Source organism: Coloeus monedula (assembly GCF_965178545.1).
Source record: "Coloeus monedula genome assembly, chromosome: 13".
Classification (NCBI taxonomy): domain Eukaryota; kingdom Metazoa; phylum Chordata; class Aves; order Passeriformes; family Corvidae; genus Coloeus; species Coloeus monedula.
In genome coordinates this window covers 14,050,569-14,279,074 of record NC_138793.1, presented here as the reverse complement: position 1 = coordinate 14,279,074, position 228,506 = coordinate 14,050,569, and the positions used below count along the sequence as shown (strand labels likewise).

General features: G+C 50.3%; 14 protein-coding genes across 17 annotated transcripts in view; 8 read left to right on the top strand and 6 right to left on the bottom strand.

Moving 5' to 3' along the window:
• Window positions 1-8,555: 8,555 nt before the first annotated feature.
• Window positions 8,556-15,547, bottom strand: CX3CL1 (C-X3-C motif chemokine ligand 1). Its single transcript, XM_082290073.1, has 3 exons — window positions 15,419-15,547; window positions 12,740-12,863; window positions 8,556-12,090 (listed from the first exon to the last, which is right to left on the bottom strand). Exons 1-3 carry the CDS (start codon window positions 15,486-15,488, stop codon window positions 10,989-10,991), a joined length of 1,296 nt encoding a protein of 431 aa, XP_082146199.1. The 5' UTR covers window positions 15,489-15,547; the 3' UTR covers window positions 8,556-10,988.
• An 8,048-nt stretch (window positions 15,548-23,595) lies between these two features.
• Window positions 23,596-56,664, top strand: HYDIN (HYDIN axonemal central pair apparatus protein; the record flags this gene model as incomplete). Its single annotated transcript, XM_082290115.1, has 33 exons — window positions 23,596-23,760; window positions 26,671-26,796; window positions 27,048-27,167; window positions 27,301-27,435; window positions 27,642-27,841; window positions 29,672-29,796; window positions 30,356-30,557; window positions 30,990-31,173; window positions 31,524-31,623; window positions 32,123-32,241; window positions 32,806-33,029; window positions 33,873-33,940; window positions 35,318-35,502; window positions 36,286-36,386; window positions 37,622-37,757; window positions 38,206-38,370; window positions 40,506-40,658; window positions 42,862-43,100; window positions 43,435-43,690; window positions 44,690-44,833; window positions 45,001-45,144; window positions 45,631-45,944; window positions 47,513-47,696; window positions 48,810-48,908; window positions 49,612-49,821; window positions 50,616-50,753; window positions 52,304-52,481; window positions 52,996-53,154; window positions 53,259-53,512; window positions 54,179-54,312; window positions 55,321-55,457; window positions 56,312-56,433; window positions 56,509-56,664. 33 exons carry the CDS (start codon window positions 23,596-23,598, stop codon window positions 56,662-56,664), a joined length of 5,376 nt encoding a protein of 1,791 aa, XP_082146241.1.
• A 4,310-nt stretch (window positions 56,665-60,974) lies between these two features.
• On the top strand, window positions 60,975-84,293 carry NUTF2 (nuclear transport factor 2). 3 transcript variants are annotated; one of them, XM_082290017.1, is made up of 6 exons: window positions 60,975-61,057; window positions 69,713-69,837; window positions 71,818-71,889; window positions 75,963-76,061; window positions 79,569-79,722; window positions 83,711-84,293. In XM_082290017.1, the coding sequence occupies exons 2-5, from the start codon at window positions 69,739-69,741 to the stop codon at window positions 79,677-79,679; spliced, it is 381 nt and encodes a 126-aa protein (XP_082146143.1). In that variant the 5' UTR covers window positions 60,975-61,057; window positions 69,713-69,738; the 3' UTR covers window positions 79,680-79,722; window positions 83,711-84,293. The 3 variants fall into 3 exon arrangements, with proteins under 3 accessions (XP_082146143.1, XP_082146141.1, XP_082146142.1); XM_082290015.1 differs by lacking the exon at window positions 79,569-79,722; XM_082290016.1 differs by lacking the exons at window positions 60,975-61,057; window positions 79,569-79,722 and adding an exon at window positions 61,267-61,361.
• Window positions 84,294-84,964: 671 nt separating this feature from the next.
• On the top strand, window positions 84,965-118,590 carry EDC4 (enhancer of mRNA decapping 4). Its single transcript, XM_082290281.1, has 29 exons — window positions 84,965-85,096; window positions 89,132-89,288; window positions 90,080-90,191; window positions 90,846-90,945; window positions 92,442-92,631; window positions 93,657-93,804; window positions 94,321-94,425; window positions 94,862-94,971; window positions 95,519-95,602; window positions 96,133-96,228; window positions 97,087-97,189; window positions 97,657-97,837; window positions 99,141-99,213; window positions 99,624-99,715; window positions 100,367-100,563; window positions 101,286-101,374; window positions 102,125-102,278; window positions 103,376-103,839; window positions 105,430-105,531; window positions 106,498-106,650; window positions 108,032-108,068; window positions 108,847-109,027; window positions 110,921-111,076; window positions 111,800-111,915; window positions 112,583-112,748; window positions 113,913-114,099; window positions 115,302-115,521; window positions 116,179-116,342; window positions 117,608-118,590. The coding sequence occupies exons 1-29, from the start codon at window positions 85,018-85,020 to the stop codon at window positions 117,798-117,800; spliced, it is 4,209 nt and encodes a 1,402-aa protein (XP_082146407.1). The 5' UTR covers window positions 84,965-85,017; the 3' UTR covers window positions 117,801-118,590.
• An 857-nt stretch (window positions 118,591-119,447) lies between these two features.
• Window positions 119,448-122,339, top strand: NRN1L (neuritin 1 like; the record flags this gene model as incomplete). The annotated part of the gene is made up of 3 exons (XM_082290165.1): window positions 119,448-119,505; window positions 121,822-121,984; window positions 122,066-122,339. The coding sequence occupies 3 exons, from the start codon at window positions 119,448-119,450 to the stop codon at window positions 122,337-122,339; spliced, it is 495 nt and encodes a 164-aa protein (XP_082146291.1).
• A 7,935-nt stretch (window positions 122,340-130,274) lies between these two features.
• On the top strand, window positions 130,275-161,309 carry PSKH1 (protein serine kinase H1). Its single transcript, XM_082290046.1, has 4 exons — window positions 130,275-130,292; window positions 131,669-131,832; window positions 132,930-133,955; window positions 155,191-161,309. The coding sequence occupies exons 3-4, from the start codon at window positions 133,017-133,019 to the stop codon at window positions 155,506-155,508; spliced, it is 1,257 nt and encodes a 418-aa protein (XP_082146172.1). The 5' UTR covers window positions 130,275-130,292; window positions 131,669-131,832; window positions 132,930-133,016; the 3' UTR covers window positions 155,509-161,309.
• A 1,902-nt stretch (window positions 161,310-163,211) lies between these two features.
• On the bottom strand, window positions 163,212-165,275 carry CTRL (chymotrypsin like; the record flags this gene model as incomplete). The annotated part of the gene is made up of 7 exons (XM_082290351.1): window positions 163,212-163,373; window positions 163,606-163,739; window positions 164,144-164,324; window positions 164,426-164,507; window positions 164,747-164,826; window positions 164,973-165,076; window positions 165,224-165,275. 7 exons carry the CDS (start codon window positions 165,273-165,275, stop codon window positions 163,212-163,214), a joined length of 795 nt encoding a protein of 264 aa, XP_082146477.1.
• A 1,977-nt stretch (window positions 165,276-167,252) lies between these two features.
• Window positions 167,253-174,825, bottom strand: EXOC3L1 (exocyst complex component 3 like 1; the record flags this gene model as incomplete). Its single annotated transcript, XM_082289821.1, has 13 exons — window positions 174,764-174,825; window positions 173,641-173,801; window positions 172,449-172,668; window positions 171,495-172,155; window positions 171,192-171,309; window positions 170,890-171,015; window positions 170,671-170,771; window positions 170,155-170,265; window positions 169,911-170,040; window positions 168,794-168,916; window positions 168,320-168,475; window positions 167,875-167,999; window positions 167,253-167,439 (listed from the first exon to the last, which is right to left on the bottom strand). The coding sequence occupies exons 1-13, from the start codon at window positions 174,804-174,806 to the stop codon at window positions 167,253-167,255; spliced, it is 2,262 nt and encodes a 753-aa protein (XP_082145947.1). The 5' UTR covers window positions 174,807-174,825.
• Window positions 174,826-175,871: 1,046 nt separating this feature from the next.
• E2F4 (E2F transcription factor 4) lies at window positions 175,872-188,182 on the top strand (the record flags this gene model as incomplete). Of its 2 annotated transcripts, XM_082289948.1 has the most annotated exons (10): window positions 175,872-176,054; window positions 177,916-178,025; window positions 178,501-178,664; window positions 179,131-179,172; window positions 181,866-181,927; window positions 182,063-182,348; window positions 182,778-182,942; window positions 184,057-184,104; window positions 185,644-185,688; window positions 185,978-188,182. In XM_082289948.1, the coding sequence occupies 10 exons, from the start codon at window positions 175,872-175,874 to the stop codon at window positions 186,091-186,093; spliced, it is 1,221 nt and encodes a 406-aa protein (XP_082146074.1). In that variant the 3' UTR covers window positions 186,094-188,182. The 2 variants fall into 2 exon arrangements, with proteins under 2 accessions (XP_082146074.1, XP_082146075.1); XM_082289949.1 differs by lacking the exon at window positions 184,057-184,104.
• Window positions 188,183-188,530: 348 nt separating this feature from the next.
• ELMO3 (engulfment and cell motility 3) lies at window positions 188,531-195,493 on the top strand (the record flags this gene model as incomplete). The annotated part of the gene is made up of 20 exons (XM_082290019.1): window positions 188,531-188,608; window positions 188,681-188,721; window positions 188,850-188,922; window positions 188,996-189,046; window positions 189,519-189,688; window positions 190,501-190,600; window positions 190,705-190,856; window positions 190,938-191,016; window positions 191,394-191,444; window positions 191,806-191,928; window positions 192,083-192,214; window positions 192,488-192,592; window positions 193,098-193,206; window positions 193,416-193,552; window positions 193,645-193,808; window positions 193,938-194,050; window positions 194,304-194,408; window positions 194,740-194,822; window positions 195,031-195,111; window positions 195,281-195,493. The coding sequence occupies 20 exons, from the start codon at window positions 188,531-188,533 to the stop codon at window positions 195,491-195,493; spliced, it is 2,160 nt and encodes a 719-aa protein (XP_082146145.1).
• Window positions 195,494-197,663: 2,170 nt separating this feature from the next.
• Window positions 197,664-202,860, top strand: TMEM208 (transmembrane protein 208). Its single transcript, XM_082289788.1, has 6 exons — window positions 197,664-197,710; window positions 197,781-197,876; window positions 197,969-198,028; window positions 198,146-198,282; window positions 201,296-201,380; window positions 202,425-202,860. The coding sequence occupies exons 1-6, from the start codon at window positions 197,705-197,707 to the stop codon at window positions 202,560-202,562; spliced, it is 522 nt and encodes a 173-aa protein (XP_082145914.1). The 5' UTR covers window positions 197,664-197,704; the 3' UTR covers window positions 202,563-202,860.
• A 653-nt stretch (window positions 202,861-203,513) lies between these two features.
• MATCAP1 (microtubule associated tyrosine carboxypeptidase 1) lies at window positions 203,514-215,019 on the bottom strand. The gene is made up of 6 exons (XM_082289960.1): window positions 214,606-215,019; window positions 210,487-210,630; window positions 206,405-206,537; window positions 205,701-206,006; window positions 204,826-204,923; window positions 203,514-204,316 (listed from the first exon to the last, which is right to left on the bottom strand). The coding sequence occupies exons 1-6, from the start codon at window positions 215,011-215,013 to the stop codon at window positions 204,152-204,154; spliced, it is 1,254 nt and encodes a 417-aa protein (XP_082146086.1). The 5' UTR covers window positions 215,014-215,019; the 3' UTR covers window positions 203,514-204,151.
• A 1,340-nt stretch (window positions 215,020-216,359) lies between these two features.
• LCAT (lecithin-cholesterol acyltransferase) lies at window positions 216,360-221,812 on the bottom strand (the record flags this gene model as incomplete). Its single annotated transcript, XM_082289905.1, has 6 exons — window positions 216,360-216,982; window positions 217,753-217,977; window positions 218,065-218,160; window positions 218,496-218,611; window positions 219,079-219,235; window positions 221,665-221,812. 6 exons carry the CDS (start codon window positions 221,810-221,812, stop codon window positions 216,360-216,362), a joined length of 1,365 nt encoding a protein of 454 aa, XP_082146031.1.
• Window positions 221,813-227,006: 5,194 nt separating this feature from the next.
• LOC309577861 (uncharacterized protein) overlaps window positions 227,007-228,506 on the bottom strand; it is a gene marked incomplete at both ends in the record, with an annotated part of 6,828 nt that continues 5,328 nt past the window's right edge. The window contains 4 exons of the mRNA XM_082290114.1: window positions 227,007-227,120; window positions 227,338-227,457; window positions 227,811-227,969; window positions 228,282-228,469. Of these exons, the coding sequence (XP_082146240.1) occupies window positions 227,007-227,120; window positions 227,338-227,457; window positions 227,811-227,969; window positions 228,282-228,469 (581 nt within the window). The remainder of the gene's footprint in view (window positions 227,121-227,337; window positions 227,458-227,810; window positions 227,970-228,281; window positions 228,470-228,506) is intronic.

Here is a 228,506-nt window from a genome sequence, read left to right as displayed (position 1 = left end):
TTCAGGCTTGTCTGAGGCACACGGTTGCTCCTCCTTTCCCTTAGCTACTTATTCCCGTCCCCACAAGCATTAGTAGATGCCTCCTCTGTCTGCTCTTCATAAAATAAATCAGTGCACGTTGGGTGTTTGAAAGCCTGGAAAGGCCCCAAAAGGCTCTGGGGGACTGGGCTTCCCTCTGTGTCCCTGCCCCAGCAGTGGACCTTTGGGTTTGGCTTTAGTCTTCTCCAGCCTCTTCTGCAGTGCCTGGGGTGCTCCCAGCAACCTCCTGAGCCATCCCCACCAGTGGCACGGCCTCCTCCCTGGGTGTGGAGCTCCTGGTTAGGCAAATGCAAAGGCAAGTGGAGAGAAGAGGGGTTACAGACTCTGCACAGGATTTTATGGGTGTCCAAACCACCCACAACCTCTCTACAATTAATGATTGAATAAAAATTTTCTGACTGAGGAAAACCCCCACTTTAGAAATTAAAATGGATAGGAACGGACAAAGAAAGCAATGTAGGGATGGGAAATATTCTTTGACTCATAAAATTCTTTGGGGTTTGACTGGGTAATCACAAAAGTTAATACTTTAACAGAGAACATAAACTGTCTGCACATGACAAATGTTGGTGTCGGGCTGGACCTGCTTCCCCTGCCGGAGCCCTGAGGTCTGTGCTGCATCCGAGCCACAGCTGTCAGGAGAGGGCACCAAGTCCAAGCAAACAGGGTGGTTCCATGGTCTGAGGACTCCTGAAGCAGAAAGGCAACAGTTCAAGAGGCTTCTGCAGGCTGAAGCCTCTCCAGGTGCACCCAGAGTTCTCCACCTTCTTGGTGCCTGTAACACCTCAGGTTCCAGACCTGCAGTGTGCCAGGGTCATCCCTCAGCTCTGGACGGGTTTTGCCTCTGCTGTGAAAGCATCCCTGGAGCTGCTGCACCCAAAATCCCCTTCCCCAGGAGCTGGGAGTGATGGCAGCAGGGCTCTCAGGGTAGCTGTTGCTCAGGGACTGCCTGAGCATCATTTGGCTGGTGGCAAGTGATGTTTTTTTTATCACTTGGTGGGGTTTTTTTGGTAGGTTTCCTTTTTAGGTTGGTTCTTCTTTTTTTTCCCCTTATTGAACTGTCAGAGGGAAAGAAGAGGAAGTAGAGGGATATTCAGAGTTGCAGCATTTGTGTTCCCCGGTCACTGTTACACGTGAGGAAGCCCTGCTCTGCTCCTCATGGCTGAACACCTGCCCACCGGTGGGAAGGAGAGAATGAATCCCTTATTTTGCTTTGCTTGTGCGCCGGTTTTGCTTTATTTCTTAAACTGTCTTTAACTCACGACTTTCCTCATTCCTGCCCTTCCAGTTCTGCTCCCCCTCCCAAAGCCCTGGCAGGGATCACTGCTGAGCTCTCCATGGCCCCTGGCAGGGGCGGAATTTTCAGGGCTGTATGTGCAGGAATCCCTTGTCTGATTCAGCATCCCCTGTCTGTCCTATCTGCCCAGGGAGCTCTGCAGAGAAACCCTTCCTCTCCAGCCCAGCTCAGAGACGCCACAGGCCTGGGCGCACATGGCAGACAGGCTGAAATCCCTCATGGGGCAGCACATGGGACAGGCTGAAATCTCTAAGCCTGAAACTGATGGCAGTTTTGCACCTAAAAACCCTCAGAGGAGTCTTCAGCCCCTTTTGGGTCCCCTTGAAGTCCCATCCATCCGCTCCCTTTCTGCCCTAGTGAGACCCAGTGGGAAGAGCCCCCATCCCAGCGCCAGTTGCGGGGCTGGGAGAAGAAAGGACACCACTCTCTAATATCACATGAAGTAAACTTTATTTTGTGGCTGTGATCAGCAGGCAGGTGCTGGCGGGGCCAGCAGCATTCCAGGAGCTGGTGCCCAGCTGTGGACGCAGCACAGGGCTCTGGGGAGTCAGTGCCCTCTCCCAGCAGCTGGAACATCCATAGCCCCTTCTGGGAGGGTGACTGTAAACCTTCCTTCCCACCAGGACGTTGGGTAGCCTGAAGCAGGGCATCCACTCTACATCACGAGGCACGAAGTACTTTCTTTTTTAGTTCTTGAACTGCTTTCTGCACCCACTTCTCCTTTGGGTTTGCACAGAGCTTGACTCCTTTCTTGGTCTCAAACCTGCCAAGGTTAAAGGTGAAGCTTTGTGAGGAATGGCAGCTATGATTCCACTTGCACCCACACCATCCTCCCTCCCCTGCACTCTTTCTCCTTTCCTTTTGTTCCTGAGTGCTGCCCCTGGGTGCTTGGTGTCCTACAAGCAGCTCATCCTGCAGCCCAGCACCTCTAGAGCCCGTGCAGAGCCTTCAGGAGCTGTGACAGCCTTGTAGAAGTGCCCAGACAGTCCCATCCTCCCCTCCTCACGCTGGAAGATCATGGAGGTTATGCAGACCTGTCCCTGTCCTTCCCCCAGATGGAACAGATTAACAGAACCCGTAGTGGCCCAGGAGACAGCATAGCAGCAGGGAAATTGCCAGGACTTACACAATTGCTGGGGAAAAACATTCCCTGGGAGTTGAGTAGAAACCCACGAGGTTGGCCAGCCGGAGACAGCCCTTTACGTAGCCGAAGCAGCACTCGGACGGAATGTAAGGAGCTGGAGAAAACAAAGAGAGATGGTGAATGCTGGCTCTGGAAGGCAGCCTGTCTTCAGGACCTTCCCCCATGGTGAACACAACATCCCTCAAGCTCTGCAAATGCTGCTGTGAGGAGCCCCAGGTGCCCTCCTCCTTCCTTCCTGGGGCAGAAGGATGCTCCAAGTTATCCCCCAGCCCTGCACCAACTCTGCCAAAGCTACCCAGCCCCAGGAGCAGTCTCCATCCTTCCCTGCACCCCAGGATGTGCTGCTCTGCCCTGGCCTGGGGTTGGTCCTCCTGCCAGCAGTGCCATCCCTGCTCCACACTGGGGTTTCTTTCCCGACCACCCCAATGGGACAACCCCAAATCCCAACCAGCAACAGTGGCCCATGAGGTGCTTTACCAGCATCGGAGCATGGGGAGAGAGTGAGGAGCACCACGACCAGCAGGACTGTCCTTGCAGTGAGCATGGTGGCTCTGGGAGGGCTCTTCCTTGCAGGATGCTGCTCTGCCTCTTTGGAGGAGCTCAAGTCTGAGCTCAGGCAAGGAGACACTGCAATTTATCCTCTCTACCCCTCCCCAGTTCTCCCTTTTCCGAAGAACGAACCAAATTCAAGAAAAAGCTACCACTTCATTGCTCATGGGGATTTCTGTGTCACATGGGATCAGGATTACAGACAGACAATACCTGGAAAGATTAAATAAGTTATGTCAGCTTCTGTATTCACCCAGACAGGAAAAACCATGAGGGAAGTGAATCCTCCTCTCTGCAGATGTAAACTCAAAAGCTCCCAGGCCTTCAGAGAGGGGATTCGTAGCCATAAGAAAGGCAAAGCTCGGTGTTCCATGCAAAGTCACTCAGCCCAGAGCCAACACAAATATGCTGGAGATGGCTTGTGAATCCTGGAAAGCACTGAAGGGAAGCACAGTGACTGCTGCTGCCACCAGCCCTCTGTGGCTTGAGAGCAGCATGCTGGCAAATACCAGCAGAAATTGCATCACATTCCATGCTGGTACTGTGGAGAGGAACACAAGTTCTCCAGCAAAAATCCCTGTTTAGAGCTGCACAGCGTGGGGAGAAAAGAGAAGGGGGTTTAGTCGAGCCCTTCCTTGTGGACAGTGCTGGCTTAGCCCCTGGCTTCAGGGCAGGGCAGGAGTCAGCATCAGGGTGAGGGGAACTGATGGAAAACTTGCTGTTCTAAGTTTTTGGGTGTCTTTCCTTCATCTTTCTCCCTCCACAGCCTTGAGGCATCCCAGATCCTGCAGGGACCTGCTGAAAGCCTCTCTGTGTTAACCTAGGGGACAGTTCTCCCCCCTGTGCTGGGCTCCCCCTTCCTCAGACCTTCTGAAGGTCTAAGGAGCCCCTCTGTAGGTTCTTGTCAGTCATGCTCAGCTTGGACACTTTTTTCACCCTTCCCTCTTTCTGACCTCTTTTTCAAGACTCAAAGTGGATGCATAGAGCAGCAGGGTCCCACGCAGATCCCCTGGCACCACAGTCCCCCCTCACCCCCTCTGAACTACCCAAGAGGCCACCTCAAGCCCTTCTTCACACTGGCACCCTCCAGCCACTCTCTGGAGCAGGACATTGTGCCTGGGACTGTCATCCCTGGATGTCTTTGAAAAAACTTGGGAGAAAAACCACCCAATGCTGAGAAGTGCTCTGGTCATGCCCAGTTCTCCCCAAGCTCAGCTTCAGTCAGACACGTTTCCTGCTGATGGAGGCTCAAGATCCACTGCTCTGGATGGACCTCAAGAAGCTCTGCAGAGCTGTGTTTCTTTTTCTGGCAGATCTTCTGGCCTAGGATGCTCTGTTTCCCTTTTCTCAGGATATGAAGCCATGTCTGTTGAAGCCAGATGAATCACAATCCCTGGAGACCTTTTGATGTTTCTTCTTTTTTTCTTTGGAAAGGGAAAGGCTGCTGTGCAGGCATTCACTGTTAAGTGCTGGAAAGCCCCTCTGCTGGCCCACGTTTTCCTTTAATTTGAATGGACTCTGAAGAATTTGCTTGGTACATAAAAAATAAACAGCATCCTTGTTATTCTGCAAGAGGAGGAGGGAAGCTGAGGGGACACGTCAGGTGCAGCCTTTGCCAGCAACAGTGCCAGTGAGGGGACGAAGGAATTGGGCAGAACAGGCCCGTGCCGGGTTTGGGGTCTCAGTGGGTGACTGAGCACGCCCAGCTGAGCTGGAAAACACAATCACGGACATCGTGCACTTGGGAAGCACTGCAAGAGCAGCTGGGCTGCCAAGGCAGGAGAAAGGGGGCATCACCCAGTGCCTGAAAGCTGTCCCCAAGGAGGCAATGGGAGGGTTTGGAATAAGTTTTCAGTTTTCTTCTGTTCTACTCAGTCATTTTGAGTCTTCTCCATTTACAATATGGGACATCCTTGTTTTATTAAACCCTCAGCTTTCTGAGTGTAAAGCTCCTCCACATTTCTTTGGGGGCTCACTCGAGGGTCTCCCCAGCTCCATTTCGAAGCTCTGATTGACTCAGGATGCAATCACAAACCAAAGGCGATTCCTTCTTCCCTCCCAAAATCCCTGTGATTGCAGGTACAGCCGTGCCAGCTCCTACAGCCTGGAAAGACACTCTAAAATTAGAAAAATGAGAATCTCTTCCAACGTCTGCTTCCTACAAACGGACACTGGGGACCACCAAGTACTGTGAGCCATTGATCTGAGATGCATCCTGTTTGGGAAGTTCTGCCTGCAGTCACGAGACACAGAGGTTTGCAGGAAGGCTGTGTCCAGGAGCCCCTCCCCAAGGTTCTGTCTGCACTAACTCACTGGGCAAGCTCGTCCACAGGCACAGGGACAGAGCAGAAACTCACTGTGGGCAGGCAGAAAACCCTCCCAACTACAGCCAAGAAGAGGCAGGGGTCAATGCACCTGCACCAGAAACTGGAAGTGGCCTTGTCTTGCTAAGGAAGATAAAATAATGGATCTGATGTCAGTTTTCTCAAACATGCTGAAAATGAGACATTTTTCTATTTTTATCCAATGAGGTCAATCAACTACCTCAGGGTTAAGTGAAGGATGGACCTGGGGTGCGAAGGAGACTCTGCACTGGAGAGGCTTCTGTGTCAAGTAACAATGAGGGGAAATGATGCTTGATGAGGGCTTCAGGCTCCTTTTTTCCAACCTAGACCCTTTTAGAGCTCCTAGAGTTTAAGCCAGCAGCAGACAGATGCTTCAGCTCAGCTTTTAAAGCAAAACTGAGATAACAGAAAAAAACAGGACATGGAAGCAATTCCAGTTTAATTTTTAGTAATTTAATTCTGAACAGTTAGTCCTGATAATTTCAAGATGGCACTAGAACAAGTTATGAATTTATCTGCTCCTTAGCGTTTGATTAGGATAAAACCCCAGCAATAAGAAAAATAAATACAGTTAAAGAATGTGATGAGCAAGACACATTAAGGTACCCAGATACTGTAAAGAAAATGTGTTTGTGATGGGGTTATGGTCAGAGTCAGCAAGCTGACATCACACCCCTCCTTGGAGGGTGACTCTCACTTATTCTATCTTTTTCTTTTCTTTTCTTTTCTTTTTTTTTATTAATGATTTGCTTCATGACAGAATTCAAGGGTGAATTCTGAAGGCTCAAGAAATGAGCCTTCCTCCATCACCCGTGACGGCCACCAAAGAGGTCCCAACCACCTCTGTGTTACCCAGGCTTCATCAACAAGAGCAGCCCTTGTAGTGACATCCACAGGGAGACAATCCTCATAAAAGTGGAGAACAAGCAAATACAAAGCCCAGCAGAGCCACAGCCATGCAGCAGAACCGGGGCTGTGCACCCTGAAAGCCAAAGCAGCCGGGGGACATCCTGCCTTTTGCTGAGCCAGCAGTGTGAAAGTGGCGGTGCACCAGCTTTACCAGAGGCTGCCCCAAGCATGAGAGTCCTTGTGCAACATTTCACAGGAAAACAACCGTGCAGAGCAGGGGCAGGCATGCCATTAATCACAGCCCAAATGAGATGGGATGGAGGCAGCAGTGTCTCTGCTTCACCTCACGCGCCACCCTGGGGAGAAGTCAGAATTTGGAGGAGATAATGGCAGAGGGGTCTCCCTGCCAGGTCCAGAGTGCAGGGAGCAGAGGGAGGGGACAAGCCAGGAGCCAAGGGTGATCCCAGCACAGGCAGTGTCCTCACCAGCGAGGTGACAGCCCACAGGGTCTGAGCACAGGGGTCAGAGCCTCCATCAATGGCTCCAGGCACGCCAACGTACAGAACCAAATCCAGAATTCATTTGAGAAGGTTGGGGGAATCTTCTCAGCAGTAGCAGGGCTCCAACACCAGAGGGTCCATCCAGCCAGGGGACAAGATACCTACAACATAGATCCAAGGTCTCTGCAAGAGACTGGATCAGAGCCAGGACATCAGAGCAGCACTCACAACACAGCAGGGATCAGAGGCTCAAGCCTGAGCTTAGATGAGTTCCTGAAGCTTGGGCAGAGGGTTGGGGGGTGCTGTGGGGGTGAGTCCACCCACAGATGAGGCTGGTCAGGATGATTATGGCCAGTTAGTGCCCTCAAGGCCTGACATTTGATGGATTCTGTGGGGACATGAAGGGATGGAGGTGAGCCTGTGTGGAGCCCCAGTGACTACTCCTTCTCACAAGGTCAATCAAAACACCTGCTAATGACATGGTGGAGATGTTGCGGAGCTGGGAATGAAACATGTGGGTTGGTAAGGGCTGAGAAAGGTCACTTCATGACCATGGGTCCCCCATCTCCTGTGGGCTGTAGGAAAACTTCAAGGCAGGACACGTATCTTTTGCACCAGCTGCAGAATGCAACCCTTGTCCTCCCTGAGCACAACAGACCTGGCATTAGTTATCCTCTGGACCAAACTCTACCCCTGAGGCAGCCCACGGAGCTCCAGGAGAAGCAGGGGAAGGTGTGTGGAGAGACCTTGGCACAGGGTCTTTCCCTGCACTGCCAGACACCAACACCAGCAAAGCCAGGGAGCGTGTGTCGCCCCAGCCCAGGGACTGGGCACCCAAAACTCCAGAGGAGCAGTCCCCAAGCAGCCCTGCTGGCGCCAGCTCTGACTGTTGGAAATGACCGGAAATGATTCATCCCGTCAGGCCTGGCTTGTTTGGACCAACTCCTCCTTCCTCGCCTGCCCTCTCCACAACAGAGAGGAGAAATGAAATTAAAGAAACAAGAAAGTGCTTTCATTTCCTTAGAGTTTCTTTATCCCCCCAAATGACCTTTCTGGCCTGGTGACTCAGCTGCAGGAAGTTTTCATTGACTTCCACATCCACCTAGAAAGGCACGGGGCTGAGAGATGGTTGGGACCGAGCACTCCTGAAGTGAATGGAAGATTCTCATCCCTGACCCTCTTGCTCCTGCCAGCTCCCCACTCCAGGCAAATCGCTGGGAACTGACCCTTTCATCGAGTTGCCTTTCCCACCTCTCCTCTCCAGCACCAGTGAATAGCACATAAGGGCAGCCCAAGCCCTGGCTGGGCTGGGAGAGGTCCTATCTCAGCCCTTGCCCTCTTGCCTCCTTACAGAACAGACTTGGAGCATAATGTTTGTTGTCTCTGAGCTGCTGTTTGGTCATAGCTTTGCTTAAATAAAGCAAAACCCCAGCTGTTTGTTTTCTCTATTGCCTTAGTAGGATGGGAACTACAAATCCCTGTGAGAAAATCTATTTCCTGCAAACATTTGCAAGACCAAAACCCTTAAAAGAGATGGAGCAATAGCCTGGCCACATCCAGCTGTGCTGGCTTTGCCATCTCTTGATGATGCTGGGATGCTTTCCACAATGCTCAGTCATAGGTGTTCATCTCTGCATTTCTGCAGGGACCAGGCTTGGTAACCCAGCTCAGGGCTCAATCCCCTGAGGATGAAAGTTTTTAACATAAGGACTTTATTACTTTTACTTCTATAAAAATGTACAGCTCATATCTCATGCACACACTCAATATACAAATGAACTGGAGCTTGTAACAGTCACTGTGCTCTACAGCAAGTGAAATTTTAACCCCCAGAAATGGGTGACACCCACAGGCTCCATCCTCCCTCCCTCCCAGACTTGCAGAGAGAGGAATAAATAGCAGTGTCCCCCGTCCTGGGTTTTACCTGTCCCGTGTGAGGGTGCCAGCACCCTGCCTGCAAACAGCTGAGGGACAGGAGAGGGGAGCAGGGAGAGCATGAGGACAGGGCCAGCCTGGAGAACCAGCTCCCCCTGATGAGTCCCAGTGGGATCACGGCAGCTGGAAGACGGCGGGAGCTGGTGGTGGAGCTGAAAGCAGTGTCCTTTCAAAGACTGGTGGCACTCCAAGTGATCTGACTGGTGCACATCCATCTCCCCAGCACTGCTCCAAGACAAGCACTTCACTGGCAGCTAGACAAGTGTCCACTCCATTTGCTGAAGGGCCTGGAGAGTGATCCAGCTCCCGTGGACATGCACAAGCCATCTAAGACCAGCAACAAAATAGACAAGGCACAGTGTTTTCCAGTGCTGCCAAAAAGGTCTCGACTCCAAGCAGCTCAGACAGGACATCATACACATTCAAAAAGCTATAAAACTTCTTTACAAAAATAACATTTCTAGTGTTTCATATAAAAATAATGCCACAGTACATCACCTCATGAGTTCCAGCTGTGCACAAGTGGGGTGCATGGGGAGGTGGCATTGACAGCCCGATTTGCCCTCTAGGAAAGTCAACCCCAACCAGAGTTCCACAGCTGGGCTGCTGCACAAGGATTTCACTCCAAATTCATCATTGCAATTAATCTGAGTGCATGCCATACTTGCAAAGGCTGAGATGAATCCCTGGCTCCCCTCTCTCAAGTCAACAAAATGCAGAAGTAAGGGATGTGTGATGGCAGAACGCAAACACAGTTGTAGTCTGTCCCCTCCCCCTGCAGGGCTGGATGGATGCCCTGAAGGTGCAATCTGACAGATCTAACAGGCCACATTCCTCAAGCTCTGCTTTACAGCTGGCCCATCTTTTTTGATAATCTTGCTTATTATGTTTTTCCTTTCATTTTCTGCCTGCGTATTTATACTTAGGGATCTGATTCACTGAGGCTGGTTAGGATCTGACCCTTGATATGTATCTACTTACAAAGCATCATATCATGAAGACCTTTGCACCCTCCAGCAGAATTCATCCTAGAGTCAAAGATTAATAAGGGCTTTCAGGATCTGACCACAGATAAAACGTAAGACTTATGTACAGCAATGTCAGGATGTGTAAAAATCAAAATCAATTTGGGGTTAAAAAAAGCCTGGTTCTGTTACAGTGCTTTCATAGCCTGGTGATCAGTGCTATCCAAAATGGAAAAACTAAAATGTGGCTGAAATGTAGGACCGTGTACAGGCATTTTGTGCTTTTTTTTTTTTTTTTTTTTTTTTTTTTTTTTTTTTTGTGTGGATCAGCAAATGTGCTTATTTCTAGAGAGAAAATGGGATCAAAAGGACGTTACGTCTGCTGTGGTAGAGTAATTCCTGCATGGCTAAATCCAGAATTGCCTTTAGCTCCTCCAAGAGCATTTCCTGGGTTTTGTGCTTGCAGAGAACAGCAAAAATGTTCCAGTGATAACACAGAAATAGCAAAATTATTGGGTGACTTCTTCTTTTCTCCCATTTGCGAAGATTAATCAGCATTACCCTGCCCTGGTGTTGGATGCAGCTGGACACAGGGTGCAGCAGCTGGCAGAAGGGATTTATTGCATTGATTTGCTGAGAACCAGCTCTCAGAATTCATCTGCAAGAAGAAATGCCCACAGCTGCTAAAAGGAAGGGCCTGACTTCAAGGAGGAGAGGGACTGTGGGTTGCCAGCTTCTCTGGGGGACCTTCAGTCCCCCCATCAGATGCAGTGTTGGTCACCTCTTTCTGAAAAGCTGGGCTATCCCTCGTGTCTCCAGCAAGAGAAAATGATGAGAGTAAATTTAATCAGCCCAAGGAGAGCCAGCACCCAGCTGGCCACCAGTTTCAGTCTTGGTCTGACAGAGCAGAGACCTGAAGTGCAAAGAAAGAAGCAGCAGAGAGTTTAAGTGCAAACTGTGTGGGTTTGGTGTTAAGATTGCTCAAGGTGGCTGAGCCCAAGTCCAACAGTGTGGGTGGGTGAGTGGCTTCTTGGCTGGGCCATGATGAACCACACAAGAATTCCCAACAGCAACTTGGAAGATCACATCACCTGGCAAAGAGCCACCAACAGCAATAGAACAGCCACAGCCTTTGTACGTAACAGTGCCTGTAGAAAAGAAGTGCCTCCATTATTTCCAAAACACTGTGATTGGTCAACGATGAAGTAGATATATTGTTGGACATCCTGCTCTACAAATAAATCAGTTTTCTCTGTGATTTTTTTTCCCAGGCTTGCTTCCTACTGGTCACCAGTTCAGCATGAACAGCTTTTCTGCAGCAACACACATATAGTTGAGGCCAGAAATGTCCATGCCATGAAGCATTCAGATTACTTCCATTGGATAGACACTGTCTTGATGTCCTGCCTGCTGGTAGAGCAAGCCCTGTACCATTTCTCTTGACGTTTCTTCTGGTTTGACTCCAAATTTCAGATACAGCCATACAAGAACAACACTGCTAGCCATCAGTCCACACACCACTGAAACTGGGATGACAAAGTGCATTTGAGACTTCGACAAGAAGCTGGGCAGAGGCAGATTGTTTGGCCTGACTGTGATCATCTGCACTCTGGCTTGGCCTGAGAATGCCTGGTGAGTGGAAGCTACTGTGTCTGAAGGCTCTTGCTTTCCTACAGGCGATGAATAATCAAATGTTCTAGTACTAAACACATCTGCAGAGGGACCAACAACCCTGTTGGTATGGACAGAAGCAGCTTTGTCTATGGCTGTGGTGGAGCTTAGAGTAGAAACTGAAGTAGTCTGTGGTGCTTTCTCTGGGACTGTTATGGTCTCCATACTGCCCCAGATGGAGGGGAGATCTGATCTAAAACTGCTGGAAGCAGTGTCTGGTGTGTTGGCTCTGGCACTTGTAGGGTCCAGGGATCCATTTGTAGGAAGCACAGGTTGGTCTGATCCTTTAGTAGCAAGCATCAGGTCTGAACTTGAGTTAGGAGAAGCTGTATCGTGAACAGTGGGGTGTGGGGAGGGCTGGCTGGAGTCCATGGCTGCTGCAACAGTTGTTGAAGATGCAGGAGAGTTTGAGGACTCTCTCTGTGCTTCTGGAGTAACCTCAGAGTTTGCAGCCTCTTCCTGTATCTCAGGGATGGATCCTGCAGGGAGCTGGGTGGGGTCCTGCCTGCCCAGTGGAGACTTGCTGGACACCTCTGTCCTGGCAGCAGGAGCATGTATTCTCTCTCTAACTGTTGTTCCAGACCCTTGGAAGAAACTAGTTGGAGCAGTGGCTTGAGATGGAGCCACTTCTGGAAGACCAACATGTTTCTCAACACTACCGGGCTCTTCTGGTGAGGTGGCATCACGTGGAAGTGGGGACACTGTGGCATTTTTCCGGTCCAGTTTCTCTCTGATCTTCTTCACCCACTCTTCATCTGGGTCTGCACAAATCTCCTTGGACTTCAGAGTAGTAAATCTGAAAATAAAAAGGGATCACTCACTGAATAAAGAAAACACCAGTTCAGGTGATCAGAGCTATGGGGAAAGTGTGTAGATAGCAAACACCGAGTGTTGTCTGGATGATTCATCTCAGGAAAGGCAGGTGCCTCTGATATCTGACTGAATGAATAGCAGCAGAACATGACTCATGGGTGAAAGGATTTTCCCCCAAGACTTTTTCCTCTTTCAAAAGCATTGTCCTGCTTGAACACAGTGTTTCCCTTCTGCACTCAGGGCAGAAAGCTTCACAGGCCCCAGCTGCCCTGGGGCACACATAAGTGAAGGCAAAACCCTCTGATTTACTGGGTGATGTGAGACTTTCCCAGGTCAACCCAGCAGCTTCACTTTGGAGCCACTCCCTGGGTTGCAATAAAACAGTGTCAGTGGTGCGTCAACTTCAGCTTAAGTGAAAAAAAACAATTATCCCAAAGAAAAGAAACGGAGCTTGTCTCACTTCCAGACAAGCTCACAAGTCTGAATCTGTCCAGACAAGGTATCTGCTTTCAGAGAAACACACAAGCTCTCTCTCCACCTGGTTCCTCTGCCCTGTTTTGCCAAGTACATCCCTCAGTCCCTTTCCCCAACCATTTAACCCTGATCCCACTTGGAAGTGGGGCAGCACTTACATGATGGCTTCTTTTCTGCAGCTGGGTTCGGTCCTGCGGTAGCTCCTGATCTGCTTCTCTGCTAACCTGGCTTTTGTAAAACTTATGCACTCTATTGAACACTTCAGAGGTGCTTTGGGTTGCCCTGAAATAAAAATTTCAAATTATTAAGCATTGCCTTTTTGTCAGGGCCTCTCAAAACCAGCACTGTTTCTTTTCCCTCTTCTTCAGGGAGAAGTCCAAAATTTGCCACAAAAGTTAAATCCTACAGGGTTTAACTGAGGGGGAAAAAAGCACTGTGAAAATTGTGGGCTTTTGAGACAGTGTTTCAGCTTGTCCTGTGGGATGTGCAAGCCCTTGGACCTGCAGGTCCTCTCCCCTTTGGGTTCCAGGAGGACTGGTCTCAGCACAATGCCCAGAAGATACATTTCTTCATCTGCCAAAGACCTGCTGCAACCCTCACCAGAGGACTCTTGGTGCAGGATGTGCAGACCAGTGGGCAGGGTGCTCTGTCCTCTCCTTATCAGTCTTATCTCTTCCTCCTGTGGGACTTCCCCTCCAAGGAAGCATCCTGCCTCTCTGCTTGCTGGTACATGGTCTCTGAACGCCACCTGGGCTCAGAGAAAGGGTGCAGAGAAAGAACCTTTTGGTGAATGATGCTTCACTCCCACAGGTATCTCAGCAGCCCAGCTACCCAAACACATCTTTTCCACCTCCACTGGAAAATACGGTTTTCAGTTTGCAAAGTGTAAAAATAAACCCCCCCTTGACCCCTTCAAGGGGCAAGGCCGGCCACACCACTGGGGACCATTCATGCCTGCATCCACCTCCAGCCTCCCACAACAGGCACTTGCACAACACATCCTGCCAACTTGTTCCTGACATCCCTGGGGGCAAGATTTACAAAAACAAGCCCTGATTTATCTGGGGCCCCTGTGAAGAAAGGAACTGGCATCTGTTTTCAATCAGGCTGTCTCTCACAAAATGTTGCCTCTGGTTCCCAAGTGAATGTGGTGAATTTTATGCAGTTCTGTTAGGAATGATCCAGGTACAGGTACAAGAATGAGCATCAATACAGGAGAACTCTGAATTATTTCAACCATTTACTGGGGAAACCCGTGGTTGCAAAGAAATCCCAAGCAAACCCTCCTATGGCCCCAGTACAGAAGCCCATTTCCATCTCTAGAAAGTTAAAGCAAAACTCTTTTGTCACACAATAATGTCTTCTGTGGCACTTTAGGGTCAAGAATTCCCTGCTCATGGGCAGCTGCCTTCCCAATTAACTCTCATTAACCAGAGGATATTCTGCTGGTGTCCTCCACTTTCAGAAGCACAGTTCAACAAAACAGGCACAGTGACAAGAGGGCCAGACCATCCCAGTGGGCAGTCCCTGACTGCTCCCAAAGGCCCTGTTCCCAAGAATCCCAAACTGATTTTACAATTATTGGCACCAATGAAAAATGGTTTGTATTTGGCTGAACTCCTGGTAGGTTTCTCCCAGAGTGGAGAAGCTTGGAAAGCACCTTCCAAGGTCAGAGGGATGCCACAGGGAGGATGGAGCATGGGTGGAGGATGGTCCTCCTGGGGCACACAACCCTACTTTTCTGAGTGGCATCTGAGTGTTTGCCAAAGGGATCTGGGAATTTCTCCACCCAGGACCACTGCTCTTAGGAGCCACTGGTACCTGCTTTTCAGGACAGTTCCTCAAAAGACCCAGGGAGCTCCACCAGCCTTTCAGCAGAGCCAGTCCGATTTCCTCATTGTAGGGGAAACGGATGTTTGGCCATGGGTGAGCAGAGTCAGGCAGTGCCAAGCAGGCAGCAGGTTCCCAGGGCAGGGTAAGCTTCCTGGGGTCCCTGCTGCCCACTTTTCTCGGGCCAGCCCTGGAGAACCCACCCAGAGGTGTGAGGAGGGAGAAGCTCCATCCCCAGCTGCCCGTGCTGTCCTGACTCCTGTCTGGTGGCAGCAGGACGCGGAGCTCAGGGGCTCTTTGCCCCTCGCCCTTCCCATCGTGGGAGTAGATCACCCCTTGGTCCTGGACAAAGTCCAGCCTTGCCTGCGGTGCTGAGAGCCTGTGTGACAGCCCAGCACCCCCCTGCTGAAGCGCTGCCTTGGGCAGCGATCACCTGGGCCATGGGCCACTGACACCGAGCCCGGCCCCGGCAGAGCGAGCCCACCACGTCCCGCTGCTCCGACCCTGCTCAGCGCCACCCGCAGCTCGATCTTTGTCCAGAGAACCGGAGAGCGTTTCCCACACGCACACACACTGCAGGTGACAGCCCCCGCCTCACGGCGACGGCAGCGCCGGCACCCTCAGGACAGGGTGCAGTCTCCTCAGACACCCACCCTTGGCCAGGCTGCAGTCTTCCTGCCACGTCCCCAGGGACATGAAAAAAGGGGGGAAAGAAGTACGTTACGCTTTTTTTTTTTCCTAATACAGGTTATCAGGACGTGTCTCCGACACTCTCCCCATCTGCCCTCAGGCGTGACAAAAGCCATCACGGGGCTGCTCGGATGTCCCTGCTGCCAGGATTGCGGCCGTAGGCTTCCCCCGCACTGCTTCCCAAACGCAGCCAGATCCTGCTAGGAGATTTCCTGCATCCCACAGGGGTCCCTATAGCCTGATCCAGTGCCACCTTCCCCCTTCCCCGGCCCCATCAGCATCCCCTCATGAACGTGGCTCATGGAGCTGTGGCTCACCTCCAGCCAGGGTCACCAGGCACAGGGCCCACAGCAGAAGCAGCAGGATCTGGAGACACACAGCCTTCATGTTACCGTGGTCGGCAGAAGGAAAGGCGGGCACGGAGGGATTACCGGCAGTATTTCCCACTCCCGGCTGCTTATTGCATCCTCCGGAGCAACACAGATGCTGCCGCTCATTCCAGGATTATAAAGCTCCGAGACAGAGCGTTAGTTGTTATTCAGGTCCCTCACACGTGTCCAGGGTGACGACAGGAGGCGGAGGGAAGAGAGGGAGAGGGGAGGGAATAGCGACTGCTATGGAGAGGGATGGCTCCTGGAATTCCCCAGATGTACTTACACCAGCTTTTCCTAACACATGCAGAGCAGCCCCAGACTGCTTGGCAAATTATTCAGGGACTTTCAGGGTTCGGCTGCTGCCTCCTCCTATCCCACCAATGTCTCTTGGCCTGTGCCAAGGCATCACTGTCCTTAGGCTTGTAAAGCTCTCCCCACCTCCAACTACAGCTCCCCGCTTCTCAGTAAGCTCATTAATTACCACAAATGCAAAAGCAGTTATTCCTTTCCTTTTTGGCAGCCATCTTAGAACAGCAGTCATTAGGCCAAAAGAGATGGAATTTGCTAATCAGGATTATGAGTTCATCAGCTACACTTTGATGTCAGGCCAGGCTGCCTCTAAGAAGCACCACCAAAGAGAGGGGTGAGCAGGGACCCAGTGACTCTGCAGGTAGCTCCTGTGCCCTGGCCGTGCTGTCTGCAGTGTGTGCTCGCTATGACAACCTGATTTTCCCCATACACAGGGGCTCAGACATCGGGATCTTGCTGATGCTGAGAGCAGGAGCACGACACCCCCAGCTCTGCAAGAACCAGGCTGTCTGGGGACTTTCTGGCACCAGCCCCAAGCCAGGTCAGAAGCGGACATACCAACACTGAAGTCACATCCTAAACCTTTACTTTCTCTTTTATCTCAGGTCCCAGCAAACAAATCAAGACAGAGTCTGAGACTGCCCCCGAAATCTTTTTGGCCAGAGTTTTCTTAGGACTGGTGGGAATCTGGCATCTCTGTTCTGTGGGAAATTCCAACTGTGCCAGTTGGGATTTTAGTTTTCAAAAGAGAAAACCCCCAGGTTTTTATATAATGAATTTGGTGAAAATCCCAGCCTGTGACTTCAGCTTTTGCTTATATTGTATTACAAGAAAAAGCCCATTTCAAGGAAATAAAATAAAAATTAAAGCTTGAAATAGTCTGTTTGATCCAGCCAGAACAGAACATGCTGTGTCTATTGGGATGTTTTCTGGGTCTTCCCCAAACAGTGTTTTCTCAAGCTCCTCAGAGCCTTACAGGAAAATTTTGTCCCAAGAAGTGGCATTGCCTGAAGCCACTGGGCACCTCGGCTGCTGGAAGTGATGGCACAGCCCACACATGCTCACATCTCCCCTGAAGAAACAGGTTCTGCTTCTTTTGCACAGGCTTTGCTGCCAGAGATAGGTAAAACTGAGGAAGGACTCTAACATTCAGGTAAATGGGAGGGGGAGTGCTTTGTTTGCCAAAGGCATGACTTGCCATAGGCATTGTTGTTTTAAGGCACAGACTGCTCTCTGGCAGATAATGCAGCTGCTTTTCCTCTGCAGATTGGGCTGGAGGTGTTTTATCTGGCAGAGAACTCCTCTAGGTCACTTTTGGACATCTCCATTTGCTCCCTGTGAGCTCAGCAGCTGGATTTGGAGGTGGCACAAGGAAATTCCACAGCAGGAGTGTGGAGGGCAGCTGCAGCCTCAGTGTGGCTTTGTAAGGCACCACGAGCCATCAAGTGCTGGCAGCAGCAAGGGCCTAAGCCACCACCAAGCCCTGTATTTCCTACCAAAAGCAGGACACAGAGGCACAGCAACTGCCTCTAACAGGAGCAGGCAGCTCCAATGAGTAGTGACAAACCTGGGCTGCAGCTGGCAGAAAACTGGCACCATCATTCCCAACCCACTTCCTATACCACCCTCCCATCCCACGTCTGCTCCTCCACACCAGTGGCAGACCCTTACTGCACTTCTTTGGGGTCTTGCAGCATTGAAGAACCTAAAGTCAGAGGATCTGATTTATTCCAGGAGATATTCTTGATACAACTAGTGGTAAACCATAGGTGTTGTGTCAGTCTGACAGTGAAGGATCTCAGGACTCCTCTGAGCTCATCTTACCTTCAACCGATTTTAGCTTCTTTAGTTACAGTAGGAATTGTCTGGGCACTTGTTTTCTCAATTTGATTTGGTTTCACTTTAGTTTCCAGAAATAGCAGGTCATTTTTCAGTGTAGATCTGGACTTGTACATTAAAGTGTGACATGGATGAGTGCAGGCAGGCAGGTGACCTCCTACACAGTCCACAGAGATGAATCACAGCATCCAAGAGATGGAGTGTGCAACCCTGAGAGTCAGGGACATCCAGCCTGCTGGGAAACAAAGAGCAGAAAAACCGAGTAACTGGGAACCAGGGCCAGCTTATCCCAGCCTGTCCCCATTCCTCCTTAGGAGACTTCCTGAGGTTACTCTTTGAACCCAAAGGCTCTCTGAAGGGTGTTACAGCACCAAAGAAAAGCAGTAGATAACAGGAAGAAGGGTGGTTTTTTCCCCATGTGTGACTACAGTATGGCTGAGGAAGGCTTGGAAACACGGACAAGGGAAAAACGTTCGCAAACATTTGCCCACATTTGCCCGTGCTCCTGCCATGGAGTGTGGGCAGAGGGACCACACACTGGACACTGGGCACCAACAGGGGGTCCTGCAACCTCTGGGCCTTCCAGCACTGCCCCAGGTGTGACCCTTAGCATGCACAAAAGGATGTCATGCCAGACAGTTCAGTGTCCATGCTGGCATCTGGGCTCTCTGCCTCCAGCTCCTGCACTGCTGTAAGGACATTTTTGTATCAGGATGGATGTTCTGCTACCTAAACGCTGGTTTTGATGCACACAAAAGGAGAACAAGGTCTGCTGGGGACGTTGGTGGCAGGCACCAGGCACACTCAGAAGCCTGATCTGCTGTCATCCCCTAACCTTTGGTTGCTCACTGGCAACCCTTAGCCAGGAACTCGGTTTATTGCTCCAAACCACAGACACCACAGGTCAAAGTGCCAGATCCCATCTTACTCAGGAGAGACATGAAAGCAGCTCCAGCATTTCCCACCCACCACAGCTTTGCCAGGGCTGTTCACAACCAGCCTGAGCTGTGCATAGGATCAAGGTCCTCACAGGTGGAGAGAATATATGACTCATGCCTGGGGAATTGCTCGTGAAGGCACAAAGCACCTTGAACCTGCAAAGCTTTATATGCAAAACAATATATAAAGAGAATGTGGGCTGTGTCCTAAACAAACAGGAAATGGCCCAGAACACCTCCCATCTCCTTCAGGGAGTTTCCATTCTGGCAATTTTTTCTATTTTGGTTCTTTGTGAAAGAAGAACTGTTTTTTACAGTAGATTCGTATTCCTTGAAATAAGGTGAAGACTGAGAACTAAAAGGGAAAGTAAGTGAGAGCTAGGAGCCTGTATCTGACCTGAAAGAAAGATGCCAGAGTGGATCAGATGAGAATGTTGATGATTTCCATTTCATGGGAAGCATGTTCAGGAGCCTCCAAGGCCTCAGGAGGTGGTGACACTAGAGCAGGGCCTGGTAACAGGTACTGACAGCATCCTTGTCTGCCCACAGTATTGTGCTCCATCCCAGAGGCTTGCTGGGAAGAGGCAGCAGGAACATTTAGCTTTTGAGATGACCCAGCCAGTGTTGATGCTGCAGGGAGACACACTGATACATGACTCCAGCTCTGGACATACGATGGAATTCTCTTTCCCCTGACACAGCTCCCAGCTGCCTCGTGGCAGCTCATCCTTGCACTAACCCCCCTCTCCTCAGTGGCATTGGCAGATCAGCCACTGCTCTGACACAAACCAACCCACCAACCCCCTCTCTCCTGGCCAAGGACACCAGTACCAAACTCAGGAGAAGGTTCCTCAGAGCCTAATGTGGCCTCTTACACTGGAGATGCCCTTTGGAGAAGCCTCTGTGCTTTCTGTAGAGCTCTTGAGCCCCTACTGTAATAAGGGAGAGAATTAAATGGCAGGGGATCAAGAGAGTCTGCTTGGTACCGCATGATTTTGTATTTTCTCACATTTAAGAATAAAGCAGGAAATGAGGAGCAAATGTCTGGACCTGTCTGGAGCCAGTGTCTCCACAGGGAGCGGAAAAACCTCAAATTTTGGAAGTATCAACCACTCTGAGACTTGTTTTTTAAGGAAACTGCTTTACATAGAAAATGTTTCCAAAAGCAGTAGAGAACATCACTCTGGCTTTCACTTCTCTGAACACAATGGGTTCCTCCTTCTCTATAAATGAGAACCCATTTGGAGTCCAGCACACAGTGCAAAGTACTGATACTCTGTATTTTCCACAGCTACCAGTCAGCATCCCAAGGCAGCCAGGCTGTGGGGTGCAGCTCTCCCCCTGGCAGCATCACACCTGATCTGCAAACGGTTGGCTGATCCCAGTGGGACATTGCAGGGAAAGGTGCACACCTTCAGTGGGAATTGGTGCCTCTCCTCCACGGCCTGGACTGAGGAAAACTCATCCTGTGCCTGTCCCACGGAGGCTGCCAAGGGCTGCACTGTCTGCTGCAACAAACAAGATTGAAGTTGTTTGAAAATATTGTGTCTAAAGAAACAAACACGGAGCTCTTCAGTGCACAACATGGTTATGCTCTTTCTAAACAAAGAAGAGTCACTTGCCTCCCACAGAGCAACTCAGCCACCAGGAACAAGCTCTTTCCTAGGGAAGGGGATGGGGAACCCTTGGGAAAGGTGCCTGAATGGCAGAGGTGAAACTTGGGCGGCTTTTCAGCTGAGGGGAAGGAGCATGAAAGGACTCTACCAGAGCAGGCTTCCCTGAACACATCAAGCCCTTGGCTCCTGCCCAAGTCCCTACAGAGCTGGGGAAATATCCTGATGTTGCAATCCTTCTGTGTAGCTGCAGGCCCTGAAGGGAACAGTTTCATGAAGCTGGCACAATGGGGGAGAGACAGAGGATCTGCCCCCCAGTCCTGGGGCCCCAAGAGGAGTGTGGAGCTGCTGGAGCATGCCCAGATACCACCAAGATGCTCTGAGGGCTGGAGCACCTTTGATATGGAGACAGGCAGAGAGAGCTGGGGTTGTTCAGCCTGGAGAAGAGAAGGTTCCAGGGAGACTTTAGAGCCCTTCCAGTACTAACAAGACTACAAGAGAGCTGGAGAGGGACTTTGGACAAGGGCGTGGAATGACAGGACGAGTCAAGATGGCTTCAAACTGTCAGCGAGAAGGGTTAGGTTAGATATCTGGAATAAATTCTTCCCTATAAGGGTGGTGAGGCCCTGGCAGAGATTATCTAGAGAAGCTGTGTCTGGCCCATCCCTGGAATTGTTCAAGGCCAGGTTGGATGGGGCTCTGGGCAACCTGGGATAGTGGAAGGTGTCCCTGCCCATGGCAGGGGGGTTGGACTAGATGGCGTTTAAAGATCCCTTCCAGCCCAAAATGTTCTGTGATTCCAGGATCCATAGAAGGGAGGTCTCTTACCACTGCCCGGCAGGGAGGAGAGGTGAGAGTGGCAGCAGCAGTGGTCAGCAGGGCAAGACAGAAATCTCCATGTGCCACAAGAGACTACAGCTGCTGTTGGAGCTGCTGCCAGGCTCTCCCTTGGCACAGGGATAGCTGTGCCATGCTCTGTCCCAGGGTGATAAAGAGGGCTCTCCCCTCCTTTGCATCCTGGAAAAGGATCCTTCCAGAGCCCCTGTGCATTGGACAGAAGATGGGGAGCAGCAAAATGCCATGGCTCTGCTATTTCACCTCTGCCAGAGCCTCAGGCCAGGCTAGTGCCTGCTGCCTTTGCTGTGGGAGAGGATAAGGCACATGCCTATTTGCAGCAACCCCACTTACTCCCCCTATTTCTCCCTCCCCTGTCAGCAGGAGCAGCAAGTGCCTGTGTAAGGCATCCTCATGTCCTGGAAGGGTCTTCCTGGTAGGAACAGCCAGGTCCTGGCCCCAGCCCTTTGCCTGGGGTGCTGTGAGTTCCCATCTGCCTTAGAACCAGCCCTCGGGCCCCATCCCACGGTGTGTGTGGGCCAGCACAATCAGCACCTCTCCGCATCCCCTCTTCCCACTTCTCCATCCAGCGTGTCTGCACATGCTGACAGTCTCTAAGAAAGGAGCTTACCAGAAGCAGCTCTGTTCTCGGAAAGGCTCACCTCTTCCTGTCTCCTCTGGGCAGGAGAAGTCTGTGAGCCTTCCAGCAAAGGCTGTGGGAGCTGTTTGACATGAGGTTATCATTAAGGCATGATGGTGGGTGAAGGAGAGATCCCCAAACCTCTCTCCACTGGAGCCATGGGGCTGATCCCCCGCAGTGTCTCCATGAGGGCTGGCCAGCTCCAGAAACAACATGCAGTGCTATGACCTGATAGATGTGGCTGTGCTGGGGCATAGGCAGCCTCCGGGCTGAGCTGAGCCCTTCCATCCCAGCAACTTTCCTATAGAATGGGGTATCACAGCCTTCCAGACTAGAGCTGTCACCCCACTCATTCCAGTGGCTCTCTCTGCCAAGCCTCAGCCACAGGCAGGCACCGAGCTCTGGCTGGTGCCCAGGGTTGCACACAGGCAGCAGCAAACAGTCCCAGGAGCCTGCACAGCCTTTCCGTGGCCCAGCACAATAAACAGACACACACGGGCTGGGCAGAAAAACAAGCCCAGGCAAGCATTTCCCTGCCCAGGTGCTTAACCCTTTTCAAGCCTTGCTGGCTCAGCTGGGAGACCAGGGAGTCACTGGACCCCTTCTCTCTCCCACCCCAGCTTTTCTGCACCCCACGTTGTAAGAACAGGGTGTATCCTCTGCCTCTGCCCAGAGCCTCCACACTCCTGTTGGTTTCAGCTCTAACCCCACTGGGGAGCTGCTGCCTCAACAGTGTGTTTAGATGAACAGAGTCAGCCTGTTTCCAGGGCAGCACGCTTTTGCCTTAGCCAAGCTTTCTTTCTGGAACCATGACAGCATCGTGCCTGTCTCACTGCCTGATGCATGAGATTCTTGGGCTCCTGACCTGCTGTCGTGACTGTGGGTGTGTTTCTAGGGTCAATGCAGCAAGTATCTTATCGACTAAAAGAGCAACAGATGCCAGCCATTAGCATTTTGTTGTTGGCTGGGGATAGTTAAAAGAGAGGGTGCTGAGGATAAGGGTAAAAGAGATTCCTGCCCCATATCAACCCAAGGAGCCAGCAGGGAAGAACTGAAGAAAGCAGAGATGAGGTATGTCTGGGATTCAAAGTGTTCTTTGGGGAACAACCTCCTCCCCCAGGACAGCCCTGATGTCAAACCAGGGCTGTGAGCAAAAGCTGTCCCGTTCATAACTGTGTGCCAGCACAAAGAGCAGATGTGTCTGTGTCCCTTCTCATTGACCTGGCCCACAGCCCAGAGCCCTCCCTGTGGGCATCTTCCCTGTCCAGCCCCAGCCCATGACTCTAGAGAACTGCAGGTTCACCCACTCTAGGCCAGTGGGGTGAAATTTAGGGACCAACCCACCTGCAGGGAGCAGGACCCTCTGAGGGCCCCTCCACGCTGTGACAGAAGGGGTGGGGTAGCACTGGCAAGTGCTGGAGCAAAGGCTCTCTCTGGGAGAGGTGCAGGGCAGGGTGCAGCTGCCCCGTGAGCCCCCCGGCCACCACTGGCCGGCATCCGCCGGGAGGAAAAACCCTCATCAGCAAAGGATGCGCCGCTTCCCCTGGGCGCTCACGGGATGGCTGATAAGGAACAAACTCACCCGCGCCTGACCCTCGGTCAGGGCCCTAATGGCCCCTCAGCCCTAATGTGACAGGCTATAAGGAACGGACACGCGTCCTTTGTCCTTCTCTGCTCTTGAAAGGGTCCCGCGGGCCCCGAGGAGCTCACACCGCGCTCCGCCCCCGCGGGAGGCTCCTGCGGAGTTTCCCGAGCTGGAAGAGCCTCTGCCTCTCGCCGCAGCAGACCATGCCACCGTGTGGCAAGTATTGCTTCCTGGCCTGACGCTTCCAGGCTAAAACTTGCTGATTCCATCCCGGAGTTAGTAAGCAGAGCCCTCTGTCCTGCCGAAGTGTTTCCACAGCACAAGGAGAGCCCTTAGCAGGATGCTGCTGACTGGGAGCTGCTATGGGTGAACCAGGGCTCCCAAACGCTGAGCTGCCTCTGGGTCCTGGACACTTGCAGAGACTGGCAGGGCAGGAGAGGGACCTCTGGGACAAGCCCAGCCCGTGGAGGTACCAGGCTCCTGCAGATCCCAAGCAGGAGCTGGCCCCACAGCTGGAGAGGCCACATGTGGGTGATTTCAGCGCTGTTGTATCGCTTCCTGCTCGCTGAGATGCAGCCTGTGGACACAGATAAACATCCCGGCTCTGAGGGGACTTTCGCTGCAAAACAATGGGCTGACTCAAAAGTTTAAAAAATAGCCTTCTCTGCTGGCTGTGTGTCACTCTGGATGTGTTTTTTCCCCTTTCCACCACCCCCCTCCTCATTCACTCTCATCTGGCTGCTCTCCTACCTTGTTTTTGTAATAACAGCTCATGCCAAGAACTCCTCTGAGCTGTACCCATGGGCTGGTAGGGCAGGATGTTGCAGGCACGCTCCATACAGACCTTTCTCCAATTTCCAGCTAGAGTATTTCAAGGAAAAGCCATTTCTGGGAAAGGCTTAAACCAAGCCCCTGGGAAGCTCATGACCAGTGGTCTCGGTCACCCTCTGGGACTCAGCAGAGGCTGAGGGGTTCAGTGGCAGCAGCTTGAGGTGGGATGTGTGACCAACTATGTGCCACAGTAGCAGATGCTCTGGCCCCTCCTCAATCCCCCAGCAGTGGTCACTTCTCCAGAGTATGTATGACCACATCTCATGTAAAACTAAGATTAAATACACTGTGGACAAGCAGCAGGAGCTGCCAAGGGGTGCTGAGAGGATTTGTCTTTTTCTGTAGAGAAACGCAAGCACTGACTCCTCTGGCCCATGTAGCAAAGGGTCATCTTCCCTCATCCCCTCAGACGGACACCACTGGCTATTTCTTTTTAATATACTAAATAAGCAGGTGCACACTGGGAAGGTCGTGGTGTTCCAGCAGCAATGCAGCAGAGCAGCAGCCCAGGAGCACAGACACGAGTGTGCTTTGGCCAGTGTCAAGCTTTGAGCTGTCTCCTCTCCTGCTCTGCCCACTCACTGCCCAGGTTCCGTGCACACATAGACCTGGTTCTGCCCCATTCTGGGTTCCATCCATTGTGTCCCAGTTCCATTCATCTCTGTGGAACCACCAACCATAGAGCAATGACTGATTGTAACATCGATGTTAACAGTCACACCTGCAGTACCTTGGCTGAATTCTGATCTTCCACATCATCTGCAGCCATCAAGCAGCCTTTGGTGAGTTGGAGTCTAATTTCAGGCAGTTAGACTGGGCACTTTGTCAACTGAATCCTCAAAATGGGAATTACCAAGGTAATGAGGAATTACATGTCATCAGCCTCCTCACAAGTCTTATGAGGAGCATCTGAAGGAGCTGAGGTTGTTTAGCCAGGTAAGCAGCCAAGTGACATTCACTTTCCTTCTCTTCCCACCAAAAAAAATCTTGTAAAGTGTGATAAAGGACAGTTTGGATATTAACAGAGATTTGGTTAATAATTTCAGAAAATGGGGTTCCAAAAGTGATGGAAAAGGTGGGAGATGATAAGTGCCACCAGGCTCTGACAAGTCTTTGTGGCTCATGGGACTGCACCCCCAGCAAAAGGCTGTTTCATTTCAGGGTCTGTTTGTTTTGGGGTTTTACTTCTATGAATCTTAACTCAGCCACTTAAATATGATCTTATGATGAATCAGGGTGGGGTGGCCTCATGTTCTTCACTTCTGAAGAATGCCACAGCCTGGAGACACCATTGTATCCTTTGGGTCTGCCATGAATGGGATTCTGGATTTTCAGAGTTCCATTGTTGCTCCTTCCAGGTGAGCCAGGACATGGCCGGTGGCACAAATCATCCATCTGAGGCATTCTCCAAAATGGCTTCTGGATCCCAGGGCAGAGTGGTGGAACATTGTACTCAAAAGCTGGTCAGAGAAGCAGAGAAACCTGTGAGTACCTGCTGTGACTGGGCTTGAGCTGTGTTAAGGCTGGAAATTCCCCTCGTGTCCCTCTTCTCCCTGCCCCTTGTGTTGTGCAGCTGCACTGGGAAGCTGCAGACCCTCTCCCCTCCTCTTTGTGCCGTGCTCCTGTTAGTGGGGGTTGTCGTGGTGCAGGAGGGAACACCGTTTGTTGCTTCAGGGGCAGTCCAGTGTCTTGCCTGGCTGTGCCACCAGAGCCGAGTTAAACCAATGTAAAGCTGAAGCTGTGAGCGTGTGCTTCTTTCCATCCCCTCTGTGTGGCAGTAGTTCCTTCTGCCAGGTTGGACACTCACCTGTGCTGCTCTCACCAACCTGCCCTTAGGCACCTCGCAGGGGGAGGGCAGCTCAAACTCTGCCTGGAGCTTCGAGAGACGTGGTCCCAGCTAGAACAGGTTCCAAACCAGCTCTTCTCTCTCATCTCCTGTGTGGAGCACAGATCCAGCCCAGCAGTGGAGTCAGGGCAATTCCTCCTTCCCATCCACAAATGTCCCTTTGCTGACTGGAGCTCACTTGACTGGAGAAGCCCTGGTGCTGGGGCTCTGTCAAGGACATCTCTCTGTGTTCTGCTGTGGAGGGGTCTGTGAGGCCAGACAGAGAAAACACACAGTGCTCATCAAAAAGAGAGCACTGAAACTTGGACCCATTCCTGTGCACTTCAGTCTTGGCACAGTGCTGCTTTCCTGCCTCCCTTGGACTCACCCAGCAGTGACATCTCCACGCTGTGGGTTGTGAGTGTGTCGTGCAAGGATGGAGTTAGGGGAGTTCTGATAACTCCTCCCCACTCCCTGCAAAGGTCACCAGCTCAATCCAATGGAACTAAACTGGAAACAAATGCCCAAAGAGCAGAAATCCCCAAACGTGTCACATCAAATCACAGAGAAGCTAATGGGACAGAGCCACGTGGTTACAGCATGTGCATTCTGCTCTATATCATTAATTTACTGATGTTAAATATTTCAGCAGGTAACTTCCAGGGCTTCCAGAACTGTCCTAGTGGCTGTGATCACAAATTATTCATCAGTAGCAAGTGAACAAGAAAAGCCTCTATGAACATGCATTTCTGAGGGTCTTGCTGTTTTTTTTACCTTTCAGCTGACTCCCTCTGCCTTCCAGAAGGAGATGTCTCTCACCACCAGGAAGAGGCTGGTCAGCAAGAAGAAGCTGAATCTGCCCCAGATTGTCCAGCCTCAAGACAAGCCTGAGACCTCCCATCACAAGGTAGCTCTTCCCTGCCCTTGCTGTTTGATGTGATATTTGAGGAGGATGCCAAAAGAGCTGCTTGGCTTGAGCCTCCTCGGTGTGGTCCAGCGGCTTTTGAGCAGCCCAGGGCAGAGGCGGAAGAGCCACTGTTGAGCTGGGCAGATGTACTCACCCAGAGTCTGTACTCACTGGGGATCAGTGCAGGATTCTCATTCACGAATGTTCCTCCCAGCAGCTGAACCTCTCCCTGCTCTCTCTTGCCTCTCCAGTTCTCAGCAGTTTACCCAGATCACCGCTCACTTCAGCCTTTCCCACCAGCGGTGGTGTTTCAGAACTACACCCCTGGCGAGGTCTGTGAAATGCCAGTGGTTCTGAGGAACAGGGACAAGGTAAGTGCTGGGATGTGGAGGTTTAACACTGTGCTGGAAGAGGAAAGCAGAGAAAGGTGGTTAAGGATGGCACCAGGGCATGTCCACCTGTTTCCACAAGTGGCAAAACCATCATTCCATGTCTTTCCTGCAGGTTCCTCAGCAGGTGAAGGTCACCTGGGAGAGCTCACCTTACTTCCAGCTGGTGGGCCCCAGTGGTATGTGCCATAAGGTGCCACCGGGCCTCTCTATTACTATTCACATCCTCTTCACCCCTTGGCAGAACAAGGTGAGTCTGGAGGTCCCAAGAGATTGGTGTCTTTATCGGAAAGTGAACCTGCAAGGCTGGATTCAATGCAAGGCATCTGGCCTGGGTTTTGAGGACCTCTGCTGGTTTCAGTGGAGTTGCACTGGATCTAGGACTGGGAGATACTCTTTGCCCATGCTGAAGATGGGGATAAATGCCCTGTGCTGAGACAGTTTTTCTTCCTGCAGGATTATTTCCACCAGCTCCTCTGCATCACTGAAAGGGAAGAGTTCATTGTGCCAATTTGTGCCATTGGTGCCCGAGCCATCCTGGACTTCCCTGACCTTCTGGACTTCTCGGAGTGTCCGGTCAAGTACAGCAGTGAGAAGACTCTGCTGGTTCACAACCTTGGTAACCGGGCAGCTCGTTACCACCTCAGCACCCAGAGGTGAGGCAGCTCAGCTTTCAGTGTGCAAAACAACAAAACCCAACTCTGGGTGATAACAGAGTTCGTAAAGAGCAACAAAAGGAACCAGAGCATCGGAGCTGCTGCCCTGCAGCTGTGGCTGGAAGTGGGCAGGATGTGTGGGGTTTGCTGTTGCTTCTCGTGTTTTAAGCAGGATGCAGCCTTTGATCTTTCTCTGTCCCAGATTTCCTGGAGGGTGCTGGAACATGTTAGGTATTGGCTGCACCCTCCTGAGCACAAGCACCTTGTGAAATGGTTACTCAGTGCTGTCAGCCAAATAGGCCTGTTCTCTGGGAGGCCACAAGCACGTGGTTTTCCAGTGGTCCTCTCATGAGATGCCCAACGTGAGCTGTGCTGTGGACAGCCTGTGCTGTTCCTGTCAGTCTCAGAAGACAATCACTGTTTCTCCAGTTGGCTGAACTGGAGAGGGAAGTGCATTTTTGACACCGTATCTGCAAGGAAACCAGTTCAGTTGGCTGGTGGTGAGTTGAGGGTTACTTGATCCCAGAGATCTTGGTGTAGAAGCTGAGGTCAGGAATGCAGCACAGACCTGCTGTCTAACCTGGGGCAGCTGAGTGGCTTTGATTTTTTTTTTCCCTGGGAAAACAGAGGTCAAAAGGCAACTTGACTTTTCTGCTGTGAAACATGAAGGTCTGAGAGGAGCTTCCAGCAAAGCCTGCCAAAGCTATTTAAGCAGGCTTCTCAGATGCTGTTCAAACAGGCTGCTGCTTCTGACTGTGCAAATATGTAAGCAGGAACTTGTAAATCCCTGTACAGTTTTTCTCTGGGGTTTCCAGATCTTGTTTTGTCACTGCCAAAATAAATACCCAATAAATTTTGGCATCTTTTTGCAATGTACTTGCCAGCTGTTCTATTGAGTGCTACAGAGCATGTTGGATCCTGCTTGATAGGGATTTAAAGAGTTTCTGAACTTCAGGAATTAAATATTGAAATAGACGAAATAGAGCCTGGGTGCAGTGACAAAGAAGGAGCTTATGAGCTGCTGATTCTGTACAGAATTTTTCAGCAAAGAGATGGAGTAATGGCTGCTTTAACCTAACAGACTGGGTTTTCTGGAATAATTAGTGCTGTTTGACTTCAGCTGTTACACCATCACTAGCAGATAATATATGTTAAGATTAAATTATATTTGGGTTTCTTAGGCTTTAATGGACAGGTGAAGCAATTCAATTAGCAGTAAGTTTTCTGTCTTCCTGGGGTGAGAGGTAACTTCTAATGAGATAAATTCTCCCAAAATCAAAAGATTTAACAATGGCAGTTAAGGTACCAGTGGACAAAAGAAAGTTTGGCTGTAGAAGATAATTACACCACCAGACTTGAAGTTGATTGCAGCCTCCTTGCACACAGCATTTACCAAAAGTGCAGGTGCATGGTGCTTTGAGAGCCTTGGTCACAGAATTGCCAGCTTTGTTCACTTGTCAGCTCTGTTTCTAAATTATGTCAGGAGTACTTGGTCCTTGGTATCCTCATGGCCATAACTTTTGCTCAGCTCTGTCAATATGGGGAGCTGATGCCTGATGAAAGTAAGCAAGATGTAAATGACCCTACTGCAGATAGCTAGATGCAGAGCATGGGGGAGATGAGGTCATTTTATCCCACAGGATCTTGTGAGGGCTGGATCTCCTCCCACGAGAGTCAGTAGCTGTTTCTGATCCTGTCTGTTCTGTTCATCTTCTGCTGGCTGTGGTTGGCTTGCTCCTTGCTTGCACAAGTGAGCAGAAGTGAACTGGACTGCAAAAGGGATAACATCTCCAGATCTCCCCCAGGAATCCTGATATCTCTGTGTTGCAGCCCTTTCTCTGTCACTCCGGAGGTGGGAACTCTGGGCATTGGCGACGCCGTGCAGGTGACAGTGGGATTTCAGCCACTCCAGAGTGGTGACCATTCTGCATCCCTTGTAGTGCACTACGACACAGGTGAGCACTGGGCACTGCACAGGGCACTCTCTGCATCCCTCAAAGCAGAGCCCTTTCTAAGCAGGAAGACTGTGGCCATGGGTTTAAAGAGGGAGATGATGACAGTTTTTGTGGTGTTCATTTTGTAGTGGTTTGTCATCTTGATCATTGTAGAGCTCCATATAAATGCCATTTCTAGAGAGTGTGTCTGATGCTTTTTGTTTGCATCTCACCTGGGAAACACTCACCTGCAACAGGAAGGGTGAGCTTGGTACTGAAGTTTGAGCCCCGATGAATCCCAGGAGTTAATTGGTTGGGTGTAATGAAGGTTTGAAAGCTCTGGAAATGAGGGAGCCTTTGGTAGGGGTCTGTTCTAGAGGGTGAAATGCTGGCAGGTTGTCCAGGACATCCTCATGCTGTGCACATGCAGCTCTCAGGCTGTGATAAATGTACTGATCCATGGAACTGTTCATTCAGCTAAAAGCTGTGACACTTTCTTCTGTCACCTGTGGTTTGCTCTGTTCCTTGTGCTTCCATCAGCCAGTCAGCTGAGCAAAGACTCCCCTTTGCTTTGTTCCAGGTGAAAACACCCACACAAGCCTTCATGGAACAGCTGTGGATGTCCACATCAGGCTGGACAGGGATACTGTGACAGTTGGGAAGACGTACATCACATTGTCAAACCACACAACCGTGCGCATCCACAACCTGAGTGGTATCACAGCCCACTTCCAGTGGAAGGCTTTTGATACTCAGGAAGAGGAGGATCAGCTGAAGCTGAGGTAGGTTTGAAAGATCCATTTCAGTGACATACCTCTCCCAAAGGTAAAGCTATGTGGCTTCAGGAGATACTGGTGCTTTTGAATGGCTTAGGGTAAGTAAACCATCCCATCTCTATCTTCCTCCCCCAAGCAGTTGTGTGTCCAGAAAAGCCACTTGTGATGGGTAGTGGATTCTCCCACAGTTGTGGCAGTGGCTTTGAGCCAGGAGGTTCTCTTGAGGGCTGCTGGCTTTTGAAACCTCTCCCAAGCTTGTAAGTGTGGAGTAAAACTGTGTACTGTGCCAGTGAACAACAAGTGATCCTCTGATCCAGTTGGGACCCCATGGCTCGGGGTCAGCCCCTTGCTGAGGAGCTGCCCCTGCACTTCCACTTCTCTCTGCAAATACGTGGCTGATTAAACAACCTGCTGGGCTTGTCTCTCCTGTGGCTGCAGGCAATATCACAGGCTGTGTCGGCAGGAAAAGGACAAGTTATCTGATTTTCTGAAGGAGCGCAGAGTGGACACCACTCACCGAGAACACTCTGCTCTTCTCACCCACACCATCCAGAGAGAGAGGGCAAGGCTGCAAGAAGACCCCATGCTGTTCAACAATGACATTTTCTCCCTTGAGCCAAAGGTAAGTGATGGCTGAGAACCTCCCTTCCTGCTTCTCTTCCTCCTCTTCCTCCTCATCCCTGAATGAGGTCACTTGGCAGATCCCTGCCTCAGCTGGCTTTGTGTGCCAAGAGAGAAGTCATCGGGATTCTGGTGAGGCTGGAGAGATGGTTGCAAAAAGCATTTCTGCCCTGTGGGCTCCTGGCAGGCAGCAGGAGCCTGATTAAAGCTTCCAGTCTGTTGTCAGTGTTGTTGATAACTGTTACTCCTTGCTTGTCATTGATGCTCTAAGTAAAGGCTTACAGGGCTGTGGTTGAAAACAAGAAATGTGATGTTTGAAGATGGATGTTTTGCTGTCGCCTTCTGCTTTAGGAGGGAGAGATCAGGCCGAATTGTTCAGCTGAAATCAATGTGTTCTTTAAGCCCCAAGCAGCCCAGGTCTATGAGCAAGCAGTTTACTGCGACATCTCAGGTACGGCTCCTTCTCCTGCCCTCTCACTCCAGTGAAGGAGAGGTGCAAATACTCTCCCAGATCACTGGGCTGCTGTGTAATTGCTGGGAAGGGTCTGTGGTCAGCAGGGCAGTGCTGGCACATCCCCACTGTCCCTGGTCCCTGCAGCTTCCAGGGGATCTCCTCTATTTGGTTTTTTTTCCCTCTCAGCTGTTCTGAATGCTGCCTTTATTTAGTCTGCCCCTCCTCCTTTGGGAAAAACACTTCTGAGGTGCACCCAGGAGGAAGAAAAAAATTTCTGGCATTTCCTAAAGTTCCAGTATCAAATATAGGGGTAGAAGAAAGCATGGTCTCTATGGATGGACTGTATCTCCTCAGGGAAGAGAAGGGTCTATATCTTCTCCTGGAACAACAGGAGCTGGTCCCAGGCAGCTCAGAGTCAGGGACTAGCACTAAGGCAGCCTGGAAAATGCAGGATAGCAGAGGGAATTGCTGTACTGAAATAGAAATCTCTCCCCAGGCCGTGAGACCAGGCTGCCCCTGCTCCTCATAGGGGAAGGCCTTGGGCCCCAGCTCCATTTCAGCTTTGAGGAACTGGACATCGGGGAGGTTTTTGTCAGAGCAGCCCACAGCTATGAGGTGAGCAGCAGGGTTGGAGTGGATCCTGGTGGCTTCAGGGGCGGCAGTGAGCTTTGTGGACCTGTGGAATTCCTGGGAAGGAAGCAAAGGGACTTTGTACATCTTTGCTTCTGGTTTCTTGCACTTGCACTAAATGGGTTGGCTGCAATGGAAGATGAAGGTGCCCTGCCTGTGGTGGGGTTGGGCACACCTGGAGCAGCAGCAGCTCTGTGCTGATTTCACGGGTGATGCTGCGATGCCCAGCATTGCTCGTAGGGCCTGGTGTGAATGAACTTGGTGGTGCTGAGCAGCTCCTCTGTGCTGCAGGTCAAAGTGGACTGTGTGTGCCAGTGGGAACACCCCAGAGTGCCTCTGGTCATGTGAAGTTATCACTACTTTGCATGAAAAACCCCAAGGCATACAAAGTTGTATTTCAAAGCTGTATTTTTTGGCTTCTGCCATGCAGCAGCCCAGGGCATCTTCCGCCTTTTACAGGTGTTAGTCATTTAATTCAAAAGCAACTCAGACTTCTGTAAGAAAGGAAGATTCCTCATGTATTTCCATTTTGCTTTCCTGCTGCTGCAGGCAATCCTGTTAAACAATGGACCTATTGAGGCTCCCTTCAGGCTTGCCCCTCCAGCCACAGCCATGAGCTCCTGCTTCACCTTCCTGCCCCAGGAGGGCATCGTGGCACCAGGCAGGCTCCAGGCCATCCAGATCTCTTTCTGTCCCACCGTTCTGGGGGAGTTCAAGGAAGAATTCTGGTTCCATGTGACTGAATCCCCTAAGCCTGTGACCTTGACTATCAGGTGAGGAGGACTTTGGGAGCTTGCTGGGCACATCTGCAAGCTGTCTCTGGGTAATCATCTCCCATCTTACCTCATTTTGTGGTGGAGCAGAAAAAAAAGGTGTTCCCTGAGGTCTTAGTCTTGGCTGTGACCCTGGCATCCCTTTAGTGTGGGGGTGCCTGCTACCCTGTGTGGGTACCCAGGAGCTGGAGTGACTCCTTCCCAAAGGGATATCTCCCACTTAGGCCGTGGCAGGCAGTGGGATGGATCAGCTTTGGGCAGTACCTGGCCTGGGATGTCCCACCTGAACACCCATCAAGGCCCCCAGAGCTTTGGAGATGGGCCAGTCTGGGTGATTCTGCACCAGCAGCAGTGTTTTTAAAAACTTCTGTTAAGAATCCATCCCAAAGGGGCAGCAGCAGCCCCACCTCACCTCTCACGCCCATGCTGTGGGAGACAAGCTGTGCTCCCACCTCCTGTGCAGAGAGTGCATAGCCAGGAAAGGCCTGATGTGGGACAGGGAACTCTGCAGCAGGAACTGTCCCAAGGACTTGGAGTCATCCCACAGACTGGTGCCATTGCAAAGGATAAAATCCTCACTCAGCAAAGGGTAGAGGTGGGAAAAAAAGAAAAGTGATGATAGGAGAAGTAAAACTCACTTCTCATGACCACAGCAGCTTGAGGGCTTGTCCCAAATAGTCTGTCAGCTGCTGACCACTTTGCTTTGGCTGCCTCCTGTCCACATGGGTGCTGTGCTGAGAACAGGATGCTGGGTTGATCTGAAACCCAGGGTGGCTCTGACAGCAGCTAAAGACACCCGAACCCTTTAACAAAGCCACTGCCTCCCTGCCTTTGTCCTTGCAGGGGTTTCGTGATGGGACCGACTTTCCATTTTGATGTGCCTGCCCTCCACTTCGGTGACGTCTCCTTTGGTGAGTGTGCCCTGGGCTCCCACCACAGTGGGAGAGGTTTGTGCATTGCTGAAATGGAGCACTTGAACGTAAGAGCATCCGTCACTCGTGTTCCTCCAAACAGCCTCTTCAGGGTGTTAACTCCAGGGCTGCTGGTGCCTTAGGCAGCATTTTGCCATCGTGAGATCAAATACGACCAAAGGGATACAAAGTCAGCATCTCTGTTTGGCCACTTCTTAGTTTCCTTTTGAATAAGTGGCACAATAATAAAAGGCACCAGGCAGGAATATGGTTCTGTGATAGGAGATTCATCCTGCTTAATCTGATTTCATTCCTAAGGCCTCTTCAGCTGAAGGCAGCTGTGGTATCTTTGTTTCTTTTAACTGTGCTGCTGACTGTTGTCTGCATCCGGTGACCTCGGTGGCATTTGGGATTGTGAAATCTGTGTCTGTTCCTCTTGTGTCCCTCTTGCCTCTGTGTTGTAGTCACTGCTGGAGCTGGCAGTGGCCACTGTTGATGGGCATGGAGAAGCTCTGGGCTGTGCCTGCAGTTGGCTTTTCCTCCCTATCTGTGTTCAAATCACTCTTGGTAAGCAGCCTGTGGGAGATGTCTCCTCCACACATAGCTGGCCAGCCAAGCCATATATCCCCTGCAGAGCAGGTTGTGGGCTGGTGTCCTGGCTCTGCAGGACATCCCCATGAGGTGTGGCTGTGTCCCTTGCTTTCCATGATGGAAACCAAGTCTCGGAGCTGAACTGGTGTAACCCTTTGGGGGCAGCAATCACAGCCAGTGAGCAGCATGGGTGTGATGTCCCCATTTGTTGTGTGAGGTGGTTCCTAATTGCTGATCTCGAAGCAAGGCTCAGGTTTGCCTCCAGTGGAGTGGGCTGTGAGTTGTCATGAGCTCAGTCTGGTTGCCCCAAATCGGGAGATGCCTTAAGGATCCTGCCCAGAGAAACTGCATTAGGGTGCTTTGTATCATGTTCTAGTTCCTAATTCCATCCTCCCTTTCTTTAACTGTAGCTTCTCCTCGATGAAAAATCACTGCTTTTACACCTTGAGTGTTGGTGGAGTTAGCAGGGAATTTTACAGATTGAATTTTCAGAGAAAATGATCAGTCTGGATGCACATTCATTAGTGAGAAAAAACTGGTGCTGCTTTGAGACATGTGAGAGAGCTCCTCCTTCTCAGAGAGAGAGAAGTTTGTGGTGTTCTAAGACTGGACATTTCCAAGGCAGCAATCTGGGATCAGTGTCAAAGGGAACTGAGGATTAATTCCTCCCTCTTCTACTCAATGAGCTATAGTTCAGATAACAAAGAGCTAAACTTCAAGCAGTTTTATCCTACCAGGAATCATGGGATACTGATGCCTAAATGGATATTTGTGTGATTTTCTTAGGCTTTCCTCACACCTTGAGGTGCTCCCTGTCCAACACCTCCCTGGCACCCATGGCCTTCAACCTCTGTATTCCTGAGGACGGCTTGGGAGAGGCCAGCATTTGCAGCTCTCTTCAGATATGCAAAACCACTCGCCAGTCTTGGAGGAAGGGAGCTCAGGGTTTTGTGAAGCCAAGGGAATTTCACGTAAGTCCCTGCAGAGGGACCATCCGCTCCCTGGGATCCCAGGATATCGAGGTATGGGAAGAGTCCAGCTGGTGGGGCTGAAGTTTCACTGGTGTGTGGGAGGGCTTTAGCCCTGCCAGCTTTGAGCACATGTGAGTGAGAGATCTGCACTGGTGTGAGGCCTCTGTTAGCTGGGTCACTTGGGATATTCCTGAAGGAGCTGTTTTGTTTCCAAAATCACAAGCTGAAATCATGTACCAGATGATCAAGTACAGAAGCCATTCTTGTGCTTTTGAGAGTGATTTCTTTGATTGAAAGTGGGCAGAGGAAGGATGAGGACAGAATGTGGCTGTTAAAGAGAGAGATATCATTGTATAGAGCAGTTTGCTTTTCTCCTCATCTCATTTCTCCTCTCCTGGGGAGCAGATGAGTTATATTCACTACAGGGATCTCCAGTGGGGACAGAAAAAACTCTGCAGCCACAAACTGCCCAGCCCCTGCTGGGCCACACTTTGCCCTCAGCTTCCTGCTGTAAAGCTGGACTCATTCTGTTCAAGACAACAGATTTCTTCTGCATTTATGTCATTGTAGTCAGGTGAAAAATTAGTCCCTTTAACAAATCTTTTATTGCCAGAAGGCTTTTGTTACTCCTAAAGACTGTGCTCTATTTATGGACCAGCAGACGAATTAAGGCAAAATCCTCCCTTTCTGTACCATGGAACAAGAATGGGAGGACCCTACACATGGGTGATGAGGTTTTGGGAGTGAGAAAATATTTGCTGCCCTTCTTTTCTGTTCTACCAGGTCACTCTGTGTTCCAACACAGTCCGAGAGTACAGGCTGGAGCTGGTGGTGGACGTGGATGGTGTTGGCGAGAAGGTGTTGGCGCTGACCCTCACAGCCAGGTACCAGCGCTTTTCTTGCAGCTGCTTGTCTTTCCTTGTGCATGCAGCACCAGCACGTTGCCTGGCTGCAGCTGCAAAGGAGAAATGTTGCTTAATGAGCTGGATCTGCCCATCTAGACATGAGAACAGTGCTAGGAAAGCAGCCTGTGGTGAGACGCCCCCCTGCTCACAGCCAGGCATGGCCCTGGGTCTTTTTATCAAGGGAGCAGGAATAACATTAATTGTTGGCCTGGGGTTTGGTGCTTGAGGTGTAACAAATTTCCCAAGGGTTGCCTCTCCTTCTTCCAGCAAATGGCGAACTGGTGCTGGGTTGTGACCACCCTGCAGCATTGGTTTGGGACACAGTGAGCAGCCTGCTCAGAGCTGGGACCTGGTTCACCTAAACAGTGCATGTGCCAGTGGGGAAAGAGGCATGAGTGGGGAGGGCAAAAGATCTTATGAAGAGGAATATAGTCCTTGATGTGGCAGGTGAGCTCAGGTTTTGCTGCTTCTCTCTGGCTCTTTTGAGTAATGTTCTCAGAGTTGAGGCCAAAAGTTTTTCCTGCTGCAGCAAAATTCCATCCTGCTATGCTGCTGTGGGCATCAGTTTAATGACAAGAGGGATGCAGTTCCCTCTCCCAGGCAGAGCCATGCAGTCATTGCCTGGGCTGCAGTTTTGTCAAGCAAGTGCAAATGGGGACAGTCAGTGTAGAGACCCATGGGGTGAAGAATCAAAGGAGCTGTACAAATTGGAAGAAGTTGATCACCCACTCTGTAGGGCTTGTGCCCTCCACTGCTGGAAGAGATGGCCCAGTTTTCAGGCAGGACAACAGCTCTGTAGGAGAAGAGGGAGTCATTTTTACTGAGACACTGGAGTCTTGTGTTCCTTGAGCCTTGGTGGGCTCTGGTCCTCATTGGCAAGGCTCCCCCAGAGCTCATGGCTCACTGGGACTGTTACAGGAGTCCTTGCAAGTGTCCTTGGGCAAAGAAGGGGCAAAGCTGTTAAGACAGCTCTGGAACAGGGGACATGCTCTGCCTGGGTATTTGAAAGCCTTTGCAGTGTGGAGCCTCAGGGTTTGTCCCTCCTTGACAAAAGGTTTGAGTGAAAAGAAGTTAAAGGTGATTTATCACTGTAGGAGTATTAAATCTCTATTCAGTTTGACAAATGTCTTATGCTCCATTCCAAGCCCTTCGAGGGCAAAAGCTCTCAATGCTTTCAGTATCTCTAATTCTCTTGGGGTCATCTCTTTGCCCAGATGCATCGTTCCTCCACTGCAAGTGCTCAACCCTGTCGTGACGTTTGGGCGGTGCTGTCTAAAGGTCCCCTACAATGAGAAGCTGACCCTTCTGAATGACAGCGACCTTCCTGGCTGCTATGGGGTCCTTCCTCAGGTTTGGCCTTGCATCCATCTCCTGCCCTCAAATGTTATCGAGGGGGCTGTTAGGGGGATAAAAGGGTTTGGCTAAGACCTTGCTGGTTTCTATTCAAACTTAAAGGTTTGCTGAGAACAGGAACCTGAATACAAACTTTAGGAAGCAGTTTAACATCTTGAGGAAGATGTTTATATTCTAATCTTTGACTTGTTTTCAAGTGGGAGAGCTTAGAGGGTTGTGAAACTCTGATGTAAGGAGGCTGCCAGCACAGAAGTGGGTGTCTGTGGATGCAGCAACTTTTGGATCCCCTGGGGATGCTCAGCACCTACAACTTGCACCTTGTTTTTTGCCTTTTTGCTTTCTGCTGAGGATTTTTACAAGTGTGTGTGAGTTGCTCTTGTGGTAGACGTTAAGGAGTTTAAATTTTCCTCACTTCTGAAGTTGCTTTTGATTCTGTCCCTTCCAGGAACACAAGGAGAAGGCTGCTGCATGGTACTCCAGCTCTGCGCCATCCGGGATTATCGAGGCTCGCAGCTCGGTGGAGATCCCACTTACACTCGAGGCCCAGTTGCTGGGAGAGTGCAGCATCACTGCTGAAGTGGCCGTGTTTGGGAGCAAAGGATCCCCGCTGGTGAGAGCGAGGGGAGATGTGTGCCTTTGAGCAGCTCATCCCAGTGGGGCGTAAAGCGAACAGGGATTCTCCCAGGAACTTGTGATACACGGCTGGTGTGGACAAGGACAGAAGGGATTGGTGGCACAAGCAGCAGCTTATGCCTAGAAAAGAGAAAGGATGGAATCCTCACAGGTGGCAGTTTCAGTGCCTGACCCAGCATACATTTACAAATGTGGGAGATGGGATAACAACCCCAGTCTGAAACCCAGACCAGTCCCTGAGTCTCACACTCTGCTGTGCTGTCAGATGAACACAAGTGCTGCTGCAGCAGAACTGTTCAGGAGCGCACAGGGACATTCCTGAATCCTTCTAAAGTAAGCACTGTGTACAAGACCACACTGAAGGGATGTTTTGTGCAGAGCTGGGTTTGTCCGAAAGTCAGGTCCCTCAGATCTGAGAAATATCCATCCTATCTCTTCAGCAAAAGCCCAGCCAAAGATATATGAATGTCCACACAACTTGCATCTGGAGCACACACTTTGCTTTTTTTTTCCACCAAGTTTGGAAATGGACGAGGCAAGCAATTCCTGAACTAAAGCCTCCTAAAAGAAGATTCAGGCATATGTCATAATAGCAACAGTGGCTACAAACTGTAGGCCCTGTCTGCCAGGCATGTATGCTCTTCATCCCTAAATAGTCAGATGTGACATTACCACGCCACCAAAGCCAGCGGGGCTGCAGGATGTGGGGGTGTGTATGTAGCAGTAACAGGGCAAAGTTGCCATCTGGTTTTATTCCTGCTCCTGTGTGTCACATTGCCTGTAATGCTGCTGAACAGGGCTTTTCTTGTCCCTTTTAAGAATACTGTAGGAGGAAGGGTTTGGGTTGTGGTTTTTTTTTTTTTTTTAATAAGCCTTTTCCTCAGTGAGGATATATCCTGTTGTCACACACTAACTGAAGTCGGGCCAGGCATCCTCCAGGTGCTATTCTGCTCATCTCCAAAGGGCTCTGCCCTGCCTTTGCTGCTTCTGCCCCACTGTCACCTGGAAGCAAAGCCAGCTGGTGAGGCACAGCTCCTTCCAGCTTCTCCTTCCAGGGAGCCTTGGGCAGCATCAGCCAGGCTGCAGCCCCCTGGGCCTCCCTTCTCCCAGAGGGATAAAAGATCCATCATCATGGAGGGTTTTAGTTCCTTATTCTTGAGGTACCAGCCATGGTACATAGTTTTTTACTCTTCTTTGCACACAATCATCTCCCAAAGGGATGTGCATTTCTGGATGCTGCTCCTTCTGACTGAAGGTAATTCCGGCAGCTGTCAATGGCATTCCCTCAAGTCAGACATCACTAAAGGTTTTACATCTTGGAGGCTGGTTTCTTCTGTAGTTAAATCATACTCCAAGCCCTCCAGTGAATCTTACTGGTGTTGTGAGTTTTATGCATTCAAGTCCTGTGTAAGAGCTGGGGTGTTTGGGACCAGTGAAATCCAGCAAGACTGAATGAATTGTCCCGCTTTCCACCAGTGTGAGCAGGTAGTTTAGCAGTGGGATCCATGTTCCTTGTTCTACTGTCTGCACTAGCTCTTCAAGAACAACCCTTTTGGGTTTCAGACTGGTTTTAAGTCAGTTCAGACTCTGTTTTTTTTAAAATAAAAAATACTGCTTGAATGATGCAATTACTCATATATATGAAGAATAGACACAAGCACAAATTGAAGGCAGCTAACTTGCCTCATCTCTACTCTGAAAAGCCTGCTTTGCTTCTGACTTGTGCTGGTTTCACACTGGCTTCTTTCTTTGGGAAGAACTTAGTGTTCAAGGATGGCTGTGCAGCAGCGAAAGTTGGGAAGGTGGTTTGGGGCAAGATGGAGCAGGGAATGAAGCAGGCAGGAGGAAGTAGCAGTGGGGAGGAGGTATGAAGAAGCAAGCATGGCAAACAGCATTTCTTTGTCCCCTGATAATGGGATCTTGTGGCTTTCAGATGGGATTGCTGCAGACCCCACACTTGCTCCAGGCCTTCTGTTTCAGTCTAGGTCACTGAAAACTTCAAACAGCCATAATTATCCCCAGTCTAGGAGTGCTCTTAGAGCTGTCTAAGCTTTTGAAACTCTCCTCATTTAGTCTTCTTTTTTAATCTTTCCTACCTTCTTCCTGGAACAGGAAATCCATTTAGAGTGCATTGGACAGGGACCAGTGGTCTATGTATATCCGAGGAAGATAAACTTTGGCACTATCCCAGTCTTACAAGATAGTTCCAAATCTCTCCAGCTCTCCAATCAGACTGACATTCCTGCAACCTTCTGGGCAGAGATGGTAAGTGTTTGTGGGGCTGTTTTCCAGTGAAAATGGCTGGTTAGTAGCAGCCCTTGACTTGTTTTTTGTATGCAATGTTTTCTATTGTTCTGTGTAAGTGGAAGCAAGATATTGCATCCGAGTGCAGCAAGAGGAGCCAGGATCTCAGGCACACCTCAGTGAAATAGTTTGTAGAGAGGTTGGAGCAGAAATTAGTCTGGATCAGGTTTGCAAGTTCTCTCTTTATTTTGTGGAAGATATTCAGCTGTGCAAGTCATGTTTTTGGAGCTCTGAGATCAAGAGAAGCCTGTGGCCCTTTGCTCCTGAGAGGGCATGGATTTCCTCATGGATTCCCCATTCCATCTGCATTTGTTTTGTGACAAACTTCTATTAATGGCAGAAACCAGGGTGTGAGATCTGCCCTCAAACTGATCATGGGGAGGCAAGTTTCACACACACTGCTGGGTCAAAGCAGTAGGGCCCTTGCACACAAATGCACCTGGGAGGGTTGTGCACCCCCAGAGCCTGTGGGCTCTGTAGCAGTGCTCAGCCTCCTGGGCTAAGGAGGAGCGGGGTCATTCTTCCTCTTGCTGCTTTTCCAGCTGTTTGGGGGATAAACATAACCCTGAAGTGGGGGATTGCCAGGGCAGCTTTCCCTGACTCCACAATGAAATTCTGCTCTCTACCCCTGCAGGGAGCAGTGCACCTTGGCTGGGTGGGCCTGGCATGGAAAGGATGGGTTTGACATGCTTGTACCAGGCCCTGACCTGCAGAGCTGTGTCAGTCCAGCTGTGCTGCTGTAAAGGCTTCACTCCCCCCCCGGGCAGTTCCAGCTCTCCTGCCCCATCTGCAGAGGGAGGTCCATGAGAAACCAGAGGATGAGAACGCTTAGGAAGGCCATGCCATGCCCACAGGGCATGTCTTGCAGGTTTTTTTCCTGCTTACTGCTTTCCTGCCCTGCTATAACCATTTAGAGCTGACTTTTCCAAAGCAGAGGGCATTGGGGCACCTCTCTGCAGCTGATGATCAGTGGGAAGTGAGGGCTTCGGTCCTTCAGGGGCTGTTGAGAAGCACTGAAGGCCCCTTGGGAAAGGAGACTTTGGTGTTGGGGTTTTGCTCAGCTGGCTTTGCAGAGTTATTCTTCAGGCTCTCAGCAGTGTCCTCCAGCCGTGTGGCTGCTGGGGTGGTATTTGAGCAGTCCTGGCTTCCTCTGGCCTTGAGCCTTTGTGCAGATCCAGCTCCACTGTCAGGAAGCCAGGAGAGAGTAAATAGCTTCCCTTGGCAAGCACTCCAAAGAGAGACTGGAGGGGGAATAACCTTCTCCTGAGGAGGAGCATCCCTCAGGTTGAGCAAAACTGGTCTAATGACGTGAGTCTGTTAAAGGAAGGTAAAATACAGGTTGTATAAGCTCTTGGAGAGTTGCTGTTGCCAGACTCCTTATCTTAGACTTAGGGAAATTACAGCCTTTATGATTTTTATCCTCTCTTAGTCCTTGTTATGATTAGAGTTAAGAAAGTTGGCTTTCATGAAGCTGTTGGTTAGTTGTTGAAATAAAGTTGGTAATTAGTGAGTAAAGAGGGTTGTTAATTAGGTTGTTGAATGTTTCTGCAGTTGAACAGTTGTACGTTGATCAGATTAAATTGTTGCAACTTACCAAGGTTAAAAGTTATTAGTTAATGTGTTCATTGTTAATAAAATCATTATAGAGATAGTGGTACAAAATGGAGAACAGGGGAATGTTCCAGAGCCCCCATAAGATAATCATAAAAGGAGGGCCTCAACCCTTATCTACATAAGGATGGAAATAAAGGACTCTTACTGGATGTTCCCTGGTCCAGTCAGAAGACCCCAGACAACAGCCAGAGGACAACGAGCCAACAAAGGGACTCTAGACAACAGCGAGCCCATCGTGATGCTCCAGTTGGGCGGGGAAAGGGGCGGCCGGGAGGCAGAGACTGGGGGATAAAATGTGTTGCCCAAGGCTGTAAGTGAGCCTGTGATCTGTTCTGCCCTGGCTTGAGCTTGCAGCACTGCACCCCTTTGTCTTGTGTGAGGCAAATAGCTGCAAGTGGTCTCTTACTGTATTTTAATTTAGTTTTGGTTAATAAATTTGTTTTAAAGCTCAATCCTGAGCCCGTTTTTAACAGTTCTCCTGTTTCCTGCACCTCACAGCAGAGCAGGTCCATGGTTTCCATCCTAAGTTCATGTTTGGCTTGTCCTACAGGCTGGCAAACGCTCACGTTGGAGGATTGAACCCAGTAAAGGAGTGGTCCCCCCTAAGTCTGAGGTGTCTCTGATTGTCACAGCAAACCTGGATGACACAGAGAAATTCCAGGACAAGGTGAAGGTGTTCATTGAGAACAGCCATATGGACACCATCCCTGTCCAGGCTGTGGGCACCGGCACCACAATTGTCACTGACAAACCTTTCGCTCCAGCGCTCAACTTTAAGCCCCACTTCAGGTAGGAGACTCTCAGCTTCCACTTCTCCTGTGGGTTCAGCAAGGAACAATTTTTCCATAGTCTTTCAGGCTGGATCTTCTTCAATACTCAAGGTCCCAGGCCTGTTTCCCTTTAGAAACATGTCATCTGAGAGTCGTCAGATATCCTGGAAAGCCACAGAAATGGAAAAGCTGGAAGACCTGGCTGTGGCTGAAGCTTTGAGCTTGGGCAGCCTTTTGGGCGGAGGTTTTATTGCAGAGTGTGCAGTCAGGGAATGCCATCAGGGTGCTGAAGCTGAGTGATCACAGGGAAATAGCAGCTCCCTTGACATCTTCCACCTCTGCTTCTCCTCTAGCTTCACTCCCTGCTGTTACCAGTTCAAAATGACGAACAAAGGACGACGCATCCATCGGCTGTACTGGACCACAGAAGGTTTCCGCATCTTTCGGTGGAATACTCGTCCCCCCGCCCTCGGTGGCACCAAGAGTAAAAATGCTTCGCAGACCCCCAGAGCTGGCAGCCCCGTGTTTAAGCTGCGACCGCTGCAGATGGACCTGAGGCCAGGCCAGACTGTGGAGATGGTGCTCGAAGGCTGCTCCAGCACTGCTCAGGTGAGGTCCCTGCCAAGGGCTGAGCCTTCCCTATCAGGTCCCCTCCACAGGGGCTTCTTCTGCAGCTCCTTGACGTTTGCCTGGGAAAAGGAGCAAGTGACTTCAAGAAACTGTTTTAAGGCCACAAGTTTCCATGGCAGCACCAGTTGCTTTCCTTGCTGGCCACCATCAGTTGCTAAGGCTTTTTTGTGTTTCCATAGCTACCAAAACCCAGAGCTGATCCCAAAATCCAGGCTGACGGAAATACTGCTCCTTCGGAGCAAACAGAAGGCTACCAGTGTTATGTGTTGGGGCAGAAAGGAAGAGCAGAGGAAATAAATTACACTTAGACTAGAAGCCCAGGCAGGAAGTAAATTAAACTAGTGTCAAGTGGTTTTTCCAAGGGAAGCAGGGAGTAAAACAAAAGCCCTGTGAATGGCAGGAGTGTCTGGAAGCAGCTTTCCTTTTCCTCTGAAGACAAACATGGGCAGAGGGCTGGTCTAGCCCTGAGTCCTGGAAGGGGAAAACTCAGCGTGCCAGCTCTAATGATCAGTGTGATGTCCAACCACGTGGGAAACTGTTCCCAGGGATCATTAGAATTGACAAATTGACTTTTGTCAATATTTCCATAACCGCTCACCCCAGTCTCTCAGCCAGCCCTGGCGTCCCAAGGGCAGCCAGGTTTTGCAGCACCCTTGGAGAGCAGCTCAGGGGGAGATTTTAACAGAGTCTTGGGGTGTTCTCCTCTCTGTGCCTTTCTTCCCAGGGGAAGAGCAACTCTGCAGAGAAAATGCCAGCTAACCCTGGTGTGCATTCCCTGGCTCCAGGACCACTGGGCACAGATATTTAGACTAAATAGGTGGCAGCACAGAAAGAAAAGAGGGCTGTTGAGGAGAGCAGAGACTAATTACAGTCACTAATAATAAGTGACAGGAATAGGGCCCATGGGTGGGTGGCAAGCCAATGTGGGGTGTTTGGCCTGCCAGCACCCACTGGGTGACAAGTGACTCTTGCATGCAGGAGGTGAAGGAGCGGCTGCTGTGTCATGCTTTGGTGGGGAAAGAGAAAGCAAAGAAAAAGATAATGCAAGTGAATGTCACCTGCGAGTTCATTTTCCCTGTTGTGCAAATCTCTTCCAGAGAAATCACTTTCTGTGTGGAGAAGGTAAGTTTCTGGATTGCATCTTGGCATTTAAAGATATAACTGTTAAATTGGCTGGAAGTAAATAGAGATGTATGCACTTCTGGGGTTGAAAAATGTGAAATGCATCAGAAGGGGAAGGAGGTCTATGGCTACTTGAGGTTGTTTTCCTTTGTCTCCTGTTTCTGTAGCAACCCAGTGATGTCCTGACACTACAGTCCAAGCCTCTGTCTTTAAAAAACACCTGCTCCCTTCCACTCAGCATTGTGCTGGACTTGGAGCAGCCGTTCCTAATCTGTGATGTGAACCAGCAGCCCCTCCCTGCAGACTCCAAGGTGGGCATCTGTGGGTTCATTCTGTGGGGTTTGAAGAGGAGGGATGTGGTGTTGAGAGGTCTGTTGAGAGGTCCTCGAGTTGAGAAGTTTATTCTGTAGTGTCAGCAGTGGATTGGCCTGAGCTGCATCAGCAGAGCTGCTGAAAGAAGCAAAATCTTACCTGAATTGGTAACATCCATGCTGGCTCTAAGACACGAGGAGAAGGGAGCAGGAAAGCAGATCGGGGCAAGCCATGCAGTAAAGGTGTCTCCTGGAAAGCATCCCAGCTCTCCAGCAGCCATCCCCTTGTATTGCTGCTGAGCACAGAAATGTGAGCCTGACAGATCTCGGGCCAGAGCGTGGTGCCTGCAGTCAGACCCCCACTGTAAAGAAATGAGGGTGAACTGAGAAGCCCAGGCTGGGGTCACACTTTGAACGTTTACTGTTTCCTGCTGTCAGACTGGGACTTGATCACAAAGGTGATTAATGCTCTTCATCTCCTTGCAGCCCATGGTGCTGGATGTAGGGGAGGAACTTCATCTCTGCATCCAGTTTAACCCAGCTTATGAGAACGATTTGAACAGCCGGGTAGCAGAGAGGGCTCTCAGGGTGTCCTTCATGGAGCATCCTCATGAGGAGCACATCGCTGTTCGGGGAGAAGTCCACTTCCCAAATCTCCATCTCCAGGCCAAGGCCCTGGACTTTGGCTGCATCATGAATGACACTAAACAAGTGCTGTACATGGAGATGACCAACTGCAGCCCACTTCCTGCCCAGTACCACTGGTCATTCCAGACAGACAGCCAGGTGAACGCCATAAGGTAGGTGCACCTTTGCCCTCTGCTTAAAGCTCTTCTTCCTGGTGTCCTGTTTGTACTTTGCAAAGACCAAGGCTGTTTGCCTGGGGTTTGACAAAGTGTTCTTGGATTTTCCTTGTGGAAATAACACTGCCCAGCCATGATCAGGCTGGCAGTTCAGGGAATAGGTGATCTCCACCAGTTTGACACCAGACTGGAAACAATGTCCTCCAGTCAAACTGGGCTTGTAAGACATTCCCAACACTTTTCACATAGCCTGTAACCTGGAGTCCTGCTTTATTTCTGGAGCTACAAAGCCATACTTAGGCACTTGGACAAGCAGATCTATAATGTGACCTCTTTTCCCTCCTTGCCAACCTGATTTGTGGTGCTTTCCTACAAAGCACCTACACAGAACATGGTGCTGCTGTTCCAATCTCTTACTGCTGCTTTGCTGTATGCCCCATAGTAGTTTCCCCTGGGAAGTAAAGCTGCTTTCTCTGTGGCTGAGGCAAAGACCACCTTTAACACCTGTTAAACCACACTCACCTTCCCAGAGCAGCTCTTTGGTGTTTGACAGAGATCAGCAGGGTCTGCAGCTTTAGGAACAGCTGCATCTGTTGGGGGGAGCACATGTCTGAACACCCCTGGAAGCAGGGCCATCCAGGGCTGGGCTGTGCTTCCCAAGCCCAAGAGCAATCCTGCACTCATACTGGGGCACATCTATAAATACATTTCTGGCAGTTCCTCCTGCTGTGACCTCTCTGCAGAGTGCAGAAGTCTGGGCTGGGCACTTTTCATGACAGCAGTGAATGGTTTTTCCATAATGCCCCAGAAACCAAGCCAAGTTAACCACGGGGCACTGAAGTGCTGCTGTTACCAAGAACGGAGCTCATCCAGAAACAGCTTCCTTTAGGGAATTGGGATCTAGCTCAAAGGGAATGACCTCAATAGCTCTGAGGAGAGTTGTGTTTGACTGTGTGGGGAACACTTGCAGCCTGGCACGGTGTCAGGCAGGCACGGCTTGAATGTGTCCCCAGCGTGGCATTAGAAACACAAGCAGAGCACCTGCTGTGATATAAAGCAGGGAATGTGACCTGAGTTACCTGGGAGTGTTGGAAAATAATAACTTCCCCCTAACCCTCCCAACAATGTTGGGGAAACACTCCACATAAACACCTGGGAGAGCTGCAGAGCTTCTGGCATTGGCCTTGAGGGGGACGAGGAAGGGTTGGTGCTTTCAGACAGGTGCCAGGGGAGCTGTGCTGGCTCATCACTGGCCAGATCTGTCCCTTTGTGCTTCAGTCACACTTTTTTGCAGTTTCTCTCTTTTCCTTTCCTGCTGTGCTTTTTGCCTCCCATGAGGTCTTCATCTCTGTTCTCTGTAGTTCCTCACTGCAAGCAGTTACCATCTGCAAGCCCAGCATCATCCCTGGGCTGTGCTAAGCATGGACCTGCTCCAGTCTGCTTTGGCAGTGGCTGTTACTGAGCTCACCACACCAGCCAGGGGCCACATCCCGATGAGGAGCTGCTCTTTCAGGCATCCCTCTCTCCCACTACAGGGCCATGATCATAGTTATGTTATTTTCCAGGTTCCTCCCGTCACCACCTACATTCAAACCCCAGTCATCAAAGAAGGAGCAAGTGTTTCCAAGGAGACACTCCAAGACTGAAGGTGTGGAGGAGCCAACCGAAGCCCTGGAAGAAATGCAGGATCCTGCTCAGGAGAATCCTGCCCAGCAGCCAGCAAATGCAGAGGACTCCCTGGAAGCAGAGGTAGATTTTCTTGCACACCTACCACTTGCATTGCCTCCCCAGCTTGCCACCAAAAAATCACACTTGTGCCGACCTCCCTTTTTGCTGCCCTGCTGTCCTGTGCCCTGCGATTGGGCTGGGCAGCAGGGCCAGTGGCTGGACATGAGGTGTGTGGGGAGGGAGAAAGAGGATAGTTTTGCTTGGAGAAGCTCACTCAGATCCTGCAGACCTATGCTGAGTTTGGGATTTTTTTGGCTTATTTTCTTTACGATGTCAAATGAGGTCTTTATCTGCCTCATGATGAGAAGACTTCCAGCTTCCTTCGTGTGTCAAGCTGTGACGAGCCCTGATCTCCATGTACCCACTTCCCAAGCCGGCTCGAGAGCTCACACCTCTGCCTTCACCCGACAGCTGCTATTGCAGTGACAGCCCCAGAGCTGTCTTTTATAGAGCAAGACCTTGCAAAGTGACTGTCTCTTCCTCCAAGCAAGGAAAAAGGCCTTTGCTCTGCCAACTTGCCTGGTGAACATCAGCACTCTGGAGTGGAAAGTGGGTCCTTGTTCTGCATCATGTGGAACAGAGGCTGCTCATGGGGAAATACGACGAAAGGAAGCAGAACAGTTTCTCAGAGTGTCAATGTTGGCATTAAGTTTAAGGAGAGGGGTTGTACCTGCTCACACACAACACCGTTCTGAATCAGGAGAAACAAAGCCCTATAGATGCAATGAATAGTGTGGTTGAATGTTTTCAGATAGAAGCATAAAATCATCTTTATTTCCTGGTTGTTGTCATGTATGCACAAGTAAACCAGGGAAATTCAAGTGGTCATCCTAGAATCCTGGAATGGTTTGTCTTGGAAGAGACCTTCAGAAATTGTGTAGTTCCAGCCCTCCCTGCCTGAGTGCCAGTTCCCTTGTGCAAGTTTGATGTAGGAAGTGTAGATGGAGCCCAGGTCTCATCTGTAGGTGGGCTTGGACCCACACTCAACTGCTGGCATGGACATTTTCACACTTGATTTGTGCCCAGGTCCCTTCTCAGCTGCTCCTGGTGTGGTGAGGTGGTGGAGCCTGCAGCAGAGTGATCTTGCTCAGACCAGCCAGCTGCTCACTGCAGCCCGTGGTGCTTGTTTTCCAGGAGCTGTCGTCCACTGCTGTGGAGCCTCAGAAGCTGGTGAGGATGAGGGGATTGAGTCAATTCACAGCAGTGGAGCACCTCAACTTGGGAATGCAGGAGGTAAGTGGGAATCTGTCTCACTTCCATGTTTCCAATGTGGAAAGCGGTTGTGTAGCCCCCACTCCCACTGGTGGCCCTCAGCATAGCCCACAGAGGGGCCTGGCATCCCTCCAAGCCCATCACAAAGCTCTGCTGAAGCTGCTGGTCACTGGAGAGGCCATGTGGGACATATTGTAGGGCTGCCCCAGGACATTCCCTGTGCAGCACCTGTGGAAGGCATTGCTCCCATTTACCCCATCAGGTGGTTGACAGGAAAGTTTGGTAGGAACTTTTGCTGTAGCAGCTTGAGAAAGCAGCACGTAGATCAGAGAGAGAGGGAAAAGCCTCAGAAGTCAGATGAGCTGGGCTGGAGTCCTTCCCCCAGCTCCATGGGGCTCCCGCCTCCGAGTCTCCTGTTTTTCTGAAGGCAGCGAGAAGTGTTTCTAAAGGCAAGTTCTGCAGCAGAGAGAATTTCTTGCTGCCAGGAAACATTCCAGTTTACTTTAATGTAGTGATACAAATTGATAAGTGATGATGGAAGAAGACTTTCCCCATGGTCCCTCTACTGGTCAGTGGCATGGACACAGGATGAGAACTGGGTGATTCTGGCTGTGTTTGGGGAGTAGGCCCCTCCAGAGCTGACTGTACTTTACTCCAAGCCACAGCTGCTCTTCTGCATGCATTTCCACACTCAGCACCTCCATCTCTCCTCCCCTCCCTCCAGGTTTTCAGTGTCCTGCCGCTGTGGGGTGTGCTGCCGCCGGGCCAGAGTGAGCTGGTCACCTTCAGCTTCTTTGGCCACGCCAACATCGTCGCCCGTGTCACGGCGCTGTGCCACGTGGAGGGGGGCCCCACCTATGAGGTGGCACTGGCCGGGGTGGCTTCATGCCCCAGCTACCAGCTGGACATGGAGGAGATCAACTGGGGGCTGCAGGTACTGCACACTTCTCCTGGCACAGCTCCTTGGCTTGGAATCACAGCCAGCAGGTTCCTGCCCACCTCGATGCCAGGCTCTGTCCCCTTCTCAGCTCCTCTGTTGGCTCTGGGGCTTAGAATACAGCCTTTGAGGGATATGTCCAGCATCCAAGCTGGTTTTTAATGGCCATCTCCACCCCTCCCCTTCCCCTGGCCAAGGGACATAACATCCTCCTCTTCAAGGCACCTAACACTGCCTCCTGGGGAAGGCAGGGCCCCAGTGAAGATGTCCAGAGGGGTGTGTCCCTGAGACATCCCTCCACTGCTCTGCTCCTGAAGCTTGAGCTTCAAGGAAATGCTCTTGTCTAATGCTCTCTTAATCCACAAAATAATCCAGGGAGGAAGTTGGGCTTTCAGTCACTGTAGCTGAAGAGAATGTCCCAGAATAATCCCCACTTTACTTCTTTTCAGTTAAAAGCCCACAGATACTTCCAGCTGCTGGCCCTGTCTGTGTTGCCCTATGTGTCTCTCTTGTCACCAATATTTCTTGCCAATATTTGCATGCAGGTGCCTTTTCTTCTGGAATGCCTCAGTGCTACCTCCTTTGTTTCCCCTGGCTGTTGGTGACCCCTCAGAGTGCAGAGGACCTGTGTCCTCTGGTTCATTTATTACTGGCCCTTGCATGGTTTTACCACCCCTCTGTAGCTGCATTGTTGCATTGTGGCTGTTTGCTTTCAACCCTGTGGAAGAGGAAGGAGCTTCCCAGCATCAGGCCTTTATCTATAACTTCCCACTCCTCTATCTTCTCTCCAGGTATTTAACCAAGTCCTCAAAGCAGAGGTCACCCTGCGGAACACCGGGGTGGTTGAATTCACCTATGTGGTGCCAAACAGCAGCACTGGCACTGCAGCAAACCCTCTGCCTGGTGTGCCCGTGGTCGTGCCCACCACAGTGAGTAGCACAAGTATTTGGCTCTGGTCCTGTATCAAGTAGTCCAGGAGAGGGTTAAAGGAAAAAGGGGGAAAAAGGAAGGAAAAAAAGCGGGGGGGGGGGGGGGGGGGAACCCAAACCCAGCCCTGAGAGATAGGGCTGTGAGCAATTGCTGGGGGCAGAGAGGTCAAGTAAGTGCTCACCTAAGGGACTCCCCCATGGCCTTGGCTGGCAGGTACCACTGGCCAGAGGCACGAGTGCTGGGCTCTCTGGCAGATACTGGAGTTGGGTGCTGCTGACTGTACTGAGGGTCACCTTATTCCTTGTCCCTGCCTCCCCACTGCCAGCACTAAGCAGCATTTACATAATCCTTGCTTGGGCCTGAAAATGCTTTGCCAGAAATTGTCACAGCCTCTGTACTGGTTCCTCCCTCCTCCAGCTTTGCTTCTCTGCAGCAGCTTTGTGGGGCAGTGAGGGGGCCAGGGAGGAGCGGGGCTGAAAGACCAAGGAGAAGAGTTTGCAGCATCCCACCATCCTAGCTTCTCAGTCCTGCCTGGATGTCTCGGAGCTTCGGCAGCATTCCTGTCTTTGGCCCTCTTTGGAGTGGGAAGAGGAAGCCAAATGGCTTTCTCACTGTTTCATGCCTGTCTCGTCCAAGGGATGACACGCTGGTGCCCTCTTCCTGCGAGCACCCGCAGACACAGCTCTGCGTGGGCCCCGCACTCAGTTGCTGGAGCAGCATCCAGGGCTGGCAGCTTGGCCGGGCTCCCTTTGGCTGCAGCCGTGTTGTGAGCCAGAGGAACTCGGGAGAGCGAGTGGCAGGGTTTGTCCTGCTCAGCTGCTTCTCCCTGCAGTGCCAACAGGAATGGGGAGCCGAGGACCCAGCCCAGTGTACACGGGCGAGCCAAGGAAAGCTGCAGCTGCGTCCTGTCACCCAGAGCTGTGTTTTCCTTCAGCCTCGCTGGTGTGAGCCCAGCCTGGGGCTTGGACAGCATTTCTGGAAGCCCAAAGAGGAGGATGGCCCTTCCTGCCATCACTCTCATCCCCAGATCCCATCCTAGTCTCTGCTCCTGCATTTCCAGAGACGTATGTCTGCAAGAAGCCATGGGTCAGGATGCACTTGGTGGAACTGCAGGGGCAGAAGGTGTTTTTGTTGGGCTCAATAATAAGGGGTCAGGCCCTTCGACACCAGCCTGGAATTGCTGATGTGCTGTGACAGGGCCTGCTGGCCCTCCTGAGAGTGCAGGTGCTTCACTCCTCTTCCACAGAGCCTGGCAAAAGAGCTTTTATTTATTGAGCATGGCCCTTGCTGGCAGAGGGCAAATGCCGTGAGCAGCAGAGCTGTGCTCACATCAGGCTGTGCTGGGGCTGCAGCCTTTCAAGCCCTCAGGAGGACACACTGCACCCCAGGGTTGGAGGTGCAAGCTTTTGGGCACAAGGAAGTTAGAAAGTGATGTGGTCTGATATTTTCTTCTAGATAAGAACCTGTCTTCTCAGCCTGTCTGTCCCCTGATCCATCCCCATCAAACCTTCTTTGATGCATTCCCTTTCTCCTCTCCTGTCCCTTGCAGGGTTCCATTGCGCCTGGCAAAGAGCAAGTGCTGAAAGTCTATTACCTGCCAGGAAGGCCAAGAGTCTTCTGCACGACTTTCCAGGTTCAAGTGGGTTGTCTGGAACCAGCAGAAATCTGCCTGAAAGGAGAGGGGGCCTTCCCTATGATTACCATGGACCTACCCTGGATGTTGAAAGGTCAGCACTGCCTGTCTTCTTCCAGGACGATCCCCTGTTTTTTCCTGTACCATAGCGCATTGGGCAGCTCACACCCATGTCCACCAAGTCTGGAGGTTGCAGGGCTGCCAGACCAACACTTGACCTCTCTGGTTGCTTCCTGAGTCTTGAGCAGTTGAGCCCATTTGGGCTTTCTCCCAGGAACCGTCCTGCAGATCTTGCCAGCATATTGTTGGAGGCCTGGAAAGATGATGGCTAGGCAGAAAAGCTCAGGGAAGCTGTAAGAGAGGCTGGCAGGGCTTTTGGCAGGGTTGGATTTGCTTGACATTGCAGGGGATGAGATACTCCTCTGTGAGGTGGAAGATAAGTGAGAGTGAACATGAGGACTCAGAGAGGAGCAGCAGCATCCACTTTTCATAGATGGCTTGAGGGGTTTGTTTCTGGGAGAGGCCAGTATTGGGGAAGTGGGACTTCCTATCTTAAATGGGATTGGCAATGTACCCACGCTTCTATTTGTGGATAATTTTTCCTTCAGGAAATAAAAAATATGAGAAGATACTGAAAGAGATAAGACACAACATGGAAATACCCATAAAGGGCAGCGAACCATCTATTCTGAACCTGGAACAATGCACGGATGACTCTGATGCCAAGAAGGAGCAGTGTTCACTTTCTGTAGAGGACTCGGAGGAGGGTTTGTTTCTGGGAGAGGCCAGTGTTGGGGAAATGGAACTTCCCAACTTAAACGGGATTGGCAATGTGCCTAGTCTTCTATTTAAGGATAATTTTTTTCTTCAGAAAGTGAAGAGATACTGCAAGAGGAAGAAGAAAACCTGGAGGAAGAAGGACAGAGAAGTGAATCATATTATCTGTGGTCATCTGCAGTCATGGAGTCGCCCATGGAGTCATCCCGGAAGTCATCCAGGAAGTTGTCCATGAAATCATTGATGGAGTCATTGATGGAGCCATCCATGGAGTCATTTATGAAGTCATTCATGGAGCCACCCATGGAGTCCTCCCCGGAGTCATACAAGGATGAGTCTGGCACCATTGTAAGAACAGCTGCTCCCCCATTTGGCAGATGCCAACTTCCCCATGTCACTTGAGCCCCTTGCACCCCATAGTAGCTTTCTGGTGCCCTGCTGGCACTTGAGACCTCCCTGCCCATACCTGGCCACGACCATGTGTCTGCTCAGCATTGCCCCAGGGGCTGCCCCTCTGGTCATGATCCTTCATGGAGATGCACCAACTTCCCAGCTACCCCAGGGAGGGATCCTGAAGGCCATGCTCAAGGGATGGAAGGAGAAGCAGGTAATTTCTGGGAAGCTGGCTGTTCCCAACCCAAGCCCTGGAAGGTTTACAGACCTTAACAGCAGCAGCTTGACTGTGCCATGGGATTGTGTTGGCAGTGCTTTTTTCCAAACTGCTTTGGCACTGGCTGAGGGCAGGCAAGTATTTGGAGCTCTGGAAGGTTCTTGGCTTGTCTGTGTGTCTGGCCAGATCAGCTTTGCTAACAGTGGCTGGGCAGGCAAAGATGCTGGAGTTACTTCCCTGGAGATGAGGTCCTGGCTAAGAGAGCAGGCCATGTCACAGACACTGAGCAGCCAGACAGGAGCACCCCATCTCCCCTCTCAACAAGAGCAGGGTGGGATCCTTCTATCAGATGCAAACCTTGGGGAAGACCTTTGCTAACCATACACTGTCTTTTCTTTTGTCAGTGGGAGACTTGGATGCAGATGGAGATAGAGAAGAAGCTGATAGAGGATCGTGTTCTGGAGCTGGAGAGAGCTGTCGCCTCCTGTGGCCCGAAGGACAGGGTCTTTAATAAGCAGATGCGCCAGAGTCTTGTCAAGTGAGTAGGGACTCCTGTCCCCACTTCCAGGTGCCCTGTGGGTGACACTCAGCAGTGCCCTCTGCTCCTGGGAGCTCCTTGTGTCTGCAGAGCTGGGAATAGCTGGGGACTTCAGAAAGGGTCTGGTCCTGCTGGCTGTGACATGCTCTCTGTGAGCAGCTGAGTGCCCTCCCTTCCCCACCATCATGCTGAACTTGGGACTGCTCAGCTTCCCACAAGTGTGGGGCTCTGTTCCTAGAGCTGTGGGGGTCCAGTGCAGACCATCAAGCCCTTACAGAGGCAGCACAGACACCGTCCCTGCTGACAACTCCAAGCTGCTATCTTGGTTCCAACTAACAGAGCACACTGAGCAAGAGGTCGACAAACCCTTGGAAACCCTAAGTCAGCTTGCATGCTGGTGAGGTCGCAGGTCTTACCTAGGTAATTTTCTCTGTGCTCCTTCATAATGCAGCACAGGCACAAGAGGTTCTACTTCAGGAAGAAGATGCTCTGCAAAACAGTTCATTCATGTGCTTTCCTGAGTTGGATTGCTCTGGGAAAGGACCTCCCTGTGAATTTTGCCCGTATTGATTATTACATTTATTGGTGCTGCTTTGGTGGCATTGCTGGTTGCAGAGCAGGTAAGATTTCCTGTACAGGCAAATCTTATTCCTAGGCCCCAAAGCAATTTCAGGCTCAGGCTGTACACCAGGCTAAGCAGTTTCATTGAGACCACTGGAGGCCCAGTGTCCTCACCTCTACTGGATTTTCATAGCAGGGGAGCTGTGACCAGTGTCCATTTTAAACTAATTTTATTTTCAGGTATCACTGGTAGCTAATAAAACCTAGGACCTGCACTCCCTGTGATTTCTCAAAGTCATTGCCAGGTGGTCAGGCCTTGAGTTTCATAAGCTTAAGTTGAATTTTTACAGCACTGAATCCAGAATTATCCACTTTATTTGTATCTTCCATCCACTTGAAGATGTAGCCAGGCTGTGGTTTAAGGACTGTCCTTACTCCTTCTTCCAGCATTGAGCTGTCAGAGTACATCCTGAGGATGGGCAAGGTCCCTCTCAATGAATCTGTAAGTCATACTGTGACCATCAGCAACCCCGGGCTGCTGCCAGTGTCCTTCCAGGCCGATGGAAGTGTCCTGCAGCACACAGGTAAGAGTGCTGGAGAGACTTGCTGTGGGCATGAAGAGGCTGTCTTGAGCAGATTAGCTTAAGCCACTAAACATGGGGCAGGGTTTTGAGTGTTTTCCTCCTGGGGCCCCTGCTGGGAGCTTCAGAGCCTGAACTCTCCTGGCCAGCCATGCCCAAGGACCTGGCCTGCCTGCAATTGCCTTAATGCTCCAGTGTAGGGGCCAGATGGGCTCATCACCCTGGTCACCTCACAGCATCTTCTGCCGTTGGCTCCCATGAGCATCAAGCACAGAGTTTCTTTGGGCACTCTGTGAACTTGTGTTGCAAACTCGTGGGATCTGTTGTGATTTGGAAGTGCTTTGTTTAGAGTTCACACTGTCACAGCGCTTGTGTTAAGCCTTTATTGAGAAAATAGACTGTGATATCCTCTGGTGGATCAAAAGAGGCTTCCAAAAGTGGCCTTGAGGCAAGGCTGCACTTCCATCAAACAGTGGCTCACTGTGTCTAAGGGGAGCTCAGGTGTCTCCCCTAAGTTGTTGTCACAGAAACAGCACAGCATGGGGGGATCTTAATCGGAAATTCTCCTTTGTAGAGCTCTGTGCAACCTTCACTGAGGTGCCTAATGAAGGAATTGCTGGTGCTCCTCAGCTGATCTGTTTTGGTTTTACCATCCAAGGTGGACCTTGGATGCTGGCTGTGAAAGCCCTTTGTCTTTGAGTGGTGGGTAACAAGGGAAAAACAGCAGAAGCATCTCCAGAAATGCAGAAGGGTCTTTCCCAGAGATGCCAGCCAGGACACCTGTATGACCTTAACGTGCTTGTGACACATTTCCTCTTGCTTGTGTATCTCAGCTGCTTTATTTTCATCCGTTCAAGGTTTCAGCGTGGACCTGGACCAGGTGCAGGGCCTGACACACTGCCACTCCCACAAATTTGAAGTGCACTTTAATAGTGCCAACCTGCCACTGGGAGAAGTGGATGTGCTCCTGCCCATCAAGGTACCACAGCTTTTCGGGCTAGCACAGTAGCAGATGTCACCTGGACTCCCAGCTGAATCCTCTGTCCTTCTCTAGGTAGCAGGAGGCTGCACAGTTCACATCCATTTCTATGCCACTGTGATTGACACCTTCTCCACCAAATGCAAATTACCCAGAAAGAGAGAGAAGAGCAATGGCAGCAAGATCTTGAGGAGCTCCAAAAGGTCTTTTGACTTTTCTTTGTTAAGGTGATGATACAGTTGGGGTCTCTTGGTTTCAGCAGAAGCCAAGGACTCTTAGTGCACCCAAAAATCATATCCTGTGGCTCCTACTCAAAGATGCTTTGGTTGGAGAGCTTTGGTTGCTGCCCCAGGGATGAGGAATGCTCACTTCAGCAATAACATCCTTGCATCAATCAGTTGCACGATTTTTCCAGTCGGGAAAGGGAGGTGTTTGCAGTGGCCTGGCAGAGAGCTGTATTGCTGAGCAGAGAAAAGGGGTTTTGCTCACAGGCTGGTGTCCAACATCTCTCCAGGGCCTCTTCAGCTGAGGGGGTTCCCCAGCATCATGCTGGGTCTGGGAGGATTGTTCCTACTTGGGAAACTGGAGGAGCAGTAGCTGTGCTCCCTCTCAAAGCTGCCTTTACTTGTGGCCACCCCACCCTCCGTACTTTGAGCTCTCATATAGATACTGCCATAATCAGGTGATAAGATTTGTGGGCCGCTTTCTGAACTTGGAGAGCTTGTGGTGTGTTCTGTCTTGTGACTGAGAGAGAGATTTGTATTTAAGTGTTTATACCTATAAAGTAAATAGAGTATTCAGAGTCAGTAAAGGGTCAAGCACCAGCCAACTCTTCTTCACTTGCTGTGTAAATAGCAGGAAGGGCAACTGAACTGATTTCCAAATGGCCTTATTTAGGGTAGCCCTCATTTACTTTCCTCGTTGGTGTATGATTCCATGAAGCATTTTCTTCCTGTTCTGGAATACAGAGGTTAAGCAGGAAAAATTGTTATTTTTTTAAAAAACTTTGCCTATTTCCATACCTGTGTGATTGAAATGACATGGTTTCTTCTCCAGTGGTACTGCCAACCTTGCAAGTTCATCTGAGGATAAAGAACCTGAATCTTCCATATATTCCTCAAAAGACAAACCTTGAAAAGTTCAGTCCTGAAGTTCTTTCTGAAACTGGTAATGTCTTTATGAAGAAGTTTTCTTACACTAAGCCAGTGAATGCTTTTACATGTGATCACATGGAATTTCACTTACTCTGAAGGACTCAATGAATGAAGAAGCTTAACTGAGTGATAAGAACCTGGAGGACTGGCATCAGCACCCCTCATTTACCAATAAAGCAGAGAAAATAATGTCACATGCAAAGAAATCCATAAACGCTGAGCTCTGTACCCAGGCATGGTGCAAATTTCATGAGATCCTGTGCAGTTTTTCTCTTCTCCCCAAAGAAGCTCTTCAGGATGGAGAACTGAATTCTGTCCACCTCTGTGAAGTACCTGGAGCTTTTATAGCCAGCCTTAACCACTACTTGAAGTCCCACCATGTCCCTTGCCATTGGAATTGGGTAGCTAATACTCTAAACCCTTATCATGAAGCTAATGACACCCTTATGATGATCATGGATGACCGTCTGATAGCAAATACGTTACCGTGGTGGTACTTTGGCCCAGGTAACACTGGGGATTGAGGCACACTCGTAGAGAGAAGATTCATGGTCAGGTGTTAGATGGATGACACTAATTATGTGGATAATTATGACTAAACTTGTTTCTAATACAGTATCTAATTATTGTCGATGCAGTATAAAATATAAGCAGGTCTAAAGGGTTTTAATATAAGCAGGTTTGGCTAGAAATGTAGAGGTTTAGAGTCTTTGGCACTGCAGAACTCCCAGTGACAAAGTAACAAAGCACCTCTGGAGCCACTTCAGGATTTTATCTCCAGACGTGACTGGATCTTAGTTGGATCTGTACTCAGAGGCACCAGGAAGCCTGGTGGGGCACGCAAGGAGCTCAAGTGGCACAAGGGGAGGGTGGCACGTGCCTTTCAACACTTGCTCCTTGCCAGGCACAATGGAACCCTGCAAGGGATGGGAGAAGAGGGAGGGAATGAACCAAAGAAGCTTTGATGGGGGATGGCTCAGGGGACAGACAGGCTGAGAAGACAGGTTCTCATCTAGAAGAAAACATCAGACCACATCACCTTCGAACTTCCTTGTGCCCAAAAGCTTGAGCCTCTGAGCCCAGGGTGCAGCATGTCCTCCTGAGGACTCACAAGGCTGCAGCCCCAGCACAGCCTGATGTGAGCACAGCTCTGCTGCTAACAGGACTTGCCCTCTGCCAGCAAGAGCCATGTTGAGCAAATAAAAGCTCTTTTGCCAGATGCTTTGTAAAAAAATCTCATTTGAATGCATTATTTGCCTTTTTTAAATAAGATTACACAACATTTTACTTGGCATAGTTGGCAGGATGCCAAAAGAGAGAGGGTTTTGGGGAGTCAGGGCTGTACCCCTTCTCCTTTAGGGATGGAATGGGTGAAGGAGAAGGGATTGGACCTGGAGGAGGTGATAAGAGAGATGCAGCAGTGCCGCTGCGGCAGAAGAGGAGATGGTAAAGAGAGCGCGTGTGCCACCTTGGGAGCGTGCCTGGTACAGGCACAGGCACATTGCGATGATTCCAGAAGACTGGAAGTAGAGAAACAGCTAGAAACAGGTGTCATAAAACAACTAACAGGGAAGGAGAGCAAATATGTTTATTGGAATGAAGGATTAAAATAAAGCTGTCGCCAAAAAAAAAAAAAAAAAAAAAAAAAATCCGCTTCTGGATGGTGACAGCAGCTGTGGATCCAGAGGGCAGGTATGGGGATATCTGGGGAGCTTCTGATGAAGTTCTGAAGGATTAGGGGAGTTAGAGGAAAGAAGCGTGTGGCCCCTTATTTAAAAAGGTCTGTAGGTCCACGTGGCCGATATTGCCTCTACCACTGTACACCCAACCCCATGGATGGGGCTGGAACTTGGTGCACTACCACCTAAACTTTTGTGTAGCCCAGGGGAAACAGAAAGTGAGTGTTTGTGGAGAGTCTCTGTACTAAGGGGAGATCAGATCGTGGGAAGTGACAAAGAGTTGTGTGGGTTTGGGGGTCCTGGAATGGGTTTGAGTGATGGGTCAGCAGGTGTGGTTTAGGTGAATTAAGAACCAGCAAAGATGTCAGGGCAGTGGTCACAGTACCAAGGCTGCCAGAGTTCAGAAGTGTTTGGACAGTGCCCTCAGGCACATGGTGTGATTGTTGGGGCTGTCCTGTGCAGGGCCAGGAGCTGGACTCAATGATCCTTGTGAGTCCGTTCCAATGGAGGATAAACTGTGATAAAGGCAGACATTTTTCCTCATGCACACTTTCTCCCATTTCCTGGTAAATTAAGGAACTGAGCAACCATACCTCAGGGAATTAAGAGGTTAATTCTGTAGGAAGGCACCTTATTATGATAACAAAAAACCCTGTGCTGCTGCTCAGTGCAAACATTTTTCTTCTCTTTCAACCCCGCACCTTTCTGTATTCTAATCCAGCCTGTACCCTTGCAATATTTTTCTTCTACCAGTTTTGACTATTTTTGGTTGTCACATTTCTGTGTATTTTCAAATGTCAGGCCTAGAAGGGGACTAGAATAATGTTTATTTTATATGGCTTTTATGATTCTAAGGGAAAACCTTAAGGTCATAACAATTCCTCTAGAGATTAATAGTGACTCCTTTTTTGGGTTCTGTACCTATTTTTAGAAATCGGGGGGGGGGGGTTTGGTTGTTTTGTTGGGGGCTTTTTTTAGGTTTTTAGAAGTTTTTATGTAATAATATGATAGCCTTTGGCCCAGAGGGTTAATAATTTTATTTAAGATGAGCTCCTGTACCCTTATGAGTCCTCTCTGCTGCTGCTCCAGGGAATATGGGAGGGCTCCAGTGAGACCCAAACCACGCTTTTAGACCATTTACCTATTCACAAGTATTTATTTGAAGGCGGTTTTTTACCACCCCACACCTCCTTTGCTAACTTTTCACTGAAATCAAGCCAAGCAATTTTTTTTAAAAATTGTCAATGTAAATCCTTTATGGGGGGAACTAAAATTAACTTCAGGACCTGCAGTTTTGGCTGTGGCTGACCACCTACGTCCCCACTCAGGGCCACGGGTCCTGCTCTGTCCCAGAGGGTACAACCCTGTCCCAGAGGGGTGCAGTCCCTTCCCAAAGGGGTACAACTCTCTCCCAAATGAATACAGCCCTATCCCAAAGGGATACAATCCTCTCCCAAAGGGGTACAGCGCTGTCCCCGTTACTCCCCAAGGACCCCTCCCCGCTCCGCTCCCCCACGATCCCACAATGCTCCGGGGCGCCGCCGCGGGGCCAGCGGCGCGCGGGCCCCTTCCCTCATTCAAATGAGCCACCGCGGGGTGCGGCGCGGGACTTGTCGGGAGTTGTAGTTCTACTCGCCCTTCCCAGTGCGCGGTTGGCGGCCGGCGGGACTCGCTGTCCCGGCATGCCGCAGGGCCGGGCGGAGCGGGGCGGGGCCGGAGCGCGGGCGAGGGAGGCTGAGGGGGCTCGCGCCGCGCACGGGGCCGCTGCCGCCGCCATAGTGGGAGCCGCGGGTGAGTGCGGGGGGCGCGACCGGGAGTGGCAGCGGGATTGGGACCGGCACCGCCCGCGGGCCGGCACACGGCGCCGCCATACCCCGCGCTCGCCCCCCGCGGCCCCGTGGCCCCGTGGCCCGGCCCTATCCCCGCCGCGGGGCGCTGCCGGCTGCCGCGGGCCAGGTTGGGCGGGAGCCGCCGGCCGGAGCCGCCCTGACCTTCCCCGTCTTTGAGGCGCCGGCAGCGCGGTCCCACAGGGGCGGCGGCGGAGGGAGACGAGCCATCGCCGGCTGTGCCCAGGACTGGCGGGCCCCGCGTATGGGTGGGTGGGCGGGCGAGCGAGCGAGCGAGCTGAGAGGGGTGGGCGGCCCCGGCCCGGCTCCCCCGAGGGAGCGAGGAGCCTCGGCCGGGGCGAGCTCGGCTCGCAGGCTCGGGGAGCAGATTCCTCCAGCGGGGCCGGGGGATTACGGGGAGCTGTGGACTGTGCCTCGCCTCGCCCCGCCGGCAGCCCCCGGCGCTCCCCGGGCGTGCTGTCTCCGCCAGCCACCCCGGCGGGCCCCGGCGCTGCCGCCGCGACCCTCAGAGGCACCGAGGCTTCTCGGCCTGCTGCCCATCGGTGCTTCTGCGTTGCTTTGCGACGGCTCGGTATCGCAGGGAGGAGTGTAAAGGGAGTGAATGGGAGCTGAGAGGAGATGGTTTGTGCAGGGCAGAAGGTGTACTCGGTTATGCTTCTCCTTCGAGTGTTTTTAATGTTCTTGCTGTTTTCTGTCTTGCCAGAAGGTTGTGAGAGGACTGAAGTTACCTGACATGGTTGAATCGCTTTGTCACGTTGAACGTGAAAGGTTCACGCTTCCTTGGAGTCAAACTAGCAAAGTGCATGTGCTCAGTGATCTGCTGCAGTCATGTAGTTTTTTATTTTGAGTTGCCATTTTCCAGTATGATCTGCAAGAGAGAATTTTTTCTTCCTCTCTCGGGCTGTTGTCAGTTTTCAGCTTTGAAAACAATCAAAACCTTCAAAGGTGTGCAGTAGCAAGGAGTGTGTGTTGCATTCAGTTAACGCAAGATAGCTTTCTGAAGCCATTTAAATCCCCAAGAGTCTGTTCTTGCAATTCAGATTGAACTTCCTGTCTTAGGCAGGCTGAAATAATAATTCAGCTCATTCGAAGTCCATAATTTCCAGTTTAAATGTGTCTTAGAGCTGTACTGTCTTACTGTATTGCAGTCGAACTGGAAAAAAAAGCCCAAGTAAATACTTGAGTAGGAATTGGTTGCAGAAATGTTGCCTGAAAGTTAATTCTGATTCATTAATCAGCTGCCTTCTCAAGTTAATACTCTTTTGCCTTGAGAAGTCATGTTCAAGCAGTGATTTCTGTATTTGTGTGTAGTGACTTTAAGTTTTCTTTTATCAGCAACAAAAAAAAAAGCATTTCACAGACCTCCACCTAGAAGTAGCAAAATTACTGTATATAGTGAAATGCCTGATCTCATTTAAAGTGAGGTGATATTTTGGCTCACTTTTGGACTATTTAACTGTTTTCCCAATGGGCTCCTAATTATTATTTGTATAAAAGGTTGCAAGTTATTTGTTAGATAATTTGAAATATATTTGCTTAACATCTGTGTTTGTTCAGGTCTTTAGAAAAATGCAAATGGTAACAACTTTCTGCAGTTCTCTCTGCTGGAATTTCTTTTGTTCCTGTTAATAAAAGGGTCATTTAGTTAGTGAAAGTGTAGAGTATGGTAAGTTTAGGAATTGCAATATATACTAATAGCTGGTAACATTGCAAGTGTAATTCCTTTATGTTGTTTTAAAACTCGTAGATATTGTGGCAACTTTGGCCATTAAATGTTTTCTTACTGTGTCTATAAGGTAAAGAAAAACAGGGTGTAGTGGTTCCCCCTCCAGTGCCTCCCCTGTTTTTTTTTAAACTGAGCAGTCTTGCACTCCTTTTGGGGAAAGGAAATGTGGCTTCAGCCCTTGCAAACTTAAATTTGGTTTTTGGCTTGCATGAAGAATACTCTGGAAAAAAGGCAGATGTGTAGCACTGTGGCTTTTGCTTAACAACAAAACATTATGTCCTCCTCTGCAGTTACGTGTAATATATATCTGTATATATGAAAATCATCCTGACTGACTCTGTGTGGCTCTCTTGGGTTGTCAGGTTGCAGTTGAGATGAGCATCAAGCTGTAGGCACAGTGAAGGCTTTCCCAGAGTCTTCCTCAGGTGCTTTGTGTACTAGTGGCCTTACACTTGCTGACATTTCTAACAAAAAAATGTACTTCAGATTGGCATAATTCTCTCATTAATTTGTTTCAATGAAGTTGGAGTAGAGGAATAAAAAGACTGAGAAGGGGAAAGTAAATGTGTTTCCCAGAAGGAAATAGTCTGGACCTTGTCATCTTCCCCTTTCTCCCTTTCCATCCTTTCACTGTTCACATATCTAGACTTAACTATTTTTAGCTCGAAAAGCATATTTAGAATAATGTAATTTCTTGCACAGAGCAGTCCATGACAATTACTTGGTGGAGGTCTCTGAAGTCAATGGTTTCTCATTGGCCTTGAGCTGTAGTTCGCAGAGGGTTCTCCTCTGTGGATCAGTCAGCTGCTGTGGAGATGATTGTGGAAATGTGTCAGAGAAACACATCTTCAGTCTCTGAATGCAGAAATTTGTTCCTCAACTGGAAATTTTATAGGTTTTCAAAGGGAGAAAGATTGACCACTGAATTGGCATTTACCAGACAGAGTCGAAGTGTGTTGAAGATAAATGGCTGATGAGGCATGATGTCCCTCAGTAAGTTCCAGTATTTCTTCATCCCTGTGTTACTGTGCATTCTGCGTGGTCTGGGCTTGTTTAGTCTAGGGAGGCTTGAGCAGGGCTTAATCACAGCCTCAGTCTGTGTCAGGCCATTATCAGGAGAGTGGAGCCAGGCTTTTCTCAGGGTACCTCATGCCAGGGCAGGACACAAGGGGCATAATTGGAACAGATGGGATTCGGGCAGGACACAGGACAGCTGCCCTCTGTATGAGGGCAGTCAGGCTGTGGAACAGGTTTGTCCTCCTGCTTTGAGCTGGAGGAGGTCCCTTGCAAACCTGCATTATTCTGTGATAATTTGCATAGTTTCTCTGTAGGGAGTGTATCCTTTGCTAAAGGAGGATGATCTGTTATCAAGTGGTTGTTGGTGGAGTTGAATAGATGACCTGTTTGAAATAAGATTATCTGGTCCTGTGATGCTGGTTCCATTGTGTTCCTAGAAAGTGCACACTGGAGGCGCTCCTGTCTTTGCAAGTTTTAGTGGCAAAAGAAAAGCAATTGAAGGAAAAATAGTCTAAAACTGTTTGCTGCTTTACTTTTCTTACCAGTCTAAAGACTGCTGACTCTCTAATCTGAGTGATCTAAAATACCTGCGTGGTAGAAATTGCAAGAGTATGAGGAACTGAAAAAGCTGAGAGCTCTTTCATTGTCCTTACTTTCTCCTGTTAATCAGTAGTGAACAGTGCACCAACTGATGGGCCAAGCCATGTTTGCTGTGGATTCACATGTGTCACTGGACCAGCAGCACAGATTTGAGGGTGGTGTTGGTGCTATTTTGTTGCACTGGTTCTTAGATCTTCCAGAAAACAAGCTTGAATTCAATCTTGAGAGTTTAACTTTGGTGGTGCATTGGGCTGTCTTTACTATCTTGAGAGTGTGGTTTACTTATGCTGAGACTACTTGTGGAATAAGTATAGTCATAACTGAATAATAGAAGGCAATTTTCTCCACTAGCATTAGAATGTATTGGTTTGACGTTTTTCCTCTTTAAATTCAGTGGGGTTTTTTTTAAAAAAATTTTTAAATTTTTTTTTAAATTTAGTGTTTTGCAGACCAGAAAGACTTTACAGACCTTCTTTGCCTATGATGGTTGTTTATTGATTCTTTGAATACATCTTGCTTTTTAAATGTGGCAATCCCTGGCAAACCACCTCTGTTTTCCTTAGTAATTTATATTTTACTATTGCTCATGCTAGGTTTTGTTGACTTTTCCATGAAAATGTAGTATTCTTTTAGAATTACAGGCCTACCATGCTCCAATTCAGAATGACTTTAATTTTTTTGATTGACAGCAGCAAGCTTACATGTGTCCAGGTCTGATAATGTGGTAAAGCGTAACTACTGGCTGAAGCAACTTTTTGTTCTTTCTCCATACTGCAGAGCTGTGACAGTAGCCCACCTGCTCCAGATGTCACTGGCACTTATGTATTTCAGAGAAGGCAATGTCTTTATTAGTCTTGTTTTTCCAAGTAAAAAAAGTGACTTTTCCTCATGCTACCCTTCTGAGTAGCTCTGGTGGTGCCACATGAGGAGAAAGATGGGCTTTGTGCTGCAGCAAACTGACAGAGTATCGTGTGTTTTGTAGCTTGTGAAGGAAGCAGTAGGAGGAGGTTTCATCGAGACCAGTGGCAGAACTGAGTTTCTTAAGGACTATGTTCCCCTTAGGAGTTATGGGCAGTGTTGGTGTGCTCGTGCTAATCTCTCACATCCAGAACTAAGGCAGGGATGGAAGAGGGGTGTGTGTAGACAGAAGCACCAAAGCTGGGACAAGCAATAGAAAAGATTCTGTATTTTTAGATTTTGTGGATAAAAAAATCTGCCTGAGGCCAGATCACTCAAGATCACTCGTGGCCCGTGTGGAGGCTCTGTTCTCTTCTAGATCTTCTCTGTCTTATAGGTGCAGCTTCCTCATTGGTGCTACTGCTTGCTGGGTCTTTGTGCTTGTCCTGCTCTTGGTGCAGTCTGCCACGTGCCAAAGCAGATGGATGCAAAGCAAACACCGGGATGCCCTGGTACCTTATAGGATGAGATGTGTAGGGATTGTGGTGAGAGATGTGTAGAGGGGTGGAATTTACTCTTGATGTGTGAGCTTACAGTCTGGCAAAGGTATTGGAAAATTCGATTTTGATGTCGCTGCAAAAGGCCCCTGAGGAGAAGCGGTTTGGTTCAGCAGTGTCGGCATATACCTGTTAAAGACAGAGTTGCTGGGAGCTGCAGCTTTTGTGCACTGTATTGGGTTTCCACTTCAGCACTGACTGCTGGGTGGTATTTGGGGTGGGGATAAATTCTCTAGTGCAAGCAGATTGCAAGAAATAGAGTGAATAATGTGAATTAAGTATTACACTGTGTGCTGGTAGCTCAGCTTTGCTGCTGTGCTTTTGTGAAGAAGCTGTTCATCAAATGGACTGTGGTGTTCTTAAGTGGATGTGAGGAGGTAGGTTTGGTTTGAAGTGACAAAGGCAAGGAAATTAATTAGCTTAAGGAAATTATCTCCTTTTCTGTGGGGAATTAAGGTGGAATATCCAGTAATGCTTATACAGTAGTAACTTTCAGCAGGTGCCTTTAAAAGGACAGGTGTGCCACATCTTAGGAGCTTTCTAGCTTATTGAAACTTCTTTTAGCTGGCTTTATATTAGTCCGTGTTTCTGTAGCCATGGACAGATGTGAGTGAAGTGTGGATGGATTTGGCTGGATGGGTCTGAAGCACCTCTGTGTTGCCCTAGTGTTTGACAACATCAGAACCTGTGCTATCCTCACAGGTCTGCAGTAGATCTTAAAAGCCTTTTATGTTACATTTATCTCATTAAAATACTGGACTGATACATGTATCAATACAGTCTTACATGGGTTGTGTCTCACTGAAAGGGACTAGGCTTGATGACACAGATGATTCCCATCTTGTTCTTTCTTTAGGTACATCTAAGCTTCTTACATCCGTAATGACAGGCAGAAAACACAAGACAGCATGGAGGAAAAGGTGACAAATCAGAAAAGGAAAATAAACCTTTCCAGGAAGAGTGAGTGTTCAGCAAAACAATATACGAATGGTACAGGAAAGAGAGTAAGGTTGTAACAAATAAAAAGAATTAGTCAAGGGTCATTAATTTCAGCTGCATTTTTTTTTTAGCTTGTTCTCATTTCTGACAAAATCAATGTTATACCTGGTCAAATTTATGCTGATTTTTATTTATTTTACTTATTTAATAGTATTTTACTGATCAAAATACAAGTACTCTTCTTTTTTTAGGAGGAAATAGCAAGCTAACATACTAATTTTTAGATCTAAAACCCATAATTCTACTTTCCATATGTAAAATAAGAATTCCTTTATTCCTTGCAGTCTCTAAGGCTTTCTCGCAGTTTCAGGATTGAACAGAAGGCATCTGGTGATCTTGAGTGAGGCTGTTGTGCCTTGAGGGACTAAATGAGGTGCAGTGTTGGTGCACAGCTTGATCTTGGGTTTGTATGATGGTACAGTGAGCTGTTAAGGGTGAATGCACATCATGTGGGGGGGAAAGTTTAATATGGCAATAGCTAACTTGCTTTAGCTTCAAGAGAATAAGCTGGTCGTTATTTTGTTGTCCTTGACTTCAGTTCAGTGTTAGATGTGTGACTGCTGAGCATCAATAGTGTCAACTAGATTTGCCCTTGAATGTTTAGGAATATCTGACAGTGATGTGACTTCATATGTTGAAGTTGAAGCTGTGATGATCCATAAAAAGTGAATCAACATGATTTTCCCCTGTGCTGATTGTTGGCTCCACTGCAGCCATCCCAAACTACACACTTCTAGGTAGGTACCCACAGGTCTGGAATGGAAACTGCAGGCATCAAACTTAAGTCCTACTGCTTCTGATTTGCCAAATATGACATGAGCCCTACCTCTCAGCAGGGTGGACATCACCACTCAGTAGTTTCCAGGGAGTTGGTGCCATGGTTTTAGGATGATTTTTCTTCAAAATAAAATCTCCTAATACAAGCTGAAGTTCTTTGATTTCTGGCTGCATACCAGCCTAACCTGCAGTTGATCAATTATGGATGTGCAATCAATACCACCTTTTCACTTGTAAAGAACTAGGTTTAAGTTGTTCGGGATGTGAGTGTGGGGTTGCTTTTGGGTTTTTTTTTTTTAATCTGTTGTACTTGGGTGTTTTTTTAATTTGTGATATGCTTTCCCAGAGGAGTGGCCACACTGGGTAAACTCCTCCAGACTGAAGTATGTACTGCAAGTATCAGTGGAGTGCTCATGATGGTGACTAACACCAGATTGTAGATCTCTTTGGAGCTATTGAAACAACAGCTGTGTGGCAACAAGACTTTGAATTTTTATGTTAGTGTGCAGGCTTGGTGAGTTTGATGTTGACTATACTGCCTAGGTGTCTGATTGTGAAATAAGGATGTTTAAAAATGTGATAGCAGTTGTTCTTGGTAGTTGAATTTACCATCCTGACAACACAGATGCTACCTGCTGTTAGCCCATTGATCTAATAAAAGAGATTTGCTCTTCTGTAAGTATGGCCAAATTTGTGTGACCTTAAAACTTCCAATGTAAAGTCTGAACCCATTTCAGTTCCCATTTGTGTGAGTAAAGCTCAGACTGCCAAAGGCCTAAAATATGAAAGGAGCTTTCTTGTCCAACTATGAACAGAAAGCTGGGCCTGGGAGTACCCTCTGTGGAGATCTTGGGAATGTGTGTTTTGTTTCTCTTAGGAATTTGTCAAATCTTATACAGGTGTGTAAGTAATTGATAGCTAAAGGAAGCCAAAATAACTATTATGTCCTGTATCCTAAAACAGAATTTCATACCTTTCCAGGTTTGCAGTGCAATTTAAACCTGTAACTCCAAGGTTCCTGGACAGGGATTGCAAAGAGGGACTAGTGGCTGACATCTTGATGTTAAGCAAGTATAGCTTGCTTGAAGTGAACTCGGATCTTAAAATATCATGTAGTGGGGTTTGAGTGCAGTATTTGTGTGTTTTGAATTTTAGCACAATTCTTCAGACTTTCAGAGAGAGATCAGGATAAATAAAAATGAATTTGCTTTCTTGAAAAATGTAATGTTGTGATAAAGCCATCAGCTGTACTGATGGTGCATGAGAGTTTGGGCCTGTCCACACTGCTGTGCATGCTCTATGCTTAATCCCTCTGGAATAGAAGGACTTGTGTTCAGAAGTGTGGGATGCCTCTGAACTTCCAGCACCTTCACTAGGAACTGCAGATTCTCACCACTATGAAAAATCATGGTTTGTATCTTGAAGTTATTACAGGCTGAAAGATAAACATCGAGTCTACTTCAGCCTCAGTGACAGGATAGAAGAGGATGGGCAGTAAGCTTGTGTTAAACAACAAGCTAGTGAATTAATTCTCGTTATGGGCCACTGGCAGGACACTCATAGAATGGCCTGTGGATGGTGAAATACCTGAGGAGCTAAATACATGAATCAGTTGGTGTAAGCCACTTGCAGACAATCCATATTAACAGGTCATTTGTTTACAGTAAATGAGATCAAGTTGAAACAGCAAGCACTTGCCAGCTTGTTCAGATGGTGTAACTTATGAAGTATGTGAAGATAAGGTGCTAACACTCAGTTTTGTTCTCATTCTCCACTTTTGTACATGGGATGTGACCTCACACTGAAATAGCACTACAAACCGAATCTATAATTAGAAACTAAACCATTCAATATCCAAGATGTTTATTTACAAGTCTAGGATACAGAGGTGAGTTTTGTCCTACTTATCCCAAAGAAAAATTCAGGCCAGCTGAGAGGATGTGTTTCTTGGTGCTAATACTCAAGCCAAGTGTTATGCTTATTCCTGTGATCTTTCTGATGATTTTGTTGTTTGTTTGTTTTATAGTCACTGGCTCTGGGTGAGGATTCAGAATGGGAGACAAGCCTATCTGGGAGCAGATTGGATCCAGCTTTGTACAACATTACTACCAGCTTTTTGATGCAGACAGGACTCAGTTAGGAGCAATATATGTAAGTATCCACAAAAAGGGAGCTAAGACTGTCCCATTATCTGTCTGGGATTCCCTGTTCTGATGTGTGGGAATACACAGGGTGGGATTGTGGGCTTTATCCTGACTCTGGAATATCAGTCAGTGCAATCACACTCGCTTTTATTTATTGCTTTTCTTTTATGTTTCACTTCTATTTTGAGCTTTGTTTGCCTTTTAGGCAGTCAGACTCACAAAAGCCCTGTTTAGCTGTAGACAGTGGTTTGTATTGGAGGGGTTTGATGACAATCCTGTGATGAAGTGCTCTGTAAAAGCAAACATTCTAGTTTTAGTTTGTCATTAATTTACAGGCATGGATTTGCTTGGATCCCTCTTGAAGTGGGATATAATTTAAGTCCTACCCTGTGTTTATCAGTTCTTGCAGGTGTTTCTTTTACCTCATGCTATATCAATCCTCTGAACATTAAAATAGATTTACAGTTTTAAATCCAGTTTAAACATGTAGAATAACATGTTAAATGAATGTAAATTTAGTTTAAATTTCCTCAAACAATAGTTTGTTTTGTTTTTTTTTTTTCTTCTTATTTGGGGTGAAGTAGACTTGGATACCAGAATTAAAAACCGTAATTAACAAACCCAAGGAACATCAGCTTTTAGTTTTGGGGGAAGATTCCTCCAAGAGCATGCAAAGTGCTCTGTGCGTGGAGCTGATTGCTGATGGTGAGGAATGCTGCTGGGTGGCTGAGGAGTTTGCAGCAAGACGTTCAAGGCTGACAAGTCTTCTAGCAGCATATCCTGTTTTCCTGACCAGTTTTTCATCTGCTGGATGAGCTGTGTGAAGCTTCAGCAAGCTCTTGAGGATTGAAATGGTTCAGCACCCTCTGACACCCCTCCTTATACCTCAGCAATATCCAGCAGCACTGATACCATTTGCTCTTGAGATTGTTGTGTACTTGCTGCCTGCCAGATTGTTGCTTTACTTTGCCCAAGAAGCTGTGTACAGAGCCTAGAGAGGAAGAAAACCAAGCAATTTGTGTTCTAACCACAGCTCTAAATATGAAGTCTCTAGGCAGTTTGTCAATTTATTACCAAAATACATCAAATCCTCAAAATGGTGGTGAGTACAAACTCATTTAAATTCTTGGACGTAGGGCCTTCCACACAATGAACTCCTGGCTTTTTTTCACCCTTAGGGTCTTTCTGCCTTCCATCATTCCATGAAGAGTCCTGTGCACATGTAGTTGGGAGAACTATTATGCAGGTCACTGATGTGTGTTGTTTTGTGGAGTTCCTAAACTGTGGAGAATGGGACCCTGTTTTGTGTGGCTGAAATGCACCAAGGTCACAATTTGTGTAAATTTGGGGAGATTTTGCAGAAATGGGCTTGTAATGATAAGCTTTTTCCCTTCAGAGACCCTGTGGAAGCAAACAAATTTTATAGCATGCAGGAATGCAGCAGGGAGCTCTTGGATTTGGTGTGTATTCCTGTATCACTGCTTCCACCACAAGATACAGTTTATCTTTAGTGGTGTAATCCAAGTCAGTCAAGACTTTTGTCACCTGTTCCAGGTAGGGGTCTGGCCAGTCACTTTTGAATTGCTTTAGTTTGGTGAGTTGGAGCACTACCCTGGTGGTGCAACCCCTGTTGTCAGTTTTCTTCATATATTTTTCTCTCTCCACATGCTTGACTTTGTGTCCCTAGGATTTTTTTTTTTTTTTTTTTTTTGATCCTTTTGATTTTCTTCTGAAAGCTGACTTTAATCCAAAGGCGGGAACTCTTTCTGCTGGTAGACTTATGATAATGAAATGTAGCCTACTTAATTTTTAGTTGATTGTTCCAAACTTTCGCAATTGATTTTGCTGCTTTCTTTCTGTCTCGCAATGAGGTAGTTTTCAAATAACCGGATTCTAAGGACTTATGTGAAATAAACAAAATCTTGTATCAGGATTGCTTAAGGGTTACCTAAGCAGGTTGATGACTTTTTCTTTCTTTTTCCCCCAGATTGATGCATCATGCCTTACGTGGGAAGGACAGCAGTTCCAGGGCAAAGCAGCCATCGTTGAAAAACTCACTGTAAGTCTGTAATCCTTACTGAATGTTTTGGGAAACAGTTATGAAGACTAGAAGATAATTGCTTCTGAAAATTTGAGTTAGACTTAAGAGTTCAAAAATCTTGAACTTGTGCTTCCAACTTGGGTCTTCAAGAAATGTTATGATTTACTGCTGTGTAGTAAGGTTATTCCACTGATGGCTCTAATGGTGAAATGTTAATTGACTCCATAGTTTGCAAGGTTATTTTGTGACTGCAATTGTATTTGACATTATTGATTTATTTTTTTAAAAGGTCTAATGCATAAGCTGCCTCTGATCTAGAGGAGTGAAAGGTGTCTTTGCTCTTTTAAGGCATGCCAAGGAAGAAGCAATAGCAAACCTGTTATTTGGATCTGTCTGTGAGAAAGGCTAGACACATTACAGCAAGGAACAACTTATTTTGTGATACGTAAACTGCAAATAAGTTCTGTAGTGGAGAAGCTGACTTATCCTCAATGCAGATTTGTCAGCAGTTCAGATATGAGCAGGTATGGTTCAGGACTTTGAAACGTGTCTCCTCTTCAGCAAGTGAGAGGACACTAGAATTCCATGTTCGTTTAGTTAAACTTAAGAGGATTTTTATCTTCTTGAGTAAATCCATGCTTCTGTTATAAAACTGGGGGTACTTGCATGCTGTCATGAGACTAGAAAGTTTGTTTCTTTTGCAAGATATGCAGGGGACACACTTTTAGGTCACCAGACAGTCTGCTCTGAGTATGGTATTTCAGACATTTTTATTACACATTGAGAAGAAAAATAATTGCAACTTGACACTTGTCTTATTGCACAGCTACTGCTCCTGTGTTTTGGAATTACTTCTTTCACCTAAGGCATCTTTAACTGTGAAGACAGGTTCACCCTCAGGTCTGTGCTTTAGGTACCTGTGTTGCCTTTGAGAAGGCTGCAGATCTCAGAAAGAGCAGCAACTGCTGCTTGTAGGTGAGGAGATAGCAAAGCTCCAGGGTAGCTTGTTTGTGTACTCAGTGCTCTTTAGACTTTTGGGCTAGCAGCCATTTAGATACCCAACCAGCCAAGCGTCTGCTTGGCCACAGTGTCTGATTGCTGCCTTGGATTCAGCCCAGTGCAAATCCAGCCCCTTTCTCACTGTGACATAGCTCATCTTTACCTTCCCTGTCTCTGCTGCAAGGTGGACTTTCTGGATTTATATGCCTGCTGCAGTCATAATTGGTGAGTGAAGACACACTACTCTGCTTTAGGGAAACTTTTTCTGGCTTGTATCCATCTGCTTAAAGTAAGGAGGAAATGCACTGAAGTTACTCTGTGCCCTTCCACTGCCATGGTTCGTTATGAGCTGTATCAGCTTACAGTGACTCTAATGTCGTTCAGCATTCCTCTGTCAGCACTGAGCTGCCTGGGCTCCCTTTGCTGTGTCAGCTTCATGTGCTCACCTACTCTGCTTCTGGAGCTGCTTAGTCAGTTCAGCACATCCCTGAAAGTTTGGCACTGAAATTCTTTCGCACTTCTGCGGTCTTGTGTCCTTCAGTGCCTGGATGGTGAATTGATGTAAGCACAAAGGTGGCATTTTCTTATAGATCAAATTCTTTGCTGTGTGACAGCAATGATATGGCACCTTTTCAGTCTGCTCATATAGCAGGGCAAGGTTGTATGGGCATTGCTCTGCAGAACTGACACATCTGTGCCTTGTTACAGCGTGGGAGTTGACACTTGTTTCTTCTGTCCTAATTGGTGCTGGACTTGTTTCACATAGAGTGCCTGTGCTAATTAGGGGCAGCCTGATTTACATTGAGCATTTGAGATAATAATTACGTAGTTCTATGAATGTAGTGGAGCAAGGAGGAAGCTGAGACACGTATTCTTGCTGCCAGCAGCGAGTTTATGCTACTTAACTTTATTCTTGCCTGATTTCTCTTACCTGACTTCAAGGAGGATTCCATACTTTTTATAGTGAAAGACCAGCCAATTTCTAATGTCAGAGGATGGTAAAAGCCCTGGTTGTTATGTAGTTCCATGCTTTTTAGACACTTTTATTGTACTTTTCATACCACAAAATCATTCGCTCCAGTACAGATGGATGTCTATAAGCAGCCATCCTTTTGCGGTAGCCTCTGCCTGTCCTAAAAATCAGTGGTCTTTCCTGTCAGCTACACTCCTGCTCTTTCCAGTGGGTTTTCTCCCAATGCATCACATGAGTAGCTCACTAGGCTGGCCAGCCATTTGGGGTCCTTTCCTCTGAAAAGGACAATCATAGAATCTTTAAAGTTGGAAAATATGTGCCAAGATCGAGTCCAACCTTTCGCTGAACACCACCTTGTTAACTAAACCATAGCACTGAGTGCCTTGTCCAGTTGTTTCTTGAACACTTCCAGGGATGGTGACTCCGCCACTTCCCTGGGCAGCCCATTCCAATGCTTAACCACCTTTTCAGTGAAGAAATTCTTCCTGATATCCAACTTGAACCTCCTCTGATGCAGCTTGAGGCCATTTCCTCTTGTCCTGTGGAATCAGGTACTTGAAACAGCCACTGTCTTACCCAGCCTTGTATTTGGTTCCTTGTCACCATTTTGTAGAGCTCTTGATTCCAAAGCCTTTCCTTCCTCCCTGAACACAATTGCATCCCTCTGCCTTTTTAAAAGAATCTTTTTGCAGGGCTTGTTCAACAAGAAGCTCTTGTACTGAGGTGGGGCTGGGCTTTGAAGTACCCTTTTGTCAAAATAACTTCCCAGCGTGTGCTTGTGCAAGTTGTGTGGGTATTCTGCACATTCAAGTTTGGAATGGTGACCCTGGAAAACAGTCTGCTGGTTGTTCAGAGAAGAAGGCTCTGGTTTTGTGTTGTTACTATGTCTGTCCATACTACAAAGCTGTCAGTCCATTTTGCGCTTCCAAGTTGGTTGGGACTGTATTCCCAGCCAAGAGGAAACACCGCAGGCTTTATTAAAGGGTGCTCTTGAATAGTGTCCCTCTAATTAGAGGGCTGCTCCCTACACTTCATTTGCTTCCTCAGGTCCTGATCCTTCCACAGTTTCTGTGTTCTCTGTTATCCAAGGATTTAGCTTCCTGGAATTCTTCCTGGAGCCTTAGGCTTGTAGAGCCAAGACTGCACTTCGTATTCGTTACAGCAGGACTTGTGTCTCTACCTAGGCCTTCTAGGAAGTCTTTGAGGCCTGCTACAGTAGAGGGAAGTGCAGAACTTGTCAAAGTATGCATTTGGCTCTGTTTCAACCTGTTTCCAAATCAGGGAAATGCAGCAAAGGCATCCAAGTGCCACCTGAGGTTTGAATGGCCCCGTGCTGCCATGCTGTGCAGTTCCTGGACTTTGAGTATCTGCCACATGGTCACCCAGAGCTCCATCCATGCTGAACTGCCACTAAAGCACCTAGCAGTAATGCAGCTTTTGGGGAAACAGTCCCAAAATTGCATTTGTGTGACAGGGCTCTGAGATCCCCCAGATACTTCACGTTCACTGCTTGGACTTGTCCATGTTGGAATGTGAATGTGGTCTAAATTGAAAGACGGGAATTACTCTCCAATGCCTGGTGCTCCTCAAGGTGTGTTCCTTGCACAAGTACCTCCAGACGTACTGACGTTGGCTACCTGAGTGTCAAGGGAATTAAAAAGGGGAAGAGTGGATATGTGGATTTCATGTCTTGAATACTTCATCCACTTTTCCTTTCCACTCATAGCCACTTTAACAAAGAAGCAAATTCGGGCTTGTCTGGTAAACCTCAAGTATTAGATGATAAAATCCTTTAACACAGTTCAGAGCAGAGGTTTGTTCCTTCATCATAAGAACTTTGAGCTTACAGATGATCTGAAGCTCTTCAGGCAGTGCAATTAGAGTAGGAAAAGGTACCATTCACTGTGTAAGGCAATGTTATTTCCTCTCTTGGTGCTTGAAAAAAACTGTTACAATTGACCCCCCCAAATGAGTAGTGCCCTCATTTGCAACAGTTCTCTGTGCAGTACTGCCACAATAGTCTAACACTTCATAATGTTGGATTTGCTCAATCTTTGTTTTGTAAGTTAAATAATTCAATTGCTGTATACTTTCTTATTTTGATTTCTTTTCATTGCAGAGCCTCCCTTTCCAAAAGATACAACACAGCATCACAGCACAAGACCACCAACCTACACCTGATAGCTGTATACTCAGTATGGTAGTGGGACAGCTTAAGGTAAACTCTTTCCATTATAGGTTAATGAGTGTTTGTGTCTTAGAATTTTGTAGGATTCTAAATCATCTGCTTTCTGAATATATTAAAATGCTCTCATGGGTGGGGAAGGAAAAGGGGTAAGTTTGCATTGGGATATTGTTCCTCTGCCATTCAAGACTGTCAAGAAATGCTCCTTCTTTCAGACACCTAGTTCTAGGTAAGCCACCTGTGATTTGACAGTCGTGTTCTGCCAAGCAAAGTATCATGGATTTATTTGTGCAGACAAATACCATGTGGGTTCTAATGGCATCAGTATTTCCCTTTCCCCAATGCAGTAAGGTGTCCTCTGTTGCATTTAAAAGCATCATCACAGTGTTCTTGGACAATTTAAGCACATCTAGTTTAACATGCACCTTGATGTCCTGTTTGCACTGAGCTCTGATTTAGCAGACTTCATTTTGCTAACTGACCACCCTTCAGTGCATCCATACTTTTTATTTACTGTCACAGGACACAAGAATACAATCCTGGTGTCAGTATGGTCCAGTACCTCTGTAATCAAAACTGATTCAGCAATGGGAGTGTTGCCTCTGAGATCAAACACTTACTGTTGAAACAGCTGCTTCTTGTGAAGAATCAGATTATTTTTCAAGCTTAGTATGACTATATTGCTATGTGACTGATACTATTGCACTGTGTAAACTTACCCAGTCTGGCAGTATACCAGGGCCACAGACTTGTAAATTAATGAAGCTGCTTATGAATGAAAGACATTGTCCTGGAATCTGCAAAAAATACTCTGTGAAAGTCAGCTGCAGGCAGAACTTGCTCACAGTGGGGGGTGTTAGTTTAAAAAATGTGAAATTACATAGCAGTAGTTGAAGTTATCAGAGTTCGTTTGGTCCAGCTATGCTGTGAAGTCAGGCCTCTCATGCCATCCAGTCTTTAGAGTTATCTGCACCCAGTTTGTTTTAAAATAGCTGTTAGATTTCCTTTTCCTGCTAACTCAATGGCACCTCCAGTATCAAAGCATTCAAACTTCCACTGACACTGTACTCTTTACTAAGCAAACATAGGACTGGATGTTTGAATCTGCTTGCTAAGCTGTTCTCTTCGTTTTGGGCTGGGCAGCTGAGAAGAGCAGTGCATCCACTGCCGAACCTAACATAGGCAGCTTTGGCTCTCATTAAAGTTGCTCCTGCTTCCTAGCTGCAAGTTGGATTCCAGCTTTCTTGTTGCTCAGTCCCACCTGCACACACTGTGGAAAAGCAGCCACATGTGACCATGGAAAGCACTGAATTGCAGGACAAACATGCTGATCTCTTCAGCGTTGCTCTTGGGTGTGCACAAAACTCTGATGTGATCAAGACCTTTTGACTCAATGTCTTTGGCCAGTCACATCTGCACTTAGTTTTGCACAGTCATGTTTTTAAGGTTATTGCATAATTATCAAGCAGATCACAGCTTGCAACGGTGATTGTGTTGGATCCGGTGGCAAGATACCAAGTTCTAAAAGATCCTGTAAAGATACTGGGTTTTCTCATCCATTAATATGGAGGGATTGTAAATGCAATCTGGGAGCTTTCCATAAATACCATGACTTGGAGTAGTATTTTGTGTTGTATTGTTTTTAACCTCTGAATAATTTCAACTTGCTGAAATAACTCAGTATAATTTGGGGATCATGTGTTAGAGCATCCAGGTATTTGGAGAGAACATACTGGATTAAAGTATGCCTACTGTCATGATCAAATCCAACTTGCTTGTGAATTTTTAGTAGATGAGGAAATGTTTTTCCACTCTTCACATGTATATGTCTCAAACCTTAGCTTTAAAAATTACATCTTAATCCCTGGGAATGCTGCTTCTCACAGAACAAGTGTCCAGAAGGTCGAAGTCAACTTAGAACTTTAACTTCATGCTTCTGCCTTGTTGTGATATTTATAGAGGTGGACAAATGAAGTATCAGGAACAGTCTGTGGCATGAATGAACCTGGCTGTCATATGTAGTGAATACTTTTTTCTCGTGCCAATTCACACATGTTGACAGGCATTTTACGGCATCTCAGTGCTGCTCTGTGTACAATACACTAACTGAGAATAGCTGGGTGCAGATGGTGCATTTTAACAAGTGGCTCACTTGTAGCTCCAGGAGCAGGGAACACGGTAACAGGCAAACATGGAGCTGCATACTCACTGTTATTTAAAGCTGCCTTCTTAGTGGTGTGGCTGCTCAGCCTACATATGTTGGTCTCAAGGAAAACTCTAAGAGAATTTTGCACAAGGAAGGGCACTTCCAAGAGCACCAGTAGCAGAATTTGAAAGGGTTGAAGGGGAAGGCCATTCTTCCTGCTTACTATTCCATTATCCTTTTCATGGGACTGCGAAACAAATTCTTCAAAGCCCAGGACAATTAATGCATATTTTAATCCTCTGCAGTTTTTCAAAACTTGAATTGTTTCATGTAATGAAGGACCATGTATAATGCTTTTAGTAGAGTAACCCAAGAAAATAATAGTGCTAAAATACCTGTAACATGCTCTTTTCTAAGTTGTCATTCTTGGCATGATATTTAAACAGATCTTCTGAGGCATTAGTTGCTTGAATTGCTAGTCCCAAAGTTCAGAACATCATTCACTCTGAGGAAGCTAGGCACATCTTGTATTTCTGCCTTAAACCATTATACATATGTTTCTTCCCTAAACCATAGATATATAAATCATTAGGGGCAAAAATAAACCAAAGGAGAAAAACTTCCTACTTCCCTTGCATATATTGTGGGGTGAACTATTATCAAATCATCACAAAGCCTGAGTTTTCTTCTTGACTGTACAAGAAGAGTTCTGAAGGAATAATGGGGCTAAGGACTGCTACTTTCAAACTCTCTTATTTCCTTTATCAGAGTATTAATTCTCAAGTAGATCTGCAGGTTTGGGTTGCTTTAAGCCCTTGGCCTCCCATGAGGGAGGGGTTTTAACTGGGGTCAGTTGAAATCATAACTGCCCCATGACAAGGTCAGGATGTGTATCTGCCTCTGTGCTGCTCCAGTCCACAGCCCAGCATGCTAATACCAGTATAAACTATAAATAAATAAATAAAAAACCCTTTTGCAACAGAATAATCACCTACACTGAGGGGCCTGGGTACAACAGCTGCTTTGAGAAGATGCTGTAGAGTAACAGAGCATCTAAGTAGGTGAATGTCACTAGCAGGGATTTAAGTCGCTGGCTAAAGCAGTGCAGTAATTGCTTTCGAAAATCCTCTTTAATGGATGCTGATAGGTATTAATGTTTGGGTGGGGTTATCCTTTTGTAGAGGTATAATAAATACACATCCACTTATTCTAATATTGCTGTTCATTGTCTGAGTGCTGCTTGCTTGCTTCAACTAGGAAGAGTAAGCATCAATTTAAGTCTTTAGGAGTGAATTCCTTTTGGTGTGACCCTGCTTTGCCAGAGTTCATCCAGAATGTCACCCAGTATCCTCAGTGTGCTTCACCTAGTAATGTATTTCTCCTGTCATGCTCAGGCAGATGATGACCAAGTTCTAGGCTTCCACCAAACCTTTTTGTTGAAAAATTTTCAAGGTGCCTGGGTGTGCACCAACGAAGTCTTCAGGCTAGCCCTCCACAACGTTTAACCCTGTGCCTTACCTGTCTTCCAGTCCTGGCTGTCCTGGTTGAGTAAGGAGTGCTCTCTTATTGCCCTTCTGTCCCTTGAGCTCGGCTGAGAAGCATGGCTGTGGCTTGTGTGTTCTCAGAGCCATGTGGCAGATCTGTGGCTCTCCCCAGAGTGTGATTTCTGAAGTGATCGATGCAGAATTAATTGTGAATAACTAATTGTTATGCGGTGTTTCCTAGTCTTAAAAGGAAAAGGAAATTTGCAATTAAAATCACTGGATGTTTTTGTAATGCATGCTGAACACTTGAAGCATTGTTTAAAAAGCACTTAAAGCCAGTTAAAAAAGGCTTAACATCTGAAAGAACCTGCAGTCTCAAGTAATTAGCCTTTCCTTTGAGGTAAGGGTTGTTGCAACCCTGCAGTTCAATCAATTACTGCTTTGGGTGCTGGTGAAGAAGTAAAACCCTCTCTGACCAGGCAAGAGGAGGAAAGTTGTGTAGCTAAACCTGAAGTGCAAAGCAGTCTTGCATCTCAAACTCTGACATAGCTCACTGCTCTGTGAGCTTAGGGTTTCCTTTGGAGCCTCCAGGTCAGGAGGGATGTAGAAAAACTGAAAGGTCAGAAGGCTGCCAGGATTGTGAGTGATGGAGAGCTTGTGGAGCTGGGAGAGAAGGTGGCGAAGGGCAATCTGCTGGAAATATAAGTGAAAAGTGATTGAGTATTTCCAACTACCTGAAAGCAAACTCTTCTCAGTGGTGCCAGACAGTGTAACAAGGGACAGTGGTTGGAAACCGTAACTCGGAAGGTACAGATGGGACACAAGGGAAGATTTTCATGGAAGACTGAAACCCTGGGAAGTGGTGCCTGGATACCTTGTGAAACATCTGTTCTATGAGAATTTGAAGACTCTGCTAGACAAAGCTGTGGCTGATGCAGTGAAAGATGTCCCTGCCTGGGACAGGAGGATTGGATTAGGTGATCTCTAAAGGTCCCCTCTGTGGACCACCCCAGCCCATTCTGTGGTTCTGTGATGCAGAGCTGCTGTAGTCTATGCTCATGCTGAGCAAAAGTCTAGCCGGGAAATCAGAGGATCCTTCCAGTCTGATTCTGGGACTTCTTTAATTTTTGTTTTAATTCAATGATGTCATGGAAGAATTTGAACTGCACAAAGGAAAGTTTTATGGGAAGATTAAAGCCCCTTGTGTTTAAAGCCTGGGCTCACATCTGGAATGCAAATCCTGAGGTTCATGCCTGAATTTGGAGTGAAAAGTAAGGATAGAGAGTTTCAGTGGTGTTATCTGAGCTGTGATGAAGATCTAACCTAAAATGGGATAGATTAGTCTGTGTTTTCTGGGGCATCTTGAGTCACTGAACTGTGAGCCTTTGCTATGTGCTAATATTACATAGTCAAAATTTGGGAATGGACTATAAAGTATTTACTTCACCTTGGGTATAGTCTAGGATTTTCCTTGTTTTTAAAGTATACTGTTCCTCTATGCTATGAAGAGATAACATGAAAGGAATAAAGAAAACAATAATGTGTGACTTCATTGTGGGAATTTGGTGTCTGTACCACACCAAGTGTTTTGGGGAAGAATTCCCTCTTAGTCCTTCTTCATGTGTCCAGCCCTAAACTGCTTAAGAAAGGAGGAAATTCTCCTTAAGCCAGAGCATCAAGAGCTGCAGTGCTTTTATCAGAGCCTACCTAGGCTTATCAGAAATCGAGGAGACCTACATTAAAGCTCGTCTGGTGCTGATATTTTTTTTCCAGATGTATATTTTAAAGCATACTCATGTCAGTAATGACAAGCTCAAATTTGGTGTGAAAAGTACTTACGTAGCTTGTAATAGATGCCTCAGTGATCTGCAAGGAGGAGGGCAACTGAGAGCTGAGAACCTGCCAACTCCCAAGCAGTGAGGCTCTCCTGGGATGGGTTACATTGGATACCCGGGGGAAGCTGGGAAAGGCACAAACCCATGGGCTTCAGTGCACAGGCCACCTCTACAGCACAGATATGTGAGCCTCTCTTCTGGGCATATGTAGTAAGGATAATACTTTGAAATAATTGCCATGACTGCTGTCATATGTGCTAATGCACGAGATGGACGGCTGGTCTGACCCAGCATAATTGCTTGTGCTCACACTGGGCTCCTTCCCAGGGAGCCTCTGCCTCATGCAAGGCAGGTGGATATTGAGGGACAAGCTGCCCTGTTCATCTGCTGGACAGTGACTACTGGCACTTGTCTTGCTTTGAGGATTTTTCTCTCATTCAGTCATGTATTGAACACTGACTTGCTCATATTTCTGGCCTTACTTGTTGCCTTCTTAATATCTGGCTGTAGTAGTTTCCTCATTCACTTTGTTCTTCATGGTTTTATAGTAACTTGTCTTGCCTGTTCTCCCCATTCTCATGTTTTTGCAAGCTGAAGAGTTGTACTCAATTGACTTTCTTCAGTAGGAAACTGTCCTGTAGCTGGATCATTTTTCTTGTAATTTTATGACTTTATTGCAGCATTTTATTTTTTTAAATTATAAGAAATGCATGCAGGATTTGATACGTGGGTGTTCTTTGCCTGTTTATGCATTTGCATTTTCTGGGTTTTGGTTCTTTGTTCTTCCCTAATAACTGCTAACCCTATGCTTGCCTTGATTGCTGGTTTAATACATAAATATCTATCATTATTTCAGTATCGCTTTCCTGAGAGGCCAGTCTAGGGCCCACTTTGGTTTTCCTCTGTGAATTAGCATATGCTTAGTGAAACTGCACTTCATGTGCACCACTTAACTTCCTAGGCAGTTGTCACTGTGAAATCCCTGCAGTGGTTTTTGGATCTGAATGCTTTCTTTCCATGCACTTGATGCCACCAGCGCACTGGCAGACTTGCTGTTCTGTGATATAAGTGATGTCCTTTGCGAGTTGCTCCTGAAACCTGACTTGTTTCACAGTCCATTAATATTATTTTTTTAAAGTAAAGTTTCCTTTTTTGATTATTTTGTAGTCTGCTTTGCTCTTCAGACTTTTCACTTGTTCTCAGTGAACAGCAGAGCATTGCCAATGAACATTCAGTGCTTTGACAGCCTCTTTCATGAGCTGCTCTGGCTGCTGCTTTTCAAGGCTCTTTTTATACATTCCCCCCCTTTTCTGTAGCTGAATAGTCATGTGTTGAAAGAATAAAGCTTAAAATCCTCCAAAAATGCTGAATTGAACACACTACAGCCACCGTCAGAAGATTGTTTTGTAGTTGCTTCTGTGTGCTGTTCAGATTAAATCCTGTTGTGTCATTTCCAGCTGATTGATTTGGGAATAATTTGTTATTTTGAGGGTTTAATTCCTGCACAGTGTCTCTGAGAAGATGGGTAAATAAACATTAGGTGGGAGTACTAGTCTCCCTCTAATACTATTTTCTACTTTTGTAGTAATATTGTAGTAACCCGGACATATTTTCAGAGGCAGGAGTGGAGGCACTGCTGCAGACATTCCCTGTGCTTAGAACACACTGTCACATCTGTAGCAAATGCTCTGCTCCCTTCCAGCTGTTGCTGGACAGTGGAAGTGGGAAGTACTATGTTGCTGGCCAGCTGCACCTGCTCTGGCAAGGCTTTCAACACCCAGATCATTACCTGGATCATCCAGCCAATGTGTTGATACCAACCTCTACAGCAATCCCCATCTGCCATCAACCCAAAGTTCAGCAGCTAAAAATTGAACCACTTCTTTTAAGCTTGAGTCCTGGGCAAGGAATCTGTGATTCAACACTGAGGCAGGCACATTCCGTCAGTGTGGTGAGTGACACTTCAGCAGGTCTTCAAAAAACCCCAACTTCAGATGCCATTGCAGGATTTCCATGTCACTGGGCCCTGGGTGTTTGTCTGCAAAGCCCCTCAGAACAGACCCTCTGGTGGTATTGGTGTCTCCTGGGGTATTACACATCTTACAGCATGTGATGTCACTGTTAATGTTAGCTTTAAGTTGTCTTATCATGAGTTTTGGAATAAATTGCTCAAAACCAGAGTGTTTTAAACCTTTTCCCCCCCCTCTCTTTCTGCAGGCTGATGAAGATCCTATCATGGGATTCCACCAGATATTTCTATTAAAGAACATCAACGATGCCTGGGTTTGCACCAATGACATGTTCAGGCTAGCATTGCACAACTTCGGCTGAGCTGCCCATCCCGAGGCACCCGGGCTTTTTTTTTCTTTTTTTTTTCTTTTTTTTTCTTTTCTTTTTTTTTTTAATTTTTTTTGTTTTCCTCCTCTCCTCTTAACTGGTATTATTCACACTCATGGAACATTCCAAATATCATACACAAACCTGCAGCACTGCAGAGCGTGAGCAAGCAAGACTTGTGACCTGCCCTTCTGCTGAGTTTACATTGTCACTAGATGAGTTTCTTGTGCATGATGTTTGGAAATTAGACTTAGCTGCATTTGATAAGAGAAATTTGTGTTGTACCAGCATGCCTCGGAAAGAATTTATAATGCAAAAGGTTGTTGTTTATGTACTGACAAGATACTCTATAACCCAAAGAAATGAAAGAACAGCAGCCTGTACAGCCCAGTTACTGATTTGTTCAGATGTTTCAATGCTACATTACACAATAAAACAGAGATTTTCTTAAAAGTTTAAATTATTTTTATGAGTTGGCTGTGGAGTGTGTGATAGTGCTTGCTGTGGGTAGACTGTGTCTGTCTCGTGGGGAAATGCTTGCAGAGCTGGCCCTCGAACTGAACGATTCCTGACAGTTTTACCAGTGAGTGCAGGGCAGGTCCGCCCTCCTCCATATCCCTTTTCCTCTCCCTCTCAGCAGTTTTCATAACAGAGCCTTCTGGCTCAGTTTTTAACCATTGACAGCTTAGTTCTCACCTGCTGTATTTTACCAATGCAAATTCCCCACATACTACAGGAGGATGACAACAGTGATGTAGTCTGTAGTCAGTCTCCGTGCCCTCTAAGCGAAACGGGACACCTGTATTGTCGTCACCGGCAGACACAGAGGGTCGGTCCCGTGCCGCTCTCCAGGAGTTTGTGCCTGAAGCTCTGCTCAGGTTCTGCGCTGTGCTGTGTGTGCAGCCTGCTCTCGTTTGGCGGGAGCTGGTGTGTGCAGAGCTGCGCCCAGGGCGGCCGTCCCCAGCGTGGCGGCGGCGGGGCAGCCCCGCTCCGCGCTCTCCGTCCCGGCCCGCTCCTCCCGCTCCCGGCTCCGCCCGGCCCCGCCCCCGCCGCGCCGGGAACGCTCCGTTCGGGCGGCGGTTTCCGCCCGGCGCTCGCAGGGCTGGGCCGGAGGCGGAAGCGCGGGCGGCGGGGCCGGGCCGGGCAGCGCGGTGGCGGCGGCGCGGGCGGGCGGCGCGCCGGGCCCCATGGCCTCCTGCTCCAGCATCGACATCGAGGACGCCACCCAGCACCTGCGGGATATCCTCAAGCTGGACCGGCCGGGAGGTGAGGAGCGGGGGCCGGGGGGCCGCGAGAGGCCGCCGGGCCGGGCCAGGCCGGGCGGGGCCTTGTCTCGGGCCGGGCCGCGGGACCCCCTCGGCCGTTGCGCCGCTGCCCCGCCGGTTATCAGTGGTCGCGCTCGCGGCCCGGCCGGGACCGCTTCGCCTCGGGGCGCCTGGCAGCGCCCTCCGACCCGCACAGGGCCAGGGGGTCCCGCTCGGCCCTGCCTCGCTCCCCGCAGAGCCCGGAGCCAGCGGCGCGGTGGGGACCGGCCGGTGAAGAGAGGAGCCCCCGGCCTGGGGACCTTCGCTTGAGGGAGGGGGTTGTTGGCGCTGGGCAGAGCGAGAGCAGGTCGGCCCCAGAGCTCGCTGCTGCGGCGGTCTCGGGGCTCCGTTCAGCTGAGAGGTGTTGCTGCTGGGAGCTGAACAGCACCGACCTCCGCGACACAAATGTCCCCCGTTAAGTAGGAGTACTTGGAATGTTTCCCAGGCATCTCGCTGGTCTGAGTGGAAGGGGCTGTCAGGCCGCTCTGAGATCAGTGCCGTGTTCACCCTTAACACAAACTTTTCACTCTCATTTGTATGTGAAATGGGATCACAAATATCTCTTCTAAAGCGGTTGCGATTTTTCTCTCTGTGCTTTGAACTGTTCTACATCTCAGCTCAGAGTTCAGCGGGCTCCCTTCTGCCTGTGAGAGTATCAGCAGCAGGCTCAGGAGTCAGCTGGATAGTGTTCCCACTCTCCTGTAGCTTAGGCTCTCTCTCATCCCCCTTTTTGAACCTACCATAGTGTTTCAGTCAAACGCGGTGAGGTAACGGTCTGAAGGAGGCTGAGACGTGAATGCTTTTCCAAAAGATCTTAGCCTCTGGGTAGAGGACAGAATTATGCCTCTCTTGTACTCCCTTCGAGGGAAAGGCAGGACAGGAATAACATAACTTCTAAATGTCCTAAGACTTAGCAGGAATGTGCTACCTCCAAAGCAACTGCCATGTGTGCTGCCTTTTGCTTGGCCAAAAGGAAGAGAGGCTAGGTGTGGGATTGTTGTAGGAGGGCTGTAGAGGCACATGAGATGATGGAACAAACCTCTAAGAAGGCAGCTTCATTAGCTTTACTATCTGTAGAGAAACTTCTCATTAATTGGAATGGTTTCTCTTGTTTCTGGAGCGCTAGCACGTTCCTGAATTCTAATTCTTACAAGAAAATTACATTTTTTGTTCATAGTGCAGTATTGTACTTGAAAGACTGAAAGGAGAACTCATTGCAGGGATGGGAAAGATGGGGAACACTCATTTCATAAGCAGTTTCTGAACTGAAAGGATATGTTGTGGTTGAGAAATGGTTGGAATTGTTGCTCAAGGTGACTTGACTTTCTCCTGAAGCAGCTTCTCCTGCTAGTTGAAGCCAAGGAGTTACTGACAGAGTATGGATTATTTCTTTTCATTCTTCTTCTTACCTATTCATTCTCTTTTTCCCTTCTCTGTCAACTCCAGTGGACAAGAACGCAGTTGGGAGGAAAAGGAGCAAGTGGGCAGGAAGTTCACAGAAGGAACCTGTGGTGGTTCTCAGCAGAAATCACTGCCTGGGTAACAGCAAATAAACTTGAAAAGACTGACATAGTAAGGGGAGGAAGAAGGGTACATATGTTAGCTGAAAGTCTCTGAAACTCCTGTTAGGATGCCAGGGGAGAGGACCAGGGGAGCCTTCAAGTTTGGCAGTACCAGGTGTAGGTAGCTGCGGGCAGTGTTGCATTCCCCTAGCTCCTGTCCAGGCACGTGCCAAGAAACACTCCCTGCTCTAAAGAGTTTACAACTGTCACAATACTTCTTAAATTCTGCTGGGTTTGGTGATTGTGAAAATGTAATCCACTACTCAGTCTGTCTCTCTTGCACAGTTTCTCCCAGTTTTGGCAAACTTCATCCAGTGCTTCAGTAGCTGTTGCCAAAGCATGGACCTGCCTGCTGGGACATGGAGACAGGCTGTCAGTGCCACTGGGCTGTTGAGGAGCGTCCCTGTTGGTGATGGGCAGGATCCTTCAATCCATGCAGAGATCTCTGCTGATAACCAGGTGTTCTGTGGGCTTACCCTGCTCGTGGTGTTTATCAGGGCAGTGTTCTGTTCAGTACAGGCTGGCATCTCCTGGTGCAGCTGATGGTGGGAGCAGGAAGAGTTCAGTGTCTCAGCTCTGACTGCTTGTGCTCTTTGAAAAGGTAATGAATACAAACACTCTTCTTTGCCTTAGAGGCCTGGATCTACCAGTCTGGCTTAACCTTTTGGTTTAGTTCATGTTCTTACTGAACAGAGCTTCTTCCCTTCTTTTATTCCTCCAGGATTGTGCACAGGTAGCACCTGTGCTTATCTGGGTTCCGCTAACACAGAGTGAGCTGTGCCCATTTCTGAACTTGAGTGTACTGTTGTTGGGCCCATCAGCCTCTGGGGAGTGTTTCCTCCTTTCTTTTTCCCATGGAGCAAGCATCACCATCCTGCTGTCTGTAAAAGAGCAGCACTGCTTACATGAGACACTGCTGTGGATGCAAATAGAACAAAGCACATACCATCTTTCTCTAGGAGACTGGATGCTTTTTCTGTGGGGAATATTTTCCTGCTTTTGGTCACAAAGAATAAAGTGCTGTCAGGGGGAGTGGCTGCAACTGGACAAGTACCCACCATATGCTGTGGGAATAAGGGGCACATCTTAATGTTGTGACAGCAAGCACAGCACCAATGTGAGGTGGTTGCAGGATCACTTTCCCTGACCTGAATTTCCTTGTGCTGTGTGAGTGCTGCTGCTTTTTCTTCATGCAGTGCAGGTACACTGAGGTGAGTGCCCAAATTGTCCCTGCATTGGGGTACCCTGTCACTGCACATTTCTGTGTCCATAATGACTCTTTATAAACAGCAAGTTTAAAATACTCTTCTGGCAAATTAATAGTTGCAGATTTGTTTTAGGCAGCAGCACGCACCCTGATCTGTTGAAGCTTATTCAGTAGCGAAAAGGTTGTCTTACTTCGGAAGGATGTGCCTCTTGCTCACAGTTAGGTTTAGGTTTGTTACATGTGCCAGTGACGGGGGAGATTCTGGTCCTGGGAGCAGCCATTTTGCAAGAGCTGAGCAGCCGTTGTTACCTGGCAACAGTATACGAAATTTGGGTTTCAAAACCAGTGAAAATTTCAAGCGAGGATTTGCTGAGACAGGCAGCTTTGCCTTGGGTGTGCAGATGGAGGGGCCTTGCTCTCCAGTGGGGGTCATCAAATATTTGCCTTGCTAGTGAAGAAGAAGAGTCCCCTTCACCCCCTGTTACATCTGTCTCCTCCTAAAGTCTTCAGAAGGCATGGAAGCCACCAAGCAGCTTGTGCTAGGCCAGATGTGCAAAGTCAGGGCACACACACTCTTCAAAGCACAGCTGGGGCTCTGAACAAATGGCTGCTTTACACAAAATTTGAGTGCTATAAACTTCTATGTGATTGTTCAACCAAGGGAGAAATATGGGAATCCCATAGGCACAGCTGCAGTTTCCTAGCAAAGTTACTTAAACACCTGGACTTCAAGGTCAGGTCACGCAATCAGAAGCCAGTTTTGGAAAGTAACAAATGCATGATTTCCAGCCAGCCCCAAATGTTGCAGCTGATCCCTGCACTGCTGGATTTCAGCGGTCTCTCTGCAGGCGTGAGGGTTAGAAGTGACCTGTCAAGAACGTTTTGGTCTGGCACTTGATTCAGTAAACCTGAATTACCAGCTTAGTCTTTCTGATCTAAGGCTATTTGCTCCTTGAGCCTGGTAAGTTCCTTGAAACCTGTTCTTTGGTGTTTCTCTGATCTGCTGGAATGGCTTGTGTAAGAAAAAGAGCTGTTTCACTCAATGTGTGGAGGTGAGTTTCTCATCCCATGGGAGGTCTCTTACACATCCTTCTCATAGAGCACTTTTCCCAACCTGTTCAGCATATTCTACCTGACAGACCAAAGCAGCATCTGGGGGTGGTGTGTTTCACACAGTGCTGTTTCTTTTAAATGCATGTTGGGCACAGCTGGTCATGATTTTCCTCAGGTTCGGTGAATGAGAACCAGAGACCATCGAATTCGTATAACGGGGATCTGAATGGGCTGCTGGTGCCTGATCCCCTTGGGAGCGGAGATGGACCTGCTTTGGCCAAGCCAGTGCATCGCAGCATCTCTCTAGGAGCCCTGCAGGAGAAACAAGTCATGTAAGTTTTGTCAAAGAAATGCTGAGAGTGAATAGAAAACAGCTCAAATTTGGTTCTCTTGAGCGTGGACTTGTGTGCTGGGAGTCTGACAATGGGTTTTATGTTGAGTTCAGGTGGCAGTTGTGGGCCAGTGCTCTTGGTTAGAGCTTTTATAGCTTTTGTGAGGCTGATACCTGGAATCTGCCATCCTTGCAGCTCAGGAACTGAAGAATATCTGCAGAGTTGTTCAGAGGAGGGGAACAGGACTGTACATGGTAAAAATTGCAGGTCAGGGCAATGTAAATCATCAGGGCTCTGGTTGAAACTTGTGGTTCCCCTGTAGATGCCCAGCAGGACTCCTTCAGGGACCCAAGCCACCTGAGGTGTTGCAGAGCTCATGGAAGTAGCTTTTGCTTGGGTTCTCTGGTGATGGTTTTGAGAGAGGATGCCATGAGAACCACAAGCAGTATGCACTGTTTTGTTGATGAGGTTCAACTGGTTGGTTTTGGTTTCTTTGCACCTTCCAGCATTGGGGACTTGAATCAAATGTAGGTCTGTGCTCAAGTCAAATGAACTGAAGGTTTTTAAGCTCAACAAAGCAGGTGTCTGACTCTCTCAAACCCGTGACACATAGGGAAGGAAGACTCAGCTGAGAGGAGTTTCTGTTTTCAGTTGTTCAGCTCAAGCTCTTAGATGCACAAATCCTGCTGTGTTGCTGTTAAAATTATGAATTTAACATAAAATGTTAAATATTCTGTTCCTTTGAGTCTTGTCTGATTTTTTCCCCTTCTTTGGTTTGTTTTTTTTTTAAGCTGCCTCTCTGGTGATGACAGCTCCACTTGCTTAGTGATATCAGCAAAAGATGTGGAGATAGTGGCCAGCAGTGATTCCAGCATCACCAGTAAGGCCAGAGGGAGTAACAAGGTAAGGAGCAAGAGAAAGGTGTGTCTCACGGTCTGTCTCTTTTTTAGTCACATCAGCTCATGCTTGAATATTTTCAAACAGAAATAAGTATCTTTTTTTTTGTGTCACAGGAGCTTGTAATTAGGTAGAAGTTTGTCAAAGAGTTTAACAAGGGGAAAAAAGTTGGAGCAGTATCTTGTAACTGATTGTTCCTGTTATTCCAGAGTCTGGCCAAGTTATTCTCTAATTTTCAGAAGTCCACGATCTAAGCTGTAGGTTCCTGGGAAAGTGTCCTTTCTCCACAAACAAGATTTTCCTGCTGATTGTTTTCTCCCTGGACCCTGAAGGGAGGGTTTCCCTGGCTGCTTTGCTGGCGTCAGTCCTGCTGAGGGCTCTGGCCAGCAAGTCAAAGCTGCAAGAACCAATATGCTGAAATTAGAGCTGGTGCTGAGCAGAGAACTAAGTCATGCTCAGAACAAATGCTAATGATTAGGAGAGAGACCTCTGGTCTTGATCCACTCAGCCCTTTGCAACTTTATTCCTTAATTTTCCATTTTGTGTTTTTCCATTTTCCATTCCAAGTTGTTGCTTAGTGTGCAGTGAACTAAGGGACCACAAAGATGGAAAAGATAATTCCAGACATTCCTCATGTTTTGTTTTCTTTCTCCTGAACAGGTGAAAATACAGCCTGTTGCTAGATATGACTGGGAGCAGAAATACTATTATGGCAATCTGATAGCTGTTTCAAACTCTTACCTGGCTTATGCCATTAGAGGTGAGATACCTTCTTGTTTTGGATGTGATTTGTATTCTTTTGCTCTTTGTATCATTAAGAAAGGCAAAGTTTGCATCAGAACGATATAACTGGCGCTAATTGAAACACACCTTGCAATACCCAGATCAGAGTGCTGTTGTAGAGGAAATATAAGCGAAGGTGGAGAGAAGAGTTTGTTATGTGGGAGAGTTAGAAATAAAAGAGAAGGACTCCGTGGGGATGTAGGAAAAGTTGAAGGACTACATTGGTTTTACTGGAGAGCTGATTATCAGATTCCTCCTCTAATTAAATATTTCTGCAGCAAACAAGCTGCTCTGTAGCTAAGCACAGAAACAGCCCCATGGTAATTTGAGCAGATAAGTGTTTGTGATGGATTTGCTTGCATAAATTTAGAGTTGAGTTTAAGGCTAAATTTAGAGGATCCAAAGAGCAGCGCAGATGCAGTGTCTTGTGGAGTAGAGAGAGAAAAGCTGAACAACACAGGGAAAGATTGTTTCGCAGCATATGGGAAAGAAAGTGACAGGATGAGAGGAAACGGTCTCAAGTTGTGCCAGGGAAGGTTTAAATTAGATACTAGGAAAAATTTTTTGCATGGAATGGATTCTAAAATGTTGGAACTGCCCTGCCCAGGGAAGTGGTGGAGTCACCATTCCTGGAAGTGTTCATAAAACTTGTGGATATGACACTTGAGGCGATGGTTTAGTGGTGAGCACGAGGGTGGTGCTGGTTGGACTTGATGATCTTAAAGGTCTTTTCCAACCGTAACGGTTCTATGAAATGAATAGAGTTATCTACAGCGTCTCTTTCTGCTCTCATAGAAACACAGAGTGTTTGTGTCTCTTTGTTCTCAGTTCTCACACCAGTTTGTTTGGTCTTTTATAAAATCTACTACTCTGCTCTTGTGCCTTTTCCTAGCTGAGGTTACTGTAGAGTAGCTTAAGGATGTCTCACCCTTTTAAAAAATATTTTAAAAGCTTGGGTGCAGTAGCACTGGGAAGCTGAGTGGTTTGCTAGGGCTGGCCTGGGTATCTGGAAGTGGAAGCACCATGATCTCTGTAAGTCTGCCTTCTTTGTAGTGATTGATGTCTGTCTGAAAAGGGGAAGCTGGAAACTTTGCTTAGTGTGCACGTGTTCTGAAGCACCTTCTTTTCAGTCATGCAAGCCAAAAAGCCGTGCTTTTTGTAGGGTGAATGTGCATGCCTTTTGCATTCCCCTTACAGAACGTGTGTGTGAGCTATCTGCCTCTCAGTGACTCCTTTTCTGCAGTAACTGAAAATTAAATTGCAAATAAAATTAATTGACTGTCACTGGAGGTCAGCCTTGGAGGTGCAGCGAGCTCGGGATGAAGGTTTAGGCCTGGCATTTAACAGAACCGTCTTTAATAAGGATAATCCTGGGAATTACGAGAAGTTTATGAGAGTTATGGGAAGTTTACAAGAATTATGCAGAGAAACCACAGACATAAATGGTGACTTGTCCCTCTCTCTGTCCTGCAGCTGCCAGCAATGGCTCCGCTATGGTGCGGGTGTTGAGCGTCAGCACTGCTGAGCGGACCTTGCTGAAGGGATTCACAGGAGGCGTGGCAGACCTGGCCTTTGCTCACCTCAACTCCAACCAGCTGGCCTGCCTGGATGAGGCTGGCAACCTTTTTGTCTGGCGCCTGGCCATGGATAAAGAAAAAATCCAGTATCTTGTCCAAATACACCCCCTGTCAGTCTCTGTGTAATGGTTAGATGTGAAGGCAACCTCAACATTTCCATTTAATTTGTAGCCTTTGCAGAACAGCAGCTTACAGGGGGAAGGTCGATAATTCTGCCCCTTCCAGAGTATCAAATCAGTCAACTTTTACCTGCATTCAGCACAATCATTACTTGATACTGCATTGCTTGAATTCTAGGAGCACCTCAGTGCTTCTGGTTCAAGCAAAGTAGTCAGTGAGAAGGGTCAGTCTGTACCAGCTGGTCTTGGGCGTGGACAGTGTCACCTCAGCTGTGTGACACAGGTTTGTCTTGCATGGTTCTAGCTCTTTTCCTCAGTTACTTCTCTGGGGAAGAGGATGTAATACTTCCCTTTCACTCACTATCTTTCTTCCAAACCTGTCATCCTTTTGGTGGCCCTGAAATTTATTTTCAGTGTTCATTACCCTAAATATTTTCCTTTTAATTGCTAGGAGTGATTGCTCAGTACTTCTGGGAAATGTGTGAGGTATGTCACCTCAGAGTGTAGGTTTTTAATTTTAGTTGTGTACCATTGTTTCAAAAGCAACTGGAGCAAAGGTGGTAGTAGTTGTTGAAGACCTGATTTGTAGTGATGCAGTCGAGCACTCAGCTGGGGGAAATGTGGTAGCTCTTCTGTCTTTCTGTCATAGTGTTGCAATGCTAACAGAAATCATTTAATCATCAGCCATCACATGGATTGCTCATTCAGATGTGGCTGTGTGCCCCTGTTGTGCTTATCCTGTCACTGCAGGCTGCAAGAGAAAATTGTGAGAACCTATGAACTTTTATAAGCTGAAGGTCTTCTGTCAGTGAAGAAACTCTAGCTTGGCTGCTTTCTCAGCAGAATCCCTTTCCCTGCTTTCTTTTTGAATCAATGGCCCAAAAAAATCTTGAGGTTTAACAGTATTAAAACAGCAGCCCAAGCCTGAACAGGTTATTGCTGGGCATTAGTAACAGAGCCAGAATGTTACATTTCTTAACCCTGGTGATCAGAGAGGAGATCTTGGTTAACATCAAGCGACCTGACAATACCCCACTGAACACCTTCCGAAGAATCATCTGGTGCCCTTTCATCCCGGATGATAACGAGGAGAGCGGGGAGGAGGGAAGTCAGACGTTGGCCTTGTTGCATGAGGATAGGGTAAGGAAACCCTACTTTGGAAACATTGTCCCTAATTATCATTAGAAGGAAAAAAATTAATGGAGGAAAGAGCTGAGTTTGCAGTGGAATTGTAAAGGCTCCTGTATAGTCCATGTTGGGGATCCTCCTGTAAGGTGTTGGATTCCTCTCTTCCCAGGAGAGGTCATACTGATCATTCTCTGGGCCTCAGGGGGATAGAAGGGGATAACTTCTGCTCACCATCAGATACCAAGGACCACTTGAAACAGAGATATCACTTGTCTGTTCAGGGTGAGCCAGTACCCAGGGGAGGGGCTTGGTGGGCAGCAGATACAAATGCCAAGAGCAATTCCCTGAGTTATGTGCAGTGCCAGGAAAGCGTCTAATGGCCAAATTGGGTGGAAATGGGAAGGTTTGTGTCACATACTTGCCATTGAGCTGGTGTATCAGGATACAAGATAACGATCTAGGAAATTCTGTGGATCAAACCAGTGGTTGTAAAAATAAACCTGTGTTGCCTACATGTTTGTTTTCCAGGCAGAGGTGTGGGATTTGGACATCATCCGAACCAACAACAGCTCCTGGCCAGTGGAAGTGCCTGATATCAAAGAAGGTTTCATCGTAGTGAAAGGCCACAGCACGGTACAAACCTGTTTTGTTTGGTTTTCTTTGGGTTATAGTGTCTCAGGAGCTGCAGTTCTTAGGACAGTTGGCTGTAAAAAAAACAGTCATGAAGCAATTACGATTGTGAAAAGCCAGAAAATCCCAAACCAAAATGAGCTCTATTCATAACATGAATAGCAGTAAGAACAGTGGCAGCAGCCATTGTACTTGAATTTGGTGTCTGGAAAAGGTGATGGTTTATTATTAGCAAGAAAGAGGGTGCCTGTCAATTGTTCTGTGAAGGGTTAAAATGCTTAGTGTTAGAAGCTGCCTGTTTCTGTTAAAAATCACTCTGGCCTTCTCTACTATCAGATTGTTAAGTCAAATTCTTGCTTGAAGATAGAGCTTTTTCTTCTTGTAAAATAAAAAAAGCTATACAATTACTTTTCTGTGTCTCTTTCCCCCCTCTGTGTAGTGCCTGAGCGAGGGAGCACTTTCTCCAGATGGAACTGTGTTGGCCACAGCAAGCCATGATGGTTTTGTAAAATTCTGGCAGATCTATATTGAGGGACAGGATGAGCCAAGGTAACTGGAGAACTGGAAAACTAAAGATCTTGGAAAAAAGAGCAGTATTTTCTCTGGGAGAATTTCCTTGATACAGAAGCATCTGTGATGGTCATTCTCAGGACGTTAAGAAGATACAACTTAAATGTTTGTAATTTGTTGCTGAAAAATTGCATCACTGAATATCGTAGGCTTATGGAAAAAGCAGAGGGCTGTGTCTGGAAATGGAAGTTTTGTGCTTTGCACAGGCTGTAGTCAAACTCTTTTGCACTGTCCATGTAAATGCAGGAAGCTGCTCTGAGCTGTTCTTCTCAAGGTTGACTTCTTCTTGCATTGTACCCTTGTTAAGACACCAGATCAAATGGCAACATAGGATTTTATTTACTTATTGGTAACAATATTTGTCTGCATGGGCTGTGATCTCCTTATTTTATATATAAGACTTGTAAAGAGCTACAAGTCAGTAATGCTTTTTGGCTTCTGAGCACAGAGTTGTGTGTTCAGCGTCTGCATCCTCCTCATTTACCATTCCCTTCACACTTGGATGTTTTCTCTGATTTATTCCCAGGTGTCTTCACGAGTGGAAACCCCATGAAGGCAGACCTCTTTCCTGCCTGCTCTTTTGTGACAACCATAAAAAACAAGACCCAGAGTAAGTCCCCAATCCTGTGCTTGTACTATTAAAGTTTAACTGTGTTTTCTAACTCTGCCTTGCCTTGAGAGTTCCTTGTAATTGAATCATCCTTAAAAATTTTAGCTTTGTAGCAGAAATAAGTCCTGTCCTCTTCATAGTAAATTTTCTAGTGATGGAGAAATAAATAAGACTCTGAAGCACAACCTAAAGTGACCTTAATCACAGTGCCAATTCTATGAAAGTAATGAGAATTCTAAATTGAGGGGTCCTCTCAGGTTTTATGGTATGTCAGTTTTAAATGGCCTGTTAATCCTCCAAATTTCAACTGCAGTTGATGAAAATACAGCTTTTATTGTTACTGTTTCTTCAGTCAGTTGTGGCTTTAAGGTTTCCGAGGGGTGTAGTGGTTTCTAGTCTGCCTCAGAGCAGGAATTTTCTGGGAACTTTAAGCCACAGTTGGGTAAAATCAGCCATGGGCAGCTTGTGAGGAGCTTTTCTGGGAAGGACCAGATCTTCTTTAAGAGAACTTGGATCTGTTGTGCCTACAGGGTTCCCTTCTGGAGGTTTCTCATCACAGGAGCCGATCAGAACAGAGAACTGAAGATGTGGTGCACGGTGTCCTGGACCTGTCTGCAGACTGTCCGGTACGTGTTGGTGGATGCCCTTGAAGGGTGGGATTTAGGGGTACTGAATTTGCAAAGGTGATCCCTGATCTCCAATGGATTCTGCTCCAGCCAAATGTGAGCTTCCTCCTTTGCCATTCCAACCTGTCATTGGAAGCTCTCTCAGCTGTGCCAGACTGTCAGGTCAAGCTTTGGCAAGGCCAGGGAAGTTTATGCTTTTGTTATTTGTGTTACCAAGACCTGCTGTCTTTGCCTTGTTCTGTAAAGCATAGACATAGCTGTAGCATGAGGGAAGGCTGCACACCTTGAGTGTTTTCTTCTCTAGAAATTTTAGATATTCCATAACCAATCTAGGATTTTTTCCTATTAGTGCTTTTTCTGTTTAAACTATGAGAAGCTGCTATACTGATAGAGCTTAAGAAATTATGCAAGGCTTAAATGATCTTCCCTCTTTAAGTGAGAAGAATATGACATAGAGCTGAGTGCTGCTTTTTCCACCTCATGCTACAGAAGGTCCAAAACCTGTGGAAAGGTTATTTTGATTTGGTAGATTTTTGGTTTTAAATCTGTAGCATTGACTCTTGTACTCCTATGAATGTGGAACATTTTAAGTACTGACAAAGTGTCATCTTTCATTTCAGTGTTCAGTATCCATAACTTGATCCTATTGTGTGATCTCCCAGCTGCTTTCTTAGCTGATGTCAGCACTGATTTCAACAAAGGTGTTTGTGTTCTAGTGGGTGGTTGCACTGTAATAGGGCTGTAAACTCTTTAAGGTTCTGTGGGATTTTTGGTATTTAATATAGTTTCATAGCAATCATGCTGGTTGGGCTAATCTGCCTTCTGTCTGCATCTCCTCCCTCTTATTTGTCTATGTAGCTTTTCTCCTGACATCTTCAGCTCCATGAATATTCCTCCCAGCCTAAAAGTCTGCCTGGACCTTTCTGCTGAATATCTGATTCTGAGTGATGTGCAGAGAAAAGTAAGTAGTTCATTTTATTGCTGCCTGTGGGCAATGGTGACAGAAGCAGAATTGGCCTTGTGTGTGACTGGTTCTGCTGCCTAGGTCTGGGATTTGCATGTTAGATAAAAATGCAGAGGTTGACTCAGCAATTTCACTGTTAGATGAAAATGGGTAACAATTCAGCTGAGTAATCCTGAGGAGCCTTAAGGATTACTTCTCACCCTTTGTAAAGCTCTGTAAAGCTCTCATTTGGAGATACTTCTGTCTGGCATGGTAGGATAGTGTTCTTGATCAGCATTGTCTTGCCTAAGAGTGTGGTGCTTGTGGTTCCCTTGAGTGTTCCATTTCAAATTTCAAGACCCAGGCTTTATTCCTCACGTCATCTCCCTTGTTCCAAAACTAGTTTGGCTGCTGGGCTTTGTAGTCCCCACATATACACTTGGGCTGCTCTGAAAGCTCTGATTTACCGTTTCTGATTCTTCCAGGTCTTGTATGTGATGGAGTTGATGCAGAACCAAGAGGAGGGCAAGGCTTACTTTAGCTCCATCTCGGAGTTCCTCCTTACCCACCCAGTGCTAAGCTTTGGCATCCAGGCTGTGAGCCGCTGCCGGCTAAGGCACACTGAGGTGCTCCCAGCAGAAGAGGAGAATGACAGCTTGAGTGTAGGTAGGTGACAAAATTTGGCTGCTGTGTGATCAGGATTTCTTTCCTGGCTGGTTCTGACTTTCTTGTGAAAGGCCGGTCACTTCTCCCAAACGACAAGACAAGAGGGAAACGGCCTCAGGTTGTGCCCAACGAGGTTTAGATTGGGTGTTAGGAAAAATTTCTTCACCAGGCTTAAGCTGGGTTGTCAAGCACTGGAATACAGGATTCAAGGTGTGGCCTCACCTGTGCTAAGTACAGAGGGTGGTCACTGCCCTGGTCCTGCTGGCCACACTTGCTGACACAGGCTAGGATGCCAGTGGCCTTATTGGCCACCTGGGCACACGCTGGCTTATTTTAAGCTACTCTCAGCCAGCACCTGCAGGCCTTTCCCAATGGGCAGCTTTGCAGCCACTCTGCCCAGCCCTTGGTGCTGCAGGGGGTTGTTATGATCTAAGCACAGGACCTGGCACTTGGCCTTGTTGAACCTCACACAATTGGCCTCAGCCCATCAATCCAGCCTGTCCAGATCTCTCTGTAGGCCCTTCCTGCCCTCCAGCAGATCAGCATTCCTGCCCAACGTGGTGCACAGCGTCACCAGCCAGTCAAGGGACGGGATTGTCCTGCTCTGCTCTGCACTGGTGTGGCCTTAACTTGAGTCCCATGTGCAGTTTTGGGCACCACAATATAAAAAAAGATACTAACCTGTTAGAGAGTGTCCAAAGGAGGGCTATGAGGATGGTGAAGGGGAAGCTGTATGAGGAGTGGCTGAGGTCATTTGGTCTGTTCAGCCTGGAGAAGAAGAGACTGAGGGAAGATCTCATTGCAGTCCTCCAGCATCCTCACAAGGGGCAGGCAATGATCTTTTCGATCTCATGACCAGCGACAGGATTCACAGAAATGGCATGAAGCTGAGTCAGGGGAGGTTTAGGTTGGATATCAGGAAAAAGTTTTTCACCCAGAGGGTGGTTGCGCACAGGAACAGGCTCTCTGGGGCGTGGTCATAGCACCAAGCCTGTCTGAATTCAAGAAGCATTTGGACAATTCTTCCAGGCACGTGCAGTGATTCTTGGGGTGTTCTGTGCAGGGCCAGGGGTTGGACTCAATGATCCTCATGGGCCCCATCCAGCTCAGGATATTCTATGATTCTGTGGCGTTGTCTGCAAACTTACTGAGAGTGCTGTGGATGCCCTTGTCCAGATCATTGATAAAGAGAATCTGTATGGTGCCTGTTCTTTGCTATCAGTTGATCCTGCTGTGATGCTTTTGTAGTACTTTGTGTGTTGTTTCTGTGCAACTTCATGTTTTACCTTTGTCTCCCTTCCAGAAGGTGCTCAGGGCTCCGGGGCTGTTGAATCAGCAGCAGGTGTGCTGATAAAACTCTTCTGTGTGCACACCAAGTGAGTATGTGTGTGCAGCTGTGATTGTCCTAACCCTGCAGTGACCTGTAGAAATTTAACTTACGTAAATCCTTTTGCTCATAACAAAAGCTCCTTGGCCCCATAGAAATTCCTGGCTGTGTGGCCTTACCAGGAGGTAGCCCTTAATGGTGTGACAAGCTTACCTATCTGTGGCCATGAGTGATTTAAGAATGGTGCTCACACACAAGTGCTGGGAAACATCTCAAATGCCCTGGTTGTCAGAACTGGGTGACACGGCTGAGTGAGGATCAGCTTCTGTTGCTTCAGTGACAGGCAGAAAACACTGAAGCATTTTCCAAGGGAATTAGTTCAGTGAAGAGAAATCTTCTGAGCCTTAAGACTTCTCTTGCTGGTTCTTAAGCTGATCAGAGATTCTTGTTTCTTTCCAGGGCCCTACAGGATGTGCAGATTAGATTCCAACCTCTTCATAGCCCTGACACAAGTGCTTCCATGCCTTCCCATGGCTCTCATGAAGAATTTGGTGAGCATGTGTGTTAAACTGGTCTTCAGTGTTGCTGAGCCTTTAAAGATTGTTGGTGGGAAATGCAGGAGGGTTGGTTTTGGCTATCTCTTTGTACTGCAGTGGTGTCATTGCATAAGGGGCTCTGAAAACAGAGTAGCGGTGAAGCAGAAAGCTGGTTAGACCCTAGTTGTGAGTATGGAGTTTGGGATGTGTTAGACCAGGAGTGCTAATGCTTTGTGCATGCTTGAGTTCACCTTCCTGGGTGATTTGGCACTTGTGCAAGAAACTTGAGGTTTATCTCTTGTCAGGTGGAAGAGATCAGAGTGACAGCAGAGCTGTGGGAGTAGAGGGGACTGGGCTCTCTGTGAAGTGCTCTTTCAGCCCATTCACCATTCTGGGATGTGGCAGTTAAAATGGCCTTGCTTTTAGGGAAGAAAGGAAGCTTGGACATTTTATTATCAAAGCCCGATAAAATCCACTCTGGCATACAAAGAGGAAGCATAACACAAGATTTGCTTTGCCCTAAGCTTTGACTGGGATGTTGCAGGGTTTTTGCTTGTTCTTTTTGGAATCAAGCATGACATGCAATGGCATAAGTTCATACTTTGTAGAATTAAAGCTTTAGTTTTGGAGGGAAGTTCCAAATTGATTTGTATCTCTCTCTGGAAGCCTTTCCAGACCACATGGCTGATCTGAGCACGGAAGGGCTGGGATCTGAAAAGGAATCTGTGCATGGCTCCCAACCAGACCTGCGGCGCATTGCTGACCTGCCTGTGCCAGCAGACTTCCTTTCTCTCTCCAATGATGCTAAACCCAAGCTGATGACTCCAGATGCATTCATGACACCAAGTACTTCTCTTCAACAGGTAATCAGAGATCAGCACTGTTATGGTGATGTAAGGGATGGGAGTGGGTTTTGGTACTTTTGGGCATGCTTTCCAGGCTGTAGTGATTCTCATAAACTCTGCTAGCTGAATGCTGAGCACACAGGAAGCTCTGCATGTAACTGACTGAGCAGAGACATGTTGGCACATCTGAAATGCTAAGCTGGCCTAAGCTTGTGTTGTCAGTGCTGCGTTTAGCTGCAAAACTGCTGATGTAGCTGTGCTTTGTAGAAATACGGCTTTGCTAAATAACTGTATCTAAGCTGGGAGACTGTCCTTACTGGTTTACACATGTTGTTTGGGGTTATGATGTAACTGTAATGGAAGAAAATATGCCACCTCTGCACATCCTGTCTGATGGGGTCCTGTGGGAACACAGATCTGAAATGATCAGATAGGTAAATGGGATTGTTCAGACTTGGGAGACCCTGCTGGAGTACCCCACTCTCTGCCATAAGCCCTCTGCCTCTGCACTGGTGAGGTCACTTTGTCTGGGGACAACAGTCCCTTGATAAAAGCAGCCATGGTTCATATGATGAGGATGTTTTGGGACTTGCCTTCAACAAGCACCTTAGCAGTACAATTCAACCGGTGGGGATGTTTTCTATTCCCTCTTCACCAAAGACTCTAGGAGTCTTTCTTTCTCAGGTTGAGTTGTGTGGTTGCCCTCTGTCCCATCCTGACTGCTGTGTGTTTCCTTACAGATTGCTGTCTCTTCAGGCAGCAGTGTCAGTTCCCTGACTGCAGTCACAGCCATGAGCAGCACTTCTGTCACGGATACCTCTCTGCCCAGGTAAATAGCACATGAGTTAAATAATACATCTGCAGCTGAACTGATACAGGCCTTTGGGATAGCACAGAGCTGTAGCATGTCTTGTAGGAGAGGAGATTGTAACCAGAGTTAGAAACTGGCCTGTGTCCCAATGTCCCTATATAGGCAGCTGTTTGCATCCATAATGCTGCTTGGAACATGCCTGTTGTCATCTAGGGGCCAACAAGAGTGTTTCATGTGTGCCTCATAGGGATTCTGTTATTGCAGCTCAGTTTTGTTGCTCTACATGCTTTCCCCAAAGGCCCATTGTTGTTTACAGGTAAGACAACACTGCAGCCACCAAGGACAGCGAGAGAATTGGGACTGGTAGGAAAATCTTACAGTGTGACAGTGGGTTGGGCTGCATAACAGGCAAGAACTTCACTTCTGGGGTTGGGAAGAGGAGAGAGAGACTTGTCTCATAGTGTCCTGTTTCTCCCTGAACTCTGTAGAGTGTGCACTGGAGATACAATTGGTCCCTTCTCTCACTGACCCCTTGAATTCGAAGAGATTGCAATGCTCCTTTTTTTCTTTTTTGTTGTTTCCACCTGGTATCTCTCTGGGCTGTGTGGGGACTAGAAGATGCAGGTACTTATTGACAGGGAGTAGCTGACCATGGAAAGACCAAGGGCTCCTCCACTGACCTTTGAACCCCATCTCCTCACCTTGAGTGTTTCATGCAGATCAATCATTTCTTTGGGCTTCTTGATTTGGTGGTGTCTGTTTCTGCAGAGCATCGGAAGACTTGACTGTGAGCCCCAAGATGCAGCTGGACACCAGCCTCACACTGAGCAGCAGCAGCAGCAGTCTCCAGACCAGTCCTAGGAGTCACTCTGTTCTTATCCCAGGCCTTCCTGACAAGCTAACACCAAAGGCACCTGTTCCAGTAAGGCTCCAAATGCTGCTCCCTTCCTTCTCATGGGCCAGGGAAATTCTATGGGCCTGTACAAACTGAAATTGTTCAGCCTGGAGAAAAAAAGGCTCTGAGGAGTGGAGTGGCCTTTCTGTGCTTAAAAGAAATGAAGAGTGACTTTTTACATAGGCAGAAAGGGATAGGGCATGGCAGAATGATTTTAAACTAGAAAAGGGGAGATTTAGGTTAGATGTTAGGAGGAAATTCTTTATTCAGAGGGTGGTGAGGCACTGACACAGACTTCCCAGGGAAGTCCCATCCCTGAAAGTGTTCAAGGCGGGTTGGATGGGGCTTTGAGCAACCTCGTCTAATGGAAGGTGTCCCTGCCTATGGCAGTGGGGTTGGAATGAGATGAGCTTTAATAAAGCTCCTTTGCAACCCAGACCTTTCTAGGATTCTCTGAAATTGCACTTATTTGGATGTTAACAGGGACAGTGTGTGCCCTTTGGAAAACACAGCTGCTGGCACAGACCTGCAGCCCAGTTTACTCAGCCATGTTGATGGAACTTGTCCATGTATAGAACAGCATGTCTCTGAAAACCAGAGACAGCTCTAGCTCATGCTGTCACTATCCCAGTGGCTGGATGTGGTCAGCCTTTGTGTTAGGAGACAATGCTACCTGGAAAGGTTTATCCTGCTTTTTGTCTGATGAGTCTGAAATAGCGATTTCCTATCCCTAAATTTTAATTTCCAGGTGTTGTGTAAAATGGATCATGACCAAAGCTTGAGATTGAAATAAGTTTTCAGTCCAGGAGATATTCAGTGTTAAAATTAATGTTTTCCCTCAAAGAGGAGGGAGTCTGGAGCAGAGCAGGGAGGTAGAACTACTGTTACATTTTCTTTTGAAAGTGAGTTCAGACTAGCGTTGCCTTAAGTGTGGTGTTAGCCCAGCTGAGAGTCCACTACAAGTCCTGGCACCGTTTTCCATCTGATGAAGGGGTGGGAGCCAGGGATCACATGAGGAAAGGATACAGCAGGCTGTTTCCAGAGGCAGTTTGGTCTAAGGCACCAGGGGTTCTTGGGGTGTCTCCACATTACCCTAAAGGCTCTTGTTTGATTTTTGTTTTCAGGTCACACCAGGAAACTCCTCTCTAGCACTGGAACTGCAGGAAGTGGAGCCCTTAGTGGTGCCCCAGGCTTCTCCCACCCGTGAGCGCTCCCCAGACGTCATTTCCTCTGCTTCCACAGCCATGTCCCAGGATATCCCAGAGATTGCTTCCGAGACCCTGCAGCGCAGCTTTGCGGCGGCTCCGTCCGGGCTCCCTGGGGAGGTGCTGGAGCCCAGTCACCATGCAGACAGTATGGCCTCAGCAGCCTCAGCCCTGCATTTGCTGTCTCCCAGGAACCGCCACAACTCCGAGCACAGCCACCACTCTTTGGACATGCCTCCAGTGGAGGTGGACAGACTGAATGCTCCATCATTACTGGAGACTGCTTTAACTCAGGAAAATGCATCTTCTGACAGTGTTGTGAGTCAGCCATGGCCAGCAGCTCCTGACATAACCCGGGAAACCAGGAACAGCATGGCAGACAGGTAATCACATGGGTTTGTCTGGCACTGGGCAGTTTGTTTGCACTTGCCAAATGGGCAGCTTGGTGAAAAGCTCTTACATTGTGATTAATCCAGAGCAGTTCTCCATCCCTCTGTCCCTTAAAGGATCTGATGAGTCAGTCTTCCTGTGTGCTTGGTCTGTAGGCTGTGTCCTGAACTTCCTAGGCCACCTCTAACAATTTTTGCTCTCTGATACCCTTTGCAGCATAAATGATCTCTGTTAAGAAGGTGAAAAGTCTACTTTATTGGCCTTCATGTTCACCTGGAGACTTGAGCTACCTTTTTTTTGTGTGTGTGCTCTGGAAATCAAGCCAGTACAAGCTAAATTCTGCCCCAGGTGATGCATTCCTGAAGGCTTTTGTTGAATCAATTAGCACATAACTGACAGGTTTGGTTATAGGTTAATTGTACATCTCTCTTCTAGGATTGGCTCTATGCAGCTAGTGTTATAAATAAATAAAGTACTTTAGCAGTCAGAAAATAAATGGCAGTGGAGCAGGAATGAAGAATGGTGCACCATCACTTAGGCTGCTTAGAAGGAGTAATCTGTTATGCTGGACCAGTGCTGGATTTCATCACAGAATTAGCATCCCTGTCTTGTAGTGGGATGAGAACAGCGAGATGCATCTGGCATCTCCAGAGTCTGCTTAGGCTGGGGCTACATGCACCATGAGAACCTGCAAACACCTTCCTTTTCAGCAGGACTAGAAGGCTGAGAGGGTCTGTGTTGTCCCTCAGGTAATCTGGACTGTTCCCTCATCAGAATTGCAAAGAAAGGCCTCACCTTGTGCCTCCACAGCTGAGGACGTTGTTCCAGGAAACAGTCCCATCTGATGGCTCTTGAGAGGGCATTAAGACTGTGTTTCTATGCAATATTTTTTATTTTACTTATAATATGAACTTGAGAAAGTACTTTTATAGGAGTTTGCAACTCCCCTCAATCCCACTCTGTCTTTGAATTCTTCAGGACATATTATATCAGAATATCAGATCAGCTGTCTGACTGTGAGAGATTTCACAAGTGCTCACTTCTGTTTAAAGTTCTTCCTGCAAGCTGCATTCAGGCAGATGTAATTTGGAGCCTAGAAGCACGTGCAGTTTGCTTTCAAAATCATGACACTCCGACTAGATCCACTGTTAAAATTCTGTCTGTTAGAGCTGGCCCATCACATTCACACACTTCCTCAGACACTTTAAGGAACTAAGAAACAATGATGATTTTTGCTCCAGTGATCAGTATTAAACGAGGAGAAACAAACCCAAGATGATGCTATTCATTGAAGTATGCTGTGCTGCCAGGTTTGAGTAGTGACTTACCTCTCTCTTGTATGAATGGCTTTTGGGAGATAGTTCTTGGTTAGTGCTTCTATCATAGCTGAGCTGCTTCTTCCTTCTGGACAAGTCAAGCCTTTAGTGCCTCTACACAACACCTGCCTCTTCCTGGATCTGTGGGATCAGTGTGGGGTTGATTTTTGTTATAGACTTTCTATCAGGATCTCTCGTGAGACATGGAGAGAGTGTCCAAGCTGAAAGAGGCTTTCCTGACGGTATTTACTTTTTTCCCCTCTCTAGCCCAAGGGATGAGGTTGAAGAAAAGCACAAGAGCTCGTCCTACCATCGACACAGCTACCACCTGCTGCAGCATGACAGCCAGGATGCCAGTGCAGAACAAAGGTACCAGAGTGCTCAGCCCCCTCTCTACCCCTGCATGGACTCAGGCTGCATTCGTGCCTCTGTCCCCAGCCAGCCTTCAAGTGTGGGATGAATGTCTCTGCTTTGTCTCCTGACTTAATGTGTGTTTGCAGCCCAGCTTCCCTAATGTTCTGATGACTTCAGCTCATCTGAAGATTGGCCTCTGGGCACTCTCCAGTTTATTCCCTGTAGGGAAAGGTTTGATTGTGCTGCTTCTAAAAGCAGGGACCAAGCTTGATTTAATTACCAGTAAAAACCTGTTAAGGGACCAGTTTCCAAGTATTGTGCCTTATATAAGGTAGCAAGGGTACCTCAGGAGTAAGTTTCTTGCTTCTGACATCTTTCCTCCCTTATGAGTCCCCCTAAAGTTCTGTGGACACATTCTGTGTGCCTGACAAGCTCAGTCCTGTTTGATAGCTGAGGGTTGTCCACAATCCACATGTAAATTCAGACTGAAATGTGCAGCCTGTATTGGAAGCTGGTCAGCAGATGAAAGTCTCCAAGGTACTGAGGATCACAGGTGTCTTAGGCTCACCTGATCCTCCTCTGTTCTTGCAATGTTTTCTGTGTCCAGTGCTTGCTGTGTGTAAAGCTGTAAGGATGTGCTGTGCTTGGGTTCCCTGCTAGGTCATGCTGGGACTCATATGCCAGTGTTTGCAGCTAAAGAGGCATCGTTCAGCCACACTGCCTGGGCCCTGGCTGCCCCTAATGCAGGGACCCTCCAAGCCTTGCTGCACAGCACTCGGGCTCAGCCTGAGCAGACCTGGATCAAAGCAGAGCAGCCTGTTCTGAGCTCTGTAGAGGTGACTGTGAAAGGTTAAGGTGAGGGTGTCTGTAGCTGACTCTGGCTGTGTGTGGATGAAGAGCTGTGTGAATCCCTCCCCTCCATGAAGGCTGACACAGTCCAGTACTGTGAGTGATGTCCTCTCCCCTGCTATTCCTTCACAGTGACCATGATGATGAAGTTGCAAGCTTGGCTTCTACATCAGGTGGATTTGGTGCCAAAGCATCTGCGCAGAGGCTGCCTGTGAAGGACTGGAAAGTCAAGGCATCCCCCCGGGCTTCCCCAAAGCTAAAACGGAAGGGCAAGAAGGATGACGGGTACGCTGGGCTTGCCAGGACCCAGGGGACTCTGGGACCAGCTGGGCAGGGCCACAGCCTCTCGTAGCCATTGGGGTCTGAGGCAGCAGCCAAGGGCTCCCAACCCTCACCCCATTTGCAAAGGGCAGGAACCCCACAGAGAGCATTGTTGGTTACTCAAACACTGACTGTCACTTGGGCATGGGAATAGTTCTGCACTATCTCCAGCTGGGACTCAAAACCCAAAATATAGCCTGGGCTTGAGAAGAATGTGTGGGAGGTAAATTGCACATTGTGAGGGGACACTGGGTCCTTTCACTGGTTTCAATGAAGGCTTCATTGGAACTGTGATGCTGTGAGTTATCACAATGGCCTCCATTTCTAATTGGCTTCTGAACAGTGGCACAGTGCCCTTGTGCAGCAACATCTATCATTTATTACCTGCTTGCTGCTTTTGTGTGTTTCTAAATGTGCCTATATCAATATCCTGTGAATGAAAATTGGTGACTGGAAGGGTCTGCCCATGGCACATTAGACCAATCTGTCTGCATCAGTGTGAGGAGAGCAGCACAGCTTCTGCACGGGGCTCCCTCCTCTTCTTGTGTTCCCATAGCTGCATGATTTGGATCTCAAGCTCTGCAGATCATAACAAAGACGGGCTACGGCATTTAATTCTGGCTGTGGTCCTGCCAAGTGGCACCCTGAAGCTCTTGGTTTCTGAAATGGCTTTCACTTTTTCTGCCTCAGTCCTTTTAAAGTTGATGAGTGGGTACTGTCTGAGAACTAAAAATGTTTGCTTTTCTTCATAGATCTTTGACTTTGATGGAGACATGCAATATTAGGGGATCAGTTCAGTCACAAAGGGTCTCCTGGGAGCCATGTGTTCAGTGTTTTTCTTTATTCTGCTCTGTAAGGTGCAGTGCATCACTAGTTTCTTCACCTTGAGAGCTGGAATCACACCAGATAATTTGTGCTCATTCATTCTAAATTTTAACAAATGAATACTTGTTTTTCCTTTGGTAAAATAACAGGAGATGTTCAAAAGCTGTTTGGCAAAGTCTTCCCTGGCTTTGAATTTGGACAAAACTGAAAAATCAGTGTGCAGTGCACTTTGTAACAGTCCTCATTACCACTTGGTTCAGGTCTCCTCTCTGCAAAGGGACCAGTCTGTAAGGAACTTCAGAGTCTGCGAATAGTGCAGATGATGGAGTCATAATAAGGACTGGGATTTCATCACCTTCCCATCGTTCTCCATGTTATATAAGGCAAAACAGAAGTATGAGCTGGAGTGTAAAATCCAAAGCAACCATAAAATGTGTGATCTGTTTTGGCAGAAGACTTGGATAATAAGAGGAGTTAATTGACATAACTGGGTTACTACTCTTTCTCTGTTTATTTCCAGGGATGTGAACCAGTCACCAAGATCATCTAACAACCAGGTAAGTCAGAGTTGCTCTTCATGACACTTCATATCTTACTAGGAAAGACCTAAGAGAAAGTTCATCCCAGTTCCTTGAAGTATCATGGGCCATGCCCAAGCAGGTTGACATGGAGCTGCACTTGGGCTTGACATTGCTCTGTGCTGACACGCAGCAGAGAAGGAGCTGCTCTGTGGTCTCCAGACTGATGATTTCCTTCTCATATTTGCTTGTGCCTGCAGCAAGATAAGCTGTTCCCAGCAAAGAAGGGGTTGCAGGGGGACTGGCCTTGATGTGTGTGTCTCCTTGTTCCTTCCCCTTAAAGGTGGGTCCTCACACTCCTTTAACTGTTTTGAGGAGGTGATGAGACAACACACTATAGATTTATACTTCTCCAGTTGTTTGGTTCTTCATAAATAAACAAAAGAGCTGAAAAAGTGCTCTAAGAAATCTCCTTACTGTACTGATTGCACAGCTCTTTCATGAGTGTTTGAGTGTTTACATTCGTGCATTACTCTCAGTACCTGGCCAAAAGTGAATAAAATCTGCTTTGAAGGAGGTCTTGAATCTAAACAGTTGATATTCTAAGCAAGCATTTATTCATTCCATGCAGGAACCTTGCTTTATCAGTTTATTCCTTGGCACAGTAGTTCTTGGGAACAGGCATTAAGCCGGTCCTGTTTTCTGCATTGTGTGTTACGCTTCACTTCCAGGCACAGGGATTGACTCAATGCCGAGCAGAAAGCTCAGCTGACCTCCAGTCCTGTTAGAAATTTATGCTTGTTCTCTCCACATGTAGGTGACACCAGAGTTCCAGGATGAGCTGATGTGCATCCTGAGGAGCCAACAGCGGGAGCTCTCCGAGCTGCGGCAGAACCAAATGGAGCTGCTGCAGAGACTCACAGATCACCTCGATGCCATCCAGAGCTCCCTCATGGGCCACATGGAGAGAGTGATTGACTCTCAACAGGAGCAGGAGCGTATCCTTGTATGCAGATGTTGAGTGGAAGGTTGCAAGGCAGACTAGAGGCACGAGGAAGGCTCAGAAGGGTCAGGGATCTTGGGAGCGTGGGGCCGTAGGTGCAGTGCAATTGCCTGGCTACAGTATAACTATTTTAGTTCCTCTCAGGCCCTTTCTAAGGGTAAGAAACTCAGAAATAGAACAGAGAAGAACTGACACTTCTTTCTCAATGCCACTAAATCTTAGTTACCCATTAAGGCATAAGTGCTGCAGTGCTGGTGTAGACCAGAGGTGCACTTGATACATTATCCCACCTCAGACAGTGGCCAGTTGCACAAGAGTAATTATGGGATGATCCTTTCCTCCTTAAGGCAAGTCAGTACTTGCACCAGAAATAGCATTTGGCTGCCATACTGCATAGCTGGATACAGAATTATCTTGTTTGTCCACATTTATTCATATGGTGGTCTACAGGTCCCTTATGTGTTGTCTGAGAAGTATTTTCTTTGGTGCTTTCAAACCTTGTATCCAGTTGTTGGTATTGTATTGTGAGTCGTTGGTTCCTGTGTACATTTGCTGCACTGAATTTGGTTATGTTCCTCAAAATGAGCAGCTCCAGCCTATCTCATGTCTGAAACCACTCTTAACTTCCATGACAACAGTTTTCTCTATTAATTAGTCTTGGATTTTCCTTTTTTGGCCATCAGTCTGATATTCACAGATAGTTTAGATACCTTTCTACTGAATTTCAGTGTCCAGAGCGGCTTTGTAATACTAGAATAATTTTTCCTTTCTGCACAGCTTTATGCATGGACTGAATTTTGTCAGCAGCTGAATTGTCATTTCTTTGTTTGTTTTGTCTGAGTTTGGTGTTTGTTTGTTTAAGATGTGTTTGTATGTTGGCTCCTTCAGAGAGCTTGCCTGCTTCGTGAGGTATGAGTAGCCTGACGCCTGGGTTTGCTCCTATGCACTGTATCACTTATGTCCACTAATTCCATCCTATGGAAACATTTTTACCAGCTTGCTGTTTATGGATAATGGACTTGATGGTTTCTGGTGTTCTGGTTTTGGCTCAGATGGAGTTAATTTTCTTCACAGCAACTCATGTGTGTTTTGTTTTGGATTTGTGACTAAAACAATGCTGATAACACACTGATGTTTTTGCTGTTTCTAATTCCTGTCAAGGCCTTCTCTGTTTCTCATGATGCTCCACCAGGCAGAGGCTGGGGGTCGGCAAAAGTTGGGAGGAGACAGAGCCAGGACAGCTGACCCCCAGTGACCAAAGGGATGCCCCACACTGTATGACATTGTGCTCAGCTGTAAAGGCTGGGAGAGAGGAGGAGGAAGAGGGGACACTTAGAGTGATGGTGTTTGTCTTCCCCAGCCACCATTAGGCATGAGGGAGCCCTGTTTTCCTGGGAATGGCTGAACACCTGCTCGCCGATGGGAAGTAGTAAATGAATTCCTTACTTTGTTTGATTGGCATGTGCAGCTTTTGCTTTAGCCCTTAAACTGTCTTCACCTCAACCTGTGAGCTTTCTCACTTTCTCCCTGCCTGTTCTGTCCCCCATTGCCTGCAGAGGAGTGGGTTAGTGGTTGGCTGAGGCTGAGCTGCGTATGGGGCAGCCAGGTTAACCACAATATGTAGGAAACAGTACTGTCCAACTTCTTTTAGCTGTTTGACTTTCCTATCCTGCCTTCCAAAGCTCTTCTCTCACCCTGATCAATTGTTTAAGAGCACCCTGTTTCAGGAACACAGCAGTAATGTTACGAGATCCCTCTTTCACCAGAGCTGCACATTTGCTGTCACCGAGCCTCTGGAGGTGAGGCTACTGTCCATCTTCATGTACAGGAGTGTTGTGGGTAGGCAGGAAATCTGTTGTTTGTGCTCCTTAACACGAGTTCTCATTAGAGAGAAGACTGGACCGGGTGCTGACAGAAGGGCAGCAGCGCAATGGGCAGCTCCAGGAGCACCTGTCCCAGCAGCTCTCCCAGTCCCTGTCCACAGCTGTGTGTAACCGTCTGGAGAGGACCATTCGGGAGGAGATGAAGAAGACAGTGCCCCAGTGTGAGTGTGGCTGCCTAAGTAGGGGAGGTGGATCCCTACACGTAGCTCCATAGGGATGGAAAGCACACTGCAAAAGTGCTGGCACTGTATGAAGCAGGAGTTAGCTTGTGTGAACACCAGGCTCTGCACAACAGACTGCTGTGGGCCCCACTGTAATCTGAGAAGAGGGGCTGTGGTTTAGAAGCGGTATGAGGCTCCCAGAGGGAGTGCCTTTCTAGAGAGTGTGGTCTGACCTTCCATTATAATCTCTAAAGCCTTTGGAGTCTGTTCAGTGGAGGAAGGTGAAAGAGGCTGATGAGTTTGGAAATGCTGAGACTTGATTGGAGCAAGCTTGAACTTGTCTTAGCCCTTTCTCAATGCGCTGGCACCATGCATGTAAGGAAATGTTCCAAGAACTGCTGGTGGGAAAGCCTGCAGCCAGTAGCTGCCTAAGGCAGGGCTACCTGCAATTCTAGATCAGGTCAGCTCTGACTTTGTCACAACAATTCTTAAAAACCTTCAATGCTGGAGGTTCCACAACTTGTGGTGACTTCCAGAGCTGTACCACCTTCCTAGCAAAAACTTTCTCCAAATGTCCAGCCTTAGCTCCCCAAGCAGAGTTTGTGATCATGGTCCCTTGCTGTGTCATATCCAAGAATCATTTGATTGCATTTTCTTTTTTGGGCTCTGAAGTGTGACTTTAGGCTTAAAGCTGCAATTTTGTCCTGTTTTTGTTATGCCTAGGCATTTCCAAGAGCATGGACCCTACCCTCAGCCAGCTCAGTAGTACGATTGCTGCCAAGCTCACTGCTGTTGAGGGGACACTGAAAGAGAATATCACCAAGCTAGTGAAATCAAAGGTAAGGAGAACTAGAGTAGCTTTTCCTGGGGACACTGAGTTGTCGCCTGCCTGGGTAGCAACTTCTTACACCTTTTCCCCTCACCTCTGTCCCTAGGTAATGCCAGTTTAGCTGCCAGTAGTCAAAGCTCTTTTATAGTCTCATTAGGAGGACAAGCTCTTTGTATGCTCCCCTGCCCACTTTGCCTCATTGGCACTCCTTTCATTTACCAAGTTGTTCGTTTTCTACTAGAGTAGAGATTCTCACCACAGCAGTGACTTCTGGGGCCAACTCAATCAGTCAAGTGGTGAACATTTGACTGGCTCCATTCTATTCTCCCTATCTACATTATTTAGGGAGCACGAACTGCTTACTTACCTTGGCAGGGAATTACGGTTTTTTGGGAAGGAGGAGGAGGGGAAAGGAGCTGTTCCACCTTCCTTTGCTCTACAGCAGGAGTACAGAGAAGTGGTGCTGGTTTTGGGCAGCCCCTGAGCAAGCAGAGGTTCTGCCTGCTGGAGTCATGGTGCAGCCTGGCCAGTGGAAAGAGCTGAGGGAGCACCCTTGCAGACACTGGGCTGTCTTTACCTGGTGTGGATGTGTTGCAGGGACCTGGTATTTGCCTACATCCTTAGTCCTGGAGCAGGCTGTCAATAACTTTCTGGAATCTTCTGTGTGTGCTTGTAAGAACCTTACAGACAGTGTTGTGAGGGCCACAGCTGACACTCTGCAGGGACCCATCCAGTCAGCCTACAGGGAGGCCTTCCAGAGCGTCGTGCTGCCAGCCTTCGAGAAGAGCTGCCAGTCCATGTTCCAGCAAATCAATGACACCTTCAAGCAGGGCACACAGGAATGTGAGTAGGTTTTCTTCTTTAGCTCCTCTCTGCACTATTTGCATTAGTGGCTGACAGTGCGTTGGCCTTACGTTTTTGCCTTTCAGAGTTTCACTGGTGAGTGTTTAACCTTTTAGCCCATCTGTGTGTTTTGTTTCATACTTGGGAAGCAGAAGTGGGTTGGGTTTTGTGGGTGGTGCTTTAAGAGCAGAGATTCATCTCTGGTCTTTGTAGCCCATAGCAAAACACTCAGCTGTGTTCTGGGAATCTGTGACTTTATCTATTGAGCAGGAAAGCCCAGCTGCAGGATTATCCCGTCCTGGTGTCAGGAACATGATGAATGGAGAGTGTAGCAGTCCTGCAGCTAGGCCCTTCTCTCAGAGGTGTAATGGATTGGAGAAAGTTTAGAGAAGGGTGCCAGGATGACCAGAGATTCAATAGTGGCTGAATAGTGTGGACATATTCAGGCTGAAAGAGAGTATATTCTTGAGTGAGGAAAAATGTACACTGATGCACTTGGGAAGATCATTCCTGTTCTCAGGCTTGGAGTGGGGGGGGGGCTGGACAGATATTACTCTGCAGAACTGGTTTCTGAGAGGGCTGAATGTGGCCAGTGCTACCACAGTGACTTCTGTTGGCCATAGATCTGCAGGGTGTCTCCAACTGCTGTTTATTTTGCACCCTTCCTCTTCCTCACAAGTCTGCCACAAAAACAAGATCTTACATTCTTCTCCCTTTTGATCAGGCCACTTCATAAGATATTTTAAAATACAGATTTTAAATCTTCGCAGACATGATTTCTTTTTTGTCAGAAATGTTCCCCCTTTCTTCATTAGCATTGAACTAATGCAGATCGCAGTTCACACTATGTATGAAATAAAATACCCTCACTCCTGCCTTCACCTCCCCTGAACAAGGAGTGCCTGTAGAAGTCTGTTGTAGGAGAACTGGTGGGTTTGTTGCTATGCTGTGTGATCCTGTGTGATGGGTAGACTGGAAGCTGGGTTTCTAGTTTAATATAATGCAGCCCAAACAAAGCTTGTGCTTCTACTCTCTCCTGTGTTCATACACAGGCTCAGCAATTGCTTCTGCTGGAGAATATGTAGAGCCTGGCAGTTGGATTTCTGCCCTGATCATCTCCACAGGTACAGATGGCACAAACATCTCCCTCTCTGCTTGTTGCAGATATCCAGCAGCTGGAGGCTCACTTGAAGAACAAGAAGGTACGAGAGCAGGAGGTGCGGGACCCACTGCTGAACCAGCTTCGGCAGCTCATCAGCACCTTCCAGAGCACCACGGAGCAGCTGGCATCCACCATCGCAGCCAGTGTCCATGCTGAGGTGCAGCACCAGCTGCACATCATCGTGGGCAAGTAAGTTGGCAGCTGGGCTTGTGGAAAGAGGTATCACTGAGAGGTACATGCATGTCACAAGCACCTCTCCCTGCTTAGTTGTGGAAACAAGCCAGGAGTGCTGTTGGGCTGCTTGTTGGCCCTGCACATATGGCAAAGCACATGGGCTGGTGAATGTTGCCCACAGAAGGTTTCCCAGCTGTACTGGGAAGCTCAGGGCCTGCCTTTCCCCTGGTCCCATGTGCACAATGGAGAACAGAAGGATCTAAGGCACCCCCTAAGCACACTCAAATGTGAACGCTTCCTGAAGATCATTTCAGAGGAGTCTTTTGAAGGCTTTTCTCTACTCCATGTCCTCAGGCATAGAGTTTCTACGGGCTACTCTCTCTCCCCCCAGCTGCTCTGCAGCAGTTCATGCTTTGCCCTCCTGGTTTCAGGATGGGATCCCAGCAGTGCCTCCAGCACATTCATGCCATGAGGCAGTGGCCGATTGCCAGACATTGGGATTGGTTGGTGGTCACCTGCGGGGCAGAACAACCCTGTCTATTTTAAGCCACTAGAACGTATGTCAGAGCACACTGGGGTCTTCAGTGCAGGCCAGAGTTGCCAGAAAGGCCACCAGACTAAATCCTGGTCTTGTTGCATGGGCTGTGCTTGTTCCCAGGGAAGTCCTGCTTTTCTACCTGCGGTAGAGCAAGTTTGGTACTTTGTACCCTTTGTAAGAGGGAAGAATCCAGCCCTTGAGGGAAAAGGTGTCACACAGAGCAGCAGAGTCTGCACTGTGAACTGCTCTTCTGTGGAGAAGTCACAGGCGCAGTACAAGTGTGTTCTCATTCTAAAGGTGTAATCTGCACACTAGGAACTGCATCTAACAGATCTCATATAGGAAGCTGGCCCCATTTGGAGATAACCCCACAGCTGAGTTGCTTTGCTTGTAAGCCAGAGACATTAAAGATTTAAAACGTTGTTTAATGAGAGACTTAGTTCCCTGAAATGTCACTTTCCTGCACAGAATTTCAGCATCTTCCAAGTGCACCCTGGGACAGTGTGGTGTTGGCCACAGAGTTGCCTGTGCCTCAGATCTATTTGTATGAACCCTTTGGGAGCCACACTACAATAAGCAAACCAGCCTGTGCTTTCTCGCTGGTATAAGCTTTGTGCAGTGTTATCCCTCAGCTCTTCATTCTCAGAGGTGCCCATGGGTTCTGTTTTGTTTTTCTCAGCATGCAGGAGTCTATTTTGGCCCAGGTGCAGAGAGTCATTAAAGGAGAAGTGAGCCTGGCTATGAAGGAGCAGCAAGCAGCTGTCACCTCGAGCATTGTCCAGGCAATGCGCTCGGCAGCCGGGACACCCATCCCCTCTACTCACATGGATTTCCAGTCCCAGCAGACTCACATCCTTCAGCTGCTCCAGCAGGGACACCTCAATCAAGCTTTCCAGCAGGTACCTAGTTTTCCTGGTAGTCATCCACTGCTTGTTGGGGACCAAGAAGGAAAAAGGACTCCTTGGGGTGGGCACATAATCTCACAATGGCTTACACAGGAGTTGACTGAAAGACCTGTGGCAGTGGAGTGCTTGAGGTGTGCAGTTCCTCTCATGCAGGTGAAGCCAGAGCCATGCAGGTTCCATTTTTCCTTCATCCCTGCCCATGCCCTGTCAGGACAGTGTCAGTGCTCCAGTAAACCAGCATGTTTTGCCATCAGTGGTGACATGTGGCGCACCTCTGAAGAGCAACAGCTTCATAAGCCTCTCCAGGCAGATCTACCAGCTGGGGCCTGACCTTGTCTTTGACTTTGAACATGTAAGCAGATCCCTTTGAGCTGCTGCAGACAAACCCTTCTGGGAATGATAGCACTGCTGGTCCTGCCCCATGCTGCTGACAGTAACCTGCTCCCCTCTGTCTGGCGCAGACACAGGTGTCCTCAGAGCATAGAGCAAGAGCCTAAAGATGGCCCTGCTGGCCTGTACAGCAGAGGTGCAGAGAGTTTTGCTCCCAGAGGAGGCTGTCAAGCCATTGAGCATCTCAGGGCGGTCACTCTGTCCCGTGTCCCTCACCCGCCTGTTGTTCCCTGTGCATTTCTAGCTGTGTCTTCCTTGCAGGCTCTAACAGCAGCTGATCTCAACCTGGTTCTGTATGTCTGTGAGACTGTGGATACTCAGCAAGTATTTGGACAGCATCCGTGCCCACTGTCCCAGCCTGTGCTGCTCTCCCTCATCCAGCAGCTCTCCTCAGATCTGGGCACTCGTACGGAACTGAAGCTGAAGTGAGTATGACCAGAGAACAGGGTCCTGTTCTTGGCACTGACTTTAAATTCACTGCCTGCAAGTGAAAGGTGGTGCTTCGATGAAAGTTGGAGCTTCTGTAGCCTGTTACTGGCATGTTTACAGCCAGTGGTAACTCAGAAAAGTATGTCAGCATTGCCATGGAAAGCTTTGCTGCCCTGGGGTAGTAGTGGAAGGAGTACCCAGCAGTAGGTGCTGGTACCTCTGGAACTGTAGCCTGTAAATATTTACAGCCTGTGCAGTGATCTCCATTCCCCAAGGAACGATTTCCATGTAGAGGCAAAAGGAGGGATAGTGCCATGTTCCCTGGATAGTATAATATCCAGGGTAAGTTTGCTCTGTCCTCAACTCTTAACCCAACACTGGACTTTGTGTCGACAGTTTCTTGTCGTGACTGTCAGAAAGGCTCAGTGGGAGGTTGCAGCAGGAGCTACTGGAATAATTTCTGGTGGATGTTCCAAGCAAAGCTTGTGTGACAAAATAGTGACTGTGCTGATACTTGCCATGAGCATTTTTAGTGTGTGAGTCAAAGCCCTGCTATCTGCCCTTAAAAGCTAAATTGTTAAGGTACCTACAGGTTTTGACTATGGCTTGTGGAGAAAAACTACTTAAATCGAATTTTTTAACTCAACTTCATAGGAATAAAGCAAGCTAGAAAAACTGAAAAGAGCTTTAAGTTACAGACAAGCTGGTAATTGAGGTTAAAGCTGCTACTGTGAAGTTTAAACTGCGTTGTTATTGAAAACCTACAGTGACCACATTGCCTTACTCAGGCTGTGGCTTGAAAGCTGATGGCTCATCTGAACTTCAGAGTGTCTTGTTGGTGAAAGTCTTGATCTTCTCCCACCCCTTCTTGGATGGATCTTAGATGTAACCCTACACAAACTGAGCCTCACTGCTGATGAGTTTTACTGTCTAATGAGTGACTAATGCTGCTCTAAAAGCATTTAAGAAAATATTTACTGAGAGCCACCTCCAGCACCATGGGGAGTTCTCACTGACTGTTGCACCTACCTTGGTTCCAGCAGTCAGGTTGTGGGGCAGGTGGGCAGGCTGGGAGCTGTAGGCTGCCCTCAGATGTTGAGGAAGGGATAGGTGGACTCTGCTGTGAGTCAGGAACATTTATTTCCTGACGGCTGAACATACTGCAGAGTTTGGGTGGTGTGCATCTTCAGTGCTAACATGAACTGAATCAGATTGGGATCATTTGCTGAGTTTGGTCCTAACCTTGCTCTCTCTCCTTCAGCTACTTGGAGGATGCAGTGATGCACCTGGACCAAAGCGACCCCATCACCCGAGACCACATGGGGTCAGTGATGAACCAGGTGCGGCAAAAGCTCTTCCAGTTCCTCCAGGTGGAACCCCACAACCCACTGAGCAAACCTGCACGTCGCCTCATGATCATGCTCCAGGGCCTGGTCACCCCTGGCATGACCTAGGAGGACCTGGCTGCCTGGTGGGCTGCTCCACCGAGGCCCACCCAGCAGATCCGTAGTTACTAACGATGTCTGGCTGGTGTTCAGAGCTCTTGCCAGAAAAGCTATCAACACGTGTGTGATGTCTCTAAGGCAAACGCCATCTGTGTATAGTTCCAGATAGTCACTGAACATTCACTTGGCTTATTTTTCCTAAATAGCCTCTTTTTTGAGAGTTAAATCTCTTCTTCACCTGCCCATCCGTCCCCAAGGCTGGCTGGCAGTCCATGTCTCATGCAGCAGAAGCCGATGGATTTCTTACCCCTTTAAAGGTTTGGATCTGCTGCCATCAGCAAGGGAGAAGGGAGGTGTGCGCTGAGCCCGAGCACGGGGGCTGCCAGGGCCACGTGCTCCTCGCTGACCAGAAACCTGTACCCACACCTTAGTGAAGGGCTCAAACTCCTCCTCCCTGGGATAGGCACAGGGAGGAGCTCAGCTGAGCGAGAGGGGTTAGTTAAAATTCGTTAATTAGTTAGTTACTCTGAGGTTCGTTAATTCCAGATCCACAGTGGGGTGCCCTGCCCACCTGGCCCAGTGAGGCAGGTTTGGGCAGGGGGTGATGCCCCTGGAGTGCCCCAGGGAGGGGCTCTGGGTCAGGGTGCTGAGGCAGCAGCAAACTGCAAGAGCCCCGGGGGGGCCACTGGTTCTGTTGTGCATCAGAGCATGTCCATGTTTCAGACATTAGTTTTGATTTTACACCAAGGTTTTTCTTTTTATCTAAATTTTGGGGGGTTTTGTTGTTTGTTTTTTGTTTTTTGGGTTTTTTTGGAAATAACATTAAGAACAATTCAATAAAAAACTTTTTGAGAAAAAAAAAGGTGGAAACCTTCTTCTGTTGTGTGATGGAGGGAAGACTGAGGGGCCTTTGAGGGTATCAAACCATCTCCAGGCTGGAGCCTGAGGGGGGCCAGGATGCCCTATCTCTTCCCAGATTTTTTCTTGAGTCTCTGCTCAAGCCTTCCTGCGTGAGTCCAGCAGGGCATAGTGGTCTCTGCTTCCTGGGAGAGCCAGGAGGTGATGGTGGGCTGCTGGCTGTGGGAAGGGGACATTAATTCCCCTTTTCACAGCAAAAATGTCTCCAGCTGATCCTCCCTCCTGGAGAAGAGTAGGCTCTGGGAATACTATAGAGCACCTTCCCAATACATAAAGGAGCTCCAAGACAGCTGAAGAGCGACTTTGGACATGGGCATGGAGTGACAGGACAAGGGCAAATGGCTTCCCATTGACACAGGGCAGGGTTAGATTTGATATTAGGAAGAAGTTCTTCCCTGTGAGGCACGGGTTGCCCAGAGAAGCTGTGGATGCCCCGTCCCTGGAAGTGTTCGCAAGACCAGGTTGTGCAGGGCTTGGAGCAACCTGGTCTTAGTGGAAGGAGTCCCTGACGGGTTGGAACGAAATGGTCTTTACGTCCCGTCCAACCCAAACCATTCTGTGATTCTGTGAACTGCACGGGCTGGGGTCCAGCCCCGGGGGCTCCTCCGCCCCTCGGTGGGGCCGGCAGGGCGTGCCGGGGGCCGGTCCTGGGGCGGGGCCGGGGGCGGGCGGCAGGGCCGGGGCTGCCGGCGGCGGCGGGCGCGGAGCACACGGCGGCGGCGGCGCGGGGTCCGCACCATGGGCGGCGGCTGCTGGCGGCTGCTGGGCGTCGTGTGCCCGCTGCTCCTGCACCTCGGTGAGTGCCGCGGGGCCGCTCCGAGTCGGGCTGCGGGGCCGACTCCGCTGGGCTCTCCCCGCCGGGGCTGGGGGGCTGGCGGTGGGAGCGGGACCCCCGGCCGCGTCGCGCACCCTCTGTAGCTGCGGGGAGCGGGGTGCCCGGTGGCCCCACGGCTCAGCGATCCATCCACCCTTGTCCCGTGTCCTGAGATGCCCGGCAAGGAGAAACACGGCTTCACAGAGCTGTCCGGGGTCTCTCTGCTCAGGAGGGGACAGTTCCCAAGCTCTGGCTCTCCACGCACCTGCTGGCTTTCCCTGCTGCACCTCACCGGGGCGGAGGGCACCCTGATCGCTGGGGAACTGTTATCCAGCAGGTTCTGCACCTCACGGGCACCAGCGTGTCCCCTCCACACTCCCGCTCCTCCGTGAGCCGAGGGAGGATGCGGAGCACAGCGGTACCCAGTGGCATCTCTGCTCTGCAGAGAGATGGGGAGCCTGGGGTTAACCTGCTCCGGCTGCACGGACAGTGGAGGACAGGGACCACCAAACCTCTGCTGGATTTTAGGCTCAGAGGGTGGGTGACTCCGACCCTTCCCCAGGAGTAGAATGGCTGCGTCGGCACTCGCTTGGGAGACAGGGATGCTCTGCAGCGCCCTGGGAAACTTCCTCCGTGCGTTTCCCTTGGGTTTCCTCCCTGACGGAGCCGGGGGCAGGTTTTTCCCCACGGTTTCGCAGCAGAGCAGCGGAGGTGATTTGCCCTCCTGCTTTCTCCTTCTTTGCTCGCCCTGCCCAGCCTCATGCCGAGGGAGCTGAGCGGAGGGGAGGGCTTGTGCCGGGCATTAGAGGAGCCCAGGAGGTGAAACCTCAGCCTGCAGCAGGGACCAGCCGGCTGAGGGGAGGCATCATCTGGTCCTGCCAGCCGCTGTGTCCCTGGGCTGGTGGGAGACACGCTTGTTGCCTGGCTGGGTCAAAAGAGGAGCAATGGATCCCACTCTCTCTATTGATACCTGGGATGTTTCTGACCCACGTGTCCGACATCAATCCGAGCCTTTCCGCGGTGCTGTGCTCAGGGGATTCTCACCACAAACTCCTAATGCGCCCTGTGATCGTGTCGGGCTCGCCCTGGTGTTAGTCTCGACCACAGCCACTTTGCTCAGGACCCTGTTCCGGGGGTGCAGGCATGGGATGCCAGCAGCGAGGCACAGGGCTCCCTCGAGATATCCTGGCTGCCTCGGCAGTCACCGGGAAACTTTCAGCTGCTTCTAGGGTCACCTTCCCACAGGGGTGCCCCTCAGGGCTGTCCTCGATTAGAAACCTCGCTGGTGCACACCCATGGCACTTCCAAAACTCTTGTAACTTGTGAATTGGCACGGGGAGCCCACATCTTCTGGCATGCACGACCCCTGGGGCAGAGCTGAGGACCATGCAGGTTTTCCCTGTGACCCAGTCATACACCAGCTCCTTTTGGGCTTCTCATGGCTCGTGGATGTGCTTGCAGTCCTCATGAACACACCTTGTCACCCATTGTCCCGTGGCAGGCAACAGGGTTTGGCCAGTGACAGCGGTGAATCGTTTGTGGAGCAGAGCAGGGAACTGGGGCTTCTCAGAATGAAGCAGCCAGAGTTGCATTTGTGCCTTTTCCTTTGTCTTCCCCTTTCCCTCCCCCACTTCCCCTTCCTGTTTTCCCTTCCCCTTTCTTCTTTATCCTTTCCCCTTTCCTGTTCACCTTTCCCCTTCCTCTTTCCCTTCCCCCTTCCTCTACCCACCTTTCCTCTTCCCTCTCCGTTTCCACTTTCTTTTCCCTTTCCTCTTCCCCTTCCTCGTGCCACCTCTCCTCCTTCTCCCGTTTCCCTTCCCCTTTCTCTTCCTCTCCCACTTTCCCCTTCTCTTTCCCCTTTTCCCTTTCCTCTCCCCTTTCCCCCCTCTCTCCCACTGCAGTCAGAGCAGGGACTCCAGCTTGATGAGCTTTTGGTTTGTTTTTTTTTTTTCTGTTGTAGTCACAAATTAATCTTTGCTGTCAGGGGATAAAGGCCGGGACAGATGGCTCCGGGGAGAGACCGGGAGGCCCGAGGTGACGCGGCCGGCAGGAGCCCTGCGGCGAATGGCAGCATCGCTGCGGGGTCGTCACATCGCGTCGGCCTCCCGGGCCAGGAGCGAAGAGTCACTACGAGTGCACAGGGAGGGGATGCCGGCGGCCAGGGGGGATGTGGAAGCCCCTCGCCACATTTCAGAGCCCGGTGACACTCTCAGGCCACACTCCCCTGAGCCGGGCAGGCGGGGGGTGTCGGGGGGTCGGCGGGGGCTCAGCTCAGTCTCTCCTCTCTGTGCCCCGCAGCCACGAGCCAGGAGCCCGTCAGCATGGCGGGACAGTGCGACACCATCTACAAGGGCTTCGCCGGCTGCCTCATCAGCCTAGGGGACAGCATGGCCCAGAGCGTCCGGCAGCAGCAGCAGGAGGAGGGCGGCGAGGAGGAGCAGGAGCTGGACACCATCTGCAAGTGAGTGTCCCTGTGGGAGCCGCTGGGACGGCGGGGTGACCTGCCACCAGCATCCCCCCCGACTCCCGCCCTCCTCCCCAGGTCCTGGGATGACTTCCACACCTGCGCCAGCGAGGTGCTGTCGAGATGCCCCGTGGAAGCGGCCACCATCTGGGAGTCGCTGCGCCAGGAGTCCCGCAAGATCCAGTTCCAGGGGAATCTGCAGGAGCTGTGCAGCGCCCGGGGCCGCCTGGCCAGCGCCCAGAGCTCGCCGGCCGCTGAGACCAACCAGGCCACGCTGCGGGGCTCGGCCACCCCCCTGCACCCCCGTCTGCTGGCCCTGCTGGCCCTGCCGCTGCTGCTGCCCCGGCTCTAGCCCTGCTCGCCCGCGGGGTACCCAGGTGATGCCGGGTCGGTCCCCCCGGGTGCTGGCCGGTCCCCGCCACGTCCACCTCCCTCCCGGGCATCTCTCACGGGGCAAGGTCCTCTCCTGCAGCACTTCAGATGGATTTATATTTATATTAAAAGACACTTTTACATTTCTCCTGTCTCTCTGCCATGGGATGCCCCTCGAGCCCCTTCCCAAGCTCCGTGTTTGCACTGGGGGCTGGAGAGGAGATGCTCCCAGCACCAGTCCCCAAGGAGGGTCAGTGACTCCATTCCCCCAGTGTATTGCCCATGGCCATGCCACGCAGTCCATAGACCATGGACAGCCCCAGGAACAGGCGATTCCCATTGCCTTGGTGCTCCCTGACAGCTGCTTTTCAGGGCTGGGCATAGCAGATATTCCCTGGTGGGTCAAATGTTTTATTCGTTTTAAAGGGTACCTTAGGAAAACGCAGGTTGCAGATTTCTTTGTCCTTTTGGCAGCCAATAGCTTGTGCTCTGATGTATTACAGTATCCCGCAGTGGTAGGGAGGAGAAGAGAGATCCAACAGGCAGGAATTGTGCAGCAAGATTGATTTATTTAATTATTTGACAAACTCTTTTATAGACTTTTTTCTTCATAGTCTAATTGTTCCAAGGATCAGCCATCCCTTGGGGTGATTGGCTAAAATCCTAAAACATCCACTGTCAACATATTTTTCTACTGTACCATAAACAAAGCTTTGCAAGGTCGCAGGTGATCATAGCTTATAGAACTCTGCTAATATCTTCCGTGAGAGAGAAAAATATCTCACAGGACTGGAAAGAAGCAAGAAAAATTCTTGCTAGCAGCAATATTGTATCCACACTGATGGGTAACTCCAGTGACAATTTCTGTTTTCCACCCCTTTTATTCTGGCCGTATTCGTGGTCATGAAGAAAACTATGGTTTGCAGGGAAGAGAGGTTTGGGTTTTTTTAACCAAGGTGATGAAGGTGAAAAAAACAGGGAACTGAAACTCTCTCTATCCAGGTCCACATGGAACTTGTTGAAGTTAAACCTAGATGATTTGGGGGTGTTTAATTCAGCTGAATTTGTGTCTATCAGTGGAAGATGCTGTAATTCCCATCCCCATCGCTGTTATGCTGAAAATTTGGGATATTTTTTTCCCAGCTACTAAAACCCACTGTGCAAACTAACTCCCCTAGGCCTGGGCTGGCGAGGCAGCTCACTCTCCTGGGTACAGCCATCGCTCCCCACCTGCCACCTAAAGGGCCACTGGAATTGCAAATGGGCCACCCCAGCTGTGGCACAGACCACAGGCTCCTCGCTGGTGTGGCCCCCAGGTCCCGGCAGCAGTGGTGGGTAAATCTGGCTGGCATGTGGGAAACCATCCCACTTGGGAAAGGCAACAAAATCCCCTGGCCAACACAAGTGCCACCACACTGTGGATTGTTCCAGGCTCAGTGGAGAGCAGGAGCAATGAGCTCCTACGTGCCGTGGGTAGTGAGTTGCTGCTGTTTCTGTGATTTCTGGGGAGACTTCAAGGCTGTCCCAAAAACATTCCAGCAGCTGGGGAAATGGTTTTGGCCCGGGGAAGCCTTTGCACACTGTCCGGTGGCTGAAAGCCTTCAGTGTGTGAGCAAGGAGCTCAGTAATCACTGTCCTCATTGAGCCAGGGAAAATTATTGCTTGTTTCATCATGAAATCTCTTCCTTCGAGGTCTGGTAAGTTAAACATGTGATTGGTGACCTCTGGGATGTCACCCTGGCTGTCCCAGTCCTCTGCCAGGCTCTGGGTCTGGGAAACACTAACAGGATTGTTGGTTCATCCCATGGGGTGGAGCGGTTGCTGCTGATTTCTCAGCTCTGTGGCGGGCACTGTATTTATTTCCCATTATTTATTTCACTAACCAGCCTGGAGCTGGCTGGGGGTACACAAAACATCTGGGGTTGAGGCTGCCCTTGCTGGAGGAAGATGCTGATCCCGGGGCAGGTGCCCCATGGGACACGGGGCAAGACGCCACCCCAGCTCTCCTCATCCAGCAGCTGCCGCTCCCCGTGTTTAACGCCAGCGGCGGGGGGATAATCCGCCGATTCTTTCCTTCCCAGTTCCTGACAATCCTGTGTTTAAGGGTGAATTAGTGCCGGATCCCGGCAGGGTGGCTAAGAGGATAAACGCCAGCCGGGCGCCGGCCACGCACCGCGCAGCGCTCGCCGGCACCTCCGTGGGGGTGGGAGCGGTGGCATCGCTGCCGGGGGGCTCTCGGCGTCCTTCAGCGGGGCAGGGGGAGGTGGCCGGGGACATGGAGCGTCACCAGCGTGCTGCTGTGACAGGCTGCCACCACCATGGTGACACCTGCAGACAACAAACTGTGCTGCTTCAGTCCAGCCGGAATCAAAGCCCACACCCACCAAACACGCCGCGTGTTTCACCCTGTGCGCGGAAAGACGCACCACAGAGGTCCCATGTCCTGGAAGATGTCACCGTACATGTCACAGACCCTTGGCGCACGTCACCGCGTGTCCTGAGCGCCAGCACGTCTCACCACACGTAAATCACACCCTTGGCTGTGCTTCCACGTGGGTCCTGCAGCTGGAAGGTGTCACCATGTCACCGCGGGAAGGGCTCTGGGAAGCCGGGGCTGGGATTTGGGGCGCTGGAAAAGGGTGGATCTGTGGGTCACCACTGCTCGGTGACACTGCATGTGCAAGAGTCCACGGCAAAGCACTGCCCAAACCCCAGTGCCACCTGTCACCCCCAGTCCTCCTGCACGGACATGCCTGCAGGGCTGAGGGCAGCAGTGTGACAGCAAGGGTGGGCATGCTGACCCCAGGAAAGCTCTCTGGTGCTCCAAAATTGGGACAATGAGCTGGTGTCTGTCTTTCCATTGGGTCCAAGGGTTTGGGACAGTCCAGCAGCTGTGTCCTGTCGTGGGAAGGGACAACATCCTTGTTCCTGTCCCCAGAACAAACAGCTGGCTCTCTGCACACTGACAGCATCTTAAAGCAGCTGCCCAGGCTAAAACAAGTGGATGGTGGGGAATGAGACTGGTGGACCCCAGCACTGGGAGCCTTTGGAACACCCCTTGTGCTGTGAAAGCCCCTCACTCCGGTTATGAAACTCCGGTGACCTACTTTACACTCCCTGCTTTTGTTCTTAATTCCCAGATATGGCTGCTCTCCAGATTTTGCCCATCAAGGCAAATTAATTGGAGTAGATCCTAATTTGCTCTCTGCTATTCTTTGGGCAGAAGATTAAACGCTCTGCAGACATTATCTCCCTCTCTTCTCTAAGAGACAAACCTGAATTATTAAAAAAAGAAAAAAAAAAGGGATAAAGGCCAGCTGAGTCCAGCTGAGTTGATGCTTGAATTCACTTTTTGTAATCGCAGAAGGGGCCAGGGAGGCCCTGGTGTCCCCGGGCAGCTAGAACCAGATGGTGACACTATTCTAGGTGGCTGTGTGAGTGAAACAGCACACGTGGCACAGTGACATGAGGGCCAACCTCCCACCATGCCACCTGACACCTCTGCCATGCAATGGCTGAATCCTCCATTCCTTTGCCCAGGGAATTTCCTCCTGGTGAAGGTGCCAGCTGGGGAATGACTCCTCATCTGTGGGGATGCACTTGGGTTTCTCTAACTGGACGGACTGGTGTGGAGGCCGCCAGCAGAGGGGGGATGGCTCCTTGCCCTTCCACAGCCCCCAGTGCCACTGTCCCAGTCTGGCATCCCCAACCAGGAACCAGCTTCGCCACCTCCAGCTTCGCTGGCACCCCAGGAGGAGTGGGAACATTGGAAGACAGGCATAGCCTGGAGGACACTATGTCACAGGGCTGGCCACTGTCCGAGCTTGCATGGGGATTTCTGCTGAGCCAAATGTCCAGCTTTCCATAAGGAAACACCAAAAGACAACCTCAATCTCCGCTGATCGGAGGCAGTGGGAACAGCTGAGCTGGAGTCACCTCTGCTGTGGGAGCTGTGTTCAGCCCCCCGCCTGGCACCGCATCTGTGCTCAGCTTTGGGGCTGTTTTATTCTCCAGAGAGGCATATGGGAAAGTTGGATTTCTTTTTTAAGCAGCTTTAACCGAACATCCTCCCATTACAACCTCTGCTGGGACAACCTTGAGCTCTGGCCTGGCATGGCCGCTGAGGCTCGGGCTCACTGCCGCGCAGGGCAGGGATGAAGCTTAGAGGAAACCCAGGTTTCCCGCTTCACCCCATCCATTTGATGGCAGGTGAGGGGTCCTGCTCTCCTGGCTTCCTATGGCCTGGCACAGCAGGAAGGCCTGGGTTCCCCAAATTTCCCCATGCTCTGGATGTGCAGCAATTGCCCCAGGCAGCTTTGTGGTGCTGGGCAATGTTGGAGGTGCTTCCAGCCATTCCCATCATTCCACAAGGAATTGCAGCTTGCTGCACCCCAGTGAGACTCTGGAGTCAGCTGGCAGCACCACAGGCAGGTGTGGGATGCAAAGGGAACTCTGAAGTTCCTGCTCCAAGCAGGGTTTATACTCATGCTGGAGCCAGCTCTGGAGCATCTCTGCATCTCCAGGCAGAGAGGATCCTCCACCTATGGGCACCCAGCATTGCCCCGCTGGTCCCAGCCTGCCTTTAGCAGCTTCCACAGGAGAGGCTGTGAAGAAGCCACTAACAGGAGATACAAAACTCTAAGGGAACCCATCCTTGCAGAGGGGTGAGGCCTCTCAGGAGGGAGCAGCCAGGCTGCGGGACCAGGGTGAGTGGTGGCTGCCTCATCCCTGGAAGTGTTCAAGGATGGGGGTCTAAGCAACCTGGTCTGGTGGCAGGTGTCCCTGCCCATGGTAGGGGGTTTGGAAGTGGATGATCTTTAAAGGTCCCTTCCAACACGAAACATTCCAGGATTCTGTGATTCTTCACAGACATTCCTGCCTCAAGGGCTGCGTCCTTCCCATGGGGCTGGAGGCAGGCTGCAGGTCTTGGGGATCAGAGCTGGCAGGGGATTTCAGAAGGGATCAGCATGGAAGAGCAGGGGGAGGTTCCTCTCTGGGGAGAGCAGCATCTTGGAAGGGAGGAGGCAAAAAATGAAACGACAAGGAGACAACAGCCTGTTTGGCAGGAAAACCTGCTGTTAGACCCTGCCCAAGCACAGCACTGCTTTGTGTGTCAGAAATCTGTTACCAGTCCCCTCTTGGAGGAAGGAGAAAAAAACCCAAAGGTTTTTGGCTGGAGCAGTGCTGGTGGGAGCCCAGGCACCCAAAGGCTGGCAGGACGAGCAGCTGCAGAGCCTCTCCAGTGCTCAGAGCTTCATGGCTGGTGCCCAGCCAGAAAACTTCCTGCTACAGCTGCAGGAAAGGCTCTAGATGGAGTAACAGGGGCCAAGAATCAACAGGCAGTGACCCCAAAGTCAAACCAGGTGCCTGACCTGGCAGGCAGTGGATCACATGGATGAGCAGACAGTTCCCCACCTCATCCCTGGGTGTTGTGCCAGGCGGATGTTGGCTCTGTGCAGATGTCTGGTGTGAAGTTCTCTTGGCTCCAGTGGGTCTCGGAGCACCACCACGGCATAAATAATAGAGGAGCTGCTCTGATTGAGGTTCTCAGAAGTCTGTGGTTGTGGCCCAAGGGTTCCATGTCTCTTGGCTCTTTGACATTTTTCAGCGGTGATGGACCCGGAACTGCCTCATTCAGTGTTCCCATGAGGCTGGTCAGGAAACAAAGCTGTGAGGAAGCGACTAATAGAAGATGCATCCCCTGAGGGAAACGCATCCTTACAGAGCACTTATCCCTGTGTGAGCATCTGTGGCCAAGGTGAGGCAGCCCACTGCTCTACACCCATCAGCCGGGATGACAGAGAGGAACACGCTGGTGGAACCAAGCTAGGATGACCTTGAGAAACAGCCTAAAATAACAGGATCAACTTAAACAGGGACACGTGCAAGGTTTTGCATGTCAGACACAGGCTAAGCCACCTCTCAGGGACAGTGCGGGGGATGTGTGGCTGTGGAAACATCTCCAGAAAGAAAGCGAGGGGATTAGAGAGCTGAAAACATACCAGCAGTACCATTCCTGTATGGGACAAGAAGTGGGGAGTTTCCCTTGCAGAGAACTGCACAACTCACCAGATCTCTCGATTCCAGCCCAGGCAGCCCCTTCTCAACCCTCACACATTTCCACGCCTTATGGGGAATTACACGGAGAAGAAGCTGATGACAATAATGTGCATCAGCAGGTACAGCTTTTACTACATTATCACTTACTAATCATTCTAAACAGCCGAAGATCCCAGGAGCATTAAAATAAACCCGGCTATTTTTAAAAGCATGGTAGGAGTGTGAAAATAGTCCCGCTCCACCTGAACCGCCTCGGGAATGACGTGACAGGCTGGAAAACAAGCCCGACAGCGTCGTGTTTGTATGTCCCCAAGGGAAAGGAGTGCTGTCAGCATTCCTGCGAGGTGTCATCCCTCATCCCCCTGCTTTCAGGTCATCCAGGGCCAGGATGCGGAGTGTTTTGTTTGAGGATGAGGAAAGGATATGAGGAAGAAAGTCCACAGGCAGTTACCAAGCAAACTTTGCGGGTTTTGTGGCACTTTGTAGCTGGGGAAAAGAAAGGAGAAAGGAATGTGCCTCGTTATTCTGCTGTGCACAAGAGCTATCCCACTGGGACTGGGTTTTCCCTGCCAAGGAAAAGGACCAATGCTTCCGGGCAATTCTCTTGCAAAGAGAATGTTTTTCCAGAGTCCCGCAGCCCAGCGGGGAGCCCTCGGAGCTGCTCCATGGGCTGCGGGCTCCAAGGCGCTGCTGGGGAGCTGTCAGAGCTGAATTTGGCTCCAAAGAGGAGGCACTGTGGCCACTCTTCCGAGGCAGGAGCATGGGGAGCAGGAATATCGTCCCTGGCAGGGGGCCACCGCTCAGCCCATGGGGCTGAAGAGGGTCCCAGTGTTGCAAAATGGGGAATAGTCAATATTATCTTAAGGCAGGATGTTCTTTAATGTAAGACCTTTGTATACTTTCAAGCCTAATCAGCAAAAAAGGAGACCTAATCAGTGGAACAGGCAGCAGCCAGCATCCCTCACTCAAGTATATCCTGAAACTAACAAGATTTAGGGATATAATAAACTAAGATGTTGGTGTTTGTCCATGTAAACATTGCTAACTTGGCAAAATACTCCATGTCCATGTATCCTAGAGCTGAGCTATCTTCATTGTAGCACTAAAAATCACTCCACGGGTCAAAAAGACCGTGCCTTCCCCTGAGGATGAGCAGAAGTTACCTGGAGTTACGTGATTTCTATGGAAATTACTAACCAATCTTAATAGAGGGGCTGTGCTTGGGAAATCGCTAAGCCTGAACTTCTCAGTGTAAATAATGGCAGGGAGAGTGCGGTGGGGTGTGCTGGCTTTGTGGAATAGCACCGAGCACCCCGGCTGGGGCAGCTCTGAAATAAACAGTCGATGTCTCTCTGGAACGCGTCACTGTGGGCTCGGTGCACACCGAGGAACGAACCCGATTTTGTGGGCAACAGCAGGGCCAGAGCGGTGAGGGGGTGAGCCCTGGGGTCCATGGCGGTGAGGAGTTCCAGGGGCCCGTGGGGCTGAGGGGGCCCGGGGCTGAGGGGTCCGGCACGGGGCTGGGGGGTCCGGGATGGGGCTGGGGGGGTTCCAGAGAACCGAGGGGTCCGAGGCGGGGCTGAGGAGTCCCAGGCGGGGCTGAGAGGCCGCAGGTGACCGCCGAGGCCCCAGGGCCCCGCACGCTCCCGCAGCCGGGGCCGTCTCGGTCTCCGTCTCCGGGCGGGTCCAGGGCGGGCGCTCGCTGCCGGCGGCCCCGGCAGGGGGCGGTAAAGCGCCCCACCCTCCCCGCCCCTCGGCCCCGCCCCCGCCCCTCCGCCAATCGCCGCGCGCGGTGTCCCCGCCCCTCGGGCGTCCCCGGCGCGCGGTGATGACGTCAGGAGGCGGTGCCGCGCCGCGGCCGGAGCGGGCCGAGGTGAGTCCGGGATCGGTGCCCCCGGGACCGCCTGGCCCGGCACCGGCTCCGCCTCCGCCTCCGCCCCCGCCTTCGCCTCCCCTCCCTTCCCCTCCCCTCCCTTCTCCTCCCTCCATCTGGGGCGGTGGCGGTGCGGCCCGGAAGGCGCGGGCGCGGCGGGCCCCGGTGCCTCAGCCCTGCCGCTGCCCGGGGCGCTGGGCCGCGGGGACGGGCGGGCCGGGGAGGGAGCCCTGTCCGGTCCCGGAGTGTCCCCTCAGTGGGGCGGGTGTGGTGCTTCGCAGGCCTGGAGCCGAACCTACTGCGGGACGGGCTCCCGGCACCGGCCCGGCCCTGGGTCCCCTTTCCAGGATGGCGACAAACGGCCTGGGTTGGGATGAGTTCTGAAAACAGAGTTTTGGAAATCCCGGTTGGTTTGGCTGATTCTGGCACAAGTGCAGCAGCCCCAGCCCCAGGTTTTCATTCCGAAATCCACCAGGGCCTTGCACTGGGAATGTCAGGTTGTGTCGGGTTTATGTCAGGCTGTGAGAAGCACATTTGAGATGTGTCAGTGAGACGGTAGGCGAGGAACTGAATCGCCAAGGGGAGAAGCATAAATCCTATGTTCCTTCCCACCACTTCCAGCCGTAGCTCAGATAGTTTGCCACCCAGATAGTTTGCCACCTGCCAAGTATGTGATTTCCCACTCAGAGAGCTTGTAATTCCCCATTTATCTTAGTTCCTTTCCCCACGTTCTTGGTGATTATTGCACAGGAGCATTTCCTGTACTAAGGTTGAGTTAAGTGTTTTGTTGCTGAGTCTGGTGTGCGGCTCTGAGCTTCTGTAGCCTTCACTGGAACGCTTAAGTGTACAAGGAGGAGCTACTGACACACCGGAGTTGCTGCCAGACCTCAGTTAATGCCATTAGTGGATTTATAGATGATATTTTCAAGTGTTTGGTCCTTCTCTTTGGTTTTATTTACAGGTGGCATGTTTTACACAAGTCCTTCTCTACATGTTGAATTACTCTGTAGTAGTCTTGTTTATGGATGTTCTCGTTCCATTTCTCTGTCACTTAATATGCTTTAAGGTTCAATAATGCTGGGAAAACTGTCCATGGGAGGCATTATTCAGCACTAGCCAGAACTCTTAGTTTTTTGTCATGGTGCTTTAATCTGAATGAAGCCTCACCTCCAGGGCAGTGCTTGGTGAAAGTTAGCTAAGCTTTCTGTGAAGTTGTTTTTTATTTCTGCTGCCTGCACCCTACTACAGGCATGTCTGTGCATGGCTGGGTTGTTTGAATTCAGGGTGCTGCCAGGAGGGCCTCTGCCTTGAGAAGTTACTTTGATGATGTTCGATTATGAAATCGAATCTTAACTAAAGCCTGGTTTTCTTTCCAGGTTGGATGTAGAGTCCTGAACTTCTTCTGTGTGTCCCTTTAAAACGTTTCTTATTTCTCCTCCTGCTTCTCCTGATGGAAGACTGGCTGGGGTTCCTTTTCTGCTGTTCATGCTGAGTAGTTGCTTGGAGAGGTGGTGTGTGAGTGGAGGTACACCTGGTGATGGTAAGACCTAAAATCACATTTCCAAGGCTAATGTTTTCTGTAGCCTCCTGTGAAGGCTCAGGCACCTGTTGATGGGCTCTGAGTCAAAAATGGCAAATGTGAAACCGCCCAGTGACAGGTGGCTTCCCCCATCCCCTGACCAGTCACATTGTTTTAATCAGCACATAAAGACTTGCCCAAGTGCAGCTCATTTGGTTTTGTTGGGATACAGTGTGATGAGCAAGAGCTCCTAGTCTGGAACAGCTGGTAGGAATTCTACTTCTTATATGCAGCTCCATGTGGAAAGCCAGAAGTGCCACTTGGTGCCTAAAGAGGCAAAATAAAGCAAAATTGAGGTTGTTGAAAGATGTGAAAGCCCACCTTGATTTCTCAGGGCTTGCTGACTGAAAGGTGCTCCAGGTAAGTGAGCACCTCCCTTTTAGCAGGGGCTGCAGCAAGTTCAGTGGTAGAATGCACCTTAAAACCAGTGTGCTCTGGCTCCATATTCCCTGCCTCTTGTGCTATTCCATTGATCCCCAGGAGGAAAGTAGTGTGAGGCTTAAGACAGTGTACAAGTTGAATATAAAGAAAATCTTGGGAAGATGTGTTAAGTGAACAAATTGCTGAGGTACTCTGTGGACCTTCTAATGAGAAAACTCAGAACTATAAGGATTGCATTCGCTGCTGACTGAGGAAGTTAAAACTTCCTTAACAAAATGAAAGAAAATGATTGACTTTTTCTTTTACTTGATTTTTATTAAGCAATTGTGTCTGGACAAAAAGACCTCCAGAAGTCTCATGCAGCCTCAACTGCTCTGTGACTGATTCATTGCTCAGCAGGGAGCGGAAAACAAAGTATCCTTAACAAAGAGAGATACTGTGTAATTTCCATGGACACATCTGTTCTGACCATGACTGGGCATTTGTAGGCACTGCCTTCCCTCACTTGAGATGAAAACAGCAGAACGCCGTGCATGTTCTATAGTAGGGAGAAGTGAAAATCCCAAATCCTCAGTTTGTGATAGCATGGCCCTGTTGTTTTAATTTTTTTCCCCCTCCATTTGAACCTTTACTACCTTGATTCCTCTTTATTTGTTTCTTCTCATTATTTTTCTAAGATTCAGATGTGGGAATTGCCCCGGATGTGGTTGCTGCTGATGCTCCCCTGGGAACATGCCTTGATAGGGAATTAACACCAGTCAGTGATGGGCTGTGGGACAAGCAAAGTGCTTCCCGAGCCCCCCAAAGATGTGCAGCTAGACCTGGTTAAAAAAGTCGAACCTTACACAGGCCACAGTGACATATACAAGCATTTCATCAAAGATGACTGCGGGGCTGTCATCAAAGCTGGCTCTCCCTCCCCTCCGCATCACGCCAACCCCTATCCCGGGAACCCCCTGCCCGCCCACCAGCCTGAGCCCCGCAAGAACAAAGTGGCCAAATACCGCGCCAAGTTCGACCCCCGAGTGACGGCCAAGTACGACATCAAAGCGCTGATCGGGAGGGGCAGCTTCAGCCGTGTGGTGCGGGTGGAGCACAAGGCCACCAAGCAGCCCTACGCCATCAAGATGATCGAGACCAAGTACCGGGAAGGGCGGGAGGTGTGCGAGTCGGAGCTGAGCGTCCTGCGGCGCGTCCGCCACACCAACATCATCCAGCTCATCGAGGTGTTCGAGACCCAGGACCGCGTGTACATGGTCATGGAGCTGGCCACCGGCGGAGAGCTCTTCGACCGCATCATTGCCAAGGGCTCCTTCACCGAGAGGGACGCCACGCGCGTGCTGCAGATGGTGCTGGATGGGGTGAGGTACCTGCACACGCTGGGGATCACCCACCGGGACTTGAAGCCGGAGAACCTGCTGTACTACCACCCAGGAACGGATTCCAAGATCATGATCACGGACTTTGGGCTGGCGAGCGCGCGGAAGAAGGGAGATGACTGCCTGATGAAAACCACGTGTGGCACTCCGGAGTACATTGCTCCTGAGATCCTGGTCAGGAAGCCCTACACGAACTCCGTGGACATGTGGGCGCTGGGGGTGATCTCGTACATTCTCCTCAGCGGCACGATGCCCTTTGAGGACGACAACCGCACCCGCCTGTACCGGCAGATCCTGAAGGGAAAGTACAGTTACTCAGGCGAGGTGAGTGTGGTGAGGGGTAGTCAAGCAAGAAGCTCTCCCTAAGTGGGTCTTTGTGATGACCAGAAGCTGGCTGTCCTGTGGGTGGTGACATTACCAAGGGTAAAAAAATATTTGTGATTCTGGCTTTTAAAATCCTTTCCCATTTTCTATCTGTTCCCAGTGCAGTGTAGCAAGCTCCTTTAAAAATGTGTGCACAGAAAGAGGAAACTTCCTGTAGAGCAACTGGGATGCTTGTGGGTTTCTAGCTGGGGAGACCTTGGCTGTGGTAAGCTGCTGCTTGAGGCTTTGCAGTTGAAACTTGTGCCAGGGTGTTTGAAATGTGGCACTAGCCTGATTTCTGATAGAAATCCAAGTGTATTATGGAAAATAGCTTTGCTGAAAGACAGGATTATGGCAGGCAAGCGGCACTTGCTGGAGATGTGATTATTTCAAAAATTGATCTGCATTGCCTCCTGAGCTTGGTATGTGAGAAAATGGAGGATTGAAGTATAGTTTTCATAGGTAAGTATGGAAAGAGGAGTCTTGGGGGATAATTTTTAGGCATTCTGTAAATGATAGTGGGGCCTGAAGGTGCTTCTTGCTCTTCAGAAGAAACAATTTGAAATTAAACACTTCTTAATATTATTGTGATACTTCTGATCAAAAACCAGCTGGTAGGAATGAGTGTTGCTACTGTCATGTCGTTGCCATTCCATGCCTTTGACTACTGAGTGCAGGTCTGTGTCCTCTGGATAAAAATACAGAACTGAAAAGCATGTGTAGAAAAGCAGTGTGCATAATCAAAGGTATGGGCTGGCTTCTGTTTGAAGAATGAGCGAACAGACTAGGGCCCTTCCTCCAAAAAAATTAACAATTGAAGGAGGTCTCATCACCTGATCAAACTCAGTGCAGCCATAGGCAATCTGGAGAGAGTGAATTGAGTGTTTTGAAGGTTCCCTGGGGTAATTTACTTTGATGTCCACTGGTCCTTGTGCCAGAACAGACTGATTTTGAGAAATATTGTGGATTGCAATTAGGCCACTGGAGACTTGTATGTTATACGTGCAGAGATAGCACATGTGGCACAGAGAAAGCATTAGACTCTCTATTTTGAAAGTGTCAGTGCACAAGCCTGAGGCATTTTACCTGTTATGCCACCACAAATTACACATTTTAGGAGGCTGTTAAGGATCCTGTGTGTGACATGAGTGATTGTTTTGAAAAGATGTCGATGTTTTACTGCTTGGAAGGCAAATATGTGTCAGCCAGTAGCCTGTATCTGTTGCCTGGATGCTTTCTGTTCCTCTAGAGCCAGGGAAAATGGGTGCTTTAATTTACCAGTGTAATTAAGCCTATGCCCCTAAATTGCACAGTGCTTGACTGTAGGCATGTATTGGCAGGAGATGCAGTAAAGAGGCTGCTCATTTTGTGAATAAACTTGAGGAGAAAACAAAGTGAGCCAGAGATTTAAAGGTGTCTGGTGTGTTTCCCACAATCTTGCCAGCACTCTTAAAGCCATCTTCTGGATTTTTAAATGCTTCTGTATTTTGATGTTCACAGAAAATGGCTCTTTTTTTGTGTGTGTTACACTGGAAGAAGTGGGAAGATGTCAGAAATGAGGCTATTGGTAAGTTTGACAGGCTAATGGGAATGGCAGGAGCTCTGAGTCCTGGTTTCTTTGGAGCAGGAGTGGGCAGAATAATCAAGTGCATTGCCAAAAGCATCTGTCTTGGATTGATGCAGAGGTTTCATGGGAACAACTGCTTTTCTTCTCTGTAATCTGAAAGTTGAGGATCTGAAACAGAAGAGAAAATGTTGAAAGAAGCCTGTGAAGTACAATGTCCAGAGCTGACAGCTTGGGCTATGTGGCTCAGACATTTCCAGTGGGGAAGGAGGGAGCTGTCTTCAAGCTGTACCATGGCAGGCAGCAGCAGTGCCCTGAGTCTCATTGCAGAGTCCTGCTTTTTGAAAGGTCTGGCCCCAAAACGTGGTCACAGAGGACAAAGCTGTATTGAAAGAGAAACAAAAGTGGAGGTGCACGATGACCTGAGAAGCAGCTCCATTTTCTTGGAAAAACAAGTGATCCTAAGTCCAGCTAATGTAATTGCTTTCTGACTGGGACCCTCTTACCCCAGCTCCTGTTCCTGGAGTGTGAGGTCTGTTTGAAGAGGCCATTAGCAGATCAATAGGAGAGGTCTCCCACAATAGGTTATTCAGGTACTGCTGACATCACTGCTCTGATTATCTCTTGTATCTCCTTCTGTACTTTTTGAACTGCTTCGAGTATGGCTAGGATGAGGAAGGAAGGACAGCTGGCTTTGTAACATGGTGTGCTTTTTTTCCTGAGCACCCTGAGTAAGGGTTAGGTGGGCTATTGACGCTGCTTTGGATGTAGCCTGCTGAAAAATCATTCCTTTTCACTTGTTTTTGTTAGAACTTACTAAAAAGAAGGTTTGGACATATTTTTAATTTAATTTTTAATTGAAATCTTGGAGTTAAAACTGATTTCTGGGATCTCTTTGTAGCTTAGAAAGTCGACTGAGGAATAAAGCTGGAATTCCATTCTTAGTATCCTTTGAATTTGAAAGTGCAGAATTGAAGATTGGACCATCATTATCCTGCTAGGACAGGCTTGCTCTGGTTCTGTTTCAAAGCTTCTCCTTCTGTTGAATACCAGTTCTTTTATGTTGCTTTACACACCTGGGAAAATTGCTGGAATAAGTGGAAGATAATGTATGCTCTGGATAAATTGGGAAACTTAGCTGAGGTGTATGAATTGTTCTGGTTTTGAAATCTGATCTGGGCAAATCATTTCTCTCATAGGCTGTTCTCCTGTTCGTAGAACAGAATCAGCTTTTTGTGGTATGCTCACAGTGGGTGAGGTTGGTGTGTGCCGCTGTGGGAACACGTCTTAATCAAATAACCAGAAAAGCTTGTTCTAAATAGTGGTGCAAGTGGATGCATTGATAAACGGGCAGTTAGGAGGGACATGCTTGATATATGAAGGAAATTGGGCATTGCAAGTCTGTAGGAGCTCTGCAAGAGACTTAGCAGCCTGTGGAGAGATGATCTGGTTTTGTGTGACTTAGATTTTCCAATGGTTTTTGATAAAAATCCTCACCAAAATCTCTTGAAGGAACTTTGCAGCTGTATTGTGATAGTGGCCTTCGCATGGATCAGCAGTTTGCTGATAAGCACAAATGTGAAATACATGGTCAGTTCCATAGGGAAAGACAAAACCTGAAGTTTGAAGGATCTGTTCCCTTCTGCCTTAAAGCCAGCAGGAGAAAGTTCCCTAACAAACCTTCACAGTCTCTGATGATACAGACTTCTTCAGAGGATGAAAACGAGGGCTGTGGACCTTGGAAGTTTGCCTGAATTTGAAGAGCAACTGGATAAATTCATGGAAGACACACTGATGGAGGGAATGACACAAAAAAGTGCCAAGTGTGGATAAAGAAGTCCCTAAGCCACAGATTTTTGAGCCAAAGGAGAAGCCTAACTTGCAAATTGTATGTGCATTGCATTTCTACTTTTCTCTCCTTGAACATTCAGAACCTTTATGATCTTCTGCCCTAACTTGGAGTTTAAAGCACCAAGTTATATGTAGGTGTTGAGTAAACTCTGCAGACCCTGTATGGATAGATTCAGGTTGGAAGAATGCCCTTAGTTACAGGAAAACCAAGTTACTCTGGATGAGTAGCATGAATGGTGTTCCCGTAACAACAGACTCAGTCTGTGTGAGTAAAAAGACAAACCACTTTCTCTCCAAGCAGTTTTTCCTGCCTGCAGCTGATAGCAGAAGCAGGAAGCACGGAAAGTACAGGCAGTGCATTAGCAAACAAACTACCTGTGCTACCTGGCTGAAAGCAAGATAAAAATAAAGCCATTCCAAGGCAGCTGATGTGTGCTTACAGGATGAGTCCTTACCCAAGCATGTCTGCAGAGCATTTCCAAAGTATCCTTTTAATTGTCTTCGTTGTGGGGGCTGGTTAAAAGGCTGTGGAGGACTTGTAATCCCTCAAATCCCTTGTGACACATAATGGAGGAGACAGGTGACAGGCTTGTCAAATTTTAATATTAACTTCCTGCATTTATTCAGTGTTTTGAGAGAGAATATGGTAGAGCTTGAACCCAGACTGCTTGTGACTCAGTTGTGAGCTGGTTGCTGAATGGCCCATCCCGCCCCAGAGGGACTGATCAGTCACTGTGTTATGAATTATGATGACTGTGGTTGGATTTCCTATCAAATGACAAACTTAATCTAAAAAAGGCACAAGCAACAAAAAGAAACTGTAATTATTCTTGGTAACCTACTTCCCCTAAAAGCTGCAGATGGAAATGTATAGTGGCACCTCAACTTTCTATTCTGCATACTTGTATTTTACTGTAAAAATGATCTCCTATAGGAGAGGAAAAAAATTATATTTGCATATCACAGAAAATCTCTCCATAGTCCTTATCACTTTGCAGGAGAGTTCAGTGAGTGTAGGACAAGCATTCTGAAACTTTGGATGAGGCTTTGTACAGAAGTTTTGCAATGCAGTAAGTTTTGCATTGATGCTGTGGCAGGTCTGGCTGGCTTCCAGTCCTGGAGAGATTCCTGCATGTTTGTACTTTTGGTCACTTAAAATTAATTACATATGCCTATGTAATTAAAAATAAAAATCAGTCTTTTGTTGTTTTGATGATAAAAGTACAACCACTTTATCAAAATATACCAGTTTAGAAAAAAATTAAGTATTTCACACCATATTACCTTTATTTTCTATTTTATACTTAGTTTGCCTTAGAAATGTGTCCATGTTTTTTCCTGCAGTTCATACCTTTAATGTTATGTATCATCAAGTTTTGAGTAATATGTTTTGTGCTAATTAAATTGGTTAAAGGGTAGCAACTGCTCTGAAAGAGGGAAATTCTGTCTCTGGTGATCTCATCGTAGTACAGCTCCTGTTTAGGATGAGCAGTAAGGCAGCCTGGCTTCCTTGAAATTGGACTGGAGTATGTCTTTGGGAAAACAATAAAAGCAAGGTTAAAATATAGCCAGGAACAGAGAAGCACCACTGCCCTCTAATGCTCCCTTGGTCCTATATATATATATATTTTAATGCAGGAGATAAAGTCATGTATGTACAAGAGGCCAGAAACGCTGGTAGGTGCCTCCCTTTATTGAAGATTTACCTTTACAAACTGTAGAGCTGCCCTTTGCTCTAAGAGGAGCTCAATGCAAAGCCACCTGATTCTTCTGGAAGTTCTCCATTGGCTCAGTGCCTGGGAGGGTCTGGATGCAGCAGGACCCCTCGCTTGTGGGGTCCCCAGAAGGTCACACACACAGTGTTGCCCTCCATGGCTGTGCCAAGATGGTCTTTAGACCCATTAGATGCTTTTGCAGGGCAGTCATCACCTTGGCCTCTGATGTCTGTGCCAGAAGAGAGGAGAGATTTCAAAGCAGCAGGGTGGCCAATTTTCCATTCTTTTCCCTGGAGTTTGAGTGGCCCAAGCTGTTGAATATAGTGTAACAAGGAAAACAGGGACAGGGCAGCTGAAGGCAAGGTTTTAAAACACATTTTCAGTACTTACTGGCATGAGCATACAAGTCTCTGGGACTTTTTAGCCTTCGTGGGGGAAGAAAGAGCTTTTTACTTAGAGCAGCTGCTGTTTTTTCCTGTGAGCCACATTAGATGGTAGAAGTGTTTTACAAAAGTCTTGTTCTTAGAGTAATGCAGGCATTTTTTTTCTAAAAACTAGAGCTAGCTTTTTTTCCTGTGTAGGGAAGAATTGTTTTTTATATAAATTGTTGAGCCCTTTGCCTGGAAAAAGTAAAACCCCATCAATTTACAGAGGAATGTGCTTTTGCATTTCACATGGCTGTGTGAAAGCGGTGATTTTGAAGTAGAACAACGAGAGTGTTGGCGAGCTGCAGTTGCAGGGCTCTGCTGAAAAGGGCACTCTGCTCTCCTTTGAAGAGCTGGAGCACTTGAACAGGATGAAAGCTCCTCTCCAAACCAGGCACAGAACACCGAGGCCAGCCCAATGAATGGACTTCCCTTGGCTTCTGCTCTTTCTTCTCTTTTAATGCACCAGCTCAGTGGGTGTGAGGATAGGTGTGTTTGTGCTGCTCCATCTTCAGCAGCTGAAGTGTTTGTCCAGATCTCTCCTGCTGCAGGAAGGGACATCTTTGGAAACGTGATAACCTCAGTTAGAACCTGAAAAATCCTCCCATCCTCCTGCATGTATCAGTGACCATGCTCCTGCAAAAACTCAGCATGCTGCATTGGTAAACACTTTATTTAAGGGTAAAGAAACACCTTTCCCTGTGAAAGGGCTTTGAAACCAGTGTATACATTTGAAAATCAATTCCCCTCCCTCTGGCTGCATCTTAAGGTTCTTTTTGAAGGTTGTTTCCTCCAGTGGAATTGGTGTCACAAGGACCTTTTTCAAAATCACTCCTTTTGCCTTTTTACTGTGTGCTTCAGCTTGTGTTGCAGCACAGCAGTGAGGAGAACCCCAAATGCTAGGGCAGGGTAAGCAAGGAGAGGGATGATCTTTCTCTGCCTACATCTGCCATTTCCATTTCACAGAATTGTGCTTGTCATCAGGACAGGGTGGAAACTCTGTCTAAGCCTCAAAGCCTCTAGAAACAAAGAAAGCAGGGAAGGAATCTCCATGGGGAAGAGGAATGTGGGTTTTTTCCCAGTGATTTCATTCACAGCCCTTTTTCCTTAACGCTGCTGTCCATACCAGTAGGTTCAAGGCAGAGTGACAGGCAACAGCTGAGTGTTTTGGTTAAGATTTTTGTGATGAAAGATTGGGTTTGGGGAAGTGGTGCACAGTATATGGCACGTAATATAAGGATGGAAGGCAGGAGCCACATCTGAGGGGAAAGGATTTACAGCAGTGCTGTGATTTGACATATATTTTCATTCCTTCATCTGCAGGCCCTATAAAATCCTTTTAATGGTAGAATAGTATTTCTGCAGAATTAGGGATGTAGGAATAAAGGGACATTGGTAGGGTAAAAAAGAATATTAAGCTGACTCTGTACAGAATACACATTATTAACAGAAAGGATTTCATCTATCAGCTACCGTTGGTGTCTTTTACTCCTTTACATTTGCCTAAAAATAGCCTAGGCCGTTTCCTCTCTTACCTTTGGCTGACAGAATCCGTGGTTTTCCAGCTGTGCCTCAGATGTGTTGTCTTTCTGATACCTTAGTGGAGGTGCATTTTGAGGCAAGACATGCGACTGCACACTCACTGACTGAGGACCAAGATTCAGAGAGTGAGAATGTGTGTTAATTCTGCAGTGGGAAGAGCTGCAACCTGCAGGAAACCTGTCCCTAAACAGAGCAGCTGCCCCCTTCTCCCCTTTCTTGGAAATGGTTACCATGGGGTTGAAGTCTGTGTTGGAAGTTCAGCTGCTCCTGGAGGTGGGCTTGAGCCAGGTGCAGCCCTTGAGCAGGGTGTGAGCCCTTGTCTGGTTCTCTCATTGCTGTGGCACACATGGGAATTTTATCCCAAGTTGTGGGGTGAGTGGATTGGGGTAACATCTTGCACTGCTTCAGATGGATTTGCTGGACTGCTCTGCTGAGGACCTGAGGCCCCAGATGATTGTATGGAAATACAACACCAGAACAGCATTGCAGCTCTAGGGGCACAAGGAGCAGTGACTGGCACCTATAAAACGTTTTTAAAGTGAGGTTTCAGGGCGGAGCTGTAAAAGTGTTGCACTCTGGAGAAAATTACAGCGTCTTCCTAACTCTGTTCTGAGCTCCAGGCTGAGGCTTTGAGTTTTTGCAGAGCTGGCACCTGGCTGTACTTCCAGCTGCTGCCTTGCTGCAGGTTAAAAGCCAGTTTTGTTTAATCAAAACTGGGCTCTGTGGGGAAGGGCTGTGAACATGTACCTTGCTGCAAATCACTTTGTGGCCTGTAATTGACCCTGCCTTAGAGAGAGGCAATTGAACCTGATATATTTGGAAGAATCTGGCATTGAAAGATGTTTCAGATTTCCTCTGACTGGAATTTAGGACTTCCCTAGCATTTGCAGTGTGCTCCTGCCCTGGGATGTGATGAAGGAGGAGTTAAGCAGCATGCTTGGCATAGGTAGGAAGTCATGGTTTTAATATCACATAATTGAAATCTCTTTTCAACTGCAAAAACTGTTCTGGGGAATTTCTGTTTGTGTTGAGCTGGAGGGCTAAAAAGGTGCTTCCTAAGCCCAGAGGTTTTCTTGGCAGTATCTTTACCTAATCCCTGAAATCCCTAAATCTGACAAGATTGCAATTGCAGCTCTGAGGCTGTAGGCAGAGGGAACTGGGTTAGTTGTTGGGAGCTGGAAGGGGTGGCTTGTACTGGTGGTGGTGCATCTGAGTTCCCTGGTTTGGAGCATGAGCTCCTCTCTCTCTCTGCTCTCACCGCCCCCCTGCTGCCCTGAGTGAATGACAAGGTAGAAAAAAGAGGCATGTTTTCCAATACCTTTGTTTTTTTAACTGGATGTTTTGATAGATTTTCCTGAAAACTGAGCTTTTACTAATGCACCAGATTAGTGTTGATTGGTGACATGAGAGCCATTCACGCAAGTCAAGGAGAGGCAGAACGTTCTGGAGGTGGCTGTTAAGAGATACCTGCTGTTCCTGCAGGGTTCCCAAAGTGCTGGTGTGGACCCATGCCTGGCTGTGTGTCTACAGCTCGTGAACTTCCATAATCATGGTACTCCCTACACATCCAATGCACCAGTGCTTCAGGCAGGCATTCCCTGTGATTAACCAAAGAGTCTGATTTTATATCTCACAAAAGGTGGAATTGAGCTTTCTGATAAAAGTATTTGTGTTGATATGCAGAAAAGAGTCCACTACTGGAATAAGTAGTACAGTAGGTATGTTTATTCCAGCGCTGGGACGCATGGGGGGATAGCTCCTCCAAAGCCGTGTGTGCTGACAGCTGCATTCAGCTTGGTATTTATCGGGTTACAAGTTCCATATTCATTAAGTTTCCCAACATACCTATACATATTCATTACCCAGCCCTGCCCAGCCTCGCCTGGTATTACAATGAGCCCAAGAGTCGTTGACATCCACGTTGGGCTTGTGCAGTGCTGTCTGGTGGTCATGGGCAGGGGTCTCCGGGACGAAGTAAGAGTCCTCCTCAGATGAAGTAAAGAGTCTTCCTCATTCTGAGCTTTTCACCTTGCTTCCCTGCGCATGTTCTTCATGTCCCTGGCCCAAGTCCAAACTTCAAGGCTGGTTTAAGTTAGTTTTAGGTTCAAAAACAGGATCTTTGGTCAAGATTCCTTCCCTTTATCAATAGTCTTATATCTTCTTATTCTGCTTTGGTAGGCAGAATAAGTGTTGAGCAAGCTGTATGCATTGTTTTTAACAAACAGCTTCTTAGCAAATCATTTAACCTCTGCTTCCCCTTCCTCTGCCTGATTCAGTGTGTTTCCTACCTTTGTCTGTGTCTGAAGAGTAATTTCTAAGGGACTTTTTAATAGTCTGATCATTTTGAGAATGATTATGTAGCTCAGATGTGAGGAAGGTTTCTCATTACAGCTGGGATGATTCAGAAGGCTTTATATACTGTTTTATCAGTGCTGATAGGAGTGCCTGGGTTACAGTTTCTTATCTCTCTACACTCAGTCCTTCATCTTTTTTTTTCATTTGCTTTTAGCTTTACAAGCTTCAGGAATTCTTGGTGGCATTCTTCAGCTACTGTTTTGTTCAAGAGTCTGATATTGCAAAATTAAGGAAAACTTGACACTTGGTTGAGAATGTAAAATAATTTCATGGCAAAGTCCTCTTCCAAAGTTATAGGAGTTCCCATACCTCCAGTGTTTAGCACTGGAGCTTGGCAAGGATGGATCTGACATTGGAGAGATCTTCAGCTATTTTCATGAAATTGTTCCATGGTCTCTGAAAACTCCCTTTTTGGAAATGAACTGTGACCACAGAAAGTGTGGGGACCAAATATTGTATTTCCCTGAACCTGCTGTGTTAAAAGTGGCATTTACTTACCAGTGGCTCATCAACAAAGTGGAACATGTAGTGATGGTGGTTCTCTAGAAATGGCCAAAGGTCCAGAGGTATTTGAGGATTTATTGACCAACCCAGTTTAGGTGCAGCTATGTTCATTATATTTGCAGGTGGCATTGAATTGGAATGGCTGCAAAGGGCATTGAGTTCCAGATAGCCCTATCAAATTTGAGCAATTCAGTAGCAGGTGTAGTTTTTGGGGTTTTTTTTTAAATAAAAGTAAGTTAGTGTACAAAAATAGGTGAAGAACAGAAAATTAGGAGGTGTTGGCTTCTCAGAAAAGGATCTGTCTATGAATCACAAACTATTATGTGAGAGCAGTATCATACTTGTGGGAAAAGGTGAATGTACTGATGTGTATGAACAGAAAGGCAGTGTGTGGTATGAGCCTGCTGTGTTTAGTGGCTGCTGCAGATGCCAAGCTGAAGCTCTGACACTTCTGGGCAGCAGACTTCAAAAACACCACGGGCCAAGTGGAGAGACTTGACAGAAGGTCAACAAAAACAATTGTGAGTCAAAAAACCACAGTGTCCGGAAGAGTAAAACATTTTTGGCTGTTTGGCCTAGAGAATGTGTTGTCATAGAAGTTTGCAAATATGTAAAAGGCTGCTTCAAAGAGGAAAAGGAATAATCTCTTTTCCAGATTATGTCAAACAAGAGCCTTAAACGGCACTTAGAAAGATTCACACTGAGCTTTTTACAACACTGGTGTCTCCTGTTCCTAAAAAATGTTTACCCGGAGGATTTCTGAAGCTGTCTTGCAGAACACGTGAGGCAGTCATCTGTCAGGAGTGATGCATCTGGGGTGGATCCTTGGGGGACTGTGGGATGGATTGGATGATCCTTGTGTGTTTGTTGCAGCCCTGCCTTCACCCTGATTTCCCAAGGAAGCAAAGTTTATGGAACTGTGCTGTCTTTCAGTCTTCTGGAATTAACTATTTAAATTCTAAGGTTGGTGTCAACCCAGTTTGAGCAACGTGCAGGACTCAAAGTTGCTATGAATTTTATAAAGTCAGTGGCTCAGTAGGAGAGAGAACTAAAGCACATCTTTCCTGCAGGAAAGGTAATTGAATATCTGTCCAAATTTACCCAGAGCTGATCAGCACATGTTTATTTCTGAAACATTCATGGCACACTTGACCCTGTTAAGCATGTCAGATGGAGCCTGGGCAGGGATATGTGTTGGAAGGAGGGATGTGCTGCTGCTGTGGAGGGGATATGACAGTGCTGGCTGGGGGCAGGGAGGAGAAGCACTTGAGTAGTAGAAACCTTGGTTACAAGAGACCTTTGGAGAGTTCTAATCCCATTCAGCTTGAGACAAGAGTGTTCCCAGCACTAGATCATGTTGGCTGTGACTTTGTCTTCCTGAGTCTTGAAGGGCTTCAAGGATGAAGATCTTCCACCTCCCTGGTGACCTTTTCCAGGACTGCACCACCCTTCCCCTGCTATTTCCTGATACAGACCTTCCAAGGTGCAGCTTCTCCCTGTTGCCCCTTGTTTGGACCTGCTGTGTGGCTCTGTAATCCTTGTAACTACTTTTGAATAAATGTAATATGCTATTAGATTGCCCTTAGACTTTGTTTTGTCAGGCTGAACGAGTCCAGCTCCTTCCTCCTTGAAGGCTGTGTGTCCAGGACCCCTGGCTGTCTTGGCAGCTCTCACCTGGATCTTCTCCACAGTCTTTTTGAACCAGGCTCAACAGTAGTTAGTGTGATTCCACATAGCAAACTGAAATGTTTTCATCTTCTTTTGGAAAGAAAAATACCTCAACAATGTAGGTAAGAAAAGGGTAGGATTTTAACAGGGAAAAAGATCATGTTGGTGTAAGATTATAGCTGCAGAATTAGGAATGTGTTAAGTTAGGAATTTTTGATTTGTCCTTTTTCCTCCTTGTGTATGTGCAGTTGGCTGCAGTGTCAATGACATACTTTGTTTTTCAGCAGGATCTCTGTCTCCATCACTGAATAGTTGGGATGCTGAAAGAAATTTGAGAAGAAAATACAGAGAAGTGTATTGGAATGGGATCCAGAACAGTTATCCTGCTCTGAATTCTAACAAAAATGTCCCAAATAGTGCCCGGAAAGACAATTATAAACCAGTGACCCAGGACTGAATTGTGGTTAACCAAGCAAGCCTACTTAGTGTCTCCTGATGTTTTGTTTACTTTAAAATGGGTTATATCCACCTTGCCTACCCAAAACAGTGCTTTCTGAGAGAAAACCAGGAGTGACATTGAGCCACACTCGCCTAGTTTGGGAAGCACTAAACCTGGGCTTTCGGGAAATACTCAGATGAAGGAGGCATCATTTCACCTCCTCTGAAACCATGCCAGGGTTGGATTCTGATTAAAACTGAAAGAGTGACTGTAAGGAAGAAAGGAGAGTCAAGCCAGACAGTGGGGCAGCTGGGGTTTGGACATTGCTGGTGTTTGCAGCACAGCTCCTCATCTTGATCCTTGTGGGTCCCTTCCAGCTCAGGATATTTTATGATTCTGTGATTCATCTGTGTGCTGTGTTTGGGCTCCAGGAGGTTAAAGGAGCTGTCCAGTAGGCAGCAGAGGAGAGCTGGTGCCAGCCAGGGAGCAGGGCAGGGTTGGACTGGCAGCTAAGACTGTCTTAGGATTTACTCCCCCTTGCTCGTTCCCTCGTAAGCACCCAGGGCTTGTGCACCGACAGCTTGGAGCTTGCAGGAGGGGGTTGTGTGTACGTGGGAGGTTGTAAGCTTATCTGTTCATCCCCCCACCACTGCACTAATCAGCATGATGAAAGATATTCTTCCTCCCTGGGGAAGATCTTTCCTCCCTGTCAGGAGCCACCATTTCTTAATTAAGCTCTTACTCTGAATTTGTACGTAGAAACACATATTGACTTCAGCTCCAGTTCACAGCCAATACTCTCGTAAGGTAATAGTTCAGAGTGAGAGAACATCATTCAGCTCAAATTTGAGTTTTTGAGAATAAAAGCACTGAAGATGTCAGCATACCCATATGTTAGGAACAGACTGGGAAAGGTATTTTCCAGTTTAGTTACCGCAAATACTGCTGGGAGCTGGTGCTACTGCAATGCCTTTGGAAATTTCTGACTCTTCTGTTTTCATGGCAATCTCCAGCATTGTATACTTGGTGATCTCATCTTTTCACCTTCATCCTTCCAAGTCCAGGTCTCAACCCTGATCTTCCTCAATGGACAGTTTTTCAGTCAAGGTAGTGGTTAGTTCCCTGTGTGCACTGTAACTTGCTGACACATTTTTAAAAGACGTAAAGCGATCCAAGCTGAAATGTGGTATTACCCCATTTTAACAGCTATTCCCTAAGCATTGCACTTAGAAGAGCTGCCCCTGGCTGGAGAGAAAAGCTTTGTGTTTATTGTTTTTGTAGCTGCTGTAATTTTAGTGCATGATTCCAGCTGAATACTCAGTGCCTGTACAGGGAAAATGGGCTGGCTATTTCCATTCGAAAAGCTGGGTTATAGAAGTTCACCGCACCAGATGGCTGCGCATACTTATAATGCTCTGGATTATTAAAGGGCTGTTGTATTTTCCTCTTTCGTCCTTCCCTTATTCCTCCTCCCCACATCAACAAATTAATGCTGAATGCTTGGGAATCTGCCCTGTGCAGACTTTAGCACATTTCATCTTTTCATTGGAAACTTCTTGTTCCAGCTCTTTTGAACCAGTTGGTTTTGATCACCTCGTTGCAATTGTTTGGGGGCTGAACTATGCCTGGGACAGTGCAAACCTGGTGTTCCTGGAGCCCCAGCACAGCCCTAGGCTGGTTTGCTATGTCTTGTGTCACAGTTCCTGTCCCCAACCTGCTCCTTTGGAGTTGACACTTTCTGTTTTCTGATGTCATGTGGGAATCTCCTAAATCAGACAAGACTGGTATTTATGCAACATGCATAAATGGGTAATGCAATGAAGAGAGTTCTTGGGGACCTTCTTAGAATCATTAAGGTTGGAAAGGACGTCAGAGCATCGAGTCCAGTTAATTTCCTTCTCAAAACTAGCTTGTCACTTGTGTGCCACCAAAACCATCAGAATTTTAAGTTGCAGCTATTCTGAAAAATAATAGAAGCTGGAGAGATGTGCCCTGCCTTCAGCACCATGCATATGTGTTAGATTGAGTCATTTTTATGAAAAGAAAATAAATTTAAGTTGTTAACTTGTTTGCAGTGCAGGCTTTGATGACCCTTTTACAGCAGCTCCCATGGAAGGCAGAGTAAAATTCAGGAACTCTGCTCTGGTATCCAAAATCTGCTCATTTTGATCAGCAGATCAAAAGAAAGCTGCTCTGCCTCCGGAGCGTTTGCTCCCAGTCATGCCTGGGTCCAGCTATTGGGTGAGGAGATTCACAGCAGTCACACAGGTCAGGGTTTGTTTCCAACACGTGTTGGGAGCTCTCTGTGGCGCTCGCCCCGTCCGTGCTTGCATCAGCTGCAGGGGAGAGAGGTGGGTTGGTTGTTCAAACCAGAGAAGAACACGTTGTTTGTTCCCCACATGCCGGCGTGGCCGGCGCCTCAATAGCTTTTGTGCTGATGTGAATAACAAGCAGGGGTGGTGAAGGGATTTAATCACACAGGGCAGATCGCTGCACGCAATCACCCAGCCTAAGTGACACTCAGAGGAAGATCTCTTTCTTCTCCCCCTCCTCCTCCTCCAGGCTCAGAGCCTGAGTCTGAATAAAACATAACACACTTGAGAGCTCTTTAAGGCATTGTAAAGGAGGCTGCTTTCCCCTGAGTTTGTTACCTAGCAGGGCTGGAATTGCAGATGGGTGATGTGCCCTGTGTTTTATGTAGCTTAGAAGTCCAGGAGATGCTTTTGTAGGGAATGCTGGTGCACCCTCAGAAGCAGCAGCTGGCATTCCTGAGGGACCAGAGCCACACTCTCCACCATGGTAGCTTCTCCCATTGTCATTGAGGCTGTAAAACAGGCTCTGGGATGGGTTTCATACTTGGTTGAAGTGCTGCTAATTGTGGACTCAGTTCCAGTCGCTCTCTTGGGTTGATGTAGCTACTTCTGCAGCTATCTGGTGAGTCATGCCAAGGAATGGCTGGGCTGAAAAGCCCAGCTGAAAAATTTACAAAAACTCCCTGATTTGGCTCACCTTGCACAAACCAAGCTGTCTGTGCCTGCACGATGGGGAGTGCAGCATCAAATGGGAATGACAACAGAAATGTGTTCATCTCCCATGGCATTGAACGTTGCTGCAAATGGTGATAAGGGCATGATGTGAAGGCATTAGGATAATAACCCTCTGACCAAATGGATGCATTAAACCCAGTCTATTTGTTGGGGCAGGCTTATTCCCAATAAATCTATTTTATCTTGTGAAACTTCAAAGTAGACATCAGATAGTTTTCTGTAGGAGAACCCTGCAGGAATCTGTGTGCTGCTGTGGGGCTTCTCAGTCTCTTTGGTGCTTTGAGACTTCTGCAGTGCTCAGCCAGACTCATCCTAGGTATCAGTGGGACTGGGATACAGTATTTTTGGCCTAAGAGCCATCTTTTGCAGCTGTGATAACATGCTTTGTGCTTCATGTTTTTGTAAAAACTGACTGGCAAGGGAGATCCAGGCCTTTCCCTCACCTTCCTCATAAACATTGTCTTTCTTCTCTTGGAAACAACATGTAACTTAAGTAGGAGTCAGGAAATCGGTATGTATCCTTCCTTCAGTGGGTACTGTTGAGACTAAAAGCAGAGCTTGAAGTCAGATGGTTCTTTTATTTGCATGTGACTAACCAGAAGATCCCTCTACAGCTTTGTGCAGCTCTTCTGCTCTCCCCCCTTTTTTTTCTTTCCTTTTAAATTCTGCTGGATCATGTTTTTAGTCACTGTGCTAAATTCTAGAGTTACAGACATTACTTTCCAGAGGAGGTTTAGTCCACCCTCCAGCATGAGGTCAATAGTCTCCAGTGTTAAACAAATCTGTATCCAGGGATCTTCTCGTGGGGAAGTGAGGTTTTTGAACCGGACACTGTACCAGGTGTCTCAGACAGAGGACATGGTTGCAGCTGTTAGAAAAGCTGGTCACCTATAGGAAGTCTCTGTTGTCATTTGACTGGTATTGCTGAGGTTCAGCTCAAAATATGGCTATTCCACCTTTTTCTAAGGTATGTGCAGGTGGTGAGGCCTTGGCAGAGGCTACCCAGAGAAGCTGTGGCTGCCCCATCCCTGGAACTGTTTGGGCCAGGTTGGATGGGGCTTGGAGCAACCTGGGATAGTGCACGGTGTCCCTGTCCATGGCAGGGAATTTGGACTAGATGATCTTTAAAGTCCCTGTCAACCCAAACCTTTCTGTGCTTCTCTGCAGAAAGACACCAGAACTTCTTCCTTCTGAATGAACACAGTCTAACAAAGGGAGCAGAGGTTGTACACTCAAACTGCATCACATTTGAAATGATTTTCTAGAGGAACAGAAGTGCACGTATTGGTGACTTCTCTTCATTTTTGTGGCATTTTTGTGGCATTGTTGTGCCACAAAAGAGCAGGGTTTGTTGTTGCAGCATGGAGATTAAAGGCAAGGCTATCGGATAGGGTTTAGCTGATCCAGTGTTTTATGGCCACTGGATGGGAGCATTTTCCTTCCAAGCCATTCTCTGTCTCTCCTCAGGGAAGCAGATGGGCAGAATCTCCTCTGGATTGCTTCAGTCCTGTCATGTGAGCACACTTCATGTCCTGCACTCAAGTCCTCCCCAAACACACCAGTGTCAACCTTCCTCAGCTCCTACACAACCTCCTGCTGGTGCCTTGCAGTATTAATTTGGAGGGTTAATGGGATTTTGCTAAGTTAAAACTGCTGTTTTGTCAACTGATGCAAGTTTTCTGGAGAGTGGATGCATTTCTCCAGGGGCTGGGGTTGCAAATTGTGGTGGTAGAATGTAGCCTTACGTATTACTAAAGAAAAAGCTTCAGTGAAATAAAAAAGATGCGTGTGATGCAGCAAATCAAACCTCCAGCTGTGTAAACAGATCAATAAACTGATTTGTGTTTGCTGACCAGAAGAAAAATCTAATTGCAGCTACTCCATATTCAACATTTGTGGTGAAACTAGAGTAATTGGAATAATGAGAAATCCAATGTGCTTTTGTTCAGAGTTTATTCTTCTTTAGGATTCATTAAACTGGACGGGCCTCTCAAGGTTTAGGCTGGTTATGTATCACAGTTCCTAGCTCCTCAGACTTCATAGATTTCTTCAAATTCCAAATCATCACATTTGCCATCCTTAAATAAGACTTGAAAAGATTGAAGCAGTATTGTTCCTGGTGTTTAGAGGGTCATTTCACTCTCCAGAATCTCATTTGACTGACGTTTGAATGCATCTGGACAGCACAATAGCACCTGGGTTGCCTCAGATTCCAGGTTTATGCAGTTACTTACCCCTGCAAGAGGAAATAATGCTCTCCTGCATGTCCTGAAGATGCATTTCCAAGTACTGTTGTGCCAGTTCTCAAGTACTTTTCATTAGAGCATCTCTTGCAGCTCTTTGGACTTAGGTAAAAAAGAGAGGATGGAGGTGCTGGCATGATTGTATTTCTGTGAGGGACCATATTCAGAAAGGTGAAAGGTTTTAGGCTAAAAGGGGAAGAAATACCCAGGAAAAAACATGAGGTTGGAGTTGTGTGAATGTGTTTTCTCCATCTGAGGGGGACAAAAGCTCTTTCAGGGTACCTTAAGTAATTTCAATTGCTGGTAACAGAAATGAAGATGGTAGTGAAGAGTTCTTAAAAAGTTACTGCACAGAGAGCAAATTGTCACCCACATTTACCTTCACTTTGAGTTAAAGTTGGTAAATTTAATAGATATATCACCAGCTTGGATGTCCCATTAGGATTGGTTGGAAGTGGGATATGAGTCCTCTGTGAAGGAAACAGAATGGGGTGAGCTCTGGCTGCTGGGAGGAGGAGAAGGAAAGAAGGAATTGGGGGTTGATGGAGAGTAGCCAGGTAATGATGAGTTTGTGATATTAACTGAATGAATAGCTGAAAGTGAATAATTAAAAAAGCTACAGAAAATAGGTCTTTAAAAGCTTTTCAAGGCAATCTTAGAAAAGTGGAGGCAAAACCTTTTGTTGTCTGGGTTTCATTTGGATCTGTCCATCAGTGGAAGAGAGAACCCAGAGGTCTGTAGCTGGAGATCCCCAGTGTGAAGGGAAGGTGATGTGTTGCCAGTTGACATATGGTACCACCTGGGATTAGCCGAGATTAGGCCAATGAAGATTAAATCCTGCAAGTTGATTCCCCTTGCTGTTATTTAACATATGAAGTACCTTATCCAAAGTCTATAGGAAATCTATAGGCTTGCAATGTGATTTATATTCCCCCATGGCAGGGTAGATTCAGCTTTTTGGTTCTGTTGTTGTGAATACCATGAAGGCTGAGCTCCTCAATGGTCCATCATTCTGCTGAACAGACCAGTGTATTCAGTTACAATTGAACCTCTATTGTGGTTTTCCTGATAAATTTGAAAAGGATTTTTGCTATTGTATTTGCCTTCTTTGTAAACAAACACTTTCATGACCACTGATCAAAAATTGTCTCTATTCTGTTCTGACAAGTGCCTGGTTTTTTCTTACCATTCATTTCCAAGGTACATTTCATCAGCTAAGAAAAAGTCATTTAAGGCAGGTTATGACAAATTAATTTTATTTATATATTATATTATTTATAAAGCAGTAGACAGGGGAAGAAGAAATGGCCTCAAGTTGTGCTAGGGGAGGTTTAGATTGGATATTAGGAAAAAGTCTTCACTGAAGGTGTGGTCAAGCACTGGAACAGGCTGCCCAGTGCAGTGGTGGAATTACCATCCTGGGAAGTGTTCAGAAGGCCTGTGGATGTGACACTTGGGGACATGGTTTAGTGGTGAACACGGCAGTGCTGGGTTGATGGTTGGACTTGATGATCTTCGAAGTGTTTTCCAACCTTAATGATTCTATGACAGAAAAGCTTGAATGTTAAGAGGGTTTTTTTGTTAATGGATTTAGTTGTGAAATGTAGAGTGGAGTGGATTTTGACTTGTTTTCAAGCACTGAAGTGGTGTCTGATCCATAGGAGAAGGCTGGGCTTCCTCCCTGAGCACTGAGTATTTCCATTCCTATTCTGATTATGTTCAGGAACATTTATAGGTTTTTATTCATGTAGCAGTATTTTCTTTATATCAACTAGTTCATATCATTTTCAGTCTCTTCTCTTGCCTGGTTACTGGCAGTCATCCTGTATCCCCTTCAGCTGAGTATGCCAGACTGTTTTAGTCCTTGTAAGATACGACTGTGGTACCCTGATCCCCCTCACAGCCAGTTCCTCAGCTAAAGCTCAGGTTCTTTCCTGGCCATGCACTGACAGGCTGTGGGCTGGGAGCAGTGCTGGAACTCTTACACCATCCTCCTTTTCATTAAAAAATCGTCCTGGGGATCTGCTCTCTTGCTGCTGCCTTTGAGTCTTTTGGAAAGAAAATTGCTTTCTGTAGCAATGAATTACAAACCTCAAAAAAATCAGGACATAGCTTTTTTAGACCTTTTGCACAAGGAAAGGGCATTATTTCTGGCTATACAGTCAGTGAACCATGAATTTTAAAATAGCTGGGTGCTTTTCTTCCTCACCCAATGAAGAGAAGAATGAGAGACACAGAATAGCAGACTTTTGCTTTTTAACTAGACATGGGTGGGTCCACTCAGTTACACATATGTCACCATTATTGTATCAAAATCTTCATTGCAGGAATCTGCTTAGGCTTTTTCTTAATGCAGCTTGGGATGTGGTCTCCACAGACTTGAAAAATTGAGTATTGGTGGTTTCAGGATGGGTGAGACCCACAAAATACCCAGTGATTGCAGAAAACTGCTCTTACCTGGCTCCATTCACCACTTGGGGTTTTCTGCTGCCCATGCTGCCTCCTCCCCTCTACCCTTACAGTAGATTTTGTCACATTTTGTCCACAACCCAGCCTTCACCTCATGCTGAAGGAAATGTTCTCACTTCCCACCTTAGAGCAAATACAGTATTTTGACAGAAATGAAACAATTCAACATTTGTGGCTGTAGGTGTTTGGCTCATAAATTGTTATGGCCATTCTTGGGTGTCCTGGGAGGATATTTTTTATAGGACTAATTAATTACTTTGGGCTTGTTTCTTTAAAACTAGCATATTGTAAAATTAATTCCTTCCTCTTTCCATGGTAAACATTATTGAAAATTTATTATATCTAACATTTCTACATATTTAGAACATTTTATGGGGTTGTTCCCAGCTGGGCTGAGCTGCTGTTCCAGGGCTGACCAGTAGTGACATCTAAATTTCCATGTGAGAGTGAGACCAAGTTCCACAGCAGAACATTCTCCCTAGTTTTGGTTCCAGGATCAGTGCAGGGGTCAGTGCTTGCTCCCTAGATGTGTGCCTTAAGATGAAGAGTCAGAAGAGCCCTGTGGGTCTGGTGTCAGAATCCATCCTCTGTGAGTGATAGGGCTCCTGTTCCTGCAGTAGTGGCTTTGTTGGATAGAAAGCACTTGGACAGGGGAGGGTCTTCAATGGGGTACAGTTACTGTGCTTCTGGTAACAGTTGTAGGATTTTGGAAGGTGATGTGAGAAGATGAGGCAGGAAGGACCAACAGCTGGAGCAGGACATAGGTCTGGGAGCCTGTGTGTATGTCATGGTGCAGCAACTGGAGCAAGCACAGGTGTGTGGGTGGGTGTGTGACCGAGTGTGTGAATGCTGGTGAACATGGAGCTGGACAAGGGGGAAAGGGCCTGGAGGCTGGGGGTGTCTGCATGTGTGTCTCTAAGGACAAGGACTAGACTCCAGGAGGATCTGGTGAGCAGATGGACCGGGGAAGTCCCAGCCACTGCTGGAGAGATGGTTGAGTCTGGGGGTTGACTGAGACCCTTGAGTGTGTGCACAGGGGTGTATAAGTGTCTGCAGGCTTGTGGCATCTAGGAGTACTGGGATAGAGGGTCAGCTACTGAGTGCCTGACCCCGGCTGCTGGAGGGATCTACTCTGCACCTATGTACCTACAGATATTTTCCACTAATTCAGCCTCTTCCCCTAACGTGAAGTAGTTGTGTCCCATTCTCCTTGGGCAGATACTGTTGGTTACAGCTTGGAACATTTGAGTATAAAAGAGAGAAGGGGAGCGACAGAATGCCCCAAAGCACCTTGCAGACATGGGAGGAATTAATTAATTAATCAGCAAAGCTGTGTTGGGATGTTTCATTCCAATCACCTCTTTTGTGTTTCAGCCCTGGCCCAGTGTGTCCAACCTGGCCAAGGATTTCATCGACCGTCTGCTCACGGTGGACCCCAGTGACAGGATGACGGCCCTTCAGGCCCTGAAGCACCCATGGGTGGTCAGCATGGCAGCCTCCTCCTCCATGAAGAACCTGCACCGTTCCATCTCGCAAAACCTTCTCAAGAGGGCATCCTCCCGCTGCCAGAGCACCAAGTCAGCGCAGTCCACCCGCTCCAGCCGCTCCACCAAATCCAACAAGTCGCGGCGCGTGCGGGAGCGGGAGCTGCGGGAGCTCAACCTGCGCTACCAGCAGCAGTACACGGGCTGAGCTCCGCGCTGGCACCCGCCGCCCGCCCTGCCAGAAGTCTCCTCTGCGCTGGAGGTGTGCACACACTCAGTGAGGAACAGCCAGGTTCCTCCCTCCCTCCAGGCATTCCCCCCATCCATGAGGAGGTGTCCCCCCTGTGCGGAGGAAAGGGAACCTTGTGGTGGCCGTCCCACCCTGCCACGGGGTCTCGCGCCAGAGACGGGGGAGTCCTTGTGGGCTCGGAGCACAGCTCGGAGCCTCAAGGAATGCACGAATTAAGGAGCCACGTGGGGAGAAGAGCTCTTTCTGTAGCCCAGGAGCTCGGTTGTTCATAGTTATTTATTAATTCCAGACCGTTTAGTTTCTTTCACTTGCGTAAGGAAAAAAGAAGAAATCACTTGGTGTGTCTGTGCATGCACGTCCGTGTGTGCACATACACGTGTGGGGGTGTATATGTATTTTAAAATTATGTATACACAGATTTTGAGCTGGTTTAGTCAGACTCCGTGGTGCCTTTGCAGCGAAGCTGGAATGAGTCATGTGCAGTTAGAAGTGAGACAGCTCTGACTCACTGGTGTGCTGCCCACCAGCTCCTCACCAAAGAGATGCCAGACAGCAGTTTTCCATGAGGGCTGGGAAGCTGCGAGGTTTCCCCCAAGGGCTGCCATCCTCCTGATGACGTCAAGGGCTCACTTGCCTGATGACATCAAGGTTTACCCCTGGAATTGTCCTTTCCCTGTTTGCAGCAAGACCAGTGCCTGTCATCCAGGATTCATTGTTCTTGTGGCCCTGTTGTGTCTGTGACCTGTTACACACCTTGCACCCTTCAAAAGAAGATTGAGAAGGTTGAGTTTTTTTGTGCTAAGGGGAAAAAAAAGAGGGAATTTTTAGGGATGTGCTGCGCACCCCAGAGCTGAATTGGGCTATAATCACTGTAAGCACAGCATTACCAACCATGTCACTGCACCAGAACTTTGGTGGTTCCAGGCTGCTCCCTGCCTGCAGGTTTGACAGGGCTCCCCTGCTTTGTGTGCTTGTGCTGCCCCAGCAGTACCATCCCTGCTTTGGGACAGTGGTGGTAGGAGCTGTTGGGATGGCCACAAATGGCTCCATAGCATCACTAGTGGAAGCCCAGTCTGGGAGTGTCAACAGTGACAATACCCTGGAGACATTGCACAAATGCCCTAGAGCTGTGAGGGGTGACTTAAGTTTACCAGGAAAAAGCTGCCTTTCAGGTGTCCTCATGCTCTGTGGGTGATGAGGGGGCCTCTTACGAGGACTCTCAGTGGAGGTGGGGGATGCAGAGCTGAGCTTTGTGCAAGCCTGCTGAGATATCTTCCCAACTAGTTAGAGCAGCAAAGTGGGGCTGATGGCACAGGCATAAGACAGATTTGACTTCTCGTGGTAGCAGAGACAAGATCAGCAGTGAGGGAAAATACTGGGATTTAAAACTTTTCTCATGAAGCCACACAATTTGCTTCGTGCTGTGCACTTGGGAAGGGCTTGCTTGGCTCTGGGCTGGAGGTGCAGGCAGTCCAAGCTCAAGGGGCTGGTGAGCTTGGCCTTTTCCCAGGATCGATGCTTGTGCCACTGTGTTTCAGTGTCAGCAGGGCTGAAGTGGTCAGTCACATCTCCAGGGAGCTCTCACTGTACTGGCCACAGTCACTCCTGGTCAGCAAACAGCAAAGCAGCTTTAGTGGGAGAAGATTTGAGTTTTTTGTGCTAAGGCAAAAAAAAGGGGGGATTTCTGGGGGTGTGCTTCCCACCTCAAAGGTGGGATGGGCTGTAAATACGTGTAACCAGCCTGGTGTGCCCAAGCATGTGGTGGGGAATACAGCAGAAGAAACTTGAGGAGAGCCACTGTGTGTAGTAGGGATGAATTTGAAATCCTTTGTGTGGTTTTGCATGTTATTTTGAGAACTTCGCATCCTTTGCAGGCTGCCCTTTCTCTGAGCAACCATCCTATCATGTCACACACAGTCTTTCTTCCATCAGCATTAACAGATACTGCAGAATTCCCCAGAATTGTTTTTTTTTTCAACTCTGTGGACTGCAAACAAAAATGTTTTTGGCATCTTTTACCTCCTCACCTTGTTTTCCCTAGTTTCTTACCATGAACTATAAACTAGATGTGATTTCTGACAAAGCAGGCAGTTTGCCACATTTTGCTTCATAAACAGCTCAGTGTCACTGCAAATAGCTCTCCAAAAGCAGGAGCCCCTCTAAGACCAGTATCAGCTGGACAGTGGGGGCTCTGCAGGTCAGGTGGTGGCAGGAGGCTCCCTCGGGGCACTTCTGGTTCTGAGCCATTACTTGAAGAGTCTTTGGTATGTTTGGGGCATCACTCCAGGCACTGATTGCTTTTACCTCCTGGCTGCTCCCATGGCCCTCCCCAGATTATCCTGCATGTTTATCCATAAAACAGGGGTTTTGCCTGTGTGAGGGGGTCAAACTGATGAACTGAGCCAAGACGTCTAGAACTGAAACCCTTCCCCTTAACCACTAGACCATCAAAATGCACAGGCATCGTGCAGATGTCTGCTCATGCTGTTCCTTCATCTTTCTCTTGTGGGATGAGGGATACATAAAGCTCTGGGCTAACCAGGCTTGTTTCTCTACCTTCACAAAGCAGAACAAGAATCTCCTCATCTGTGACAATTTTTGCTTCACTGATCTTTTCCACAACTGGTTTTTCACCAGGAAAAGTTCAGAGCGATCGTTTGTGGTTACTTTGGGCTGGAATATGTTTTGGGAAGCGGGATGTTGCTGTGTAGGGTCTTGACAGTGTCAGGTTTTGGTGGTGATGCTCTGTGACTGGGGGTGAATTGGCAAAAGGGAGGATCCATCCCATACATGAGCAATACTGGATAGCTGCAACCTGCCTCTCCATGGTATCGAGGTGTCTGTGGTCCTCGGGCAATTCTGCTGCTTGGGAATTGCAGGAAGAGGACCAAGGCCATCCCATAAAGAGCTTTGGATTTTCTAAAAAAAGAACTCTTAATTCTTTTCACAAATGCAACATTTTCTTGTTTGCATGGAAAAATCAGTGTAAACTTGGGAAAATATTTTACAGGCTTTCCTTCCATCGTTCAATTTTAACACTCTTGGCTCACTCCCTCTTCTTTTTCTAAATCCAGTATTTGTAGGAGCTTTGCAGCCAGACAATAACATGTGTGGGCAGAGGGGAGATGTGCAGAGCTCTGTCCAAGTGACCCTGGAGTCCTCAGTGATCAATCTTTCACTGAGTCTGGAAAACTGTGATGTTCCAAATGCCACGTTGGGAGGTCCAGCTTAAGAACAATTCCTCAGGTGCTTTTATTCTTGCAATTGGGACACGTTTTCAGCTGGGTCTGGTGCGGAGGGGGACAGGCAAAGTGGTGTAATTCTGAGCCATAGTCCAGGTGCCTTCAATCTGTCCTCTAAGAAGCTCTTCACTGTGAATTACCTTGATCATCTGTCTTCATTCCACAGGAGCAGCTCAGTGCTCAGTTGGTCTTAAGTCTCAGGAGTTTACACTTTTCAGGAGTGCCTTTTTTGGGGATTTTAGAAACTAAAATCTCTCTGAAATGTTTTTTTCTGCTCTTTCATTTAATTCTTTTAATGTCCTTCTTTTACTCTTAGTGATGGTTCTTAACTTGGCTCGCAGACGGTTTTTTGGAAACCTTCCTGTGGTCCTGAATGTGCTGTGAGAAAAGCTAACAACTGCCTGTTCCAGACTACCACCGAGGGTAGTCTGTGTATTAGCTGGAGCACAGATCTGATCGTTCTGCCTGCTTTGGTTCATGCAGTGGAAGTGGAGTTGGAATGACATCTAGTGGCAAATCGTGGTGTGTCCTTGCCCAAGCACAGCCCTCTCCTCACTGTGTCCCCACTGGTTCTGGGTGAGATGCTCTTCGAAGAGTAAAGGGAATTAGGGTTGTCTGTCTTTTGGAACTTAGCAGTACTGTGTAAAACAATCCCATCCTTTTGTCCTGGGAGTTCGGCTGCTCTCTTGGGGGAGAGAATTGCAGCTTCGAAGAATGTGGTGTGTTGATTCCTTGATTTTTATTATTTTTGTTGAGGTTTATTGGAAATAAATGTGAAAAAGTCTGCCAGAAATTGTGTTAGGGGGTCTAAAGATTTGCATCCAGATTTTTGAGTGCGTAGTGTATTTTCCTAAAACAACAGCTACCAGTCCACGTTTGATTTACTTCTCACTCAAACTTCTAAAAATCTTAACAGATCAACCCAGCGGGGGTAGAAACCACCCTTCCTTCAATCCTGAAGAAGTCTGTGCTATTTAACACTGCAATTGTGATAGCATCCAGATGCTCCTACTGGTTCCTACTCTGTGTTGTTCTTGGAAGCACACAGCTGTATGTGAAGGAAAGCTTGAGAGCCTTGTGAGGAGCTTAAGCCCAGGCAAGAGGGCTCAGACCTGCTGGCTTTGGTGATGATGAGGAAACCAGCTGCAGTGTAGGGCCTGCTTCACATGTTTGTTCTGGATGTGATAAACCCTCACACTCTTCTTTGGAATCTGGGTACTTGCCTCTTTTGGGTCACATATTTTCTGTTCTGGTAATTTACACTATTTCTTAGGCCCTGCTCCATTTCTCAATCCTGTTTTCTACCCGGATGTTTGGCTGCAGTACTGAGAGAATCAACTTTTGCCTGATGCACAAACTGGAATGGGAATGATGGTTCACTTGGCTGCTGGGCAGCATCTCTGGGTTTGGCTTGCAGGAGCTGTGGTGAGTCCTGGGGCAAGGTAAGAGCTTCTGTATGTGCCTTTGAGGACCTGCAGTGCAGGCTCAGCTCAGTCTTATACCAGGTAGGGCAACTGCTCTGTGGCTGTTACAGGCTTCTGATTAGGCTGTGTGGGGCTATGTTATTTTAAGTAATTATACTAGAGATTTGGAGGATTTGAGGTGGGATAAATTAAAATCTCAATTGTTTGCCCTAATTTAGTTTTCTGAATGATGCAAAGCAACACAGACATTGGCTTCTTTGGCACCAGTGTGAGCTCTAGAATTTGCAGGGAGGATGGTTGTGTCCAGACCTCTCACTCACTCAGCTTTCTCCTGGAGAATGTCACAAAGTGCCTGTACCACTCCATGTGTGTACCCCACCCCAAGTTGCCTTCACCACTCTTGGGAGGGTTTTGGTGCTTTTTTTGACCACTCAGTCTCCACTTTCACCCTGCATTAAGAGTGCAGCGCTCCGAGGCGGGTGCCTGCATGTCAACTGTGCCTTACTGTGCAGGAAACTTCCCAAAGAAATAAATGTGAACACCAGGGATGTATGGTGGCAACGGCATCGTGGAGCTTGATGCCTTCTGCCCTCGGTGTGCCAAGGGCAGTGGGAGCTCTGCCTGGTGACAATTGTCCCTTGTCCCACTGTCCCCCCCCGCCTGGTGATACTGTAGTTCCCTCGTGTGTGACGAGCGAGCTCTGGCTGCTGTTGCAGGCATCGTTGCACTGTTTGTCTGCTGAATGGGGAATGGATCCGTGGAGCAGACCCACGGCCCCTGCAAGGTGTGCTACAAACCCGCAGCTCCTGCGCAGACTCCCAGATGCCATTAGTTTTCCTGTTGCCTTTCACTACGGAAAGACACCTCCCGGGAAGCTCTTGGGATCGGAGATCTTCCGGCACTTGATGTTATTTTTGGTTGCCCAGTTTCCGGTGCTGGGTTGGAACAGTTTGGAAGCGACTCCGGTCTCATCCAGTTGGTCTCCTCACAGAACTGCCTTGAGAACTGTCCCATTCCGTGCCTTGCCTTTCGAGTCTTGGCTTGGCTCTAAGGACTGTCCTGTCGGATGAGGTTGGACCTATTGTAATTAGTCTGTAATGTTCAAGTTAGAGTGTACAGAATTATTTATTTGGTGTACTCGGTCTGCTAAAACATGTCCATGTATTCTGTGTACCCCATGGCTCTGCTGTCCTTACTTCTGCCTCATGGACCACCTGTGGGCTGGCTGCTGGAAGGCAATGATTTCTAGGCTGGGAGTGATGGTCAGTAAGTACATGGAGAGCTAGGAGCTGCTTGCCCCTCTGTTACATTCTTGGATCACAGCAAGAGGTACCAAAGTGCCCATCAAAGGGTTTGCTGGTTCCTTTAACGCAGCTGCCAGGCCAGGAGCTGCCCAAGGGAGACCTCGTGCAAGGCTGGGATGTCCTGATGCTCTGAATCAGGTAGGCATTCAGCCTGTTGCTGGAAGACAGGGTTGGGAGGCTGAACAGGCACTTTGCGACATTCTGTTCATTTTTCTTTGGCTGCAAGGTAGAAGACTGGGCCAGAGAAATGCTCTGGTTTGTCCACAGTCACTCATCACCTCTCCAGTTTGAGCAGCTTTTATGGACCAACTGGAAAACTTGTAATATCAAGTGAACAGCGCACACCCCTCTTGAGCCGCCTCCTCTCCAGGATTTTCCAGGGCCAGGGGACCCCGTCCCAGTGGTGGCAGAGCTGACAGGGACCTGGGCACACAGACCAGATGACCCACAGTGCTGCAGTTGGTCATTCCTGTTTGATGCTCTCTGTAGCCACCAGTTCTCTCTGCCTGCATGGCCCATCCCCACATCTCTGATGTTCACCTTTAAGGTCAGTTAGATGCTCCCTGCAGAGCAGACCACTAAATGAAACTAAATCTTACCCAACCAAACTAAAGTTTGTTAGCCATAGGCTTTACTTGAGCACATTTTTTTTATTTGACTCAATCATATGGGCCAGACTATTTGTGTTTGCCCTCCATTGATGTTCCATACTCCTTCCCGTCAGCGTGTCCCTGTGTAGTGTCACACTCTCTGCTTAATAGAGTAATTACATTTTCGGGGCTGTGATTCACACAGCAAAGGTGTTATATCACCTTCACATCACTGTTAAGGAAAAATAAACCCCACACCTCATGTTGGGACAGTCTGATCCTGCCTCTCTTAACGGTGTGTCATCACCAGCTCTATTTTGAGCTGCTGGGAACTGGGTTGTAATTCCTTGAACATGTGTCTTGCTACTCCCATGTCACACAAGACTTTTTTTTCACCAGCTATTGTCTCAAGAACCCACTTGAGTGAAAGCCTGTCACCTGGCCTTGTTTTCAGCTTCAAATTTTCCTTTGCAGTGGCCTTCAGTTTCCTGCTGCTACCTGGCAGATCTGCAGGTGTGAGGCAGCCATCCCCTTCCACCTTCCCCAGGAGCTGGAGCTGCCCGTGGCACTTCTCCCTTTCAGCTCTGTGTTCCCAGCTGCTACACAAGTCATGGCTTTAAACTGCAGGCAGAGATCTTTCAGAATCCTGTACACCCACCAGCACCCACCCTGCACAGCAAGCTGAGCAGTGCTTTCTGATACTGAGCTGCAGCTCCACAGTCCCTTCCCTGGTGGCACTTCACACCTGAGTCAGTGGGAGGACCATTCTCCCAACCTTCAGCCCTGCCTGGTCTCTGGGTTGGTGCCAGGGTGTACTTGAAGACCCCCTAAGCAGCCCTTGAACCACAGCCAGCCCTGCTCCCTCTCTGCCTGAGCATGCTGTCCTGGTTTTGCAGTTCCCCCTGGGTCCCAGCTGGGCACCAAGCTCCAGCTCTGGGAAGTGCTGGCGTTCAGGAGAGAAGCACGGGGTGCCCCAGGCTTGTCCATGTGCCTTCCACCCTGCTCTGCATCACAAGAAGAAAGGAGCCAGAGGCAGTGCTTGGCACAAGCAAATGCTGATGCTTTATTAATCCCAGTGAAGGGATCACGCTGGCAGCACCTTTAGCCCTGAGCAACGATGGTGTTGATCCAGTTACGGAACTGGCTGACACGAGTGTACATGGCCGGCGTGTTGGTGTTGCAGTTGGCGTTTCCCCAGGAGACGATGCCAATCAACATCCAGCCATTCCCACTCTGGTATACCAGAGGTCCGCCAGAATCACCCTGCAGAGAAGATTCCTGCTTAGCACTCCTGGCACATGCTCCAAACTGGTCCCTGCCACCTGGTCCCCTGTGCACAGCCAGGTGCTGTAGTTTAAATATCTGGCTCCGTAAGTGCAAGACCCCATGTACCCTGCTCCTCCACCCTCCCTGTGATGCAATGGGAGCTCAGCAAGATCCCGCATATCCTTTTCCTCCTCCACCCACCCTGTGCAGCAGGAGCTCAGCTCCTTACCTGGCAGGAGGAGGCACCAGCCCCACCAGCGCAGATCATGGCACTGGTGATGCGGTTGCCCCAGTACTGCATGCACTGGCTCTGGGAGATCAGGGGCACGGTCACCTGCTGCAGGACTGTTGCCAGGGCTTGGGCTAGGGGAAAGAAGCACCGTTAGATCATCTCGGTGTCTGTGGGTCTCCTGGAGAGCACACAGGTGCCCTGGGCAAGCTTCCACGGGTGCTCCTGAACACATGGGTGCTGCCATACAAAGTGTCTTCCTCCTCTGTGCCAACAAACCCCTTCTTCCCTGGGATCACCTCGTGCAGGCTGCCCTGGGAAAGGGCAGGCTTGTGCCTGTGCACAGTCATCCCTGGGTTACACACACACTCACCCCCATCTGCACATTGGTACACGTTCAGACAGGGTTACTCCACTGCCCAGCTCCACCCTTCCCACACTTACAGGAGATGTCACCCCCACAGGCACCCCTGGACCCTCAGAACCCCCAGGAAGAACAGCAACTACACAGCCGTCCTTGAAGCTGCAGCTTACGTACAGTTGGGGTTGGTGCGTCCCCAGCCGGTGGTGACAGCCCAGGCATTGGTGGGCAGAACCAGGTTGGCAGGGGCCAGGCAGATGGTGGACACACGGGATCCCAGCTGGGCGGGCGTGGACAGCCTCAGCAGGGTGATGTCATTGTTCATGGTGTTGGGGTTCCAGCCGGGGTTGGTGATGGCCTGCAGAGAGAGAAACACCACAGCTCTTCATCCCTGCCCTGTGGGAGCAGCTGCAGTGCAGAGCTGCAGCCCCAACCCAGGACCGCATCTGCCTGGCTCACCCTGGACACAGTCTTCACTTGAACGGCCTCGGCATTGGAAGCAAGGCTATATTCCCCGAGGACGACAACGTGGGCATTTGGGCTGCAAGAGGTAAGAGAGAGTCAGGGGCATGTGTCCAGCCAGCACCCTGGGTGGGAGCAGCACTGGGGGCAGCCCCGGGCATGAGGAACCCAAGGGAAGCCACCATGGGGACAACTGGGGAGGAAGCCCTGGGTTGCTCAGACCTTTGGGGCTGACCCAAGTGCCACCCAGAGATGCCCAACATGCTCTGAGCCCCTGCCAGTGGCACCAGCGTGGGCTGACCAGGCACTGCTCCTTACTTGAAATTGCAGTGAGCAGCTGTGACGACCCAGTACTGGCTGATCAAGGAGCCGCCGCAGAAGTGGGATCCTGTGCGGGTCTGGGGAAGGAAGAGAGAAGAGGAGCTGGGTGGCCTGAGCACCCCCAAGCTGGGGACAGGCAGAGGTCCTCCTGGTGCCCAACTGTGGCTGTGCCATGCCAGCACGGTGCTTAGGGCAGTGCCCAGGGAGCGGGACAGTGCTGTACCTGCAGGGACACCTGCCAGGGCCATGAGCCGGGTACAGCGTTCTGCCCGTTGACAATCCTCTCGCTGTAGGCCACCGAGGGACTGACGGCGGGCACCCCGCAGCCTGCAGGAGAGGCACAGGGGCATAAGGGTGACCCAAAAGCTCAGGACTCATATCTGGGGACTGTGCTGGTGTGGGTGGCTCTGTGTCACCCTGTCCAGCATCCTGCTGCACCCTGAGGACCTTCCCACACCCATGGGCAGCATTTACCTGAGACGGCGCTGGCAAGGGCCAGGCAGGCAACTACCCACAGGAACACCATCTTGAAAGGAGACAGGCTGAACCCTTGGGGACCACGAGCTTTATAGCAGCCAGGGAGCCATGTGGCTCATAGCTGGCCAGGCTAAGGTCCCCCAGTGGCCTTGTGCCAGCTGTGGGCAGCAGTGAGGGGCCAAGCCTGGCACAAACACGGACGTGGGAAGGTACTGTCAAAAGACACCTGGGGGGCTTGGGCTTTTGCTGTCACAAGTTGTGTTAGTTCTGCAGCCTGTGGAGCTGGAGCGGGAGAGCACCACAGGGCTGTGATGGAGGGCACAGGGGGCTGGTTGTGGGCACACAGCTGGGGTAGCAGTGGGGCTGGACATGCTGGGATGGACAGAAGTGCCTGGGGTGGGAGGTCATCCCATGCTCAGACTTGTTTCAGATCTGTTGGCACTAGAGCTGTTTTTCCACATGGCCATGAAGTCCTGGCCTGGAGCAGCACTGGTCCCAGCTGGATGTTCCCAGGGCTCAGGGCCACCCTTTGAACCATGTCCCTGGTGCGGGTGAACAAGTCCCGGAGCCAGGGGGGCAGGTGGGGAGGGCAGACATCTTCCCAGGCAGGTGGGAGCTGTGGCCAGCTGGGCAAGCACACCATGAGCCCCAGGGAGGACAGTGGGCCCCTCCCCAGGCTGAGGTTGAGCCCTTCACTGAGCACTGCAGCCACCCGACCCTCCCCCAGGTCTGGGGAGCATTCAGCCCCCTCTGTCCTGGACATGGGTATGTAGTGTCTGCATCATCCCCCGTGTCCTGGGTGATTTCCTGGGCTGGCACAGGGTGCAGGGAGCCAGCTCTGGGGTGATGCTGAACATGGGGATGGATCCCTCCCTCTCTGTGCCACCCACATACCCTGATCCCTGCCCCAACCCTCCAGGGAGCAGAGCCTGGACACTGGGGAGCGAGTGCAGAACTCAGGCCTTTATTTCCAGCAGTGGTACCATGCAAGGACAGCGGGATGTGGCCCATCCCAGGGCGGGAAGCGTGGCAGAGCATGGAGGTCTCCCAGGCCACTGCAGGGGCTGGGCACAAGGGTGTAGGCAGAGACACAGACTGCTCCTGATCTTCATACGGCACCTGGGAGGACATGACCAAAGGCCAGGCAGCAGCAGAGGATGGAGGGAGAGCCAGTGCTCAGGGTGGTGCTGCCCATCACAGAGGAACCTTGGAGCAGGACAACACACCAGGCACAACCATGCTCTCCATGCAGCTTGAGAGCCTCCAGCTCCAGTCTTGTCTTGCATGCTGGCAAACAAGCAAGAGCCAGGAGTCTGTCAGGTCAGCAGGAACTCAGAGCAGTCCCTTTGTGCCAGCAGGGATAGGGCTGATGGCACTGTCCAGGGTGGGGACACCACCTTGTGCCCTTCTCCTCCACATCTGTGAGCCACGATGAGCTGGCTCAGCTGCTCCCCACCAGCCATGCAGGGCCCAGCCCGGTGGAGCAGCAACACCCAACCTTAGGCTGAGCCCAGAGGACCTCTCATGGCTGAAACCCTCCTGCCAGCCTGGTCGCAGCAAGGCTCCAGTCTGCCTCGGAGTTGGAATGGTAACAGCCTGCACAGCCAGGACACACTGGCTCAGGGGGCTGTCTGGAGACTTGGAGAAACCCAAACATCCCTGCAGCCCATGGAGACATGAATTTGCCCCAGCTGCAGGTTCCTGTCCATTCTGCAACTCTTCTTTCTCCTGCAGGCAATGGGCCAGGCCTGAGTAGCCCTCAGTCACTGTCCCAGCAGGCCAGCAAAATAACTACAGGTTGGATTTCCCCCAGTCCAGGTATCCCAGGACTGGTGCTTGCAGGGAACAGTCTTCTCATGGGGCAAGATTGGGGGAGGATGGCCTTTATCCAGACCATCCCCAACACAGGACAAGGTGCTGTGTGTAGGGGATGCCGTGTGTCACCTCCATTCTCACCACGTACAGCCACAGAGCTGCCCCACACGGCCCCTCCCTGGGACCAGCGGGGCACCAGTGCCAGGCAGGGTCAGGCACACTTGCCCTTGCGAAGGCAGAGGGGCAGCTCTGGCACAGGGACCAGGATGGTGCTGAAGATGGGCCGGTAGCCCTCGGGCAGGACCTGGGGGTGCTGAGCCATCATTTCCAGCACCACGTGCCGCACTTCCTTGGAGACGTCACCGCGGATATCCAGCAAGGTGGAGATGTGCTCATCGCTGGGCAGAGAGCCAGAGGTGAGCCTGGGCACTGCTTGTGTCCTGCAAACCTCCCCCCATCCAGAGAAGCCAAGGCCAGGGAAAAACTGGTACTTTGCACCAGGCAAAGTAGCATTTTCTTGAAAACAGTCCCCAAAAACTTTGGAATTTGGTTTTGATGTTTCCATTGGTGTTTTCTCACTTTTTACGGTTTGTTTGGCCACCAAACATAGATGTGTGTATGCCACAGCAGAACTGCTTTTTTCTTTACACCTTTGCCACTGGGACTTTTCAAGAACCCCTCAAATCTGGAGCATGGGAAAATGAAATCTCAGGGAGAAGTGGGTAAAGGCTCAGGTTTCTGCCTGCTCTGCTGTATCACCTCACAGGGTGCAGCCCAAGACTGGCTCTCCAGGGGAGACTCACACCAGCCCCTCCTGCAGAGAGGGGCCTTACCTGACGTCAGGGTACTTGGTGATGAAGCCCACCACCTCCAGGCTGAGTAGAGCTGGGTCTTTGAGGCTGATCAGCTCTCGAAGGGCAAAAACAGCCTCCAGGCTCTGCTGGCTCCGGTCCAGGCCCTGGGAGGGAAAGCAGCCAGGTGTGAGACCCAGAGGAGGTCACTGCGGTGGCTGGTGAGACACAGCTGCATCTGCAGTGCCCACGTGGGCACCTGATCCCCTGCAGCTGGTGTCTTCCCACTCAGCGTGTCCCACCCATCAGGGGCTGCTGGGCAGGGTGATGGTCCCCAGAGTCCCTAATCCAGCCAGTTCTTCCCATATTGGCCTTACAACCACCCAGGTGTATGTAACAGCCCCATTTGCTCGTGGGCTGTGGGCTGGAGGGGAGCAGGAGGGTGAGGCGATGCTCCCTTCCCGTGGCGCACCCAGGCCCCTCTCACCAGGCCACGGAAGAGCTCCCGGAGCTGCGTGGCGTCCTGCAGCAGGCGCTGGCACAGCTGGCCCCGCTCCTCCCGGCTCTTGCACACCATCTTCCTCTGCAGGAGTGCCCGCAGGTACTGGCTCGCCACCAGGAGCTCGGTCTCCGCCAGCAGGAGCTGGGAGGGGACAGTTGTTAGCGCTGGCATTGCCTGGGTGTCAGAACCCCGCTACCCAGGGAAAGGCAGAGGGGAGCAGGACTGGACACAACTCCAAGCCATGGGAGCAACCTGCCGGGAAGCCTCCTGAACGAAGGGACAGAGAAACAGCTGGATTTGGGGGAAGCCCTGAACACCTCCGTGTGGCGGTGCTCTCTGGACTGCTCCAGAGGACATGGGACGGGGCTCTCCAGCATTCCTGGCATCCTGCACCCCAGCACGGCCCCCAGCTGCCCAGCCTCCCTGTCCCTCAGACAAGCAGCCGTTCAAAGGAGGTACCGTGCACACGGGTTTCCTGACGCGGGAGAAGTCCTTTGCATACTTGTCAATCACTTCACACATGCTGCCGACGAGCTGGGACCCGGAGAGCCACTTGCGGGAAGGCAGCTGCAGGTAGAGGGGCTGCAGGGAGCAGAGGAGCAGTGTCTGTGCCCGGCATCATCGCACAGCTGCCAGCTCAGGGCAGCACGACACCCACAGCTGCTGCCTGCCAGCACGGACACTTTGCCTTGCAAAGCCCCCAAGCCCCTGCTGCCAGCCAAAACTCAGTGTAAACACGGAAGAGTGGTTTAGGTTAGGAATTTACGGAAACACTGGGGCCCGTCCCTCCCTGACACCCTGAGAGCCTCATTTTGGGGCTTTATCTGGGTCCTGATGCACACCTGAGGTGTGGGCAGCAAGCTGCTTCTCACACACTTGCTTTTGGCCTGTCCTGCTGTGATTTTATTTTTAATTTCCACTCCTCATCACTTCCCTTGTGTAGACATAACAACGTTTTTTGATTTCCTACTCCCTCCCTGCTGTCCTTGCCTGTCTTCCTGCTTACAGGCACGTGCTCCCTCTGTCTCTGCTGGGGCCACTGCTGCCTGCAAGATCTTCACCCTTTGGCTCTTCCTTTGTTTTCATGGCATTCAAGCCCTGAATAGTAATGTTGTTAATTATTTCAGGTTTTTGGTCCAGACTCCAGGAAAGCTAAATTTGACTACACTGGCAGGAAACGACTCAGGCAGTTGCACATGGATTCGTATCCTCCACACAGACTTTGCTGCTCTCCAGCTGGTTTTCTGCCATGGAACAGCCAGAAGAAGGAGTGTGAGGCAGCCGGGGGGGGGGGGTGGGCTGTGGCTCCTGGTCTCTGTCTGCTAGTGATTTGGGGGCCATGAGCCATCTGCCCCAGCGATACAGGGCGGTGCTGTTGGCGACAGACATCGGGTGGTTTATCGAGGTCTGGGGGACAGGCTGGCAGAGATGTCTGCAGGGTGATAGCAGGGTACAGAGTACATGGCAGGGACCCCGAGCAGGAATAAACTCGAGCCTGGGGTGTTGCAATAGGGCTGCTCTTGCTGGATTCAGCTTTTTTGCAGCCCTGGCAGGCTCAGGTGCTGGACCAACATACCTGCAGGTCCAGGAGCAGTTCCTCCAGCAGCAGCTGGGTGGCTTTCTTCTGCATCCTGTCTAGAGCAGCCTGGAGGGATGTGGGGACTTCTCTGCAGGCAGTGTTGGAGTGCAGGGAGGAGACAGAATTGCTAGGAGAGAGAAGAGAGAGTACAGGTAGCCTGGGAAGCATAGTGGGAACACTGGCCCCAGGGAGGATGGGGGTGGGTATTGCTACAAGAGCTACCAGGTGCTGGTGCAGGTACCTGAGAGCCAGGTTGTTGTTGAGCACAGCCAGCAGGTAGGAGATGTAGTACTTGGGAACAGCCCGGTCCTGCTGGTGCTCCTTCCCGCACTGCACCAGGGCTTCCCGCAGGCTGCAACACAGCGAGGCAGCCGTGACGGGCAGGCAGAGCCCCAGGTGTCCCACCACAGGGACCTGGCCCTGGGATGCTCCCTGGGGGCACGTGGACCTCCCACAACCCTCCCAGCTCACTTGGCTCCTTTCGGATCCTGCCACCAGGTTGGAGAGTGACAGGTTGTTGGGAAGGGTGGGACAGTGGGATCGATTCTGGATCCCCTTGGGAGGGCTCAGCAGTATGTGGGGCAGCAGGCCCTGAGAGCTGAAGCCCCCAAAGGCATGGGTAGACAGACTGCTGAGCCTTCTGTGACCTGGATGAGCATGGGGTACCCCACAGCAGATCTCCACCACCAGCCTGTGATGCTTGGCCATGGGCCCAGGGTCTGTGAGGGTGGACAGGGATGTGAGGGGCTCCACTGACCGGCCCAGGAATGCCTCAAGCTCCTCCAAGGCCATGTTGTAGATCTTCTGCTGCAGAGAGTCAGTGATCAAGGAAGCCACCTGAATGTTCTCATTCAGCATCTGCAGCAGGAGAGGAGAGTGGAGGTGATTCAGGGAGAGCCTGCAGGCCACAGACTCCTTTTTGGGAGGTTTCAGCATGGTCGTGGCCCCATCTGTACCCATGTTCTTGGGGACCCACCTGCATGACAATGGCAGGCAAGGCTGACTGAAAGAAGCCCTGATGGTCTGTCTCAGGTTCCTCTTCCCTGAACCATTCCTTGAACTCCACCTCCAGGGTCCTCTGCATCCACTCGAACACGCTAGCCTGTGGGATGGACACCCACCACAGGCAGCCCAAGGAGCCAAGTACAGCCTCCCTTGAGACCCAACACAGCACAGCAGCGAGTCCTGGGCCTCATCCCAGGCTCATGGTCTGCAGCTGCTGTCAGAGCAGATGCTTGGCTCAGTGGGAGTCACTGGGTCCCCATCCTGCTCACTTACCTTGACTTTCATCACGTATCTCCTCTCTGTCTGATCCACAAGCTCAGAGGACATTAGGGGACCCAAAGCAGAAACATCCACTTCTGGGAGGAGGTCAGGGTGACCCATCATCTCTGGGCTGGAGGGCAGAGGTGGGGCAGGGCTGGGAAGGCCTGTTCTCCAGGAGTTCCTACCTGTCCCTCTGCCCTCCTGGTGGTCATCCCCTGGCAGCCAGAGACACTCTCCCAACCCATCCCTGAGCCGGTGAACAACCCAGCTCTCCACAACATGCCCCGCTTGGTTGGTGCCGGGGCTGGTGCTGACCTGTGGTACACACGGAGCGCCCACTCAAGGATGAGGAAGAGTCCCTGTTTGTCCAGGTCCTCCTGCAGGATCTCCTGGAGGTGGCTGGTGAGGGCCTGGTGGTAGGTGGCAGTGCAGACGCTGAGGATGTTGTAGTGAGCTGGGACGCACTGGACCATCAGGTCCTTCACCACGCACAGCTCAGACACGATGTCCTTCTGCAGCACTGCCAGGTGCCTGGCCAGCCCCGGCCCTTCAGCATCCATGCGGGGAGCATGGAAATGGGCTCCTGTGATGGTGTCCTGGAGGACCTGGTAGAACTTCTGCCTCCAGCCCTTTGGGCGGCCAGGGGGCAGGAAGGTGGCCTCCAAGAGCAGAGTATCATCTATCTTCTCCTCCCGCTCGATGATCCTCACAGCAGTGACAAAGAGAACGGGGTCCTCGCGCACCAGCTGCAGGCTGCTGCCCACAATGTCCCACAGCTGCTTGGCCAGGCTCTCATTGAGCTCCTGCAGGCCACTGAAGTAGGACAGCACAGTTGCTTGGGCACTGGAGAGCCCACGGAGGTGCAGCTGGCAGAGGATGTCATCCCGGAGTTGCTCCACCATCATGAGCTCCACATGGGCCTCCAAGAGATGCTGCCCATGGAGCAGCTGCAGGATATGGGAAAAAACCTCGTGGACTGTGGGAGAAGGAGGAGAGATGCCAGCACTGAGTGTGGAGATGAAGGGGGTTTGCACCAGGGCCATAGATGCAGGTTATCAAGGAGATGGTGAAGGGAAAGGTCTGGGGCTCTGGGAACACCATTGGATCAGGCCCTGGGGAAGCAGGAATATATCTCCATCCACCCAACTGGCAAAGCCCGAGTCACCTGCTCAGGCTTTATCACCAGCCCTGCACAGAGCCCGGGATTGGACTGAAGTTTTCCCCTGTGCTTTCCAGCCCAAATTGACCAGGACTGGGCCAGTGCCTTACCTGAGAAGATCTGGGGCAGCACCTGGACCACCGAGGCCAGCTGCACATGCTCCTCCATCAGCTCCCTCATCTGCTGGAGGCCCTGGAAGTGGTCTGCACTGTCGAGCAGGGCCCACCGTGCAGCCCCCAGATCCTGGCACACGCTCTGCACCTCCTGGGCCGCCGACCGCAGCTGCTCCAGCCCTGTGCTTACCCCCTCCAGGTAGGACTGGACAGTTGACTGGGGAGCAGAAAAGGATGGAGGGGCAGTGGAGCAGTTCCAGAAGGCAGGAGGACTCCTCACCGTTTGCCCCAGCCCTGCATGGTCTGTGTTGCAGGCACTCTCCCAGCCCCACAAGGTCCAATGTGAGCAGTAATCAGATGTCTCTTAAAAGATTACTTTGTTTCTGCAAAAGAGCAGTGGGTCACAGGCCCCCATGCACCCCCAAGGCGTGAAGGACCTCAGTGGCCATATAAACCCTCCTCCCAAATGGAGTGCCATCCTTTCCAGCCCTGCAGTGGCACTGGCACGTCTCCATGCCCTATCCACTCATTTAACTCCCTGCTTCTGCTGTCAAGAATCACCAGAAGCAAGTTGCTTTGCCTCCTGGAGAATTCACCCAGAGTCAGGGTAGGAGAAACCATCTCTAAAATTATCAGGGGAAAGTTGTGGTGCTCTGACAGATTGGGTCCTGAGGTTAATAATCTCTTGGGTCGTACAAAAGGGGAGGTGGGTGAGGAGGGAGGTGTGCAGGGGGACTGGGACAGCCCTTACAAATGTGTAGAGATGGAATTTCCCCTGTGGGGACCCATGGATGGGGACAGGTTGGAGCTCCGTGCCTCCTCCCAGCGGTGGGGAAAGGCAGCCTTTGGTGCTGGGACAGGGCAGTGATGGGCTGCGCTGAGTCCTGCACATGGAATGTGCTGAACCCCCCATGTGTTTTATTTTGAAGGATGGTCAGAGACACAGAAGACTCCTTTTAACACTTCAGACACTGCCTGGGGGTAAGGCAGAGAGTGAGGGGTGGGTTACCAGATCTTCTCCCCCCAATAATTACACTTTACCCACCAAGCACCAGCCAAAGGAAAAGATTTTGCCAAAAGAGGACACAAAGGGGATTCATGGTGCACGAGGGAACCCAGACTGGGATCCCTGCCTGAGGAGCGGGTGTGGCTGCAATTGTCCATGGGATGGGCTGTGGCAAACACACACCTTCAGCCGGGACTGGATGGAGCTGTTCCTCTGCGTCTCTCGTCTCCGGTAATGCCCGAGCCCCTCCAGTTTCTCGGGGCGGTAAAACACCCCTGAAGCCCATTTCAGAGCAGCTCCTCTCGCCAGCTTCTCAGCCTTCTCTGCTTCCGGCCACTCCTCATCTGGGGATGCAGCCAGGGGTCAGTAAGCACAACGAAGTGGGGCAGGAAGGGCCCCTGAGGCCAGAGGCAGGAAGCTGGCCGCCAGTGGACTTCCAAGCACACACAGACGTGGGAAGCTGGGCAGCATGGCACCAAGAGGGGGTCCTTCTGCAAGGGCCCCCCAAGATGCCGCCACCACCACGGCCTGGGGCTGTCACAGCAGCTGTGGCACCAAGAAGGCTGCCCTGGGGAGCTGTAACTCAGCCTGCCAGCTCAGATTGTCCCCAGGCTGAGCGCACATCCCCGCTGCTCCCCCAAACACAATGCTAGGTTGTCTGAGGGGGTCTGATGCCACTTGGGAAGCTGTCAGCAGGGTTGAGACTCCAGCAGTGAGTCAGCAGGAGGGATGGGGAGATGGCAGCTCTCGCAGGAAGGAGAGCCAGGCTAAGGTGAGGATGGGAGGCTCCTGGTCTCTCCAAAGCACCCACGCAGCTGTGTCCCCCTTGACACAGGGTCCGAAGCCATGCCAAAGAGCTCCAGGCCACAGTGGAGGGCTGAGAACCAGCACAGTTACCACACACCAGTCCGGTCCCCAGCGCCTGGTTTCATCATTACCCCATCCCATCCCCACCCACTCCCTGCAGCCCCGCGGGGATGTCACCTAGTGCCAAGCCGGGCTCCTGCTCTGCTGGGGAGTCACTGGGCGCCTTGGGGACCAGGGTATTAGGGAGGAGGACAGCAGCTTTGAGGATAAGATGTGCGGTGAGCAGTACTGCCCCGGCGCAGGTATCACCATCAGGAAGCACGGCCAGGCTTCCACCCCGCAAGGACACAAGGCACCAGCCCCGGCACATGGAAAAGGTCCAGGGGGTGGAGGGGGTGGTGAGGCAAAGGGCAGGGGAATCCCCAAAATGTACTGCAAGCAGCAGCATCCCCTTCCCTGCCCCGCTCGCCGGCTCCCCGGGGCGCATCATCCCCGTTACCTCTGGGGCTGGCGGCGCGCTCGTCCTCCGCAGACATGCCCATGGTGTCCAGGCTGTGCGGAGCTGCGGGGCCAGGGCAGGGCTGCGGAGGAAGCCGGCTGCCGTTTCCTCAGCCGGAGCAGCCGCGCTCCTCAGGGCCTCATTGTGTTCCCGCAGCCGCGCTCAGGACGTCAGGAACGGGGGGCGGAGGGGAGGGGGGACACAGGAAGGCACCGCGACAGCCGGAGGTCTGGGGAGTAGAAATCACGGAATCACAGGATCATTTAGGTCGGAAAAGCCCTCGAAGATCATCGAGTACCAACCGTTAACCCAGCACTGCCAAGCCCACCACTAAACCACGTTCCTGAGTGACACATCCACACGCTTTTTGAACACATCCAGGGATGGTGACTTCACCACTGCCCTGGGCAACATTTTCCAGTGCTTGACCATCGTTTTAATGAAAAAAATTCCCCTAATATCCAATTAAACCCTCTCCTGATGCAACTTGAGTCCGTTTCTTTTCGTTCTGGAGATCACACCCTGCCTGCCCTCACCGGCACACCCCGTTCTCCGGACACTCAGCCCTGTCCGTGCCCGCAGCGCTGCCCCCTCGCACCCGGCTTGGCTCGGGGAGGACAGCGGGGTGTCAGACCCCAGCCCATCCACAGTGCGAGCCCAGTCGAGGCGGGATCAGCCGGGAAGGGGTGCACTGTGCCAGCCTGACCCGAAGGCGAGAGCGCGGGGATGGACCCTCCATGACTGCGGGTGGACCTGGAGACGTGTCCCTTCCCCGGGCACAGGCTGGAGGATTCCCCCGGCACTGGGTGTGCTGGAGCAGCAAACCGCCCGTCACCCAGGCGCTGCGAGCTGGGTGCATGGCTGAGGTTTGGCTTTGGTACCACAGGGCGGGGATTTGACTCTGACACCGCAGGACGGCGAGGGGATGGACGCACCCCTGCCTTTACCCGGGGGACCCCCAAACCGACGGGGCTGAGGAGACCCCCGGAGCAAGGCGGAACACCTCCCTACTCCCGGGAGGCGGTGGGGGGGGGGGGAGTCCCCCGTCCCCGCCCCGCCGCCGTCCCCGCCCCGGAGGTTCCCGGGGAGCCCCGCGGCCCGGAAGCGGATGCGCGGCCCCGGAGCCGGCGGCGGCGGCGGGCAGATGGCGGAGTGCGGGGCGCAGCCCCCCGGGGGTGGCAGCGGGGCTGCGGGCGCGCCCAGCCGGCACGAGAAGAGCCTGGGGCTGCTGACCACCAAGTTCGTGTCGCTGCTGCAGGAGGCCAAGGACGGCGTGCTCGACCTCAAGCTGGTGCGGGGGCAGCCGGCGGGGGGCAAGGGCTCCGCCGCCCCGGGGGTGGGCTCGGAGGGAGCGGCCGCCAGGGGAGCGGGGCTCCGGCGGGACCGGTCCTCCGGCGGCTGGAGCAGGTTTGGAAGGGGAAGAACGGGGACACGGCAGCGTCCGGTGCAGCAGGTGGTTTAGATTGGATACCAGGAAAAATTTCTTCATGGAAAGAGTGGCCAGGCAGTGGTGGAACGGCTGCCTAGGGCAGCGGTGGAGTCACCGTCCCTGGAAGTGTTCAAAAGGCGTGTGAATGTGGTGCTTAGGATCATGGTTTAGTGGTGGGGTTTAATGGTTGGGATCGATGATCCTGGAGGGCTTTTCCAGCCGTACTGATCCTCTGTTTCTAGGTGCAGGGAAAGCGGGGTCGCTGGGAGTGCGGCAGAGCCGCCGGCCGTGCTCAGCGGCTCTGCACCGGCCGCCCTCACACCCCCTCTTGCTCCTCCTTCCCAGCCCTTCTCCCCACCCCGTCGGGCTGTCCCCGGCACTTTTCTTTCCCCAGGACCTTGCCAGACAGTGCAGGTGTTTGTGTGCTTCAGTCGCATACCCGTTTGACCACCTTGTTCTCTTCTGTGTTCTTACCCTGCACTTGATCACTACTGGCACCATAATGATCCGGCCCTGCAAAGCCTCAGACACCTATAGAAACACATACCTATAGTACACCATTCCTACAGCACTTAACCCTTCCGGCACACACCAGGAGGGGGAGTGTGGTCAGCGTCACCTGCCAGAGGTTGTCCCCGATGCCTTTAGGCAGTGGAGAAGTGCTCTGTGAATGCAGCTTGCTTCTGCATTTTTAAGATCTTCACCTAGAGGAGGTAACTCTGTGCCATGTACAGTACTCAATCCCAGGCCTTTCCTATAAGGAAAGTTCCTTTGCTATGGTTTATAGAAGCACCTTTTATGTGGACACATGTGTGAATGTGCTCTGACCCTTTGCAGGCAGCAGACAAGTGCCAGAAAGCTCTAACAATGCAGGACTGGAGGAATTTCCTGGCTCCATGCCTGTACCAAGTTTTTGTCTCTGTATTTGTCAATATCTTCCTGCTTCAAATGTCCATTAAGTGGATTCATGTTGGTCAGTGTGATTTGTGTGGCGTAGAGTCTCCAAAATCCTGGCCTGGTGGGTGACAGGGACACGATTCCTGTGCTGACCTGCTCTGTCTGCACTGCCACTGACACTGTTGGTCCTGGCTGTGCACACGTTAACTCTTGCTGGTGCCAGGTTGCCATGTGGCAGTGAAAACGGTGCCATTCCTCAAGTCCTGAAACCTGAGAGGAGAAGGGTCGTGTGAGCAAGGCGGGGAAGCCCCATGCTCATGTTTACTCTCCACCTGGAATTGCATCTTTCAAACAGAGGAATCTCTTGAAAATATGTTGATTCTTAGTCAAGTGGCATCATATCAGCTTTAGAAAAGAACTTTTGAATGTTGACTTCGCTGAAGCATTGCCCAGACAGCTCTCAGCATTCCCCTTTCCATCTCCATCTCTTTTACCCTGAGGGAGCACTGACTTTTTAGGCTGCTGAACTACTGTTTCCTAGTACTGGAAACACTGCTTTGCTACTGGAGAATGGCGATTTTGGGATCCACTGCAAGCATGATGGCTGGAATTTGGTTTGTGTTTAGTGGGGTAAGAAAGAAAGAAGAATGAGTGACTTCTTCTCATGGTCATATGAGATCAAGAACATGACTGTGTAACTTGAATTGCTGGAACAGGGGAGATATGAGATGGGGAGCAAAGTACTTGGCCAGGAGTTAATCTGACAGGCAGGAAGGAGCTAAACATGATTTAGAGTTTGGAATTAAGCATCTTAACCTTTTTGCAGGCTGCGGATACCTTGGCTGTGCGACAGAAGCGACGGATCTACGATATCACGAATGTCCTGGAAGGCATCGGGTTGATTGAGAAGAAGTCCAAGAACAGCATCCAGTGGAAGTGGGTGGCAGAGATGGTCTAAATCGTTCACAGGTCCCTTCTAGCGCAGGTTTAAGTGACAGTGGGGTTAAAATGCCCAGTGCAGAGGGAGGTTCCTCAGTGGTCCATGCTCATGCTTCCCCCAGCTGGGCTGTGCTGATGGCACAGTGAGGAAAGCTGAAGTACGTATGGTGTGTCTCTTACAGCAAAGCTGTTAGTTTGATACAAACTAAATATTTGCACTGCCTTGGGCTAGAAAAGATGTCTGTCATGGCATTGGACGTGGGGAAGAGTCCTGCTAGACTGGGAAATAGAAATATGTACCAAACATTGCTGTGCTGAGAGGTAGGGATCTAGAGCAGGTACAGACAGGGCTTTCCGGGCAATCTGGCCTTGATGTTTCACAGGGGTGGGAATAAGAGGCTGGCAGAGAGGTTGGGGTTGGTCTGGATGCCTCCAGAGGCTGATGTATCTCACCCATTTCTGCTTTGCCCAGGGGGGTGGGTCCTGGCTGCAACACACGTGAAATAGCTCACAAACTGATCGAGCTGAAGGCAGACATAGAGGACCTGGAGCAGCGGGAACAGGAGCTGGAGCAGCAGAAGATGTGGGTTCAGCAGAGCATCAAAAATGTTACAGAAGACATGCAGAACAGTCGATATCCTTTGTGTGAACTGATGGCTCTGTCTCCGCATTCGCTTGCTGGGCTGGGTGGGTGCTGACCTGTTGCTGCTGGAGAAACTGCACCAAAAGAGTCAAAAGGCAGCACCTGGGTTTGAAATTAGGGTAACTGTCCAGCCTGGAAACCTGCTTTTTCCTGCATCCAGCTGCTCCTCTGGCTTTTGGAAGTCAAAAACACAGTAATGTTTACCACAGTGAGAAAAGTGCTTCTTTCTGAGTCACAGGTGCCACTTTCTTGAGCGCAGAGCAGCTCCTATGGCTTAACTATCTCAGAATGTCAGCTCTGACAAGCTGGAGCTTGCAGACCTCACCTGCAGACCACTTCAGAGTGTGGCATGGAGACCCTTCTGGAATGGTGTTCCTTGTGCTCAGGAAGGAAACACCCGGTGTCCTTAGAGCTGTCTGTGCAGGAAGCTGCAGCCTTTCTCCTTAACCTTGAGAACATTAGCATATGTGACACATGAAGATATCTGCAAGTGCTTCACAGGTGAGGAAGTGGTGCCCTATTGTAAAGATGTGATGCTGCAGCCCTGTCAGTCTGTCCCAGCTGTTCTCCTTTCTCCAAGAAAGAGTGGGCAGCAGACTGTGGGCTGCCCAACAGCATCAAGTGAAATGTAATGTCAGCTCTGATGCTGTCCTGGGTTTGTGTACCACTGAGTTCTAACTTTCTTGTCACCATCAGAGGGGACAGACAATATCTTTTACTTGTGTTTAAAGGAACAGAGGTGCTGTTCCTAAGGAAGTCTTCTTGCTGGGTTTCACTGTGTGGGTATGTGTATTGTTAGAAGCCCTTAATTTTAAGGGCTTGGGTGGGCAATTTTCTAATGACAGGAAACAAATTTTACTGCACAGTAGAAACCGTGGTGTAAGCAGGGAAATAGTATTAAAGGTGGTCTCTCAGCTACATCATTCCCCCTGCCAACAAGAACGCAGGAGGGAGACAGCGGAGGACAGAAGGGAATGCACCACTTTCTCTGCCCTTCCTTTATTCCTAAAGTTGGGAGGGGCTTGTATCAAAAGCCCTATATTCTGTCTCTGGGCAAAAGTGAAGAAAACCCACAGGAGTCTTTGTTTCTTCTGTTGCCACTTTTAATGATAGATGTAAGACCAGTTTAATGCCTGGTGGCCAGCATGCAGTGAGGCAGCCTCAGTACATGAGCTGCTCTTCCCAGCTGTAGTGGTGCAGAGTCGCAGCTCCTTTCTGCTTCAGCGGGTGCCTGACCTCTCCTGACCTGGCAACCTGCATCTGCTTGCTTGCTGCAGAGATTGAAGCTGTTTATCCTGGCTGCCCCCAGTCATGCGTAATCTCACCTGTGTCTGGCTCTCTTCGTCTCCTCCAAGCACTTTTCTTGCCCTGCCCTTCACCAGCCCCTCTGTTTGCCATTGTTACCTTTGTGCTTTCCTCGTTCACCAGCCTTTACACTGCTCAAGTTCCCACTGGTGTAACGGCTGCATCACCACTCCCTTGGCTTTACTGTTTCTTCTGGTTGAAGCTGCACTTTTGGGGGCAGGGATTGTGTTTTCAGTTTGACAGAGCTGCGGGCCAGATCACTCACAACAGTCTGGAAGAGTTTACTGGAGACCAGCAGACAGCTCATTGCTTGGCTGGTTGAGTGTTTTGCATTTCATTGCACCTGGTTTTTGTAAACTGGTTTGTGTCTGAGGTCAGACCTCACCAAAACATGCAGAGATTAGATCTTACTGAGGGCAGGTGTCAATTCCCACTAGAATGGAGGCTTCATTCGTGGTTTTCCATTGCCTGTCCTGTTTTCCTATATGAATATGCCTTACATGACTCTTCTTCCTCTCCTGAACACCTGAGCTGTTCAGAGGTTCTTTGTTGGACCTCTTCTGTTCTCAAACTGTGGTGCAGGCTGAATTTCAGGTCCTGGTTTTTCTACCTGACTATTGAACTTGCTTGCTCCAAGATTTCCACTCTTGGACTCTTGTCAAATAGGGATTAATTAAAAAAAGAAAAAAGAGAAGTAAGAATATGTGAGGTTTTAGTGACTGGGAAACATAATTTTCCCATCTGTTGCTGTGATGCATTTTGCACTTGCAGATTCAAAAAGGAAGTGGAAACCTAGTGTGTGCTGTTCTGTACAAGTATTTGGGATGTATTTTTCAAAGGAGATACAAACCCAGCACCTGTCTTTGAAACTAACAGATCTTACAGCTTGAGCTGATGTCTTTGAGCTTTATTATGCATTTTTAATGTCTTTTACGTTTTTCTTAAGTGTAGATTTGTTAAGCAAGTCCCATCCAATTGACAAATCCCATGTTATTTTTAATCCCTTTACCTTTTGCTGATCTGACCTTTGATTGCCTGCCTGAAATTAAGGGATGTGCTTTTCTGCTGTCCACTCTCATCACTCTGGGGATCTTCTGTGTTAATTACCAAGTGAAACTTTATGCAGAATACTGGGGTACTGTGACTATTAACCACACTAAAACTTAAACATTCAAAGTGAAAGCTGCAAGCTGCTTGATCTAAATATGTCAGATATTCACAGCTCTGGTATTTCTCTGTTCACGTTTCTCTAAACCCAGGTATGGGCTGGGAGCTGCTCTCCTGTGACTGTTGAGTTATTAGGGTGCAGGTCTTAAAGAGCTGCAGAACTTGGAAAGGAAGGATGCTGTCAGCTTGGCTTCCAGCCCCACACGTGCTGGGCTCTGTGGAGGGTCCAGTACAGCTAACACCAGGCAGCTCTGGATGGTAGAGACTGGGGAGTGTTGATTTCAGGTGTTGGGACACCAGCCTGAGGTTGGCAGCCTGGCTTTGAGCCTGGTCCAGCCCCATCTCTCTGCTGGCAGTGCAGCTCTTTTGTTTCTAATTCACATCTAAAAGCTTGTGACAGCAGAATGAAGGATACTTCCCTTAGGATTCAGATGTTCTTAAGAGTGAATTTAAGCCAGTTCTTCTGAAGAAAAGAGATTAGTCTTGATAAAGACACTGCTGAAAAACTTCAGGGTTGCATTAGGGGAAGCTTTGCAGGTTCTTTGTGCCCTGGGCCGTTGGCACATTAGGAGCTGTATGATGTGCTTGGGGTGTAGATGTCTTCCTTCCATGGAAGATTGCCAGGAGGGGGGGGGTGGGGTTTGAGGCGGGGCTCTTCATCAGTGCTTAATTAACATCACAACAACTTGTGCCAGGAGCCCTGACTGGTTCTGTTTTCACAGGAGACACCCTCCTTGTGATTCGTGCCCCATCTGGCACACGTTTGGAGGTTCCCATCCCTGAGGTGAGTGATAAACACATGGGCAGAGTGCAGGGGCTCTGTGTGTGTGTGCATGTATGCTTTGCCCATGGAAAACTGATGTTCTATTTGGAAACGGTTTTTAAGGTATGTCTGTGTTTTGCTTTTGCCTTTTCTCAGGGCCTAAATGGACAGAAGAAATACCAGATCCACCTGAAGAGTACAAGTGGTCCCATTGATGTTCTCCTAGTAAACAAAGATACTTGGAGCTCTCCTCCTGTCGTACTCCCTGTCCCTCCCCCTGAAGACCTCATTCAGTGCCAGGCAGCTGCACCCTCCAAACCACAAATCCCACCACTCGCCCACTTCCAGGAGGCCTCTGTTCCCAGCAGCACCCAGCCCTCCACACCAACACCCACCAGCACTCAGGACCATGGCCCTCCCACACAGAAAAATGCAGGCACAGGTGAGAGGGAGCTACAGAAGGCAGAAAAAGACTGGTGGCTGGCAGAGGAGGGTACATTCTTTGGCCCCGTTGGGGCTGGCACTGCTGGATGTGCAGCGTTGAGGGCTCCTGGCAAAAGGGCATCACTGCCTTTGCTGCTATCCTTCCTTTGACCGTGGTTAGTGGCACTGGTTGTGCTCAGAGAAATCAGGCACTTGATTTCGGGGTAGTGCCAGCCTGTAGGAGCACCTGGAGGAGAGAAGCTGATCATGCAGGTTCACTGATCAGCAGAAAATACGTGCAGATATGGACGTGGAGGAAAGCAGGAAAGCTTCTCCCTGTGCAGCTGCTTGTACCTGGCCAGCACTGCCAACGAGGGCTGAGTCTGTGCCACAGCTGCCTCGGGGCTGGTGGGAGATGACATTCCTGGGTGTGTCTGTGTGTTTCCAGAGTGCGATGTCCCGGCGGCAGAGTCCAAGGGCAGTGGTGACTTCGAGGGCCAGCCAGCGGCGTTGGACACACAGCTGCTGCAGTCCTCAGCCTCGCTGGACAGCAGCTCTGTCTTGCCCAGCACCTCTACCTCCTTTGAGCCCATCAAGCCTGACCCCACAGGAAGTGAGTATGCTGCTTGTTTCATGTGTCACTCCAAAATCCTGCTGCTGGGAGTGAGGGAAAGGCTGCTGGGCCTGGAGGAAGGAGCTGAACTCCATTCTGCCTTTGCTGTCAGCCAGGGTCTGCAAAGGATGAGTAGGCATTTCCCTGTGAGGCTGCCAGGAAACACAGTGACGAGGTGACTGGGTCTTGTCTAGTGTCCTGCTGCTTTCTGTGACATGAGTACTAGAAAATCTGCAAGGGACACCCGCATGACACACGTCTCTGCTGTTACATGTAGGGTTATTCCCTTTCAGTCCTTTCTGTAGAGTAAGGTCCTGTCTTTGAGACTGTGTGAAGCTATAGAATTTTCAGCCACCACTGAGAGCACCTTTGTAACTCAGGGGGAGTTTTCTGTATTAGGAGAGCTCTTGTCTCACTTTCCCTCCTTTACCCAGGAATACTTCATCTGTCTTTAGTGATCTTGTGTTCTTAGTGATCTTGCAGTATGTATTTGGGGAGCTCCTTGATGTGCTTTAAAAAAGGAACACTGGAGCTTTATGCCAGGAAATGGCAGGCTGGCCCAAGGAGAGAAAAGCATCCTCTAGGTAAGCCACACTGCTGGAATGTTTTGAAGCCAAACTTCCCTGCAGAAACACTCAAGGTTAGGTTATGGTTGGAAGAAGAAATCTTACTTAAATGCAGCTCACACAGTGCTTTGTTCACTTCTGCTGCTGGCATGTCTCAGAGAAGCATGAGCTGTCTGTCTGGAGTCATCTTGGTTGTGGAATTAGGCCTTGGATGTGCATATATCTTATCACTGTGCCTCTCCAAAGGCATGTCCTCATCCTACACAAGGTAATCGAGGCAGTGTACCGGGTGAGGTTTACAGACACAGCTGCTGACTGTGATAACATGTTCATGTCCTAGGGCTCCTACAAGTTTATTTTAAAGTAGTGGAGCTTCAGTGTTTTGTTGCTTGTCATTGCAGCAGAAATATCTGACACAGACTGTGGGAGCAGAATTTCTGGATGATTTGGGTGTGTAAGGAGCAAGTAGGTTTGTGGGTGATTCTGCTATAAAGCATTTCAGACTCTTCATGTAATGATCCAAACCATCTGGTTTGTTGTATTTGCAGTACTGGAACTTCCCAAAGAGCTGTCAGAGATGTTTGATCCAATGAGAGGTACGTTCATTCCCTGACCACAGCTTTTTTCTGTGCCCATCTATCCACAGAAAAGGGACAATTTGTTTTATTCGCTCCCTTTTGGATTATTTTGTGGATGTGGTTTTGTAAGGTGCTTGTGGTCATTGGCGGCTGCTGGCCCTCTACTAAAGAGTAGTTAGGCACTCTTAAAATTACTGGTTTCTGTATGTATTTTTATGTCTCCATGTTTCCAGCAACCTCTGCTAGATCTTGCCTGCAGCACACCAGCGAGGGCTTTCCTGTCCCCATGCCGACACTAATCCGTGGTCGGCCTTCCCATGCTCCTTCAGCTTGTCAGCACTGTGGAAAAGAAAAATCCCTGTTAAGTCTTGTTTCAGCTTTAGCCTGCCCAAGGCTAATCCAAGCAAATAATCTGGGGAGATAGTGTTCTCTCTTCAAAATACTTCTCAGTGGTGGTGGTGGAGGAGCTGGTAATTTTGAAGCAGTAGGGGAGGGAGATGCTGTTACTTGTGTTTGGAGTTCTGACTCTGCCCAAGGAATGTCTGTGGGTTGCTGCTTAATGGTGGGACAGACTCTGGGTTAAGGGCAGAAGAGGTGAAGGAATTTGGTTTGACATAAACCTAAACTGGGAAATTTTTTATCAGTACATTTATTTCTCTTCACTGCTGGCAGAATCCTTTGTAGCCCCACAGCCAGGCAGGGCCAAGTACACCCAAGCACTTCAGTGGTGGTCACAGGAGAAGTACAACAGCTGTCCCTAGTTGTGTGCTCTAGCAGATGCTTTGTGAAGGTGCTGCCTTTGGGTAAAAATCCCCACAGACCCAAACACAGACCCGTGTGAGTCTCCAATTTGTGTGCTCTTAGCCCTGGGCTCCACAGTCAGCCTGGAGAAAATCCTTCCTCCTTGCCCAGCACCTCTGCTGCAGATAGTGGATGAAGTCTTGATGATGTCAAAGTACATCTGCAGAGTAAGTTTGAGTTCACAATGTGAGACATAAACTTCAGCAAAGGCCCAGCCATGTAGAAGATCTAAATTACCCAAAGTAAGTCTACTGTCTCACTGTGTGGACGCTATTGTAAAGGAGATGTTTGCTGTCTATGGTAAAGTATGTGGTTTTATGGAGTATTCTTCCCAGTTTGGAGGGGGAAGATAAAAGATCCAGGAGCAAAGGACAAAACAGAGTCAACAGCTACAGAGGCAAAACTCAGGGCTGGAAAAGAGCAGCACTACAGAGCTCAGAGGAACGGTCCTTGCAGCATGCTCCATGCAGCCTTTCTCATCCCTATGTGATCCTGGTAATGCTGCCCTGGCACTGGCAGCTGCTTTAAGGCTGTGCAGTTTAAGCCACAGGAGCTGGAGCTCTCCCATAGTGTTTTGTGCTGGAATTACTTTTACTACATGGTTTTATCTCTCTTAAGTGCAAGCTTCCTTTCACTGCCTGCTGCACATGCTGTGCCTTAGCCAGAGAAGGGATAACAAGGGTGGGGAAAGTGAGGAACTACTCAGGAGCAGACCAGGAGAGTAGAGTTTTGCTATCATGCTTGTCTCTTCCCCAGAATGTGTGAACTCTGAGCTGCTGGAAGAGCTGATGTCATCTGAAGGTGAGTCTCTTAGTCTCCTGTCATGGCGTGGTCTTCCCAGGAGGAAGACCATGCTGTGTGACTTCCCCCAGCTGGCAGCCTTGTGACTGCAGACTCACCCTCATCTTTTATGGGCTCTGGACACAGACTGTTCTCACTGTCCTGCCAGTCCCTGAGAGAGGTGTGAGAGCCAGGAGTCTCTTCAGTTCTGCAAGTGTGAGGTGGCTGCTCTGCTCAGTGCCATTGGCAGCTCTCAGCTGGGGTGGGAGTGCTGAGTTTTGTAACCAACCCTGGGCTTCTCTTTCCCCAGTGTTTGCTCCCTTGCTCCGTCTCTCCCCTCCACCTGGAGATCATGACTACATCTATAACCTGGATGAGAGTGAAGGTGTCTGTGACCTCTTTGATGTGCCTGTCCTCAACCTCTGACTTCTCAGTGCGGCTGTGAGCTCCGCAAACACGGACTGTTTTGTAACTCTTTGGAAAGTGTCTATTTTTGGATTCCTTTTGTGCTAGAGCTCGATGGCCGAGTAATTCAGAGATGCTCTCAAATGGACTCAGAACCAAGAGATGTGGACTTGCAGGCTGGGAGCCTCCCTATAGTTTGCTTCTTCCTCTGGTGCACGTGCAAGACACACGTGCAGCTTTCCCCCCCCGCACCTCTCCACTGGATCCTGGGCCTCTTTTCAAAGGCTCTGTGTTTTGAGTGTTCCCAGTTCACCTGCAGAATTTGCCCACGTGCCTCTCTGAGCTTCCTCCAATCTGCATGCCTTGGTTTTTCCTGCACTCCCAGAGGCACTTTGCACCTCCTAGGTACCAGCTGCTACAAGGAGCCCCAATACCATGGTCAGTTCACAAGCCCGGAGGTTGTTAGATTTCTCTGTGTTAGTGGTTCAGATTGGGGCAGTTTTATTTCTGAAAGGCATCCAGAGGAAAAAAAAAAGGCACCAAAGTGTCTATTTCTTTCAGTGACTTCAGACCAAGCTAGTATGTTTTACAAAAAGCACTTTTTTAGCCAGCTGTGCCTCCTAGTGGGACTTGGGAGCGGAGCGCTCCTTGTAGGACCCAGGAGTGCTGAGCCTTTCCCTGTTTGTGCATCAGCAGGAATGTTGGATCTGCTTTCACCAGTCTGCTGATGCACAACCCCGGGGGCTCCAGCGCCTTGTCCAGCAGCTGTGCTGTTTCTACAGGGCTAAAGCAGAGGTGCCAATGTGGTTTCGTTTTTAATTTTTGTTTTTGCCTGACTGAAGAGATGTTTGAAAGGATAAGACTGCTCCAGCTGGTGCCTGTAAGGTACTCCAGGGACATCAGAGCCTGCTCATATTTGCAAATAGCTGTTTTTTTCCAGCCATTGCACTTGAACCTGCAACTGTCTGAAAGGCGACCAAGCAGTAGCAATTCAGTAGTATTTTGCTGTGACAGTTTATGTAGGTGGTGTCAAAATAGTGAGCTTTTTTTTACCCCATTTTCTCTCAAGATCAGGTTTTCTGTATATTTGAATTTGCTCCCTTCGTGCCCATACTCACACTCCCAGTTCCTGATCCTGTGGCAGGTCTTTACCTACTGCGATGCTTTCTCTGCATCATTTTTCCACAAGATTTTCTCATTGCTTTGTAATGGAAGGTCTGTTGTTGGGTTCTTTAGGATCATCAGGTGGTACCAGGCGTGGACCTTGTGCAGCTTAGTTGGAGTAGAAATGCCTTGATGTATTTGTGTTGTATTTTGCAAGCCCCAACTTTGGGTTCTGGTCAGATCCTGTGAGTGTCTTTAGTTTTGCACATCTTCCTGCCACCACAGTGGAAGCAGCTGCCCTGCCTTTCCTGCTCTGCAAACTGCTGAACAGAGAGTCAGACCAGGCCATGGCTGGCTGCTGCAGAGAGGGAGCTTCCAGCCATCCACTGAAACAGCTGATGTTTAATTTCTCCGCGTAGCTGCTCACTGCCTGTGACCCACACAACCTGCTGCAGCACCAGCACTAAGGGATGTAAAGTTTGACAAGCCTGCAGAGGTGAGAAGAATATGTGCTTGGGACCTGTGTCCCTGGGGTGGCTCCTCAGGCCCTCTCATTCTGCGTGGGACTCCTCCACAAGGAATGTTGGTTGCTGCAATAACAAAGCACTGGCAGCCTCTTTGGGAAAAGCATGAAGAACTCCCCAGCTAGCAATGGGACACTAGTTTGGCAGCAGGCAGCTGCTGCTGGCAGGACAGCTGAGGTGTGAGACCCCGCCCGGGGGTGAACTTCCAGCCTGCATGCAGCCAGTCCCTGAACCTTCCCCCCTCCACATGGAAGCTGACCGGAATCACTCAGTCCTGCGTGTTAGCAAGGCTCCGTGGCTTTGGTGTAGCTCGAGTTCTTCGTGTACTGCCTGGCCCTTGCCCTTCTTCCCAGTGTTCATGTTCGCCACCAGTTAGATGACCTCCCGAAAAGGATAACTAGAGAAAAATTTACAGTTGCAAACGAACTTTTGATTCATATATAAAGATTATTTTTATACTTTTTTTTTTTCTTTTTTGGCAAGGAAAGAAAATTGCCTGTGATATTTGTACAGAGTGTTCTCTGATGTGAATAAACAAAAACTTTCCAGAGTTTCTCACCTTGCCCCAGCCTGTGCCTGCTCTCTGCCCTAGCCCAGGGGATGGGGTTCCCTGGGAGGCGGGATGCCGGGCCCTTTCCCAGCAGGAGGCCCTGTCCTGCTACCGGAGGTGGGTCCTGCCACACCCGCGTCAGCTCAGGTGAGGGGGCCGGGCCTGCCCGGGGCTGGGGTGGTGGCACAAGGCCTCGGTGCGGCGGCCTGGCCCTTCGTGAGGGGAGGCGGCGGCGGCAGCAACCCGGAACTGCCGGCGGTGCGGAGCCGCCGCGGGAGCCATGCCGCCGCCCAAGGACGTGGTGAAGATCGCCATCCAGATGGTGGGAGCCATCCCGCAGCTCATCGAGCTCCAGCAGGTACTGCCCGGCACCCCCGCACCCCTCCCCGGGCCCCCCCACCCCAGCTCACGGCCGGCCTCCCTCTCGCAGAGCAAGCCGCTCGCTTCAGTGCTCAAGGACGTCTGTGATGCGTGAGTACCGCACTCGCTGCCTGCCACCGCGCCGTGACAGGTCCTGACAGCCCGTGACCGGGCTGCGGTGACCCGGTGGCTGCCGGCACCAGCCGAACGGGGCTGTGACCGGCCGCCCGTGGCCGCAGGTGGAGCCTGCCCAACGCCGAGCGCTACGCCCTGCAGTACGCGGACGGGCGGCAGACCTACATCACCGAGTCGGTGAGACACCCCTCAGCCCCCGACCCCGCCGCTGCAGCGCCCACCGGCTCACCGGCTCCTCTTCTCCTTTCAGAACCGCAGGGACATTAAGAACGGGAGCATTTTACGGCTGACCACCTCCCCGGTACATCCCTCTGCCCCCCTATCTCCTCCTCCACTGCGTGCTCTGGTGGGACGTGCCCCTGCAGTGGGTGCTCCAAGCCCTCTGCTTCTGACTCCCTTGGTGACTTGAGCTCATGATGGCTCTTCTCCGTGCCTCAGACCCAGCAGAAATAATACAGGCAGGAGACATGTCTCAGCCTTCATTTTCCCTCGGCAGAGCTTGGGGGAGTTTGAAGAGAAACTAAATATCCTGAAATGTTTTGGATGCGTGGGCCAACTCATCAAGTGTTCTTGGTGTCATGCCAGTTTGACTTCCATCCTCAGCTCCACCTGGTCTCTGCTCTGGTGGCTCTGTTTTTTGGTCCAGCTCCTCACTGGGGCTGCTCTAGCCTGAGACTCCTTCCAAAATTTGCACTTCAGCTCTTACAGCCACCTTCAAACTTCTCACTGTCTTTCGATGAGCCCCTTTGTCTTGATTCTTTCCTTCCTGGTAGGACCAAGAAGCACAGCGGCTATACACTGGGATCCAGAGCAAGAATGTGGATGTGAAGACTGACTCACTGAAGAAGCTTGCAGGCCTCTCCCAGGATGTTACCTTTGCTCAAGAGTTCATCAGCAGGAATGGCTTGAAGCAAATCTACTCTATTGTGGAAGAAGGAAATGAGTGAGTATCAGGACGGGACTTTCCTTGCACTCCTTGACTTTTCTTCTCCCTGCTGCATGAGCTCCAAGCTGGGCGTTGGAGTGGACTCTTTGTGTTCCTGACTTGTTGATGCCTGTACTGTGGCTGTGTCCCTGCACGCTGGCAGCCGGGGGGGGGGGAAGGTCCCCAGGGATATGCAGTCCTAACTCCTTGTGAATGTGCCCAGACTTGAACCTTCCATCCCTTCTCTGGCTGGGTTATCTGTAGCCTCATGGGGTTTGCTACCAGGAAACCTCCTGAGATCATCTTGGCCCCCAGTGCTGCTCCTCATTTCTGCCACCCTGAATGATCCCTCTGTCTTGAGGTTTTAGCTGCAAGAGATTTGCAGGGATCTCGAGAACACCCTGGTTGCCAAATACCAGTGCCTGTGTGACTCTTTCAGGATGTGATGGTGCAGCTCCCCTGAGCTCCCCTGAGCTCCTGAGAATGTGGAACCAAGCAACACAGCACGTTTCTTGGAAGCTGGGGGAGAGATATGGGGTGGCTCAGCTTTCCCGAGGGCTTGTCTGCAGTGATCTTTGTACCACGGTGATGCAGCTTTCCAACTACTGAAGTTCCTCTGCCTTGACTTCCTGGGGAAGTCAAGTTCCTGGGATGACTAAGTGACAGTCTGTTTTCTTACCCAACAGTCTCTTTCCTTTCTCCTGCTCACTGCTCTCCTCTCTAGCTGTTTCTAACATGCCCACCAATGTTCAATTTTACAGACACCACTGTAGGATTGGAGTGGGGTACCTGGAGCCATCCTCACTGTATTTTTTCATCTGTCCCTCCAGTACAGGGGAGATGCTGGCTCACACCCTGAAAGCCTTCACAGAGCTGATGGAGCATGACTTTGTTTCCTGGGAAAATCTTAGTACAGTCTTCATCAAGAAGGTAAGAGTCTTCTACAGTATCCACAGTTTGTGCCTGTGGGATTCCCTGTTGTCCTTGTGCCCCAGGCTCAGCCTGCCATAGACAGATGATTTTGTGTCCCATAGATAGTGAGTTACGTCAACATGAATGCAGTGGATGCATCTATCCAGCAGCTCTCCTTGTCTATCTTGGAGAATATGGTGCCTACCAGCCACCTCCTCTTTGAGCTGGTCAAAAAAGAAGTGACATTGGACCGTCTTCTCACCCACCTCCAGGCGTAAGTGGAGAGGCCAGAGCACCATTTGCCCCCATCCTCAGAGCTGGTGACTCTCACATGCTCCTGCTCTTCCTCCCACAGGACAAATGCCGAGCTGCAGCTGAAGGCGATGGCTCTGCTCATTGCGCTGCTGCTGAGCGCGACCGACACTGAGCGGCGGGTGAGGGGCACCATGGCAGGGTGGTGGCTTTGCAGAGTCAGGCACCACAGTGCCTCTGTCACCGGGGTGCTCTGCTGAGAGCCCTCAGCTGTCAGGAGTTTTGTCTCAAATGACAGAAGTATCACAGTTGGTGTGGCACAGTGATTGTGATGGCCCAGCCTCTGGCACATCTGAGCTCTCAGGGGTGGGGGCATCCCTGTGATGGGACCTTGGGCAGCTGGGTCCTCTGCTGTGGGGTTTGTGCTCTTTGGGATGGCAGGGCTGCAAGAAGAGCCCAGAGATGTTTAAAGTCTGTGTCCTCACTCCGCCTCCTCCTTTTTTGGGGGAAATGGTGGTGTGCTGAGCTGGGGAATATCTCACAGCCTTTTTTTTCCTAGGAGATGATGGACTACCTGAGGGAGAAGAACCTCAGGCAGTTTATCCACAAGGTGAGGAGTTGGGGTTGTGCAAGGGTCTGCTCTGTGCTTCATTCTGTCTTTCCTCCCCAGGCCCTGTCCCCTGAGCCCCAACCTTTGATGACCGTGCTTGGCTGGGTTGCCATAGGTGTGCCCCATACCCCTTCCTTGATAGTGCCTGTGGGTGCTGCTCTGCTGGCACCCACGTGCCCAGGGTGGCACCCCCATCTGCCTGCAGTTCAGTGCACACAGGTCTTGCCCAACCCCAAGGGGAGCTTCCCACTTCCCAACACCCCTTTGAGCAGCAGGACCTGCTGGGATTTGGCTGTTGGGTCCTGTGCTTGGACTGGAAGCAGCAGCATGGGGGAACCTTCTGTCTTGTGAACTCCTGTAGAACATCATCCACAGCTCCGAGCCACTGGGGGATGAGATGGCCCATTACCTTTACGTGCTGCAGTCTGTCAGCCTCAACCTGTGCGAGCATCGCATGAAAACATCCATGGATCCCTACTCACAGGTCTGGGAGTACTCTCCTTGCAAGTCTGGACCCGGTCTCTTCCACCTGTGGAAGGAGTTCACATTTGGGTGAACCCAACACATTTGGGTTTGTCCTGGGAGAACCTGATTCTGTAGGGCTCACCAGCATCCCCTTCTCTCCGCTCTCCCTCCAGGAACAGCGGGATCTCCTCCAGTCCCTGCGCCAAACTGCCTTTGAGTCAGAGAGCGAGGTGCCCACTGGCAGCTTCAGCACCGAGCGCCGGCGATCCCTGTGTGCCAAGGAATTCCGCAAGCTGGGCTTCATGGTGCGTCCCCCCTGCATCCCCTCCCCAGCTCCATGCTGGCTCCACCACATGGCCTTGGTGGCACCTTCTGATGGCTCCCCTAAGCCTGGTATCCCTGTTGATGCTGATGGACCACCATGCAGTATCTCCCTTCTGCTCCCTCGGGACTCCTGAACAGCGAGTGCTGTGGAGCTGCTGGGACTCAAAGGCCAGCCCCGTGGCTGTGTTGGGAAGACACTGCTGCTCAAAGAACAAAGCAGCAGCTGCTAAATTGCATCCTCTGTGTCCTCCTAGAACAACAGCAACCCTGCAGAGGATTTGCGCCGTGCCCCACCAGGACTCCTTGCCCTGGACAACATGGTGTATTTCTCCAGGAACACCCCTAATGCCTACAGCAGGGTGGGTGCTGTGCTCTCCTAGGGAACTCCCTGGTGGAGGGGGGCTGGTGGATCTCTACCTTCTTTTCCTTTCCTTGTGATCTGTCCTTGGCCACAGCCAGGCAAGTGTCCTACTGTTGCTCTGTTTCAGATGGAGGCGAGTCCTCCCTGTGGATAGGAGAAGCCATTTGAGGCCAGTCCCTCTGAAGGGTCCCCATAATTTTTAGGGGTTTGCTCACAGCTTGGTTTCCAGGCCTTAAGCAAACTGGGGCAATTTGGGCAGAACAAGAAGGGCATGAGCCATGCTCCAACCCGCAGTGCCTGTGACCAGCTCCCACACTGCCACAAGGGAAGGAGGAGGCTGGGGCTGGATTTTGGGAAGAGTGGATCACTTTTTTAGGGATGGCTTTTCCTGCCGGGGGGGACAGCTCGACTAGGAATGCAGGAGGAGCATGGCATGTCTGACACCCACTGTTGGGGCAGCCCTCCAAGTCCATGTAACATGAAGTCATGGCCCTCTTCTCCAGTTTGTCCTCGAGAACAGCAGCCGGGAAGACAAACATGAATGTCCCTTTGCTCGAAGCAGCATCCAGCTCACCCTGATCCTCTGCGAGATCCTGCACATTGGAGAGCCATGTACGTGTGCCCAAGCTTGTCCTCCCTGCCCTGCTGCTTGGGGGACAAGCTGCCTGGGCAGGGGACTGCATCCATGTGGCCACCAGGCTCTGGCATGGCCAACAGCATGGGAAGGGGATGTAAGGCTGGGAAATACCCAGGTTCCCCATGACACTTAAATCCCCTGGAGAAACCGGGGAGTCTGGCATAATCTGTCCTTCTCACCACAGGCTCGGAGACGGCTCAGGCCTTTTACCCTATGTTCTTCGGGCAGGATCATTTCTTTGAAGAGCTATTCTGCATCTGCATCCAGCTGGTGAACAAGACCTGGAAGGAGATGAGAGCAACGCAGGAGGACTTTGACAAAGTGAGGGGGGATGCTTCTTCCCTGGATGGGAGCACAAATTCAGGGATTTGGGGAGTGTAGCCAAACTGAAGTTGGTGTCCTGGGCCTGGCAGGTGATGCAGGTGGTGCGGGAGCAGATCACCAGGACCCTGTCCCTCAAGCCCACATCCCTGGAGCTATTCAAGACCAGAGTGAATGCACTGAACTACAGTGAGATTCTGAAGCTGCGGCAGACGGAACGGCTGCACCAGGAGGAGACGCTGGCTGTGCCCGTGCTGTGAGTGGGCTGTGGGCAGGGAGTGAGGCTGTGATGGGGGCCCGAGGCAGGGACAATGCTATGGGGCTGGGAGGTCAGCAAGCACCTGTTGAAATGGCTGTGCTCCTCTTCTGCTGGCTTTCACCCCAGGGAACTGAGGGAGAAGCTGAAGCCAGAGCTCCTGGAGCTGATCCGACAGCAGCGCCTGCTGCACCTCTGTGAGGGAACGCTCTTCCGCAAGATCAGCAGCCGCCGCAGGCAGGGTGGGTGCCAGACCCCTGCTGCAGGGTGGGGGGCTTGGGAGGGGGGCAGAGGCTTATTCCCATGTCCCCTGCCACTGGGGAAGTCCCAATTAATCTGTGGGAGTAGAATGCTTGACTCCCTGGACAGCTGGTGTGGGCTAACCCGTGGGCTGGGAGAAATGGGGAGTGCTGATAAGGGGGCAGCTCCATCCCCCTTGGGAAGGGCATCTCTGCAAGGGGAAGCTGAGCATTTCCTGTGGCTCTTCTGCTGCAGACAAGCTGTGGTACTGCCGCCTGTCCCCCAACCACAAGGTGCTGCACTATGGGGATGTGGAGGAGGGGGTGCAGTCTCCCCCCATCGAGAGCCTACCAGAGAAAAGTAGGTGATGGAGAGAGAGTGGGAAGGAGGGAGGGGAACCCTCTGATAACCCCCAGGTTAAGACTGCCTTAAGGTGGAATTGCCCCTCTGCCTGGCTGCTGTGTGGCTGCCCCAGTGTCTGCTGGTATTGTGGGACTGGGAGCTGTGGGAGTTAGGCTGGGGCAGACTGGCTTCCCAAAGGGAGCTGCAGAGTGGCTTGAGCCCCCCACCCCAAGCTGTGGATGGCTGTGAGTCCCCACACTTGGGCTGTACTGGACTCTGCTCACTGGGGACCTGAAGGAGAGGGACAGGAAGAGGGAAAGGGAGCTCACAGCTCTTCCACTTGCCCCAGTTCCTGTGGCAGACATGAAGATGCTGCTGGTGGGGAAAGAGTGTCCACACACAAAGGAGAAGAGCTCCGGGAAGCAGAACAAGGTCAGCACCTCACACCACATCCTGTCCAGCTGGGGATGGGTTTTGGGGGTGGGTGCATGATGGCAAGTTGGGTGGTTTCATGGACAGAGACCTCTTGGGTCTCCTGGAGTGCAGAGAAGGAGTCTGGGGGCAGCTCCTGCCCTGAACCCTGCCGAGGCTGGGAGGAGTCCAGCTGAGCAGCCAGCTACCCCCTGTGCTGTCCCTGCAGGATGTCCTGGAGCTGGCCTTCTCCATTGTGCACGACATGGAGGAATACTGCCTCAACTTCATTGCCCCCACCCGGTACGAGGTGAGCTCCAAGGGCCCACTGGGGAGGCACAGAGATGTCCTTGCCAGGGGACAGCAGGCAGGGGAGGGAGTCGTGTGTGTCCCTGGGGGTGGAAGCCACAGCAGAGGGGAGATGGGCTCTCTGGCTGCCCAGGGCCGGTGCCAGACATGCCCGTGCTCTGCTTCCCCAGTTCTGCCTCTGGACAGATGGGCTGAATGTGCTCCTGGGCAAGGAGATGACAAGTGAGCGAACACAAACAGACCTCGATGTCCTGCTCTCCATGGAGCTCAAGCTGCGGCTGCTGGACCTGGAGAACGTCAGCATTCCTGACAATCCCCCTCCTGTCCCAAAGCCCCCCAGCAACTTAAACTTCTGCTATGACTTCAGCCATGCAGAGCAGTGAATTCCTCCCCGTGCCCTGTCCCCACCCTCTATGCCCTTCAAAATCAAACCCCTCCTTCCAGGCTCTGTCCTTCATCTCTGGCCTAAAGGGACAAGCCCAGGTGCTGGCTGGGGTCTTGGGTGTCCCACCCTTTCCTGCCTGTGTCCTGCTCTCCTACAAAAGCATGGGAATGAGCCACAGAGCATCAGCCTCCTGTTCGAGGGGGGTGACCTGGCTGTTCTGTCCCACTGCCGTGGGCAGGGTGAGATGAAATACCAACAGTTAAACCCCTTTGTGATGGCACTGATTCCCCCACACTTCAGCCAGGCTTTGGGCAGAGAGGGTAAGGATGTGGGCAGGAATAAAGGTACAGGCAGCCCTGGGATAGCTGGAGGGCGAGTAACACTACAAAGGTACGAATCTGCACTGCCTCACTTTCACCATCATTGTAAGGGATCCTTTCTGGACAACAAAGTGGTTAGAAAAAGGGTAGAACACACCTTTCCATTAAGTTGGCATCTCCAGGGCATAATGTGCCTGCCCTGCCATGTCCCTCCTGCACTGAAAGGTGTTTTTGCTGAGCCCTCTGCACTGTCCTGAAATGGGGGTGTTTAGGGTACAAGCCCCCTTTTCCCAGCACCATTCAGCTGGGCCTGGTGTGAGGAGGAGACCCTGGTCTGCCCATTGTGCCAATCCTGGTGCCTTCCCCCACCTGGGGCAGATACTTGCACACTTCAGCCATGCTGCTGCACTACTGCACCACGACAAGCTACCTCCTCCCCAGCCCCACAGCCCCCATCCCAGTGCCCTGCACCTCCTTGTGCCTGCAGCTTCTCCCAAGGGTGTTGTGCTAACAGCCACAGGTCAGCAGGGATCCAGCTGTGCCTCTGCCTCCTGTGTATTGGGACAATAAACGCTTGTGGAGAGCTCAGAGCTGTGTCCTTTCCAAAGGTTTGGGGAAGGCCTCAGACTGACTGAGGGTCAAAAGGGGCCGAAGTGGGTAAGGCTGGGATGGCAGCACTGTGGGAGCTGGGCATGAAGAAGCTGGGAGGATGGCTGGCAAGAAGATCTTGTTCCTGGTGTTGATGCGCGTGCTCAGAGTTGAGTTCCCTACAGCTAAGACTACAGCTAAGGCCATTTCCAGCCTAGGAAGGCATGGGAGCACTGTGGATAGTCCCAGTCATATGCTGGACACGCTCAGCTCCTGCAAGTGAACTGGTGCCTCTAGGGCTTCCAGCTTGGAGAGCAGCATCCTGGTCCTACAGAGGCTGTTACATGGGAAGATGAGGCTGGCAAAGGCAGTGTCTGTGAGGCTGCTGCCCTGCAGGGCCAGGGTCTGCAGCCTCAGCTCTCACCTCGTGTCAAACCATCTCCCAGGAGGCAGCCAAGCTATGGTGAATGCAGGCCAAAGGCTGTGCAGAACCCCAGCACAGCTGGAGTGCTGTGGGAGACCTCCAAGAGCCAAGGGGAGGTGATGGGCACAGGCTGGCCAAGGGGCTGTGAGGGGAGCTGAAATGGGAAGGGCTGACATCAGCACCTCAAATCCTTTGGCTGTGCAGGGTCGGGCTGGGGAAAGGCCTTGAGGTTCCCAGGGGATGGGAAGCAGAGAAACCCCCCGAGGACTTGGCATGTGTGTGTCCCCAGGCCCACCGAGGGGAACGTGAGTCTAGGCTCTTCGGTACAAGAGAAACATAGAGTTCCCAAAGCGGGTCCAGCGGAAGGCAACAAAGATGATTAAGAGTCTGAAGCATCTCTCTTAGGAGAAAAGTGAGGGAGCTGTTTAGCCTTGAGGAGTCGACTGAGAAGACCTCATCAATGTCTGTCAGTATCTGCAGGGAGGTGTCAGAGGATGGACCAGGCTCTGCTCGGTGGTGCCCAGCAAAAAGACAAGAGGCAACGGGCAGAAACTGATGCACAGGAAGTTCCACATGAAAATGAGGAAGAACTTCTTCGCTGTGCGGGTAATAACACAAAGGAACAGAAAGGTTGCCCAGAAAGGGTGTGGCGTCTCCCTCACTGGAGATACCCAAAACCCATTTCTGGAACGACCCTGCTTGAGCAGAGATGTTGACCACACGACCCCTTTCAACGTCACTATTTTACGATTCTGTGGGAGGGCCCCCAGGCAGGGCCGTCCCCTCCCGGCCCGAGGCGGGCCCGGCCGCCGGCCCCGGGCTCTGTCCCGCCGCTTCCGCCGCGTCACGGGAAGCGGAGCGCGGAGCCGACGCGGCCATGGCGGTGAGTGCGGGGCCGGGGTTACGGGGTCCGGGCTCCGGGGAGACGCTGACCGCCTCTCTTGGCTCCGCAGCCCAAGGGGAAGGCGGGGACCAAGGGCAAGAAGCAGATATTCGAGGAGAACAGGGAGACACTGCGCTTCTACCTCCGCATCATCCTGGGAGCCTCCGTGAGTGCGGCCGGGAGAGCCCGGCGGGGCGAGGGGCCGGACCGGGGCGGGAGCGGGCAGACAGGGAAAGCCGTGCCGTGCTCTCTCCACAGGCCATCTACGCCGTGGTGAACCTGGTCATCTTCTACTCTGCCGCCTCCGCCTGGACGTGGGTGAGTGCCGGGCACCGTCTTCTGCCCCGGCGGGGGCACCTGGGCTGAGGTTCATTCATGGCCCCCAGGCCCCCGGGGTCGTGGCTGTCGCGGCTGACAGCGGTTTCTTTGTTGCAGGTCGCGTTCCTTTTCAGCTTGGTGGTCTACGGCACCAGCTACCGGTCCATGAACTCCATGGCAAAGCCGTCTTTCACAGACGATGGCAGCCTTGCTGACGGGGGAATTGATCTGAATATGGAGCAGGGGATGGCAGAGTGAGTGTCCACACCCACACGAGTCCAGGTGAGCAGGACCTGCTGCCTGAGCGTGCACGCAGAGCCAGGAGAGGCCCCCGAGGAGAAGGCTGGGCCTTAGCTCCCTCCCTCAGCTTGCCCACTGGCATGGGCATGAGGGGAGCTGGAAGTCCGTAGCCATTTTTTCTGAGAGTGTCCCTTAACTGTCCTTATTACCTGAATACTCGGCTTGGTGTGCCCCAGTCAGGAGCCACCAGGTGGGTGTGTCAGCCTGGCATGGTCACTGTCCATAGGGCTGAGCTGCAGAGGTAAGGGATTACAAAGGGTTCAGCAGGAGCAGTTTACAATCATCTTTCAGTTAACAAACAGCACTGGCGTGCACACTGCTGCAGCACAGAGTGATACGTATTTTCTTTTTAAACTGGCGTTGCAGGTAATGCTTGACAGAGCAGAAGGGCACATGCTGCCAGTTACCCCATCCTGGCTGCAAACTCATCATGGCTTGAAATACTCTACACACTAAAAATTCTCCCCTCTATCTCAGCCAGCTCCTGTCACCTCCTCAGCCATTTCTGTGCCCCACACTTGTGCATTCTTCATGTCTCTCTGCAGACAGCACCAAGTGTTTGCCTGTCCTGTGTTCTTGGCAAAACTGTCTTTTTCTTGGTCAAGGAATGCCACAGTGTTGTAGGAAACACTGTAGTAATTCCTGCAAAGTGCTGCTAAATAAAATTAGGAGACAGCAGCACTGGTACAGCAGAAATACCTTCTAGATTTACGTGTTTTCCAGCAGCAAGCCTCAAACTAGTTATAGAAAATTGGCAGGTAGTTGTGGACACATTGGGCTTTGCTTTCTATCCTTCCTGCCCTCAGCCTCTGCCCATTGGCCCAGCCTGTGCTGGGGATCTTCAGTGTGTGCTCAGCAAGGTGCTGGGGTCCTTGGCTCCTTCCTCCCGTGTCTTTGGCCTGCAGTTCCAGGTTTACCTCTGTCCTTCCCTTGCTGCCAGGCTTTTGAAGAAGCACAGTGGAGCTTTATTTCCAGCTGAGCCCTCTGTGTTGTGTCAGGTGTTCTCATGCTGTCAGGGTCATACATTGATGTATATAGTTTTATTAACATAAGTTTTGATTTTTGCTTGGGGATGTTATCAGCAGGCAGTGGGGAACAGAACCTGCTGTTTCTGCACAGAATGAGCTCTCATGGTGTGTTTGGGTTGGTGGAATGGTACCTTTTCTGCCTGCAGCAGGAGTGACTGAGATGTCTGGTGCAGGAGACTCAGACGAGGGACAAGGTGGCCAGGAGGAGCGGGGGTGTGACTTGTGAGCTGTGCTTTTACCCCCCTCTTCGTTTCCATGCTGGTCAGCCAAGTGTTTTTCTCCCATTTTACACTGGTTTGGCTCTCTAGAGTGGAATTGCGAAATATTTTGGATACCTTTTTAGTGAAACACAATGTGGGACAGTCAAAGAGAGAAAATACAGAAGTTTGATGTTTGAGGTGTGCTGCTGGTTGTGGAAGATGCCTCTGGGAATTGTGGAAGGCACTGAGACAGAGTGCCTGATAACTGCCCTCTATGTGTGTGATGGTGCTGTCAGGGGAAGTGACTGACAGGAGGCAGCACAGGGATCCCAGTACCTGCTGTGAAAAGGTGACAGGCACAGCCATAGCACTGCTGCAGTCCTGGTTGCAGATGTGCTTCCCTTGCTACTGAGGTAGAGAGGTTTTTCTGCCTGAGCAGTTGGGGTAGGGTTTATGACACATTAACATGAATTAATGCTTATCTTAGGCATGGGCTATGCAAAACACGGGAGGCAGAGCTCTAAAAGCAAAACCTTCAGAGCTGAAGTTCCCATCCTTACCCTGTACCTCTAAATTACCTCTCTGGGGATCAGGGAACCACCCTAGGCTAGCAGTTATTTCAGAAAGCAGTGGATGTTTTCCAGCCTCTCAGCTGCCTGTGCTGCAGCTGATTAATGCTGCTCCTTTGGAGCTTCTTCTGGAGCACTCTGGATTTCATGGCATTTCTCTCATGCTTTCTGTCGCTGAAATGGATGCTTTGTGTTGCTCTGGGGTTGAGGATGGCCCATCCTGCTGGTCTCTGGGAGAGTTGGGTTTGGTGGGAGCTCTGTCTTCGCCCCTCTGTGGCCTCTAGTAATACCAGAGGTCACTGAACCCTTAGTGTCTTGTGCTAGAGCTGTTAATGGTGGATTCTGCAGTGTCTTGAGTCAGTGTTGTTTTTGCCATTGCCTTTGTTTTCTTTTCTGTTCTTGGATGTGACTCAAGGGTTTTTTATTCCAGCAGATGATTTAACTAGAGTGAGAGTTGGCCTTTTTTCTAAACCTTCATGGCACTCGCCGAGGCTTGTGTTGAAAAACTAATACCTGTTTACCTCTCCTGGGTGTCAGATCCCCTGAGGGTGGTGGTTGAGGTGTGGGCAGCTTATTCCCCTCCAAAGCTGCTCCCAGCTATGCCTCAGGCTGGCACGGAAGAGCCGGAGTCAGATAAGCAGGAGGGGAGGAGGAGCTGTCTGTTGCTGTAGCTCAGCTTGCGGTGTGCTTGTCCTGCAGTGACCCCGAGTGTGTCTGTCAGCCTGTGAAATGGCACAGGGAATGGCTCCCTTCGGCACAGCCAGTCGGGAGCAGTTACACTTCATGTCATGATAGGTGTCAAATCAGTGAGTGCTGGCTGCTGTTTCAGCTGTGGGGGTGAGGGGTGGTTTTGTTGCTGATTTCCAACCCCCAGCAATTCCTCAGCTTTCTCAACGTTCTTTTTTCAGAGGGAGTTCATCTCTTTTAATTCATCAGAGTATTTTGCTGTTGTTGTTTGTTTACTGCTCTGATTCTTCTCGATAACTGTGTGTGGCAAAGCAGGGACAACAAAACGCAGGGACAGTCCCTGGGTTGGGCAGGGTCGCTCCCCAGAGGCAGTGCAGACCGTGCTGGCAGAGCAGCTGCAGATTGTGCTGGCAGAGGAGACTGTGCTGCCGTGTTTGGCAGGGGTTGGAATGAAAGCTTAATGCTTTGCTTTTCTTCCCTCAGGCACCTCAAGGATGTGATCCTGCTGACAGCTATAGTCCAAGTGCTGAGCTGCTTCTCGCTCTACATCTGGTACTTCTGGCTCTTGGTAAGCCCCAGCCCCTGCTGTTTCCCATCTTGCTCTGCACTGTTGTTGTCTTTCCCTGTCTTCAGGATGGAGGACATTATTTATCCATTTCATTTCAGTGTCCTGTTTCAGGCCTGAACTATTTTCTGATATGTTTTTTAATCTCTTTGTCAAATCTTGTTAAAAATGAGGCCACACAAAGCAAAGAAGTCGTGATCCCTGTGAATAAACCACGCAAAAACTAGGCTGGCCTTTGTCTTTCCCTCTGGTCCCATGAAAGGGCAACAAGCAACATGAGGCAGATCAAAGCTGTCTTGGTGCACAGAGTCTTTCTGTGTCTGGAACAAACAGTATTTCTTCTTGTTTGGCTTTTTCATCCATTCAGCATGGACCAAGGCTGGGATCTGCTGGACACTGTGCCTCTGGGTAGATAAAATGCTATAGGCTTTCATTCCCCATAACACACCAAACTCTTTCTGCTCCTGAAACATTTTTCATGTGCCTCCAGCTAAAACTGCTTGTGCAGAAGGAGAAAAACATCTCCATTTAGTTAAAAAATCCCACAGCTGCTTTGAGGATATCCCACAAAGGTACAGAAGGCAATTGTGGGAGCATGGAAGGTTATCCCAGTTCAGTCCTTGATCTCATTTCAGTCCTCACCCACAAATTTCTCTCTAGCTGGCCTGGCAGAGGGCAGCCTAGATTTGGCTGTCCCCTGGAGACCATCTGGATTGCTTTTTTAATAAATTCAGAGAAATGTGGGTGTATTTTCCAAAGGAAGGAGAGGCGGAATGTCTGGACAGTTGGATCCCTCTGGGTAATTCAGACCTGATGTTGGGATTTCCGTGTATGAAGCCTGAGGACTGTATATGTTCCTCAGCCACGACATGAACTCAGGCCATTTATTTTGGACGCCTGCCACTGCCTTTGATTTCCGTGCACCCTGAGATGCCTCTGATCCAGCTGCTTTGTCCTCCTCAGAAGGACTGGCCCTACTGCCCACAGCACCCTCTCTGCCAGCACTGTTCCCAGAGTGACCGAGTTTGTGCCACGTGTGTTTTGCAGGCTCCGGGACGCGCTCTCTACCTCCTGTGGGTGAACATCCTGGGGCCCTGGTTCACAGCTGAGTCCTCGCCCGCCGCTCAGGAGCCGAACGAGAAGAAGCAGCGCCGACAGGAACGCCGACAGATGAAGCGCTTCTAGCCCTGCCTGGGGACAGATCAACACCCTCTCCCATCTCCATGCTGTGATTTCATCAGGGATGCGACCAAAACCAATCTGAAACCACCACAGTAGCTCTGTTGCCCTCTGTCACTGCTGCCATTCCGCCAAAAAGGCCGCAAGAGACTTCCCCTGGTTGGGTCTTAGCACAGGCTGAGGCCTTGCTCCTTGGGCTGACAAGGGGGTGATGCTGGGATGTGTGTAAATATCTTTTTAAAGCAGTGCTGTATCGCGTTCAGGGTTGGGGAGTGCAATGTTGGAGGAAATAATACATTAAAGAGCAGAGTCTTAATGGACCGTGCTGGCAGTGGGTTCATGTAGGGGAGCTGTGAAAAGTGCCAGCATATTTTTGGAGAGCTGGACCAGAGGGGAGCAGAATCCCCAAAGGTAAGTGCTCTCCTCCCTTTCCCAAGCTTGGTCTGTGCTGCCCTGCTTGCCACAGCCTCTGCACCCTGTGCAGAAACTGCAGCTGCCCTGAAGGATCAGGAGTGAGGGGCAGCTGGGGATGCTGTGAACAGGGCTTGCAGCCAAACTTGGAATTTTTGGGATTGAGCCTGAACTCACTGGAGCCACAGATTGGCCTGTGCTACCTTTGTAGGAGCTCAGTGGGATGTAAGACAAGAAGCTGTGGGGTTGGCTTGGTTTGTTTTGTTTTTTTCAGACTGTACGCCCAGGGGGGCCATGACAGCTGCAGAGTTCATGTGTTAAGAGACCAGGAACAGCTCACGGCAGTTTTTACTTTTGCCTGCTTTGATTTACTGGTGTCCCTGCCCAGTATGTTGTTTGTCACACTCCATGGCTCCTTCCAGCCCCTGACGCACCAGCTCAGACCACGCAGCTTTGCCTGTTCCAGCAAGAGGCACAGTGGGTGTTCACAGTGGTGCCAGGCTGGTTTTTGATGCTATCCACAACCTTTTGCCCACACGTCTTTTCCATTATGTCACCTTTATTACACACTTTTTCCTAACATCAAGCCCAATCCCCACCCTGAGTCCTCAAAGCCAGGCAGGGTGGCTGTAGTTGGGGTGCAGAGCTGGGTGGAGATTGGTAATAGGGGATTAAAGTCCGTCCTGCTGCTGGTCGGGGACATGAGGGAAGGGGCAGGGAGCAGAAAAGGCATCCTTGGGGCAATCTGTGGGTGCAGTCCAGCCCTTACTCCCTGCCAGGCACAGCCCAGAGCCCCCAGCCCCGCCTGCTGGCCCCAAGTTAGGTGCCCGCGCAGTGATGGGAGCACTCCCAGTACCCTTTGGAAGTGCCCCCATTGCAACTCCCCCAGCACAGCCTTCTGCACTCGGGGACCAGCACATCGCCCCAGCTCCACCCTCACTCCCCCTGAACCCTCTTCTCTGGCTCCCCAAAGCCACGTGGAGCCACACAGCCGTCCCCAAAATACACAGGGACGATGTAGGGGACACATCAACACAACCACACGGGCCCTCGGCCGCGCTACCCTACACAGCGGTACATGCACAGCGCCCGCCTCGGGCTCTGCCCTCTGCTCCAGCCCCAATAAATACCCAATAAACAGCACCAGTTACACCCTTGGGGTGCTGGTTTGGGGGAGGTGCCCCTCAGTCAGGCAGCAACTGCTCCAGCTCCTCCTCATTCAGGCCATTGGTGGTGACAATGTGATCCAGCTGCTTCATGTACCGCTCCAGATCCTGCATGAAATGGGGGATGCGGGCCTTCTCCAGGACCCCAAATTTCTTCAGCCGATTCACATCTTCATAGGAGACCTGGTGGGAAGCACGGAGATGGGGTCAGTCCCCTCCCTCCTAAACCCTGGCAGGTGCCATGGGGGGCATCTGGTCCCCTTGCAGCCCCCCTGGCTCACCCCCCCAACTGCTCAAACATCCCTCTGGCTGTGGGGAGGCAGTGGAAGAGCTGCTGGGAGTGTGGGATTTGCAAGGATTTGTGGGTTTGGTAATTTTCGGTCACTGCAAGGACAGCTGACAGCAGGACTGCTGTGGCCAAGGGCCAGAAAGGCTTAACCTGCTGGGTTAAGCCTCTTCCCAAAGGTCTCCTACAGAGGATTATGGATTGTCCTGTCCTTCCTTGCATCCTACCCAGCACAGCCTTTCCCTGCTACACAGAGACCCATAAGCCCAGGGAAAGGCAAAGAGCTGAAGGGGTGCCAGGTGAGGGCTGGTTTTTGGGAAGCCATGAGATCGAGGGTGCCCGAGTGAGCTTTGGGATGGGATGGTGAGATCAGCCACTCCCTGCCCACCCTCACCCTGGCTGTTACCTTTCCAAGTGCAGCCAGCAGTGGGAAGTCAATGGTCTGCCGATGGCGCAGGATGCGGAGAATCCCATCCAGGTACACCTGGTCCTTACTGAAACAGCCTGGAACAGCAGAAAATGCCTGGGAGAGGGCTCCTGGCTTCCCACGGCCCTCCACTTGCCTGAATGTTTGCTGACCACAATAACCAGAATGAGGGCACTGACCACAAGTGTGCCAGGGCTCAGGACTGCTGGGTCCCAAGGGATGAGCGCTGGGGAGGCAGCTGGGTGCAGTGAGAGCCACCAACCCCACTGGATTACTCTCACACTTCTTCCCAAGTATTTTTTTTAAGGGTAAACCACTGCAAGCATCCAGATGTACCCACAGTAATGCTCATTTTTCCTCTCCTTTGCCTGCTGCTTCCACAAGAGCTTGTGTGAGTCGCTCCCATGGGACAGGGAGAGTGGTGCTGGGGATGGGGAGGGATGCAGGGACTGGTTGCTGTGGCTGTGTTGGGAGGAAAGGGTTAAAAGCAAAACACTGATCTGGAGGATTGTAAATTGCTCAAGTGACCTTGCACCTGGGTGGAACTCTTGATAAGCCTGTGAACAGCAGGCTGGTGATCCTCTGATCTTGTGTTCCTCTGCCCAGGTGTTGGGTGTTGCTCTGGGGTTGCCCCGATTAGCAAGGTAATGAAAATAAATTTACTCTTTGTGTTCTAGCCATAAGTTTGTGCCTGTTCTGTCTGCCTGTGCCAACTCACAACCTACAGGACTGGTGATGCTCAACCCACACAGTAGCAGAACATACCCACCCTCTGTTTTTTCTTAAAAAACAGACAAAGAAAATAAATAAATAAAATTCCTCCCAGAACTCAATTCACACCCGCCAAGTGGTACCTGGCTGTGAGGTGTCCGTCTGGCCCCGCTTTGCCCGCACACAGTACTCCCACCGGACACCAGCATCCTGCACATACTGCTCCAGGTCCCGGAAGAGGGCGGAGAAGGAGAGGCGGCTGGCCCGCTCGATGGTGTAGTAGAGCAGGGCTGCCCGCCACAGGAAGGGCTGCTTGCGGAACAGGACACTGTGCAGGCTGGCCAAGCCTTCCTCCGTGGGGTTGGCAGGCTTCAGGCTGTATTGCTTGCGGCCCTCGGAGCTGTGCCAGGGCTGGCGGGTGTTGTTGACTCCCCGGATGTAGTGGGTGCCTGTGGAGGGGGGACAGGAGTGAGTGCCATCAGCCACAGCTCCAGAAAGCCTGACTCCCACCCTACCCATCCCAAGTCGCTGGGGTTGGGGCCAAATCCCAGCACCCATCAGTGCCTGCTCCAGTCTTGGCTGGTGATGATGGCATGGGACATCTGTTTGCTCCAGTGCCCAAGGGGAGGCCAGGACACAGATAAACAAGCGGGTGCCCAACACCCCTGCTTTGCACGCAGTGAGGGATCCAGGTGGCCTCAGCCCCTTCCAAAACCTGCCCAGGAGTCACCCTCGAGGATCCCTCCTTGCAGGACCTGTGGGTACTGCCTTGCCCCAGGGCGTTACCCCAATGATGCTCACAGCATCTCCCCACTCTGCCCCCCACCCACAGCCACCCCCCACTGACCTATCTCGTGGCGCAGCATCCCCTCCAGCCAGTGCTGCCGGGCTCCGGCCAGGTTGATGGCCAGCGTGGGCCGGCTGTCCTCCACCATCATCACTGCTTGGGACAGGAGGTCATCGGTGAGCTGCACCACCACCTGCAGAAGAAGGAGGAGGCAATGGCCATCAGCAGGGTCCTGGCTCTCAGCAGAGGCTGAGATGGTGGCAGATGGTCAGAAAAACCCACTGACACCACGGATGGCACCATTTGGCACTGCTGCACCATCACTGGATTGTGCTGTAGCTCCCCAGAGGAATGGCAGACAGGAAGAGCCATTGGGGGTGGGGGGGATAATGAGAGGAGAGAGATGATCTCATGCGGGGATGAAGTAGCTCCTTCAATCTCTTTACAGCCAACAAAGCTGAGCAGGCACTGTCGGGGAGCAGGCAGCCTCCTCCAGCATCCCTCTGGCTCCAGCATCACCCTCCCCGGCTCGTTCCCAGGGGCTCCCCACACTTTTGTGGCTACACAGGTTGGACATCCTCTGGAGACCTGCCTGGTCCCCCTTCTGCATCCCCACTGGCAATGGGATGGGGCAGCAACTCTGGCCATCAAAACAATCCCACTCTGAACACCCAACAGCACCTGCTTTGTAATGGCTCTGCATCCCCCAAGAAACATCTCCTGAAGGATCCAAAGCTCTGGCTCCATTTTCATGGACTCCTCCACAGATTCTCCCATTTGAGGCTTCAAGACATGAACAGTGAGGATGAGTCCATGCCAGTCCACCCTCACAGGAGGAACCATGTGTGCTGGCCACAATTCACAGTAGGGATGGGCACTACATGTGCAGGACTACTCAGCATCTTTATACAGGCAAAACTGGTATTTTGAGAAACCTGGCTATCACAGGTGCTGGAGCCAAGAGAGCTGCCCTCCATGAGTTAATGTGCCAGCCAAACAGCACTTTCTGACTACCTAACTTCAGATCTGCAGCAACTCAAAGCAGCAGCATCACCAAAGGAGATGGTCCCTGGGAACTCTTGCATCAGAGGTTTGGCAGTGGCAAACCTCAGGATAGCAATCAAAATCCCCTACATACTTATTACCTCCACAAACCATCTATCATTTCACAGCTGACACTCTTCAGGATGAAAACACATGCATGTGTTACTACATGACAATTCTTCTCTTATTAAAAAAAAAGAGAGGAGACTGAATTGGTTTGCTTTAATTCAGATTTATTATTATTATTATTATTGTTATTATTATTAATTATGAAAGCCAAAAGTGCAACCTAACAGAGTCCACCGCTGAGCAAACAAACAGCATAAAATACTCACAGTGCAACTGCTTACCTGGGTTAAAATATACCAGCGTGGAATGGAATCCCTCCAATGCTGAGAAGAGAGTTGCCAGTTCACCTCTGACTCCTTGTGTAGAACCAGCCATCCAGGAGCAATGGAAAGGGACTCTGGGCATTGCCAGAGACCACAGCTTCTTACACTTCCCACTGCAGCCCTTCTCCTGCTGCAACAGCCCATCCTGCTGAGCAGCACCACTAGCTTTGTTTAGGGACCCTCCAGCTTTGCAGATACAACCAGGGCTGCAACTCCAGCCAAAATCCTTCTTCTGGAGCAGCAGCATCTCTCAGTCTGTGAGCTCTCTCATTCTGAGCAGCATCCCCAGTGCATCCTTGTGGTCCATGCTTCTGCTCAGCTTTTGTGAATGCACTGATGGAGAAAGAGCTCATCCCAAGGAACCAAGGGAAGGCTTCTGGTGGTCCCCATTGGCACCAGGGTGTAGGTTCCTGTCTCTCCCCAGCAACCTGGCACTGCTCAGGACCTCTGACACTGAGCAAGCAGCTTAGAGGTAGAGGGACACCACCAATGGGATCCCAGGAGACACTGTTTAGGCTGACAACACTCCACAACCCCAGGGATTGCCATGCAGCACTTACCAGTGGGGCCAGATGTTTCTCTGCTGCAAGCTGTGAGCCCACTGAAATGCATATGGAAACCTCCAGCAGCATCATGTCTGTCCTGAGTCAGAAGAAAAGCAGCAGAGCTTCAGGATCTGCAGCTCGGACCCCGACAAAGCAGCTTTTGAGGGCACGAAGTTAATTTCAGCATGAACACTTACCCAGGAGCGCGCTGCCTGCGGTGCTGGAAGAGGGATCCTGCCTTTGCCGATCGGTGCTGGGGACAAAGGGCAGCTGCAGTGGCTGCCACCAGCCTGGCCACGCTGCCTGCCAGGACTGCCTGTGGGCAGGGACGCACCAGCTGCTCGTGCTCTGGGCTACTGCTATCCCCCACACGAGTTTCTTCTCTTTTAAGCAAGCCATCACGATTAGTGCATATCAGGGAAGCAAAGGGCACGGCAGAACAGACAGGGCACAGATGGTGAAAGTCAGGAATCAGAGATACAGGTGCAGGGAGGGAAATACACGCCTGAAACCACCCAGTTCCCCGACAGGGTGTGAGATTATCAGTGATGCAGAAGTTTCAACAAGTGTTGGTCTTGTACAGGGAGCAAGCTCTGCCAACATCGCTGTATCGAGGGCAGGTGAAACCCTTCTCTCTTCCCTACCCCAGACACATCCAGCAAAATTTCCAATGGATAGAAAGGAACAAACCAATGCTTTCATTGTTTTAAGAGCACTTATCAAAAGTCCCAGATAAAACAGCCACATTGATGTGCAAACAGTGACTGAACCCTGCATTGCCTTGAATCACAGAATGTCCTGAGTTGGAAGGGACCCACGAGGTTCATTGAGTCCAACCCCTAATAGCTCTGAACACAGAGACAATTACACAGGGCTGGAAGGATGCCAGTTGTACACTAATACGTAAGAAAATCGATGGCTTTCTGCCTAGCCAGAGCTCAATTAATGGAGAAGAGAATAGCTGAACTCAATCAATTAATAAACCTGAGAGAGAGAGCTCAACTATCAAGTTATAAGTGCAGGTCTGTAAGACTGGCAGCTGCTTGGCTGGGTATTGGAACTGGCTCTGGGCACTCAAAGGCAGATGAATTATAGGGAAACATCTGCAGAAATCCTTTCTGTCCCAAGCAAAGGCTTAGGAGGACCAAGGTGCCAAATCCGCATCCGAGGAACACCCTCACGAGGCATCAGGGCAAACCAAGGGTGCTTGAGGAGGAACATCCTTGGGCAGGAGGGACCTCAGGGGACCACTCATTCCTGCTTTTGCATGCATGGAATGCACTGGGTACCACTGGGCAAGGTGATGCTTTGGAGAAATGCTCATCAATAACCCTCTTTGGAGACAGAGGTGAAAAATCAGAGGTAGGAAATAGAGTCTGGCCAAGCAGCCCCACACCAGCCAGCACTGCACAGTCCCTGCCCTGCAGCCAACAGCCCCAGGAAGCCATGCAAGCCAACCCACGCAAAGCCAGGTCCAGAAATCCTTCTCAGACCTTGAACCCAGGACAGTGGAAGTGTTTTGCCCACACCTTGCTGGCATAAGGGGAAAAAAAAGCTCCTTAACGGCAGCTGTGGGATGTCCCATGCTGGATGCTGTGTGGGGTGCAGAGAAACCAGGTTAAGAGATGCTGAACTTCTCCCCTGGCTCCATCCCACATGGCTACTGTTGTATCTTAACCACGTATTTCCCAGCCTTAAAACCCGAGCCTGGGGTTTCAAAGCACCATAACGCAGCACATCTTGCAGGGCAGCAGGAAATCTCTTCCCCTGGCTTTGCTTTAGGACATGTGGGTTAAGGCAGCTGTTGGAGAAGTCTGCCCTCCCACTGCCAACAGCAAGAGATGATTTCCTGACAGTAATTGATGCCTCATGCACATGGCAAAAGGCTCCTGGCATGGCCACACAGTCAAGCAGCAGCTCCTCCCTCTCTCTCGAGCACAGAAGGGAGATACACATGGAAAACATCACAGGACGTTTGTGGGGAACCAGCACCCATGTCCTAAAGCCAGGGTATGGTGAAGCTGGAGGTGAAAGGACACCACTGCTCAGAGCAGAAAAGTTTCCTCTTTGTAACCAAAACATTTCTTAATCTGAGTCCTTTTTATCAGAAAATAAATATTTTTCTGTATTTTACAAGTGATAAAGGAGGGACACGGATTACCTCTCCCACACAGCCTTCCTTCTGCATGTACTTTCGGATCACAGACCAGATCTGGCACTTGCTCAGCAGCCTCCCGCCCGTGGCGACCTCGAAGCTCTCATAGGTCCCGTACTTCTCCAGGACAGTACGAATGATCCTGATGGCCTGTGGCACGCAGAAAGTACAAACATAAGCACAAACACCTCCCCACTTATAAATACACCCTAAAATCCCATGTGCAACAAACCCAGTGAAGATAACCCCTGATTAACGCCTCTAAAATGTGATGTGGTTTTACAAGACCTAAAAAACCAAGGAGACTGAGCCGGCTGGAGGTGGCCACCAGGACAGAGGGACACTTCACACAATCAACATGACCCCACAGCATATTCTTTCTGCTTTTTGTCACCCTTGCAGGCATCTCTTGTGGGAATGGGGCAAAGCAGAAGCGAAACTGCATCATCGCGGTGTGGTTAAATCCATGATTATTTTCAATCTTTTCTGCTTTCAGTCCTCCTTGCAAACTCTGGTGCTTGCACAAAGACCTCTGGCTTCTCAGCTTGCTTTTTACTCCCAGAGTTTCTTACTCCAGGGCTAAATTACAAGCTCAGCAATGATACTATTCATCACCCTCTGCAGTGATGCTGCTTCAAACAGAGTCTCAGCACCACCAGCCTGCTGCACACCCAGCAGCCTTCTAATAAAAGCATCACGTGCTCCATTATTCACATTAACATTTATGGAGCATTTATAAAATACGAACATTTATTAGCACATTTCCTCCCCAAAAGGTGTGTTTCCATTGTGGATATTTTCAAGCCATTGCTTTCTCCCATCATTGGAATATATGTTAATATATTAGTATAATATTAATATTATATTAATATTATATTAGTACATATTCCAAAGCAGATGACTTTCAACCAATTCTGGAGGTTTTCCAGCAGTTTTACTGCATCTGCAAACCTGGCTGGGCTTCTGCCAAGCTTCCCAGCCCAGGACCAATTGTTGCCCCTCCCTAGTCCCTGAAGTTACCCAGGATCAGGAGATGGGTGCTCACCACCAGTACTGGTGCTCAAATCATTCAACACCCCGTAAGACAAGAGGAAATGGCTCAAGTTGTGCCAGGGGAGGTTTAAGTTGGGTATTATGAAAAATTTCTTCATGGGCAGGGTTGTCAAGCACTAGAACGGGCTGCCCAGGGCAGTGGTGGAGTCACCATCCCTGGAGGTATTTAAAATATGTAGATGTGGCACTTGGGGACACGGTTTAGTGGTGGGATTGGCAGTGCTGAATTAACAGCTGGACTTGATCTTAAGGGTCTTAACCCATCTAAACAATTCATGATCCTAAGAGGGGCTTTAGGTCTGCATCTGGTCAGCAACCTCCTCCATCCCTGCAGAAGGTCCTGATTTTCCTTCCCTGGACAGTTTTCACAGCTGGTTTTTATTCTCAAGTCACTTATGGTGTCTTTCCAGGAGAAGCTGTGCATAATTTTTCTGTTGTCTGTTTTGTTTTCTGGGGGGTTGGGGTGGGGTTTTTTGGGGTTTTTTTTGCTGAATAATCAGGCTCACTTTTACAGCACTGCAAGGTACCTCCGGCTGACCACGGCAGAAAAAAGACCTTTCATCCTCCCACCTCTGCTCAGCCACTTGCTCTCTCCTCCCAGGGGACCCAAATCACTGAGCCAAGAGAAACCCAGAACAGCTGGTGCCCAGGAGTAAGACAACCAAAGAGTTCTTCCCCAACCCTCAGAGCACATCCTGGCAAGCAAAATTCCTGAGATTCCAAGTTTAATGTTCTGAGCATCCCCAAATCATGCACCCACCATATGCAGTGGGATAACAAATCCTCCAGCCCCAGCTCTGTGCTGGTGCCACTCAAATTCACATGACAAACCAGGGATGTGATCTCCAGGATGATGAGCCTCCACGGGGCTGGAAGAGTCCTCCTGGTTTATTTAAGTTTTCTGTTAAAAAAATAAAATAATCCCCCAAGTACATGCAGAGCACATGCAGGGAGCTGATGTTCGTTTGTCTGCTTGTGTCCAAGGATGCTGACTTAGCAAAACGTCTCATTTATTTATGATCAGTGAAGGTCTTTGAAAATAAAAGCAGTTTATAGAGCTAAGAGTTAGCTGGCAAGGAAGAATGCTTCCCAAAATAAAAGAGACTGGAAGGAGGTTACTGCAGGGTAAGAGCAAAGGAACAGTGCCATGAATGCTGTCCCATCGGACCGTCACCGGAACACTTGGAGAAACATTGGCAGAAACACTCAACACTTGATATCTCTTGCAAAAGCTTTCACAATCCACAGTGGTTACAAACCCTTAATTCCACTCATTCAAAGCACTGCCCAGAGAAAAATAATCGGAATGATCCATCTTTTACTCTGCTGCAAGTCAGCTGCACCAAAGGAGAAAGCACAGGGTGAAAGAGCTCTGAGCAACTCATTTAATGCCCGACTCCGGGAGTAAAACACAGGAGGGAAATGCCAAAAGCTGGCGAGGTCTGCAGGCGTCAGAGTGTCTCCCCTGCAAGAGCCTCGCTGGCACCACTTTATCTGGGGCAGAGGTACGGCACACACCAGGAATGACAAACTGCTTAGAAAGCTGTTTACAGAAAGGGCCTGAATCATCTGGATAATAATCCAGGCAGAGACACAGGCAGTGATGCGGGAATAAGTAAACATGCAAAGAACAATAAATAAATCAGTGAAGAAGTTGTTATTTGAACAAGGAATTCCCAACTGAGAGGTGCAAAGAAACACCTCTGGCATGCCAGTCTGAATTCAGGATAAGAGGGGGTTTTTATCTGCTCACTTGTTTATGTGGCAGAAAGGATGCTCTTCCCTGAGGCAGAATGCTCACTCCCAGGTGCAAACTGGTTTTGGGACACGGCCAGGCTCCCAGCTCCAAGCAAGAGGTGAAGGCACAGAGCAGCTCTACTCCTGCATCCACAAAAGGCTTGTTTGTGGGCAGAGCACCCTGAAAGCACACTCCTGCCTCTTCTCTCCTGTTGAATGACCAGGAGCTGTTTTCTCAGTGCCATCCCCATGGCAGAGAGAAACTCACAAACATTTCAGTAGGGTATAAGCCATGGAAACAGTTAAGCAAAATAATACAGACTCCTTAAGTGGAGTCGACACCAATTAATATCATTACTGACCATGTTTGCTGATGCCTTAAGGATGCTACCACACTGGACAACCTTTAGGCCTTCCCAAAAAACAGCCAGACTCAACCGCCAGGTCATTCAGGCTAAGGACCACTTCCCATGCTGTCACCCATGTGCTCCAGCTCCTTCACAGTTATTTCTACAGCAGCAAGTGCAAAAGCATACCAGCAAGGTGTCCCTGATGGAGCACAGCTGTCAACATAAGCAGGAGCCAGTTTGATCATAGAAACACAGACTGGTTTGGGTGGAAAGGGACATTTAAGATAATTTTGTGCCAATCCTCCTCCATGGGCTGGGACGGCTTCCACTAGACCAGGCTGCTCAAAGCTCCATCCAGCCTGGCCAGTGGGTATGGATCCTGGTAGCATCACCCAGCACCAGCATGACCCATGTCACCCACGGAGCATGTACCATTGCTGCAGGTAGGTGAGGTTACTAAGAACAGGTTTAAGAAATCATAGGGTGAGGGTGCTGAAGGCAAGATGCAAAAGGTGTTAAAGGGAGAGGGATCAGGAAGCAGCTGGGAAGGAAAGCACGCACATGGATAAGAGGGAATGGCATTAAATTCACAAAGGGTGGGTTTAAGTTGGACATTAGGAAGAAATTCTTCCCTGTGAGGGTGATGAGGCACTGGTACAGGTTGCCCAGAGAAGCTGTGGCTGCCCCATCCCTGGAAATGCTCAAGGCCAGGTTGGATAGGATCTACTGGAAGATGTCACTGTCCACGACAGGGTGTGTGGGGTAATTAGATGGTCTTTAAAATCCCTTCTAACCCAAACCATTCCAGAATTCTAGGACCATGCACCATCTCCTGGCCAGCCCCACCACGGAGCAGTCCCACCAGGACACATCCCGCTGGCATGTGAATACCCACACCCTCGCACCAGCCCACGGGCCGGCTGGGCTCCCTCCTTTCTCTTCCTCCTCCTTCCAGGCCGAGCATCCTCACCCGGCCCCGCCTCACCTGAGCCACGAAGCGGTCGGAGGCGGCCCCGTACTTGTCCAGGACGGCGGCGGGCACCGGCTCCGCGTACTCGAACTGCGGGTCGTAGGCGAAGCTGGCGCGGAAGAACCGCTCCCGCTCCGCCTCCACGTTCCGCGGCCGCAGCGCCACGAGCAGGCAGGGGCTGCGCCGCCCGCCGCCCTCCTCCCCGCGGCCCCGCGCGATGTGCGGCAGCGAGGCGGCGGCCCGCAGCCCCCCGCGCCCCGCCGCGCCCTCGCTCCGCCGCGTCCCGGCCCCGGTTTCCGAGAGGCGGCGGGTTCCCCGCGGGCAGCGCGGCGCGGGGGGCGGCGGCGGGGAAGGGCAAGGGCAGAGCGGCGCGCCGTGGCCCGGCCCGCCGGCCGCCCCCGAGCCCATGGCCCCCGAGCCCATGGCCCCCGAGCCCGCGGCCGCGGCCTCCAGCGCGGCGGCACCGGGGCTGCGCCGGCTCCGCGCCCGGCCCCGCCCCGCCGCCCCGAGCACGCGCCGCCGCCCGCCAATCAGCGCCGCGCCCGGCGCGCCGCGGCCAATGGGAGGGGAGCGCTGCGGGAGAGCCCCGCCCCGCCCGCCCCGTTCCGCCCCGCCCCGCCCCGCCCCGCCCCGCCCCGCCCCGTTCCGCCCCGTTCCGCCCCGTTCTGCCCCGCCCCGCCCCGCCCCGCCCCGCCCCGCCCCGCCCCGCCCCGCCCCGCCCCGCCCCGCCCCGCCCCGCCCCGCCCCGCCCCGCCCCGCCCCGCCCCGCCCCGGCAGCATCTCCAGGCCCCGAGGCCCAGCCGGTCCCGCTTGCACAGCTTGCCCCGGCGGCGTTGCTGCCTTGGTTGCATGGCCAACTCCAGCTGTGTCACCATATTTGTATTGCCACCCCTGGCTGCATCGCCACCCTGTTTGCATCTCCAGCCTTGGCTGCATCGCCATCCCCCAGTTGCATCACCAGTCCCAGTTATGTTTCCAAGGCCAATTATATTTCCATCCCAGTTGCTCTGCCAGCACCAGTTGCATCATCAAGCTCCAGTAGTATCACCAACCCTGGTTATGTCACCAACCCCAACCACACTGTCATCCCCATCATGTTGCCAACCCTGGTTGCATCCCCAACCCCAGCTGCATCATTGGCCCTGTGGTTTTTCCAATCTCCTGGGGTGCCTGCAGGCAGCAAGCATCTCACGTTTTGGTTATGGCTGGCTTCGCCACCCAGCTCTGAAGGACAAGGCAGGCCTAGCATGCAGAAGCAAAGTGTGTTTATTGTTTTGTAAATCTGCTGATTTCAAGTTGGTCTTGCCCAAGGAGCCTAGCTCGCTGCTCTGTAAGCCACACCTACTGCGCCACCGCCATGCTACCTCTGTGACCACTTGGTAAATCAGAGCTTGCTCTTGTTATGTGAGTTGCTCTGTCCCAGGTGAGCAGAAGCCACAGCACCACCAGTCCACAGCCTCTAAAGTGCCTAAAAATGGCTTGCTAGTGACAAGGGCTTGTGCATACCCTGGAATTCACGTGTGTAATGTTAATGAGCTGGCAGCATGGTTAATTATCCACCCACTAGTGGGAAGTGACAAGCCTCTGAAGTAAAATGAATCACCATTCCCAAAAGAAGAACCAATCACTGTGGAAATGGGTGCCAGCCCATCCACCTGAGCTCTTGGTCTTGCTCACTTTCCTTCCAAACTCAGCTCCAAGTCCTTTGCTCCCCTGCACGGCAGTTTGTGGTGCCTACCATCATGGAGGGAAGCTGGCCCTCACTCCTTTCAGTTCTTTTTAGGCTCCTTAAGGACCTTGTGTTCACGTAGGATCTTCCCCAACTTCCCAGCCTTTAGGCTGGATCTCGCCTGCCCTGGCTCCCCCTGCTCCTCTTGGCTCCCTAGCAGGATTTCATTGATATAACTGAGTGTCAGGTTGCTGAAGACCATGTTGAAGTGGTGGGCACCTCGCAGCTCCTGGACGTACACCTTCTGCTTTTGCTGGTTGCGCCATCGCTTGCACAGCTCCAAGCTGCGTGTGTTGACGCTGTCGTCCCCATCGCCATAAATTATGTCCACGGGGTCCTCATAAGGGAAACGCTCATCATAAATGTAAGTCTCTGCGGTGGGGAAGCCCGTGCCATAGAGGCAATATGTGTCCACCCCAGGAGGGGGTAAATCCTTCAGCAAGTCCTTCATGTCCTCCCACATGTACCAGCCATCCTCCAGGTTGACGTCGGTGAAGAAGCGCCGGTAGTCACGGTAGGTGTAGTTGTACGAGGGTGTGGAGATGAAGACATGGCTCTCGGGCCAGGCCAGGGTTGTGGGGAACATCCAGGGGCTGGTGGTGGTCATGCGCTGCTCTTCACGGAGTTTGATGTTGGACATGAGCGGGATGCCCTGTTCGTCACCTGTGGGACACACAAGGGCTCATCACAACCAGCACCACAACGTCTCCTCACAGACGGAGCCTTTGGGAAGCTGGGCTGGGATCAGCCCTCCCTGCAGTGACTCACCACTGTCTCCCGGCCTTCTCCAGCTCAGCTCTTCCCCTCCTTACCCCTACCCTGCCCATAACCTTACGTGCTCTCCTCACCTCCCTGGCTGCAGATATCCAGAACAGCCTTCCAAACTCTTCACATCTCTAGCTGCTTGGAGGGGCTGAGTGGAGACAAACCTGGATGTGTGATGGCACAGACCAACCCAGCCCTGAACATTCCCTGCAAGCCTGGCACCTCCACACCTGCCTGCAGGGACAGGAGCGAGCAGAGCCCAATAGTGGGCGGCCAACTTGCATGTTACCTTCAAGCTTTGGCATTTTTGGTATGTCTGGAGTCCTGAGTCCATGGAATGACCTCAGATGACCTTAAAAATATCTCTGGCTCTTGTGGCAACAGAGAAAAATTTTAGTGGTGACTTAAGGGTGATGCAAGGGGCCAGATGTTAAAACCTTCAAGCACATGATTTTTAATCTCATGTGTTTTTGAACCGGTGACGTGTAGATATTCTGGGCTGTCAGCATTAGGCAAGTGATTGTGGCTTTCTGGGCTGCAAAGAGGCTAAACAGGAACTGGGTCCCCCACCTCTTTTCACCACTGTGCCCTTTTCTTGCCCACCACCACCCTTTCATTTCTGCAGGACAGAAAGAAAACAAAGAGGTGGCTGCACAGGAGTCACCCACCGGATGCCAGGATACGCAGGGGCTTGACAGTGCCTCCCCAGGGGGCACCCAGGGAGATGAACCCCCCAATGTACTGATCTTTCCAGGCTTGGGTCTGCTGCAGCAGGAAATAGAGGACATGCAGGTTCCCCATGCTGTGTGCAATGAGGAAGACAGGTCTCTGGTACTCGTCGTGCATCTCCTCGATCAGCGCCTTCAGGTTCTGGAAGTATTCGGGCTGCTCCTCTGTGGACAAGAGGGGAGCATGATGGCATGAGGGCCATCCTGCTTCCCTGTGTGCATGGGGGGCCTGGCCACAACCCCCAGACTTACGGGGTCCAACCCTCCAGTCGTAGGGGGCTGCCCGAACTGTCTGGTCTCTCACGTAGCCATTGTTCACCAGGTTCTGCACCATGGTGTGCAGGTAACCTGTGGGCAGAGGCAACAAGTGGGAATTAGGTCTGTGGTCTTCTCTTGTCAACCTTTTTCCATTGTGGTCCTGGTCATGGCCAAAATGTTCTCTGGTAAGCCCTGTATCTCAGTGGCTCCAGCTGGACATAGTGACTCTGTGCATCCCACTGAGTACTGGGGTCAAGGATGGGGTGGTCCCTGCCAGCAGGGAGTGTGTCCCCAAGGCTAATGTCCCTCACTCCCAGTGCCCTGGGCTCTCTGCAGAACTAGTCCCTGCCGGACACATGGGGACACCTCCCCATTTGCAGGGAGCATGTGGGATTCCCAGACACCCTGGTCTCTCCTCCTCTCACCTGCCAGCTTGCTCTGATCCAGGTATTCCACAGAATAGGTCTTGCCAAAGCCAGGCACACGGATGTGCACCCCTGGGGCATTGGACATTTTCCGAGAGGTTCGGTTGTACACCACCCTGTGGGGACAGGACAGGAGGTGGCAGAAGAGCCATGTCCCCACGGGGAACATGGGGCTGGGGTGGAGATCACTGGGTAGCAGCTTGGACCTGGCCATTGCCAAGCCTTGTGTGGGTGTGAGGTGCACTGGAGCGCAGCCAGTGTCCATGCTGCTCGCCTGGCATCCCGGGACAGGAGGCTCTGGCACAACCAGCTGCCGCAGCCCCCACACCCTGCAGCCCTGGACAGGGTGGCAGCATTTCCAGTGGGTGCTCAGGGTGGTCTGCCTGGGCTTGAGCACATGGCAGGGACATGGGAAAGGGACAGACACTCAGAGCACTAGCCAGTCACTTGTGTTCCCAAACAATCCCATGGTCCTCCCATTTTTTTCCATGTGTGCTAGATCATGGCCAGGGGGAGGAGAGGGGAGGGAGATCCCTGGTAGGTCATTTCCCCAGGGAGCTCCCAGGGTAGGGTTGGATGGTACCTGGTGTTATCGATCCAGCAGTCAACTCCCACTGGCAGAAAGGTGTTGAGGTTGAGCCAGATGGTGAAATAATCCTCTGTTTTGCGGTAGCACATCCAGTTCACCACATCTGGCTTGTCCAGCTTTGCTTCCAGCTGGTTCCCAAGACACCCGGGCACTGGAGGCACCGCAGAGGGAGAGCAGAGCCAGTTACAAACCCCATCCCACTGACCCTGTGGGGCTGCCCAACCTGGCACTTATCCAGCCCCCAGGCAGTGCTCCCCTGGGGTTGCCTGGCTGGGGATGGCTGGGCACCTGCTGGAACAGCATCCCTGGAGAACACCCCGCTCTGCACAGGAGAGAGGGTTCTTGGAGCTGAGATGCTGGGTGAGCATGAAAACAATGCTAAAAATTCATCCTTGGGAACCCCTAGAGCTGCCTTTCCATGGGGTGACCCCCAGAGCTGCCACCCTTGGCTCAAACATGTGAGTCCCCACCAGCACAAAGTACCCTAGATTATTTCCCCTCTCTGGATGGGTTTCCACCTTCCTCTCCTTGCTGCAACCTGGGGGAAGAAATCGGTGCTGCTTGGGGCTGCCCATTCCTAATGCAGTCCTGACAACTCCTCCTGGTGTAGCAGGCAGCTCAGGGATGCAGCGCTCCCAGGGAGAGCTTCCTGAACTTTAAACCCTCCATACAGGCTGAACAAGGCCTCTGAAATGGTTCGGTGCTGAGTGGAACTGTACTCTGTGGAAATTCCGTGGGAATAGTGTGTGCAGGAAACACAGCACAGCTTTGAGCAAGTTCATTTGTGAGCCCTGGCCTCCCTCAGTGGATGGTGACAGTCACTCTAGGGTGTTTGGTCTGCCTCTGGGAGCTCCAGCGTGGCTCCCAGCAGGGATGGGACACCCATCCTGCTGCTACCCTGATCTGTGTGCCTGTGCTGGGATCAGACAGCATGGAGAGCTTTCCCAGCTGCGTGCAGGAGCCAGGAGCCAGCTCCTGGTGCCAGCACTGACTGTGAGGGTGAGGACAAGAGGTGAATGACTGCAGGGGACATTGAACCTGGTGGAATGGGAGCACCAGGTGACAAATCCCAAGGCCCCAGCCGGTCCAAGGACTTTCCTGCAGTACACGGCTGGTGTGAACCGCCAATGCCTTGTGCCATGCGGGAGGGGAAGGAGAGGGAGCAGTTACCTTCCTCCACCTGCCTCACAGCTCTTTCATGACTCCCCAGGGTACAGGGAGGGTCTAATCCTGTCTTCAAAGCACCTGGATGTGGACCAGGCAGGTGTAGGAGAGCCCTGGTAGGGAGTGGGCAGAAGGGGCTTCCCTGGTCAGCAAGAGGAGCAGGACCATGAGCGGCTCTGACAGCTCTGAAGGTGCACAGCCAGCACACCCCTGCCCCTGGCACACAGCACTGAGCTCTGCCTCCCCTTCCAGAGGACATTAGGTAATTATTAAGGGAGATCTCTGAGGGCAGAGGGGTTATCAGTGGTCCCAAGGGCACTGGGGGTTTCCGGGACGCCCGGGCCAGGGGGATGGGTTACTTGCGGATGTCGAGCGGCACGAGGGGCAGCCAAGCAGCACAAGGGGCATCTCTGTCTGGCTGGGCGTGGGACATGGCCTGAGGCTGGTACTGGGGACAAAAGGAGATGCTCCGACCATCACAGGTAATCCTGAAAAGAGGCACCTGGTGACAGTGACCCGGGTCTTCTGACCAGCCCCAGGACATGGATGCCTGCACTCCTGAAGGGATTTTACAGGGTCAGCCCTTGGCATTGCATTAGGGAGGGGTCTTCTGCTTTTTCTCTTCTCTTTTTTTAAGGGGAAATGCCTCTTGATTCAAGAAAAAGGAGGAAAACCCCAACTGTTCTCAGCAGAGTTTTCCTGGCAAAAGCTGAGCTCAAGTGCCCAGTGATGGCACAGGGGCAAAGGAAGGCAGAGCCATGCAGCACAGAGGCACCAGCTGGTGGTGGCTGCTTCCACCTCCCTGAGATGATGCCTCCACATCTCCTTTAACCTCCCTGTGCCCCTCTTCCTGCTGGCTTGCCCCCAGTCAGAGTGGGCATTGGGTGGGATGTGAGATGGATCCTCTTTCGCAGCAGCAGAGGATGACCCAGCCATCCCCAGGGAATGGGAGAAGACACAGGATGGGGTGGGCTTCAGGAAAGTGAGAGGTGGTGGATGCACCCACTGCACCAATGGCAGCCACTCTGGGAAGTGGCAGAAGAGGTTGTGCTGCAGTCCCTGTCCCTCTGCCAGCAGAGTTCCCCAGACCCAAACAAGCCCTAAAACACCCTGTGAGCCAGGTGTGAGATATCAGAGACCCATATCTGGAGTGTTCAGTCTGTCTCAGCTCCAAAAACTCTACCTGGGCATGGCCAGCCCTGTGTCCCTATCCCAGTGAATTGGGAGGGGACTGGAGAGCCGTGTGACACCCTCACTTGGTGGCTCCAATCCAGCCAGCCAAGAACCATCGCAGCCAAAACCCACTTAGCCACCAGCAGAGCAGCACCCCAGCCTCACCATCTGCTTTGTGGGGCTGTATGGCAGCCAGGGTGCCCACCCGTACCCCGCACGATGCCCACGCTGGCGCGACCTTACCGAGTACCACGGGCGGTGTGCTGTTGGTCGGGGGAGCTTCTGGGGTGGTGGTGGGTGGGAAGAGGACGTTGAAGAGCCAGAACTGGGACGTGGGCTGCAGGAGCAGCGACAGCGTCAGCAACGCAAGCCCGGCGCCGCTGCTCCCCATGGCAGGCTCGGCCGGGATCCTCCGGGCGGCTCCAAGCCAAACAGCCTTTTATAATTTTTACGCAGGTTCAGCCAAGAGGCACCCGGGCTGCAGGGGAGGGGAGAGCTGCAAGGGGCTGGCCATGAGGAGGAGGAGGGACGGGGAGGGACGAAGGACTGGCCTTATGGACAAGCCATGGCCTGTCAAAACCAGTCCGGGGGTTCCCAGGGGTTCTTTCTGCCCCGAGAGCCCGCTTAGGGGTGCTGCACGTTGAGCAGCTTCCCGGTGCCTCGGTGTCCCTTTGCTGTGTTCTGGGGAGGTGGCTGCCACGTTCTTGCCCCTGCATGGTTCTCTAGGGGTAACCCCCCAGGGCTGCTCACTCCCTGCCTCGGTGAATACAGCCCCTCTCCACTCCTCCTGTCCCTGGCAGAGGATGCTGGTGCTGCCAGTGTGGCTGGGTGGACCCCAGGTATCTGGGAGAAGATAGAGGGGTTGGGATAGGAAAAGACATATCTGGGCAGCTCCTTGTGCCACATGGCAGTGCCACATTCCCCAGTGCCACCCTGGGCACTGCCCCTGCCCCATAACCCCCTGCCCAGACTGCCCCATGCAGCATCCTCCCAGTATCCCCTGGAAAGCCCCCTCTGTGACAGTCCCAGCTGGGGGAAGCCCTTGCAGCCCCAGCCTGCACTGGGTACTGGGGACCCTCAGGGACTAGAGATGCTCAGGCTGGAAGAAACCTTAAAGTTCATCTCATTTTAAACCCCTGCCATGGGCAGGGACACCTCCCACTTGACCCAGATGCTCCAAGCCCCATCCAACGTGCCCTTGAACACTTCAAGGGATGGGGCAAAATAGCACTCTTCTGTTGAAGGGAAGATTTCTTCTTCCTCCCAGGGAAGTGCGAGGTGGAACAGGGATGTGTGGGGCTGGAGGGCACTGGTGGGTGGGCTGGCTGATGGGGTGGGTTCCCCGTGGGGCAGAGGGGCCCCTTCCTGCAGAATGGGGAGGAAAGGCAATAGAATACGTGGGGTGGCACCTGTAGGTGCCCATCCAAGCTCGGTCTATGCAACCCAACTCCCCGCAGCCGCCTCCCTCCCTCCCTCCCTCCCTCCTCAACGCGGCTCCTGCAAAAGCGCCGCTGGCACTCGGATTCGAGCCGAGGCTGCTGCAGCCGCAGCGCAGAGCACGGACCCGGCGGGGCCACCGCCGCCGCTGCTGCTCCTGTTCCCCGGCGGGACCCGGGGCTCCCTCTGGGCGCGGCGGAGGTTTCACAGCCGCTCCCGCAGCATCCTGCTCCCCTCCCTGCCTGCGCATCCCTGCGGCGCCGGCATCTTCCCAGGGCGCATCCCTGTGTCTGATCAGGGCCCGGGGACATTCCCAGAACCCGGGTGTTCAGTCTGGCCTGCGCTGGCAGCCTCGTTGGGGTGGCGTGGGAGTGGAAAACATCGAAATGGGTCCCCACGTTGTCCCTGCAGTGCTGCAGCAAAGTGGGATCCCCCCGGCTGTCACAGACATGCCCCCCACACCCCAAATGTGAGCCTGGATAGCTCAGTTGGGAGAGCATCAGACTTTTAATCTGAGGGTCCAGGGTTCAAGCCCCTGTTCAGGCGGTGCTTTTATCCTTTAGGAGCCCATGGGCAGGAGCGGCACCTCTTCCTGCCGGGACAGTCCCTCCCGGGGGAGCTGAGGCAGGGAAGGAGCAGGGGATTGAGGTCTCCACTGCTCCCTCCCGCAGTGAAGGGTGCTCGGGTGCCCCAGCTGACTTCAAGCAGTGTTCCCAAAGTTTGGGTTCCTGCTGGCAATGTTTTTTCTGCATAACGACCTCCATGAAGATACCGAAGGGACAGGAGCATCTCTCCTGGGAGGGAAGCCAGGCTCTGTTCAGCGGTGCCCAGTGCCAGGACCAGAGGCCATGGGCACACACTGGAACACAGGAGGCTCCAGCTGAACATCAGGACACCCTTTTTCACTGGGAGGGTAAAAAGTGGAAGTTTCCCAGCAGAGACCTGCATCGTTTTAAGGGAATACAAATCATGTGAGAGCAGAGGCTGCAGTGACTCGTGGGGCCACCACAGTCTCAGTCCAGCTCTGGACTGCACTGTAGGTGTATTGACACTTCAGGATATTTTTGCAAAATGAAAATCTTTTAACAGAAAACCAAGCAATTTGGGGTGAAAAACATCCCCTATTCTATGTAAATTTTTTACATTTTTCACCCCGAACATACATCAGTTGCTCAAGCATAGTAAATTATTTTTCAGATAAGTTTAGTGGCCTTACACCTCACAGTGACTTTCGGAGGGAAGAAAAGAGGAATTGAGAACTTATGTATTTCCTTGTGTTTCTGCTGCTCAGCTGAGCAAAAGTGGGGCAGGCACTGCTGCTGCTGCTAATGGGTGACCTCTCCATTGCCTTCTCTTCCTTCTGTATTATCTTTAGAAGGGAAAAATGCTTTTTGAGCTTTCCCTAAGTAAAGTGATATGTTTTCAGTAAAGGAATGTTGGAGGAGTGTGAAGTCGTGCAAGCAGTGCCCTATAAACGCTAAATCCTAAAAGTAAATGTGCAATGATTTTTTTTCTTCATTTCTTTCTCTGGATAAGATACAAAAGAAAAAAAATTTATTTTGTGCAGTTAAAAAAACCCTCCCTCTCCCTTTCCCAAGCACCAGCCCTGCAGACGCCTGAACCCATCTGCCCAAGTGCTGCAGCCTTCTGCTGCTTTCAGATGCCCCCACAGTGGTGAGTTGAGACCCACTGCTTGCGTGGTGCCTTTTTCACCACCAGCCTCTGCCACACGTTATGTAACTTCTCTTTTGAAAGCTGCCTACCAGAGTGAGTTCTGCACGGCTGTCAGGAGAGGGCACCAAGTCCAAGAAAACAGGGTGACTCCATTAAAGCTCCAGAAGGGTAAAGGCAACAGTTTGAGAGGCTTCCCCAGGCTGAAGCATCTCCTGGTACACCCAGAGGTCTCCCCCTGCTTCTTGGTGCCCATGAGACCTCGAGTTCTCAGACCTACAGTTTGTCAGGGTCATCCCTCAGCTCTGGGTGGGTTTTACCTCTGCTGTGAAAACATCCCTGGAGGTCCTGTAACCAAAATCCTGTTCCCCTGGAGCAGGGAGTGCTGGCAGCAGGGCTTCCCTCAGGCTGATCTTCCTTCTGCTGTGGCAGATCATTCACGCCCTGGGGGACAGGAGCTGAGCAAGCTGCTGCCTCCCACCTCCTCTCACTCTGCAGAGCAGCCACTGCATCTTTTGGTCCTCTTCCTGCAAAACGGTGAGGAAGTGGAACGTGGAAGGCTGGGCAAATTCCTCTAAATTCTCAAGTTTGCCTGGAAAGTGGAGAAGCTGGAGAGCTCTCCAGAAGTGCCACCTCAGCCTCACTGCAGAGACCCTGCACAGTGACTACAGGTCAGGAAATCTTTATTTGTGTGAGGCTGGCCACTCTCGGACCACCCAAGCTTGTGGTCCCCTCCCAGGACACGGCATCTTTGCAAACCAACCCCCCCACAGCCGCCTCCCTCCCGGCTCTTGGCAAAAGTTGCTGTGACTCGGATTCGAACCGAGGTTGCTGCGGCCACAACGCAGAGTACTGACCACTATACGATCACAGCAGAAGAGATCCTGCCACCTGCTGGGTCCTGCCACATGCTGGGACCACGGGGAGGAAAGTCCCTGCACTGTCCCCTCCCCCGGCGTGGACACGCAGCACAGCCCGGCCATCAAATCCATTTATTAAGGAGGCTACAAATGGACTTGGATGCTGCCCCTCGGAGCCTCGGGAATCTGGAATGGGCCCCTAAATTGTGCAAAACACTGGCAGTGCTGGGATGGCACCCAGGAAATGAGACTGCTGCAAAGGACAGTACTGTTGAGAGGCCTTATGCAGTGGGGCCATCACCCTATAATACAGCAAAGTCAGGGTTATAATAATTTCAGCTGAATCTAAGTGATACAAGAGGTGAGGAATTAATTAACTTTTTATCATTGTAAGTGTGTGATACAACAAATTTGGAGGAATTCAGTAAAAAATACAACAAATGGTACAAGGATCTCCATGGGGAGCTGAGTGGTGCAGTGGGAAGGATCCAGTCAGGAAGGTCTGGGTAATCCAGAATGTCCCTGGCCCCTGTCATCCATCATGCCCAGGGTCCCACTGCCACCTCCCTGCCTGATCATGATCCCTCTCCCTGTTTCCTCCCCAATTTCATGCCTTCAGAATTGTGCTTTGGTGACTCCAGAGCTGCATTTGCTGTTCCTGGCTCTGGTGCAGGTTTGGCTCAGTGCTGGTGGAGAAGAAAGGACTCAGTGGGGGTGAGAGCTCTCTGCCCACAACCCCCTGGGTACCATCCCACTGCTGCCTCCTCCCCATCCCTCCATGCACCAGGGATATACAGTGGGGGATCCCTGGTGTCCCCAGGGACTCCAAGGCCCCAGGTGCCCATTAGGTCCCTCACCTCACTCCATCAGCCCCATGGTGAGTCCCAGAGGACCTGTGGGCATCTCTGCTCATCATGGAGCCTCCAGTGCCACGTGTGCCACATGGAAATGCACACAACACCAAGAGCCTATCCTGCCTCCACACACCAACTTGGAACAGGAAGCACAGCCACCAAGAAGAGAGGTAGAGATAGGATTTAACAGGAACACAGAATAGTGTTCCCATCCCTGGGAGGGCTCAAGACTGCACTTACAGATTTCCCATTTGAGGCCCTGGTCTTCATGGGTGTTTTTAACTACCTTGATCTCTCCTGGAGGAACACAGCAGGGCATAAGCAAGCCACGAGGATCCCATCAGGTTTTGTCTTCCTGACCTAGGTCGTAGAGGAGCTAACAATGAGCAATGCTCTGCTTGGACTTTGAACTGACAAATGAGGAAGGACTCACTGGGAGGAGTGCCTGAGTCATTGTAAGGTGATGCTGCCATTCTGAGGGAGAGCTCTGGGATGAGCCCTGGGACAAATTCCTGTCAGGATGGTATCCAGGTCCCCAGCTAGATAAGAACAAGTCTTCAGACCAACCTAGCTCAATGTTACGCAGAAATAACTGAGAAGGACTCTCAAAGCACCAGTGAGGACTCTCTCTGTGACAGTTAATAGACCAAGGGAAGGAGGCTCACACAGTGCTATTTATTGTTTGTGGACACATTTACTCAGGGACAGGCACAACATAGTGCAGCAACAAAGGTCCTCACAGTCAGAATCCTGAATCAGCATCTCACCAAGGCAAAACCTTCCCTTCCCAGTCCAGGAAGGTGCCGGTCTCCTTCTCAGAGAGGGAGGAGAGGACCTTCAGCATCCCTTGCACACTGTCATCCACTGTCAGGGGAGGCTGTGAGACAGAGGGAGAAACAGTTCTACCCTCAAGGGTCTGGCCTGAAACAGATCATTGCTCGGGACAAGAAGAGTTCCCAGTCACTCATCTCCCTCCCTCCTGTGCCTCCAGGGTATCTGCCCAGGAGCTCTCACACAGCCCAGCATGAGATACCAGCAAACTCTGCATTCCTAATGATGAGGTTCTCCCAGACCATGGACAGGAGATCTCTTACCTTACATGATCCTGCACCGCCCATTTCAGTTTGCACCCAGCCAGGGTGGAGAGCGACGCAGAGGACGCCGTGCTCCCGGTACGCCAGGGACTGGCACTTGCTCAGCATGTTCAGAGCAGCCTGTGGGGAGACAGGGAGGGGACGGTGGTAGGAAGGGAAAGGGGGCTGCAAGGGAAGGTGTGCAGGCACCACAGCTGGGGCAGGGATAGGGCGGTTTTACCCATTCCCTGGGGTACATGATGCTCCCTCACTATCCCTGTATGAATGCCCAGCCTAGTCGAGGTCCCATCCCATCACGTCCCTCTGAGGTAGACCCAGGGCTAGGCACATAACTGTGCTGAGAGGTAGCCAGGGACTGACAGGAGCTCAGTCACAGTGTAGAGAGGGGCACAGACTGAGGGGGGGTTGGAAGGCAGCATGATCCTTTGGAGGGAAAAATGTCTGGGCTCACCCCCAGAACAATCTGGCAGTACCTTGCTGCAGCGGTATGAGACAACATGTCCAAAATCCCATACATAGACATCCTCAATGGAGCCTGCGTAGCTGGACATGTTGATGATGGCAGCCTTGCTGCAGCTCAGCCCTGAGCCCGGGCTCCCCTGGGCAGCCTTCTTCAGCAAGGGCAGGAACGCCTGCGAGGAGACAGAGGGGACAGGAGCACACACGGACATGGCACAGGGCAGGGGAGCAGCTCCTTCCACAGTGGGCAACAGACACCAGGACTGGGTCATCCTCCCTCCTCTTCCCACTGTCCCAGCCTGCCAAGCTCCAGCTCCTGAGCTCCAGCCCTTGGCTCCACGAGCTTCTCATCAACTGAGAGTCCATCGGGCTCCAGAGCAGTGACAGGAGCCCCTCCCACTGGCCCTTCACACCCTCTATGATGTCCAGCTTGTGGACGTGGGAAGGGATCCTTCTGGAGCTGTGCTGTAGTGCTGGGGACTCACCTGGCCCATCAGCAGGGGTCCAACCGTGTTGGTGGTGTAAACCTCAGTCATGTCCTCCAATGTTTCAGAATCAAGTGTCTTAGGTTTGGCCATTCCAGCGTTGTTGATGAGGAGGTTCAGCCCAGAGCCCCCCAGGTGCTCCCCAACCTTGGCTGCAGCCGCCTTGATGCTGGCGGGGTTGGTGACTTCTGCAGAGACGACACAGGGGAGGTCAGAGCCCGCGTC

What these genes read in the sequence shown, in the direction of transcription:
- TMEM208 (XM_082289788.1), top strand. An exon ending in GCATCATCCTGGGAGCCTCC is followed by an intron (nt 197,877 to 197,968) that starts GTGAGTGCGGCC and finishes CTCTCTCCACAG; the next exon opens with GCCATCTACGCCGTGGTGAA. An exon ending in TCTGGTACTTCTGGCTCTTG is followed by an intron (nt 201,381 to 202,424) that starts GTAAGCCCCAGC and finishes TGTGTTTTGCAG; the next exon opens with GCTCCGGGACGCGCTCTCTA.
- EDC4 (XM_082290281.1), top strand. Translation starts at nt 85,018, where the DNA reads ATGGCCTCCTGCTCCAGCATCGACATCGAGGACGCCACCCAGCACCTG. An exon ending in AGGAACAGCATGGCAGACAG is followed by an intron (nt 103,840 to 105,429) that starts GTAATCACATGG and finishes TCCCCTCTCTAG; the next exon opens with CCCAAGGGATGAGGTTGAAG. An exon ending in GATGCCAGTGCAGAACAAAG is followed by an intron (nt 105,532 to 106,497) that starts GTACCAGAGTGC and finishes ATTCCTTCACAG; the next exon opens with TGACCATGATGATGAAGTTG.
- MATCAP1 (XM_082289960.1), bottom strand. Translation starts at nt 215,013, where the DNA reads ATGGGCTCGGGGGCCATGGGCTCGGGGGCGGCCGGCGGGCCGGGCCAC. An exon ending in CCGACCGCTTCGTGGCTCAG is followed by an intron (nt 210,631 to 214,605) that starts GTGAGGCGGGGC and finishes TGCGTGCCACAG; the next exon opens with GCCATCAGGATCATTCGTAC. An exon ending in TGCTGGCTGCACTTGGAAAG is followed by an intron (nt 204,317 to 204,825) that starts GTAACAGCCAGG and finishes GCTTCCCACCAG; the next exon opens with GTCTCCTATGAAGATGTGAA.
- PSKH1 (XM_082290046.1), top strand. Translation starts at nt 133,017, where the DNA reads ATGGGCTGTGGGACAAGCAAAGTGCTTCCCGAGCCCCCCAAAGATGTG. An exon ending in AGTACAGTTACTCAGGCGAG is followed by an intron (nt 133,956 to 155,190) that starts GTGAGTGTGGTG and finishes TTTGTGTTTCAG; the next exon opens with CCCTGGCCCAGTGTGTCCAA.
- CX3CL1 (XM_082290073.1), bottom strand. Translation starts at nt 15,488, where the DNA reads ATGAAGGCTGTGTGTCTCCAGATCCTGCTGCTTCTGCTGTGGGCCCTG. An exon ending in CCTGGTGACCCTGGCTGGAG is followed by an intron (nt 12,864 to 15,418) that starts GTGAGCCACAGC and finishes TTTTTATTTCAG; the next exon opens with GGCAACCCAAAGCACCTCTG. An exon ending in TGCAGAAAAGAAGCCATCAT is followed by an intron (nt 12,091 to 12,739) that starts GTAAGTGCTGCC and finishes TTTTATTTTCAG; the next exon opens with ATTTACTACTCTGAAGTCCA.
- NUTF2 (XM_082290015.1), top strand. Translation starts at nt 69,739, where the DNA reads ATGGGAGACAAGCCTATCTGGGAGCAGATTGGATCCAGCTTTGTACAA. An exon ending in CTCAGTTAGGAGCAATATAT is followed by an intron (nt 69,838 to 71,817) that starts GTAAGTATCCAC and finishes TTTTTCCCCCAG; the next exon opens with ATTGATGCATCATGCCTTAC. An exon ending in CCATCGTTGAAAAACTCACT is followed by an intron (nt 71,890 to 75,962) that starts GTAAGTCTGTAA and finishes TTTTCATTGCAG; the next exon opens with AGCCTCCCTTTCCAAAAGAT.